Source organism: Orussus abietinus, unplaced genomic scaffold (genome assembly GCF_000612105.2).
Source record: "Orussus abietinus isolate OABI.00-Male unplaced genomic scaffold, Oabi_2.0 scaffold59, whole genome shotgun sequence".
Lineage (NCBI taxonomy): Eukaryota > Metazoa > Arthropoda > Insecta > Hymenoptera > Orussidae > Orussus > Orussus abietinus.
Window position 1 is genome coordinate 82,061 of NW_019395985.1, and position 279,284 is coordinate 361,344.

General features: G+C 50.9%; 17 protein-coding genes and 1 long non-coding RNA gene across 31 annotated transcripts; 10 read left to right on the plus strand and 8 right to left on the minus strand.

Annotated features, from left to right (window-relative positions):
• Positions 1-5,543: 5,543 nt before the first annotated feature.
• LOC105695012 lies at positions 5,544-8,055 on the minus strand. Its single transcript, XR_001103572.1, has 3 exons — positions 7,863-8,055; positions 7,660-7,755; positions 5,544-7,569 (listed from the first exon to the last, which is right to left on the minus strand). It is a non-coding gene; the product is annotated as an uncharacterized LOC105695012 (long non-coding RNA).
• A 236-nt stretch (positions 8,056-8,291) lies between these two features.
• LOC105694995 (intraflagellar transport protein 140 homolog) lies at positions 8,292-13,864 on the plus strand. The gene is made up of 12 exons (XM_012416196.2): positions 8,292-8,415; positions 8,485-8,759; positions 8,831-9,078; positions 9,153-9,471; positions 9,557-9,776; positions 9,871-10,750; positions 10,827-10,965; positions 11,049-11,540; positions 11,633-11,919; positions 12,008-12,284; positions 12,366-13,267; positions 13,347-13,864. The coding sequence occupies exons 2-12, from the start codon at positions 8,496-8,498 to the stop codon at positions 13,657-13,659; spliced, it is 4,341 nt and encodes a 1,446-aa protein (XP_012271619.1). The 5' UTR covers positions 8,292-8,415; positions 8,485-8,495; the 3' UTR covers positions 13,660-13,864.
• LOC105695003 (protein HGV2) lies at positions 13,768-20,100 on the minus strand. The gene is made up of 3 exons (XM_012416211.2): positions 19,734-20,100; positions 15,408-15,800; positions 13,768-15,308 (listed from the first exon to the last, which is right to left on the minus strand). Exons 2-3 carry the CDS (start codon positions 15,798-15,800, stop codon positions 14,385-14,387), a joined length of 1,317 nt encoding a protein of 438 aa, XP_012271634.1. The 5' UTR covers positions 19,734-20,100; the 3' UTR covers positions 13,768-14,384.
• LOC105695009 lies at positions 16,409-18,468 on the plus strand. Its single transcript, XM_012416218.1, has 5 exons — positions 16,409-16,487; positions 16,794-17,021; positions 17,200-17,307; positions 17,833-17,970; positions 18,061-18,468. Exons 1-5 carry the CDS (start codon positions 16,409-16,411, stop codon positions 18,318-18,320), a joined length of 813 nt encoding a protein of 270 aa, XP_012271641.1. The 3' UTR covers positions 18,321-18,468.
• A 30-nt stretch (positions 20,101-20,130) lies between the features above and the next one.
• LOC105695001 (dystrobrevin-1) lies at positions 20,131-23,320 on the plus strand. The gene is made up of 12 exons (XM_012416209.2): positions 20,131-20,338; positions 20,451-20,508; positions 20,595-20,731; positions 20,798-21,005; positions 21,078-21,321; positions 21,401-21,512; positions 21,625-21,791; positions 21,877-21,995; positions 22,087-22,309; positions 22,410-22,722; positions 22,807-23,091; positions 23,182-23,320. Exons 1-12 carry the CDS (start codon positions 20,329-20,331, stop codon positions 23,301-23,303), a joined length of 1,998 nt encoding a protein of 665 aa, XP_012271632.1. The 5' UTR covers positions 20,131-20,328; the 3' UTR covers positions 23,304-23,320.
• Positions 23,321-23,953: 633 nt separating this feature from the next.
• LOC105695005 (glycerophosphodiester phosphodiesterase 1) lies at positions 23,954-26,367 on the minus strand. Its single transcript, XM_012416214.2, has 6 exons — positions 25,601-26,367; positions 24,993-25,168; positions 24,698-24,899; positions 24,406-24,635; positions 24,151-24,313; positions 23,954-24,039 (listed from the first exon to the last, which is right to left on the minus strand). The coding sequence occupies exons 1-5, from the start codon at positions 25,943-25,945 to the stop codon at positions 24,172-24,174; spliced, it is 1,095 nt and encodes a 364-aa protein (XP_012271637.1). The 5' UTR covers positions 25,946-26,367; the 3' UTR covers positions 23,954-24,039; positions 24,151-24,171.
• A 402-nt stretch (positions 26,368-26,769) lies between these two features.
• Positions 26,770-30,693, plus strand: LOC105694997 (ankyrin repeat domain-containing protein 27-like). Of its 4 annotated transcripts, none has more exons than XM_012416201.2 (4): positions 26,770-27,135; positions 27,403-27,899; positions 27,970-28,964; positions 29,059-30,693. In XM_012416201.2, exons 2-4 carry the CDS (start codon positions 27,433-27,435, stop codon positions 30,363-30,365), a joined length of 2,769 nt encoding a protein of 922 aa, XP_012271624.1. In that variant the 5' UTR covers positions 26,770-27,135; positions 27,403-27,432; the 3' UTR covers positions 30,366-30,693. The 4 variants fall into 4 exon arrangements, with proteins under 4 accessions (XP_012271624.1, XP_012271625.1, XP_012271626.1 ...); XM_012416202.2 differs by having other exon boundaries at positions 27,495-27,899; XM_012416203.2 differs by having other exon boundaries at positions 27,601-27,899.
• Positions 30,694-30,932: 239 nt separating this feature from the next.
• On the minus strand, positions 30,933-35,702 carry LOC105694996 (serine/threonine-protein kinase/endoribonuclease IRE1). Of its 2 annotated transcripts, none has more exons than XM_012416198.2 (13): positions 35,117-35,702; positions 34,933-35,053; positions 34,811-34,853; positions 34,363-34,742; positions 34,063-34,282; positions 33,742-33,986; positions 33,334-33,665; positions 33,050-33,216; positions 32,677-32,963; positions 32,299-32,595; positions 32,035-32,207; positions 31,770-31,961; positions 30,933-31,689 (listed from the first exon to the last, which is right to left on the minus strand). In XM_012416198.2, exons 1-13 carry the CDS (start codon positions 35,207-35,209, stop codon positions 31,324-31,326), a joined length of 2,916 nt encoding a protein of 971 aa, XP_012271621.1. In that variant the 5' UTR covers positions 35,210-35,702; the 3' UTR covers positions 30,933-31,323. The 2 variants fall into 2 exon arrangements, with proteins under 2 accessions (XP_012271621.1, XP_012271622.1); XM_012416199.1 differs by having other exon boundaries at positions 33,050-33,204; positions 35,117-35,700.
• Positions 35,703-35,779: 77 nt separating this feature from the next.
• On the plus strand, positions 35,780-36,860 carry LOC105695011 (DNA-directed RNA polymerases I, II, and III subunit RPABC1). Its single transcript, XM_012416221.2, has 3 exons — positions 35,780-35,889; positions 36,068-36,399; positions 36,470-36,860. Exons 2-3 carry the CDS (start codon positions 36,098-36,100, stop codon positions 36,798-36,800), a joined length of 633 nt encoding a protein of 210 aa, XP_012271644.1. The 5' UTR covers positions 35,780-35,889; positions 36,068-36,097; the 3' UTR covers positions 36,801-36,860.
• Positions 36,861-37,097: 237 nt separating this feature from the next.
• Positions 37,098-41,143, minus strand: LOC105695010 (protein enhancer of sevenless 2B). Its single transcript, XM_012416220.2, has 6 exons — positions 40,693-41,143; positions 40,196-40,293; positions 39,997-40,116; positions 39,739-39,904; positions 39,455-39,628; positions 37,098-39,364 (listed from the first exon to the last, which is right to left on the minus strand). The coding sequence occupies exons 1-5, from the start codon at positions 40,768-40,770 to the stop codon at positions 39,455-39,457; spliced, it is 636 nt and encodes a 211-aa protein (XP_012271643.1). The 5' UTR covers positions 40,771-41,143; the 3' UTR covers positions 37,098-39,364.
• A 302-nt stretch (positions 41,144-41,445) lies between these two features.
• Positions 41,446-48,873, plus strand: LOC105695107 (brefeldin A-inhibited guanine nucleotide-exchange protein 1). Of its 2 annotated transcripts, none has more exons than XM_012416403.2 (14): positions 41,446-41,926; positions 41,999-42,510; positions 42,666-43,057; positions 43,126-43,530; positions 43,609-43,965; positions 44,066-44,377; positions 44,673-44,914; positions 45,018-45,298; positions 45,376-45,706; positions 45,790-46,386; positions 46,462-46,682; positions 46,757-46,960; positions 47,050-47,732; positions 47,871-48,873. In XM_012416403.2, the coding sequence occupies exons 1-14, from the start codon at positions 41,803-41,805 to the stop codon at positions 48,316-48,318; spliced, it is 5,109 nt and encodes a 1,702-aa protein (XP_012271826.1). In that variant the 5' UTR covers positions 41,446-41,802; the 3' UTR covers positions 48,319-48,873. The 2 variants fall into 2 exon arrangements, with proteins under 2 accessions (XP_012271826.1, XP_012271827.1); XM_012416404.2 differs by having other exon boundaries at positions 42,681-43,057; positions 47,871-48,318.
• On the minus strand, positions 48,628-55,428 carry LOC105695108 (intraflagellar transport protein 172 homolog). The gene is made up of 13 exons (XM_012416405.2): positions 55,254-55,428; positions 55,020-55,163; positions 54,823-54,935; positions 54,577-54,762; positions 53,549-54,506; positions 52,997-53,428; positions 52,767-52,903; positions 52,552-52,695; positions 51,887-52,445; positions 51,159-51,719; positions 50,634-51,077; positions 50,241-50,564; positions 48,628-50,126 (listed from the first exon to the last, which is right to left on the minus strand). Exons 1-13 carry the CDS (start codon positions 55,290-55,292, stop codon positions 48,957-48,959), a joined length of 5,211 nt encoding a protein of 1,736 aa, XP_012271828.1. The 5' UTR covers positions 55,293-55,428; the 3' UTR covers positions 48,628-48,956.
• A 138-nt stretch (positions 55,429-55,566) lies between these two features.
• LOC105695166 (regulation of nuclear pre-mRNA domain-containing protein 1B) lies at positions 55,567-58,938 on the plus strand. Of its 2 annotated transcripts, none has more exons than XM_012416507.2 (5): positions 55,567-55,935; positions 56,424-56,731; positions 56,796-56,999; positions 57,316-57,591; positions 57,655-58,938. In XM_012416507.2, exons 1-5 carry the CDS (start codon positions 55,785-55,787, stop codon positions 57,802-57,804), a joined length of 1,089 nt encoding a protein of 362 aa, XP_012271930.1. In that variant the 5' UTR covers positions 55,567-55,784; the 3' UTR covers positions 57,805-58,938. The 2 variants fall into 2 exon arrangements, with proteins under 2 accessions (XP_012271930.1, XP_012271931.1); XM_012416508.2 differs by having other exon boundaries at positions 55,571-55,935; positions 56,796-56,930.
• Positions 58,939-59,066: 128 nt separating this feature from the next.
• On the minus strand, positions 59,067-60,460 carry LOC105695167 (nuclear envelope phosphatase-regulatory subunit 1). Its single transcript, XM_012416509.1, has 4 exons — positions 60,365-60,460; positions 60,132-60,203; positions 59,843-59,977; positions 59,067-59,765 (listed from the first exon to the last, which is right to left on the minus strand). Exons 1-4 carry the CDS (start codon positions 60,390-60,392, stop codon positions 59,608-59,610), a joined length of 393 nt encoding a protein of 130 aa, XP_012271932.1. The 5' UTR covers positions 60,393-60,460; the 3' UTR covers positions 59,067-59,607.
• Positions 60,461-60,649: 189 nt separating this feature from the next.
• Positions 60,650-69,276, plus strand: LOC105694983 (nucleolin). 4 transcript variants are annotated; one of them, XM_012416185.2, is made up of 8 exons: positions 60,650-60,858; positions 62,407-62,741; positions 62,810-63,111; positions 63,793-64,302; positions 67,913-68,190; positions 68,298-68,495; positions 68,579-68,872; positions 68,999-69,276. In XM_012416185.2, the coding sequence occupies exons 3-8, from the start codon at positions 62,814-62,816 to the stop codon at positions 69,140-69,142; spliced, it is 1,722 nt and encodes a 573-aa protein (XP_012271608.1). In that variant the 5' UTR covers positions 60,650-60,858; positions 62,407-62,741; positions 62,810-62,813; the 3' UTR covers positions 69,143-69,276. The 4 variants fall into 4 exon arrangements, with proteins under 4 accessions (XP_012271608.1, XP_023289716.1, XP_023289718.1 ...); XM_023433948.1 differs by having other exon boundaries at positions 62,407-63,111; XM_023433950.1 differs by lacking the exon at positions 60,650-60,858 and adding an exon at positions 61,084-61,125 and having other exon boundaries at positions 62,407-63,111.
• A 2,606-nt stretch (positions 69,277-71,882) lies between these two features.
• Positions 71,883-162,568, plus strand: LOC105695119 (protein rhomboid). 2 transcript variants are annotated; one of them, XM_023433947.1, is made up of 9 exons: positions 71,883-72,140; positions 72,419-72,442; positions 72,508-72,672; positions 128,382-128,494; positions 138,604-138,721; positions 149,818-149,960; positions 152,232-152,344; positions 156,695-156,850; positions 158,151-162,568. In XM_023433947.1, exons 1-9 carry the CDS (start codon positions 71,883-71,885, stop codon positions 158,390-158,392), a joined length of 1,332 nt encoding a protein of 443 aa, XP_023289715.1. In that variant the 3' UTR covers positions 158,393-162,568. The 2 variants fall into 2 exon arrangements, with proteins under 2 accessions (XP_023289715.1, XP_012271853.1); XM_012416430.1 differs by lacking the exons at positions 71,883-72,140; positions 72,419-72,442; positions 72,508-72,672 and adding an exon at positions 98,869-99,501.
• Positions 162,569-163,742: 1,174 nt separating this feature from the next.
• LOC105695118 lies at positions 163,743-167,143 on the plus strand. 4 transcript variants are annotated; one of them, XM_012416427.1, is made up of 8 exons: positions 163,743-163,900; positions 164,247-164,355; positions 164,597-164,872; positions 164,957-165,289; positions 165,378-165,499; positions 165,577-165,909; positions 165,983-166,383; positions 166,456-167,143. In XM_012416427.1, exons 2-8 carry the CDS (start codon positions 164,251-164,253, stop codon positions 166,869-166,871), a joined length of 1,986 nt encoding a protein of 661 aa, XP_012271850.1. In that variant the 5' UTR covers positions 163,743-163,900; positions 164,247-164,250; the 3' UTR covers positions 166,872-167,143. The 4 variants fall into 4 exon arrangements, with proteins under 4 accessions (XP_012271850.1, XP_023289714.1, XP_012271851.1 ...); XM_023433946.1 differs by having other exon boundaries at positions 164,960-165,289; XM_012416428.1 differs by lacking the exon at positions 163,743-163,900 and adding an exon at positions 164,096-164,173.
• A 19,318-nt stretch (positions 167,144-186,461) lies between these two features.
• On the minus strand, positions 186,462-211,655 carry LOC105694978 (zinc finger protein 569). Its single transcript, XM_012416180.2, has 3 exons — positions 211,553-211,655; positions 188,697-189,806; positions 186,462-187,616 (listed from the first exon to the last, which is right to left on the minus strand). The coding sequence occupies exons 1-3, from the start codon at positions 211,653-211,655 to the stop codon at positions 186,613-186,615; spliced, it is 2,217 nt and encodes a 738-aa protein (XP_012271603.1). The 3' UTR covers positions 186,462-186,612.
• Positions 211,656-279,284: the final 67,629 nt, after the last annotated feature.

Below are 279,284 nucleotides of genomic sequence, written 5' to 3' on the forward strand. Positions count from 1 at the left end.
TCAAGGCGATGCCGCGCCGTCGGTTGCGCCGATCATTTTTATCGGCCACTCCGTCGAGGTCGTTTCGCAACGTGCGTTAATCGACGCTAAGTTTCCCCGAAATGGGGAAGCGAAAGATGACAAAAAGAAAACGAAGATACGTCGTAAAAGCGTTTCGGCAAAGCGAAAATTCCCTCGGGTCGAGATGCGTCGCGCCCGTGACGAGAAAGCCAATATACTCGTTCCTCCGCGGCGCATACGGTAAGTAATAAAAAGGCAACCTCGATTGATAATGAAACGTGCCGCGAACGTCAATTTCCGTTTCGTCATCGCCGAGGTTCGCCGCGGGTTCGTCGTTTCACGGACGCGTCATCCGCGCCGGTCGCGGCGATTGTCTCAAAATCCGATCGTCGCTCGATCCCTATAAAATGAGAAATCCCGGGCGACCCTTTGCCTCGTTCCGACCCCGCGGCAGAGGTCCCAAGGTGGATAACCGGGGAGCCTTGGAGCGAGACCCGTCGATGACGGCCTCCTCCGACCGAGAATAGCACCGCCGAGGCGGCTGCGTTAACATTTTTCCGAGTTACATCAATCCGCCGATGACGCAACGACGGGTTGTTGCATACAGCGCGAGAATTCTCTCATTCGGCAGCCTTGAGTTAGTTAACGGCCGTCCATCCCTCGGGACCGAGGGAAGCGGACGTCGCTCCGACCGCGAGCACATCCTCGTTAGAAACGAGAAATACAAAACGATCGTTCGAGGAGCGTCGCGAAACGCGCGTTTCTACCGATAAGTATGCAAGGCGCGACCAACCGGGGCCAAGGATCGCGCAACGTTCGACTCCGTGGCTTCTTTCAACGGGGTGTCCGACCGACGTTTCTTTTTCCTTTTTCTCCGCCTCGAGATTACGGCTTTGCATGACAAAGGGACGCGTCGATGTCGCGAGGAACTCGCGCGGCAAAGCGCGGCAAAGCGCGGCAAAGCGCGGCAAAGCGCGCAAAAGCGACGCGCCACTTTTCCTCTCCTCGTTCCGTCCTCCCGCAGGGGGATCCCCCCTTGAGAGCCGGGAGGTCCGGAGCCGAGAAAACGAAGGCGGAAGCGGGTCTAGGACGCAACCATCAACCGTGCATGCGATATCCCGAGCCGAGTGTACGATGCATGGCCGCTCGGAATTTAGCAGTGACCCACTCTCGGCTCGAGGTCCCCGCAATTCCTTTTTTATTCTACCTTTTTATGGCGCGACGCGCATTCGTCACGCGGCCCGGCCGGAGCCAAACGCGCCTTTTCCCTCTCCGTCTAGGGAAATTCGAGGAGACTCGGAGAAACTCCCCGGCCATGACCGGACACCCCGCGACCGACGAAAACGGAAAACTTGGCGATCCTTCGACTTTCGACTCGGCTTTCGAGTCGGCTTTCGAGTCGGCTTTCGAGTCGGCTTTCGAGTCGGCTTTCGAGTCGGCTTTCGAGTCGGCTTTCGAGTCGGGGGAGGAGACAATGGGCTGAAATCAACTTACGCGTTCCATACCTCGTCCGCCCGACCGCGATGCGTCGTCTAGTGGCTCGATTAATAAATTGAGTCGCTTGGCGTCACCTACGGCCGGCGCGCACGTTCAGGAGGGACGAAGAAATCCTTTCCGTTTTCCGATCCCTTGAGACTCCCGAACGGGGAGACATCCAAGTGCGAGTATTTTCCACAGGAGTCGCGCTCGCGAGGCGAGGAGTTGGTTTGCTCCTCGTTGCAGCCGAAGCGTTACGTAGATGCGACCTTACGGAGGTGCGTTACGAAACGAAGGTCTCACCTCGATCGACTTTTCACGGCGAAGCGGAGGCACATCGCTATTGCCCGTGTCGTTAGAAAGACCGTCCTTCGGGGCCGTGAAACGTGGGCAGGCGTGGAACGCTCGATCTCGATCCCGATTCATTTTTCCTATTTAACGATAAATCCAGGGAAATACGCGTACGGCAAACCGAGCGGAGACGGCTCGGCCGAAATCGCTTCGAATTTTTTTTTTTAAAGCCTCGGGGGTTTTCGCGGATCCATTTTCGCAGTTTCCGTTCGCCGGTCGCGGATTCGACAGACTTTAAAATCGTTGCTCTAACGAGGGTCTCCGTCATCTGGCAGCGATTGACATAACCTCTATTTTTGCCTGGCGTTTTCCCGAGGCCGACGTTTCCGCGTCACCGCGTCACCGCGTCCACGTTTGGAAACCGAGGTTTCGCGCCTCGAGAGCACATCTCGTAAAGACGACGCACGATCAAGGATCGAAATGTCCGCTCCTTTGGTCCAGGGTGCTTCTACCGGATTACGAGGTCCTTTATTCGAGAGACCGTTTATCCAGCCCCCTTCTCTCCCCCGCAGAAGAATTTCATTCATCGCGACATGCCCGAGGAGAAAATCGAAATAACCCCCGAGGTTCCTCTAATAAAGGAATACCGGCAACCCGGGATCGAGGGGGGCGAACGACCTATTGCCGATACTCGAAACGTATCTCGAAACGGAAAGGAAAAAAGACAAGGAGCAAGCACCGAATCGTGCCTTTTCCACGGCCAGGTCGAAATGCACGAAATCGAGACTCGAGGTCTTCCTTTGAATTTCCTCGCGCGTCCTGCTCGTTGCTCCTTCGAGGGAGCGTTAAAGAGTTTAGAAAAAATTCTTTTCACCTCGAAAGGGTCGGTACGGGCAAATTGGAAATTCCTCGGGCCATAACGTGCCAATAACGCAATAACGCGCCTAATGGGCTCGGCGAACAGCCCTGAAATGGCTCGGCGAAAAAGGCGAGCGTTATTCGAGCATCGCTGTTACGTGGAAACGAGGATGGAATTAGAGCATTACGCGCTCGTTGCGTGTATATCTCCGCGACCCGGCTTATATCTCGGGGTACACGCGGCGTATGCACTTTACAAACATTCGCCCCCTTCCCGGTTAAGTCAAAATATATCGCGTCCTTGGTAACGCGAATCACGCCACCACGGAATAGGTCCTTAAACAACCGAGGAATCGGCTCCTCGGTTTCCTCGGATCCCCCAAAAATACATCCGGAGTTCCCACGGGAAGCACCGGTTCGTCGGGCTTTTACCTTTTCGCTTTTCGGAAACGGAAGCAGCGTCGCGTTACGTCGCGTCGTTGCACGTTGCGTCTCGCGATCGAGCGTTTTTCAAAGATCGACAGTGACGTCACCTTCTCCTTCGAGTCGAGAGCGGAACCGGTGAGACATCCTCGTTACAAATTAAGATTACCCGTGATTCACGAAGGTGTAATCGATTGCGAAACGATCGTTCAACGTGCCGATAGATGACGGCGGCATTGAAAAATTTTTTTCGCTCGACGATTTCCGACGCGCTACGGAATGAAACGCAATTCGGCGTAAACGACCGCGCCGAGTATTCCTGGCCGAACAACCTGTTGGCCTTTGAGAAAGTTTCGGTCGAAATTCGCGGCACGCCAAGGAGGTTACCTAGGTTACCTTAGGCCAGGTCAGTTTGTGCAAAAATCACTCCCCTGACGATCCTACGAGTCCGTGTCGGACTCGCTAATACGCCGAGCAAACGCGACGTCGTTCTCGCGCGTCTACTAATGGCATTAAGACGAGGTCCCCTCTCTCCGTGGCTCGACCCAGGTCCGACCCGAGGCCCGACATCGTGGACGCACGAGTAACGACAAGTGACGTAACCCCGATTCGATTCGCCATTCCTCGGTTCTTTTCCAACTTTTCAGAGGCAGGCGGCCCCGCCTGGATCTTCCGGACATTTCGATCGGACTCGGGCGGTATTAACTGCCCGCCTTCTAAATGGGTCAGAAAGGTCGGACACGCGATCCTCGTCGACGATGCTCTCAAATTAGGCGCAATTAGGAAAGCCGGGGAAGTGGGTTGAATCGATTTCGATCCCTTTTTACCCGGGAACGACGGCCGCGACGATCTACCGTGGTAATCGCGCCAGTGATCACCGATGCACTCCGGCGGATCTTCGCGTTCCGACGTCGATACCCCACCTTCTCGTCGAGTTCTTTTTTCTCTCCAAGGGTATATCAAAAAAAAATATCTCCGATCGAACGACTCGCGGAGGGTCACAGAGTTACGCGCAGCACCACCTTGTCTCGATTGCGAGTGATTACAGAATTAACGGATTTTCCCTCGGAGAGCCGGACAACTACCGCATAATGGAGCGGAGAGCTCGTAATACGTTACGGGCATAGAGGTCGGGGCTCGATAACGCGATTTATGGCTCTCGGTCCATCCAATTTCGCTCCATGCTCGCTCTTTCGCTGACCCATCGTTCCCGGCTTATCGGTCTACGGTTCTATTTCAGAAAGCGATGCGCTTCCGTAACGACGCGGAACCGGAAAACGGAAAGAGCCGGGCGCGGCTCCCGTCTATGCGAACGGTGCATTCCTGCCCGGCAAAATCGAACCTCTTCCTCGATTCGGCCCAATTACGTTCCGCTCTCGGACCCGAAGAACGGCCACCTGGTTAGAATTGAAACGCGCGAAAGAATTCCCGGTCGTGCCATTCCGAGACGTCCCGTACGCGGACTTTCCTCCCGACGAATCCTGGAAAACGCGATCGGAGAGGGCGGGGCAGATTTTTGCACAAATAGCTCTCCAAGCTCGGAGATTTTGCCGCGTGGGACGCTCACTTTTGACCCAGTTTTGTGCATTCTGCGCGGTCGCTTCGTTAAAGCTGCTCCCCGAGTTACGCGTTCGCGTCAACGAGTGATTACCTCGAATTAATGATCCGCGAGGGAGAGAGAGAAAGAAAGACAATTAGATTCGCCAAGTAGTTCCGAACTGAAAGTGTTTCTCTCTCGGGTTTCCCAGGCCGGAGGAATGGCACCGAACAACGGGACCGTCGGGATCATCCGGTTACCCGATTTCGGACGTTCCACGCGTTGATACTCTTCATTCGTACGTTAGATTCGAGGACGTATCCTGCGACGGACGAGAGATGACAAATCGTGCACGTCAGAGACGGCGAGTACCGTAAATACCGATCTCCGACAAATGGACGCTTCAAGGTCTCCCTTGTGGGGAGGGTCAAGGAACGAAGGTGGATACGTCAAAGTGCAAGTTAGTTTCTTGTTTCGTTAACGAGGGTTGCGCAAAGATTTGCCGATCGGGCCGAGGTGGTTCGCGACGAACGCGTAGGGTCGTTTTGTCTCCGGAAATATCCGCGTACTTGGATTTCGAGGCTCCTGGCGACGAGCCAGTGATACGACTTGCGTGCTCGCCGCTTAAAAAATCCACCCTTTCTATCCCGCTCCTCCCCTTCGCAACCTCTTCCCTTAAGGATACCTTTTGTGCCGCGATTCGAACGCTACCGAGCAACCGCCTTGCTTTTGGGACAACTCCTTCGGACCGTGCACGACCCGACGTTTCGCCGTCGTTTTCCGTTTTCGAGGCGCGAGCGGCGCAGTAACGAGGCCCGCGATGCGAGAGAGCGTGTCGTAACTCGACGCACCTTCCGGCCGAAGCTGCGCGGTTCCGCGCGGTTCCGCGCGTTGCCGCTCGTTGCGTAATTTCCACGATCGCCCACCTCGGTGCACTTGACGTGCATACACGTACGCGCAAATGCGAGCGTCGCGAGGCAAACGGCACGCGTTAGCGCGGCAATTATTCAACCGTTCGGTGTGGCCGTCCTCGGCGACGTCATACGCGTACTAGCATCGGGCATTCCGAGGATGAGCGCGAAATCGAAACGATGCGTTTCGTCGGGTCGAACGTTCCGAAGGACCGCGAGAGAGAGAAAGCTATAACCGATCAAAAATTCGAGTGCACGAGCTACGGCCTTCTGGACGTTCGGCCAAGAGAAGAAGAAATTAAACCTCAAAGATATCCCACGCAACGCGGAAGTCGGCCTCTTCGGTGCGTGGACGCGACGGAGGTCAAGTCTGCGTTTCGTAATCCATATAAATGTGCGTTCGATCGTTATCCACGTGAATGCGCGAGTCCAGGGAGTAAGTGCGTCTCGAACCTAGGGCCGGACGGTTCCCGGTCGTTCTCAAGGTTGCTTTAAACGGCGACGATTGATTTCAGCTACGCTTCCGCTCGGCACGGTTAACACCCATAAACGCCGATAATTATTTCCACTGATTTGTCATCTCACGTCATTCTGGCTAAACCGCAAATGGATATTTTCCAGCAGTCCCAAGGCCGAGGCGCGCGGCCCAATTCCACTTGTTCGAGTAGAATTCGTACGTGTATATACGGACAATAGAATAAGTACAGTCGGCAAGACAATGGAACAAGTAGATTCAGATTATACGCGTCCGCCAATTGGATAATTCGCGTGGCCGAAATTTCGCGAATCGAATGGAGGTAAACGGTTGCGCAACTTAAAACTTACGTCTCATCCTCCACTAGTCTATCCATTTCCAATATTTTGTGCGATACCCGTTGAATGCCTGTATATTGTAAATACAATAATGGCGGCATTAACGTTGGAAGAGTTATCGGTGTGCCGCCGATAAGTAAAACAAGCCATCGTATGGTAATTACGCTAATTAAAATTCAAGAACATCTTTCCACGAGGCGTAAACATTTCCGGACGAAAGACGAAGAAACGACACCTCGATATGTCTGGTTTTAAAATACGCGATCATGTGAGAAAAATAAATGAAACATATTCAAGCATTTATCTCTGATATTGAAACAGAACAACACTCGCGACCAATTAATGAGAAATAATAATTATTTATTCACCGATTTGCGTCGATAATTCCTCTTAATAATTAATATTCACCGCGATATCGTGCAATGCGTTTCAAAAGAGACGTTCAAGAAATTTATTTTCACGTATCTCGCAGTGTTTTCTCGCTGTTCTTAATCGCAAGGATTAATTATTATTTGTGCACTTGCATCTGCCGATAATTCCCGCAATTAACATTGATCCCGAAATCAAAGAATATGGTCCGAGGAAGAATATTTCAAAAATTTGTTTTTGTACTTCATACCGTGTTATCTCCCTATTTCAACTGGTAACAATTAATTATTCGGCCATCAAAACCCGCGAATAATTAATACCGGTCACAATGTTAAATGCTACGATAAAGAAAGGAAAAAGTATTCAAAATAATTTTTCTTTGATATTTCTCAGACGATATTCCTCTTCGTTCCTTCAATTCTACTTCGAATTGTACTTAATAATAAATGTCTAGAATATCACTCCTTCTCTAAATAGTACATGAAATATTTAAAATAATACATCAGAGAACAAATCCACTGATCGTATAAAACCAAGCCTACTTTTCTCAACCGATGTCAATATAGATATTTAGAGCAAGCTCAAAAAATATGTATAAGCGCCAGTGCATCGGCAAAAATAAACAATTGCGACATCTCTTTGCAGACAATAACCCTCCAGCACGAAAGGGGGCCGAATGGTAATTGCAAGACTAGTCGTAAGAATTCGTTTCCAGAAGAAACTAGAGAATTGTTCTCTCACCGACTCATGTGGGAATTCCTTGAACAAACGGTTGGGCACAAAGTCTCCTTCTGTATTTACATTTCTCGTCAGCAGGCGTGATAGCGTCAACGTTCATTGTCCCACAATCATCCGCAGGTCTGGGGTTTGTTAAGATCCCCGAGATCAGTGCTGAAAGAGAAACAATAAACGAGTGGTCTGTTATTTCGTATTCATTATATTCCTTGTTCTTAGGCATTCAATTAAGAACATTTATTAAACCTCTTGTTGAGAACGCAGCTCCCCAAAAGGGAAGAAAATGGCAGCAGCAACGACTCTCCTAACCTCTGCTTATGATTCCCCCTTCGGAACGAAAAACTGCAAGATTTTAAATAATTCTGCATATTGGAATTAAATATAATTCTTGAAATGAAAGTGCCAATTCTCGCGGCTCATCAATTATTTCAATGTTTTGTGTATATTACCTTGAGAGCACGTTGACCGGTGGCCGTTAAGTCGTCCGAACGCTGGGTAAGACGAAAGACGTCATCGATTGCTGTTAAATACTCTTATACGCGAGGCACTCGACACTTGAATTTACTGACAGGATGTACACATATATACTGACAGTTAATTTTAATATTTTCGGAAGATGAAACATCACTAAACACGAATGGATCACAAACGATCGATATTTCAAAATGGCGATCGGCTTGAAATTTCATAAACGGTTCCTGCAAGTGGACTGTGGCGCCATCTGTCGACGCACCTCGGAACACCCAAGCAAAAGTAGAACCTAATACCGACATATAGTTATCAACCGTGGAAGGTAGGATACACTCTACGTTATTAGCAGAGTTATTAGTGAACGTCATTATCGACGTCATTTGCGGTTATGTTGCTGTTACATTCCTTGCAGTTACGTTACCAAGCAACCATGCATACAGTGAATAAACATGACAAATTCTCAACAGCAAAATTCACGAAATGTAAAACATAGAAATCTGACTGATATTTATTTTACCGTCATTGTTTAAGGTAATGTAATAGAATGACACGTTGGAACTAATTATTTAGTGTGTTAAAATCTGCCTCATTCTTTTTTAGAAACTCCTACAATGTCATTATACTTCGACACTCGGGTACAAAGTGTAGAAGCTGCCTCAATTTGCACACACGTCGCTTGGCATAACGAATTTCCATTATTGGCGGTTGCGGCATACTCACAAGACAAAGGAGGTTTTGCAACAGTCTATGATGACCATGGGGAGCCTCTTCGTGATGTGGAATCTCCAGGCCACTCTGTTGCTCGTGTTACAGCTTTAGATTGGCACCCAGAGAGGCGATGGCTCGCCGTGGGTTGGGAAAGCGGAGAGCTAAGGGTAAGTCATTCGTATTTCTCTTTTCTCATATCCCCTAATTAAATCTAAATGTATATGCTAATAATTATTAGGTGTGGCCTGGCGATACCGGGACCGGAGAATTTGGCATTGTAGTAACACCGCACAGAGATCCGATTTCCGTGCTTCAATGGAGTCAGTATGGAGGTCGATTAGTATCGGCTGACACCGCTGGCTCAGTAGTTGGTTGGAAAATCGACTCGAGAGGGCAGCTTCTTGTGGTTTTCCACCATGAACTAAATGATTCCTTCACGCGTATTGCGTTTAAACTCTCTTCTCCTAAACCTGGTGTGGATATTAGGTATGCAGCGAGTGCAATCTGAATAAATATTGATAAATTCTCACAATCTTAGCGAATAGAGACTTTAATTTCAGTGGTTTAGCAAAGGCTGCCGTTGCTGGCGATGAGAGAGCTTTGGATCTGTTTAGCTCGTGGCGTCCACGAACTGCGGCGCCCACTGCGGTTGCTGTACGACGCGATAATTTTGCTTTTTACATCGCTACGGTCAGTGGATCAATTTACTTTGTCGATTCCCAAGGACAGTGCATCGAAGTTCTCAACACCGAAGGCGCATCAGTTCGCTCGTTACTCTACCACTGTCACCGAGATTCCCTTGTCGTAATGACAGAAGGTCCAAATATCGGTCACTTCCAGATAGACCCTACGACCGGCCGACTCACCGAACTAACCAAAGTATGCGACATATTTTTTATTATCAATATACTTGTAAATAATTTTAAACCATTACATAATTTTTCTCATTTTCAACTTTTAACAGGTTAAGCTCAGCAGTGGAAGAATCGACAGTGCTCGCTCTGGACAAGCTATCTGTTGGGCCGGTCCAAACACTTTGGCATTATTGACGGGAGAACTCTCCATCAGGTGCTGGGACCTGCACACCGGAGATACTTACATACTTTCTCCTTCGGAGCCCACCCTGGCCAATGCAGCCACACCACAGGAGATCTCTACGAGTCTCTCCTTTTGCAGGAGTAATGGTTAGCCCTGTTCTCGATTTTTACAGATTTCTCAACTCGATCGGGGATCGTTCCCCCGACAACATGATTTTTTAATTAAATTTACAATTAACAGGGACTTTGGCAGCCGGTACTAATTTGGGCAGGATATATCTGTGGAGACGACGAAACGTACCAACCGCAGATGAGAATGGCTGGCCAACTGTGCCGGAGTCATGCACTGTGCATGGGACTGTCAAACACCTAACATGGGGAGCCCATTCTTTAAGAAATCCGTTATTGGCAGTGAATTGTATCACGAATGTTTTTATTTTACATCAACAGCCAATGTGTGCCGCATACCATGATGGGGTTTGTGCCAGTCAGTCAGCTCCGAGTCGAATACTGATCGAAGTAGATCAGCGAAGCTGCACTCTGGAGACCGATCTTCAAGTACAACTTGTGGCGGTGAATAGAGATTACGTAGCAGTTTCTTCCAGTAGGAAAGTTGCGGTGTATAGAAACTCTTTACTAACCTTTGATCATCTCGGCACCTTTGACTGCGACACCGAGAAAATCCTCCTCTTCGAGAGCACCGTCATTCTGCTCACACCAAATCTTGTACAGTTACGCTCCGTTGAGGGAACTATTATCCAGACTTTACCTATGACTCCGGAGGAGGGAGAGCCCATCAACATGGAGTTAACAGGGCCTTACTTGACGGTGTCCTCCTTGAATGGCGTCTTAAAAATCTGGAACCTGAGCAAGAGGGAAGCGAAGCTTTATACCAGACCGATGCCTGCGTACAAAGCCATTGCAGACTTTGCCGAAATCATAGAAGCCAGGTGCAACTCCGACTGTCGATGTGTGTCGGTGACGGTTGCCATGGCCAACCTGATGCCAAGCTCTATCCTTTATCTCTGGGATATCGAAAGCGATCGGATCCATGAGTTCGACTTTGCTCGGAGTGCGACCGATGACATCGAAGATATCGATGAGGATCGGCATCGTGCTCTGTAAGCACTATTTGTAATCATTTCCCATTCTACCGTTTAACGGAAAAATATATCAGATTTATTCATTGATACCCAGAACTGCAGGGTGCAAAGGTCGGCTAGTGACAGCTCACTGTTGGGATACCGATGATCCTAGACTGTTGGTCTGTCGGGCTCAAAAATTAGAAACAAGGGATTCCAAAGCCAATTCCAGGCTCCGATCGAATGAAAGCAAGGTTAGGAAATGATTTTATACAACTTGATTTCACGTTCTCTATTTAACTTATACCATGGCTTTGGTTCGCCCTACTCCGAGCAGGAAGAGATCGCAGGAGTGGTTCTGGTGACGATGTTTGCCACACCCGACCACGGCATCGTAGTCCACGATGCAAGGCCTGTCGGAGACGACAGCTGCAGGCTCCTCGGAGTGCACTCACCAGAGATCATTATTTTGAACTCCGAGACGTCTTTAGGCAGCGAGAGTAAAATCACCAGACTGGTCATGAGGGACTTTGAGGACTTAGGAACCTGTGACGCGACCACGAAGAAGGCTATCTTGAACTTTAGTTTTCACGTGAGTATCGCCAACACCGACGAAGCATTCAAAGCCATCAAAACTATCCGAAACGAAGCCATCTGGAAAAACTTGGCCAAAATGTGCGTCAAGACGAAACAGCTGGACATGGCAATGCTCTGTTTGGGCCACATGAAGCACGCCAGAGGTGCGAGGGCTCTCAGAGAAGCTATGCAGGATGCAAACCTTAGTTTAGAGGCTAAAACTGGAATCCTGGCTGTTGAGCTCGATCTTTGCGTAAGCATTATCAATTTACTTCATTTTGTATGCCTAAATCGATTGGCTGGATGTGCGTAGATACGAGAGTCTGTATATGTATTAATCTTTAGAACGACGCGGAAAGACTTTTCCGAGAGGCAAAGAGATTAGACCTAGTGGGTTCTCTGTTAGAAGCCCAGGGAAAGTTTAAGGAAGCCATCGAGTTGGCTTCTTCGGAGAACAAAATACGAGAGAAGGCAAGTTACTATAATTACGCAAAAGCTCTCGAGCAGGAAGGAAAGATATCGGAGGCCATCGATATGTACACCAAGGCGGACTGTCATCGGTTCGAAGTGCCCAGGATGCTGCTTACGAGACCGAGGGAACTTCAAGCTTATCTGACAGAAACAAACGATCCGTAAGTTCTTCTCTGTCACTTGATGAATGGACATGAAAAAATGTTGCCGGGTTTCCTAACCTCTCGAACCAACCTCTGATCGACCCAGGGAGATAAAGAACTGGCACGGCCAATACATCGAATCCACGGGGGATATGGAGGCGGCCCTGCGTCTCTACGAGTTTGCCAAGGACACTCTGGCAATGACCAGACTCCTGTGTTTTCTGCGTCGCGAGGACGAGGTCTGCGAACTCGTAACAAGGACTGGTCATGCTGCCTCGGCTTACCACCTGGCTGCACACTACGAGTCGCGGAACAACGTAACTCAGGCGGTTCACTTTTACACCGTGGCAAAGGCGTATACCAATGCAATACGGGTTTGCAAGGTTAGCTCTCTACGAAGATGTTTCCCTCTTTCTCTCCGAAGATATTTCCGAGATTAACGGGAGACCCTGATTTCTGAATAGGAGAATAACATGTCGGAGGAGCTGTGGCCCTTGGCTTCTCTGGCCCCCAGACAGGCCAGAATCGATGCCGCGAAGTATTACGAAGAGGTTGGTCAGCCCGATAAGGCTGCATTGCTGTATCACAAGGCAGGTCTACTACGCAAAGCCCTAGACCTAGCTTTCAAAACTCGCCAGTACAACGCACTCCAGCTGATGACCATGGATGTCAATGCGGACTCGGATCCAGCATTGATCCAAAGGTGTGCGGAGTACTTTGTGGAGAACGATCAAATCGAGAAGGCAGTGGACTTGCTGGCTATGGGTAGAAAGTACATCGAAGCACTGGATTTGATTCAACAACACGGAATAGCTCTGACGGAGGACCTTGCAGAGAAAGTGACGCCAGAGAAAGTAGAAAACGACCCCGAAAGGGAACGACCGAGGACCCTCATCCTGGAGAGAATCGGAGAGACAGCCTTCGAGCAAGGCAACTACCATCTCGCCACAAAGAAATTCACCCAGGCTGGGAACAAGCTCAGGGCAATGAAGGCCCTTCTTAAATCCGGTGACACCGAGAAGATCTGCTTCTTTGCCCAGGTGTCAAGACAGCGGGAGATCTACATCATGGCTGGAAATTACTTGCAGTCCCTCGACTGGCAGAACCAGCCCGAAGTCCTGAAGAACATCATCAATTTTTATTCAAAAGGCAAGGCGATGGACCTCCTGGCCAACTTCTACGTGGCCTGTGCCCAGGTGGAAATCGACGAGTTCCAGAATTACGAGAAGGCCCTCGATGCACTTAACCAGGCTGGTCGCTGCCTTGCCAAAGTGACTTCTCCGAATGACCCAGAGGTCCATGACAGGGCAGTACGTGTAGTCAATACGAGGACGACTGCGGTTAAAAGATATCTCGACATTAAAAAGTAATTTATACCGTTAACTTATGATTTAGTCTCCTAGAAAACACTGAATGTTACTAACGTTAATATTTTACTTGGTCAGGTTGTTTGACAGAGGCGATACGGAGGCTGCCTCGATCCAGGTTGGACAGTTACTCGAAATATACGGTCCTGACCTGGAGCAGTCTGTACGTCGTGGTGATCTGTTCGCTACCATGACTCAACATTATGCTAGTCTCGGTGAAGATGACAAAGCGAGGGCTACGATAGAAGAGCTTAAACGCATAGTACCAGGAATTAATTTGAGCTACTATTACAATGTTAACTTGTTAGAATCGCTAGGATATAAAATAAACGTACAACGGCAGGAAAGTTCTGATAAGGATGACGGGATCGAAGAACTTCTCGGAGAATGAATCGACTGCTTTCGTTTTTCTACCGTTAAGCATACCAGTGAAATTCTATCGTAGACTAGAATTTTATAAACCGCTTCCTCTGCGAACAGTAAGAATAAGTAATACCCCTTTACCGGTATATTATTTATTATTATTATTATTATTTTTAACAAATAGAATCTTCCTTGTAACCGGGAGACCATCTTGAAATAGACAGCGTAAAAAAGAACACCGTTGAATTTTTATCAACCGGACTTACAATATTACAACCTAACTAACTCCGTCGATGCATGTTAGAGCACACCTTCAGGAGAAGAAACTGTCGAGTATGAGCACGGACACTCCGAGAGTTACACAGAGTTCCCTATCGTCTTGACGGTCCTTTCTCATCGAGTCTCCTTTAAAAGACCTCAATACATAAAGACTAACTAAACCACCGATTAGAGGAGACCATCGCAATAGAACCCTATGACACAGAAGTTTACCAAGAATCATATCAAAGGATAAAAAAATTCAGCCATTCAGATAGTCATAGTTTTTAAGCCTAAAACACTCGAGACAATTGGATAGGTAGTCACCTCTACACGGTTCGTTCACGAGTACTAAGCCACCACTATCTGTACCATTCTTCCGACACAGAATTTCTTCCTTCCTGGTCGGCTCTTATCCGAGGTGAACTTCCCTGGAAGCGAGCCTCTTCGGCAACATCGGATTTACCATCCTTACCTTTTCTCCGATTCTTTCCCCTAATTCAGTCCGTTTCTATCCGGAGTGAGCTTCTTACACGGCGAAATCTCCGCGGCCCCTTCGGGCTCTTTGTCCTCGGCCTTGCGTTTTTTTCTGACCAGATGCGAAATGTCACTGACCGGCTTCTGCTCCTTCTTGGCCTTGGCCTGATCGCTTCCAGAAGCCAGCCCGGAGCCGGAAGCACCGGCGGAGCCATCTTGATCCGCAGCGCCAGAGCCCACTTTATTCTTGATGCCTTCGATCAACAGCCTGCAGGCCTCCTGCTTGAAGTCCTTCATGTCTGCGATTTTCTCACGAATCTCTGGCAGCAGTTCCCTCATCTCCTTGATTTCGCCCTCTACGGTATAAAAAGGATTATCCGTCGGGGCAGGGGGTTCCGACGTCTTCTCCAACTCCTCGATTCTTTCCTGGAGCAGGACGGTGGCCCGATTGAACTGTTCTATGCTCGAGTCGAATTCGTTTCCCAGAGAATGGATCAATCCCAGCTGATAGTGGGCCTCGGCGATCGCCCCGGAATCCCGAGGCTCCAATTTCTCCAAGATTTTCAGGCATTCTCTGAGCTCGGCCAGCGCGCCCAGGTGATTACCGCTCTCCATCGCGACCTCTCCCAGGAGCCGGTGAGCCGCGGCCAGCGGCTTCAATCCCGGGGGACCCCGTTTCACCAGGACCAGTTTCGCCAGTTCCAACACCTCCCAGGCCAACTGCAGGTTGTTCACGTCATCCTCGTCCTCGTCTTCTTCGTCCCCGTCCTCGGTCTCGTCCTCTTTTCCCCCGTTTTTCTTCGGAGACGAGCCGGAGGTCGAGGCCGCACCGTCCAGGCCGTTGGCCACTACTTCGGAACCTTTGATATCGCTCTTCGTGGCCTTCGCCTCGTCCTCGGTCGTCCTTTCCGGAGCGCTCGACTCCTGACTATCTAGTTTCTCCTAAAAGAACACAATATAACGTCGATGCTTGAAGGGTTGAATCAAATTATCGAAAAGAAATATAATATGGAAGAATAAAAAATTCAAAGCCACAATTACGTTCTCGTTTGCGCTCTTCTTTTCCGGGTCTTTGTCGCTCTCCTTCGCTTCGACCTTGCCGCTCTCCTCCTCCTGCGCATCCTGCGCATCCTCCTCCTCGTCCACGTCCTCGTCTTCGTCATCGGCGTCGGGGTCGGCATCCTCCGAGCCGGGAACGCCGCCCCCCAGAACCCCCGCCTCTTCCCTGGCGAGACCGAGGAGTGCCTGCCCGTAGAAAACGTAGGGCTCGCCTAGCTCATCGGCTGTGTCGCCGTGTTTCCTGGCGAGCAACTCGCAGGCTCTGCCGAGGGCGGTAACCGCCATCGCGTAGTCCATCACCAGGAGATGCCGTTTCCCCTGGGAGAGGGCCAGCTCCGGGTCCGTCAGGGGTGCGTCGTCCGCGACCTCCGCCATCTGGAAGCGCAAAGAGATCGGATTACCGAGGGTCGCGACCGTTGATGGCTCTTCGTCATCGAATGAACCTTCGTTTCGACGAGGTTACGCGCATCGTTCGCGCAATCGTCACCTTTTCTCCTTTCGATGCGTTTTCCTTTTCCTTCCCTAGATCCTCCGACTCCTCTTCGTTAGGATGATCGATTCATGTCCGGTTAACGGTGGGGTGGAATGCGATAATTGTTACGGGAAAATTTGTAAATTTTGCTCACGCGGGACGCGTGCTGTCGCCGAGAAACGAAATTCACTCGGAAAGAGTTGCCAGAGGAACTGCGATCGATGCAGCGATCGAGATTAATCGACGGATCGCGATCAAGGTGGCGATCGTTAAGGACATCCCTCGCTTCGGTTAACGTTGGCAGGGGGACGGAAACGGCGATCTTCGTAAAGATGGGATAAATAAAAGACCGTCGTCGAGGGGTGAAATCTTTAGCGAGAGGCACCAGGCCCCAGGGGAGGCGCAGTAGGGCGGGGCGCGGTGGCGGCGCGGTGGCGGCGCCAGTTGGAGCCAGTTGCCGCCAGTGCGACTCGCGACGTCGAGCCGAGCGGGTTTCCGCTCGCGGCCGGGAATGGAGCCCTCCCGGGTCCCGAGGGGCCCCGGGCCCAGGCTCGTCTTTCTCCTGGCCACCCTGGCGCTCACCTTCGCAGGTAATCATCGCCGAGTCCTCCTGAAATCGACCCCGCGCCGCCCTCCTGCCCTCGAAATCCTAATGCGCGCGCGCACGAGTTCGTTTAAGCGATTCCCCAGGATTCCGGAGCGCGGAGCGTATCGGTTAACCCAGTCCTGGAAACTTGTCCCTGCGGAAGTCGGGGTCGATTAACCGCGGAGCGAATGCAGCGATGAGATTCCGTGCCGACCGATGGATCGATTAATCCAGCCCTCGAAGCGTGCCGTTAACGAGGGCGTGAAAAAGTTCCCTGGGGCACGACTAATCCCTCGTTGAAACGCTCCAGCGACGGGACTCCTCTGCGGGGCGATCATGTCCGACCACTGGGAGGAAGTCGGCTGGGACAGGGAGGCCCTCGCCAGGGCAAACGTCAGCACCACGTGGTACCTGGACGGGAGGGTCGCGATGCTGGGACCAGGCTTCCAAGCTCGGGGGAACTGGCATCCCCGTCGGAAGCCGGTCTTCCTGATCCCCATGCACGGCGGCATCTGGACCATGTGCGTCTCTTTGCCAGGTAATCGAGCGCTGCGTCGATCCCCGTCCGTTGATCCTCGACCTTAACCGCTCGGGGGTCGGTCCGGGACGAATATCTTTCAGACGAGGTCCTTACTCCTCTCTCCGAGCAATCGATATTCTTGGATCGCTCCTGCGTCTCGATTAATCCGGAGTTACCCTGACCCGTCGTCTTCCAGAGGAGGAGATCCGCCTCCTGGGTCAATTGGGCTTCCCTCAGGAGAGATGCATCAATTACTTAAGCCCCGACGAGGCTCACGAAGAAATGCGAGCTGCCTGGCAGAATCGTGAGTATCGTTGATCGTCCTTCGTTTCGGAAATCGATCCCTGGAGAGGAGGGAACGATTCCATCCTGGATCGGAGACTCTGGAACCTTTTTTTTACGATGTTTCGATCGTACTTTCGCGATGTCGGCGATCGATTCCTTCAGGGTCGACCTTCAACCTTCCTTCGTCGTCCTCGGTACGCTTGGCGTCTATCCGCGACCTTTCGGGTGTACTCGTCGATCGACCCGCTTATTGCCGCGGAAATTTAATACACGGGAATGACCTCGCGTGGCATGTCTCCTTAATGATTTTAGGATCGATAATCCTGTTCCGAGGATTGCGATAACGAAGCACGTAATAACGATACAAACGCAAGTCATTTCTGCTTGGATTTAACACGTGGGAACGTCCTTGGGTGAAAGTCCCCAATGATTTCTGGATCGATGATTCTCCTTCGAATTCGACGAGAATGGGAAAAATGATAATGTGCGATGCATACGACGTGGAATGTCACAAAGAGTACCTCCGATTCATCTTGTATTACAGGGATGCAGAATCTCAGCATTTCCTGTTCGTTGGTGTGCCTGATAATTCTGGGATGTGCGGTGCTCGTGGGTTTCTTTGGCCTCTGCAGGCACCAAATCTCCGCAGTCCTCGTCACCGGAGTGATGTATCTCTTAGCAGGTCTGTGGGTCTTTGCTGGCATTACTTCTGAGGTTATGTAGATGAGTAATGTCAAAACAGAACTATATTAAGTATAATTATACGTTTCAGCAACGTTTGCTTTGTTCACTTTGACGATAATCCATTTCAAGAGGGCTCAAGACCGAGGAGCTAGAATCGTCGATGGGCCAGAGGATGGTGTCATAGGCGGTCCCGTTCCAAGAGTGGTTCTCAAAGCAAGGAGATTCTCTACCAGCTGGAGCATGGACTTTGGATGGGGTGGAGTTACCCTCTGTGCCCTGGCCTCGGTGGCTTGGATTCTTCTCAGCAAGATCATGCGGTTCAGTCCGATTTCAACTATGATCGCGTAGCCTTCTTGGTAGTAAACTCCCAAAGCCATGAATTGCAAATGAAATTTCAATTCTGGGTCCTTTCGGCTCATCTGGGAGTTTCACACATTTCCCCAGGATGGATAGACGTGTTTGCATGGAAATACCTTAATCGGAGACTCATCGATGGCTTTCTGAAAAGAATCTACGTATGTTTCAAATTTAAAGGCATTTGGATCTTCTTCCGGATTTTGCTGTTAAAGGAAAAACAGAATGAGAATCGATTACAAAGAGGGTGCACATTGAAGAAAATAGTTTCCAGAAGTGCCAACGAGTGGCTAAAATTGTATACAACGAGTTAAGGTATGTTGGCAGGTCCGGCACGTACTGGCCCAAGTCAATTACGAATCGAGAGAGGGTTTAAGATATCATTTCTGTTTCCTCCATTTCATTCATGCGATCTACCGAGATTTAAGATCATCTGATATCACAAGTAACGCACAATACCCTCAGTGGTCCACAGGGCTGGTGTATACAATGGCTTGCTGTGCGATGCAATTGCCTTGTTATTACGGAAATCAAGTTATCTCGTAAAGGATACTTGTATAAAAGTATAAGCACAGGCATAAATAATAGCCGATAGATAATGTTGCAATTATTCTTAAGAAATACCACTGAGGATACTGGACCCACTGGGGCAACGATAGATTTTAGCTTTTGCTACCAAAATTCATAGCCTTGCTATCCATGTTTTGAGAGTCCAAACAGCAGTTGTAGAGTTCGTCCACTAGCGTTAAGTATCGTTTTGCTGCTTTGTAACAGATTTTGAGCAGCCAATGGTGCAAGGAATCATTCAGGTGAGAGTCGTTATCCCTGATGACACCCAAGATTTCGGGTGTATAGCTTTATATTTTCTACTTTTAGCCCGAATAAACACTGTATATATAGATATAAACAGATAACAGATTTTTCTCTACAATTCTATCCAATTCCTGTATATTAAAAACCCGACTCTTTCCTGTGACTCAGCATTTATTTATATTATTAATTTAATAAACTAATCTACAAACTATTTTCTTGTCATGGCACACACATTATTCGAGTCACTATTATCAGCCAAAAAAACACATTCCAAGCTTGACGTTAAACTCGGACTCTACAAATGACCTTGGATCCAGCAAAGTTTCAACTTCCCAAAACATGTAAAAGAACATTTAAATTCACATGTGAAATAAGTCTAAAAATTATAGTAAAAGGAAAAACATCGGAGATGTCAAGCTGAAGCCAATCTCTTCCGAAGAGACCGAGATCTTTCCTGAGGAACCAGAATTCGGTATTAAACTTGATACTCGTGTTATGTATCATCTACGATCACACAGCTTAGACAGGGAGCGATTGTTCTCTCTCGGAATTCTTAACAGATCAGGAAACGCTTAATAATAAATTTGAAAGTACCTTTTTAGATGGGAATTGCCTTGGAGGTTATGTCCGGCGCAGTTTTCCGTTAGACCGTTACAAGCGTCCACAAGCGTCCGTAGACCTCACGTCTAGCGTGGCTTTGGACAACAAATCACAGGAAACTAAAGAATAGGCCGTTTCAGTCGTCACAACGAGCGTTAAATCTTGTTATTCACCGAAAAAGCAAATTCGCGCGCGAATTGTTCGCACCGCGTGCACACGAGTTTCCAACCGCCAGTAACTCTCGCGCATCCAGTTCCCCGCCATTTTGGGTCGACATGCAGTATATCGAACGACTCTCGACAGTCGCATCGATAGGTCGAAGCGGGCCCAAGTATCGATTCACCCCTCTGTGGGTGGTGGTTTACCGTTGTTCCGTTCCTACGGCAATATTAAATATTATTAATTCAAGATTTTGTAGAATAATTGCGAGAAAATTATCGCGGTTCACGGTTTAACTTGCCGAGATGATGGGAACAATTTTTTAGAGTCGTATCGATGATCTTTACATTCTACAAGAGATGATATCAAATTAAGGTTCAACCCTTCAGTGTATCTCTAATCACCGATTTTGAAAAAGTTCGTGAAAACCATGACTGAAGGTACTTGATAAGCATTACTATTATTGTTCAATTTTCCCTAGCTTCCATCTTACGTATTTCATATTTATAGCTCACTTTGATTCGTTAAAGTAGTAAAATAATTTATTTTCAGAGTATACCAATGGTTGGGCCCTGGCAGAAACAAATGGAGGCATTCCATATTACATCAAGTAAGATTTGTCATATGATGAAACGTCCCTTGGTTTGTGGAATTATTATTATGTTTGATAAAATATTCTTTATCATACCGTTACAGCCACGCTACAAAACAAACAGAGTGGAATCATCCAACCATGCGGAGAATTTTAAGATCAATCGAGGAGTGCGATGCGATTCGATATGCCTCGTATAGAACTGCTGCTAAAATGTTAATTTTACATCGAGAACTGAACAGTAAGTTTACTATAGCCATGTATAATTTTAGAAATACGTTTTAAAGACTTTTCAATTTTCCTTCAGTGCGTCATGTTCATCTGGAATTAGTAGCCGGTGTATTCGAAAGACATGGATTATCGGTTACAGAGAACTCAGTAACTTTGGATGCCAGCGAAATCGAAGATGTGCTTTCTGATATTTATTTTGCAGCTCGTAAGGAGGCCTGCATCGACTTTGACATAGATCTAGCTACGAAGCTTGGTGTCAATTATATCCTCAATGTATTTGATGAGTGAGTTGTCTATGTTAATATCTTGAGTTAGTTATTAAATTCCTGACCATTGTCGTTGTATTCTAAACACAGGAAACGTGAAGGCAACGTTCCTGTATTCTCTGTCAAAGTTGCACTGATCGTGATAAGTAGCAGTCGTCTGCAAGAGAAGTATGGGTATTTATATCAACAATTAGCTGATCATAATGCTTGTTTATCAAGAGCAGCCCTAAAGACTTTACTAACAAATATTTGCAAAATAACTGAAATGCTTGGAGAAAATGCAGCATATGGTAATCACATGATACAATCCAGTATCGACAGCTGCTTCGGAGAGGTACCTGTTTGAAAACTACCTTTCGTATAAATTGTCTTCAATGTGACAACTTCTTTTTTTAATCTTCTCGATCCTACAGTCCCAAAGTGGTCTTGGAGTTAGCGAAGCAGAATTTGCCATGTGGTTAATGCACGACCCGCCGTTGCTCGTCTGGTTAACGACTTTGAATCGAATGAAAGCTGCTGAACATGGTAAGATACATTAAGAACAGTTATATACTTTCAAGCCTGTGAAAACTACAAACAATTAGAAATTTTGTTAATCATATTTTTTATTTCAATAGAAGCATGGTTTTTGTTTTAGTAACACATGACATTAAATGTTCGACATGCAAAGTAACTCCAGTGCAAGGACCACGTTATTCGTGTCTAAGGTGTGCAGGCTACCACCAATGCCAGGCATGTTTTCTCTTAGGAAAAACATCTAACAAACACAAATCAAAACATCCTGTCAGGGAATACTGCGTAAAGGTAAGAATAGCGACAATGATTAATTTTAGCATTTAGAGTCTCTTTTTCCATCATCACTACCAGTATTCCCCTTTCTTTATTGCAGACTTCCAATAGAGAGATAACGAAATTAATCATCGAGTTAATTAGAAATAAACTTAGATTATGTCCGACAAGAACAGCTGCTGCCGCGGATTTGGCAGGCCCAGCGCCACATTCTTCAAGGTACATACAAGACGTTTATGACAAACATTTTCATTATTATGTCATCGATACTCTGAAAAACACATTGAAAGACGTAATATACTTTTTGTAGCAACGAAGCGAAAGCATCGGACACTATATCTTTAAGAAGTACAGTAAGAAGGAAAGTGCTTGATGATCCACAAAAAGAATTGCAAAGTATTATTAGTCACTTGGAGGAAGAAAACAGGCAACTTCACACGGAACTCCTAGAGATTTGTGGCACCAGAGCAGAGAGGTTGCAACGTCACAGAGCCACTATCGAGTCACAGTTGCAACGCCTCAAGATTCTCAAGGTAAATCTTTATATTTCAGTTTAATTATAATCTTACTTCGATCGCTCTAACGCAATTGTCTGTGGCCAATGAACTTATACGATGTCTTTTACCTCTCCAGAAATATTTATTTGCTCGGAGCACCTCAGCCCCGCGTATGATAAGCCGCATGCAAAGCACGCCGGTACTCCGTCCCATGGAAGTAGCTCCATTGCCTCTAGAGTTTGAGCTGAGTCCTATCGTGCGCCAGGGCTCGATCACTTATTCTCGACCGCAGGAAAATTTTCGGTTCGATTCGACCCCCGCAGCAATTGACCCTTCTTCTTCGAAAGAAGACCGATTCGAGGATCGTACACACCTCGGTGGTACCTACGGTTCAGGGCTACCTAATCTCCTGGAGCCTACTGGTATTGAACTCAGCACTTGGGTCGGAGGTAACTAAATGGCTTTCTGTCTTATTACTACAAATGCTGTATACACAAAGTCATGCAAACCGTGTCACATTTTCGCTTTATCAGGGGGTAATACGACAGGATTGAATCATGGCAACAGTGGCTTCTCTCAGTGGCTGAAATCTGGCATGGGAAAGAGCGAAGAGAGCAAGTACGATGTCAAGAGAGCATCCCCTCCTCTGGCAGCTTCGTCCTCTCCGTCCGGAGGTCTTCATCGAGATAATACGCCTTCTTCTTTACAACGACCTGACAAGCATTCGCAGCACAGCAGTCTTCAGAATATTCAGGGCGATCTAAATGACATTCTAGACAGGTTGCAGAACATGGTTGCCAATGAGTGCCTCCTCGAAGGTAAGACACGTCGATTTACTCCATCTAGAGTTTTGTCAAAAGCCTACAGCAAATTAGGAAGATGCAATTCTTTCCTCTTGTTTCCCTTAGAATCGTTTAGTGCAGATGACAACTGCGAGCTTAAACGTGCTGCCACCGAAATGGAAGATTTATTGACCGGACTCATCGAGGGGATGGAGTCCCGTAAGAGCAAATTGACAACCGTTGTATAAATTAACCATGATTCGTTTAGATTAAGTGATTTGTATGGGATGAAAAATATGCTATAATCACGAGGAACCATCCTTGCTTTATAAACTCAATGTAATTGCGCGTTAATTACTGTTTAAAAAATGTATTACCTTAAAAAAGTAATCATTAGAGTTTAAGGGCAAATGACATCGAGAAACGTCCTCATCCGTCCACTTCAATGAATCTTATCGATAGTACGTACACTATATTACGTATAGTTTGACTGGAACGAAATACTTAGGTCAAACTTATTATTTTTATACGCAAATACTCGTTTCTTAATTTTATAGCACTGCCACGGATCACTTGCCAAGGTATTGTATCCATGTGCCAAGGCATGATGTGACTATGTACAAAAATATAAAAAATCTACACAAAGCAGAGTACTTAGTAATGATGACATTTCTTACAAGTGATTCACAGGTTAAATAATGCCACAAAGATCTGTACTCAAACAAAGGAATGTTTCTCGCGATACACGATTGCCAATCATAATGACGTCCATTAATAATACTGCTAAATAAATAATACTGATAAATTAAAAACACTTCCTACTTACTCTGCGGATACGTTTCATGTGGAGCTTCGGTTACGATACTTTGAGGCCTTTGCCTCTTTTCGAATAACCCGTTTTCTTAACTGGCCAAGTGTCTAATTTGTAACCGTTCCCCGCGTGTTTATAGAAGATTAGAGATAAGTGTAACTAAAACTAGAAACCTAAACGTATAATTAATGATTTACAACACGACCTTCCTTGGTTCTAATGTACCGTGCCTCAATGTAAAAATCTAGAAACTCGAGATTAACGAGTCTCTTTTTCTGTTGTACCTGTCAATGTTATGAACGTTGCTACGAAATCTTCTCTGCTAGTAATGTATCCGTCAGGTATGTCACTCTAAGTCGCCTGGAAAAATGTATCTTCTCTGAGGGCTGATTTACACTCCACGCCATCACTCGTACTCCTCTTGCCTTCCATTGACAAATCACTTTACTGAAATTATTACGTTACTCGGTATAATTTCATTACCCCTGTACAGAAATCTGTCACTGTAATTCTACGTTAATAATTTATACACTACTCACGGATTGATCATATCTTTGTGCAGTAGAACGGCCGAAACTCCTACAATATAATACACAAACCGAGGAAAAGCCCACCCATAAATACAGTCCATTAGACAGGCCATCAAATGTTTTAAGGGATTGTCAAAGCGTGGTAGCGCCGGCCCATCCAACCCTAAATAAGCTTGCCTGGAGAAATATTGAGGTCTCCAAGCTAGACTGCATACTATACGTGGTTCTTTCCTTCGTATCTAAATATTATTTAAGATTAGGTCATTACTGTTGACTTAAAATGCTTCATTAACTTACGTACCATGTACACGACAATTGGGTCAAAGCTAGAGACAACTGCCCTTCTAAGGAGCTCAGGATATTTTGAAAAGAAGTCTAAAATAGTCTGAACCATTACAGGACCTTTTTCTTTTAAATCCATAATAATGTGCTGACCGTTCTGCAAGCATATTCCAATGGCATCGTCTAAAAGAAGGATCCTCTCAGAGCTGCCAAACTTGTCCCTTTGAATAATAAAAACAGTTCTATATAAATCTTGTGACAGATTTTAATTAAGTTGACCCATGGCCCCATTAATTTAAACAACAAGGGCTTACCGAAGAGGATGAGTGTACGCAATGTCTATTTCCTTTATTTCTTCCCAAGTCATGTCTCGCACCGTTCCTTCTCTACCAGCGAGCCTTTCAATGGTAGCATCATGGAACACTATTGGAACATTGTCCTTGGTGAGAGATATGTCAAGTTCTACAGCAGTGCAGCCTTTCTCTTTGCACTAGAAATAATGGAAAAGAACGCTCATTATTCACATATGAGACCACCATTAGAAATTCCTCTTTCCTTTAACTTCAGTTTTTCAATAAAAAGGACACAATAAATGGATCACTCACTTTGTTTTAATTCAAGTATTATCAATGCTGTTAACAAATACAAATATGGTTAATTATTAGCAATATTTGCTTTCAAAACAGTTATACATGCAAAGTTGGAGATAAGAATTAAATTTAATTACTGTGTCCTTTAAATCGAAATCAGGTGTTTGAGAGTAATTACTGTGCTGACAATAGAATTAAAATTATCAAAGTATGTACTTAGTGCCACAGAGCATAGACTGTCACAGTAAAGGATTCTTGGAGCGTGCCTAGGCACTGCAGGGAAATTGGATGGAAAGGGGCCATGAGTTCGTTAAAAGCGTATGAGTTTTTACATTTCGGAAGGCTGACAAGCTGTTCTCGGGGTAATCGTATCCTCCACCACGGTGAGCCACCACTCGCATGCAATACCCGTCCCCGTTACCCTGGCTCTTATGGTCGACGTCGTTGGTTGTCTGAGTGTCGGAGACAAAAGGGTCGATTCCGAGGACCTCCTGCACGATGCTTGGGTGTGGTGGTGGAACCCTCGCAAGTTTTACTCCGATCATGACAATCATCATACCCCATACGATCCAAGGCATGGTAAATTCATACAAGATGCTTATCACGACGAGCCATATTGTACGGAGATAAATACACAACACGGCGCAGTTTAAAATCTTTTCAATGTAAACATGCATGGTAACGATGCAGTTAGTCTGCCAATTCTTTCTGATCTATGTACTTATTAATTGTAACAACTTAATTACAATTTTACAATCTCTGTCTCTGAACACATTGTAATTTCAGAACTCAAATCCCAATCTGCTCGTAACAGCAAGTTTTCTTCCTCAATTCTTTGGGAGCTATAATTTTTCTTCCAATTAATTAATCATTTATGGCCCTAACCTTAAATGACTTTTTCAAAGTGGGATAATTGTAGTTATTCACACGCGTGACACACTATCCTTCAGGTTATCCTCAATTTTGAGGTTACTCCAAATTATGTATGGTACATTGTAGATTGTTTGGAATGATTTCCACTCGAGAAACGCCGATGAATTTAACGTCACATAAGAAATACTAATAATAACGAACAATAACATTCATTGTGTCACATGGCTCCCATGGCTCATCCCTGCTTCATAGACAGATTAAAATGCTTTGATTGATGCGTTGCGTTGGTGGGGGAAAGTACGTTTCGGTAGATTTCCTTTACTGCACCTATCGCCACGAGGCGCTGCGATACCAAAGAGTTCCACTTTCCATAGTTGTCCCCACTAGGTGTATGTATGTTCAATCTTTGAATTACTTCTTTATTGTTTACTTACATTTTCCTGGTATCGAGTCCCCTCAAGGGATGGTACAGGGTAATAGGAGAATATGATGATAAAAGAGGTGGCTTAATTTGGCTACCTCGATACTCTTTATTTTCTCCTAATAAAATATGGAATTAAAATGGCCGTGGAGGGGCCGAATTATGAGTATTCACAAGAGAACGTGCAATGAAAGAGATTACAGAAACTGTGCTTATCTCTATTGACGTTTCTGTAAGGTTAAGTTGCCATGCAACCATTGCACATGAGTTTTCTAATTTGTTTCGATTGAAGAAACGAGAAATCTATGTTGTTTTAATAAATAACACAATTTATGTCAGCGATTAGTAATTGTAAAAACAAATTGTGCTACAACTTTTTGTGGAGAGGTTGACCATCTAGAAATGCTGCTGGCCAAAGGCTTTCCAGGCGTATCAATTACTGATTGCTTTCCAGACATCTCCCTAGAGGCAGAACCAGTGTTGAACAGGCACCGATGAGTAGAAGTTGTACCCTGGGAACGGTCACTTGACACTTGGGTTTTCACCTGCTTCTCTGCGGTGCCGATACCTGTGGTAAGAGAACTCTGTTATTATATCCACTTGTTCGATAAAATCAAGAAGTCATTGACTCGTATGTACATTGCACCTTCAAGAAATCTCATTAGCAATGGCATTCGCAGTTAATCGCTGCAAAGATAAGATGCGTCTCGGTGCGATAAATTCTAATTCCGTAGTTAAGTTTGTTTTCAAGCAGTTTTAATTTCCATACCTTGGCAAGAGCGTATGGGCTTTAATTCGACAGATCTAGCAATAACTAATACTTCACTATGTGCTCCAAAGATAAGACTACACGTGGCAAAGTTTTCTCATATGTGCCACGGGGCGATATCCCTTTTTTCCTGCCTCTTTGGACCGGCTGGCTTCTTGCTCAGAAGAAGGATTTACCCTCGAGCGACCTCGCGCCCCCTGGTTTCATGGATCGACCGGGTCATGGAGTCGTGCTACGACGAGGACCTCTCCGAGAACCCATTCTTACAGGAGTTCCGCAAAGAACACAGCTGCACCTACGAGAAAGCCATCAACGAGGGTTGGATTATCTGCGTGCCACGATGCGGGAGCTTCACGAGGAGTTCCTTACGAGAAGACGACTTTCTGAGCCACGTGCTAATCCCTACCGAAGATCCATCGATGAAACGCTTTCACACTTTAGCTGGGAGGGAAGTCGAGTTATGCAACAGAGTGCTAACCATAAAGTACGATACTGCCAAGCCTCGCTCTTCGCACCTTCTCTTTGAGGAGACCTTCTACACGGAAGATCTGCACAAGTATCGAATATGGTAAGCAAATCAACTCAATAATAACCTAAATACCGTGCGTAAATTATCAAAGCCTATGTTCGCTACACAGGTGCATCGAGCAGCCTTTGGAGCAGGACACCTCGACCCCTGAAGATAGGATATCCGTCGTAACGAATCTCCGGGAGTGCATGGACCTACTCTGGACGGAGATCCTGGAGAAGAGCATCTTGAAGGAGTTGGACCGAGCCATCGAAGACTTCCAACAGGTACACGAGACTCTGGAGAATGAGCCTCTGAGTGCCCAGCGAGACCTGGTGGGTACCCTGTACGCAAACGGGCTCAGAATCGTCCTGAAGGACAGCAGGATGAGGCAGAGGACGACCACCAGTCGACACATCCTTAGGACGGTGAAAATCTCTATCGAGACCTACATCCTGCATGGAGTGCGGAAGCTGTTGCCCAGATCAGTCTTCGCAAGGACTGCTTTCGAGGACGCTAACTTGAATAAGATCATAAAGAACTTGAACGAACTGGAATTGAAGGACCTAGGTATCCGGCCAGACTTGTACGAAGGTGTTCTCAGGGGAAAGCAGGAGTTGGCGAGATTGGACGGATTTTCAACAGTTTTGGGGAAAGTCGGTTGCCTGAAGAGAGTGGTCCACTTCCTGTCTCAGGGCGAGGCGTCCGTCTCCTCGGACGACTTGCTTCCGGTGCTAGTGTTCCTCGTCATCAGGGCAGGTCTCCCCAACTGGATCGGCCAGTTGGCCTTCATGAAGAATTTCAGATTTTCCTCGAACTCCACCTGCGAGGCCGACGAGGCAGGCTTCCTGATAACTTCCCTGGAGGCTGCGGTAGAGCACGTCAAGTCTGGAATTCTGACAGGACCTGCGAACCCAGAAGCCGATATCCCGGTGGACGAGTGTGCGGATTCGAAAGTCGTTCCGAAGGACGAGGAGATCTCACTGGGATATCTATTCGAGCACGTGAGAAAGGGCGACCTGGCAGTGGTACGGCAGGTCTTGTCGAAGGAGCCTCCGGAACCTGATAATAGCAAGCTGTGCCACCCTCTCTGTTCCTGCGAGCTCTGCGAACAGCGAGTAACAGGTACGCGCGTCTAGGCGTCCGAAACACCGTCTTGAGGTCGAAATCTCTATCTAGACGCCTAAAATCATCCTGACCTCCACACCTCTTGTTGCAGGGGATCCTCAGCTGGGGCTTCCCACGGTCCATTGGAGAGACGACAAAGGCCTAACCGCTCTCCACCTGGCCTGTTTTTATGGTCACGCAGTTCTAGTGGACTTTCTGCTCTCGAAAGAGGCAAACGTCAACGACATAGATGCCGACGGTGCAACCCCATTGCACTGCGCAGCCTCCAGTGGGCACCAAAACGCCCTGCTATTGCTGCTCCAGGCGAATGCAGACCCAACGATAGCTGACACCAGAGGAAACACTCCGTTGCATCTTGCAGCGGACCATGGCCACGAAGCCTGTGTCAAGGCTCTGCTCCACTTCGCCGAGCACATGAGGATCCTCATCGAGACCGATGCGGCCAATTGTAACGGGGACACCGCTCTCCACCATGCTTCCAAGTGGGGCTACGCTGGGATAGCCAAGGTTCTCCTGGAGTACGGAGCAGATCATAAGGTCAAAAATCGCCAAGGTCACTCTCCACTATCCGTAGCCCATAGCACTCATCTGGCAAGACTCCTGGAGTCCCAGACTCGCGACGTGACTCCTGCGATTCCGGTCGAACGCCCAGAGTACCTTCCCAGCAGAGAGGAGTCCACGTCTTCCGGGTCGGCCACTCCTGATTCTAAGGGAGAGCCTCAAGGCCGTCGATTCCTGGAGGAGCGACTTCGCAGGACGGAAAGACTCCTGTCTGCTGTAGCCGAAGGAGATGTTAGATTAGCCTGCTATTACCTAGGACTGGAAGGTCCCAGAAAGCCCTTCGATCAATGCCTGGAGCCATCGACGGATCTGTGCCATCCTCTTTGCGACTGCCAGAAATGCATCTCTCAGGACCCCGAAGACTTCGATGAACTTAGACAGCTTAGAGAGGGGAGGGATAAGAGGGAGACTCCTGGTAATTTCCTCAGGGTGAATGCGTGCAACGAGAAGGGGGAATCCGCTCTTCACGTTGCCTCTGCCAATGGATGCATCGAAATGGTCAGGTTGCTCCTGGATGCCGGAGCTGACGTCGGAGCCAGGACCAAACTCGATGGCCGAGTTCCTCTTCATCTGGCCTGCCGATCTGGGAGTCATGAGGTCGCGAAACTCCTTCTAGAGTGTGGAACCTGCAACCCTGACGTGAAGGATCTGCAGGGTGACACTCCGTTGCACCTCGCCTGTAGGACTGGAAACAATAGGATTGCTGAGTTGCTCGTAAGACATGGCTGCGATACCAGGATCAGGAATTCAAAAGGATTGACTGCTCTGGAAGAGGCCCATACTAAGTCGATGGATGTTGCCAAGATCGTTGTCAAGGTCCTTGGAGCTGGACTGTGATAGGACAAAGAGATCTTAAGTACCTACCTGGATCGAAGAGGACCAAGAATGATTCCGAAAGGCTGAGGACCCTTACGCAGAGGAGTGATAGGCAAATCACGGAATATTTAACTCGTAACCTTAGTGCTAGTCTTTGAGATCGATCAGGATTTTTCTGGGAAGAATCGACGTAGTCATTAATTAATTTGTACATAAATATAAATTGTGCGATATAATAAAATATGTAATTTACATTTCCTCATCGTTGCTAGATGTACATACGTACAGTTATTATATATATATAAAATTTATATTACGACTAAATGTGGTTCGTCAAATATATTTTGTACAGCGAATCCATTAGATCTCTTGTCAACCCCTAAAACCCATGAAAGCATCGTAATACTACCATGTCCACACTCTTGTAAAATTGGTTTATGTTAAACTTCTCCGCGATTGTAGCCAATCGAGTAATTTCTACTCATGTGACAATACAATACAAAGATATCATAAAATATCATTGACTTCGTGATGTTACGTTTCGTGTGAATAACTGGGAATGTAGGTAAACGTGGAACACCTCTTGCGTCCATTCTCACGGATTTATCGTATAAAAACATCAAAAACTGTCCGACTTAGTGAACTACGATATTTACAAGATACCGGTTGGGACGAGCCGGTGGATTCCATTGAAATGGGAAACCTTAACATCACAGAAGTTCATCCATAGACTTTGAGAAAAATGTCGAGAAAACGTGACACACTTACTGCAAGATTCCTTCGCTGGGTGGAATCATTTCTTAACCTGCAAAACCGTAAACACTTCTCAACCGATGAAGGGTATCACTTATCCCATTGGTTGGAGACTTTTTTACCACTTGCACGTTAGGTAATTGTTTTACATAACGGATCACACAGTTCATGGATCGGCGCACTCGCTCTTGAACAACTCGTTACGCACCGGGAATTCAGGACACATTCAATCAGGTGCCGAAGGTAAAGTCCAAACGAGAGACTCCTCGACTTTCCGCTTCTCCTGCTTCCGTTTAGGTCCTCGAAACCTAGACCTCTGTGGACTCCAGATTACGGTATCGTGAGTCCTCCACGTGGGTACCGCGACAGTCTCTGCAGCATCCCCGGGATCGGGGCTGTCTTTTTCACACAGAAACTCATACTCCGAATCGTAGTAATGTCTCAGCGTGGGCTCGGAACGAAAGCTCTGCATCGCGCACCAGACGTGCGTCAAGAGATACGAAAACCTCGAAAGCCAATATTCTACGAATTCTCCAGGAATTTCACCTAGGCTACGTTGCGCTTCGGAGGTTAGTTCCCTGTAGTGGTGTTTCTGTTAACGAGGACAGATTCTTCGAGTTAGTGTATTTTGAATATCTCAATGGGTGAGAAAAAATAATGTTAAACGGTCACCTTATTCCGAAGGGCTCTTAAGAGGTCCCGGACACTCTCTCCACGGTAGCTCCTGTATCTTCGAAGGTCAGCAGCCACCTCGACATCGATGTGCAATCTCCAATCTCCCTGGACGACTTTCCTCCCTCCGGACTCCAGAGCTATCAAGGCAGCACTGTCTGGCTCGTCTTTTTCTACTCTGTCGCTGACCTCCTACGGGGATAAAAAGGACCACCGATATAAAAAATCAAGGTGCAAAAATCGATAAAGGACTCGAAGCGAATACCTGAAAGAAGTTAAGAACTTGGCCAGCATCCCAGAACATGGGATAGCTACAGATAGCCGTAGCTGGTGGCCTGTCGGAAGGATTCGCAGAGATCATCGCTTTGATCAGGACTCGTGCCAACTCCTTATCACTCGCAGAGACGTCCTGCAGTGTTGACAAATCATTCTCACCACCTGGTGAAAAGGTGTCACGAAGATGAAAATCGAAATGACGTTTACAAAGGAATCTTAAATTTTAACTTTGAGCTCATGCCACTAAACTTACAGAGAATGTTTGCCTGCCGTCGGAGAGGGTCACCGAAGGGGTGTTTGCCTCCTGACAGGACGTAGTAAAAGACACAGCCCAAGGAGAAGATGTCTACGGCACAGGTGGTCCTTTGTCCGTTAAATATTTCCGGCGCTATCCACCCGTCCGTTCCAGTCACTCCTGATCTTCTCGAGAAGGACATTCGACCCAGTTGAAGTTTCTTGCAGAGTCCGAAGTCAGATATCATCGCCCTAACCTCTCCTCGAGGACCTGGCACCGATAGTAAAACATTGTGCGGTTTGATATCCCTGTGGACTAAAAGTTAAAGCGATTATGATCTACACGTCGATATACAAACTAGACCTAACGAACGAGGACATGGGAGCCTTGACTCACCGATGTCCAAGAAATGAAGATGAGCAAGACCAAAGGTCGCTTGTCTGAGGATGTTCTTCACTGAGATCTTATTTTTATTGTACCTCCCAGCCACGTAATCCTGTAAAGTCGCCTCGGCCAATTCCAAGGCGATGTATCGAAACATTCGATCCTGCTCCATACAAAAGTAGCGAACCACGTTTGCATGGGCGTCGGATTCTCTTAGAAGCGCAACTTCTCGGTCTGCAAATGTGAAGCAATCTGGCAAAAGACGCTTCACCGCTACCAGTCTTCCGTCGAATTCACCCCTAGAAGAACAAAACGTTCTCGGTGATTTATTTAATAAATCTCGAAACGAAACCTTGAAGGAAATATCGAAATGGGATTTAATCACTTGTATACGAAGGTTCCCTCGCATCCCTTTCCTAAAACCTCGCAGGTGTTGAACGTGATCTTCCCAATCCTGACCAGACCTTCACCGATGTCTTCGGGGGCAGCCAAGTTTCCATGTTTGCCGTTGCTGCCTGTTCGGCTGTTCTCCCTGGAACCCTGATCAAGTTGCTACTCTTAGGCGTGGCGTACAAATTCTTGATAAATCCCTGGTTACTTATGGCACATCGGAGAACTTTACACGTTCCACTCAGTTATCAAGACACTGCGATCAAATTGGATGATTACCTGGGACAGCTGCTGGAACTCCTTGAACTGGACGTTCAGATACCAGAACATTGCAATGACGCAGCTTAGTAAAATGACGAGAGCTAGTTTGAGGCCTTTATTTTCCTGTCGACTGATCCAACCTCTGCTGGCATTGTACGTAGCTGACACAGCTCTTCTCCAGTTTTTCGCCTCGATAGTTGCGTTTCTGCACTCGTCAGTTTGCACAGTTTTCGTGGAAAGTGTTGACAGGTTCAAAACAAATGGATCAGAGTGAATTACAGGGTCCGATCGCCCCGTGATCTGCAGTGGCTGATTCTGAAGCTGATACTCAGTGGGGACCTTGTAATATCCTGTTAAATAATTTTACATTATAAGAAATATTATCTTAGGAGTTATCGAAGTAGTATACAAGAAAAATTAATTCACCGGTGGTCACTATCCTATCTCGAGTCATACTTTGATAATCATCTTGCGATTGTTCGATGTGATTCATGCGCACATGAGCTCCCGGAAGAGGAATAGAGTGTTGGTTTTCCTGTGCCTCCTGTATTATCAACGGCCCTTCGAGCATTAAATGACCTGCCTTGCTCGATATCGTTGCAGTGGACGAGTCAGCTAAAGATGGCAAGGCATACAAACCATGCTGATGTTCTCCAATATACAAAGTTTGGCTGAAAAAGTATTAATCATGTAGTACCACTTTGGACAATTTTTACCTGTCGATTCTTTATGATAAATGTAACCTACAATAATTGAAAGTCACTTGGCTTAGTTATAAATTGCTGTAATAAATGATCTAACGTTCCATCGGCAACGCTGGTAAATGGTACAGAAGTAAGTCCATCGTCACTGACGGTATATGCTGCTATTACGGGACTTCCCAAGTCCAATTCCCAAAGTAGAAAACCTAACCTACGATTCAGTGTTACCACTCGGCCAGTAGAGCTGGTAGTAAAGTGTACCAGATCTGGGAGAAAAGTAATCTTATTGTAGAAAATATAAAATAGATCCACATTAAAATAGGTAATATTGATAAGGATCACAAACCATAATTTTCTGATCCATCAGGATCTATCTTGGATGCTGAGTAATCGTAAAAGGTAACATTCCACTTCCTGTCTTTGTGCTTGCTATCGATCATAATAACATTATATTCTGTGCGACCTACAAAGATTGCATCTTGCGTTTCAAGAGGGCAAGTATTTTCTGCTTTATCAAAGCTTAAGAGCTGCTTCCTCGCCCCCGATCGTGGGTCGATGCTAAACCATGTATCAATTTTTCTTCCGGTATATAGTATTCCATCGCTACTTCTGCAGGGACTGCTGGCAACTAATTGCGGTATAGTAAACGGAAGTTTCTTAAGAGCCTCCGTCTCTGTACCAAATAAGTATAAAGATCCATCTTTTGGATCTGGCAGGAATCTAGGCCTAAAGCAGCACATTGATCAGAATTCAATTTTTCAGCAAAAATTTTTGGTATGCAACCGTTCACTTACATTGTTGTCTCGGAAACATCAACCGGTACTTTTACTACAGGCTCTGCAATAAATTCACATCAAATACCTAATGCACATGAAAGGAAGAATAAATACATGAAAAAAATATATATAATCTCTACCATCGTCGTGTCTCCAACGTATTTCCCCTGATTTATGTCCAACACCGATAAATGATCCTGCTAGGGTTGCAAACATCAGCAGAGTGTCCTCTTGGTCCGAGATTAAATCTGTACTGTGATTCTGTAAGATATGATGTAATTTTAGCTCATGTCTGGACTTTAAAACAGCAGACGCAGAACTTACCTCTGCTACCTGCTGCGCAAGGCCAGGCGAACTGCCCAATAGAGCAACAAGAAACGCAAGAAGCCACATTTTAAATCGTTTATGCTGCATCATATCAATCGGAGTTTTCAGCTATTTGTAAGATTACATAGATGCAAGTTACCATATTTGGAAGTGCATGAACCATTAACGGACGTGTCATACATGTCTTCAATAGCGAAAGAGGTTATGTATCCCTCTCCTTGAGACAAGAGTACGAGAAACCATTTTAAGCATCACGCAGGCATACCTACAGTACATCTTGATTATTTTGTAACAACTAAGCTGCAAAAATCGAGCTTTTCATTTCCTTTAATTGATAGGACACAAAACTTGCGTCATCTCGAGCTGAGAAAAATATAAGCTTCGTGGCTCCGCATTACAATCGCACATTGTCAATAGTTTCAGCTTCCCATTGTTGCACTTTGACGATTTGGCCATTATTTAAATTAATAGCACGTACGGGTTTCGATTATTTCAGAATTCTGTTGTTTAAGAAACGACTCTACCAAAGAACTGTCAAAGTATAATTTATGTCGACGAATGGACATGGTCCGCTCATTTAGAATATTCCAAGATGTGAAACTTCACCTGAGTAGACTGTATAGAAAGCAGAGATAATAGAAGATTGGCGCCATCTATTCGAAAAGTGATAAACTCTTTAGACAGGCACATAACCTCAAACAATTACGATTTTGAACTCGTGCAGTTTGAACCTGTTAAGTGACGTTAATCTAAACGTTAACAATTGAAAGGTATTTATATAGTTTAAGCCTTGACTGTTTGTATGAAATTGTACGTATTTGTTTCTACAATAATGAAGCAAAATGAGAAATCATGTTACACTATAGTTACTTGCAGAGAATAAATCATGATTTTAATATACTGACATCAACAAAGGTTTCTAAAAATTTTCATTTTTTATTTATAAAGATATACATTCTAAGTGAATATTGAGACGACATGGATGACGAAGCAGAGACATACAAATTATGGAGGATTAGAAAAACGGTGATGCAGCTGTGTCACGATCGAGGGTATCTCGTAACACAGGACGAGTTGGATCAAACGTTGGAACACTTCAAAGAACAATTTGGGGATAAACCAAGTGAGAAAAGGCCGGCACGTAGTGATCTTATTGTTCTCGTAGCCCACAATGACGACCCGACCAATCAGTTATTTGTGTTCTTCCCGGATGAGCCGAAGATTGGGATTAAAACTATTAAGACATATTGCCAGCGTATGCAAGAAGAGAAGATTCACAGGTAAATTGGTTCCATTAATTCATAACTTATAAAATGAGGTGATTTCTATATTGATTATTAATTTTTATAGAGCCATTATAGTCGTGCAACAAGGCATGACTCCCTCCGCCAAACAATCCTTAGTAGACATGGCTCCAAAATACATTCTGGAACAATTCCTGGAGTCTGAACTTTTAATAAACATAACGGAACATGAGTTGGTCCCAGAGCACATCGTATTGACACCTGATGAAAAAGAGGAACTCCTTACCAGATACAAGTTGAAGGAAAACCAACTGATGCGCATTCAAGCCGGTGACCCCGTAGCTCGATACTTTGGTCTGAAAAGAGGACAAGTAGTAAAAATCATTCGCCCGTCTGAAACCGCAGGAAGGTACATATCGTACCGACTTGTGTGCTGAACGTACAAACTTTGCTCTCAGTCATTGATCTGTGATTCTTAATTATCGATAACTCATAAATGTTCATAAGTCGAAGACAGTATTTTCCACAGCCCGAGAGAGGGTAATTACACAAATAATAAATAGTTTCCACCATTTAACAAATCTCATTTCATTGGTCCCTCCCGTCGGTGACAGGCATGTAGACTCAAATGAAAATCCATGAAAGGATGATGCATAAAGTGACACCGCATACGCAGTAAGTTCTTTCCGAAAGAGACTGCGAGGTTGGATGAGTAAAAAAAGAACGCACGCATATCCGATTAATGTAATGTAATGTACATATGTATATACTATATATATATATGCATAGTTAATCATAAAACATAACATAACGCGATGATGACGATGACGATGATACCACTGCATAGGTCGTCGTTATAAACGTGATAAGAGGCTAGCTTTCCATCCGTGTTTATATGTGCAAAGTGAAGCTTTCATTTGCCTGGGTCGTGCTGAAAACGACTTGGAGAAACGAAAAGAAAGAAAAAAAAAAGAAAGAGAGAAAATGTGTGTGTGTATATATATATATATATATATCTACGTATATAAATGTATAATACTTTTGCTCCTCTACAGATATCGAGAGTTCCTTAACTGAGGGATGAATCGAAAAATGAGAGCGAAAAAACGGTCAGCCGGCTCCGAAACGGATCAACGGGCTGATTTGCATGTAGTTGTCAACGATCGTCTCGCCTCTCGGCAAACTCGACTTCTGGGATCTCGAAATTGTAGCATTTACAAGGAACGCGCGGATTCATATCTTCGCACTTCCACCGAAGTTACGACAAAGTTTCGACATTAAATTCGCGATTTCCAAATCCTAGGCAGACTAGAATCGATGGCCGTCGACGTTTCCCTCTGTATGTATACAAATCTACATATCGGTGTCAACGCTTCCTCCAAAAGAAAAAAAAAATTCGCCCCCTCGCGCGACACAATTTCTCCCGCGCGGCTAATAAGTAAAAATAAAAAATCCTCGACGGTACTTTCTGTACACGTACTCGCAAAGTATCCTGAAAATATCGCACTCATCGTGCCTACACGTCGAGTTTTACTCGTTAGCCGACCTCGTCGATTTCGTGCGCCGTTTTGAAGATCAGGAAAAAACCACCGTGGTGCGTACGTGCGTGCGTGTTTCGTTCCCGTGTATCTACATAACTCGTGCCTACTACCACAAGGGGAGGAATGAATTACCCTGAGCTAGACGCTAACCTGCATATCTTCTCCTGTTCCAAAACAGATAACGGCAGTATACAACTCGAGAGGTTATCCACTCGCTGGATCACGGATTTTAACACCCAAAATCACGTGGAAATCAGCTGTAAGTTGTTGAGAGTTACCGAAACATTGTCACAATTTTAAGGCTAATAGTCCTCAATTACCGAGTCCATGTTCTTTATAAAACAAAATCAAAGGCAATCGGTTCTCAAAGGAAGAAATAGTTTTCACCAATTTCCAAGTGAACAGCCCCTCGATATGACTTGTTTAAAAAAAATCAATCGTCCAAGGATTTACTCGAGTCAACCTAACATGCGTTACACATTTTTTTAGGCAGTACTACTTAATGCAGTTAACACGCATCGGCTACACATATTTCCATTCCCCTTCGTTGATCAGGTTACAAGTATTACGGTCCCAATCTATTATTCTCCGGACCCAGAATGCTAAAAGGCGACACGTCTCGATGCTACCGCTTTAATTTAACGGCTTATATACATATATACGTATACCTATATATATATATATATATGTATATAATTATGTATAGTGTATATCAACGCGTAATTCCCCCGGTATCGGTTAAAACCACTAGCTAGGCCCTCGAATCGTCGAAAAGAAGTTCATCCTTTCACCCCAGGGTGCGGTGAAGAGGGTAGAGGAAGAGATTATTGAAAAAATACAAAGTCACCCGCCGTTCAATGTTCCCCCCCTCCCGGGGAGGGGGAGAAGCGCGTTTTGTTGCCGAGCTCCTGTAATACGGTTGTCACATGGCCGCGGGGATGGCAACGCGCGTTGGGCACGTTGCATCGGTGAATTATTGTACAGTTCCAGGCACGAGTTGCCCCGAGGGAGACCGAGATACGGGTTGCACGAGAATGGACGAGCCTTAGGAATTAATATCTTAGACTAATCGTGGGGAGAGAGTCGAGTCTCCTCAGGGCGACTCGTACATCCGTGAGAACCTCGTGTTCCCGACGAACTGAAAATGTCGATGCATTTCTTTCGTCTCCGGATATTATTTTCCCCCCGTTTCCCTCGTGACGACGGACAGGTGGATGCGATTTTCGTCTCCCAACCTGGTCAGGTAACGCATCCGGTTGAGCGTGGGTAATTTTCCATTTGCCAAAGTGCTGCATCGTTTACACGGCTCCCGACCGCCGATACAATCTGGCGGCCCACTCGATAAGCGGCGTTTGTAGAATCTCGTTTATCGGTTCCGCGGTTAGTCTGATCTCGTAGGTGATGTGCCTGGGATAAGCTGGTGAATCACGTCGTCCGTTACCACAAGACCGGTACAAAGTCTGCGATTAATAATTGAGATTATTAGCGTTAAAGTCGTGTTAATAGACGAGATTTAGTAGTTAACGTTACTTAGGTGATTCTCTCGTTACCTAAGAATGGTAGGGAGTAACGTAAGTAGATGGGAATAGTCCCCTTCTGTTGCCGATCTCACCGTGCCACCAGTGCTGGTCGGTGCGATCCGTCACAGTGATGACATCGCCTCTTCTGAACTCCAGCTCTCCAGGCTCCTGGGGTGTAAAGTCGTACAATGCCTGCACTAGACACTGAAAAATCCAGATGTTCCAGTTACTTTGAGGAAAAAGTCAACAATCTGGAGATTAAGTAAGTGTTCTTGATAGGTTGCGCAACTGGAGAATAAAATCGAGTCCTCTACCTCTTCTGGAATCATGTCGCGTAGTTTGACATCCTGCGAACGTGAAACCGATGCTGTACGGTGGTACTCTACCAGTTCGTTCAAACTGTTGAATTTAACAACCCAAAGAAAGAACTTTCCTTGCGCATCTCGTAGGACTTTGAAATGTTGCACGCCATCGGAGCACCTGGAACGTGCAATGATTCGGTGAGGGATATTCACTGACGAAAGTCATCGATTTAAATTGTTCAACGATCCACAGATAAATTATTGACTTACTTGACAGAGAGAGAAAAATCTCCCGGTGAGCTCTCGCTGATCCTTATGAGGAAGGCACCTTCGTGTTTGTTCATTAGTAGTCTTTCTGCATCTGCTCTAGTAATTCTACCATAGTACCAACTACAAACAGAGCGAAAGCCAAATAAACCTCCTCTAAATCTACCAAAATTTTGCAAAATACAAATCCAAGTCCACTCACTCGTGATTCTTCATTTCTATGTAGTTGCTTGGTATGAGGCCTTCTCTAGAGTCCAATTCTGCTCTGTACCAATTCATGTCATCCTCCATATTAAGGATCTATCAATAAAATAAAAACGCTCCATTAAATCTCTCCCTTATCTCGAATCATCGATTTCACTCCAACAAAGAATCCCCTCTAAAAGATCCTTTAAATCTCAGGTTTTCTCGCCTAACGTAAAGACATGACAGACCCCTTCGCAGTCCTTCGGCAAATTTTAAGCAACCCCGATGCACATCGAGTACATTTAATTTAAGCCCTTGAAGCATGCAAAGCTCATCGCAGTGCATACAAAAGGTAATATCAAAATCACGATGGGAAGCTGCCAAGCACCCGATTGTTATCAAACATCATCAGCCCGAAGCATCATCACTCCTGACACCTGGTAGAGCTCGATAAACAGAAACGAGGGGCACAGAGCTCTGGGTTTCGGAAAGGAGGAAAACCCATTTTCGCACCTTGAGTATCTGACTGCGGCGAAAGCTGAGCTCGTCCTCGGCCGTAGCGGTAAAGTCGTGCTTGGCTATCGCCTCCATTTCCCAGTGGCACCCAGTCTCTCCTCCCGATCTTCTCGAACTCTCGGGCCCGTTCGTCCGGAGTATAGGGTCGCCTCCCTCCGAGGTTTCCGGGACAGGTCGAGATATTCGTCAGGTTTCCGTTGGGGCCCAGTAATCGCGATCCGAGGAGGTGTTCAACGTCGGTGTCCGGTTTTGCCTCCGCTGGCCCTTGCCACCCCTGCGCCGACCGTAGTCTCCCTGCCGCCTGCTTTACCTTGGGAGAGACTCGGGGAGGGACACGTATCCGCACACGGTGCACGTATCACGGTATCGTGATATTACCCGGACGGTGCGTAGCGAATCTCCGACGGGTTGCTACGTGTGCCTCGGCCCGTGTGTGCGTCAACACGGTGGACGCAACCTCTACGTACATATACGAAGCGCATACGCGGCGACAGTGGGGAGGTTAGGTGGGTGTGTGGAGCCGGTGGCGCCACCTGACAGTAACCGTACGGACCCAGTCGCCAATCATCGTCTCTTGTCCGCGGCTCTCAGCCAATCACGGCTCGGGTCGACTTTTGGATCCGCCAATCAGGTGCGAAAATATCGTGTCCAATCACGGTGCGAGATCTAATCGGTGAGGGTTGTTGGTGATCTCTAAATGGTCTCTGGTGGTTCTGCGCCACCTGAGGTCCTATATGTGCATAATGTGTGTATATGTGGCTGTCAGCTGGTTAGGTCGCTCTAATCTCCGTTAATTTTCCCTGATTTCCCCGCAGAGACCGCCTGACCCTGTTGGTTCGAATTTTGCGTTCCCCGATAGGTTCTGCACGAGTCAAGGATCGCACAGATGGTACCGCGCGAGGTGACTTCCATGTCGCGGCGACTCCAACGCCGTTCCGACCGCGCATAAGGGCACTCCACACTGAGGAGGATCCGAAGATGCTCACGTCAATGCATTTCGGTAGACTTAACCTCGTCAGTCGCTCATCTGGCGCTCCTCCGAACGAAATTCCAACGCGGGCCTGCTAGAGCCCCAGGAGGCGACCCGGACTGTTGCAGCCGGTGACGATGCAAAATAACTCCAAAACCAGAGAGATGTTCATCGTCAGAGCTCTGGAGAAGATCTTGGCTGATCGTGATGTCAAGCGGTCTCACCTTTCACAGCTACGAAGATCCTGCGAGTCAGCTTTGGGTAAGGTTTGAAAATATTTCATTGTAGAAATGTTCCTTGGAATAACATCTAAATGTTTGTTTTGGTTTCTAGAGGACCTGCGAAATGAGATCAAGGAGGTTCCAAATGTGCAGGGCGAGGAAGCGACGTCTAATGCCTTGCCTCAGCCTAAGAGCGATTCGAATGTTATATCGGCGGAGAAATACTTCTTACCATTTGAACTGGCTTGCCAGAGCAAGTCCCCCAGAATTGTCGTCACTGCCTTGGATTGTTTGCAAAAGTTGATTGCCTATGGCCATTTGACCGGAAACGTACCGGACTCGACTGATCCTAACAAGCTACTAATCGTTCGCATTGTCGAGACAATATGTGGCTGTTTTATGGGGCCTCAGACAGACGAGGGTGTACAATTGCAGATAATCAAAGCTTTGCTGACGGTAATGACCAGTCAGCATGTCGAAGTGCACGAAGGAACTGTTTTACTTACCATACGCACTGTTTATAACGTTTACCTGGCATCAAGGAATTTAGTTAATCAAACCACTGCTCGGGCGACTCTCACGCAGATGATTAATGTGATATTTGCAAGGATGGAGACTCAAGCGGTTCGTACCTTGCTAAGTTTTAGTAACTAGATTTAAAGATAAGATTTGTCACTGATAGTGGTCAGACACTGAAATAATTTCTTATGCTCTCATAACCTCACCTACAATGTCCTAATCCATTCCAACCGAGCCATTGTAATTTAAACTCTGCACAGACCATCCATTCTCAGGAAGAAGACACGGCAAGGACCGAAGTGGAGCAGCAGGATGTGTCGATGGCCTCTGGGGCGGAGACGGAGAGCGAGCCAATAAACAACGAAGAGTCTGTACCAGAAAGTGCCTCCGAAGCGCGTAACGTAGTGAAGTCCATTTTGGAGGATGTCGTAGACTCGGTGATTCCTGAGGATCAGCCTGCTACGTCGCCTTCTGAAGAGCCTAGTCTTGACCAAGTGCCCACTGATGACAATACCGACGAGGCAACTGCAGAGACCGACAACATGGTCACCGCTAAATTTACTCATGTCTTGCAGAAGGATGCCTTTCTGGTATTCAGGGCACTCTGTAAACTCTCTATGAAGCCTTTACCCGATGGAACGCCAGATCCAAAGTGAGTATTGGTAATAAATTTATTTGTCTCTGGTTTATAATTAATCTAAACTACCTGTAATCTTTCAGATCACACGAGCTCCGATCAAAGATCCTATCTCTACAGTTGCTCCTTGGAATCCTTCAGAATGCTGGACCGGTCCTTCGTTCCAATGAGATGTTTGTCATAGCGATCAAGCAGTACTTATGCGTAGCACTATCAAAGAACGGTGTGTCCTCTGTGCCTGAAGTGTTCGAGCTCTCTCTTGCATTGTTCCTCGCTTTACTGGCAAGATTCAAGATGCACCTCAAAATGCAGATCGAAGTTTTCTTTAAGGAAATTTTCATGAACATCCTAGAGACCTCGAGCAGTTCTTTCGAGCACAAGTGGATGGTCATCCATGCGCTGACAAGGATCTGTGCAGACGCGCAGAGCGTTGTCGACATATACGTAAACTATGACTGTGATCTATCGGCAGCTAATTTATTCGAAAGGTAATTTTTTTCTCCATTAAGAAATTATTTTTATTCAATTTTGATACATGGTTGACCGATGATATTCGTCATTTTTAGGCTCGTCAACGACTTGTCAAAGATTGCACAGGGTCGCCAGGCACTAGAGCTCGGAGCCTCTCCCAATCAAGAGAAATCCATGAGAATAAGGGGCTTGGAGTGTCTAGTGTCGATCCTAAAATGTATGGTGGAGTGGTCAAGAGATCTCTATGTAAATCCAAGTGTACCTGCGGATCAGCAAGTGCCATCGGAGCCAACTGGTCCAACCCTGGAGCCTCCGTTGCCTCGTTACGGTAGCGCTGGCAGCTTGTCATCCGCTAACTCTAGTCTCGTAGGGAATAAAGAGGTGCCGGACTCTCCGGAGCAATACGAGGTTCAGAAACAACAGAAAGAAGTCTGGGAGGCTGGCATCGACATGTATGATTTTCAATATAATTTCTATAACAAACAGATATTATTATATCATCGGAGCATATATATCTACATTCAATCCGACTTATTCCTAACCTATCCACAGATTTAACCGGAAACCAAGTAAAGGTGTTCAGTACCTGCAGGAACAGGGTCTGCTTGGAAACCTCGCAGAGGATGTTGCTCGATGGCTTCATGGCGATGAACGTCTGGACAAGACTGCCGTCGGAGACTTCCTTGGAGACCACAATCATAACCAGGTTATGTACAATTACATCGACCAGATGGATTTTGCCGAGAGGGACCTGGTGACGGCTCTCCGATATTTCCTAGAAGGCTTCAGGCTCCCTGGCGAAGCCCAGAAAATCGACAGGTTGATGGAGAAATTCGCCAGTCGCTACTGCGAGTGCAATCCGAAGTGAGTGTGCCTTTACTTCGGAAAGATTCCTATCCTCTGACGATACCTTAGTTTCATTAATACCTCGAGTGCAAGGCTGGCAAAATGTCATTCCAAAATTCAAATTCTCGAATGTTTATTATTCACGTAGACATTTCCATGTCAAGCCCTGCAGTCAATGGTTGCACTAGCATCGATAAGTCTGAAACGTTTTCTAACTAGAAGTCCGGCCTTTTAATCATAACCCGTCGGCGCCTCGCGACTTGTAAAGACCGTGTTAAGCTTTTAGCGGCGAACCATACCGTTTCTGTTGTAGTAACGGATTGTTTACCAGTGCAGACACTGCCTACGTTTTGGGCTTCTCGATAATAATGCTCACGACCGACCTTCATTCGCCCCAGGTCAAAAACAAAATGACCAAGGAGCAGTATATCAAGCTGAACCGGCGTATCAGCGACAACGAAGACCTGCCCGAGGAGTACTTGTCTAAGATCTACGACGAGATCGCCGGTAACGAGATCAAAATGAAGTCCAATCCTAACCGACCTGGGAAGCAAGGTAAATCGCTCGATAAGAGCATCCTTAACTTAGAAATATAATTAAAAAACACCCTGAAGAAACTCGACCGAGACATCAATTAATATTTATATAACATTTTCAGTAATATCCAGTGAAAAGAAACGTCGACTTTTGTGGAATATGGAGATGGAAGTTATCTCCACGGCGGCGAAGAACTTGATGGAGTCGGTCAGTCACGTGCAGGCTCCATTTACGACCGCGAAGCACCTCGAACACGTTCGACCTATGTTCAAAATCGCGTGGACCCCGTTTTTAGCGGCCTTCAGTGTGGGTCTTCAGGATTGCGACGACCCTGAAATAGCCTCGCTGTGTTTGGACGGGATCCGGTGCGCCATTCGCATCGCCTGTATCTTTCACATGACTGTAAGCCCAAGGCTCGACTTGCTTCGCTCTTCGGCCTAGACCTCGAAGACTGACCACATTTTTTATTGCAACCCCAGCTGGAGCGCGACGCGTACGTGCAGGCTCTGGCGAGGTTCACTTTATTGACGGCAAATTCGCCGATCACGGAGATGAAGGCGAAGAACATCGACACCATAAAGACCCTGATCACAGTGGCGCATACCGATGGGAATTATCTAGGAAGCTCATGGCTAGACGTGGTGAAGTGCATATCCCAGCTGGAGCTGGCCCAGCTGATCGGCACCGGGGTTAGACCTCAACTTCTTGGACCCCCCTCGAAGCCTCACTTCCCGTCGCCCCTGGCCAACTTCACCAACCTGACGCACAATTCGCATCAGTCCAACAGCTTGAACTTGAGCTCCTTGGATCGTACGTTGGAGCCTTAACTTTAAAAGTTGGAACTTGTATTTGCAATCGTTTGGTGGATGGTCATAAATATATTGTCCTTCCAGCCAGCGTGAAGGAGTCCATAGGTGAGACCAGCTCCCAAAGCGTCGTGGTGGCCGTGGACAGGATATTCACAGGATCCACAAGGCTGGATGGAGACGCCATCGTTGAGTTCGTCAAGGCCCTTTGCCAGGTGAGCCTCGAAGAGTTAGCCCACCCCTCGCAGCCTCGGATGTTCTCCTTGACGAAGATCGTGGAGATCTCCTACTACAACATGGGTCGCATCAGACTCCAGTGGTCCAGAATCTGGCAGGTCCTGGGGGACCACTTCGACAGAGTCGGCTGTAGTCCCCGACAAGATATCTCCTTCTTCGCCGTCGATTCTCTTCGACAATTGGCCACCAAGTTCATCGAGAAGGGGGAGTTTGCCAATTTCCGCTTCCAGAAGGAGTTCCTCAGGCCGTTCGAGCACATCATGAAGAAAAACCGCTCGCCGATCATCAGGGACATGGTCGTCAGGTGCGTCGCCCAGATCGTGCATTCTCAAGCTCCCAACATCAGGTCGGGCTGGAAGAACATCTTCAGCGTTTTTCATCATGCAGCCAGCGATAGGGACGAGTCCGTTGTCGACCTTGCCTTCTCCATGACCGGGAAAATCATAAGTACTAGCTAGATTCTTGGTTAAAACGAGTGGAATTACTTTTTCTCTTGAGAATTTATTATCGTCTTTCCCGTAGATGAGCTCTATGCCGAAGACTTCAGCATCATGGTGGACTCCTTCCAGGATGCCGTCAAGTGCCTCAGCGAATTCGCCTGCAACGCCTCCTTCCCTGACACGAGCATGGAGGCGATCAGGCTGATACGTTCCTGCGCGTCCTATATCGACGCGAATCCTCATCTTTTCGCCGAGGGCATGATGGACGACAGCGGAATGGTCTCCGAGGAAGACAGAGCTTGGGTAACGAAAACTGCTGACGTTGTAAATTGAAAATTATTTCCTGAGACTGAAAGAGGAATTTCTTTTTCATCAAGGTGAGGGGCTGGTTCCCCCTGCTCTTCGAGCTCTCCTGCGTGGTCAGCAGGTGCAAGCTGGACGTTCGAACGAGAGCTTTGACTGTACTCTTCGACGTCGTCAAGACCTACGGGGCCTCTTTTAAGCCCCACTGGTGGAAGGACCTGTTTCAGGTGCTCTTCAGGATTTTCGACAACATGAAATTGCCCGAGCAGCACACGGAAGTGAGCGATGAGATCATTTATGTATATATTTAAGCGCATTTATTTACCATGGTGTATAGATGCCGAAGAGACGTTAATTTTGTCTTTAGAAAGCCGAGTGGATGACGACGACCTGTAACCACGCCCTCTACGCGATCGTGGACGTCTTCTCCCAATTTTACGATACTCTGGGTCCGATTTTACTGGAGCAGCTGTATTTCCAGTTGCTGTGGTGCGTGCAACAGGACAACGAACAGCTGGCCAGGTCGGGTACGAATTGTTTGGAGAACCTGGTCATCAGTAACGGCGTCAGGTTCGACGAGCCCACGTGGGAGAAGACCTGCCGGTGCGTTCTCGACATCTTCGAAAACACCCTGCCGAGCGCCCTTCTCATCTGGAAGCCGCAGTCCCCGAACAAGGAGTCGGACCTTGACGTCATCACGGGGGAGTGCGACGGCCACGTGGGTATCCTGAAGAGGAGTAACAGCACGCAGAGCCTGGCGAACGGCGAGAGTGCGAGGACGAAGGTCTTCTCCGGATTGCTGATCAGATGCGTGGTCCAGCTGGAGTTGATTCAGACGATCGACAACGTCATTTTCTACCCGGCAACCTCGAGGAAGGAGGACCAGGAGAACCTGGCTCTGGCGCAGGCCGACATGCTCAACGGCAGGTCGACCGAGACCGGCACACAGGAGACCCATGAAGACCTGCAGAAGGAGGACCAGGGCATGTACCACGCCTTGACTTCCGCGCACCTCCTCATCCTCGTGGAATGCCTCCTAAGGTCGCACAGGTGCGGTAAAAGACATCCCAAAGAGGTGCTCTAAGCAGTCTAGACTCGAGCGAGGGAATACCCTTACGGGTTGCCCTATTTCAGCCTTTGTAATTCGTAGTTTTATCAACGTGACCAGTAATTCGAGGTCCTCTGCAGGTTCGCCAAGACCTTCAACGCCAATCACGAGCAGAGGAACGTCTTGTGGAAGGCCGGATTCCGCGGAAACGTGAAACCGAACCTCCTTAAGCAGGAGACCCAGTCTCTGGCTTGTGCCCTCCGCATCCTCTTCAAGATGTACAGCGATGAACGAAGGTCGAGCGACTGGCCTAAGGTCGAAGAACGACTCGTCGGGGTCGCTCGCGAGGCTCTGGAATATTTTCTGGCTCTTTCGAACGAAGCCCACAGGGACGCCTGGATGGCGATCCTTCTTCTAATGCTGACGAGGATCCTGAAGATGAGCGACAACCGGTTCGCCGTCCACGCGTCCAGTTGCTACGCTCTACTGTGCGAAGTCATGTGCTTCGACCTGAAGCCAGAATTGAGGTCCGTCCTCAGAAGGTTCTTTCTCAGGATCGGCCCGGTGTTTCGCATCACCCAGAAGTGAGGGAGGCACGAGGGGCCCTCTTCGGTGTGTACAGCGATGGTCGGAAATGGAACCAGTGGCCCGAGGTCGAGAAATGTCTCAGGATCGGGAAACTCCGTTGCTAGTGCAATCCGTCCTCGGGATGTTCATTCTTGGGAGGTTTCCTAAGAGTTTCCTCTTCGGGATGTTTCTCTTCAGGGTCGGTTTCGTGATTCGCGTCGACCTAGTTCGAAGGGAGCCAGGAGGGTCCCACTCTGTAAATCTTACCGTAAAACCCTTTTCCCGTCGCGGTTGTACCTTTTTAACTTGTATTATTGTTATACATACGCATAGATATACATACTATACATAATATACATAATATACATACTATACATACTATACATATTATAAATAGGACGCGAATGCGTAGGCGTGTGAGAGTAGCGAGTTGTGTATCTACGAGCGGCGGACAGAGTAGTTGCGTAGAGTCCTTTGCGACCCTGGCGAGGCTCCCGTTGACGAGTAGGATTAACTTATACGATTGCAGATACATATTTTATGTATATTCAGGCTCGAATACAGAATCATTCGTAAGGGTGGAGAGAGGTTATGTCGTGGGTTCCTTCAAAAGTGTTCGGTGACCTAGTCAGGGTGTTCAGATAGTCATAAAAAGTAATTTAAAACGTGTAACTAGGTACAGTGCCGACCCATTCCTGGACGAAGACCAGGACATCGTTCAGCGGGGAGTCCACCGATGCCTGCCTCGCAGTACTGACCAGTTTATTCCAGTCGTCTCTGTCGGCAACGCGACTGCTGTTTTCAAATCTAACCACGGAAGCTCTAATGGGATATCCCGTAAGAACGCATTCCTGAGAAACTCCTCCAGAATTCGAGGGACTCGTCAAGGATCCTATATAAACGCCTCTCTGGTCGACGGGAAGTCCTTGCTCGACCCTCTGGTCCATTGACACAGCCAGAACCCATTCTCTAGCTTCTTCCCTCTGCTCCTTCGTCAAACTCAGATCTGCAGGTAAAGGAACCTCCAAAGGGAAATCCGTGACCCTGAGGTCGTCCACGTCCAGGATACTTCCATCACCCTCTTCGATGCACTCTTCGAGGTCCAAAAAATGATTGAAGAAGACAAAAGCTTCGCTGTTGAGTCCTGCCGATCTGGCCTCCACTCCGGCCTCGAAGTAGCATCGATCAGCTAGAAGTATGTCGGAGTACCTCAGCAAGGTAATCGAGCTCTTCAGGATCAACCCCGAGAGAGAGGCAAAAGGTCGACAGGCAGACCTGAGAGCAGAGTAATGGGTGGCCTTCAAAAGTCTTTCGAACCTCTCCCCTGTCTCCGACGAGGCATCAAGACTCCTGCAGAGACCCCGAAGAGTCCCTCGCAGTTCTCCTAGGTGCTTGTAGTCCTCTTTGGTTTCCGGTGAGTTGAGAATGCTCTCCGATAGGTGATAGTAGAGATTATAGTTCTGTGGGATGCAGGGTGCACCGTACTGGGCGAATAGTTGCAGGGCCTGGGAGTGCATCCCGGACTTGAGGAGTTGGGCTGCCCTTTGGGCGACGTACTTGTGGAGGAACTCTTCGCCCTGGCTGGAAGCTGCCTCGAAGACCTGGGACCACTGACCTTTCCTGACCAGGAGCTCCAAGGCCGCGTTGGCGTCTACTTCCACGAGTCTGTCGACCTGGTCGTCTCTTATCATCGCTTCTTTGTACTTCTCGTCGAGGTAAGGCTCTAGGTCTGGAGCTAGTTCCTGGACGATTCGACGAGCCCTTCCCCAGTCGCCCACCAGAGCTAGAGCGGTGATGGCGTCCTTCAGCCTGTCCGCTTGCAGGAACACCTGTGGGAAATCACGTCTTAATCTTGCGTTTCTATTTAAATCAGATACCTTGACTTGGTGTGCGTTTTCGCGCTGATTGCGATGGGGCGCGGATTATTGGATGAAGGGAAGCACCTGAGCAGCCAGAGCGTGTTCTCCGATGGTCAGCAGTCTCGCTGCAAGGTCACCTCCCACCTGGACCGCGGTCTCAGGGTCGGCTTCGTGAAGAACGATATCGGCTGCTTTGATCAACGACGTCCTGGGAGCTTGGGGGTCCAGGATCAAGATGTCGAGAGCTGCTCGAATCTCCCCTACCTCCAACCATCGACGCGCCTCTTCGAGGTTGCTTCCTGCGTCCATACCCAGACTGCGCTGGCCCAGCTCTCTCCTCAGGGCCGCCTCCTGACTCGGCAGGTACTCTCTGCACACCCTCATCGCTTCGGACCACATGCCGGCTTTCTAGAATCGTTTAAAAAAAATAAAATAAAATGTCACAGCAGTGTTCCCGAAGGAGAATCCGATGTCTACCTTGTAGTGGTCCACGATGATCTCCGGCTTGTGAGCCCTGAGGAGCAGGGACTCCGCCAGGGCGTAGTCCTGAGACTCCACTGCTTCGGCAGCCTTCGCGACCAAAACCTGAGGAAGAGCCTCGGGACAATGCGCGTGGGCCACCTCTTCGGCACTGTCCCACTCTCTGGTGTGAATATACATCTGCACCGCTTCTATGGCTTTATTGGCCAGGACGAACTCCTTCTCAGCCTCGGAAAAATGCCCCTGGTCTTCCAGGTACATGGCGTGACGATAATGGACCTCCTTCTTCAGGTCGCTCGCGCAGTACTTCCCTATCTCCAGTGCCCAGGAGAAGAGGTTCGCCTCGCAGGCAAGTCGAAGACAAGGCTCCAGGTAATTCAGCCTCATCAGCAGTCTAGCACCCAATTCAGGAGCCAGGGTCTTCGCCCACATCAGGGCGACCTGGAAGAGCACCGCGAAGAGGTTTACCTCTACCGAAATTTACGAAGAAATTAATATCCACGTTCCTTTGACTCTACATACCTGCTGGGCAGCCTTGTCGCCGGAAGCCTCCTTAGCGACTCTCAAAGCATCTTCCCACATGTTCTCGTTTTTGTAGGCCGTAATCGCTCCTCGCCAGTCCCCGGCTCCCAGGAAGTGCTCTTCGGCTTCTCTGGCCTTGTGGGCAGCCTCGAGCTCCTTCGCCAGGTGGGCGTGCGTCGTCTCTAGATGTTCTGGCCTATACTTCGCCACGAGTCTGATCATCTCGCCGCGATTGCCGGCCTTGCGGTACATCGATATGGCCGAGTCGTATTGTTTCACCGACAAGTACAGAGCTTCGGCTTGTCGCAGGTCGCCGGAAGATTCTAAAACCTCGGCGTGTTTAACCAAGACGGTCGTGGCTTCTTCAGGGGACATGTACTCCGTCGCTACTTGATACGCCCGGGACCAGTTTCTAGCCTGGACGTGGGTCTCCACGGCTCGATGGGCTCGATGAGCCCTGATGAACAGATTCACCGCAAGTTCTTTGTCTCCAACCGATGCGAAATACTCTCCTAGTTTCTCGCATTGTTCCCTAGTCTCTGGATCGTCGCTCTCGATCACCTGTTGAACAGATTTCTTGATAAATCCGAAGAAGATACCGGGGTGGACGTGAATGCTTTCCCTGCAGATATAGTATAACGCACGATGATGACGATTATGGTATAATAATGGTACGATGGGACAAGCTACATCTTGAAGAAATTGGGTCGGAGGTGTTCCTCGAGTACCTGAACGATCTGCAGGGCTTTCCTCCATTGTCTGGCGTTGATGGCGGCGTTCAAGGCCAGGGCGGTCTCCCCAGCCTCTATGAAGTGGTTGATGGCCGCGTCGTAATGCCCACTGGAGGCTAGATGATGACCCCAGTCTCTTTCCAGACCAACCACGGAATTGGGATCCAGTTTTCGAGCCAATTCCAGCGCCCTGGCGAAGACTCCGGCTTGGGCGTAGCACTTTATCGCTCCTGTGGAGTCCGAGGTCTTCTCCAGGATCTCGCCAGCCAGCTCCATCAGGTCGGCGCTCTTCAGGGTCTTCACCACCTGGCTGACCATAGCCTCGTCTTCTAGGAGGTCCTCGATCGCCAGGACGAGTCTTGCCGCTCTTCCCGGGCGACGAGCTTCTAGATATAGTTTTACTGCCCTTTGTGGATTTTCTGGCTCCAGGATCGCTGCTGCTCGAGCTCCTTGACCACTTTCCAGCAACCAGGACAAGTGTCGGTCTCGCAGATCTGAAAGACCTGACCAGCCTCTGCTCTGTGCCAGAGTCAAGGCATCCTCCCAATGCCAATATCTTGGATTCGATCGTGAGAATTTTAAATTAAATGTTAATAAGTTTTTGTGGTTTGTTCAGTGATATAGAAGGTATATCGAAGAGGGTTTACGCAGGCATCGGTTACCTTTGGTACATTTCCAGGGCTTTGTCGAGCTCATTCTGCTCCAGGTAGATGGCCTCTGCGGTCTTCAGCTCACCGTTCAGGATTGCCATCCTCGCCCAGCAGTCTGGACTTGCCAGTGGGTCATTTCCAGTTTCCTCCGCATATCTGGGGTGGTGAGAAAATTTAAAATATGTGTAACGTATGGTAGAAGTTGAGTGACAGTGAATCGAGAGTACCTCTGTCCGATCTCCATGATGTTCCTGAGGAAGTCGGAGCAGGCCACGTCACCAAGGGCTGCGTAACATCTGGCGGCTACGAGGAGCTGTCTCCCAGCCATTGCGTTTCTTGCCACGTTCTCCCACATGGCTTCGGCCTGAATGGTACATCGATAAGAAAGATATCGAGTTCGAGTGATACATAAATGCGGTGCTGATTGACTGTTTTTATGTATAAATAAATGTATTACCTCGGGACGGTCCCCGAGTTCTTCGAGGAAGAGCACTACTCTACCAAAGTCGTTGTCGTGGAGTGCCGTACCAAACTCTATTAAACTCTCATCCAGGACGTAGGACACTCGTCCTCCAGGCTCCTCTACGGTGACCGACGTTCGGTTGCTCTCTCTGATAACATCCATGGCATCTCCTCGGATTCCTATAAGAGTAGCTGCCTCTGGAGCATCTACGTTGTACCAGACCGCCAGAGTCTGGCCAGTCTGAGCAACTGCCACGTCGCTTCCTGGCACCCAGGATGCAAAACTCGTTCCCGTTAGCAAGAGGCTACGATTTCCTTGGTCGTCGCTCAGCCAGAGTCTGCCTCTTTTGTCTCGAGACAGAAGACGATGACCGGTCTCGCTGAGCTCGATCCAGTCAACCCTGACGTCGTGACTAACGATGCTGACCTACAAGTTTGACAGGTTTTTTAATCTTGCTTTGATATCATTTGGGCTTGTATCATATTATTATTATTATTTTTTTTTTTTAATGAAAACGTTCAATTTGGAGATTAGGAAGTAACTCACTGTCGCCCCGGTGACGAAATCGACGATCCTGACGGTACGAGGGTCCAGGAGGTAGGCTAACCTCTTGTTTTCCGGGGAGCCCGCGACGTGTCTCTCGTTTATCCTGACGCTAACCACGTGTGGATTCATCGCCTCCGTTCTGACGGATCCCAGGATCTCGTTTTTTCCATACTCGACGATAGCCAGCTCACCGGCTCGGAAGATCAAACACACCCCGGGATATTCGAAGAAGAACTTTTCTCCGCCGCCCTTATCTTCCCAGGGAATTTCACTCAGCAGATTCAGCTCCAAGTCGCTGATTAATAGAGTACTCGTCGTCCTGGCTACTACGTGATTGTCTCTGCGTCCTAGGACTCGAACGTCTTCGATTTCGCTTCCGGTTTGGGATCTGATCACTACGGGACGACTCGTACCATTTAGGGAGCGAATTACAACTTGGCTAGGGCCCACGTAAGCTACCTCATGGCTTCCACGCACCACTGCTCTTCGCAAGACCGTCTCGAACTGTTCCGCTGCTCCGCAGAGACCTCCGATGACTAACCTGGAGCCATCCCTTCGCCAAGCCATGGTAGTTACGGTATACAGGTTCGGGAGCAATCGAGTGTTCGACTCTTCCCAGACGGATCTTCGAGGGCTCCAGTCCAGGATTCGGACCTTGTCCCAGGATCCAACTGCTACGCTCTGACCACTGGGACTACAGCATGCCGTTGTCATCTCTCGTTCGTTCGGTTCGCGACCGTAGTCGAATGTCTTGGACACTTTACCCCGAGAATCATAAAATGTTATCTTCTTGTCGCAGCCGGACGCCAAGATGTGACTCTGAAGCCATGCCAGCGCATAAGCTGGTACTCCGTGGGTTACCACTCTGCCGGATGGTTCGCCGTTACCGTCATCGGTCACGTAATACCTTATGATACTTCCATCGGCATGGCTCGACAGGAAACCAGTCCCTTTGACACTGTGGGTAAAGTAAATTAAATTTAAGAGTAAAACGATAGGAATTAAACCTTAAGCTTTGGAATACCTACTTAACTGCCAAGGCAATGGTCATGGTGTCGGCAGCATACAAGGTCTGTGCCTTATTTGCTTTCACTAAAGCAGCTCGTACCTTTCCATCGGCTAAACCGACGACTATCGGCCCTTCTAGCGGCCAGGCCAAACAAGTCACCGCGGAACTTTGGCCAAATTTGTTACAAATCACTTTTTTCTCACCCCTGTTTGAAGATGCAATTATTTAAAAATGGTCATTATATCTCAGTTGCGTCATGGCTTACCATTCCTCGCCGATCTTGTACACGTAGACTATGTTATCCGTCTGACCCACCGCGATCTTGGTGGAATCTGGAGAGAAGGCAATGCCTTTAACGATGTAACTCTTTTTCCCATACTAGAAGAACAGACGTTACTTATAATAATAATGAAAACGCAGTGGATTAAGAATTTGATAATCCTCCGTCATCAAATACGCTACCTTTGCATCGATTGGCTTTGTGGAGAAGCGATCCTTCTTCACCCCCTTTTCGTCGAAAAGATAAACGGATCGATCCGACAGGGCCACTGCAAGTTTTAAATTATTTGGTGACCATACCGCCGAAATTATTCGATTCTCTCCTTCCTATTAATAAGAGATAAAATAATAAAGTCAAATTTAGTATAACCTTATATTCAACAAATTATAACATAATATCCTTAAATGCCAACTTACATGCGGAGAAAGTAACGGTCCTAAATACTTAAGTAACATTATCAATTTTTAAATAAAATCTACGAAACAATCGGTTATGCGTTCATGTCAAATAAGTATTCGTCATGCTTTCATATTTGTGTACTCGTAGGTTGCCTAGCAACCTAAAGGCACGAAGTATGTACATACAAATATCGTCCCTTGCATTCATATTTTACTTGGAACAAATTTTTGGAATATCACATTAAACCGCGGTGGAAACGAGTTTCCACGTAAATCTCTTCACGTAATTTACGTTGCGTACAAAACTGGGATGTAATTATATAGGGGATTTTATTGAGAGTTCCGAACACCCCATGTTAGTTCGTTATTTCGACGGCGCGTGGAGCTGGCACGTTAGGCGGCGCAAAGCGAGCAGAGTTTCGTCGTGACACCACCGGATAGCACCGGACAGGACGATCGCGATTCGGTGCGATTCGAAGCAAATTCGAAGTAAGCAGTTCCGTCTCGGTTGCTGAGCGAAGTCGCGTCACGCCGCGTTTCTCCGTGAAGATGGCAGGATTTACGGAGAGTGCACTGGTAAAGAAGCTGATGGACCTCAACCCGTCCCAGCAGAGCATCCAGACGCTCTCCCTGTGGCTGATACATCACAGAAAGCACCATCCCACGATTGTTAAGGTCTGGTTCAAGGAGATGTGCAAAGGTGAGCTCTCGGCAGTCCCCGTGACACGATTTCCCCGGGTTTCCCGTTACCTCGATGCTGGTTCTTCGTGCGATCGAGAAAATGTCAAGACCGTTGCGCGGTCGCCTCGAATTCCGGTACCCAGGCTCGCCGGACGCAGTTGGGAGTTTGAGGTTAGGAGACACGGAGCGGTTCTCGTTGGTCCCCCTTTTCTTAGTCGTTTCTATGCCCGAAGGACTGGCACGACGTTCGAATTTTATCGACGCTTCTTTAATAGAAGTTTCACATCGAGAAGGTTCTCCTGTTGCTCCTGGTTTTTGAAAATGGAGGGAGATCGAGGCTGTTGCAACGCCGTTTGTTTATGCACGTAATCGCTTTAGGGTAGCGTAGAGGGAAGTGTGCACGATCGGTACCTGGAATTCGCTGCTACAGCAAATGGCATGTTGATTCGTTCTTGCTATCGATCGGGGTAATTGCAGGAGTTATGTGCCATTTGTGCTTCGTTTCAGTGAAGGATAATCGTAAGCTGATGTTCATGTATCTGGCGAACGACGTCATTCAAAACAGCAAGAAGAAGGGGCCAGAGTTTGGGAAGGAGTTCGAGACCGTTCTGCCAAAGGCGTTTGAACACATGAAGGGCTTCGACGAGAAAACCAGGGAACGGTTAAGCAGGTTACTGCAGATCTGGGAAGAGAGAGGAGTTTACGACAGGGCACAAATTTCCGAGTTTAAGGCAGCCTTTGCGACCGCTCCCGATGCGACCAAGGAACCTGGCACTCCGCCACCTAGAAAGAAAGCTAAAACGGAAGTGGAAAAGGTACGAGTCGACGTCCATTTTAAAACGAAGATTGGAACGATCTATTAATTTTTGGACTTTTTAGAAGGAGAAAAAGGAGAGGAAGAAGTCGGAGACCGAAGTAGAAGTGGACGGTACCAAAGAGCTTCACGTTACCCTCAGTCCGAGAACGCCTGCGGGGGACCCGCCGGAGACGGAGGAGCTTATTAAGGCTTTAATGGTTAATTCCGTTTCTCCAGCAGAGAACGATAATACGGAATATGTACCGACTCCAATAAAGTGTCTTGATGTTAGAAAAATACACTTTGACTCCATAAGGCATAAACGAAATTGCGCTGGCGAAATAACGAGTCCATCCCCGACGTTATCTTTTCTTAGAGCAGTCGTGCAGAGTATTTAAATTGATTTCAACTTTATTTTGGATGTGCAATAGCTGTGCTAGGTTGGCTTTTATCCGTCGGACGGTTACGTGCAAGGTGTCATTCATCTTGAGTTGCTCGATCGGTTTTCTTTAACGTGCGAACATTTCCGGAACAATCGCGGCAAGAGATTACATTCCATTGACAACGAAACGCCAAAACTTAACGAAGGTTTCTCTTTTCCAGGACTTGGAGAATACGGCATCCTCCGATGCAGGAGTGAGAGAGCGCATTGCTTCGCTACCCCCGGAGGTCTCCGAAGTCTCTCTGCTAGCCAACCTGGCCGATCGAGCCGCCGCGGATCAGCTGAGCATCGCGGTCAACGAGGCAGCTGCTTTACTGGCAGACTATAACGGCAGGTTGCAAGCCGAGATGGAAGACCGAAGAAGGCTCCTGACGATGCTCAGGGACTATACCCTTGCGCAGAAGCAACTTCTTCAGCAAGCTCAGTCTACGCTAGAGGTAAGACCCTTGTAATTCTTTTTTCCTTCTTACAAGTTACCTAAACATAAAATCCGTTCCTAGGATTACAAGGAGAAGCTGAAAAAGGTCTGTACGGTACGGACGGAGGTGAAGTCCCACATCTCGAACCTTCCCGACTTGACCCAACTTCCTGACGTTACCGGAGGCTTGGCGCCGTTACCTTCCGCTGGGGATTTATTTTCCATGCACTAGTATCTCCCGAGGAGCTCGAGCTTCTATTCTTGAGGTTCCCCCTCGAGGGGCACGCCCGTTCCCCGTGGGACTTCAGTGCCTGGCGTGGAAATCGTCCTCGTAGACTGGTACCTTGGTGGATGCACACTGGACGAAAAGCGCCTCCGACGCGAAGAGATCCCAAAAAGGGTCGATTCGGACGTTCTGCCACTCTGCCTTCTACTAGATACCGAAGAAGAGCTGGAATCCCGGTCAACGAGGCCCGGGGACGAGGGATGAGTGTTCTTGGTACTCGCGGGTAGATTTAATTAATCCTATTGACGAAATCTTCTAAATTAGGGTATTTACCTTACCTTCCCTAGACGGGAGGACAGCTTTCTGGGGAGTCGCTTCGTGGTGGACGGTCCCGTCGGAGCGTCCTCGGGTCTTTCCTTTTATTTAAGACATCACGGAACGTGATTCGATTACCGTTTTAAATTGGATTATAATCCGGAATTTAAGCGATCTCTCCGCTGATTATAGACACGTCGGACGATTGCGATGACATATCGGTTTGTAGGGAATGTTCCACGGGGTAATCATGAGACTCGGTAAAAGTTACTGGATTGGAATTGAAATTAGGTTACGTTCATGGCGTTGGTGTTTCCGGTGTTTCCGGTGTTTCCAGAAGAAATTCGGGCCGAGTTTTATAGCATTGTGCTAATGATTCAAGCTTGATTTTTAGGCGGGCCGACGTATTTGATTCGTTCTCCTCAAGTTTGGTTGAGACTTGCGCGGATATTTTGGGTACCGGTTAGAGACCGTTTCCTGGGAACTCTATTATGTTATGCACATTGCATGTGCATGACCGGAGAGGGCGAGTTGCGAGTTGTTAGTTGGTCCTCTCACCGTTTGATGACATTGATGATGGTTTTTGAAGTTTGCACGAAACGGCGTAAGCATCGTTGCCCTTTGTACATACACACGGATTTCGAATTGAGCCTTTGATTCTTCGGCGACGACGTTACAGCTCATTAAGTCTTGAATACCAATAATTAACGTCAGGAGTATATTATCGTTGTACATGTATTATTTTACGGAAGAAAGCGCGAGACTATGTATCGCTTTAAATTATAACATTGTGGAGACTATACGAATAAATGTTTTCAACGTTAAGTTCGGATTATTCCATTCGAAGTTTGGTCTCTGGAAAGTCGGGCGACTACATTGGCTTGTATAAAAATCAAAGCTTTGAGCATTCGCTCATGGAGGTCGAGGTTCGTGGGATAAAGACACAAGATACGTATAGGAACAGAAATTATATTACAATATCGTAGCCTTAATAAATATGGTTCGCGTATGTGTCCGTTGCGTTAACGTAACCGCTTATCATTAATTTATACATATGTATATATTAACAATTGTACAACCGACCGAGCCTCGGTATGGGTCTTGCTTTAGTGGAGCTAGCGAGGGGAACGGGGCTAGTCTCCGATACAGGAACAAAAGTATGGGCCACCGATTCCCTTAACATCGGTAAAACTTTCGAGTAGCGAGTCACGGAGAGATTCCTTTAATTAGATACCGATATCGCGGTTGGCTCGCACCAAACTCTTGGCAAGGTTTTCTGGCAAGAGTCGAAACGTAGCGAAATTTTCAAAACCTCGTATAGACGAGAATAAATCAAGATGGAAGGAAACTTTGACTCCGGGCGTCGGGATATTAAAGATAGTTTGCGGAACACATGTGGTAGATGCGCCCTCTCGTCGTCTGCACGCACCATGGAAGGTCCTTTCGTGGGATCGAACACTTTCTTCGGACGTGCCTCCAGGTGAATCGATCGTCTTAAGTTTCATGAGGATGCGGGGGTCTCGTCAGCTTGAGAATGAGTTTCCCCGTGTCGTCGCAGCTCATGTTAAAGTCACCTAGAACGCTCCGAGCCCTCTGCGTGATGATGCTCGGCGCGATGACTCGTCTGTGAATCCCCATCATAAACAGTATCACTGCAAAGGAAACGGAGATGAGACGTATCGAGTATCGAGGAACACGGATAAAGATAAATCGGGAGATATTTACTTACCCAGGATAATGCTGGCGAGCGTGAAGAACGGATGATTGTATAGGCTCTGAGCGAACGAAACCGCGGAGGTATTGGGATCGGTTAGCCAGTGCCATGCACCTACCGCCGTGCAAATGGAGATGAATCCCAGTAGCACTGCAAGCAGACTGCTTGTACAAGACGGAACAAAAGTCAAGCGTACCTGTCATTTATTTACGGAGGTTCTAGTCATTCGACTTGGCTCGAAAACATCGTAGCTTTAACCTAAGGTAGATTCGAAGAGAAAGAGATTGCTTAAACGCAAACGTACTTCTCCATCTGAGCGTGGAAGGCTGTAAGCTGGCGATAACCTCCGTGAGACGTCTTTCGAATGCCTTTAAATCTGAAAGAATGACAGGGCATCTAAATTAAGCTCGATGCACAAGCTAGGTTTTTCACGAACTTTGGCGCGAGTACGGCAGCAACAGATCGCACGGTTTCCCTGAATCATGAAATACATCTCGTTTCCTTTAAACCGGCGGTTCTATTTATCAATACAATTACCCTCGCAAACCGTCTGGTCCAGCGACATTGCTTTCGCCGATAAAAAGAAGCCTTTCGTTAATCTGTCACTCCGATGCGGCCATTACGCTGGCGATTGTCGCGCCATCGGGCGGTTGACCGAGGAAACGGGACGCCGCCGAAAACTGCCACCTCGACGGAGTTCTTACTAGGAACATAGAAATGGCAAGGAGGTCGCGCGTCTTCTCTCCTACTCTGGCCTGGGCGGAAATTGAATTTTGTTAACGGGAACATAGAACGTGCACGGAGGTTTGTCCAAAGTCCGGCCACCTCCGTGCTCTTCGTACTCTCCTAGTAAGAGAGACCGAACCCGGCGTCGGTTATCAGGAGAATACGACGACACGGAGCTACCCCGAGAATAGGCGACTTTGCGAAGGAGCGCGGGGATGGCCGTCGCCGTTTTTGGATGCAGAGTCGGGTCTAAGTTCAAGGGAACGGTGTCAGAGGCACGTTGCGGTTACTTAGAAAAATGCCCGGTAGGTCGTTTTAACAAATTTTTGATTTTTCCTTTCGATCTTATTATCTTGTGTAGCTTGTTGCAGTCTTTTTGGGGGGATTTTTGTTAACGTCGGCTCTCCTTTTTTCTCTCTTTCTTTTCAATTCGGAATAATTCGTTCGGCGGTCCGCTATGGTTCCGGCGTGGAATATGGGATTTGGTGTCAGTGCTTCGGTGATAAGTAGTACGCGCGCGCCTTCGCCCGGAATTAGTAATCAGGATGTGCGCGTCTTCGTTTCTGTACGAGGTAACGTTTCCGTGTTGGAGCATCGTCACCAGGGCCCTCCGCATTCCTCGGTGACAACGCCTCGTGATCTGAGTCGCTTTGAGGATTTTTTTCATTTTGGAGATTTACAATTATCCCCTAGATTTCCGTGTGATTTTATCCTTGCGGCTGAAATTCATTAACGTAATTAAGAAACAAAAAAGTCGTTTTATTTGTCTTCAGAATTTCATATTCGATTCGATACGGTATCGCCGTTGAGTGCTCCGATGGCCGAGACTTTGGGCTCACTTTCCTTTGAGAATTGGCCCGCGAATCTCGCTCTAACGGTCGGCCGCCGGTTTCTGGGATTTTTTTCGGAAATTCGTTTTGGGGAAAATCATTCGCCGATCTCTCGATCCAGGACAGGAACGAGAGAATGCGATCTGGGTTACGGACGCGCGTTTTGTCTCGGTTTTTTGCCCCTCCCCCCCGGGAGGAGGGAGGGAAGCGACAAACGGGGAAAGAGGGGGCGAAATCGCCGGGAAACGAGCATTGCCGGTAATCGTGAGTAAACTCGTAAAATCTGGAGAGCAAATCACCTCGGGACTGATCATTGCGGCAAGAAGTCGCTGCACTCCTTTTTCTTCTCTCGTTTTCTCCTTTCGGCGATCGGGACAGGCAAGAGAAATCAATCGTTCAATTAGGCTCTCCCGGTTTTATCTTAATACTTGGTCGAGTCGAAGGATGCTCGGTGCACTTGCCTCGATGTCATTGTCTTCGGGGGGAGGACGCCTCCGAGGAGATGCTCAAGATCCCGCTAAATGTGCGCGATAAATAAGCCTTGCCCTTCCTCCGAAGGAATTTTTCCATCCGATTTTCCTCCCGGTCGTTTGGGAGAGCTCGGAATCGCGTCAATTTCTTAGCGATCCATATTATGGACTAGTTGGTTCCCTAAGTCATCCTCGAAGACGAAGACGTCCTCGGGGCTCGGTCGACCCCCAGGAAATCCGAGCGTGAAATGTACAGTTAACCAGATCATTGCTTTCCCTCGGAGCCGACAAATGGGACGGCGCGTTCTAACGCTCCAGAGGAATGCGGTCCTCCGGACCGACCCGAGCGGGCTCCGGAACACGAAATTTTCCGAAAAATCAGCCCAAAGCGCTCGAGTCAATTTTTCGATCGCCTTTCGAGCACGTCAAATAATATACGCTACGCGTTCATTCAAATTATCTCCCCGAACTCGAGAAAGTTATCATTTCCTCTCGCGTTTCTCTCTCGTGGAAGATCATTAATGCGTTCCTTTTTTACTTTTACTTTTTCGAGGCCGGTATCCCCGTATCCCTAGGAACCTCTCCCGAAAAGCGGCGACATCGACCTGGAAGTAAATCCGATAGGGAGAGACGAGGAGGAAGGGGGGACCTCCCCTGATTTTTCTGGAGATGTGGCAGGCGTGCCCCACGTGGGACCAGGGGGAGGACGAGGACGCTCCGAAGGAGGACGCCGAAGAGGCGGAGGAGGTGGGGTGCCACCAGGTATAAAAGAGGGGGGCCCTCGGAGTCGCGCCTGTTTCCCCGAAGAGTTCCGCCGAGTCGCAGGTGCAGTGCCCCTCGTACCTGACCCGTTATCGGCGCTATCGGACAGCTCGGACACCCCTCCAGGTGAGTCTCGAAAGGTCACGACCTCCCTCGCTTTGGTAATTATTTTTCCGAATCTTCTTTCCTTTCAGAGAGATGAGGTTGGTGGCGGTGCTGGCACTTTTGTGCTGCCTCGCGATGGGCGCTATCGCCTCGCCGGTCCCGGAAGCGCAGAGCTCGTCCTCGGCGATCCCCGAGAAGGAGTCCGGCAGGCAAGCCGCGGCCGCTCCCCCCGCGGCCGTTGCCGACGACGACGACGACGACGACGACGACGACGACGACGTGGACCTCGATTTTACCGGCGACGATGACGACGACGAGGAGGAAGAGGAGGAGGAGGACGACGACGAGGACGACGATTACCTCGAGAGGTTCATCGAAGACATCCTCGGAGGTGAGCAAACGTGCTCCTCGCGTTCTTCGAGTTCGCCTCGGTACCGTAAATTGACGAGCGAGCCGAGACGTCCACCGTTATGCACATATCCATCCCCGCGAGCATACATCGCGAAGTGGTTCCGCGGGTCCGCGTTGCGTACGAGCGTGATTAACGGGATACTCGCAAGGATTGGCATAATCCGAGTCGAGGTTCGTTCTCGCCGGGAATCCGGAACCGAAATCGTTCGAAATCGTTCGAAATCGTTCGCCGGTGGGGCAAAAAGTCCAACTCAAAATTCACGCATTTGGTCCCGTCTCGGAGAGTTTAAAGTCAGAGCCCGAAAATGGTCGACTCTCTGTCCGGTGAACTTGTCCGACCTGTTACGGGACAGGGATCAAAGCTTGACCGATCTCCCGCGCGTTGACCACTGACCACGTTTAATAAGTGGGACACCCGTCACTCGGGGCGAATGGCTAATGAAAGCCCGGAAGAGAGTCCGCCGCGGGACAACCTACTAAAATGCACCATCTGCGTTTTACCGCTCGACCTGAAAAGCCCGATATGCCGCGACGGTCGGGAAAATCGGTGTATCGGAAATAACGAATTCGGTCCACCCCGAAAGAAAATTTACCCCCTTTATTTATTAAGAGAGAGTTGGAAAAAAAATCGCTAAAGCTGGACTTTTAACTCCGTCCTCAGGCGAGGACGAGGACGACGAGGACGACGACGAGGTTTCCGCGGTGGAGCCAGCAGTCGCCGCCGCGTCGCCGGTGCAGCCGGTCGCGGCGGTTGCAACGCCCTCGCTCCCGGCCAACGTGCAGAACGACCTGAACGGCATTCCCGAGGCCGAGGGGTCGAACGAAAACGCGGGAGACGCGACTTCGGGCGATCAGGACTCCGAGGGAGCCTACGAGGAGGAAGAGGTCGAAGGCGGCGAGGTCGTGCCCGAAGGTCAGGCGGCCTCCATTTTGGAGAACACCCCGGCGGAAGGTTCGGACCCCGTGGCCTCCGCGGCTCATCAGGCCGTTCCCCAGGCCGCCGACGAGGACGACGAGGACGACGACGACGATGACGACGAGGACGACGTAGACCTCGACCTCACGGGCGACGACGACGACGACGACGAGGACGAAGACGAGGACGAAGACGAGGACGAGGAGGACGAGGAGGACGACTCGATCGCCGACATCGCGGACGCGCGGCGAGCACGTGAGTTCAAGGCCAAGAAGCACTCGCGACTGCGGGCTCAGTAGGGGGTTCGACCGTCGAAGAGGGAGGACCTCTCGTTAAGGGGTTGCGAGGGACGAGGGCGATTTGGCGGATCCGTAGGATCATCGAGGCTCTCCTTGGCCCTTCGTTTCTGATTTGACTCTCCTGGATTGCCTGGAATTTTCTCCATTTTTTTTTTCCTCTGGAGAGTGTCGAGATTAGGTTCGGTTTCTCTAACGCCTTGGAACAAAGGTACTCGAGAGGTGGAAGAAAGCTTTCGGTCTAACCTGGAAGAGTCTATGTAGAGGGAGCTTGTCTGGGTGTTTTGGGTGCTGGATGGTAAATCCTGGTTCAAGTCCTCTGGGTTTGGTCGACGATCCGTGACAGTGGACCCCTCCCTTTTTACCCTCCTCCTTTGACTTCTTTGTACGAAGAGGGACGTAGACTTTATTTATTTATTTATTTATTTATTTCCTGCCGGCCACGTTCGTCCGTTCGGTCTTCGCGATCGTCGAGGGAAATCGACGGCCGAGAATGCGAGCTTTTCTCGCGATTATTTATCGATTCGGTCGTATCGTTCGCGCCGTGACGGGGTCCGCACTTCGCGATCTGTCGAGTCCGCCGTGTCGAGTCGAGTCTAATTTTTCGATTCGATTTTCAACATTTCGTTAACTCGTAAATGACAAATTCCAAGACATTCGATCCAATATGGCGGAGCCGATATTCTCGGTATCGATGTTATCGGCGAAAGAGGTGGCATTAAAATGTGTTATTTTGGTGACGTCACGTCGCGTTATTTCGAGTTTCGTTGTGCTTGGTTCGCGTTCAAATGTGGAGGGAAGAGAAAAATGGAAGGAAAGAAAGGATGGGTGCGAGGAAGAAATGGGAGAGTGGGATAAGGACTCGTCGATGACTCGGTTTGACGATGCCGTTCGATAAAGCTCGTTAAGGAACTTTTTGTACTTTTAACATTACCCGAAACTGTACAGTCACCCCCCCTTCTCCACAATGGATTGACGAAATATAGATAATTTATTGTTTTTACAAAATTGTGTCAGACTTTATTCCACTTTATTCTCATGTTTCTCTCACGCTTTTTCGCCTCGCTCCGCGGTGCTGGACGTTTATTTATTTGTCAAATTCCTCCTGTGCGTGACGTGCCGTCCTGCCAATTGTTAAACGAGGTTGTCAAATTCGACGCTCGCGGACCCTCGAAGGAACGCAGGGCGAACGTTAATTTTTATCGATTGAATTGTAAATGAAATTTTGTCCCGGCGAATTTGACAATTGCCTCGTCGTTTTAATGCTCGTTCTTTGGCCGTTCTCCGAGGTATAGTCGAAATGAAATTTTGTTGTTATTCTCAATTTTGGTTATCGACGATCTCGGGATTTCTTGCGCCGATTTTCGAGTACCTTTTCTCCGTGTTTGAGGAAAAGTGGAGAAAAGCGATCGCGAATCGCGAAATTTTGGGATCGGATTGCTTCTGCGCTAACTCTGCTTCCGCAAGGTGGACGGTAAGGACGGAATTGACGGTGACTCGATCACGATCTCGACAGGACGAACCGATTGCACCCTTCATTCCTCCTTGTAAATACATATCTCGAGATTTTCCGAGGCTCTATAGACCAAAAACCTTTCGCGACAAGGAGGTGGTCGCCAAAGAGTAGATTTAGAATTCCCCGTAGAGTTGGAAACACCATGCGTAGTCTTTGGGACACTCTGCACGTCTGGCACCGTTTCCTTTCCTCTTCGTCCGACCCATTTACCCATAATTTGCTAAGTGGAGCTGCCTCGGAAGTGAAATTGCACGATGCAGATCGAAGCGCGGGCTCGGCCACCGTTAATCACCGGCTGATCGGTTTTATCGGACGATCCTTCAATGTAAACCTCGATAAGTTATGTCGGAGGCCTCGATAAAATCGAGAAACCGTGATAAGAGAAGATTTCTTCGGGGTCGCTAATTATATATTTATGGCGGGTCAGTCGTGCAGCGTCTTGCGGTGGCCTTTGTTAAACGTTGCCTGGATCTCGGGGTAATGGTTCTTTTTTTATTCAATTTCCTTAAAAGCCCCTCGATTTGACGAGAGTAAATCGCATTTTCTCGCACGAACGCGGAAGTAAACGAGGACACTCGAGGCAATTTCAAGAGAGAAGTAACGAGAGCCGTCTCGTCGAAGACCTCTCCTTAAAAGGAATTCCGACGAAACAGGTGTATGCAAACGACGCGAAACGGCCGAAAGTTGAAGAAAGTCGGCGAGGCCTTATTTTTTATTTTCTTTCTCTCATCGATTCGAATCTCTCTTCGTTTCCATGCCACGGATATAAACACGGAATAAAACTCGACCTCTCTGGCCGAGTTGAAAAATCTGCTTCTTTCCTTTCTAATGGTTTTTCAAAATGACGGCGCCAGAAATTGGCCGTATAAAAGACATCAAAATCGAGGCTTTTATTTGATTAAATCGTGAAGAAATAAACGATATCTCGCGATTTAAAGATCCTCCTGGATGGACGGTTCGTTGACTCGCGAGAACGAGGGGGATAAGGAAAAATAAAGGGGAATTCCGAGTTAAGAGGTAATCCTGGATTACCTCGAGAGTCGATCAAGAGGCGCGTCCACTTCCTGCGTCGCCGGTTTCCAAGAAAGATTTCACTCCGGTGCGAGGAAGAGGGATAAAGGGAAGAGGAAGAAAAGGAGAGGAGACGTCGGGAGAAGAAACGAGGTTTCGAGGGCGGAATTTTGATCGGCTTTCACCCGGAGGCCGGCTCCAGGGGAAACGAGGTCGTCGACCAGGACCGATGGGAGACGGTACCCGTTGACCCTGGAGTCCCACCTTGACCCTGACCTACTCCCACCTTCCAAATACGGAGGGGCCATCGTCCTCTTCCCTTTTCATTCCTCTTCATTTCCTTTCCCAATTTCTTTTTCAATTTCGCCGAATCGAATCTCGTGCCTTCGCGAGGAACGTCGCGGATTTCGAGATTCTCCAAAATCCTCTTTCTTTTATTTTTAACTCTTTTTTAAAGCTCTCGTAAAGCGTTACACGCGTTACCTGCCCATATTCAGAATCGACAGGTATTATGCGCTGTCGTTTATTTTAAGAGGAACGTGGCTAGGGTGAAAGCGGCTGATTTTGGAATCCTATAATTTCTTTATTTTAATTTTTTTTACGGTGTTCGTATTCAAGGAATCGTTGGTTGTTCTTCCCCGCCGCCGTTTTTACCTTAAGGGGAAGGTGGCCGGAGGACGCCGAATTTGGTCGACCATCGGAAATGGGTCATGGCCTGGTTCTGGTACCAGTTTGGTGAGAATTCCAACAGACCGGTCGTTACCGTTAACATTGTTTCCTCGACGCGTAAGTAGGTTCCGATCGACCATTAAGGAGGATCTGGCTTCCACTTCCTTAGCGGAATGAACGCCATCTCTAAATGGCCTCAGGGATCCGTGACGAGCCCGGAAATTAATAAGACGCGAAGACGACCGTCGCTACTTCTCTGTCAAAAAATTGAAAAAAGTTATAAATGCTATGTTACGTCGGATGATCTCTCGAATCGAGTGGCTTGGAAGATGATCGTGTGCTTAATTTCGTGTCGTATGGAAACAATTTTTAGGCGCCATGGAAGAGCCCGTTCACGTTTCCGCCATTTACGTGGCGAAATACAACCGTTTCGTGGATAACATTTTGGGCCGTATCAACAAGATCCTGCGCACGAACTACGACCCTGTGACCGTTAAATTGACGAACCCCAACGTCAACACCAAATCGAACAAGAACAAGAACAAGAAAAAGACGAAAAGGAAGGGCAGCAAGAGCAACGCCAGGAGGAGGACGGAGGAGTCGATCAAAATCGATTCCCATGAGAGCAACTCGGTCGACGAGGTCTTCAAGGTGGGCGGAATTGCTCGAATTTAAATGAGCCACTCCTTAAACTTTTGTCCCGGCGGGGTGGTGGAAAAAGATAGAGACGGTTCATTTTTTCGTTGAACGATCTTTAGGGCTCCCAGATGGAAAGGGAAACCTCAACGATCTCGACGAACTCTTTGACCACCGACCAACTTTCCCCGATAAACGCGACCTCGAGATCGACCAACCGTGCCGGCACCAAGAAGACCCCCAACAAGAGTAACAAGACGAAGACGAAGACGAAGACGAAGACGAAGACGCCGAATGCGAGCAAGCCGCCAAAGGACAAAGTAATCGGTCTTCTTTTTTCGCAATTTTGGGGGACTCTTTATTTTAAGTTCTTATTTTATTCGTGAGAATGTATGTTAACTAGACGAAGACGAAGAAGAGCAAGCCGAAGGCTCGAGCCACGCTTTACGGACTGGCTTCGTTACACAGAGCCGGAGATGTCTCGGTGAACATGATGAGCGACCACACGACCATAAAAACCAAGTTCAACCTCGGTCCCCTGGTGTTGAAGGTCGAAAAGGAATTCGGCAGGGCTGCGAAAAAGGAGTTGAGAAGCGCCACTGCCACCACGGCGGAGATGTCCGGGAAATTGAGCCTTAGGGTGCTCCATGGCGGGGCGGCGACTCTCCAGTCGATTCGCGTATTGCAGCCGAAACAGGTACAGGAAGATGCCGGCAGTTGTTTTAAAAAAATCGGATGACGGGAAGGTCGAGGAACATGGGGCATGGTTTTCCATTCGGAAACAATTATTCCTCTCGTTCCTAATTTTTTTCTTACTTCTCAGGTACGAGTGGAGAGTGCCGACGACCACGACAGGACCCGGGAATTTGTCTGGAAGAGGTCGTCGCATATTGCACACTTGGTGTCACAAAAACTGTCATCCGCGACGAAATCGATGTTGCGTCCTCCTCCTGTTACGACCGCCTGATTTTGCCGATCGCGATCTCGTCGTTTTGCTTTTTCGGATTTTTCTAGGGAGGGGACACGACGGGAGGAAGTCGACCGACCGGAACGTTTCCCGAAAACTAAAGCGGAGACCGTTCCATTACGGGGAATGCGTCTCGCCTGCACGTTAGACTCGATTGGGAAGCGAAGTGCCGGGGAGATGCGGTCATTTATTTATTTATTTATTTATTAAACTATTTAATTATCTGGAAGGCTGATAGGTGACTAGATGGGACTCGGTCACTCGGGTGTTTAGATGATCTCTGGATCGTAAGGTTTATCCCCCCTGCGACTGTTTGTAGGATTTAGATGTAACGTGTAAATAAAGATCCACCGCGACTTTACCGTGTAAATTGGTTATCGCTAGGAAATTATTTCTCAATGTCCCAAGTCGTTCGGACATTGTTTCTCGTCGATTAAGGTATTCATTTTTCTGTTCATTCTGTTCATTCATCTCTCGATAAGGTAGGAAACAGTGGGTAAAGTACCCTTTCTCGGATAAGTTAGGAAACTACGGAGTTAACTACTCGAGGTGTAGATATTTTCCGTGCGATGGCGCCACTCGTGTCTGACAGTAGATAAGCTTTTCACGAGTCAGCCAAATGAGTACGTAGTGCGCCGTCGCTCCGGCAGATGGCGCAGCCATTCGCTTCTTCTCTTTTTTTGCTTCAAATACGAGTTGTTTCCCTCGTTTGATTCAACCCGTAAACTTTTCGAGAAACTCGGAGTCCTCCACCTTCGATATAAATTACCTTCGCAATTTTTAATACCTCCCGCATGATCCAGCTGCAATGTAATTTACAACGTGCTCCCCTTTATTGTAACATAAATCCACGTTCATCGCTGAAGCTAGCCTCCGTTTCCTCCTGTGTTCTCGTGAATTTTCACATCCCTTTAAAACGAAAGAGAGGAGGAATAACTCGAGGGATCATCCGAGCGAGTCACTCGACGCGTCTTCCGGCGTCGACGTCGGTCGTCTCGGCTATCAGACGCGGGGTGCGAAAGGGAGAAAAGACCCGGGGAAACGTCGGGGGTGTCTCGTTCAGGGGCTTCGGCGGGGAAGGGGAGAGCGATCGATGTACACCGTCTATGTGTGCGTATTTCGTGTATCGAGCGCCCCGCGGCGAGAGAAAGACGGAGAAAACGGCGGGGCGAAAGAGGGAGCAGGAGAAGAGGCGAGCGCAACGAGGGCGAGTGACTCACTCGAGGGCGCCTCGCGGCGTGCACGCCTGCACTCCGCGGGTGGGAAGAGACGGAGCGAGCGACGGGGCGGGCGGGCGAGAGAGACGGCGAACGAGCGGGAGCGCGAGAGGGTGGCGCGACGCCTTCCCGAGTCAGTAGCGTCGAGTCCGTCGACGTCGCGACGCTCGGCGCTGTCGCTCGTGAACCGGGTGCCACGTGGTCGCGTTATCGGCACGCGACCCCGCGTTATCGACCTCGGGACCTCCGCGACGAGTGGTTCGTTTGAAGTTAGTCGCGGAAACCCGCCGCGTGGGTCGAGGGAGGCTGGAACGAGAGGGCTGGATCCAGGAGAAAGGACAGCGAGAGAGAGGCCGATACCGCGACGGGGGCGCCATCTTGTTTGGACATGGGCGCCGCCATCTTGGTCTTAGCTCGGACGCAACGGGAAGGGGAGAGAGACGCTCATACGTTGTTTCATCGCTTTTTAATACGTGGATTTTTTCGCATACGAACAGAGACTCGTGAAACAATGTCCCATCGTTGCAAAGTCGCGTCTTTGGTCCACATTTGAATGTCGTACCCGAAACTGTCGATTTCATCGGAAACTAGAGTTCTCGTAATTCGGCAGAAATTTCGATATCGGGAAAATTTGATACGGATCTTTCGCTCACGGGATTCCTGGAAAAGGGAACGAGCGAGGAGTCCCCCTAGAGTCTACGACGCGTCTGAGCTCTGGCTGCACTGCTCTGCATTATCGACCGAAAGTTAATAGCGCAGCGGACGCGTCAACGATCTCTCTCTTTCTCTCTTTCTCCACGTGGGCGAATCCCCCGTGGAGGGGTGCGACGCCATCGGCGCCCCGGGCGGGAGGGAAGCAGCGGCGACGAGTCGCGTCGTCATAGCAACGCCGCGGGGTAAACGGATTGGTTTACCCACGTGACCGACTCCTGCGTCGCCCCCACCTAACCTGCACAAATATTCGTTCGTCTCTCTCGCTCTCGTTAATCGAAAGAGAACAGAGGTCCCTAAATTATCGATTCGATAAAATTCAATTCTTCCGCGACAGGTATAGTCCCTGTCCATCTTGACCCACGCGGTCGCGATCAGCTGACCCGCCACGCGGTCGGACGATAGTTGCGTTCCTTTGGGCACGTCCCCACCCCGAGTTCGATGCAGACTCGATATTGAACTACCCCCGCTCCCCCCGCTCAAGAAACTCGATAAATACGGTTGCGTGGTAATTAAAGTGTCTCTCGGTGCAGGAGAGGCGCTAGAAGCTGGGACGCGCGACGGCGGCCATCTTGGCCCACGTGACCGACCACGTGGTCGTAGTCAGCTGGTCCCATTAGAAGCGTTTCGAACTCGATGCCGACTCCGCATTAAGTCGTCATGCCGCGTTTCGGAGGAGAAGGATTCGCGATTTACCGGCGAGTGAGAGACGTCGCGACGCGGTAAAGACGAGGCCCGGCATCGGACAGCGCACGGCGCGCGGCGCGCGGCATGCAGACGCGACGCCGGCGTCGGCCGCGACGCGCCCGACGATGCCCTTGACGAGCGGCGTCTCCATCCCGACGATCGCCGGCACGCTCGAGGAGGAGGACGCCCGCAGCGCTGCGAATAGCGTCGCCGGGGGCGCCGGGGGAGCCGGGGGCGCCGGTGGCGCCGGTGGCGTCCTCTGCGACGGATACGCCACCGATCGCACCGACCTGGCCTCCGAAATCGACGTCGATCTCGACCTCGACGGCGACATCGACGGTGACATCGACGAGTCCGAGTACCGCAGGGAGCTCCTCAACGACGTGAGTACTCTAGAAGAGAGAAATTCAAATTGTCGAAAGAAAAAAGTAGAAATACCGGAAACGAGGGTAATTATCGACAAGTTTAATACTTTTGATTACATTTAAAAAAATTATTTTAAAGGTGAGGGATCGGGTCCTACGTTTTGTAGGGTTTTTGTTGACGCGTGGTTTAACCTCGTGCTTTCATCCGCGAGAGCCATCGCTTACAATTACGCGAATTCAGCGATTTCGCCGTACCTGTCGGCCGGTAATTGACGAATCGTCATTACTGCTTTCAGAGATGGCGGATGCTCTTCGACAAGGTACGTGGCTAATCGGGACGGACGGAGGGTAAGGGAGGGGTTATCGGATCCTGTGGAATTCGCAGTTCGATCCCGAGGGATTCGGCGAGATCCCGGTGGAGGACTTCGTGGCTGCCCTGAGGAGTGCGGAGTGGAGGGCGGAGATTCCTGCCAATAAAAGGGACATCCTCCTGGCCAGGGCGAAGGAGGCCAGGGTCGCCGCCATCACCTTCCAGGACTTCGTTAACGTCGTGAGTGATTTGTCAGAATTTCTCCCCATTTTACTTATTTTATTTATTTTATCGTTTCGTTCGTTTTGGCAGCGAAGCCGAATTCTCGCTCTCTTGTGCGTTCATTTCATTATTTCGCGTGTTTTTAAAGTACACCGTAAAATTCGGGGGGAACGCCCAGAACGTTTGCCTCGAAATTGAGGAATTTGCGCGGACGCTCGTTTTCGCGATTTTCCTGGAGAAAGAGAAACGAACGCGAGACCTGACAAAGGCTCGGCCCAAACGAGCGGATTATCATTGTGCCAGATATTTATCTGGCAATTCGTGGTCGGCATTGTCCGGCCAGGTCCACCCTGGCATTCTTGGGGTTTGACAAATAAGACGGCAATAATGGCGGGGGAGTTTCTTTCGACGGCGGGCTGGGCAAAACGAGCGGAATAAGTCCATTACTCCTGGCGTAAGCCCTTTTCCGTGATTATTCTCACGAGCCGGGTTTTCGTCGCGATTATGTCCCGAAACTACCCCTTGTGTCCCCCTAACCGGGAACCGCGGGAAAACCCCGTCGAAAAATCTGTCCTAAAAACCGCCCCTAACGCGAGGAGACGAAGGATCTCGAATATTTATTTGAAATGTTTAAAAAAATATGATAAGCCGGCAGAAATGAATTTTAATCGCCTCGAAGGGATCCAATTCGAAAGGAAATTCGGTTAGATCGGGGCCGGGCACGTCGGGCGAATTTAAATAATCGATTGAGTTGCGGTTGCGGGCAAATTGGACCGCGTCCAATTCGACGATCGAAAAGTCCGACCGGAAAGCACCGGGATGCTCGACCGCAGTTTATGAGGAGGCGCCCCCTGTATTTTTCAGTATTTTCCAGTATTTTCCGCAACGGTATTTCCTCTGCTTTAGTCGAGTCCAAATTCTCGTTCGCGTTTAACGCGAGGCCTTAAATTCGAAGCGAAAATCGACGTTTATTTTGATTTCGAGTCGAAATCAAAATAATGACGTTCTAGCCCGAATTCGTCGGTTTTCGGACCAACCTGTGATTAATGGGCGTCTCGGGTTCCCCGAAAGGGAAAGGTGACGAAGGTGGATCTCCGGACCACCTACCGTCCGATTCGTGGGGTCTCCTCGCCGACTCCTATTCGGGGACATCTTTCGGGCATTCGTTTGTATTCATCTTCATTCCCTCGTCCTCCCCCGTATATTCGGGCGCATTTGATCACATTGGCCTGTATTCGCGCCCGAGGCAAGGGGCTCGGCCGCCTTTTGATTTATGGGCCCAAACGAGGTGGTCCCGTTTAGCGGGCCCTTTCTGGGCCCAAACGTGTCGGCCGCCTTCGTTTCTTTCCCTTTTCGGGTACCCAGGGCCTCGGAAATCGCAGGAATCCCGTCCCTCGATGTCGAGGCGTCCAGAAAAGCTCCTTTAAAACCCAAAATCACGGGGAATTAAATCAGGAAAAATTGACAATGCTCTGAAAGATACCAGATCGATCGTGAGAAGAATTACAATTTTTTATTCCAAGCATTTCAGTTAAATAGTACACATTTCGTAGAGGGTGGTTTTTATGGAAATGGTAAAGGGTGTGGTCTGAATTCTTGTAGACTTCCTGTAACTTCTCTTTCGGGTGATTTTTCATTTTGTTCCGTCTTTATATTTGGAGAAACGCGAGTCGACGTGCGATCTTACTTCTGGAGGAAAGGAAAACGACGTCTCGACAGGTCTCCCATTTCCCGGGCGAAATTCCTTCGTTTTCCAAACAGGGCCTTCCTCGACGTCGCTTGGCATTAACCCTTACCCTGACCTGCACTCTTTCTTCGGGGTTTCTTTAGGGTGGACGAGATCTGGTCCGGCAATGAACACTTTTGTCCGCGCATTCGCCGGAGAGAACCGCGCCGGGCCCCGGCTGTCGTCGCGGATTAGCCAGAGAAGCTTTGGTCCCGGAATTAAGGCCCTTGACCTCTTTCCACCCGAGTTTTCGTCAACCTCGGGTTACCAGGGGTCCCCGTCGATTCCTGGGTCCAATGGAGCGAGTTGGGCCCCATTGAAAATCGCCTCTCCCTCCGACCCCCATAAGGAGCTCCATCCTGGTCGCAAATGGAACGCGATGATTGAAAGTCGATTTTTCGAGCGAACCAGAAGTGCTTTCGAAAACTCTCTCGGACGAAAGTTCTTCCTTATTTTAGGCTTGACAATGTTTGTAGAAGGCGTTTTTTTTTGCGAGGAAAGGTTTAAGGTTAAGAATTGTGGACACAAGTCGTAGACGTGTGGGCTACTATAGAGAATGTTTTTGCGAGATTCCCGGGGAACAGGGAGGATCAGGTTCCACGAATGCCTTGTAAAGCTTTATTTCGAGCCAACTACCGAGGGGAGCTGGTGCTTTGTCGAGAGTCGCATTCAAAGTCCAACTCTCCTAGGGAAAATGCGATTTTGCCATCGGAAGAGGGAAGTACGTCCTCGGACGTCTCGCAGAGTCGTTCCGCCGGAAGAATCCGGTCCTTGCGGGTCAATTGTGCCGATCGATTGTACACGAACGAGCCTGCAACCTTCCTATTCAGATGTCGATGCTTATCCGATAATCGGTTGCGATTCAACCGCGCGTTTTCGCCGGCTCGCCCAAGCCTGGAAAATCCGTGTTCGCGGGCGGTGCATCGACAACGCATCCATCTTCCCGCCCATCAAAATCCAATTTTCCGCATAAGCAGGAGGCGATATCAAAAAATGCCCCAAACAAGAGTTGCCGCTTACACCGATTTCAAGAAATCTTGTCGGAGACACTTTCTCGCAACTCGCGCCGCTATCGCGGGAAACTGGAAAGTGCACCCGCAGCGACACCGTTATCACTCCGTTGGAATATTCGCGCCCCTACCGGTTGAATTTCAATTTTAGGCCAGAACGGCGCGCCCTATCGAAAAGCTCCCTCGACAGAAGTTGTTCCCCGTTTCGTGCCAAGCAATGTTTCCGGGAAACACTTTTCCGTATTTCGCCTCGGCCATCCCGAAAATTGCAGTTTTCCCGCGTGCGACGCGTTCTTGGCTGAGGCGGGCGCTCATCTAAAGGCGCATTTCGATATAACGTCATGTTCGAGGAAGGCGGCTTTGTTGTGCCCCGAATCGAAAATTGGCCTTTCTTCGAGAAAATGCGATTCCGGGGCTCGAGGAGAGGCACATCGGTATACCGGAAGAGCCGGTCCTCGTGGGTCAATTGTACCAATCAATTGTATGCCGGGACCGGAGACCCTCCTATTCAAATGTCGATGCTTATCCGATAATCGCGAGTGAATCGCTCGCCTGCTCGCTGGCTCGCGTGAGCATCGGGAATTCGTGTCAACCGGCCGATTGGAATTCGTTTTTACGCTTTAAACGATGCGTCGCTTCGGGGACTCCGACGAGCTCGATGCAGAAATTTCGATGATTTTCGTTTTCCACGATGTCCGCCGTTGTCGCGAAAAATCGAAATTTTTTTTACTCGATCGACTCGACCGAGGTCCGCGATACATACATTTGGCGCGGTAGACCGCTGCCCGGTCTGATTCCGCGAACATCTTATAGAATCTCTTTCGATACGAGACAGTATATTCCCCGTCCGTTCTCTATATACACGTATTGCATCTCCGTGTCATCGCATCCGAAGCGGAGCGGCTCTTTGTCGAGCCCCGAATAGGGAATCAGGCCTTCTCGTCGGAAACTCGATTTCCAGACGCAAGGAGCAACTCTCGAGGATTCGTTGCATCGGAAGGACCCGATTTCAAGGGGTCGATCGTGTCGCACAATTTCCATATATCGCGGATGGTCGACCCTGGACCGGCGAATGCGATCTCGTCTGTTTCGAGTCCGACGGGTCAATTCCGTGGTTAACTCGAAGAACGATTCCGATAATCCTTAGATCGCGTTAAAATCCCTATCGGCCTCCTCCATTTTCCGGTCTAAAAATCCCGGAATCGATCGATCGCGTGACAGGTCGACTGCTATCAATCCTTATCACCCCCTGGTCGACGTTTCGCCGGTTCGTCCCGGGGATGGACGACTCGCTGCTCTTTATCGTCACCGCTGTCCACAAGAAGAGGGGCGGCTTCGATTCGCCATTAATTCCCGAATGCGAGGAGAATTGGAAATAGTGGTCGGGTTTTCTTTTTTTTTTTCGTTCAGCTGCAGGCTAGGAATACTAAAAAGCGGAGGATCCCGAACCGTTTCCTGGTTCCGTTCGATGGCTTCTCTCTTTTGATGAAATAAATTCAATTAAAATCCGAGGTAACGAAGGGACAAGTCGCGTATTTAATTGTAATAAAAATCGACACTTTTAATCGAAATCCGTTAAATTCTCGTGAGATGGATTCTCGGTTTGGCGAATACTTCCGCCCCGTCAGCGCGAAGCCGGAGCACTCGTCCGGATGCTGCGTCAGACGTGGACCGGAGATCTTCGCCAAGCCCGTCCTAGGCACGTTCGGGAGGATCCCGGGACGTCCCGGACGAGCCCGGACAGCGATTAGTGCCCCGCGGACCCGGGTCGCCCGCCAAGACAAACAGGAGGGCCCCGTTCGACGAGGTCACCCCGAAGAGGTCCCCGAAGAGGTCGGGGGATCTCGCCGGGGTGGTCCGAAACCTTTTTCGTGGACACTCCCCCCTCTCTCCACCGCCCTGGTAATTTCCTCCGGAGGATCCCGAGGATATCAATTATGTCCCTGAGACCGCTCTGTGATGAGGCACGCCGCGCCCTCTAGCCGTCTCTCTTTCTCTCTCTCTCTCGCTCTTTCCCTTCACCTCGATGCGCGAGGTGCGGATAAGTCTCCTCGTATCTCCTCGAGTTTCACCCGTTAAGCGTTCACCTGGATCGCGTCGGTCCCCCGAGATGCCAGATTTATTTCATCGGTTCCCTCGTTCCTTTCTCTTCTGAGATTTTGCAGCATCGTCCTGGTTAAAAAGGCACCGAGTTTCGAGATGAGCGCGTGACATTCGGCTAACGAGCACGCGCGAGTTCCACTTTTCGACGTCCCCAGAAATCGGATAGAAAAGCGATGCCCGTTCCCGGGAGCGGGAAAAGGGTGAGTTTCGCCCTAAACCCAGAGGAGCTACAGGAGATTTCGCTCGGGGAAAAGCGTCGTGCGGCCCGGCTAAAAGCATTCCCCGGTACAGCGGGGCTTTCATCAGGGCGGATCAGCGCTTATCCGTGGCCAAGGACAAGAGAAAGCCAGCAGGAATCGGTCAAGCGTCGATCCGCGGATAAGGCCCCGCGCGGGAGGCCCTACGGGGCCTCGTCGGGTCCCGGGAATGGGCCTTATCGATGGCCCGAGGGTTCTCGAAGGTCCCTTGCCCTTATCTGGGCCCGCTCGATTCGTTAAGCATCTCCGCCCCGGAACGGGCCCAATGACACCTAATTAGGGGACAACCGAAACAAAACACGGCCGCCTTAAATAAAGGAGGGGGGACGGGCCCAGCCGCATACCTCGCTAGGGGCCCGACTCGGGACCTCTGACATACACGGGCCCAGAATTTTCTGCTCTTTTTCGTCGCTTTTTTCTACCTCTCTCTCGTCTCTATTTTCTCCCCTTACCTTGTTCCTTCGTTTACGCCTCGTTGTCGCCGCGAAATCGACCCGTAAGTCAGGCTCGCACTTTGTCGCCGCCACGACTCGTAAATTCTGGGCCCGAGGTGGGACCCTGGGGAGGAATCCGGGTTTTGGGCCTTTCTCGCTGAATCGCTCGCATGGGTGGAACTTTCGAAGAGGCGAGCCCCTGTCCCCTTTTGCTATCGACGGTAACGGATATTTAGGTCCCTATTTAGATCGCAGATATTTCGGGACCCGTTTATGAATAAATAAGGCCCCGGACGGGGCACGCTTTCGGGTCGGGTCGTAGCGGCCGTCCACGTGCCGTTTTAAGTGTTAATTAATCTCGGAAGAAGCGACGCCGGCGACGCCGGGCCCTGGCGCTGGCGTCGGCGGGACATCGGGCCCCTTATCTGGGCCCCGCGATCGTCTCGGCCCCCTCCGAGGTTTTATCGCCGTGGGTCACCCTTAATTAGTCTTCCCCCTGGACCCGGCGGGCCCAGGTAGGCCCAATCGCCACCCGCGAGTCCTGACGTCACCCTCTCGACGCGTCCCTCGTTCTACCCTCGGACTAATTGACTGATCGGGTCAAATTTCTAGCCCGCTCTTGAAAATATCAAAAATACATGGTTGAGAATTTTTTCTTACCTCTTGAAAAATTTATTGCGATCAATATTTAGCCGGGTAAACGGTGCAGCCGTGGAGGAGACACCGAAGTTCTCAAAAGAGGAGAAGAAAAAGTTGTGACTACCGGCGGATCCCGGTCGGCAGTCGACACTTTCGGTGGCCCGGTCTCTGACTAATTGGCATACCTCGGCGGGGGGCTGTCGGGCCCAACTGGAAGATCTTTCAGATTCTGGCCCCGTCGGGGACACCCGCCCCGGAATCCCTCGAGGAATTCCCGCAATCTCTGGAAACGCTCTCCGCACTTTAGATAATTCCTTATCTTAATTTTCTCGTTTCCCTCGACATTTTTGCCCGCCCCCGAGACGTCGAAATTTTAAGATCGGGAACTTCTACCTTGTTATTCTTTTTCGAGCATCAGGGACGGTGATTTCAATATTTTCGCGCGATTTATTAAGTAGATCGTGGTAGCGGGTGAAGGGGGGTGCTTATCGCCCACGGCTTGATATCGTCGCGTCAGCTATCGACCCCTTGCGAGAGGATCCACAGGTGGCTTGGATTATCGGAAAGGGGGGTAGAAAAAAAGAGCTACCGGAGAGACCGTCACGGCGGGCATATCAAGGATTACGCGACGCTCGAATTACCTCGCGGAAATTTGACAGGAAATTCGCGAACTCTCCTAGAAACCTAAACTTATCAGCCGATACGAAAGCGTATCAATTTCCACTTTGCGGGCAGGAAAGACACTTGACAGGGGGCTGCATATTCATCGAGCACTCGATGTCACCTGTTGCGCATATTTTGAAACGACGTGGGTACATTGACTTAACCTCTCGACGCGTCAAGTAGGGATTTGGATAAAATCACCTTTGAGCACGTATTTTGTCGGACCCCTTAGACATCCACATTGGATCCGGCGGGCAGTGGCCACTTTTTCTCCCCGCAACCCCTTTGCGAGTCGGCTATCGGGGGGTCGGACCCGGCGGCGCTCCCGATAAAGCTGTCAAAGGGAGCCGTTGCGCTACAGGGTGGGGCCTTAGGGCCCGTTTCGCCGGGATCGCCCGTTGTCCGGCTAATAACCGCCTTCGTGCCGGCCATTATTATCCGCTAACCGGTCCCTGTGCAGGTACACCGATTTCACAAGGTAAACCAAATAACGCGTCGACGCACGACTCTCCCTCTCCGTTCACCGTCGTCCTTTTGGGCCTCGGGCCCAGTTCCCGACCCGACCGCGGCGGTCGAATCAAACGACGATTCCGACCTCCCGTACACTCGGCCCCTCCTCTCCCGACCGACTCTGGGTGGTACGCGAGTGGTCCCAACTTATTCCACCGACTCCTCGTTTTCCGAGCGGGCAACTCTTGAAATTCTTGAAAATATCCTTTTATTTACGATTTTCGAATTTCCAAAATACGACGGAAGCCGTGAAATTACCCGGGTGTTTTTTCTTCTTCAAACGAGAACTACCCCGTGCAGGGTCGATTTCTTGGGCCCACCGCCCCCGGGACGGATCGCACAAAGAGAGGTTGACGCTTCTCCTCGGCGGTGCGCCGTGTTACGTAATAGGAATCCCGCCCACCGCTACCGCCCGGCCGGGCGGTCGGATCGCGACGATTACAGGGTCGCAGGGCCCGTCGGGCCCTTAACCGGGTCGGACAAAGGAGCCTCTCGTTAGGCTCGAGACGAGGCCCCTTTTTTCCCGCCCGCTCGGGGTGGGCGGAAGGCATTATTGCGCCGATTACCAAACCGAGACAAAAAAAATTCATCCAACCAAAGAAATATTTCTCCGAATGGTCCCAAAGAAATATTTCCTTAACTCGTGGAATTCGACCGAAAGCATCTAAATTATTCCAGTGAAATAAAACTCTATACTTTGAATCAACGAAAATATTTCTTCTCGAAGCCTCGAAAAATGGTGAAAAATGCGAAGGAAAAAAAGTCGAGAAAGAACCAACAGAAATTCGTAAAAATGTTAAGGGTAGTCGCTCGCCCTATTTTCTTCCATTTTTGCACTTTAGACGTCCGGTGCACTTTGGGGGTGCAGGATGCAGGGAGTCGACGGGAGGTGGGATTCGATGGGGTTCTCACCTCACCCCCGGGGTAGGGGGGGAGAATATTCTTTTTTTCGAGTTTTCGCCCACCCCTTCGGAGTCGTGCCGCCATTGGGATGACCGGGCACGTTTTCCTCCCTTACGTGGTTATTAGCTGCGGCAGGGTGGCACGTACCTCGCCACCCCCCGTGCCCATACAAATTGACTCGACCATTACCATGCCGGGGTGGGTGCAGTAAACCCGGGGGCAACCCCATAGTAAACCCTAGGGTTTACCGTGGGTCGCCCTGCCCGAGGAATTCCGGGGGACGAATCGATCACAGAATGGCTGCAACCTGTACATCCGAACACGTGCGACCGAGACAATCCCGGAGGAGGTGGTGGCTTTTACACGGGGTCTTTCTTTCTACGGGGTGTTTCACGCCGCGTTTCGAGACCCGACGTGCCCCTGAATATTGATGTCTCCCCAGGTGGGAACGAATGTCGGACTCCGGGGAAGAGGGATTTCGAGGGCAAAGAGGGGGTGTCAGGTGCAAAGGCAGACGCAGGAATTTTTCCTGTTTTTTCCAATTTTTCCTCAATTTTGGGAGATACCTCCTAAGATATCTGGATACCTAAAATGTGAAAAATCTCGAGTTTCGGAGAAAGTCATCGTTCAATTACTCGTGAGAGAAATAGGGGCCCTACCTTCCGCATTTTGGGATCTACTCTACAAGGTGCAATCCGAAATCTTGGCCATCTGGGATCGCAGGTCGAGGGAAACAGGGAAGCGGAGGAAGAGAGAGAGAGAGAGGGAGGAATAGGGTCCGATTCTTGAGCCCAGCTGGGGATAGAAAGAGAGACCTCGTCCCTGGCACTGCATTGTGTCCCGGCGGCTATTGTCAGTCGTCGGGCCCGAAATCAGTTTAACTTATTCCGAATCACGAATTAGCCATTACGGGCGAAAATCGCCCGCCGGACCCTGGATTTTCGTTTTTAAGGCGAACGGGTCCCGACGCGAGGACCGAGGTCGCGAATCGGGCCCCTGGACACCTGACCGGGCCCCTTGAGGGGGGTCAGGTGGGAAACTTGGCCCTATGGGCCCCGCCAATTCCGGACGTGCTCGGGACTCGGACCCTCGGATTACGGGTTCCCGAAATTGCTGGTGGATTTTTCCGGGGTGGGTGGCGGTTTGCGAACATCTGCACTTCGGGACTCGGGGCCCTTATTTTTTGACGATTAATTTCGGAGCCCCTCGCCTTCTGGGCCCGCAAAAAAAAAGGGAGTCAGGTGACGCCGTAAATATCTTATTTTGCTTTCATTTTATTTTTCTTCCCGCAAAAATGGAAATTGCCCCCCGTAAATTCGGAACTCGAGTTTGCGCGATTTTTTCAGATCTCATTTTTCATTTTTTGGGGCGATCATCCTTCGCTTGATTTTTTGGGCCCGTCCCTATGAGTCCCAAAAATTTCCCGCGAGATGGGCGAAAGGTCAAAGTTTTGAAAATGTGTGCTTTATGTGGATTGTGCGGTGACGTGTCAATTATGCTCGCAGTTTGGGCCCTTTGGGAGCACCTTTCGAGGGGGTGTCCATTTTCGGGGACCAGGGGGCGAAAATGGCCCTCACCCCCGCGCGACATCTGTCGGGCCACTTTGCTCGCGAGAGGGAGATCGGCGTTTCGGAAATCGGCAGAAGGTTCTCCCGGAAAGTCCCTTTTGTGGCGAGGAAGGAACAGCTGCCGGGCCCCTTTGATAGGGCCCGGAATCGAGTTTCGGATTTCGATCGGTCGAGCCCTTTGACTCCCCTGCGGGGCGGGAGGGAATTGACACAGGGTTTATCCATATATGTATATATACATTTTACGCACACTTTTATGCACATCCGCGAAAAATGACCAAAATGGGCTAATAAAGCGGCGTCAAAGAGGTTTCGTTAATGATGCTTTTCTCCGAACATAGATAAAACGTTTCATCCCTTAAATTCCCCCTGAAATTAACCTTGAAATTGTTTCAGTATTTTTATTCTTCGTCTTCTTTCCACTGCCCTTTATTTCCCCATTTTGTACGATAACATGGTTATGTCCTCGCGAATGGAGAGGAAGAAGTCCATGAAAGGGTAACTCGCGTAGGGGTTGGTTTCACGGAAGGGGTGAGGTGTGACCGTGACACAAAAGACGGGGCTCGCATCTGCGGGACTTTTCCAGGGCTTTTGTGCTGGATCGCAGGATGCAAATGCGAAGCCGCATCTTTGGGACACACGAGGGTTGCGGGTGGAGTGCGTGCGCTTCCAATTTCGAATCCGATCGAATTTCTGGACAATGTAGATTTTGATCGAATACGGGTGCAGAAATTTACCCTCGCGTGTATGTTCAATTGTTTATCGCAAATTATTTAACACGTCAAAAGTTGCGAGTTTTGCACTTTTCCTGCATTTTGGCAGGGAAGAGGCGTCCCACATTTACATTCCCGAGTTCAAAGGAGTCCGGATATGCGAGAATCGATTTTTGCGAGTGTTTTTTTTTACCTTTCGTTACTTTTTTTTTGCAAATTGCAAATTTTGCATTTTTCCTAGCACATAGGATCGCCGGAAAAGGCGGCATTTCCGAGCTCAAAGGGCCTCAGCGTCGCGGAAATCGATTTTTCGGTTTTTCAGGTTTTGCAAATTGCTTCACCGTGGGCATAAGCGTGCGAATATTGCGCTTTTCCCAGGTCTCTGTATTTTGCTCCCCGAGTGGAGTCCCAGCGGGACGTTTTCGAGTTGAAACGTTCAAAGAGCCGCCGAGTCTCGCGGAAATTGATTTTCGCAATGTATCCCGCAATTTACCCCTGTTCAAGGGCCCATATTTTCGTCCACCGTGGCGACGCCGAGATACTTTCCAGGTCCGAAGGATTATAGACTGCCAATTTCTGTACTTTCGAGCCAAAAGGCAACGAGTTTACAGTTCCAAATTGACGACCGGTCGGGAGAAGAAAATTTCGCTCCCTTTTTTTCTTTATCGCAAAAATGCCAGATCTCGTCGAGAGCACTTTACAGCTCTCGACAACGACGCTTCCGCAGCTTCGTAACGGCGATATGTCGTGAAAGGAAAATTCACGTTCTCCACCTGTAATCTTTCTCTTATCGCAATTTTTGCACCGTATAAGGGCCGAGGGTTTTATGCGGCAGCACGCGTGCTCGTTCCCGTTTTTTACTGCCTGTCGAGATGACATCTCCACGGCACTTCCTGGAGAGAGGGACGATAGATCGCAAAAATCGACTTCTGAATATAATCAGTTTTTGAATTAATGCAATATTTTTTTAAATTAACAAAATATTCCTTCGGTACTATTCAATGAAATATTTCATTGATTCGATATTTTTTCCTCAGGGTAGAACCTAACAAAAAAGCAGCATTTGTAAATAGATTCCCCTCTCTTAGCCTTTCCCCCTCCGAAGGCCATGGGTTTCCCGTTTCCCCCGTTCCGCAAAAACCAACATACTCCTCCTCCGCTCTTCTTCACCCCTCTGCAGGGTCGAAGGCCTAGGGGCGCGCACGCGCCCTGGCAGGGACGACACCTCGGAGGTATTCCGCAACAACCCTTCGAGTGCAGACGCCAGGTGGCCCTGCTCTCGGGATTTCGCCGTCCTCCTCTTCCCATCCGCGATCGCAAGGCTCCCTCTCTGTCGCTCCCCATCCCTCTGTAACGAGACACCGCCACCCCCGCCGGCAACCTGCCCGATACCCCCCCTGACAGATGTTCCCCGGCCGCCCCCTTCGACGTGCAGGCAACTCGCGGGCAACACGGCACGCGCGTGCGCGCGTGCCTCGCCTTCTCGGGTTCCGGCGGCGCGAGCTGTCAGACGCGCCGCGCCACTCGTGGGGTGAGATCGCGCCACTGAGAAACAAAATCCATCCTACCTTAAAATGATTAAATTAAGGATTAACGATCGCCATGAATTTCCTTCGTGAAAGAGTCGGTCACCCTCCATTACGCCCTCTTGATGTATCGAATCTCCTCGGGTTGAATTAAAATCGTATATCTCGATCCTCGAAGGGTCGACAAGGGTCGAAAGGGGTCTGTATCGACCGGTGATCGACAACCCTTTTCCGGCCATTGTACCTCGCGTCTTAAATATGAAATTTTACCTTTCACGCGTGCCCCCCCAAACTCGTGTGTGTACAGCGGTACGCATAGAGGAAGGTCGAACAATGCGGCTTCCCCAGATGCTTCCGGTCTCTTATTTCACGACTTGCCACGTGGCTCGCTTCCTCCCTGCTAAAGATCCGATCGCGGATCGCATCGAAAAAAAAAAAAATTGGAAAAGGGAGAACAGGAGGCCCTTTGTGTCGGCGGTCTCTTTATTGGAATTATTTTTTTTCGGGGTTTCATTGGAGTCCTCGGTCCCGCTCGTACGGATCCAAAATCTCATTATACCGAATTCGGTATAATGAGATTTTGGAGAGGAAAAAATCGATCAACGCGGCGAAACTGAAAGATGTATCGGGCGTCGTTTCTATGACTACTGGGACCCAAATCGCGACGCCCGTTCCGAAAAATAAGAGCCTCGATATCGATGCGACGTATTTCGGAGGGCATCAGGGGTGCATCGTTCCCCTTCTTGGGAAGACTTCCGGGCGGAAGAAGTCGTTTGTTCTTCTCAGGGGCGCGTGCGGCGGCCGCGACCGCTTGCGGCCCCCGCTTGGAGAGCATAAAGCGCTGTCGGAGTCGTTTGGGGCAATAAAAGGGGGAGGCAGGAAACAGCTGGGGGTACTCCCGCTCGTGAGACGCGATTTCGGGCATTATTTCGGACCGCTCTCCGTTCCTCCTCCTCCTCCTACGAAAGCTCGCAGGGGGTCGAGGGATGCCGCGGATCCAAAATCTCGAGCGGCACGTAGTCCGAGATTCCCGGGAAGGCGAACTCTCTTAACCTTAAGTGCAATCGAGACTCCGCGCGTTCCTGGAAACTCTTGGAGATCCACCGTCCATAAGAAATTAAAGTGTTACGAAAGGGTCTGCCGTAGATGCAGACCGTCAAGATGTCAAAATATTAAAGAATTAGAATTATTTTCCATACTATCTAGAGTCTCGATGTCCTCGATATAAATATTTGAATGCCCTTGAATTTCGCGGTCATATTTTTTTAATCTCTTTTTCTATTTTTTAATCTACCCGCTAAGGTGAAAATAGGATGACGCGGGAGTCGACGTTGAATTTTCCGAGGAGCCTTGGTTCGGCCTGGCCTTCCGAATCCGAGGGGAAAACGCGATTTGGAAATTTTTCTCGAGAGGGGGGAGGCCCCCCGCGGGCCCTAGGAAAAGGGGCGCGGGGCAGATGCGGCCTAAGGGGGTCGGATTATGGCGGCGACGGTTACCGCGGCCTGCCGACAGGTGGCGGCGCGCGCGGCACGCGCCGGGCCCGATGGGGCCCGAGTGGACCCGAGCGGTCCGCTCGATTACACGCTACGTACTCGGGCCCGACTTGCGCCGGCTTGAGCGAGGGCGGGCTTGCCGGAGAATGCATGCAGGCCCTCGCTCTCTCCCTCCCCCATTCATTCGCATATTTTCTTCTCCCTCACTCTCCTTCTCTTTCAGCACGTGCGTGCTCGGGCCTACAATTCCGCCCGAAAGGAACGCCGATTACCGTAATCGACCGCCGGACGGGCTGCGTCGGGCCCAACATTCGGCAGGCCCATCGATATTCCGGAGGGGCGGACTTTTATTTTCTGCAATTTTTTTACGAATACGGTATTAGCTGAATTATGGCTTATAGCGTTTTTTTACCCATAACTCGATTTTTCAGACCGATGAACAGTTCCGTTATTTAAACAATTTCCATTATCAAAAGGCAGAATATGTACATCTGCGTGGAAGAGTTTCCACTTTTTAATTCCATCTGGCCCTCGCTCGATTCCGATATTTTAGGCCCTGTAATTAAAATTTAGGGTCGTTAAGGGAATCTTCCCAGCTCCCGGGGAAAAAAAATCAATTTCGCCGGGGGTGGATATCGACAGCTGTTTTCCGGGGTATCATCCAAGTTTCAACGGTTCCACCCGGAAGCACGTTCCCTTTCTCGTTTTCTCTCGAGGGGCTCAGTCGGGGGTGGAAATGGCGCGAGGCCCGTTTTTTCTCCCGTTTCGCGGGGTAACTTTTTTTCTCTCCCCTCGTCGGACCGAAAATCGATTCCGCCCACGGGTGCAATTAATAAGTTAACGAGGGGGCCCTAGGGCCCCGACACCTGGACTCCGTGACGTAAGGCGCGCGCATGCGCCGGCAGGTGGGCCCCTAGCCTCGGCAGCAGGCGAATGCGAGCCTCACCTGCGAAAATCCTTTTGCCAGGAGGGATAGCTGGGCATTTTCCAAATTTTTCCAAATTTTTAGGAATAATAATAATAATAATAATAATGTATATATGGATGGGCATGTAGTTTAGTCGCAGTTGGGGTATTGTTGTAATAATTGATCGCAGGCCGCGAACAGGCGTGCGTGCACGTTCACGGCGGTCTTTGGCTCCTGGCGTGCGGATAATGAGAGTACCACTGTATTGACCGTATGGACGTTGAACCCGTACGAGCCACCTGTAATTTGTGCTCACAGGTGTCCGTCCCGGTCCGAACGGGACGGAGACGAAGACCTGCGCCTCTCGGATGGTGAATTCCTTGGCCGAAGAAATCCAGTGAATTTATTAAGCCAATTTATCGCGGAATGGACTGCAGTCAATCCGCGACGAACCCGGGCCTCGGACGCCGCTTTCCGGCGAATCCCCACGCGATACGGAAAAATGGCTAGAATGAAAGTTGCAGGGGATATTATTACACGTAACTTTCGTAGGAAGGAGTTTTCCTGGCGAACTCAATTTGACCCCGAAAATCGCGATTCCCCGAGGAGAGGCGGAGAGAGAGACTCGCGGGAATACACTCCCTGAGAAACCGACCCGTCCGGTCGATTTATTACGTTCTGGACTTCTTTGTGGTCTCGGTGCCTAATCGGGGTACATTGCGCGAACTTACTCCTCGGGCACGCGCCCTGCAACTCCGAGAAATTAATCGGGGAGTGCACATTGCACGGTGATGCAATTTCACCCGGCGCGTTAATTAGGAACTCGGTTGCCGCGGCCGGTCCACGCGTATACGATCGTTTTTTGGCGTGGCAATGCATTACACTCGAAAACCACCTTCATAAAAATTCTTCTCCATCCTATTCCGCGTAACTTTCGTGGGAATTAATTTTCCATACGCGGGATCGTTGCGACGAGGAAGCCGAATTACTCCGGAGACGAAGGGCGGGTTAACTCCACTCCCATCGTTTAGTCCGAACCAGTCCGGCTCTTCGTGCTGAATCCGAGCCACGGGTGAGAATAGTCCTTTTACAAAAATTCTTCCGAGTGCTCTTGGATATGATTTTTGTAAGAGGAATTTTTCTACTGCACGTACCGTTGACGCAGAAATTCAGGACCTTCGCCCGGAAGCGTTTCTGCACGTATCTCTGCAGGTCGAAGCGTCGCTGGGCTCTCTGTCTCTCTCTCTCTCTCCACCTCTAAGGATCGATTTTGGACCGATTCCACCCAGAGGAGCTCGATTCGGTTTAGTGCGACACGATATGGTCACGTATTCCCCGTATCGGAGAGGAAATCAAGCCCGATCGGGGAAGGAGTCGCTCGAAGTATCCCAAAGCCTCGGCCTGGATCACCTATAAGGGTAGGTCAGTGCTAAAGGATTCGCTGGGAGCGAATTCCGAGATATCCACCTCGGGATTACTGAGACGGATCGCACCTGGGTGACCCCCCGGGGCCCCATCTTCAGGTGCTTCCATTTTGCGAGGTTTGAATTATTGGTTCAGTTATTCAGTGCCTTGACTGGGGCAAAAGAAGTTGCCTTGGTATTTTAAATTGTAAGGCCTGATTTTTTGCTACATTCACGGTTAGGTCGTTGCAAAAGGATGCACCTGCAGAAATCCACCTCGAAATTACGGAGGAGATTGCAGCTGAGCAGCTCTCGGGGGCCCTATTTTTTGGAATCGCCGGTTTACGGAATACCGTCCGGCCTCCCTTACGGTTCCGCGGAAAAGTGCAGTTTTCCGAGTAAACCGAGCATTTGACGAAAAAGTGCCCTCTGTAAAACTTGTTCACAGTGTTGCAAAGGACAACTCCTTCCTGACGTGTTTTTCGGTATCACGCAGGGTACACTCTGGAAAGTCGAAGGAAAGAGGTGGCGTGGGATGGGATTAAGTAGTGGAAAAAAAATTGGAAGAAAAATCGGGAGAACGCGGACTCGGGATTTTCCGTATCAGCTGAGTGTATCCCTTCGTGGAGTCGATGGAGAAAGAGAGAAAGAAAATCGGAGGATGTTCGACTGGACGTAGGTCGAGTATCCTTGGTATCGGGCGGGAAATCAGGCGGCCTCTCGAAGGAGTCGCTCGAGTATCCCAAAGCTTCGCACTGAATCACCTGCGGGGGTATATAGGTCAGTGCTAAAGTATACGTTGTGAAGGAATCCCGAGATATCCACCGCTGAATTATGGAGATGGATATCTCGCACCTGAGCACCTCGCTCGTTTAAGCCGCCATAAATATTTAAAACTTTGATATCGGGAAACACCGAGCTCCCGGTGTCTCCGCCGGGTGATTCGGAAAATGCGAAATCCAGTCTAAACGGTGCTTGCTATCGAGAAATGTTTCCTATAAGAATTGTTGAGCACGATACGTGGAACAACTTTTGTTCGAGAAATTTATCCGAGTCGTGTAGCGACGAGCCGGAAAAATTAATTTTACGAGCTCGAGATTGCGGGCTATGCATAATTGGGGGAATGCTCGATGGCACTCTAAGGAGCTGTGCGGAATTGTTGGGAAGGGAAGGGTTAAAGGATTTGCAGGGAACAAATCTCCAGATATGCATCGGGGAATTATGGAGATGGATGGCACACCAGTGACCCACTTGGTTAGATTCCTCTGAATTCTGGGGACTTTAATGTCTGGCAGCGGCGCGATTGCATATCCTACCTGCCCCGAGTAATTGCGATTTTCCATCCGTCGAGACCAAAGGGGTTGCCAGAAGATACCGATCACGGAATCTTGGAGACGGATCGCGTTTTCGCGACCCTCTCGGTTGGATTGCCATAAATTTGGCCCAAAGTGCGATAAGTCGGCATAAATTTCGCCGGACTTATTGTTAGTACCGTTCGCTGAATTAGGAGGTCGATTCCAGGGCCTCGCTCGAGGACCTTAAATTGTCCGCATGCAAATTCTCTTCCCGACTCTTGACAAGCCCAAGTGACAGCCTCCAGAATAGAAGTTCCCGCCAGTTTCCGGCGCATTCAGTTCCTTTTTATCGTGCCAGGAGGTCTTGCATTGTCCCGGCAACCACGTTTCTTAACAAACCGCGATTTCGTGTCCTTTGATTTTTAAACGGGTGCACACTCGAGATCCAGGTGAAACCAGGACACGTGCCACGGGTATTTAGAATGCCTTTGTCAACGCATAATCCTTTAGTGAAATAATTTCACGATTCAATTATTTGCAATTTTTTTTTCAATTTTTACAAGCGACGATTTTTCCACCTCTACCCCGAGGAAAAAATTCATCGAACCAAAGAAATATATTTTTAATTCAGAGAATGTTTTATTTGGCTCGTGTAGATTGTTTAAATTCCTTGGTCCTTGGAGGTGCCGGGGTAAGTCGCGCATTTTCTCTCTCGTAAAATCCTTCTTAGCGGAAAACGCCTCGAACGGAAAACCCGCAGAATTGAATGCTGCACAATTTTTGGCCGAAACATTTTTCTCCGTCCCTCGTCCTTGACCGGGAAAACCGCTTCCCCGACGTCGGAGGGTCCTGCCCGCGTTCGACTTTCCTGGATCAGGGGGAGGGGCACGTTAAGCATAATGGAGGTTCCCCGTCTCGAATAAATTCAGGAGTTCCCTCGTATGGATCCATGGGCACGCGCTGTAAGACAAAAGACCGCGTAAAGGAGACCTTAACGCTCGGGGGGAAGGACATTAAAGCTTCGGGATGAAAGAAGGTTCTTTGTGTCCGCCAGGTGAGCGTTATAAATGAGCCGGGGACTTTTGGGTAGGGCGACCACACCTATGGCCACCGGGGAGGTAGAGGGCAAGGAGGGGGTCTCGACCACCGCGAAGTCTAAACAAGTCCTAAGGTCCGAATCTCGCGCCCGGTTTTATGCCCCACGCGAGTGTGGGTCTTTCCGACGTGTAGTGGTTTAGTGTCCGACGCGGGGTGGAATTTCGATGCCCGAATACCATACCGATCATTTTTTCCTTACAATGACAATTTTTCTCCCTACTCGAAACGTGCACTTGGCGCGAGACTCTGTCCTGAAAATCCCGGGAATTAAAGTTTCTAAAATATCGATTAAATTCCGCGCTCCGGAATGCGATGGCGGGATTCCTGGGCTCTACCTCGACACCCACGGGTATCTCTGGTTTCGAGATCAGCTAATTTCTGGCAGATTTTGAGCAGATCTGCAACTGGCTCCTCCGCGGTTGTACATGTCCCGAGGGGACACGGTCGTGTACGCACTTTGAGGGGCTACGTAAGGCAGAGAGCCAGGGGGCGAGAACTCCGAGCCGGTGGTCCACCGCGCGGCTTCCGTTCCCTTCGCCAAACTCCAAATTGCTACCGAATTGCCCATTATATTCGCGTCGGGGTCTCTTCATGGATTTCTTTTCTCTCGCGTTTAGAATTTATATCGGAGCCTCGCCTTGGCCAAGAAGGAACCTCTGATCCTGCCGCGGCGAGTGGAACGTGTCCTGCATGACGCGCCTAGATTTGATCATCCGAAAACATCGATAATTTTTTTCTTCGAGCTCAAGCGATTTTTACGGCACATAACGTGGGAATCTCCGTTCGATGAATCGATCCTGGTGGGGTCGAGTGATTTATTCGAGGCTCTTTATTGCGCAGGAGGGATTCGGGTGTCGACCATCTCGTGGGAAAGTTTCGGAGACTCTAGGACAGCGCGACAGGGTTGATTCTCTGATTTTCCGGAAATTATCACCGAAACGGTTCGTCCCAGTGGAAGAAGGGTTAAACAAAACTCGTGCAGGAGATGCGACTGCCACTCTACGACTTTTACGCGCGAGATTTTTCTCTAGTTCCGTTCGTTATCGCGGAAACTGTGGGTTTTCCGTGGAAAGTGGGTCGGCTCCTCTGGGGACCGCTTGATTCCGACCGGAATGGAACGTTTTCGATCATCGAGCAAATAGCAAATAACTTGAGATTTGTTTGCTTTATGGGGAAAATCAAAATGAAGAGTCCAGGGGGCGTCCTTATAAATATGTACCCAGGGCGGGGGGAGGGATGGGGTCTGGGGGATAATCGAAAGCGTTATCAGAGGGGATATCGCGAGATGACCCGGTAGCGGAAAGCTAAGATGAGCCCGGAACAGCGGGGGACTGGGATCGGGCCCTGTCCCTCGGGATGGAAGCTGGATCCAGGGACCCTTTGCGAGAAAGCGGGAGTTAATAAGACAATTTCGAGAAAGGAGTGCCTTGGCGGCCCCGAAATGGTCGAGATGTGAATAAACAATTTAGCTCCACAATGCCGGGGCCCTGTAAGGCCTCATAGGGTCCCATAGGGTCCATACAAAGAAGGGAATGAAACGAGGAAATAATCCAACCGGGATGAAGATCACCCACGTGGCCGCAAGATTAGCCGCGCCACCCTTTTCTCGAAATCATGGACGCTTCCCGGGAGGAAAATTCGAATTTCTGGGAAAACAGTGAATTTGAAAAAAGGATACTTTGGCCGTGATTTGCCTCAATGGGCAATTTTAGTCAGCCTTTTCTCGATCGAGTCTTCGACTTTCTTGGTCGACGCGAGGAATACTCGAATTGCGGCCGAGACGAGCAAAAGTGGAGCTTAGCCGAGCTGCGGTAAATTGAGGCAAATCGAGCGAGACGAGCATCTCTTGTTCGAGTGAGTTTACCAAACCTATAGAGGTTTTGCTCATCTACGGTCGAGTCGCGTCTTCTACCGTTGTCGACACAAAGATGGTTTTACGTTTTAACGACTCGTGACATGGAAAAATGCCCCGAATAAAAGTCGTTCCTCATGGAATGCTGAATAAATTTTACTGGAGACATCTCTCTCGGAGATGCACCGTTTCGTCAAAAAGTAGCGTTTTTGGGCGAGTACCTCACTCGTCCCGACTCGGAGTACCGCAATTTACTTCGCGACTTCCCCGATTAAAAATTCGACTTTTTGGCTGATTCGCGGAATAGTCGACTTCATTGCATCTCACCGAACCGAGACTGAGCAAATCGAGGGAAATCGAGCGAGACGTTCGTCGGTTTACCTCGGCTGATGCACTTTTTGCTCATTCAACTGCCGCTGCACCTCCTGCAGGATTCCGCGCGGGAAAAGCAGTTTTCCACCATAACGAGTCACGACATGAAAAAATACTTGCAGCGAATTTTTCTCCTTACGGAATTGTAAAGATATTTTTTAGGAGAAATTTTCCTCGAAAGTGCCCAGTTTTCGAGATAAATCGCAATTCCGATCTAGAAGGCATTAGTTCCAACCTACCGCAACGGACTTCTTATAAAATGTCGTCGGCTTCTGCTTCTCTGATTAGACACCCGACTTTTTGGCCGATACGCGAAATACTCGACTTTATCGCACAGCGCCGAATCGAGACCGAAAGCAAATTGAGTGAAATCGAGCGAGAAGTCCGATAGAATTGACCAAGCGGTGTACTTTTTGCTCATCAGTCGGCGCCGCATCTCCAGCTTCCGACGTGGAAAATGCAGTTTTCCGCTTTGGCGATTCGCGGTATGGAAAAATGGCTCGAACGAAAGTCACTCCACGTAGTATGCCCCGCAACTTTCGTAGGGAACGTTTCTCTCCAGGACGTGCCGTTTGTCGAGTAAGCCGCGATTTCCACCGAAAAGCCGTTGGCCCGCGGCGCGTTCCCGACCCGCCGCAACAGATCCTCCAGAGAGATACCTGGGGGCTGCATCTCTGATAAGGTGGCAGACTTTTCGGCCGATATGCGAAATGGCTCGACTTTATCACGCCAAGGGGAGGCCCAAATCGAGCCAAAGTCTGGCCTGGAGGCGATCGCGATTGCGAGTAATTAAAGCCGTCTGCCCGGAAGTTGGAGTTGCGGGATCGCTTGCATGCATTACGCGAGGAGTCGCTTGGAAAAGCGATTCGCTTCCGGACTGGGGTCCTTGCTCTGGATTCTACACATCCTACTCCTGCATATCCTGCATATCCCGCTCTTACACATCCTGGATGGACCTTCCTTCCTCGGTCGAGCCGTCGACGAGTCGTGAAATTGGTTATCCCACTTTGGGATAACTCCCCATTTTCCGTGTGCACATTCTATATACCTTTACGTACCCACACCTCCACGCCACTTCCGGAACGAAAAATGACGCGGCTCCGTTTCTCCGCATTTTCTTGTCCCAACTTCCGGATTTATAGCCGGTAAAAATGAAGGAATCCGCGGAATGGAGATAATTCATTTCCTGACGCGGAGGCTGCGTGCACCTGACATGGTGGAGTCCCTGTTCGGGAGGCATCTCTGGCTTTTTGTTATTTTTTTTTTCAATCTTCTAATCTCCTTCTCGAAGTCTGAAAGGATGGTCGAAATCACGGGAGGATCCTGGAATTCTTCGGGATGGATTATTTCCTGACTTCTAGGCAGGCGCGATTATATATCGGTCCGAAAACCGGGGAAAAGGATTAAAATTGTCACGATTAATTTCCGACAATGGCTTCTTTTAAAAACATCTCTACTCGCAACATCAAAAACGAGTCAAAAGTAAGTCTTAAGAATATCCTTACAGGAATCGATTATTTTTTTTCCTCGTTTATCCTTCATCCTCGGCAGGTTTCGCATCAGGTTTTTGCGCGGCTTGGATGGAGAAGGACGCGGCGCCTCGCAAAGGATTCCACCTGTTGTTAATTGCGTCGTTCGATCCCGAGCAATGTCGGGATCGATCGATCGGCCAATCGACCGAAAACTCCCCGATTAGCGGGCAAAAAAATCCAGGAGCGTTTTTAAGGTGGTGGCCGTGGGAACGGGGGCGAATCAAAAATGAAGACGCGTGGTAGGTCGATATCGATCCTCCAGGATGCCGATCCTGTGGGGTCAGCGAGATCCACTGAGATCCACCGGGACTAAAGAAAAGTCATTGAAAAAGCCCCTCGCAGTTTCTTTCGTCAACGGTCATCCCGCCATGGCGCCATGCGAGATTATTCAATAAGCCATGCAAATTACATTTCATAGGATAATCGTTCACTCCGTTCCGAGACGATCGTTATCGTCGAGCACAACAAGGACCCCTTCTGGGAACTCGATAACAAACGCTCTCACCCTGATAACTCGTGATTATAAAATATACGCGTGAAATCGCCCCCAGCAAAGGCGCCAGTTTTCACGGTTATTCCACTAGATTTTATGTTAAACTCCGAGATTAAATGTTGAGGCGATTAGAAAATCCGTGATAAGGGGTTTTACTTTGACATTTCTTTTTTTTTCCTTCCGGTTTTGGTTATTTCCTCGTCCATTAGTCTTCCGAGACGGCTCGTCTTTCAGCGAAGAGACGGCGCCATGATGACATTATCCAATAGACAAGTCAAATTACGGCTCATGGGATAATCGGTTTGCTCTCTTTTCCCCTATCAGCGTCATCATCGCGACCACCACCGGGCTGGATCATCTTCTCGGAATACAATGCGTTTTACCCGGCGCGATTATCCTATGGAGATGATTCACCTCCGCCCGGGCGAGGGCCCGATAAAATTCATGAATTTCTCGAAAAATATTCAGGCGATTCGGATTTACATAATTTCCCCGATCTTCCCGGCCAAGGGGTGGGGAACCTCCCATTCTTATTTAAAACGGAGTCCTGTCCGGCATGTTGTTAAACACTGACCGACTCCATTTTCAATTGCAGAAAAGATTTCTCGATACTCCTTATCCATTATTTTTTTTCAGATTTTCTCATACCTCCCTGAGATTTTTTTCGTTAACATTTTATTTAACCTTTACAAAAATATGGGAAAAAAATACTAAAGTCAACTATCAAATTTGTGAGATAAAAATCGAGAACGCGGCAAATTAACATTAGATTCGGCGCTCGTCGGTGCACAGGTGCAAAGGGCGAAGGTAAATTCGCCAAGGGATGATAGTTACGGGGGTGATATTTTACCGTTCCGTTTTGTAATTTATTCCCGGGGGGGGATAAAACGCGATATCTATCCGTGCTAATTAATGCGTCGTTGGTCGTTTAGGTGTGCCGCGTTTCCGACGGGGTGTCGCGACGGCCGCGACGGCGCTAATGCGTCGCACGTACCTTGAATTAATGTTTCGCGTTTCATCGGGAAAGTGGTGCGGATTATTCCGCGGATAACGTTTGGGCCATTTCGCGTCTATCGGTTGGAAACATCGGCTGGATTTCCGAAATGCCGAACCGAAAATATCGGCCGATCATTCCGTGGATTCCCTTTTCTGCACCGAGGACGACAATTCATCGAAGTAAAAAAATATTTTTTTCAGCGGCAACAAAGAAAGAAATATTTCGATACTTCAAGGAACAATCGTTTGACCCGAATGAACGCTCGCAAATATATAATTTGCACGGGGTGGGGATTACCGGGGGAAAGAAAATTTCGCGGAGATGTGCACCGTCGGATTCGCTGATAATTTTAACTCTTGGGATATTAATTACGATCGTGGTTAAAAACTGATGTGGAGTTCCTCGGGCTCGTCGTTTGTTACATTTTACGGTCGGAATCTCCATTGGAAGGCCGCGATAGCCGGGAAAATCGGGATCCAGGTCGCCATTAAATTCATGAAGGAATATCAATATCTGCTGCACCGCTAATAATCAGGTTGCAAAAGTGCGTCGTTAATTATAATTGACGTCTGTAAACCCCGGGGTATAACGAGCCCGGCATGAAACATGAATATCATATTACGCGCGCAAAAAATGTAAAGCTCCGAAATTCGTTTATTGAAAGTACAATGGTTGCAAAAAATCGCTATTAATTATTTTCGCCGAAAATGAAGTCGAAGGAAAAACGTTGCCGCGTGCCTTCGAAAGAGACGAGCCATCCGGAGTCGACGGACAGAGATACGCGTCACTGGAACTAAAAAAGGAAAAACCGAAAACGAGGAAATAGAAGCGTCCCGTCACGCGGCCAAAGCGCTCTTTTTTTCCACAATGGGGAGGCCCCTCGAAAAGGCGTTTGCGTTTTCGGGCGTTAATTGGCAATTTGTAGGCGCGACCCGGCGCGACCCGGCGCGACCCCTCGTCGCGTTTTCGAAAGAGCGCAATCGACCGGGCTTTATTAAATGCCTCGACATTTTTCCACGATTTACCCTAAAATGAAGAGAGATCATCTCGAGTTCTCCCCGAATTTTCTTGGGATGTCTTCGACGGAGGCAGACGGAGGGAGAGCTCGCTTCGAGAGGGGTCTTTTACCTCGCCGGTGATTTCGGATGGCGTTCCACTCCCCGTCCCGAATGCCGCGCATTATCGGGCATGATTCCCTTTCCGGCGTTTCCGCGATCCATTGTCAGGGCCAAGGCGGCCCCGCGGGCCACAAAGCCGCCTTCCGTCCGCGTCGGCGGCTGGGCGTTAATTGGCAATTTGTAGGCGCGACTCGGGCCGACCGCGGCCGAGCATCCGGGGCTTCTGCGTCCGTCCCTCGGCCCTCTCTATCCCTCTCTCTCCCTCCCGCTCTCCGCCACGACGCCGACCGATCGGTCTCGCGCGCGGCTCCACCGGAAACGCCGGACGTCCGGCGACGCTCGACGAATAACAATCGCCACTTCCGAGGCCGCGCGTTACGGAGCCTTTCCTGGCGGTGCCTTCGGAAATCATCGCCATCTTGGAAAATCTTCGATTTCCCGTCCTTCCGTTCGATCTTCGCCTCCCTTCCCGCTCGATACCCCTTTTTGGCTCATCGATGGTATTTCCTGTATCGATAACGGGTCGATCGCGGTATTTCTTTCATAGAGACTCGATATTTTTTTTACCGCCCACCGACACGCGGAGAAACGAAATAAATTGCCACGAGAAAAAATGAAATCATTCGATGGGATCGTCGGGTTTGAAAGGAAAAAAAAAATGGAGACGAGTCGGGAGAGAGGGGCTGCCGCTTCCGGCCGCGGTCGCGCCAAATGGGCAGCTAATGAAATTATTTAATGCCAGCCCGGGTTTCCGGCACCTCCGCTCGCGTTTCCGCGAGAGGGAGCCCGAACAAACGCGACGAGCGATCCGGTCAGCCGGGGACATTGTTTGGGACTCGTTGTTCCGGAAGCGGCACGGCCTAAACGCCGTCTCCGCTTCCGGTCTAGGCTCGATCCGTGACCTTACCTAACGCCGGCACTCTCTCTGTCATTACACCTGCGATCGGTACCGAGGGTGCCCCGAGCAAGAAGTGGGTCGCCTCGATTGCGGGTCTCCTTCTCTCTTGCACTTTTTACTCGCTGGTCGGGCGAGGATTACGTGCGAGTCACGGAGACAAAAACGCCCGGCCGCGTAGAAACTTGGAAAAATGTGGAAATTCTTGAATATTTTGCGCGAGGGGGTTCTATTTTAAGCGTCATTTGTGGAGGAGCTCCAAGAATCTCGAGATTTTCAATTTAATTTTCCAAAAGATTTTGTCGTGTCGTTTTCGGGACGCCCAGGGAATGCGACGCTATTTTCAAGGAAAACGCCCATACGTGGAGGGAAATTTTAGGCGCTCTTCAGTTTCGGTGTTAATTGATGTTCGAGGGCGTAATTTCGGAACGGGCGTGTTATCGACGTCTCGGGTATCGGATATATCGGAGACGTTGGGGTAAGGATCGAGCCATTATCCGAGTATTTGCCGACCTGACCCTCCTTTGTATACAAAACAAATCGATTTCTAAGCCCGAAGCGGGAGATCCGAGCTGGTCGTCTCTCTCTCTCTCCTCTCTACCGTCGAATTATGGATCGTGGTTTCTTGTCGACTTCCCATCTCTTGTTGTCGACTCGTGAATTTCGGAATTCTAAGAATTTTGTTTATTACCGACCGTCCTCTTCCTCTGTCTCCGCCTTTCAAAGTCGAACTCGATCGCCTAGTTTCGCTCTTGACTCCGCCGAGGAAGGACGAATCGATTTCGCGTCGCGTAAGTGTCGAAATCAAGGGAAGACCTCCTGGTAATAATTTTCTAAATTATCGGGAACTGATAAAAATAATATACGCTCTTGTCGAGTTAATTAATTAGGTTTATCGGAACATTTTTTACAAGGAACCTGGGAACCGTTATATCGGAATAATCCGGCAACATTTATTCATTTATTTAATTTTTGTATTAATCCCAAACTTCTGTTTCTCCAATTACCGTTCCGGCATTACCTCGGAGGTCTCCCTCTCGCGTAGGGACGAGAATCCTGCGCTCGGTCGCACGACTACCGCCCTTCCGGATAAAATCCGGTTTTTCGGCCGCAGATGTGCAAATCCGCTTCCGCTCGGTTGCGGCCGCTTGCGGCTGCGGTCGAGCGAGGGTGAGGCTCGTTTTTGACGTTTGAGGTTTAACGTTTGACGCGTGACGGGAGAGGCCACGTGGTCGCGACCTGTCGAAGTCATGTGTTCATCCGAGCAGCTGGACCACCGCTGAAAGAGCGAGACGGAGAGACGCGGAGAGCGGAGGAGGAAGAGAGAGGCGGCGATGGGGGTGAGTGAATTTCTCGTAGCCCCTTTTTAATATATTTACGCTACTTCGAGAATTCCTAAATGATAAAGCTGTTAGAAAATAAAACGGTAACCGGGGTAACCGGGGAAAGCGGGCGAAGCGACGCGAAAATTCGAGAAAAAAAATTGGAGGAAAAGAAGCTTGAGAGTTTTCTGGGCTGCGAGACTTCCGGGACGGAGCGATAGTAATCGACGAAGGTATCGAGACGTGCGCGGAATCCGCGGGGCTCGTTTCCAGTTAATCCGAGGCGGAACAGGGTTCGCGTCAATTTTTCAAAGTCGCCGACACCTCGGCGCAATTTCGCCGCGAAAAAGCAGAAGCGTCCCTGCGATGAGTGCGACGACTTTAATCTTCGCGCGGAGAAGCGGAACGTCAGCTCGAAACACGACAATACCGGCGAGGCTGCACCTGCCCTTTAATTATGCACCCGAGAAAAATTACGCGGCACGAAAAATTCGTTCGGTCCGTTTCCTCGGAAAATTCCGCTCGTTCTCGAAAATCAAAATGACGAATGGATGTAAGTCGCATAAAATAAGCTGGGCTTAATTTTTCATTTTACTTTTATTTCCATCGAGGCGCACGATGGACTTCTTTTTTATCTCGGTCAGAGGGGGTGCAATCTCGGCGCGCTTTCATCCTCGAGGAGATCGGTCGCGCTCCGTTAGCTCGAAACACGACAGTGCCAATGGAGAGATGCACCTGCCCTTTAATTACGATATCTCAAGGCGGGATCTACCCCAGGGATATTTTGACAATTTGAAGCGACCGACCGCGCAGATAACGTCGACGCGATCCATGGGAGGTAAACGAAATTCAGGGTCACCGTAAGCTCGTTGTTCTTACGGGGAATGAGGGGAAAAAAAAAGGGAATGGAATTTCAGAAGACGAGGGGAAAAACGATCGAGGGTCGGGACCCTCTGCGTCGAAATTATTTTCTGGGACGAGGTCTCCGTTAACGAGCTCCATGGAGGGGAGTCGAGGGCATTCGCGTGGAAAGTCTCGAAGAGAGGGAAGAGATCATTTTCGAATGATCGAGATGGCCTCGAGGAGATCGATGGCCGCCATCTTGGCGTAATTAAGGAGCAGGTGTACCTCCGTTCGCCGAGGCTTTTTCATAGCTAACCGAGCGCAATCTGGACGTCTTCTTTCAAGGTTTTCCCCATTTTTCGCGACAACGAAGTTCAAACACGAAACGCCAAGATTAATGCCGGACGCGCGACGTTTTCCAATTCTCCCTCGTCTCTTGAGTATTCGAAATCGGGAAGAGGCGGGTAAATTTTGGAAAATCCCGGTTCGCTCCAGCGGGAGTTATCGGTGACCCTGGAGGGCGGGATCGGGATGGCCGGCCAGGTCCACTCGGCCGCCGTAAATTTCTATCCCGCCCGGCGGCTGTCACCTTCCTACCGTTAATTGTTCCTTCGATAATAATAATTGTCATTAATTACGAGGGCCCGTCGGCGCCGACTGGCGCGCTCAATTGCCGCCGAGGATTCATTAGGGAAAACGTAACGAGGAACCCCCGATTCGGGCTTGGCCCTCGCTTCCGGGGGTCCGCCGCCATCTTGAGCCCCCTGCCCCCCATTGCTCCCCGTTGCCACCCATTGCCACCCATTGCCACCCATTGCCACCCATTGCTATCTCGCGCAACGTCGAGGAGAAAAGATATAAATTTCAGAAAGCCGCTAAATTTTCCCTGCAGCATTCCAATCGTTGGATTAAATTCTCCCCCCGTTGATAATTAAAGTAATCCTGCCCTCCGTAATGCATGTAATTTACAGTCCCAGGGGTTTGTCCATTCGTCCCAATTGGACCCCATTGACGTCGATTCGATCCAACCCCCTTGTCTTGTTCCGAGCTAATTAGCCCCCTCTGTGCGCCTTCCGGTTGATTATTCCCCTTTGGCCATTTCCACCCCGTCCGATTGGCGGTTCTCCCGTAAAGGGAGAAAATTTCGGAATATTGCCGTCTTTCTCGGGAATTTTCTCCGTCCGATGAGGAGGTCGGTTCGGGGATTTCATCTCGCATCGAGAATCGGGGGAAAAAACGGGAAGGAAAATTTCCATCGGCGACCGCCCTCCACTAGCCAGATGTACGTACGTGTCCGTATACGCGTCAGCCAGCAAGACCGCAGGCAGAGAGCATCCACCGGAAGCAACCGCAGGCATCGCGACCAAACGGAGGGTTATTCGCAAATGCAAGGATGCACCGAACGCACGATACGGATGGTTCGCGGAAAAATGAAAATTGAGAAAAAATTCCGACCTCCTCGGCGGGCGTTTTTTTCCACGAGAATTATCGAAAAAAAATTCATCCAGGGGGTTCTCGCTAATAATAAGAACAAAATCATCGCGAAATAATTGCGGGTCATTAACTCGGGCGGCGATTGGTCTTCCGGCTTCTCCCTTCCTCCCGACCGACGGCGGGAGAGGAATCCACGCTCGCGCGGAGCCTCGGCGAAGGGCCGGGGCCCAGACACGGTGTGGGCCGCGCGCAGGCGTGGGCCGGACCGGAACCCGATGATTCACGCGAGCGCGCGCGTGGCGGCCTTCCCGTTTCGCAGAGCCGCGTGCGCCCGCCGCCACCGCCGCGGAGACAATGGCGCGTGGGTCGCGCCGCCCCCGCGTGCGGCTCGGGCCCCGAGCAGGGGCTCTCATTGACGGGAGACGGCGGCCACGTGACCCACGACCGCGCGGAGGGGCGCGGAGGGGCGCGGAGGGGAGAGGGCCGAAGGTTAACTCCGGTGTCTTCGCCGACGAGGCGAGGCATCGAGATTCGGGGCACGTTCGGGAATCCAAGGGGGAGGTTAACCCTCGCTCCCCCACGAGACGCCGAGGACGGGGATGGAAACGGCTGGACCTGTTTTTCTTTCGAAATCGCGAGCGACGTCCCCCGATCGAGTCCCACGGGGTCGAAGTAAAGGAGTGGGCCCCCCGACGACGCGACACGGCCGGTCCCAAACCGGGCGGGAAAGATGCTCGCCCACGCTCGCATTCCATCCGCCCGGTCCCGCCCGGGGACGAGAGGTGCCGCGTCCAGGCGCCACCTAGGATCCCGATGAGTCGATAAAGGACGAGCCGGGAGAAAAAGAGGAGCACCCAGCCACGCGGGGCCTTCCTCCCTCCCCTGGGAAGCGACGGTCAAATTCTCCGATTGTCCTCCTTCCCTCCCTCTCGGAAAAATCGCGTATCCTTGCTCCGAGACGTTCTTGGATCCATTGACTCGGAATGAAATTTCCCGAAAAGTCGGGGGGAGGGGAAGACGAAGAAAAAAATAAATAAATCTGCCCACCCCCTTCCGCCTCCCGCGCAGGTGTTCGCCGAGGGGCGCGACGAGCCCGCGGAAAAGTTTTTCACTTTGCGACCAGTCAGCCTTGAAATCGCGTCCTCGACGCGGACGAGGGAGTTCCCTCTGGATCCGTTCGTCGGAAGGAACGTTACCTGGGAGGGGGGGAGTCCGTAGATCTAGTTTCCGTTCTCTCTCTCCGGCTGCGTTCCGCCGATAATAAAGAAAATAGCCCCACGGCCGCCAACTGTGGACATCCCCTCTGCCTCTCGTCCACCTGCCAATCTGCCTCATCTTCTGCCCCCTCCCTCCGACGCGACCGCTTCACCGAGTCGCGATATTGGAATCCCCCCCGTTTTTCAACGATCCCCTTCTCCATCCATTCCCTCCCCCCCTCCGATGGCCCCCTTATTTCCCCCGGGAATCCTCACAATCGTTTCGCGACTGCCGATCGATCTCCCCCCGAAGGGGGGGACGGCGCGGCTTCCGGTCGCGCGGGGCGGGGGTCCCTAAACGATACTTCGTCGATTGCGAATTGGCTAGCAAACTGGCGAGGGGCTTTTCGTTGAATTTCTAATGTCGCTTGTTTGATGGGGTGGAATTACCTTTTGTTCGCATTTTTTATCCTCCCCCTGCGATTTGTCTACAAATTCATATATATTCCATGAGAAAATGCTCTTTCCGCAAATTACCCAACGGAGCGATGGTTTACCTATAGAGAGTCACTCAATTTCGACCCCGTTCGAGTGCCGGCCAAGAGGGGTCGGGGAGGGGGTCGAAGTCGCAATTCGCCGAGAAAGGGGTGTTCGTAACCTGTCGCCTCGCCGCGGGGTTTATCGGACAGCAGAGTGGAGGCGGCTCTGGATGACGAAGGTGAACGGGGGTGGCCGTCTACCCGCCCCCTGGGAGCCGGGAAAAAATGGCCGCGGGGGGATGCGAAAGTGCACCTTCGAGGGGCGCACCTGTGCGCCGACACTCTTGGCCGATTACGGGAGTTGCATCGCGTCGAGGTGAATTCGACTATTTGTGCGCGCCATTAATTTCATACGTACAATTGGAAGTAAAATTTTGAACGCGGGAGCGATCGACGAGGTCGAGGGCGGAGGATCGATTCGAGTCGTCGGGTCCAATTTTTCTCTTTCGACATTAGAAGATATAGACGAGCACGGCGACGCATCTTATTATGTAAAGTGCGGCCGGTCGCACGTAATGGAAGATCGAGTTCGGCGTTGGGCGAGATAGAGGATCGTGGGTGGCCAGGGGGAGACCGGGCCCCTTATGGGCGGTTTGCCTTTGACCCGCGACCGGAGATGACGCGGGGTCAACGTCGGCGGGGAAAGAATAATCGCCTCGAGAGGACCTCCGGGTCCTTATCGGCGAATTTTCCCTCCCGACAAGTGGAATCGTTTGCCGCTACGGTCGCGGACGACGTCACCTGTGAATCCGTCGGACGTAGCCCTCTCTTCTCGGAGCGCATAAATCGGAGGTTCCCTTAGGGTCCGGTCGGCGACTCTGACGTCTCGTTTCTGACAATAATTGCGTTAGGCGTCTCAGTTGGCAAGGTAGTAACGATCTCGGGGTCGAATGGTTTTTACGGCTGTATAATGCGCACTTGGATCGGCTCCGGGCCGTCCGACGTCACTACTGGGTGGTCGGGAAGGTCGTTCCCTCCCTGGGTTTCCGCAAAAGTGCAATTTCGCGAAACGGCTCGTTACCATTCGTTAAGGTCGCATTACTCGCCGATAACGTTTCTCGGTTTACATTTACGAGCCGACCCGGAGGGAAAGAGGGAGGGGGCAAGTTTCCGCCAATTCCCCCTATTTCTCGGCTTCGGATTTTTATCGCCACTCCCCCTTCCGATGTATCGCACCTCCGAATCGCGCATAAATATTTATGCAAATACCACAAAAAATTGGACCAACTTCCCAGCGGAATTTCGCGCCAACTTCCGACCGCGTCTTACGAGATTTCCCCGTTTCTCATTTTCCTTTTCTTTCTCTTTCAAAAAGTTTGGTAAATCCTAAAATTGTTCCGACTCGAATGCGCACCCTTATAGGGAATTCGTGTAATAAGGCAACGTTGGTTCGATGTTAATTAACGAATGAACGAGTAATTAAATATCTGGATTAATTCGGGCTCCAATCGCGCGCTCGATATTGCGGCAACAAATGTTACCTTGTTATCGGTCCTGGGATCCTGGCAAATATTTAATGCAGTCCCCCCTCCCGAATTCGTACACCGAGTTGTACAAATGAAACCTCGATGTTATCTCGCGAATTAGACGTAATCGGACTACGATGATCGGTATATCGATATGTCATCAGGACGCGGGAATCAGACGCGGCGAGAACCTCCCGGAATCACTCGTCAATTAAGTGCGCCAATTATCCGATGAATAATTAATAAGAAACGCCCGGAAGGAAATCGATGAGCGAGATGTCGGGAGAGCGGTCCCTCGTTCCGGATCGCTTCCCTCTCTCTCTCTCTCTTTCGTAATTACGAAATTGCCTCTTTGAGAGATCCCAGGCTCGATTCTCTGTACTTTGCTTCCGTCTCTCGTTTGCCCCGCTCTTTGCACCTCTTTGCCTGATTTTGCCCGACTTTGCCCGACTTTGCGATCGCCGATCGACCTCGAAATTGATCCTCTCGTTCTTTATCCGGACGCCGGTCGTTACCGCCGGAGCGGCACTCTTTTTGTCTTTTTTTTGTTTATTTTTCCGCCACATCTCGGTTTTTCCTACTCCTTCGCCGCCCTCGACGTTTCCCCTTCGGCTGAGGTATCGGCGATAGCGAAGGTCGGGGTCCTTCTTCTATTTAATTCCAGGATTTAATTATTGAATTTAATTATCGAGGGTGGTGGGTAACATCTCTGATTATCCGAATTTGAGGATTTCGTTGGACCCTTAAAAGTGACGTTTTAGTGAATTTTTTTTTTTTTTTTTAAGAAATTCCGCGAAAAATCGAAGTTGCTTCGGGGAACGATTTTAACCAGGATTTTCTCGAAGGACCTTCTCGAGCTCTCGTCGAAATCTCCCGCTACTTTAGAAAGAAGCGGAAGCGAATCGATGTTATCGGACCGAGGGTAAAAACGAAACCATTGTCCGGCATCGATCGAGATATCGACACCGGACCCCCGCGGTCGAACACGCGCGGAGCTTCCGCACGGTTTCCGGTGTCGAGTGTCCGGAAAGGGTGCTCTCGACTTTCCCCGAAGACTGGCCCACCCCTTGTCCTTAAAATCAACTCGCATCTTTCACGGAGAAGGATCGCGGGCAAATTATCCGCGGTCGTATTTTTTCTTCCATATTGCCCTGCGATAAAAAAGAAAGGGAAAACTCTCCAGCGTCTCCAACTTTTCGAATCTTTCCCAGCGGGGGAGAAAAATTCGCGTCCCAAGGTAGGAAATTGCATCGGCAATTTGAGAAAATTAAACTCAACGCCGGAAGTGGAGGAAACCTCGCGACAAGGGAGGGTGTCGAATTAAATATCTCCCAGCGAGGTAGAGGCCGCCAAATACACATATACGCACTCGAGGGGCGTCGAGTTTCTTTACCGTAAAATTCTCTAATAACTTTCTCCAGCCTCGGTTTCGAGTGGATCCCCGTGTCGCGAGGCTTTTTCATTACTTCCCGCCGGGGAAGAGATGGGGAATAAAAAGTAAAGGAGGAAGGTATAACGTCCCTTGGCTGGGATTTCATTGGCTCTTCCGGGTGGCGACACCTGGGCTTTTTCGCATCGCCGCAAGTTTCCGACTGGTTAAGTAAGTTAAGTCCCTGTTAGGACTCCGGGCTGCGCGAAAGTGGACCAAAGCCCAGGAAAGCTGGCCTCCGGCGGCGACGCTCCGGGGCGAATCGTTAAACCGTGTCGTCCTTTCGACGGAATATCGTGGGATCTCCTCGAATGATCGGCACGGCCAAGCTCCGATCGGGACCGCCCGAGTCGGCAAAAGTTCCCACACCGGACGGCGGGATTTTATGAAAATTCCTGCCGATGGTTTTCAGCCGAGTTCCCTCGATCGTTCGTTATCGCCCCGACGCCTCCCTCCTCGCGCCCTGGCAAACGATCTCTTTCTTCGTCCTCTCCTCGAGTCCCCTTTAGGGCGTCGAGGAGGTTGTAGGTCAGCTTTAATCGAGGCTTTAGGCCGAGGTTCCCCTGTCGGTGCATCCACCTAAATGGCGGGTGGCCGGTAATTGCCTTTATTAAAACGTTACGCGTTCTAGTTCTCGCGTGCTCGCCCGGGGAATCGTGGCCAGCCTACCGTGCATCGAGTGCACCTACTCTCTAGGTAATGCCTCGCCGACTCTCCTCTTTTCTCTTTCCCTCGGGGGATCCCCATAAAAAGTTCACCCGAAGATCCTCGAATGTCCGAGGATTCGTCCCTTTTTTATGCAGAAATCGACGCAGGGACCCAAACTCGTCCTCGGTTTTGGGATCGTGCGACTTCTCCTCTTCTCCTGGGAATTCAATTCAAAGAATAATTACTTGGGCTCGAGTCGTCGCGACTTTGATTCGCACGACCTCGATGTTTGAATATTATTTTTTGATGGAGGGGAATTGGAATTAGTTACAGGAAATTCGTATCTCTTTGGGGGGGATTTAAGCGGATCCCTTAATTTTGGCCGCGTCAAATTCTCTAGGTAGGAAAAAGCTAATGAGCGTCGTTGCGTTCGGGGCGTCTTCCAAGCCGACGTAACTCTCTTTTTACGATACATTGTCCTGCCTCGATGTGAATTGGGCTTAACATCCGGAGTGCCTCTGGTGTCGGCGTTTTCGGATTCTCAATGGCCGAATGAATATGCAAGCGCTCGCTCTGGCGAATCGGGGCTCGCGAGTGGCCGCGGGTTATTTTCTCGCCGTTTCCTTAAAAGCGAGGCGATTTCGAGGGGCCGGGTAGAAACGCAGCTTCCGAATTTTTAACGTCGGAATCGTTACACGGGACGATCGATTTCTTGGCAAAATTCATTTTTGTTCTTTTCTAATTTCCCCCACGAACGCGTCCGATACAATTTTTTCACGTCATCAAATTAATTCCAAGAGTCGTTTCCCCGCATAAAGAAGACTCGGTTTTTATTCCGGGACGGGAATTTTCTTTTTTAAATCTTGAATCGCCCCTAACGAGCGGAGTCCGCTTTTCGGGCCTCGTTACCCCCGGTATAAGCGGTGATTAATTATTAGTTTGTTAAATATTTGCCAGGCCAGCGAGTAATTATTTTTCCCCGGAGCAACTGCTTACCGTATAATTGCATCCCCTTGTTGCTCGGAGTAATGACAATTTCCATAATTAAACACGTGCCCTCCCTGACTACGTCGTGCTCATTTATAGAAAAAAAAGGAGGAAAACCGAGGGCTACGTTAAAATTAACGGGGGGAATTTCTGTGGGTCTTACAGGTCGACCCCGAAGGGGTCGCTCACCCCCCTCGGGGGGGAGGGTGGGAGTTAACAAGAGGCGAGTCTCGTTATTTCGGAAAACGGAAGTCTAGCAACAACGACTCGTTGCGCCGGCGTCTCTCTTTCTCTTTGGAGAAAAGAAATCCTGGAATGGGGACATTTATTTATTATACCCGCGGGGAGGGGGTACGCACTCCCCTTGGTTCCCTCCTGCCCTCCTGGGGGTGGAAAAAGCAAGTGCGAGGCGCATAAGAAGTCCTCGTCCTCTTCTCGAACGAAAATGAGGAAAAATGAGGGAAAATGAGAAAAACTCCCCGACTCGCTTTTTAATTGGATCTTTTATCTTATTTCAATCCCTATTCGCCCTTTTCAAGTCGCTCCGGCTGTTTCCAGGATTTTTATCCCTTTTTGGGGGGCCTCCTTCGGGATGAAATTCTCCTTGATTCCTTAGACCCGGTGGACGTTCCTCGGGAGCTTCCTCTCCTTCATTTATAAACACTGCTTACTTCATATTTATTATTATTACTATTCGTTTTTTTTTTTTTTATTTATCGGGAATGTTCCTTTTGAGGCCTGGTAATTTCAGTTTGCACTTTTCATCGGCTCACTTGCTTTCAAAAATTGACTTTCCCGCGGGACATGGGCTCTTCCCCGTTTTACGAGAACCATTGCCATTCGGGCTTTGGATTATGCAGATTCTTTTTTTTCTCCCCTCCCTCTGCAGTTTTTGAAAATGGATTTTTGAAGCTCGCCTTCCCATTCAGCTCCATTTTCTCCGGGGGATTCCTTTTTAATAATTCTGGCATCGCATTCAACGCTTGCCATTTACATTTATTTATCGAGAGTATTTCTTCTCTCGAGACGAACCAGATTTTTAATTTTAATTTGCTTCCTTTCAAAGTGGAGAGGGAGGGAAAAAGAGCACCCCTCGGAGTGAATCCTGCGTTTCGGCTGGACTGTCTGAGAATTCTTTTCTACATTTTCAATCTCCCTCGTTTGAAGTCGCAATAAAAAGAAAAATGACAATTTTCTTTCAAACACGATGGTCAGGTGATTAATCCTCCCTTTTGACGTGGCTCGATATTTTTTTTTATCGTTCAAACTTTCACCCGATTCTCTCCCCGGCGTTCCACTTTCTTTTTTTTCCCCCAATTTCGCGCGCCTTTAATTTAGTTTGTCCATTTCCCACGGGATGCTTCCCAATTTGTTCGTTTTTTTTCTTTTCCATCCCACTCTTTCGACACAGCGGCGTCCATTTTGCGTTTCTATTTTTATTTCCCCGGCCTCTCTCTACCGGCTTGATTTAATTTCCCTCCTTGCAGGAACAGAGAGAGGGAGAAATTTCCCATTCGCGTTTCGAAATTTCGGCGACTGCATTTCCTTGCCCCCTTTTCCCTCCGCTCACGGAAAGTCCTCCTAATGGGATTTTCAAAATTTTCATCCAATTTCTATCCAGCCCCCGCTCCTCTCTGGTGAAACGTGCTCGCGAAAGAGCTCTTTTTAATTTAATCCCACTTCTTCTGTTTGTCCGAGGGAGACCTTCGTAATGGCACTTTTTAATTTTCACCCCCGATCTGCGGTTGATTCAATTAAATCGGACGGAGGGGAGAGGAAAAAAGAAAATTGCCTACCAGATGTCAAATAATTTTTTTTTCAAATTGAATTTCTTCGCGGTTTAATAGATTTATTAGAATTAATATTTTTCTCTTGCCCTTCTATGGCACTTTCCACGGTGCTTGAATTTTTCTAGCGTTGAGAAGACCTCCCCCTCCCTTCTGGGTTTTTCTTTGCTCAATTCCCCCCTTCCCTCGATTCAATCCAATTTTTTCCTCTCGCAGGGAAATTCGTTTAATCGTTTCTACGGGACAGCCTTTCGTAGTCCACTTTTCCCCGTTTCCCCTTTTTTCCTTCTTTTAATTTAATTTTCCCCCTATCTCTTCCGTTTCTCGCTCCCTCTTTCTTTTTTTATAAAACTTCTATTAATCGCTTTGACACGGGGCCGCCATTCTTTGGATGCGTTGCCACCGTTTTACCCCTTTTCCAATTTTAATTTAACTTTCCTTGTTATACGGGGGAGACTTCATAACCGAACGCTTCCCGTTCCTCTTTGAAAATGCGTTCTTTATTTACCACGTTATCCGTGCCGAGGGCATAAATAAATATTGCCCTTGTCCATTGTCGCAATTTTTTCCGCCAGAGACTCGGCGGAGGTGATTATCAGCCGATACCTGTTAATTAAGTAAACTGCAATACCTGGCGAATCAAAGTACCGGTACGTCGAGAGACGCGAGGGGAAGTCATCGATCCTGATCGCGAGACGATTAAATAACACGAATTACCGAAGTCCCTTTTTAATTCCCCCTCATTCTCTGGCAAGAATCGGGGGAGATTCCGTACAAACGAACCACCCTCCGCATTAGTTACATTAGTTACAAGTCGCATCCGCATGCAGGGAAATTTGCATTTCTGCTATCCCGCCCCTTCCGGTCTTTCCCATACCGTAAAAAAACGGCGCAACGTAAGAAATTAGTTTAACAAATTGCGAGGAGGGATTTTTGCTGCTCGAAAAAGATCTCCAAAAAGATACAACGCCGGACAAAAATTGTCAGCTTAAAAAAAAAGTTGCCTAAGAATTAATATCTCATTTATTTTATTTGCTTTTTATATTTTTACGCGAATAAATCATGATTATCCATTTTACTAAAAACTATCCCGAAGGGAGCAGGACTCGTCGAGGGGTGGTTGGAAAGAGGTAATGCTTTTCCCGAGCCCCCCAACACCCTCGGGGGGGGCTCTTTGGACTAATTTACAGTCGGCGAAGCGTTAGAGTTGGCCCCGGCTCGCGACTTCAGCTCCTCGAGGGCCGTTGAAGAGGGTCGAGGCGGAAACGCGACGGAAACGAGGCGGAAGTGAGCTCAGAGGGGATTTTACGGAATCTTTCGATTCGCCGAGCACACACCTCGTGGAACGCACCCCGTATGTTTACGCACTTGCGTTTGCTTTCGCGCCAGCGGCGGTGATTAGCCTTTGACGCATGCGGCGGCACCCCCGTCGCGTGTGGTTCCAGTTCGAGAAGAAGGTCGCCCGATTTCTGAGATACCGAATAATCTTCAAATGGACCGCCGAGTCGCGGAAAGGAAAAAAAATTCATTAGAAAATGCTCGCCCTCCGCGGAATATCTCCAAGAGAATAATCGAATCACTCGCGAACGATACGAAGGTGAGAGAGAACCTCCCCCTCGCGGTGGGCCGAAAATCGGAAAAACGGGGAAATAAATCGGGGGCGCCAAAAAGTAGAAGAAAAGCCGAAGCGAGAGCCCGGGGAACATCGATTACTCGGAAACCGAGAGGCGGACATTTTTTTCCCTCCCTCCATTCCCGGGATATTACAATTTTTCTAAAAGCCCTCTCGCCGTATCTACAGTTTCAGGGAGGGTGGCGGCGCGTCGGGCGGGCGGAGGAAATGGCGCCCAGAAAGGGCTGTAAACGCACTTCCGGGACTTTCAATGATGTATTCAAGTTTCCCCGCTCCCCTCCCCGTCGGACGAGTCATGAAGTCTTTTGAAAACGTTGCATATCGTATTCGAATCTGTCCCCGGGGTCGATCTCCCGGCCGCCCGCCCACTTTTCCGCCCGCTCGCTTCGAGGGGAAGCTTTTCATTTGGCGACGTCGACGTCGATCGCCTTTGGGAAGCCGGAAAGGAATTTCCAGTCTTAACGAAGCCACTTGTCGTCCCCTGTCGAGTTTTCCGGGACCTCCCTCCCAGTCGCTTTGACGACTTTAATGGCGGGTAAACGTCGCCGCGAGTCCTCCCCCTTGTTAGGGGACTTTCGACGACCTCGAAACTGTCGAAGGCGTTTTCACGTCCCTCGCTTTTCCTGCTGGAAAGCCCTGCCCGAGTGTTTGCCGCCTCCCGGTCGCTGGGATGGATCGGGATCTCGAGAAATTCTGTCCCTTGTTCGACGCTCGCCCTCGAAAGAAAATCTCGCGAAATTCGATATTAAATTTATACGTTCGTTTTCTTAGTTTTCTGCAGCGGATACCCTACGGTTCTCGGATTATAAGTCATCCTCCGGTAGGGCAAAAGCTCCTGGAACACGTTTTCAGGAAAAAAAAAAATCACCGAATGGATGTCGAAAGTGCGGCGAGAAACGACGTCGCGCCTCGCACCGTCGGTCCTACGCGAGAGCGGCCGAGTCGGTGACTCGGCCGGGCGGCGGGAAAAGAAAAGTCCCCTCGGGGCTCGTTCCGTCAATGAACGCTGAATGGGACGCGGTCAATAGTTCCCCGACGCGAACCGCGTTGCCGCACGTTGCCGGCGCTATGCCGCTCGCGGTGACTCACGGCGGCGCCTCGGCCCGAGTGGGCGTCCCGACGCGGCCGTTCCCCTGGGACTCGCCGACGATTCGCTGGATCGAGGGGAAAGGACGTGGGTAAAGTTGAAATAAGGACACGCGAACGCCCTGCGTAGGACTCGCCGCGTGCCGGATGCGGCGCCGCCGCGTGCGGAGATTACCTAACCGCTCGCGGAGATCCACTTTACGCGCGGAATACCCATCGTGACAAACGCTTATTTTTTCCCTTTTAAGAACATGTCGCAGAAATAAGACGAGGCCTTTAACAGAAATTTTATTCAAGTTCGGGGTATCAAAGGGTTAGTGGGGACGGAAATGCAACGTAAAATTGAGATTTAAAATGGGACCGGATTTTTGTTGGAAAGAAAAAATTGCGTTTCCTCGCGATCCGCAATTGACGCAATGCGGCTGCGTCGGTAGACTCGGTTTGCAGCGGAACGCGAGAGAAGGAACTCGAATGCTTTGGCCTTAACAAACCACGTCGTAGAAGGCTTGTTAAGATAAAACAAGCAATTGTTGGGCCAGAAGGGTCAATCCCTCCTTCCTCCGGATTCCGGACCGCCCTCGTGGGCGAGGCGGAGGAACGACGAGCGGAAACCGTGAATTTTCGTCACTCTTTTAACGGGTCAATTGGAAATCCGACGATTAATTGCAAATTTGTCAATATCCGTGCCTTCCTCCTCGTGGGTTATTATCCCGAAAGAAATTGACCAGGGCGTGCTCGATTACGCTATTCGCGATATTCTTGACGATTCCCAGGAGTCGCCCACGGAGTCGTGACGTCATGTCCGTGGGAATCGTCTCATTGGCCAATTGTCGCGAAATCGTCCTTCAACCGTGCCGAAAGTAAAGTCTCTCTCATTAAAATATTCCCCTCGGGCGGTGGGAAAAAATGACTCGCCCCAAATGGTCTCATTCGCGAGGAATTTCATTCGCGGACTCCTCGCAAATGGAAGCGCGGAAGGAATCGTTCATAATTCCCCTGATATGCCATATTCACGTACGTCCTAAATAACTTCTCACGACCATTTCTACTTAATTCGCGATTCTTCTGCTGCGCCCCTGAAAAAATTCAGGAATACCCCGGCGCCGTTGAGGGAAATTCCGCAAAAGTTGAAAATCATTTCTCCCGATCCGCTACGTCAAGATTTTATTTTCCTGTCCTTTCGTATCTTCGGTCGACGTACAAATCGCGTTCGCATTCGATATCGATGCATCGAGCACGAGGTAGGCGGGTCGTTTCATTCATTGACTCTCGTCATGCGCTCGCCGTAAATGGTCGCACGTAGTCATTGAGAGTTTCACGGGTGCCGCACGGCGGGCGCGGCGCGGCAGCCGGAGCCGCAAGCGGCGACCGGCGGGGAACTCGCTCCGAAATAGCCGAAGAACAAAGACACCGAGTCTTTGGAAATCTCGGCCGCATCGGCGGATCTGCGGGTCCTTAACCCTTTCGCGACTCTCCTTGCCCAACGACCGCAATTGTCTCCCACATTTCCCAATCCTCATTATTTCGGGAAGTCGTCATTATCTCCGCCATTGTCTCCCTTGCGCACCCAGCTTCCTCTGACCCTCGCTGTTACCTATTTAAAATTTTTCACAATTTCCAGGGGATTTCTCAGGAATTTTTTCACATTTTCTTTTTGTCCCGTAACCTCCAAAATGAACTCTGTATAAATGAAATACCATTCGGGGTAATTGCGCGATTCTTCCTCGCCGAGTCGATGTTAAAATGCAGGAATGCAGAAATGCAGGGTACCACGGTGGCAAGGCGGATACCGGAAGCGAATACCTGGGTGCATCCTGTACCGACGTCCAACGCTATCCTTGTCACGCCTATACAAGGAAATATATCAATTCCAGGGGAAGGTGACGTCAAAGCTACGGATTTACTGGAACTCGCGATTCACCCAGACGGCATCGATGTTCCCCGCATGACAATTTCTCCCGGTGCATATTAAATCAATTCGAATTGCATATACCCGCGAAGTACCCGACCAAAATCCCCCTTCGCTTCAAGCACCAGAGAAATATCGTTCCTCTAAAAATGAACGTGTGGTTATTTTCTTGGGTTTCGATTTTTCATTTTCGGTACGGTCCGGGCGGGGATCTCGAGGTGTATAAAAAAAATGGAACGGCGTAATTACGGGATATAAGTACGTGGGTATGCAAGGTATTACGGAGGCCGCGAATACCGGAAGCGAATACCTGCGGCCCTTCCCCGTATTTCCAGCGCGGGCGTCGCGACGCCGGGTGTCGTTACGCCGACGTGCCCGGACGGGACGTAGGTCGTCCGACGATATTCTCGTCACGCCGATTCGAGGAAACACGGGGAAGAGAGGAAACGACCTAAAGAACGGGACGAGAGAACCTCTCGCAAGGTGGTCCTTGGCATAAAGAGTGCCATATTTATGTACAGAATTTATGCGTTGCGTATGTACGGCACAGGGGAAGAAATTGGAATTTGGAGAAATTTCTTCCCCATTTGCGTTTCCGATCGAGATGGGGCTCGAATCGTTCCGAAGTAACCGCGGAGGAAGGAGAAAAGAAAAATGCCGACGGGACGAGGGGAAGAGTCCCCCCTCCTTCGGGAAACGTCGACTCGAGACAATTACGGGAAGAGATCACGTGGAATTTCCTTTCCGAATCCCCCGACCAGGAATTGAGCAATAGAGCGCTTAAAAAATTCCAAGAACCTGAAAAGGTAGAAGTGCGACTTCTAAAGAAAAAAAAAAAAATTCAGAAAGGTGAAAAACTCGCCGACTCGAGATTTTTTTCCAGAAAAGGAGTTTCCTCGGCTTTGCTCTTCCCTCCTCGCCTTCGACGAAATTTAGGATTCCGTTTTTCTCCGTTCCCCTCGTCGTCGCCTCGTAATTTCTCGATTTCCCCCCCCCCCCCGCGACCCCACGAAAGGATTGCAAGAGAAAAAAAAAGGAGGAACCCTTTTTTTCCTTTGGATCCGACTTTGATTCGATTTTCCTGACTTCGCCGACGCGATTGAATTTCCCCTTTTCCGAACTTTTATCCGTCTCGGTCTCTCTCGGCCATTCTCTCTGGGGAGTTTTTTTCGGAATTGCTTTAGCCCGACTTTCTTGATTGCGAGACAGGTGAAAAGGGGTGGAGAAGCATTAGGTACGACCCTCCCCTAATTGCGAGTCCTTTAATTATGTATCTCTGGGAATCCGTGATCGAAATATTTAATTTTCTTTCGATTGTTATTTTATTTGTCGTCGTAAGATCGAGCATACGGATGGAGATTCTTCATTTGGAGTATACCCAAAAAAATGAGAGGGAAAAAGAAATTGATGGAAGTGTGTCCGGTTCTTCTTTTTCTCGGGTCGATCACTCGTAGCGGGGGCGTCGTGGTCGCGGGGGCGTCGCGACGCCGAGACGGAATAAATTCATGGATCGAAGTGGTCGATAATTTATGCAGAAATAAATTAGACGGGAAGTACTCGAATCCATATATCGCTCGGGTGAGTAAACAAATAAACGGGCAAGTACGATCATTCCTATTTTTACTCCCCTTCTCTCGGCGCGGCGAGAGAAAGGTGGCGTTAATAAAAATGCTAATTAGGAGACGTTTAAGTTCGGTTGCGGAATCGTCGCGGAAAGGAGGGCATCGAGACGCGAAGAATCGATTTTGTAGTTTTATCGATCACGAGAGACATTTTTGGACGTCCAACTGTTACGAGATAAAATTAGTCAACGGGATTGAAAATTTCCTTTCGAAATTCCCATTTTCCCGGCGCGTCGCGGGGGCGTCCCGGGGGCGTCGCGAGGCCGACAAGGTCGCGAGACGCCTCGGCGTCTGGTCGCTCGGGTCTCCCCTTTATCAATCGAGGTCGCGAGCCGTCGCGAGACGTCGCGCCGCGCCGCGACGCGACGAGACGCGGCACGCCCGGGGAGACGCATCGGAAATGCGCACGACGGCACCCTATAAATAAGCGTCGGTCGCGACGCCTCTGGTACCGCTTCGAGTTGCACCCATGTAAAAATATATTGCGCCGGCCTCGTGCTCTCCGACGGGCGAGGACGAGTCCTCTCCTCGAGCCTCTCCCTCTCTCCGACCCGGCCGATAAGGAGTTTCGAATTTATCAGTCAAATTTGAAACTCATCGACGCCGCGTCGGAAAGAACTGTCCTCGGAATTACGTCAATTTATTTGACTTTGAGTTAAATAAATCAACGAAATATTTCCTTGGTTCGATGCATTTGTTTTCTCTGGATGGGGAGGACATTCGCGTTTAAAAATTGAGGTTCGACGAGAAGCTCCGAATTTTCAATCGGGCATCTCGAAGGAAGTTCCTCGAAGGGTCCAGCTGATAAATGCACAAGGCACCCCAATCGAGGTCAAGCATGAAGCAGGGTCTAAATAATGCACCGGCCGGAATGCGTCTCGAAATGCCGGAGGAAATAAGGATAGAAATAAAAGGAGCAGCCCTCGAAGGAAGGAAGGGTGCTTTCTCGAGAATTTCCCGAGGGATCGGATCCGGCGAAATCAACGATCCCGTTTAATCTGGCGGGGCATTAAACGCGCTTATCGAGGCATAAAAAGAGCGAGTTGGGGTGCATCCGCGGCCTAATGCCCCTCGAGGGGAAGGGAAGTCGCAGTTTTTGTAAACTAAGCTGGTCCCGGGGGCGGAGTCCCCCCGGCAAGGTGATAATCGCTACTCCGAGGGGCATTAAGGCGCACCCCCCTGACTCCCACCCCGCGGTAAGACGCGATGACAGGCGCTGATAAGCGGAGCGCAGTAAAGGGTTGTAAGTGAATTACGAGGTGAGACGATGGTCTCGCCCGAGTAATCCCTCGTCGAGGAAGCCCTGCGACGACCGGAGCAAACTCTCATGGAGAGTGCATGGAATGCAAGTGCACCGGGGGCTGATTCCAACCCTTGACCGGTGGGGGCTAGACGGTGATTACGGGGTATTGCTATTTTTATCGCCGATCCTGGGGTTTCATGGAAAATTCGGAGGAAATCGGATGAAATTTTGGGTCATGGGGTGACGCTCGTTATTTTCATCTTCTAGAATTTGCGCCTTGATTTTCATACCAAACGATAACGCAAAAACGTGAAAGGGACCAACTTGCCCCGTGGACGGAAAGCATCGAAAAAAAAAATTCCCTCGGTTGTTTATTTTTTTTAAGAACTTCCCTTTTCGCCTCGAAATACCGGAAGTCCACTTTCCACCACGACGAGGGGGCAAAAACCCTCGACCACGTAGCGACCGCAGGGTCGGTTCCCTCAAAGCGAAAACCAGGGTTCGCGTACATATGCAGCGTACAGGTGCAAGTATGACTCGCCTTCGCGTATTCAGCCCTGAGTCCATGGGGGAAAGTGCATCCCCGGCGAGTGGGTCTCTTCATGGGTGATATGCCTCCCCCGGGAGAGGGTTTCCCCCGTTTTCATTTTATTTCTTCGATTACTTATCCGCTTATTCGTTCGTTCCGGTGGGGGGAGGGAGGCCAAAAGATCGATCAGCCCAGCCGAGCCTCGCGGATTCCCGACTCCGACTCGCTCCCCGGGAACGAGTGACGAGTCCCTCGGGAAATTCTGCGGACTCCCTTAATGGAATTGCAAAGAGACGGCGGGATATGCGCCGCGATGCAATATTCAGGAAAACGCGGGAACACCTAATTAGCGCATCCTGTTCAGGAGTTCCGCAGGATGGGCTCCTACCTCGGACCTCGACCGGACATTTCGACGCAGCCACTCTCGCGACTCTCGTGACTCTCGTTTTCTGGGGTAAGAGCCCACGATGGGAGGAAACACCCCGAACAAAGGTTACTCCCAGGATGATGGGGAACAACATTTCCCTGAGACACTTTTCGATGGCACCCCTCCTTCTCCTCGAAAATCGCGACCTAATGTCCGCCACCCTTCTACCGATTTATTTTCCTCACTTGGAATTCAAATTTTATTCCCTTTCTGTTTATTAACGCCCTGTCCTCTTTTATCCGGTTATTTGGATATTCGGTGGTTTTTGGGAGGCGAGAAAAAGCGTCTCCGGTCAGGTGCGCTATCTTGGCCATAGGCAAGCGGGAAAAAGTGAATAAACGCGTAAAACCGAATAAGCGAGTACAGGGGGTTATCTGGGGGAATAATCAGATAGGCGGGCGGAAATGTGCGGAGGCAAACGTTTTCCACCCTGTAACCCTTTCCGCGCTCCCCGGGCGGCTATCGGGCCGGCTCGGATATGAAAAGGAATAAATTATCCCGGCTTTGGGGGCGAATCGCCGAAAACGTTTCGCTGACTTACGCTGCTCACCCCTCGGCGTTAACTTCGCCCGGGAAAATTAGTTTCCGAGGAGACGTACGCGGTCCGCCATGGCGGGCGGAAAAATCCCGAAAAAATATGCCCGGCCTGTTTCCGCCTCCGATACTTTTTCCCGGCTTAAGACCGGGAAATAATGTCGGCGGTGTTGTCGCTAGTTGATATTGTCGCGCGACAAGGCGGCCATTGTTCCGGTCACAATGCCTTTTCGAGTTTACCGGGACGACGCGACCGCCCCCTACCAAGAGACCGTGATTTGTTGCCTTGACCGTACGTTTTAGGGAGAAATGCTTTATATGAAAAGTGAAGAACGGGGTGCGAGGGCAAACTTTTGTTAAGGGCGTTTTTCGTTCCCACCGGTAGTTAACGGAATAAATCCCGGTTATTGCAAAGGGTCCGCAGAGTGCAGCGACGACGTTCTTGCGGGACGACCGCAAAAAATTCGCTGCAGGTATTTCCTAAAATCGGGAGGAACTTTTTTCAACACGAAGAACGAAATATACCGCAATAGTACGAGCAGAATTTCTCGAGAAAAAATGTGCCTCTTAATTCCAACGAACCGCTCTAATTACAGGAAAAGTGATTTTCCGCGATAAAGAATCACTTTTCTTTCGGGGAAAATTCGGGAAAAATGATTTCGTCAATCCGGAGCCTCGCGAGACCCTCCCGATCCGTCTCGAAGTTGGGAAAAGCTTTGCTGACGCGAAGATATCGTTTTATCGAAGCTTTTCGCGTCCCCATTTTCTAGCCACCCGACGAGTCGCATTTTCCGCCCGGGGGCGGTCGTTTTTCATTTCGCTTTGGAGATTTCCCCAAATCGCGGTCTCCTTTCCCGGGAGGAATCGCGCGACTGTTGCAGACACGTCGAATTGATCGGATCCATCGGAATTCGCCATGCTCGATCGCAAAAAGGGCGAGAAAGCGGGTGGCGAGAAAGTTACTTCGCCGATCCCGCCCTGGGCGGAAAAGCCGGCGTCCATAAAAATGCGACGAGTGTTAACCCAAATCGAGTCGTAATAGCGAGCAATTTTGTAAAGTGCACTCCGCCGTCCTGCCGATAAAGGAAACGTGCAGAACGCGATATAACCGACGCAATAAATCATTCGGATCCCCTTCCCTCCCCCTCTTAATATATCGGCCCTTTGGTGCACCTGTATTCCGTGCACCCCTGGACAGGGGGGCGACGGGATGCATTGGCGCAGCGTTTCCAGTTTTGACCATTCGATCGCCGATCCGGGGAAATTGGATGAGACCGTTCCGATAAAAAATCGCCATTGACCGAGTCGAGTCTCGATTTAACAGGAAACCGGGGAAGAGAGGCCAGAAATGCGGTCGACGATCGGACGGTCTATTCCGGGGTAAATGTGACAGGAAATAGCCGAGACAAAACTGTCTCAAACCCGGGCATGCAAACGGGTACAAAAAGGGAGGAGGAGGCGAAGACGAGAGTCGGAGCCTGGCCGGGCTCTCGAGGGCCAATGCCAAATCCCGAGGTGACGGTTGACAACCCCGGAGTCCCGGAGAGTCCCGAAGGAGCGAGCAGCCACCCCGGTGCACCGGATCCCGGGGGAGATCTAAAGCGGAGTCGGCGGGGGGAGGCAGGGGCCGTCGCGACAGACAACGAGGTCGTCGCCAGTCGGCACGAGACTCGGCCGTGGAACTCGATGGGCTCTATTCTTAGCCGAGCCGAACTCGCGGACCCCCGCGAACTCGCCAAGGTGTCGAGATTTCTCGAAGAGCGGCCATGGTCACGGCACCGACCTTCGCCACTTTCCACCGGCCGGTCGAGAATTCGGAAAATATTCCCCCACCGTTTATCGGCTTCGTTTCTGGTCCTATCGAAAAATTACTCGGACGAAAATTCTGGCTCGCGAGTGACTCAACAATTTTTGTGCAAGGTGATTTTTCCTGAGATTAACCGGTAACGAGGAATCCGAACTCCAGGGGCGGGAAGTCGGGATGGACTTTTCCGGAGGCATGGGAGCGGATACTAGAGGTATTTAGTTTTTGACGTAACGAAAAACGACTCGGAGTAAAATTGTAGCCTGTGGGTAGGTGAACAACTTTTGTGGGACGCAGTTTTCCGAGGATGCACGAGGAAGAAGGAATTTAGCTTCGGAGTTGAGCCGCGCGAGAGGACGTATCTTAAGCGGCCACCTGCGGCCGCACTATGGGAGGGCGGTTTTCTGGTCTACCGGCCTGCCGTATAAAAAACAGTTCCTTATGAAAGTTCTTCCTTACGTCATCCTGCAAGACTTTTGTGGGAGACTTTTTCCCGTGCCATGCACCGGTAACGAGATATTTCTTCGGGAAACATGCCCTACGCGGTGATGGGGTCAGTTCCCAGTGGGATCGCTCGATGCGGTCTCCATCTCTTTTTTTGGACGTTTTATTTTCTCGTTATTTTTAATGTATTTCGAAAGGAATTTCTCAAGATATGCTCGCGATCCTGACCTCATCCTCGGGATTCTGGGACGGGGATTGGGCGCGCCCGTCTTATCAGCGCGAGAGGTGAGACTCGACTCGGGACGTCATTCCGTTACGTCGCCGTTAACGTTAACCCCTGGGTGCAGCTCTCCCACCAAACGCCATCTCCTAAAGTCAATGGGTCTCGGACTCTCCGACTTGTCGCAATATTTTTAGAACGAAAGTGGGAATATTTATAGACCGCGCCTTTTCTCGGACGACGCGTCACCGGCGGGACTCTCTTCGGGTTTAAGGGCGACGTCGACCCGAGACCGATATTCCGGAATCGATACGTGTCGATCGAAGTCGACTTTCGCGGATCTTCGAAATCCCGATCCGTAAAATTCTCGTTCCACGATTTTTTTTTTAGCAATTTCTCGTTAATCCAATCGATCGGAGATTTGTCGGAGGTCTTCGACCGGCCGAATCGGCACGTCTTGGCAGCTTTGATCGTCGACGGTCATGACGGCGCCAAGTGACGGACCCCCGACGTCGACGTGGCCGTCAGGCTGGCGCTAACCCAAATCGCTCGTCCGCCTTTCTCTGCCTTTCTTTGCCTTTCTTTGCCTTTCCCCGACTCTCTCTCCCTCTTTATGTCGTCTCGTCTCGTCTCGTCTCGTCCCGTCTCGTCGACGCACCGAATTCCTCGTCTCGATGCACAGGAAGGCCTCTTTACGTGCGCTCTCATTGGCCGGGCATGCTAATTGGACGAGTTCGATCATTTAGAATTCAGGAATCCCCTTATCGGTCATCGCGAGAAATCGTCCCGATTTCTCCGATCTGTGATTTCGCGTTCTCGAAATCGGATTATTCCAAAATTTTCCTACCAAGAAAGAAAGACGGCGATTTTCATTCCTCGGAAAATCGACGATTTTCGTGATACATGATTTTTGAGCTGGATAAAAAAATACTCTAAGGCTGATCGATGGTTCTCTTCGAGTTTTGCCAGCTAGTTCCTCGGGGGATCTTAGCTCTATTTAATTATTTAAATAGTAGCCCAATGTGTGGTCTCCCGCTGGGCGGCGGTTTTCAAAATCCAGGCAGTTCGTTATTTTCCGTCTCTCCAGCGTTTATCGACCGGGATCAATATTTCTTCTACGTCCCTCCGCGTAGCTAAATTCGTCTCGCGATTTCTGCCGTCTCTCCGAACCTCCAATAGAAGAGATTTTCCTCGAAAAAAACTCGGGAAAATTTCCCATGGAAGTTTAAAAATCCGAATTTTGAGCGGTACATTTTTTTTAGAAAGTGCTCCTGATTTTTGGGTCAGGCCATCTCATCCTCCTTTTAATTTCCCTTTTTCGGGCCGCGCGGCGATAAATAACGCGAGGTGGACGGTTTAAAACCGTAAACGCGGCGCTCATGATTTTCCTACGCGTCGTTTACCCAAACAATTCCCAATTGGCTTGTCAAAAGTTCTGCCGAAAATTGCCGGTGATTTACGGGGCTGCGCCCACCCTCGGATTTATTCGGCCTTGCTCCGGGATTCGGGCGAAAACGTCCGACCGCAAAACTGCGGAAGAATGGCTCCCACTATAAATTACTATCGATCCGTAGTCCCTTTTCGAAAAGGACGCCGAAGAGATAGGAGTTCAAAAAATAGTGAAAAAGAAAAAGGGCAAAATTTGGTAACGCGAGGTTTCCGGATTAATTAACGAATGAATTAATTAGTTGGACGATTCGTTATTCACCGTTCCATCCGATTATCCACCTATCCGTCCATCTATGGATCTCTCCGGCAGACTTCCAGAGAGCTTTCGAGAGCCGGGCCGAGCTTTTCGCGCCACCTGAGCCAAACGACTCGGCCCGCCTTGGCTATCTACCAAATTAACTTTTACTACCATCTTCCCAATTAATTTACAAGCTTTGGCCGCCGTCTAATTACACGCATAAATCGGCCTATCCTCCGGCAAAGTCGGCTCCTCGTCGTCTCCCGCGCTCCTCAAAGGACCTCCGAGGATGTTGATGCAAGCCTTAATTAATGCACGTGGAAGGCAACTTGCAGCAAGCTCGACCCCTTTTCCCAGATTTTCAAATATCCTCCGGGTCCTCTGAACCCGTTTGGTCCTTTTTTTTCTATTAAATGCGCTTCGCGGCGACAAAGGGAGGACCCGCCATTGACATTTTTTTACTATGCAAATTTTTCAAGCAAAAATCCTTGAAAAAAACATGTATCCCTTCCTTTTCGCGCGGAATTCCTGCGATTTCGTTGTCCAGCCAAGAGGAAGAACCTAACTTTCCAAGTTGCGACGTGCGCGCGAGGGATGCGCAGTGGGCAACAGGTCTTCCGGGCCGGCACGTGTCCCGAGCTCTCCTAGGCGTCGCTGAGAGTGGAGTTAAGAGTCGCGAGGTGAGATCACGACTCGGTGAGTCAGATGGCGCCGATATGTGCGCGTGCGCTCCCCGACGCGGGCAAATATTTGGGCGTACACGCGCGAGAGTGCCTGCACCTCGCCCACCTAAACCTACACCTCGCGATTAAGGTGTCGGGGTAGATGTCTACGCCAGTAGATTCCCCAACGTCGACAGATCGAACGTAAATGCGCCGGTGTAGGTGGATCCATCCGGCAAGGTGGAGGAGTGCCTCGCATACGTAGGTGTAGGTGTAGGTACATCGGGTAAAGATGTGAACGACGACCTAAAAGACTCCTAGAAATTAATTTTTAGACATTAATAAGCTTCTTCGAAAATTAAATGAAAATGTCAATCGACCCGACTCGACTCGAGATCCGGCTAGGGAATTACGGAAGGCAGAGCCTGGGAGTTAAATGGGAGCGGGGAGGGTGGCGCTCTAATTACGTTAACGATATAAACGACGACCCGGGCTGAAAGTGCGGCACGGTACACGGCGAATAACGATGGGAACCACCTCGCGGAGTTCCCACGCATTTTCTTCGTTTTTCTTTTTTCTTTCGCCCTGACCCTGACGCGATCAGAACTCGCCCTGAGAAGATGCCAAAGAGGGAAAATTCGGCCGGGAGAGGAGCTCTCCTCGACCTGGCCCGGAATGAGGAAAGTTTCCCCTAAAGTCCCGGAACTCTCGGCAAAGTTCCTAGGAAAGTTTCCGGGGGCCCTAGGAGGCCCGCGTCTTCCGCGGAGTCAACTCGTATTTCAAGGGAGCTTTTCTCGCCTCTGGAAACGTCCCGGGACGAGCAGCAAGGGCTCTTGTATTTTACATCCAGTTTTTGCATTTCGCCTTTTTCTTCCTTCTCCTCGAACAAATGTCTCGAGACTTGACCCAAGCTTCTCTCGTAATTTCCATTTTACTCTCTCTTTCCCTTACGAGGGGAAACGAGCCGCGTAAGCCTCTGGTTAACACCTTTCGTTAGCATCTTATCTCCTCGTTTTGTCGCGTTTCGAATTTTTTTTTTCCTGTAAGTACCGAAGTGCTCGGTAAAAAAGAAACTTGAAAAACTCCCGAAATTCATCGCCCATCGTTAATCTCCCGATCGAGTTCTGGAGTTAATCTCTCCTCTTAACGACCCGGAAGCGAAGGAGGGGTATATTTGCATTAAAGCCCAGAAGAAAAAGTCACGGTTTAAAAACCCCTCCCTGAGTCTATCGCGATATCGATGATCGATACTCTCTGGGGTCTATCAAACCCGCCCAATTAATTCCCTTTATGAACCCCCGGCAGCAGAGCGGACTCTTGCATAAAATCGCGACTCACCCCTAAAAATGGAATCCCATTTCCAGGATCGGCGAGTCCTTCAGGAATTCGAGAAAAAAGGGCCAGTCGGGCCCACCGAGACTTCTCCCTTAGGATTACCAATTTCCGGCAACGAGCAAGTCTCGAAATGCCCCCCTTCTTTAATCCCGGATCCAATCAGCCTCGCCCCCCTTTCTTTAATATCCAAATTGGAATTATTCCCTGAACGATCGGCGCTCAATCTGGGCCCTAATAAACCCGGGGGGCTCTTCTCTCGTTGGGCCCCTCGAAACGCCGTTTCTTGTCCGGTGAATTAAGTCGTAACGAAGCGTGGGGGAAATAAAACATCAATAAGGGTAAAAGGAATGGACAAAAATTAAGGATGCCCCTTTTTTAAGGGACGGCTTACAAGGAGGGGGATCCGATTGGCATCGATTGATTTTCGCAGGGCATATTTCTGCCATCCGTCAGTTTTCTGCCAACAAGTTTTTGACTTTACTGATTTTTGCTACCCATTTTGGCACCCTTTTGATCTTTCTCACCTGTCGAATTTCGATCATATGGACTGTCATCACCGACCAGGTGTTAAATTGGTTCGGTGTCGCGAGTGCCGCGATAATCTGAAAAGTTTAATCCGCACCCCCCTTTTCCGCCCTGAAGGAAGGCGCCATCTTTTCCGCCCGTCCAATTAAATCCTCCCGTCGAACGAGTTTTCCCCGTATATTTCCAGACTGGGATTCTCGGGGAAAAATCGTAAACTCGAAACTTTTGCGTCTTCCTCCCTCCTTAGGGAGAATTATCGGCGAAGTACGTGGGGGCAGGAAGGGCCATTAAATTTGAGCGTTATTACCGGCTGAATTGGCCCCCTGAATCTGACCCCCCACTTTTCGGTGACAAAAAGGTGGAAAATTGAAAGAAAAATTTTGGAATATTTCCAATCACAATGGACCGCTGTCGGGTTAGATTAACGCCCAATTTTCTCACCCCTTTGGGTATCGTCAAGGCATTATTTATTTGCAAAGAAATTTTTAATCTATTTCCTGCAGGGGAATTTATTACTGGTACTCCCTGGAATTGAGATTACGCTGAAATTGTTAAAAAGAAAAATTGAGGGAGGTCATTTATCGAGGTTTCAATGAATAACGAGACGTACCAGTTATTCATTACGGTGTTGCGGAAATGATCAGCGATTCGTTCGCCTTTGTGGGTGGGGATATTTTATAGATTTTTTGCAGGCAAGAATGCGGATTTTTCGCCAGATATTCGCGGGGTCTAATTGAGTAGCGGAACCGCAGCTCGTATCGAACGGTTATTCCGAATACGCAAAACCGGACTCGGCGCCATTATCGATGTGTAATCGGATATCGATGCGCTTTGCGGGAAACGCATTTGTTCACCGAACAAGACCTGAAACCGCGAGTTACCTAGGACCACGGTTTCCCTTGCCGCGTATATAAACTCTATACATTTTGTCAACCGTGTTAAAAGCACCTTTCCGGTGATAAAAAAACATCCATTGAACCAGCGAAATGTTTCTTTGATTAATTATTTTTTTCTCAGCGTAGTCATTTTGCCCTTTTCCCACGATGCGCAGCAAAAGGGAGCTCAAAGATAAAAAAGCGAGTAGATCCGACGACGAATTAAAAAAGTTTTATTGAATCTCGCTGTAATATTTTTCCCGTGAAATTCAGGGTGTGCATTGTTGCAATTAATTATGAGAAATTAGGTTGTCACGGGCCAGGAGTTTAACTCGATCGAGGTAGCAACCTAATCATACAGAGTGTACGGCACGACATGGACCACTGGGGTCAGCATTTCCTGAAGATCAAAGGAGCCCGACCCGCCTCGTATCTCCCGATACATGAATTCTCTTTTGCCGAATTGCTCGTAATTTCCCCCCTAATGCCGCAATTATTAATTAACTACCCGACCACTACCCGACTATCATCGGCGCCCTTCGCGCTCGGTAAAATCGGCAATAATTATTATAACGAGTATCGTGTTCTTGGAGGATCGCGAGTTGAAACTTCCTCTGAAAATGCCAACAATAGTTCTAGAATTATTTGAGTGAAATTTTACGCGTGGAATTATTTGCGAGTTATTATTATTAAAAATTCCATGTAATACGGAATAAGCCAGGTCGAGGGTACACGATATGCCCTTAGAGACTGCTCGAAGAGTATGGATTAATATTCTCGCCGTGATTTCCGAAGATTCCAGAAATTCCAATATTCGGAATCCGATATCAGCGAGAAACTCGAATAGGCATCGATGAGTTTCGAGGTTCCCCTCCCGCCGGTCGTATCTCTCCCCTGGACTGATAACTCGCTGCCTCGTTCCGCAAAATTCACTTCCGCTCCGATGATCCGGCTATCGGGATACTTCCGGGTCTGGTCTGAGCTTAATTCGATTAATCGCTCAAAATGCATGGACACTGACCAGAGTCAACGCGCCGAGCTTCGCCAGGCAAGAAACGCCCTCCGCCCTGGTAAATAAAATCGACAAATAATGAAATCCACGGTAATGATCTTGAAATAATTTCTTGCAGGGGCGGGAATTTTTTGTAAGAATTTTGCGTTCCGAAAAATCCAGCAGGAATCGAGCGGCCGACCGAATCGGGCGTCGCGCTTCGGCACAGGCTTAATTCGATTAGGGTGCGAGCCGATCGCGCGGGGTGGACACGGACCACTACCCCGGGGGTCAACACGGCGCATTTCCCGGACAAGGGATGCTGCCTGGAGCATTATCGAAACGACATGCTCGCTCGTTACGCGTTGCTCCAATCGAGGGTGACGTCCGCTCCGACGGGGTGGCTCCGTGTTCCCGGAATCGAGTTACACAGGGACCCTCTCCATTTTATGCAACCCTTTCGGTAAAAGAGGGCGCCAAAGTAAACTCTTTTTTCGAGATAAAGTAGAAACGATTAAGAACAATTCCACTTGCGTCCTCGCACCTGCCGGGCCTTTTCTCAACAGTCGAGGGCTGATATCAAAGGTAAATGACGAGACAAGAGCGCCTTTGCCGCCGATTTCGCCCGGCACGCGCCCGGGTGCGCCCGAATGCGGATACCTGCAGCTTGCACCTGCACCTGCGAGCAGGTACACAAGGCACCCGGTGTCTCGTGCATCCCTCTCTCGTGGCCCGACCCTCGGTAGTCTGGCATTCAGCTATTATCGCCCAGGGAGCGCCATGGCGGAACGCCCGATAACGAGTCGCCGCGTCCGCCCGGGCGGCGTTTCCGTCCTGGGCGGGAATCGGCCTTCCGCGACCTGCGATTTGCTTTCATGGCACTCCCGAGGGAACTCTCGCCATTCCGAATTGTTTACTCCTGCGATCGCGGGCACAAAGTGAGATTTCCTGCTAAATTCGGATTTTCCAAAATTCTGGAATAACGCCACTGTCGAGGGAGATTTTTTAATGGTTTCTTAATATTTCCTTTCCTTTTTTCTCAGATGAGTGGCAAGAGGACCAGAAGCTTTAAATGCGCGGTGCATCATCGGGATCGGGAGGTCTGCTCGGAGAACGACTTCCATCTTCTCGTCCACGAGCCTCCCCTGTTCCGCAGGTAAATCACCTCGAATTCCCCTTCGATATCCCTGTTCAAAAATGCGCCAAATGGAAATTAAGGACCAAATCAAATCGAATAAAAGAAAATTGGATTAACGATATCCTTCCTGGAATTTGAAAAATCGGGAATTTCGAATTTCACGGCAGATCTCTTCCAACTCGCCCGTCGCCTTCGAGATAATCGAGCACCGGCGAGCCAATCAACAGTCGGCCACCCCTCGTGTACCTAGAGCAAGTACGTACCCTTCTGTACATTTACAAGTGCACACATCCACCCTCGGAAATCGATGGCCCGACTCGGAATCGATTGTCTCCCCCGCGCGAGTACTCGGGCCGGGTTTTTAACAACGTCCCGGAAAACGTGACCGGGCTCCCGGATGGTTCTCCCTCGGGCTCGGCCTTCCCGGATTTCATTGCAAATTGAATATACTTTCCGCTAGATAACATATATATATCTCATAGTCTTCTTATTTTACGCTTACACGTTTTTTCTCCCAAAGTATGCTACAAATTAAATTCACAATCGCGAGTACCTTGAAAAAAAAAAAAAAAATAGCAAATTCAGCTGAAATTATATTTTCTCACCTATACATTTGCAGGTGAATTTCCTTCTTTTTTTCTCAGGGTATCTAATGTTTCAATTGACGATTATGAAATTTTCCCTCCTGAATTTCCTACATATCCCGAAATAAAAATCATCGGTATTCTTCGCGTAGAAGTCCTAAGTGCACGCACCCCTGTCGGCATCCCCAGGGACGGGGGCGGTTTTAAGGATATCCCCGAAAACGTGAGTGGCCTCCCAACTCGAATGCACTCGAATTCGCCCGCTGGCCATTCATAAATAATTCATTGTATCGCATCCCGGGACCGGAAGTGCGGAAGGAACTGCCTTCCAGGACGTACCCTTCCCCTCCATGGGGGAATCTCGACTCGCCGAATTCCTGTGCACCCCAGATAAGAGAGGACCGCACCTCTGGACTCTGCAAATAAAATATCGTCCCGTGTTTGCGAGACATACCAACCCCTTTAGGGGATGGGGTACGACGAGGGAGGGTGGGGGAATTCCCCTAAAAATATGGACGTTATTCCAGGCAGGTACGAAGAGAGGCACATGCCTCGCATTCGGCGCTTGCCTCTTCAGCGCTTCGAGGGGGTGCATCGGGGTGCACCGGGATGCACCTTTTTCGGAATCCTTCACCAACATCCATCATGTCGGAGATGGCGAAGGCGATGAAGGTGATGGAGGTGCCGTGGGGGTCCTGCCCCTCACCGGGGGTGGAAACTACCCCTCTTGCATTCGGAAGCCTGGTCGCGGCCGATTGCGCGGCTCGCCGGGAATTCGGAATTTCTGCCCAGGGGAAACGTTCGAGGGGAAAGTGCCTGGGATGAAAGTTGCACGGAAAAGCCTTGGGAACAAGTTTTGTCCGAGGGAGTTTTCGATAAAACTTGTTGTCAACGCGGAAATCCAAATTCGGGGAGTGGGTGTCGGGGGGCGGGTCGTACGGCATGGAAATCAGGCATTTCCGCCCAAAGGAAGCTTCGCTCGAAGAAATACCCCCGGAAAAACTTGAAGACGATGAAGTAACCGACAACTTTTATCTGGAGTTATTTTCCGTATCTCGTACCGTTTACAAGTTATTCCCGGATTTTTATTTATTTTCCCATTGCCTACCTCTCCGATTCGAGAAAAAAATGAGTAAAAAATTAGTTTCCGGAAGGGATCGAGGATTTCATACCGAGAGAGATATATACCCCCTTGTGAAGGATAACCAAGGAGGTGGCACGGTCTTCTCCCGGGCTCAAATTTTAGGGGTTGAAATTCCCAATTTGTAACAGGAACATAGGATAACCAAAGAGGTGGCACGGTGTTCCTCCCGAGCAAAAATTTTAGGGGTTGAAATTTCCGATTTCTAACAGGATCATAGGACAACCGAGGAGGTGGCACGGAGTGTCTCCCGGGCAAAACTTTTAGGGGTTGAAATTTCCGATTTCTAACAGGATCATAGGACAACCGAGGAGGTGGCACCGAGTTTCGTGCCTTAGATCTACGAGCGATTTTCAAGGATCAGGAATAGGCGATTAGAGGGTTTGCCAGACATGCTCGTCTAATTAAACGTACTCATTGTTATTGTTTAATAAGTTGCTTTATTACATTAATTATTTTACAGTTTATTATACATCAGGTGCCGCAAATACATAAGTTCTCCAGCTCGTTTTTTACGTTACCACCACCAGGCTGCTTCATGTACACGAGGAAGCCATTCATGACCGCCAGTGTACGTTCGAGGGAGAGAATTAAAGCAGTAATTTTTTAATACGGTTCGTGGGATAAATAGTCATGAATTCGAGGGAGAAAATGAAAGTTTTAATTCGAGGTGGTGATTTTCTGAGCTCGGATCGAGTTTTCCAGGCACCCGGGAGACCTCGCGAAATTCTGGAAACGTTGGCTGTATATCACTCGGAAGTCATATACAAACCATGCCAGGGAATGTATAGTTCCTGTTAACTAACTTCTACGAGTATACGCGAGTCCCATCTCGGGCCGGATCGCGAAACATTTCGACAAACCCAATTTCCATGTTCGATCCTTCGCCACGGAGCCATTATGAACTTTGGTCATTCGTTAAGTACTAAACCGCGATACATGCCCACGAGCGATAAACTATTTCGGCTGACGGTAATTATATGAAATAAAAAGATAAAAAACGAATAAGACGTGAAACGGTTACGGGAGAGAAGTACAAAGTACGCGAGAACGAGGTACTCGAGTTAACCCGAAAGTATACATCAAACGAGTTACCGGCCAGGACGTCGGAGAGTAAAGACGTGTATCGTAACGAGTTACTCCCGGAGATAATTACGGAAAAGTGGGGTACACTCGGGGACGCATCGTTCACCACAGGCGGCTTTTAAACGACCGTAGCAAAATGAAGGGTCTTTAGGAATTACGGTGCGCCCGACCCTCTCATTTCCTGAAACGCCGTGCCCGTCCCTCCGCCTGGTGAAACCTGTCAACCCTGGAAAATCGCGCATAAAACTCTCACAAGGGAAGTTCGCGACACCTCCGACCCCTCGAAACCCCGAGTGGAAAACCAGGCCTCACCCCGCACAAACTTTGAAACCGGAATAATCCACACGCGAGAAGTCTCCGAAGAGCAACCCGCGATGCGCGAAGCATCCCCAAAACGCTTAACGCCACAGCTCGCGGCCGAGTGCGCGGTCCGCGTGGCGTGTCGCTTATATACCCCGAGCCGCCGGAGGGGCGCGCGCGTCGATTGGCCGCCGGCTTCCCCCACCACCCGGCGCGCCACGAGCTCGGCCAATGGGGGCCGCGCCGCGGCGGCTCCACCGCGTGTGCACCCACGCCCGGTGGCTCGTGGCATTCGGCCGCGGCGACTGCGGCCAGTCACTCGCTCGTTCGCTCGCTCGCACGGTCGCCTCGGTCGGTCGGTCGGCGATCGGTCGATCGGTCGGTCACTCGGTCGCCTGAGGTGCGCGTTCCCTCGCCTCCCGAGGAGTCTGGACTCCGGCCGCGGGCGCCGACCGCCCCGGCACCATGTGCGTCGCGACGCCGAAGGGCGCCGACAAGGTCCCGAAGGAGCGCCCTGCCCCCCCGAGGACCGTCCCCAGGCCAGGATTACCCCCCGCGGGTCCGGACCCCCCCAAGCCGCCGCACGCATCCATTGTGTAATTATCATAATATTCTCCATAATATTCAACGAGTCGACACGTGACGACGCTCCGGCAAATCCCCGAAGAACTCGCGTTAACCTTGGACCCGGTGACCCAGGGTTTGTTTTCTAAAATGACTGCGGGAATGCGATAAGGGGCCAAGGATTTTGGGATCTGGGCGAGGAGCGTTTACCGTGGGTGTGGTGAGGAAAATTCTGGGATTTCGGGGAACGTCGGAATTGTTTGATTTGGTGGAATCGGACCCGGGGATTTTATTCGAGGTTTAGGGATTTTCGGAGGATTATTTAACGACGTTGAAGGGCTCGGTCGAGGTTACCTTGAAAGTATTTCCGTGTCGGAGTTAGTTTTTTTTTTTATTACATGTGGGAATAGAGATTTTGTGGGATCGATCTAAATTGGATAGCCCAAATAGTCTTTGTTAGAGATTATTAGGGATCCGGAGCGATCCGGAAGAATCGAAGCTTTGACGATGACTCGGGAGACGAATGGTCCGCGTCTCGACGTTAAAATGTTTCGCGGTGTTATTCGCTTTGAAGATGCGCGGAAAATGGCGACAAAGGGACGGAGGACGCCGGGAATCCGGACAATTTGCCGCGTCAATGGGCTTGAGTTTCTTTACGACGAATCGACTGTCACCGAATAACCTAAAATACAAAAATGGGACGCGCTTTGTTTTCCGAAATAATCGACGCCGCTCGCTTCGCGTTATCGGGAGTAACGGAGGGATTAGGTTACGCGGCGAAGTATGAAATTTAGTAAAAGTACGGGATTCTTTGTTAACGAGAGAATCGAATCGCGACGTTATTCAGTTCCGATGAAAACTCGGCGAATTAAATCGAATTCCCTTGCGCATTCAAAGTGCAAAATTTCAAGATAAAATCGTGAATTTCTATGTAACGAGGTGGATTAAATTGTGTCATTAAATTCGCGTCAAAATTCGCGACCGGGAGAATTGGGTGAGTAAATTCGAAAGAGGGTTTTTTGCCACGTAGAAGAGGAATCCCCACGTGAAATGTGGATTTTCATGAGAGGAGGCAAAGCCTCGGATTGAAAGAGACGATTTGTTTACGCAGAGGGATTTGCCGGAGTGGGTTTACACGGGTAACAAGGGGATCGTTGGGGAAGGCGGATTATTAAAAGCGTACGTAGTAAAATCTTCGGGAAATAAATCCCGAGGTGGATCGGCAGAAATCCAGGGAAACTGGAATATTTTTCCTCAATTTATCTCTTTTTTACATTTCGTAACCGGGGTCATTCTTCGTAAATCGCATTCTCCATCTTTCCGATCGCAATTCCGAATTAGCAAGTTAATCTTAAATCGAGCGAAACGATTTGTTTACCGGGCGAGATTTACGGGATCGCGTTTTCATACGTAGATACGATCTGCCGGATAACGAGGGGAATTGTTGGGAAAGTCGGATTATTAAACGTAAATAGCGGAATCGGTAATTCTCGGTAGTGCGCTAAATACGTCTCCCCCTTCGCTCCCCTTTCCGGCTTGAAATTATGCAAATTCGCGAAAATCCGGATGCGCCGGCCGGAATTTCGGCGGAATTCCTGCGGAATTTCTACGCCATGCGAGATCGCGGGCTTACTTTTGACATCCGTCGGTCTCTACGACTCGAAACTCGCCGGATCGTTTGCTCGACGCGTAGCTCTCGATAACTGGAACGACCCAAGAATTTTTTTCGCGAAGGGAAAGGACGTTCTCGAGGACGCCGAGTCGGATTAACCCCGAAATAAGCTCCGCTTTCCAAAATATCGAACGCGAGTCGGAGAAATGGCTTTATCGAGGAATTGAAATTAAATTTAACGCGACAATGGATTTTCGTGCCTTCGAGTAGTAGCCGAGGCATATGGTGAGGTTAGAAGCCACTTCTTCGGAAGATGTCTAAAAGAAAAAAAAAATATATACAGCTTTCCCTCGGAATCGAATAATTTTCACGCCAAAGTTTCAACTCCTCGTCATAAGCCCGAGAAGCAGCGAGGGACTAATTTCGTCGGTAAACTCTCAAACGGTGGAAAGTTAGATTAGAGGCCCCTTACGCGCGCAAATAAACCGCCAAGACCGTTTTCGCGACCAAGTTGCGACGAGTGGAATTTGTTCGTTTACGACCTTTGCGAATTTTTTCCCCCCATTTTTTGTTCTCCCTTTATTCTCGGATAAGGAAATGGCGCGATACCGAAGGGGAGAATTGGGGATCGATTTGTGTAGAAACGTTACGTTGGTCCGACACGAGTCCGATAAAGTTGGAGATGTTTCGCGACGTGAGAGAATTTTCGCCCAAGCCAGGGCGAAGGTTCGAGATCGAGAACGCGTCCGGAGGGCTCCGCCAGTCGCGGAATTACGTTATCAGGCCCTCGCGTTGATACGAAGTTCCGCAATCCGGCCGCGGCCGGATTCGCGGTCGGCGGTAATTGGCGCAAACCCGCGTAAGTTCGGGCGAATTTGCCCGAATTCGCGCAAATCCGCGGGAATCCGCGTAATCGGAGGGCCAGGGACAAATTCCGCTCCCGAATTTCGGAATATGAATGAGGGCCTCGTCGCGCTCCATCGGATCCGCTGCGCGTGAATCGCTCGCACCCGCGAAAATTAATTGATTCGCGCAACGTTCCCTCCCTTTTATTATAGATAAATTGAGGAAAAAAAATACATTTCTACGTACTAATTTTCGACGGCAATTTAATAATTGCTCGTAATCAAGTTAGAAGATCTCGAGGAGGGTGATAGTCGCGACTCGTCGGGCCCTCCCTTGGAATTCGCCGTTTCCTCTCGGGATTTTTTTTTCCTTTTCTTTTTTTTTCCGTTGCCTCTCTTCCCGCTCGTCGAGCATAACGACTGACGATTTACGGGTCCGGAGGCAACTCTTGCCGATAATTTGCACGGTCCGACCGCGACGTCGGTGGCGTTAAACCCCGGCACCGGCGTGTTTGATTACCCATTCGAGCCGCGATGTGCCGAGAAGGGGCACGCTCGTTTAACGGAGGGCCCCAGAAAAACCGGCGAAGGGACCAGAAACGAACTTCTCCGACCTGTGGGATCTCCGTCTCTGCCCCCGGGCTTTAATTTCCAATTTAATTTTTGCTGCACGGAATGCCTCGATTTTTCGCGTATTTTTTTTCTTTCTCCGTTTTTTTTTGCGCTTGGCGCGAGACCTCACCGAGTTTCCCGATAGTGGTTATTTTTAAGATATTTCTAAATTTTTCGCGGTTTTTCATATGGGATTTATTTTGAGTTTTTTTTTTTTTTTTTTGAGATCGAAGTCTCGACCACCGCGTCTCGTCCGGATGGGAATGAGAAACGTTACACGAGGAGGAGCATGTCCGAGTGCTCTCGCGATCGCGATTCGCAAGGGTTTTTGGTCGGTGGCATTAAGCCCTCGTCCTCGGGGTGCCTGATTACCCATTCGAGCCGCAATTTGCCGGCTCGAAATCCACGAAAGCGATCGCTCCGTTTTTTTTTTTTTTTCTCAAGCAGAAGATAGAAGGACACCGAGAGATCACTTTCATCCAAATACTCGCGGGATGCATCGACTTGGAATTGAAATGTCTATTTTTTGCTCACTGCGCTCCGTTTAACGACTGCCACGTCGAGACGAATTTTCCTGATTTGATAAATTTTAAGATAATAGTAAGATGGGCCTGGGGGTACGTACAAGGTGTAACAAGGTATACATATTGTATACTCGGACCGAGGGTCTCGCCTTTACGGTCCGTTTGCGCGGAATCGGTAAGCGCGACGGCCGATTCCTACAATGCGACTGCGGAACCGCATTTACCGGCGCTGCGCCCTGCGTGCAATTAGTATGGATTACGCCGGAAGTACAGTCGGTGTACGTGGTTCACCATATAGCCGTACATCATCGAAGGCCACCGATATACCTCTTCCGGCTCGGAATGGCGGCGCGCCGCGCCGGGACCGAGTAACAAGGCATTTTTCCCACTTCAATTAGACTTGGATAATTTTAGTTGACGCGGATTAAATAAGATTAACTCGGGTTAACTCGGATTAACTCGGATTAGGTCGCGAATCCACGAAATCAGGACTTCCTTCGCCGATGTCGCGGACTCCGATGGTCCTCTCCAGGAACCCCGAATTTCCGGCCCCAGGGAACTGGGGGTAATGCAATAAGCCGGCGTCATAAAATTCGGTACACGTAGGAATACGTAAACCGAGACAGAAAAGCCACCCCCTTGCTGCGGCGCACTATACGAGGGGGTGGCTTCTCGTGTTTCCCAAGGGGATGGCACCGGAGAACTCGAGCGGTCCGCTCGTTCCCTCGGCCCTGTTGCCGCAACGACACGCGACAGACAAAAATGTCCCCTACGAAACTGGTTCCCACCGACATAACAAACAATATTTCCCTGACCGGTTATCGCGATATCTCGTCCCGTTCGACCGGATGACGGGGTCTGTTTCCGGGAGGGCGTAACAGTCGGGCCCGCGGGAGGTGCCATCCTCGTTGCTCCGGAAATCCCGGGTTTCTCAGCGAACTGTGCATGGTATCGAAAAACCGCCCCCCTGGAAAATTGGTCGGAACACCCTACCGAGCAATGTTTGTCCTATTACTTTTTCTCGTATCTTGCGCCGTTAGCCGGGTAAGTCGCATTTTTCGAGGGCGAGACCCGCCGGCAAGCCGACCGCCGCCTCACGGGGGTCCTAAATTCCTTCGGCCCTGAAACAGGGGTGCAGGGTGGGAGCGAGATCGTAACATTCGGCCCACGTAGGAATAGGTAAACCGAGACCGAAAAGCCCAGGGTATACGTGGGGAGGGTGGCTTCTCGCGTTTCCCGGGGGATGGTACCGGGCCAGGTTGTTCGCCTTCGGTTCCGCGAAAAATAGAGAGAGACGGGAAGAACGGCGGGGGTGGCTTTTCGATCAGAGGGGTCGCTGCGCCTCGGCCCACCCATCCTCGAAAAGGAGAAATATTCAGATACCCCCATCCCCTGACCGCGGGGCGGGGGAGGGCGCAACCGTGCGGGAGACCGATCTTCCCTTCGGGGACGTCGCAACGCCAACCCCCTCGTGCCAGGGGATGCTTTACCGATCGTTACCGTTACCCCGACCTCCCTTAACGTCGCACAGGGGGGAATGTGATGTGTATTTCCTTAAGTCGGTCCCGCATCGAGGGATCGAAAACAGAAGGGAAGGAAAGAAAAGAAATTACCTTGTTCGCGTTAACCCCTTGACGGTAGAATGCGTATTTTGAAAATTCCTTGTTTATTTTTTCTATTTCTTATTTCTCTCGCTACCCACTCTCGGCAGCTCTTCACCCAATTTCCGGGTTAATCACCGCCCCCCCGCAATCCGAAACGAGCGAAAAGTGAGTAAACTCCCGAGCCCAAAATCCACCCCTCGTGTTCGGCTGATTAGACCCTCGCGTTACTCCCCCCCCCGACACCTCTCCCATAATCGGTCTTTTACAGCTGCACCGTACACATGACAACCCCTATCCCGCTTGCGAGTTAATTGCCGCCCCCCTGGCCTCCCTGAGATCAAAGTTAATCCCCCCCTCCCCCGGAACCGCCCCCAAGGGCTCTCGACTCGTCTTCATGTAAGACGATCATCCCCTATCTCCAGTTTCTCACCCCGTCGGCCCTTTCATCGCCGCCTGGGAGATAATGAGGGAGCCGATAAGGTAGAGCTTCGCGCCAAGTGCGCACAAAGGAACCCCGAGACGGAGAAAGGCGGTGGGATAAATCAAGGGGCAGGAGCGGGAATGAGATGTAAGAAGGCCAATTGAGATGGCGAGTAGAATCGTGATTAAAAAAAAATCGAGGTTGATTTTTTTTTAAGAAATCGGGAACTCTGTCAGCTCTGGATCGGGGGAACTTGGGTTACCGGTAATGTCTCTTACCTGCGGTCGCCAGGTGAGGGGGGTATCTTCCCGTCCACGAGTATTCCTTCTCTCTCGTAATTTCACGCCGTCTCGAGCGTAAAGCCGAGTACCGGCCACCTTACGCCTCGGTGACCTGCTGGCGCAGGTGTCACCGATCGGCAAGGTCGCCTGCCCCAGGTCGCGACCTCTTCGGGTATCTCAGGTGAGAGACGATCGTCGGACCGCAAGATTTTTTTTATATTTTTTGGTTTCTCCCGAAATTTAAGGTTTAGGGGTTAGCAGGGCAACGATGCACCTGCAGGGTTCCGATTAGTCAAGTTTAATCGCGTCGCGTGACAGGTGGCTGGGGGGATCTACCTGCGGCCCCTTAATCAGGGGCGTTTTGGACGGTGGCGCGACCTCGTGGGCGTAATTAATGGCGTCGCGTTACCTCCAGGTTACCGCCGATGACTCGTCCCTCACCTGGGCCTTAATTCGGTCCCCGGGCCGGCCACGAGGAACGAACAGGTGTCCTCGCTCGAGGTGAACCGATGGAGCTGAAATTCTCATTGTTTTTCGTGTTTCCTGGTTTCAGGATGGTCCGCATGATCGGTGACGAGTTCCTGACGGAAGAGCGCGACCGGAAGTATTACGCGGACCACTACACCTGCTGCCCGCCACCCCTCTTCATCATACTCATTACCCTGGTCGAGGTGAGTGCCCAAGTGAGTCGCGATTACGTTCGATCGGGCCCTACTTCGTGGGGTTTGGTTAAGCCAACCCTAGCGCATAACTTTACTCCGCGCCTCTCGCGGGATTTTCTTCCTGGATGCGTTCCTCGGGTCCCGAGTGCTCTATGGAGATGCAAGTAATTTTTTTTTTTTATCATTGAGCGCGGGGTTATCCCGGTCTCCAATCGAGGTAGAATCTTGAACCGTGCCAGAAGACCAGGATAAACTTGATCCATATCGCGCCATGGCCTACCCCAACTACTTTCCCCTTTTCCGAACAACCTTGACCTATCCCACCTGACCTCCTCTCCTCCCTGGCAACCTCGCACCACGGACTCATCCAATCCCGCAACCCCCTTGCAGCCCCATCCAAACCCCATAATCACCGAGAGAATTAGACGGGGAGAGAGGGAAGGGTGCAGCGCAGAGGCCGTTAATTAAATTCTCCGAGAGTACGGTGTAAGCGGATCCTCGGACGACCGCGACGACCGACCCCCCCGGTGGGTGGGGGGTTGACACCCCTGACTCGAACCACCTGACCCCCTTCTCCCCCGTGTCGCCACCATTACGGTAACGCGTGATTCACGATTGGCCGGAGATCGTCCCGCTTGGTAGTCCGGTCCTAACTGCGATTTATTGACATCCATTAGCATGTTCGCGGGGGGAGGGCGGAAATTATCATTCGGGGGCGATCGACTCTCATGGGATGAATGGACAGTTTCTTGAAGAGAATTTCCTCGTTCTAGGGGATTTTTGACGATTTTTCGGTCATTGATCGATTTTTACTCGGACAGGGGGTAGAATCTCGCGCCAAGTACACGTGTCACGGGTCGCGGGGGGCGGAGACGTTTGTTACCCTGGCGATGACGTGACGCGGTCGAGTAATCGCCACCCCGGGATTGAAACGAGGCCTGGGGATGACGAGGGACTCGCTCGCGTGCCGGAGGGAAGCTTTTAAGGGTGGCACGCGAGAGGACAGTTTTTTCTTCTTTTTTCTGAAATTCTATTCTGGGACCCTTTCATCGAGGCGGGGTCCCTCGAACTCGGTTTCTTGCGCGGAATCGTCGCGATTTCTTGGCGCAAAGACTCGCGGAGCAGGGAAAAGTCCCGAATGAAAGTTGCGCCTCGCGACACGAAGTAGAGGTTTCGTCTTAAGCGTTTCCCCATGGCGTGGCTCGGTTCAAGGGAAATCGCGATCGGGGGTCGCGGGGCCCTACACGGTCCAGCCTTAATCCCGAATTTTGTTCGCGCCTCGGTTCCTCGGCTTTCCGCGTTCTCTCCCCTGTGGACCCCGAGATAGAACAGGTACCTGCTCTCGTACCTAACAGGCCGGCTGTCGACCTATCCTTGTCCCAATATGTACATATTCATTGTGTCTACCCACGTGAGAGCGAGTCGGGTGACTCGGCGCGTGGGTGATGGCCGCTAAACGAATGACGGTACATTTGCCCCTCGCCCTCCCCCCCTGTACCTCTTTTATGCCGAACTGTGCCGAGCCCACGTAGAGCGCATAAAGGAGGCCCCGCGTCCCTCTCTCCTCCTCTTTCCGTCTCTATTTATCTCTTTCTCTCGGTCTTTCATCCCGGCGCCGCGAACGTCTGCCCGGGTATCGGGAAGACGTTCGGCCGAACCGAGCCCATCTCTCCGATAACGCGTCCCATGCGTGCCACCCTACCTTCCCGTGTACCAAATAGTCCCGAATTGGTCGCTGGACGCGTTGGAACGACCCGAGGAATTTTCTCCGTGTTTGGCGCGAAACCGCGTCGGGACGCAGGGCCTTTGACCATCCTCCGCGTTCCTCGGCTTCTAATTCAAAGCTTCGATCCACCCCCCCTTAACCCTCGACTTCGGTCGACTTCGAGCGACGACGTAATCGGGGTAAACTTCACGATCCTCCCCTCGAGATTCCGCGTCCCGGTGTGCCGTAATTCCGCGTTACAGCGCCCGTCCCCCAAATTTGGGTAATTCGGACGATTCGAGTGGATCGTTGGAATCCGAGGTCGCCGTCGCGGCACGCGTTTTCCCTAATGCGTCCAATAGCGCCGTTCCCGCCGTACCCGCGGGAATATCCTCCCTCGCTTTTCTTTGCGGCGCACTTGAATAAACATCGATCCGGCTCCTCGGCGTTGCGTCACGGCTCCGTTCTCCGGCCGTTCCGCCGCTCGCGGAACGTTGACGGTCCGCCGAGCGCGCGCGCTCTCTTCCGCGGTCGGCCGGCGTTTCGTTTCTGTCCGTTCGTTCAGGGGTTCCGGTTCTATGGGAAGATACCGCGTTTTAGGTTCCGTGGGGGAGGAGGGTCCACTCCGGAAGAAGGTCGTAGGTGCGTGACCGGTTGCGTAAAAGGTCGCTACGGAAAGCGGCCAATGGAGGGCCGTTGACCCCCCGCGATTCGCGCGATTGTCGGCTAAGAGAGGAAGATAGCGGGCGAGGGGGGAAGAGGAGAGATGGAAGCGCTTTCCCCGAGTAGAAAGCATTTCACGCGTACGCTCGGCAGGGGGGCCTCCAATGGGGGGGAAGGGCCTCCTGGCATCTGGCCAATTTCGATAATCTCCCCGCGATCATTATTACCCCCGCTATTGGTCGCGTTATTTAGTGCCCACTAAATTCGCGAATGCCGCGCTAGGGGAAGGGGCCGCGAATTTTTTCGGAATTTTTCAAAATGTTTACTTTTATGAGATTCTCCCCTGGACCTTGTCGCGATTACTGGGTGTTTTATGTTTTTTTCTTAGGGGAGGGGATTCTTTGGTCTTCGGCGGTCATGGGAACGCGGGAGATTTATTTCGAGGTTATGGCTCATGGGGGAGGGGTCGCGAAGTCCCTCTGAACTGTTTCTACGCCGCCTCGTACATCCGCCGATATTGGCCGCGTTTTATTTAGTGGCTGATAAATCCGCGGATATGCCGTCCGGTATATCCACGTGGAACGGCCCGGATTTCGCGGCTCCTCTATTTATCGGAGGGGCTCCGGGTGATTTGCAAGCGTTTTAAAAACGATCCGAGTTCCTTGCGGACCGATCGCGCAATTAATACCGCGGGTCGTCTATTAACCCGCGAGTGAGGGACAGCTCATTTTCCCGCGTTGAGTCTACGGGAATATGAGCTTTACGGCGAGTCGGCCGATCCGCGCTTTCCTCGCGGAGTACCCTATCGATTTCATTCCTGGAGACAATTTCGCCCCATGGGAAGTCTATCGTCCGGACGGACCGTATTTTTTTTTTCTTTGGTTTGGGGTAGAAAATGTAGTCGACGCCGAGTCAACGTCGCTCCGGGGTGGCGCACCCCCTGAACCATTTCCCCGATTTCCTCCTCTCTGAGTATATATAGAGCCCCGGGTGCACCCTCCCCCGTGTGCGGCCCCTTGGACGAGGGCACCCCGCTAATGTCACCAGACAGCGACACGTGACATTTGACACCTCGCGACGCAGCCGGCGGTGGAGGCGCCGTCCTGGCACGTGGTCACAGGGGGTGCTCTCGGCAGCTGTCCTCGTCCGGGTGTCCGGAACGGCGATGACCACCCTTCGTCGGCCCCTTTGACCGTTCTCGTTTCCGGGACTGGGCCCAAATCGTCTCCAAAGGAAGACGTGACTTTCGAGGCAAACAATGGAACTTGGCGAGAATTAGCCATTTTACTCCCTTGAAATATTATACGCTCGAGGACTTTCGCTGGGATTTCACTCGTCTTTTTTTTTTTCTTCTTCCTTGCGACTTTTTCTTCTTTTAAGGCTATGGGTAGATTCTCGAAGAGGTTCCGATTTCTTGCCAGGGGGGAAATCTTGGAATTCAATAACGGAGTCTGGACTCGGGAGCCCCGGATCAATTTAAAGTTTTTCCGTCGGAATCAAGGGTAATTTTAGTAAGATCGACTCGATTCACCCGGGTTTTCCTTCTCCCTCTAAAATGGGTTTTTACCATCTCCCTTCCTCGAATTCGGGAGGTCTTTCCTGGAATATGGGGTGGACTATTTTTTTTTCTATGCATTTTTTAAATCGTTTTTTTTTTCGAAGGTCTCTCCCTGTTTTCGGAGGCCCGGAAAGCAGTGTTTGCGAAGGGGTCGGGGGAATACTTTCGGGATTTTTGGAATTCACCTACCGGCGAGGCATTTCTGGAAACGTTTGTCGATCTGAATTTTTCTAACGGTCGGGATAATTTTTTCGAGATTTAATTGGAATTCTCAACGAGCTCTGGATAATTCGCCCGTTAGCATCGCCTTGCGCTTAATGTCCGGGTTAGAATTTGAAAAATGCAGTAATTAAATGATACCCTTTCGAGAAGGCCGCTCTTTGTTTAAGCGGGGAATTTCGAAATTTTATATCGACGCGTTAAAATCTCGGTCGGGAGAAGTTGGTTCGCGGGGGGGATTTTATCGCGATCTCGGGAAAACTTTTATAAGTCCCCTTCGCATTTGCAGGATTCCGAAGTCGAACCTCATCGAAAGGGGGGGAACCCTCTTGGAAACTTTTCGAAAAATTTTCATAAGACCCGACAGACGTTTTTTCACGATCCCCTCCGTGTTTTCCAAAGTCTGCCGACGAGCGAATTCCTACGAGTATCCTCCTCGGGGACTTCGGTTAACGAATCCAGTTTGCTCGGGGTTCACTTTGATTCTGCCGCCTCGTCATTTAGAAAAATACTTCTGGTGCTTTTCAGTTGCCTTCGGAATTTTATTTTATCCCGAGTAGGTGGAAGTCCGATAGAGAGAATTTTTTTTTTTGTTGAATTGTTGAAAAAATGGAGTGGTAATTATTCCGGAATTTCGAAAGATCCTTAATAAGTCCAGTCTTGAGGATTTTATAACGAATGGGTAAAATCCGATGGTGAAGATTTTTGTAAAGATTCCGGGAAAATGGGATGGCAATTTTTCCGGACTCTCGGCAGATCCTTACAAGTCGACCGAGGGGGACCTTATCACCCGAGGAGGCTCTCGGAACTTTCGGTTTCGATAAGGAGACAGAAGTTGGAAGTACCCCCGCCCCCTGGGGGGGTTGCTTCCCCCACGTTTTCACCCTCCTCGCGTCCGCACCCTCCTGTTGAACGATAAGCGCGCTTATCGATTAACCCTCGAACGTCAGGTGAATGCTCGCGAGCACTTCCCCGACATCGTCACCTCTTTTTCCCTTTTTCTTTTTCCTCTCTCCCTCTTATTTTTATTTTCCCTTCGACGTTGTCCAATGAGAATGCAGAACGCGCGCCCTCGTTCGCACTACGTGAGAGGAAAACCCTCGGCTCGTCCCTGATGGTGTTGACCCTCCGCGAAGTCGCACAGCGGTGAACGCTCGGGAAAAGTCGTAATTGTTTCGCTTTGAAAAATAATTATATAAGTAAAACTAACACCCACCGTCCCGCTATTTCATCCCTCCGTGCTTAGACTCGATCTTCCCCGTAAAGAAAAATATAAAAATATTCGAGGACAACCGATCGACCCTTGGAATTTATTCTTTCTCGACAAGTGTAGTCTCCGGGAGTCCGGCACTCCTCGAAGGCCCTTGGCGAATCGACATTTCCAGGCCGCCGTCAAGCGGCATCGGAAAATGCTTCTTGCAAAAGTTGTCCCCAATATCGCGGGGAACAACTTTTGTCCGAAGCACGTGTCCGTGTTGTGCGTAGTTAAGGCGGAAATCTAGAATTACCGCGGAAATTAGCGAAGGAGGCCACTGTATCGATCTTCCGTAAACCCCCCTTATTTTTCAAGTTCCCTTAATGGCTTCCCCAAACGAGGCGTCCCTCTCGAGCACGAGGATCCCTTGATCTTTAACAATAGCAATAAATCCGAATAGTAATCGCTCCTGAATGCGGGATACACGCCACGTTCCGGCCGCACTCCCTCCCCGAGCACGTGTCGGAGGGTCAGAGGGGCCTCCCCCGGGAAATCCGAAATTAAGGAAACGAAAGGAGGCGCTCGTAAGGCCCCGAGTGACATAAATCCCGGAAAGGGACGTAAGTGCGCCTCCGTGATTCCTGCGGGACGGAATTAGCCCCCGAAATTCTAATTCCAGGGTCGATCGCCCCGTTTTACCCCATTTCAGGTTTTACTCCGACATATGGCGGAGTTACATCCCTATAGGCACGTTGAGAACTCTATTTGCCATCCCCTGGGATATCCAAGGGAATAAATCCTGGAATTATTTACAGGGCCTTATGTAACTTCAATGTTTTACAATTTCATGACGCTCGCTTTAATATTTTTCAACGCGCTGTTTATTTATTATAAATATATATTTTTTTTATCGCATGTTTTGAGAATCGCGAAAAGACAAGGCGATGCTATTTCGGGGAGTTTACACCCGTGAGATAAATTCGCGTCGAAAAACCGTAAGAGATGACAATCCCGGGGGTGGAGGTCGGGGGTTACACCGCTTAACGACTGCTCGAGCCTCGGAAGAAAGATGGAGGAAGAAAAAGGGTTAAGGGGTGCTCACGAGGGGGCGAGGGGGTAGTATCGGTTTTATACGTTTACGACAACCCTCCGAGCGCAATGGCCCCAATAAAATGGGGCCTCCATCTTTTCGTAATTTCACTGCCACCTTTGCCGGCATCGGCTCTTGTTTCTCCCCTCCTGCGATCGGGCGCAGTTTCCGCACCCTCTCGGGGGACCATTACTCGAATAACGCGACGTATTAACGCACGCCGTTTTTACGACGGCCTGATATTTTTTTTCTCCCTTATTTTTAGTTCAAAGGAAACGGCGATCGCTCCCTGGGAGGCTCTTTTTCTCCCTTCGCGAAAAAGAACGCGAATCATTTTCGCACCCTCTCGCGGGGGCCATTATGCGAATAACGCGACGTATTAACGCGGCCTGGTATTTTTTTTTTACTTTTATTTTTAGATGAAGAGAAACGACGATCGTCCCCTGGACGGTTCTTTCTCTCCTTTCACGATGCGATGTAAATGGTAAAACGTTCGCAGGATTTCATTTTATTCTGTTTTATTTTATTTTATTTTATTTACCCGGGAATAGTTACACAGAACGAAAAGGTGTACCGATGCGGGGACGTGGGCGACCTGGCGATTTTTCCGACTTCTTTTTTCCGGGAAAAGCGACGATATACCGCGACTTTGAGTTTCAGAGAGGAGATTACATGTATTTTTCATGAAACCGTGTAAAAACTCGGGGATGCGCAGGACCCGACCTTTGGCCCGAAAAGGGGAAGAGAATTCTTTGTTTCGCGTAAATTAATCCCCTTGACAGAGAGAGGGGGAGATCGTATATGAGAATTTTCTCTCTCTCGTTCTAATTTTTTTTCTTTCGTTTTGATATCTCGTACCACGTGGGCGCTTATTCACGATTATTACATTGCACGTCTTTAAAATAAATTGTCGTAGAGAAGAAAAAATGAAGGGTACCGTATTCCACCCCCTCCGAATTTTTCACGTGAGATTATCGCGGTGAGAAAATTAAGGGGTGAAAAAAAAGAATCACACCCCCTGGACCCCGAATAAATCAATCCCCATGGCGGACGGCAGTGTTGCGATTTATCACGACCAAATGAAATTTATCTGGAGAAAGAAGATCCTTTGATCCAAATAAATTGTATTCAGGGCCGTGATAAATCGCGACAGTGTCCCGCGTCCGAGGGGATTGATTTATCTGTCAGGAGGAGGGGGGTTGGTTTTATTTTCCAGTCCAGATGCACATACACACACCCCGGTGCACTCCGACAACCCGGCGTGTTAATGACCCCCGAAACCGCCGCTGTTAATTAACAGAAATTAATTATCATTCAGACTTCCCCGACCACTCACGCGTTAGGCCCGCACCCCGACCCATCGATCCGCCATTTCCAATCAAACTACGCGTCTAATTAAAAAACGCCCCAAACAAAAATTGTTCCACACATTATTTCCGACAATTTTCCACGGATGCATTTTCCCGGCCCACGCACCGTTTACCTGCAAGTCGCGTCTGTCGAAGGCGGTCGGCCCAAGAGCAAGACGGGCGCGTCGTTTACTTTTCATCGCCCCTTTTTCCGTTCCCCTTGAAGACCGTTATTGGCGGTAAATTGCAGACCATCTCTGCTCTCGGTATATCGATCAAGTGCCGTGTTTCGGTCCTATTAGTATTGCCCCCCTCCGATACTTACTTGCTTTTCACGATTTACGAGGTGCCAACACGGGAACACGCGGGTGCCCGGGTGTGGCGATCCTCCCTGTCGTCATATTCGATAGAAGGTCAGAAAAGTTGCAAGAAAATGAAAAAAAAAAAAAATGTCCAGGTACTACAAAGAACACATTTTCCTCCCTTGCTTACTCCGATCGTTGTAAAGAAAATGTCCTCGCTGGATAAAAAAGAAAATAAATCGTCTCAAGTGGGTCTTTTCCGGTTTTCCGTTGTTTTTCCTGCCAAGAGATGACTTTAATCGGCCCAGTAAAAAAAAATTCCTCGTCGCCCGATAATTAAAGCCCGGGCCATCGTTCTCGACAATGTCTCCATTACTGTCGGCGCCAACGGGGGCGCATAATTGCTTCTGCAGAAATTCCGGCAATTCGCGCTTCGGGCCTTTACTTCCCCTTAATGGGATCGTCCGGTCCTCGCACAATTAACGCGGCATTCCCGCCCGGGAATACACGTGCCAAACTGCTGGAAATCCTTTTTTTTCCCCCACCCCGTTCCCTCTAGATTTTTCCTTCTTTTTTTTTTCCCCGGCTCGAACGAGACTTACCGCACTGCGGTTTTTCATTGTTGCGGCCGCCGCGGGAACTCGCGCGATTTTTTCCAATAAAAACCGGCCTAAATCCCCCGCCCGCTCCCCTTCCTGCGGTCGTTTCTCTTCATTTAATCAGGGATTCCGGAGGATCCCTTCTTCAGGGCGCGATTTATCTGTTTCTCGGGGCGATGCGTCATGAGAGGGCCGAGAGAAGAGATATCCCGACCCGAATTACCTCGTTTGGCCGGAAAAACGACTCCCCTAGGTTCGGAGCGAGACGTTCCTGCGTGAAACGCCGAAGACTATTCCGAATTGGAGAAAATTCGGGGTGAAGTTCCGAAGAGCCCGTACTTCCGCAAATTGGCGCAAACGTTATCTCGAAATTTAGCCAGCCTCCCATTTTTACCCAATTAATAATTTCGCATTTCGCTCGACTTCCTCCAGTGGCTGACCGCACCTCGCCTTCACTACTTAGGGCCTAGGAAAGAGAGTAAACGTCCTCCCAGTCCCTCGGCATAAATCAGGACACATCTGCGTCATGTTGGTATCATTAAGATATCGCGGGGGAAGGGTCTCTTGGATCTCCTCGCGTTATAAATATTTTTCCCCGATTTTTCTCGTGTCGCGCTCGGCCGGCCATTCGCGCCTCGCGCTACTTGTCGCCTCGAGCATCGAGCAAACCGTGCACGCAGGGTCGTCTTATGTACAAAATGGCCGGCGATTCTCTGTATTATATAGTGTGTGCACATATATACGGAAGTTCCGGAGCGTTAAAACGGAACGGGAGTACCTCCCTCCCGCTCTTTCCCGCTTTCAGCATTAATGTATCCGCTCATTCTCTCCGGCTAATCCGGCAGCGAAAGAAACTGCTGTCGAATCGAGTCGCCGTTCCCACGGGATGTCGATTCGTTCCGTTTTATCTTTTTTTTCTTCCCCCTCTCTCCCTTCGGTTTCATCTCCGCTCTCTTTTTTGCCCGGACTCCCGAGAGCAGAGCGAAATTTCCCCCCGATAAGCCCAGCCGTGCCTGGGTCGAATTTTTGCGCTCAGGGAGGAAAATTCGAATCTCCGATCTGCGGCAGGGAGAGGGTCTCTTCGTCGATTCGTCGTTTCCGGGCTTGAAGGAAAAAATAGATTCACCCCCTGATTCTAGGCCGTGATTTCTTTGCTCGGTTCTTTATTTTTCTCTTCCTCTTCGGGAAGAAGCGGAGATCGGGCAGCGAAACGAGTAAACGTTTCGGAAGTAGGCGGCGCGAATATAAATCAGTCGAACGCAATATCGTCGGTATATGAGGGGGTAAACGGGGAATAATGTCGAGCACCTCCCCCTCTTTTCATGGGTCGGAGGGGGGGAAAGTGCGTGAGGGAATCCTTGGCATCGCTTTCATCCCTAAACCCCCTAAAGCTTCTCCCACCTCGACATCGCCCGCCCCCTCTTGTTCACCCTGGTTGCGTTTGTCACTCGGCCATTTAATTAACAAATTCCAGCTCGACCGCGGTCATCATCCCCCTCTCGCAAGACCGGGTCGCCGTCACGATTGAATAAGAGGGGTGAGCAATGGCCGGCTCCCACGGGGGTGGAAGGGATGGGGATTAAATGGTTTGTCCCGTGCGACGTCTACATGCGGGGGAGGAAATGGTCGCACCCCCGTTTTTGCGGATTATACGTATATGTACAGGGCCGCTGGTCGAGAGAGTGATATCCAAGATGGCGGCCCGGGTGAATGCCGCGGTTTTCGGGGGGTGGCCACCCTCCGCGGACTCGATTTCACCATGGCGGAATTATACGGCGAATAATGCCGCGAATACCTGCCCTCGATTCCGAATGCGTTATTTTTACACGCTTGATATTCGCAGTCGGGTACCGAGCCTCGGGGAATATTATTCAATCGGAGCGGAACAAGCGGCTCCCTTTAGAAACGCGGCCTCGCTGATAAGAGAAAGGTGGATTTACCGAGAGCGGATAATTAGTCCTTTACCCCGAAAGAAGGAGAAATCGGCCTCCCATGACGGCCAACCGAGAGACCGAGATATCGGAAGTAATCCCGAAAATCGACGGACGGATATTACGAATTTATTCGAATTGAACGATTTTTCGATATTTTCGGAAATCCCGAAATATTGTGAAAATCGTCACGCGGGGCGCGGAAAATTGGAAAAGGGGTGTTATGGGATCGTTCGTTAGCAATCGGGAGGTGTCGGTACCGCGCTTTTCACCTCGTTTTACTGTTAACCGACGGTTTACCGTATGTCGCGGAATTCATTTGGGTGCACGCGATAATACGCGGGCACGCACATGTTCACGTGCGGTACAGTTAACCCGGACGTGTAATTTTATTCGCGGACTAACAGGACGCGCGCAACCGCAGCCTTGGATTTCGACGCGGAGTTTCCGCTCCACTCTGTTATTCTTACCCTTCCCTTTCCTTGGAATTGCAGCTGGGCTTCTTCACGTATTACACGGTGGCCAAGGGCGAGGTCAACCCATCGGGACCGGTGCCCATCGACAGTGTCTTCATATACCGGCCTGACAAACGCCTCGAGCTCTGGAGGTTTGCCTTCTACATGTTCCTACACGCGGGGTAAGTCGAGTTATTTTATTAGGTTAAAAAAAGATAATAGGAGGTTTTCCTTTGCCGTCTTCGCGGATTCGACGTTTCCCTCCCTCGCGATATCCAGATCGACGGTCGATGTAAATTGCCCTGTTTCCTAAACTCTTTTAACTTAAACCGTTAGGTCGGGTTTCCCGGCGATGCGGCCGCCATGTTAACTACCTTCGTGCGTTAGAGGTTGAAAACTTGTAATTTGAAAACTTTTTATCTCCGGCCCCTCCCCTCCGGGTCCCTTTTTCCCTCTGTTTTGATTATTTCTTGCTCGCGTTTCCCTTCCCCTCTATCTCGCGTTCCCTCCCATTCGTCATTCCGCGAAACTAGAAATTTTCGCAATCGAGCCCCGACCCCCCTTTCGGGGTCAGTTTCACCCCCGAGTGTGCTCGTGACGTGTCTCGTCCTGGGTGTAAAAGGTTCCCCCTTGTGTTTCCTTTTTTCGTTCCAACTTTGACCTGCCGTCGACGGTTGGCTGTATCATTTTTGCAATTTTTTTTCATTCCTCCGGTTTTAAAATGCAACATTTTTAATTTCTAATTTTTCCACCGCGTAATTTTTTCAGTCGTTCGGATTTATAATGCGCATACTACATTAACCGGCGAGTAAATATCGAGGGCCGGTCCAATGCTTGTGAATCTTGCATACGGCAATAGAAACGTGCAGATTATTTGCCAGGTCATGAAGTATTAATTGTCGATGGTGAATCGATCGACGGTGTTCGAGATACACTATCGAATGACAAGTATTCGCGTAAAGCTTGCATTAATCGGTTTTCCTATGTTCCTGGAAAACCGGAACTTTATTATTTATCCCTCAGACCGAGCACGCGAAATCGTGTTTTCCATTTAATTACTGCGGAATGGTTAATTAAAGCCCGCGTCGCGCGACGAAAGAAGGAAAAAATAGAGAGGAGAGAAAAGGGTAGGAAAAAAAAAGACACGGGAGAAGAGCACGTTTTCCGCGAATTTAAGCGCCGCCGGTGAAAGATTAAATTCCTTCGGTCGCGTAAATCAGGATTCCCGAGATCAGCGAAATGGAACGTCCTGGGGAATTTTTAAAGGTGGAGTCCCTGTTCTCCAGATAATTCACTAAAAAAAAAAAAGATGGTCCCGTTGAGAGAAGCAGAATTCCGCTAGTTTCAGCTAGATTAGACCTTACCATTTTTATATTCGAGAGTACCGGATATTTCTAATAAGTTATTATCTGATCCGGTTAATGCCATTTCTGGTAATTCAAAATGGAATTTCTTGTCAATGGGAACTAGGAATATTTGAACTAGCATTTCCAGGAATCGGGCGAGTGCCAGGATTCCGGGGCCTGGTTCCACGCTCCACGGGCGGAATCGTGCGGAATCGTGCGGAATCGTGCGGAATCGGCCAGCGGGAAGCTTCCTAGGCCTCGGGGGTCGCGATAACGCGCACAATTAGTCGAATTAGGGGAAAGAATCGGCGAATTCTCGGGCGCGATATTCACGGGTCGTCGGTCCGGCCAACGCGGCGCTCTTCGAGGGGGCTTCCCACGATTCCGCAGCGGTTTCCGCAAGAGTCGCGCGCCCGATTATCATATCTCCCGGCGACGGGCCGATATTATAATGAGTTATTCCTAATTAAAGCACCCAGGGGCACCGCCTTCCGCGGTTATTCGACGCAATTATCGAGGCTTCTTGCGCGGTTTCGAGGGGGAACGGCGGAGGAAAGAGTCGCGGCTTTCCGCCCCGGGACGGCCGTAAAGCTCGCGAATCACGCGATGTCTCCCCTTTCTTTCGCCTCGCGGGCGTTTACCTCGCCGGTACCCCGGTACCCCGGTACTTATATTCGATGAATAATTGCCCCGACGGACTAAAATGCTGGCCGGGATTATTTTCTTTGCGCGCTGCCGCCCACTCTTGTCCCGGGGTATTAAAATCGGAATCCTCGCTCTCGGGGATTGCCCTCCTTCCTGGAACCGCCTCCTCCGGGGTGGCCTCGACGTAATTCAAGGAAATTCCCGGGACATTTTCATGATCCTCATCGAAAGAGGGAACACCGGGTCGTCTCGTAAAGGGCAGATTTTTTTTTAGATATGAATTGGCAGTAATCGACGGGACGATTTGTAGATCGCTCTACTATCAGGTCGGCGTACAAAATAATTCCACGTGGGGAGTGGAATAAAAAAAACTGATTTACGGTTAAATTAGTTAAGGGGACTTTCGGAATATCTCGTCACGAATTTTCGGCTTAACCGTTGTCGGGTTTTGGAACGTTGCAGGTGGCTCCACTTGCTGTTTAACCTGGGGGTTCAGGTGATCGTCGGCCTCCCCCTGGAAATGGTGCACGGGAGCCTGAGGATCGCCGCAGTCTACATGGCTGGTGTACTGGCTGGTGAGTAAACGCGAAAACTCCTTAATTATGCAGAATCCAAGCCAACATGGCCAGGGACTTGGCGCGTCCCTAGGGAGACGCATGTCCCGGAAATTAATTCCGAAAAATCTCCCCCGAGATGGGACTCGCCCTCCAGAAAACTCTCCTTCTCTCTTTCTGACTCTATGACAAGCCATGGAATTCGAAAAAATAATTCGTAAACCCTCGTGGAGAAATGTGAAAAATTAACGAGATCATTTTTTTCGGGTCAGAAAATTTAGAAATAAATTCCCAGGATGCTCGAAGAATTTTCCTCGTTAATTAATGTGTATAAAAATTCAGAAAAAAAGAAAAGAGAAATACCGGTCATGAGTTGATTTTTTTTTTTTTCGGTAGACCGGCGAGTTCGTTCGAATGCAAACTCGGGGTTCCGTTAACGTCGCGAGAAATGGCGAGAACCGGAAAAGGGGTCGTCGGTGTTACGGGGGGGTCGACCCACCCTGCTTTATATATCCCCTGCCCTCGATGTAACCTGCCTTTACCCTCGTGTACAACTAATTGCGATTTGCATAAATTCGATCCGGCCAACAAGGCACCGGGTTTATTAGCGGCCATGAAAGTAAAACGTTGCAAATAGGGACACATGAATAATGAATTCAAGGATCGGATGGATCATCATCTATGGTAGGGAGGAATTTACAAGCCGGTGCAGGAGACATCGGAAAATCGCGTTTCAAGTCAATTAAATTACGAATTAACATCAATCGAGGCCGAAGCTGACTTCGTTTATTCTTGCCGAGGTCGTTTTCCCCGGTAGAATTTTTTTCTGCGCGTTTAACCTTTTTTCTTTCTTCCTTTTTTTTTTTTTACGGAAGCGGATTTCCCGCATCGAAATTTTCCACACTCGCGGTCACTTTCGACCGGTCGGCAACGCATTCGTAGGAATTGCCGGACTGTGACTTCATGATGCGTGTACGTACGCACTGGTTCCCTCACCTCCCTCCAGAATGCACCTGTCGGTTTTTCCTGATGAGCCAGGAGTGGATTTTCTTTTCCCGAATTTTTATGAATTTCTCCCTCCTTCGAGAAGGGCACGTGCGGGATTAACGCGATTTTCCGTGATAACGTGATGCGTGTTATCAGAAAAAGCCCCGGACAAAGGTTGCCTCCCCCGCGGACAAGTTTCATAGAGGAGGTTTCCCTGTATTATGCACCGTTGGGACGGAAAATTGCATTCATCTCGGACGTTTGGTCGGCCCGGAGGTACGCGGCCCTCGGAGGGACAGGAAACGCGTTATAACGGAGTCGGACTCTATTTCCGGTCTTTCCGCACGTCGACGGACCTCGTTCGTCGCCCTTTCGTTCCTTACTTTCTCGTTCCCTGGACCTTGGCTTGGTCGGTTGCATGACGGTGTCAATTATGCCTGCATTTGCACCGCTGCCGGAGTCGCGTTGATAACTCAACCGTGATAACTTCAACCTAGTTGCGCACATGCCCTTTCCTGTAGCGAGTCTCTTTCACCCGCAATTTCGTTGCTCAACGTATCGAATAATGGAAGGCGGGATTCATTGGGTAGTCGGTAGGGTTTTCTTTTATTCGGAATTAACGATGCGGTTAATTTATTATTATTCATTTCTTTATTTACCCGGGCTTATTAGTGCCTGCTAACTATTAATCCGACTTGCCAACTAATTCCACCAAACTCCGCTAATTATCCTCTCCACCTTCGAACCCCCTCTTTAAAGAACCTCCTCGAGTTAGAAATTTAACCGGTGTACCCTGATTCCTCGGGAACCCTTTTTCCAAAAAAAATCCTCAAAAGTACTTCGACCTTAGCCCGCGTTTCCTGTTTGCCGTCCAATTGGGCCGCGTACAGGTGTCGGTAATTAGGCTAATTAAGTTAGCCCCCCTGTTAACGGCTCTAACGAGTGGCCGTTTAATTAGTATTCCCGCGTTTGGCGTATCCGCGGACTCGTTTAACGGTACAGGTGGCGCCGCCTGGTCGGCTCGTTCCAATTTACTATTTCGTTTCGCGTCTCGGCAGAATGAACTCATAATGGCGGACCATGCGTAGGAATAGGAGGATCTATCTCTGGGCCCCCCTTCGGCCCCTCTCGCTCCCTCTCTCTCCCGCTAACGAGCGCTGCATTTGCCGTCGCACTTGGCGCATAACTGTACGTACAATTTTCCCGTCGCGCATCGCGTGCCTCGTTCCTACCTCGGTCACGACTTCTAGTCGACGGCTCTCTCTTTCTCTACGTCTATTTCTCTCTCTTTCGACGTTTTATACCGTTTCTCTGCGCGCGATTTTCCTCCTGTGCCCTACGTACTGGGAAAACTGAAAAAAATTTCCCTTTAAAAAAAAGATAAAAGGGGAAAGAGGAGAAAAAAATAAAACCCTTCGCCAAGCCGACCGTAACTTCCCACATCGGTGGATAAAAACGGTTTTCGCGATAAGTGGCCTCGCGTTAAATAGCCCTTTCGTGTAGTACACGAGCGGGTAAAAAGGCCCTCCTTTTGTTTACCTTTTTTATTTTATTCTCAAACGCCTTAATCTCGACGGCCATTTCGCCACGGCCCGGATGGGAATCGTTAGGTGTCTTCGCTCGCTTTTTTTTTCCCTCTCTCTTTGTCCACCTAGCCCGCATTGACCTTTTAAAGGATAAAAGGTGCATGCACCGTTCCATTAGATGTACCGCCTGTCGGCTAAATAGCGCGATGCCATTCCCTCGAAAATGTTTTTATTCCTTTAAATGGACGTAACGAGGGGAAAGGAGAGCGAATATGGAGGCGGGCTGTTTGACATCGATCGCGGATATTTTTCGATTTCAGGCTCGTTTGTGCCATCTCTATCAGGATGCGAGGAATGAGAAATAAGAGATATGTAATTCACCGATGATTTTTCGGATCTTTCCTCGTACACGTATTCATTTATTTTTTTTTTTTAAGTGGGTATTCGGCCACGCGAATTGCACCGAAAAATGCAGGCGGGTGTAAGAAGAGCGGTGGAAGTCGAGAATATTTTTATTTTGCCCGTGGTCACCGAGGGGGTGGCGGGAAAAAATTCAGAGAATATGTAATCACGTTAGCCGGGACCCCCAGGCGTCCTCATTGCGCCGCCGGCCCTTTCAATTTTTGTCCGCCCACCAGTCGGGCGGATGGATTCTGAAAAATTCAAGAGGAGAGGAAGGGTGTTCGAGTTTAGGGGTATTTTTAGTTTCGGTAGAAATGCGCAGGGTGAGCCGGGAAAAAATGGGCAGGGCGCCGATAATTTCGTTAGGCCGCCCGGGCGGAAGGTATCGTCTTGTGGAGGGGTTCCTTAGAAGCCCCGATAGGCCCCCCTCTCATTTCGCAAATAGGGGGACACCTTGTGCGACCCGGACGACAGTCATTAGGTGACACTCTTATCCTCTTTTCACCTGACCCGCATTTACCAATGTGGGTACACTCGTTCGTTGAAAAAAATTTCATTGAACCAGAGAAATATAAAACAAAATGTCGAAATAAAATTGCACGATTGGATACGTCAGTCGGAAGGGATACGTGAAGGTCTTGCAAATCGATTGTCCAACCCCTGACCCATCGTTTCATTTTTACCGATCGATCGCTTGACATAAATCTCCGCCGTGCACACAAAGGGAATTATTTGATTGCAAAATAGGCCGTCTCGCAAAGAATAAATCAGACCCCGCAGAAGCGAAACGCGCTATCAATTCGCGGGGTTCAATGCAGTTCAATACAACATAGCCTGTTCATCGATCAGCCCCGTGCATTATTTATGACATCCGGAAGGGTCGGGGAGAATTTTGGAAATCGATCGTTTCCCCCTCGAATTTTCGCGTTTGCCAAATTGTCCTCGATGAATCTTTCCGCTGGGAATTATCCTTCGATCGCGATCAATTTTTACGCGCGCATCCTGCGCTTCCGATAAAAAGTTCAATTCGACCTTTCTCCCTTGTACGTTCTTTTTCTCTCGTCCATACGAGTGATTTAAATTTTTTTTTTCTCTAATTTTTATCCCGACTCCCCCAGGCCGGAAAAATTGCAGTGGCGTGCAGGGAGTTTGCTAATTATGAAAAGTTTAGAAAATACTTTTCGCGGCCGGAGATGAAGATGGATGTGGGAAGCGACGGGAATTACGCGAAATTAATGATGTTAAGTTGCGGAGATTGATGATGGTTTATGTATTCCATTCCCCCCCTCTTTTTCGATTTAATTCTCCGCATTTATCGAGGTGGAAAAATCGCAAAGGTCGATTCGGGTATATAGACGGTTGTTTCAGATCACGAAAAGTTCGAGGAATTTTGAAAGTAGGACGAAGGAGCAAAGAGAAGGGGAGATTGATGGTCGCCTTCGGTTTCTGCTTTCAGGTTCACTAGGTACATCGGTTTTCGACACGGACGTCTACCTCGTTGGAGCCAGCGGCGGCGTTTACGCGCTTCTGGCTGCACACCTTGCCAATGTGCTCCTAAATTACAACAACATGGAGTTCGGCATAGTCCGGCTTATCGGGATCTTCGTGATCGGTAATTATTAGTGGATCTGACTTCGTTCGCATTCACTACGAATTTCTAAAATTCCAAATTCCCAGTAAAGAAAAATAGCGCGGATAATTCGTGGGAAAATGTGTAATATTGTAACATAGTGCTTTCAATTATTGGAACAAGTCAAGGGGGAATTGTCCAGGTTCAACAGCGAAGGGTGCAGCTTCCAAAATCATCCCCCCTCCATCAGCGACTAATTCTCATATCGTGAGTAATTATTATCTCCTCGCGCTGAAAGAGGAGGGTCGAGGCAATTTCCCTGCGGAATCCGCAATTTCGCGAAATTTTAGAGGACGGCCAATCGGTCGTTGTTATCTGCCCTCGTGTCATGTTCGCTTAACAGCCCCTTTTGAAAGGGGTGAATTAAACAGCGGGGGTGGTTATTCGCGAATGGGGCTAGGAGCGTTTCGCCAACGCGGCGCCTACGGAAAGAGGCGGCGTTAAGGGGAGGGGGATGAAAAGTCTCTCTTAGCTTTCAGATTTTCCGGAGATACGCGCGGCATAAATCGCGAAATGTGTCACCCCGCGATGTCCGGCCTGTAATGGAAAAAGATACGATCTTCGGGGGTGTCCGGAAAAGCGAGGGGAGGGGGTGGAAAAGCTCGCCGCGCGTTTTCCCGGCAAAGGGAAAAAGGAAAGGAGGGCGCGATGTACGTCCATTTGGTACTTAGGGGTACATAGGAGCGACACCACCCCTTTAGGAGGCGACACCTTCGAAGCGCCTTTTTCTCTTTTGACTTTTTCAGCCCCCCGGCGCATCGGGGTCGACGACGCGAGATCGGAAAAATTGCGGAAGCGGGTCCGTTTGCCGATTACGAGAAAAATGACTACGAAGAACCGAAGGATGGACGTTTTCAGAGATCGATTCCTCGAGAGGGAATTAAACGTCATCGGGGCTCGAACCGTCCAGGAGGGGTCTTTGACCGAATCGGGATAATTTGACAGTCCCCCGTTGTTTGATCGGCAAATATTGGCCGCGTCGGATGATTTGATTCGGCGACGAAATGACATCGCTCCGTTTGATTAGATTCGATTTGGCCCCGATATATTCCCAAATGTTTGCAGGGACAGTCATCGACTGACCCGGGGGTTATTAAACGACGCGATCGATCGGTGCCAATAAATCTCCCCTCCCTCTCCATATTTTCATGAAATTTTCCCTTTCGCTTGAAATTGGAAGATTTTCCCTGCTTTCTAAAATTCGCCTTTCTTGACCGTTTCACTTTTGTACATTCTCCCACAAAGATCTCTCTAACCTTGCACTTGCATTATCTGATTGCAGCGAGCGCGGACGTGGGTTTCGCGGTGTACGACAGGTACGCGGCGGAGCAGATGGGCCCGCCGGTGTCGTACGTGGCACACCTGACGGGGGCCTTGGCGGGCCTGACGATAGGCCTGCTGGTGCTGAAGAACTTCGAGCAGCGGCTGCACGAACAGCTCCTCTGGTGGGTCGCCCTGGGGGTCTACGCGGCGTGCACGATTTTCGCGGTCATGTACAACCTGATGCACCCCGACTACCCATGACGTGAGGTCAGCTTCGCGTACGGGCCGCGAAACACGTAACGCGAAGCTGAGAGGGCCGACAGGTGTTTGGACCCACGGAGGTGTCGCGAGTCGCGACACGGGGGCCCGGTCGCCCCCCAGGGGTGGGGGGCGGCCCCAGGGCCCCGCGGAACGAGAACCAAAGAGAGAATCCAAGGACCCCCTGGGGCTGCTGGCTGGCCCGGGGGAGGCGAAACGAGGCCCTCGACCCTGCGGGATGGACGGAGAGGGGGAGCGGCGATTTCGGCCTCGTTCCGTGGAAGGAATCGGGCCCGATCGAGATCGCGGGGCTTTCCAAAATGGAACCGGGGGAGGAATCGGACCTGATATCGGGACTCCGGAAGATTTCAAAATGGGCCCTAAGGTCCGGAACGTCGCCGGCTCGACCGCTCCCCCTGAGTCGCGACGCATCCGCAAAAGGTGGAGCCGAAGAAGAAGGTGTATCAAGGCCCGGAGAGACCGAGAGGGGTGAGGGAAGAAAAAACAAAATGGTGGAACACTCCTCGCTCTTCGGTTTTGTACAAAGTTCCTGACTGAAGAAGACACCGTGCCCGAAAGCACGTGGGGGCGTCTTGCGCAAGAATTCTCAGCGTGTTTCACGCCCTCTGTCTCTCTCTCTCTCTCTCTCATACTCTGTTTATCTCCTTCGCTCTCTCCCTCCCTCTCGCCCTTGCCCCGTGTAACCCTCTCTTTCTCTCTCTCTCTCTTCTCCTCGCCTCAAAATTCGAGATCCGGAAGCCACGGAAAAGGGACGGCGGCCGAAAAGCGGAGAGGGAGAGAGAGGGGCCGGATAAAGGGAGAGGGAAATCTCACTCCAAGCTAATCCTGTCTCCTATTTTTGTAATTCCAAGACTGGAAAAGCCGGGGCTCGAAATGGACCGGTGGGAGCTCTTTGCGCAGAGCCGCAGCACTAACTTAAAAGACTGATTCTTTCAAGTTTCTCTTAATCGTCGCGAAAGCGTTTCTTCGTCCTCCTCGCCGGGCTGCGCTGCACATATGCGTATGCACGGGTGCATACATACGCGTACGTACTCGTACACCTTGTAAACGGGAGCACAGGCGGTCCAATTCCGGAATTACGCGAGCCTTGCAGGCTGTTTTTTTTTTTTGGCAAATTTCCTCCCATTTTCTCTCTTATTTTCAATCCGTTTCTTCGCGACGCGACGCGTAGAGATTTGCTGGATATTCCCTTTCTCGCTTATTCTAATTTCTTTTTCGTTGTAATTATTTATTACCTAGGGATTATTTATATTTAGCGTTAGTAGATCGTAAGACGAACCCGTAGAGATGTAGAATTTCGGAAAGCATGTTGTCTATGAATAGACATGTCGACTGGTAGATGTTCCGTGTTTGCGGTTTTCGTGGAATTTTTGTGTACACGTGATTTCTCTTCTTTTTTTTTTTTCGTGGTGGACTTTTCCAAAAATTGCGCTTCTAAACGATCCAGCTCCGCGCCGTTCTTGCAAGGCGAGAAATAGTTGGTTTATTTTTTTACGACGGGAAAAAAATTATTTTCTCAGGGTCGAAAGGGCGGAACGAGGCCTTAAGGTGATATGAAAGTGGTGTCAAACGGGTCAATCGATCGTAGAAAACTTTCCCGACTGCGACTTTCGTATTATCTTAAAGAGTCGGCGAAAATTCGAAGGATTTGGGAAAACGTCGCATTTCATTGTGCTCCCCTTTTGGCCGTTTTTCTCGAGCCGAGGGAAAACGGAGGAAAAAGAAAATGGCGGCGCAGCCCTCGAAGAGACGCACGCGTCTCTCTTGCGTGTTCTTAAGTTATTTAAGCGTGTGTGTTCGTATATTTATTCGAGGACGCGATGGCGCGGCGTTCTTTCCTTTCGGGCAAAGCTCTCTCGCCGTTTCCACAAAGACACTGGAAAGGGAAGAAAACAATGCCCGGATTCGGCTAAATATACAGTCGCGGGTCAACAAAATGGCGGCATTTAGTCGTCCCCGGCTCTCTTTGAGCTCCTCTAAACTCCCGAAACGGTGGGAATTTCGCGACTTATCCTCGCAATCCGAAAAGTACGCCCCAGTTACCCGACAAACTGAAACGAAACGAAGTTCGAAAAATTAATCTTAAATAGTGAAAAAAAGACGCCTTTAAACGCAACAAAAAAAAAAATGTATAAAAATATTTTCCCCGCTGACTGTGTACTTTGTCGAATTCGGGATGTTTTTCCCTCCCTCTGTATAGTGTAATTACTCGCTCTTAAGGGATGGACAAAAAAAGAAGAAGATATTTAATAGCGAAAAAGCCGGACCTAACGTTGCGTCGAGACATCCGACAGGAGGGATTATTTCCTTAAAAAATTCCTTCTGGGGATTCCTCGTACCTAGGAGACGTTTAATTTCCATCATTTTCAAGTTCCCGGAGAGGGAGGATTTTGTATCCGAATTTTGGTTGGCGAGGAAAAAAATAGTATAAAGCGAGATTTTTGCAACTCCTCGGCGCGGTTTCGTCGAAGGGTGGTTTCCGTTTCTAGGGAGTGAATTTTTTTTGCCGTCTCCCGGGTATGGAGGGAGGAGGGCGCTTTTTGTAGCTACTTCCGGATGCGTAGTCTGTACAGAGAGTGATGAACGATGCTAGTCAATGAAAGCAACCCCGGGGTAGCTACTGCGCCTCGAAACGCAACGGCAGCCCTCGTTTTTGCATAAATTATAAATACGTACATGTATATATAAATATATATGTATGTGCAGGTGTATTTAGGCAAAGTGTATATTTGAAAGGGGTTGGAGGAAACGCGGGAGGACGAAAATAATTCGGGGGCCTTTTAATCGAGACCTGGACGTGTACTGCTTCGGTAAAAAATGACAAATTATCGCAGTAATTATTAATAATCATTAACAGTCATTAATGACACGTTATTTCTCAGTGATTACCTCGAGTGGGGTTCGCTCAATTTTTATTTGGCATACGGAGGCGAATTCTTTGGGTTATTTGATTTGCCGATATCAATCTCGCGTCTCAAATCTATCGAAAAGCGAGGAGTAATTTTCGATTATTGACTGTAAATGTCTCGGAAAATAACACGTCCAGGAGTTGTTTAAAGGGCCTTGAAAAAAAAAAAAGTGCTAGCAGCTAATTCCCGTTAACGCCCGCTCGCCGTTGCGTCGCACCCGATCGATCGATTAATCGATCGGCTCGGATCGAAGGGAAGGAGAAAGAAAGGAGAAAAGTGGACACCGGAAAATCCGCGCAAAGAACGAGTTCTTCTCTGAGTCTCTCATTTTTTCTCTCTCTCTCTCTCTTCGCCTATCTCAATCTCTGTTTCCGCGCGTCGCCCGAAGTGATCGTATTTAATTTAATATTAATATAAATAGCCACGGTACCGAAGTCTATATATTATTTATGCACGCGCGTAAGGAAGGGCCGGTTAAGCCCGTATTATATTATTATGGATACTATTGAGAATATTGATATTACGGTATAACGAGAAGTCGTTGATAAGGAGTTTGACCCTTAAGGCCTGGTGATCTTCGGTGCACTTTTTTTTTTAGGAGGATCTTAAGGTTCGGTCTAGAATGCGTTGTCAATTGTCAAATAAATTTGACCTTAAGACCTCGTAATCTTGTATAAATCTCGAAGGCCACGCACCTTTAGGGGCAAATGATAACCAGCGGCGTTATCGTCACTGAGAGTATTATCATTGTCACGACCCACTGTCATTGTCACTGTCACCGTCGCCACAGTTGATATTATTACTTGTAATGTACAATTATTTATTTTCACTTCCGATGCGGGACTCGAAAGGAAAGGGTCTAAGTCCTCGATATCGGAAGCTGCGAATGAGTGTGAGGAGCACGAAAGCGTGCTCGTTAAACAGTGTTCTCTTGCACCTACTAATTAAACAAGTAGAAAGAAAGGTAATATACCTGTACATGCCCGCGACTCTGTACATGCAATCGCGTCTTGTAAATGCAGCCACCATGTGCTTTATCGGTCGATAAGAGACTATCATCGTTGCGACGATCGTTGACGAGGCCAGCCAGCGATTTCTGTAAAAATGTGTAAAAATGTAGAAGCGCCTCGGAGGGTGTCGAAAAGTGCACGCCGCATATCTCGCAGGAGGCAGTGATTATTGATAAGGAGAAGATAGAAAATGGAACCGAGCGAGCAATTGCCACGTAGTAAATCATATGCGATTATCATTAATGCCGAATTCCGCGGCTTTTGCACTTCCGGTCCGAAAGGGCGTCATTCAGTTTCCGTTCGCTCCTTTCCGTTTATTCCGTTAAACAATTACGCCGAATAATGGCCGACCGATGGGAACGGGTTTTGCCGTTTGTTTTTCCGATTTTCCGCGATAATTACTCGCCGATTAAACTCCCGCCGAGAGGATTCCCCCTGATTTTCCTTTTTCGCGCAATTTCCCTGGGTTCGTTAATTTCGCAAAAAAGGGGCCCGCTGATTTTTTTTGTCAAGCTGTAGATGACGAAAACTCGGAGACGGGGAGTCCTTATTTTATTTCGGGGGCGCATCGAGTTTCGTGAGTAACGTGAAATATGGAAAATCGAGCACAGCCATGACACGCGGAGGGGTCAGTCATTTGTAGTTTACAAAGCCAAAGAACGCGAAGGAAATGTTAATAGAGATGTCTCGGGGTAGCTGTAATTACACGAAAGGGTAGTCAGTACACGTAAGTGGCGTAATTTCGCGCGAAATGTGACATTCTCACGATGTTGCTCGGGAAGTCAACCCGGAGCGAGAGACGAGGGATGGAAAGCGTGGAAATCGCGGAAATCGCGATGCGACGTGTATGTACGTACGTTTGCGAGGAGGTTAATTATTGTATTCGCGAAATACAAGTAAATCCTGCATTACTGGCGACTATTCTCTGTAATATACGTCGGAACTTCTTTCGCCTAATTGTCTGGGTGCTTCATTTCCTTCCCTGTCGAACGAGTTCGACGCAAGATGGCTGCCGTTGGGACTCCCGAATGCAAATTGGCATAACTAGCTCAAAAGATGAAGTAATCGTTGGTATAACGCACCTGGTGGTTTGTGTCACATTAATTTTCAAACTGCACTGTCGGGAACGTTTAAATCAATGACCGAACATCCGAAAAACTAATTCAAAGCGCGGAGCGTCCGTTACGGTAGCAGCGGTTTAAACGTCGCGATTGACCTACCATCTAGCGGTTGATGGCAGAAACTGTAAGGTAAGAGGTCGTTTACCGACCGCTTCGTTCAAGGCAGGAGGTAAATCCCTGAGTTGGCCGTCATTGAGGTCAAGTGCGTTAGCCGCCTGCATTCTCCACTGAAGGCAGCACAGAACGCGATCGCAGGACCCTGCCCACGAATAACCTCCCAATTCATCTCTGTCCTTATTTGATCAATGTGTATACAGTTCCATGCTTTTGCATATTTTTGTTCTGTGTCCGGAAAGTGGGTTTCCGCCGATATTAAAAACTACTGACGGAAAAGAGTAGAAAATACAAATGAGAAGAGAGATATGTGCATCCTGTCGTCTATGTCTTGCGGTATGTCGGATATCCTTACAGAATCGTTGAAGGTCACACTGAATTTTTTTAAATGAGGTTAGGTTACCGTTGGCAGTACCAGATGTTTCCATTCGCCTGGCTGGATGTTTACATTACAAAAGGCGTATTCTCATTACACTTCTTCAAGGCTTTTTTTCACTGATTTAAATTTTGTCATAAGGGGAAGAGAAATATTGTAGCTCTAGGTACACTTGCTACAAGTACCACGGTTCTCTAAGTCTTTACATTATACAGGACTTTTGATGGGCCCCTGTCTGTTTTCTATGAATTAGTCGCCGATTGTCAGTGATTAATTATGTAAATAATAGAATCCTGTTGTTTTCAGGAAGATGAGCAGCAAGACAAATGGAACGTGCAATTTAGTACCGGCAGGAAATAAAACAAATTTAATGGAGCAATTGTCGATGCTAACATCGAAGTCATCTAAAAAGGAGGTTTTAAGTTAACTTAATAAATACATTATATTATCATAACCCAGAGAAAGTTTACCCGAGCCAAAGTTGACTAGATCTCGTTATCGATTTCTTATGACTGGTGAAAGATTTTTAAATGTTAGTTAAGTTTGAATTTAAATATTGTTTCAACTAAGCGCTTAGGCTTGTAAATGTGAGGTAATAGACCAAAGATTGTTACCGCTAAGCCTTCGAAAGGGTTCCTCCTATTTCCTAATTGCAGTACAAGGTGGAAATCACTTTCACAACAGAGAAACGAAAGCGCAGCTCAGAGATGATCGGTGGTACCTCTGTGGGCCAGAGAGCTGTAGAAAAGAAAAAAAGGCACGTAAGCGGAGAAATTCAAAACTGGAGTAAAGTACTGCCCGAGCAGAATCGATCTACCATGAAGAAGGGTATACAGCAGTTCGCTGCGCGAACGCAAGCCTGCAAGTTGTCCCGACATAGTAGCGTCGAGTCCAAGGAAGGGAGTAAGAGCAGAGATAACCGGAAACTGCAGGTACACTTTGCGACGTACAAAAATGATTTAATTTACATTCAACGCGTTAACGAGTGTAATTTGAATTATATTTTCTGTCACAAGAAGCGCTCAAATGAACCTCCTACGAAACACGCGCCTTCTCAGAAGAAATCCGAAGAACTGTTAAAAACGGCCCCAAACTCGGCAGTTCCATCGAGCAGGTCATTGATCTCGAGCTCGGAGGCACTCATTGTGGTCGACCGAGGGATCCAATGTGGGAGAGTGTCCGATTGCCAAAATGATCGATATGGCGTATTTAATCCAGTACGCACCCTCGAGATCTTAATGAAAGAATTGGAACGTTTAATCGGGAACGAGAAGACCAGCAAAATCCTTGCCGACATGCAGCAAGCGCTCTTGTGGATACCGATCGATCAAGGGAAACCTGCCACAGCTGTGAGTGTCGTTTTTGTTCTAAAACACTACATTCACACCAGAACTTATACACAGTATAAAGCAACTGAAATATTTAAAATGAATTCAGAACTTGGAAGAAATTGCTCTGCGTACAGAATTGGCGACGATCACGGGCAGAGTCGAAGCAAAATGTCAGCAGATGGACATCACTTGCAAATCATTGCGAGAGCAAGTAAACTCTTTACAACAGTACGTAAGACTTAAGGCGCAATCGAACATAGTTCTTGTATGAAATAAAATAATTAAGAGCTCTACATTGAACACAGGCAGGTTCAGAAGCAAAAGCAGTACTTGGAAGAGGCACGTCAAAGGGAAGCAGAGTTGGAAACCGTGATCTCGAGTCTCAGGACGCAGCTTGGTGCGGCAAACAAAGCCACAGAGACCAACGAGAAAACCATCACTGAGTTGCGAGCAGAAAACAAGAGGATCGAACTGCTGCAAAAGGTGGCCCAGGAACTGAGAACGGAGCTCAATGAAAAAACTGAGCTGGCGGAACAAAGATTCATGGAGACGCAGTACCTAAAACTTGAACAGGAGAAGCTTCTGATGATGTCGTCGTACAAGGATTCTCAACTCGATGAGCTCCGATCTGCTATCAAGTGAGGCAAAACCGTTCGATCCATTTGCTACGATGGACGGTCTATAATTATCGTGCAATTAAATTTATTTCAGAGAGCTGCAAAGACACATTTCGGACCAGTTGTTGGGCATGCGAGATGCATATAAACGCGTCGAAGAATCCAACGTTCAGATATCGCTGGTCCATGGAGGTCTGGCCTGTTCTTCTCCAACTCCAACTTCCTCGGAAAGGTCTATCATACTTGGCTCGTGCCAGGGTATGTCCGAAGTCTCCATATCCACAATTGAAAATTCCTGTCAAAGTGAACGTCCAAGGAAGTCATCCTTTGCCAAAGATAAACCTATCGCCGAAGACACCGTGGACGACGGTGGGAAGAACAGGGCTAAAGATTCTAACGTCCAACTAGAGTTTGTCAGTTTACCTTGTGGCGAGACCTCGCAGACCATCTCGTCGACAATCAGGGAGGACAAGAACGAATGTCAAGACCTGACGGGTAGAGATCCGTGCAATTTCCAAGAACGACCATCTGACGCCTATTCCTAAAAATATGTTTTGTGTTTCAAAGGATTCAGCGACGAGGAACGGCAGAAGGAGGAGGCGAAGGACGACCATTGGCGTCGTCCCGAAGAAGAAGCCGAAAAGCCTCCCGAGCGGCATTCGGAGCACGAGATTAAAAACAATAGCAAGAGGAACGGTCTGAAGAGTCTTTCCAGACTGCACAGGTCATTCGACGCGGAAAAGAAGCGCCAGTTGTCGAAGGAGCTGCCCTCAAAGAAGATAAGCACAAAGATGCTCAGAGTACCCCCTGCCGAGCCTATAGACGTTAACATCAAACAACTGCAAAACATGTTCAAAGACATCAGACAACAAAGTAAATTCCCTGTTAACATTCCGAGTCCTCTCAGGCACTTTCCACAACCGGATTGGAGCGACAGCTCTCTACCCAGTATCAGTGGAATTTCGGAGTCGAACGCTACTTGACGTTTGGAGTTTGGAAGGAAGTCTGCGAATTTTGCACTCTATCTGGCAGGCCTTGGAACAATGCCTTATGCGTCGTGCCGGTGCAATAAGATTGAGCATCCTCTCTCTATATATCATTCCGTATTTATTAGCTCGTTATCTATTGCCAATTGATGTACATACGTTTGCGCCGGTATTGCTCCGATATTCTAACGATATGTTGAGACGAATATAAAATGGACTGGTTAACAATTTTTCTACCGGAAATACATTTTAGTACGGATTTAAACGAGCGCTCGTTCCTCAGTTTACTTAAACATTGCGTTTTCATGTACCACGTCCCTGAATCATTACCGCTATTTCTCTCCCTGCCTTGATTACATTTCATCCGCCATGTAAATATCGCATACGTACCTTGTCCCTGGGTGAAATGAAAAATTTCGTATGAACGTGGAATAAATGCGGAGTTAATGAAGTTCGGAAAGCCAGTGAAATGACGCGATGACGTAGGCCGACGTGTATATAGATATATATATTTATATTTATCACATATTTATATACAAGTAAAGTATAATACTTAATATTTTTGAAGTCTTAGTAGGAATAAAAGGGAACATTTTAGTACACATAAAACACTCATCGATTTTGCATGGACACAGTTTTCTTTTTGATATACAAGAGTTTCCAGGCGAGCCTCGGCCATATATTGTATACGTTGTTTTTTTTTACACTCGTTCCTAAAAGTTTGATCTCGATGCCTTTTCAAAGAAAAACCAATCGAATCACGAGAAGCATCGTCAATTTCTGGTACACCCGTCTCCAATTTTGACGACTAACTTTAATGGACGATACAAAACTGAGCTTCCTACAATTTTATCAGAGAACCCAACAATGTGCCCAGCTCAGGAATTGCAGAATAAATGACGCGAAGGAAAAGGAAAAGATTACTGGCTCGAGTAACAGTTAAGAAATTACGGAATAACGAACAAGATCCGACAATGCTTCTTCATACATTAAAAAAACAGAAATCCCTGAAAATCTACTCGAAGCCTCATACATGGAAACCCCTGTATACATATACCTAATATAATACATACATATGTACATCTCACTTATGGATTAAAACGATCGGCTTACGATATCGAAAAGTGATGCAGTCACTGGACTTCTATCTCGTCTCTCTCTCTACTGATCTAGGTTCACTTTACATGAATTCCCCCCTGTCTACCACCCTTCCACCCGTCGCGGTAATAAATTCCTCGCATTTTTGATTTTCGGCCCGACAACGAATCCCCTAGACGTGATAACTCGAAAATGATTGCCTCAAAAGTGAAGTATCCAACTGATATTCGCCAAAGAACAAGACGGGCCTCCCTCTCTCCCTCTCTCTGTGTTTTCTATTTCTTTTTCGCCTTTTTTCAAATGGAAGTAATTTCTCCCGAAGAATTTTGTCCCCTCGCTTTATTGCATCGATGGTTCCTTCGTCGATCGAAGGCTATCACGGATTTATTACTCCTCAATTATTTCTCTTTTTATCCTCTGTTTTTAAGAAGTACTCTATAACGCGGGTCTCGCTATACGTCACTGTTATCAATATCGTTCTGGGAATATTATATCGGATATCGGCGGTGAGATATTGGGTTATTGTAAAAATAAAAATATAACATTTGTCATCATGAGGTTGCGCTTGGAAGGACATGTTCATTGTTTATTGTACGTTAATATACTGTTTGTTCGGTGTAAAAATAGAAAACATTTCGATTACAGGCTTCGTAGTACTTAAGGGCCGCGGCCGTTCCTCGGCACTCGGATTTTCCCGCATTTTCGCGGTTTTCATTATTAATCCCTGTTCGATGGCTTTCCCTCCTCCCCGACGTGGGACCTTCGATGAAGCCTGATATTATTCCATGATTCTCCAAAAATCCTTCTAAACGAAACTCTTGGAAACATTTTCCTCGACAGAAAGAAGTCCCTTTCTAGAATTCTACGTGAAAAGTTGAACAATTTCAGACGTCAATTTTTCGAAATCAGTTACCTTGCCGTGAATCGAAAATCCACTCCCAGAGCTCTCGTTGACCAGCTCCGAGAGATGCCGGAAATATCTGCGCTTGGCAGTAAATTAAATAAACATAAATATATAACGCTTTCTTTCCTTTTTTTTTTTTTTTAACGCGTAACATCGTTCCGACGTCGGGGAGGCGCGACTTGCATACTCTCTCCCCCTCGTTTGCCCTAATCTTGTCCGACACTTTCGAAACGGCCGACATAGCCCAGGCTGCGGAGTTAATTGCTCTTATGTGGTAATAATAACAATATGCATGTAACAAACGCAGTTAAATCGGTTTCGACGTGCGGCATGTCGTCGCTCGCACATCGGTCAACGTCGGGATACGTACGCGAGAAATCAGCATATGTCAGTATGTGCGCGGGTAAACTGTGTACAGTATACAAGTACATATTTTCTTTCTGGCGAGAGATTATTATTAATTAAGAACTATTAACGACAATAGAGAACGGAGCAGAGATTGTCAGTCTCTTGCGGACGTGTCTGCGCGTTGCCTTCCTCGAGAGCTCCGAAATTCATTTTCAAGTTTTCCCATTCCTCGTGCGTTCCATTTTCCCTTTCATTTTTTTCCTCTTACCCTCCGAGATCGTTGTCAACCAAATCTGCACACCCCTCGAAATGACCGGAAGTTCGAGAAGGTCCTTAAAGAGGGCACTTCCGTTTCCGGGAGACTCAAACTTCCCCCACCCTCCCGTAAAATTCAACTACCCTTACGTGCCACTAAATATCTCTAAAGATGAATTTCGCCGGAATTCGGTCGAGCGGGCCCCAGGTTTCGAAACTGTCGGGGGAAAAACATAGAAAAGATGAATGAAAATCGGAAAACTGGGGCCCGGTTCGAACGATCTCTACGTGTCGGAGAAAACGTCAGCAGGATTCACTTGCCCCTCTCCCTTTCCCCCGCGAAAAGTCGCGAAAAGTCGCGAAAAATCGCGATCGGTTTCGCGCCGAAGGGACCCTTATAATTCGATCGCTCGAGCGGAGGTATTTCATTCCGTATCTTCCCTATAAGTCACAATGAAGTACGTATTGTTCGGTGGGACGTAAGACGCTTGAAAAAGCCTCTTTCGTATCGTTTTTCCCCCCTCTTAAATTCTCTCTCGTTAAGTTCCGCGAGCCGGGGCGGAACGTCGCGAGAAATCCGCTTACCGATTCTACCCTCTTTCTCCCCGTTTCCCCAACGGGATTCCGCTTTTATTGAGCGATTAGCAATTGCTCCGTTCGCGGCTTCGAGTCGAAACCGAAAATAAAGCCGTGAGACTCGCGGTTCCGAGACCGTAATCGTGGGAACGATCGGCGAGGTAGAGGAAGCCGTGGTGCCAGGATTCGACGCGATCGCGACACGGAGACTATAGACGGATGGTTACGCGAAAGAAAATATTGAATCGTCACAATTTCAACGAGTTTTTCTGCACAAGTCGCCATCACTTGGCATTAAGAAACGAGACTTCTTCGATCCGCCCCAGCTCGCGGATTGTAAATACGCGAATTGCGGATTTCGAGCACGCGTGTCACGGGTCACCGGAAGGTATCCGAAGTTGCCGACGTAAAACGGGACAACTTGGATACTTTCCAGCGAGTCTATTGCTGGCTTAAAGTGCCTCTAAGAGGCGACTTCGAGCCCTGCGAAATGCTCGAAAATGTCCCTCCAGCCCCTACGCGCTCGATCGGGTTCGCAGCCATTTTCCGCCTTCTCTTAGACGATCATTTTCTATCTTTTCCGATACCGGGACGTTACCGCGTGGGATAAAAATAAATTAAGCAAAGTTATACGGCAAGCCGACGTCGATTCGTGGGCGGATATGTTTAAACATTTTGTTTCCTTTCTTTTTTATCGTTACCTCGTTTGCAGCGCCAAGATGACGTCCGCCGTCTGTACAACTATCCTCACTTTTGCATATCATATACGTACGCTGGACAGCTTTTCTCGTTGCGGACGTAACAAAGTTCCGTCTTTAAACCACCTTATGCCTTGCTACGCATATAACATCGCATAATTGATACGATACAATTATGATGTAAATAAAGATATACCTCGCTGTATCATCTAATTATTAAAAAACTCCATCGAGGCGGTTTAACAGCCTTCGACGGATAACGCGCGACCCTCTCTCGAGACAAAAGATTGTTTAAAACTGTACAACGGTCGCCTGTAAAATATTCGCTCGATGAAAAACGAAACATCGACGGTTTTATGCAAGCAACAATTGGCGCACGAACATCGGGACATTCTCAAGCATTGATCATCAGCAATCCAGCCAGGTGGCTCTTGTACGCGATGTAATCGCTCGTAAAGATTCGCTAGTAAATTGTTGATTGACTCGGTAAAAAGAATTCCTATATGTGTATATATATATATATTTATATTTATATATATTTATATGTATGCGTAACATCCTAGCGACGCCGGGTGGGGCGTCGCTGTATTTCTATTTTTTTTTATTTTACCTCCTCTTCCCTCCTGACACCTCGAAATCAAGATGGCTGCACGTGAAATCATAGAACACATTGCTTCATATCACAGAGTATACGTGTATCTCTAAGTACAGACGCAAAACCTTATTTTAACGAAACCAAGTTCGCAGATCCGCGCGCATGCGCCCTCGAAATTTACCTCAATTATCAATTTCCTAAGTGATCATCCGATTTTCCTTTGGATTTAATTTAGCCTATCTAAAACTTTCCGTGCGTTCTCGCCTGGCCGAAAAGGAGACGCATCGTCGTTATTCATTTCCGCCGTTAACTTTTTAAGTCACTTTTTCTCGCATTTACAGGATACGTCGAGTCGCCATTTTTTGAGCCGCCGAGAGCGCGACGAGATCGTTCGTTAACTTTAGAGTCGGGCAAGAATTTCTTCTTTCCTTCTCGAAAATGAAGACAGCTTTCAATAAACATGTACAAAACGTTTGAATATGATCATCGAAAGACTCGGAAAGTTGGCAGAACGAGAGGCGTTCCTCTCCGACCTCGGCGCGTCTCCCGGCGGCCATTTTGGAAACGCAACGAATTTTGATTTTGATCTTCCCGAATGTTTTCGCGCACCTCGCCTCGATCTTGTTCGGCGCATTCGCCGAGCTGGGCGAGATGACTCCGTTTAATAAATTATAATACGAAGTGATACGGGAAAAGAGATCGTAACGTCACCGCTATAATAAATCCGATGACCGAGTGGATGCATCGAGTCCGGTTTCGAAATCCGGTACAAAATTGCCCCGTGTTGTCGGGATCCTTAGGTGAAAAATAAACGGCCAAGAAAAATTCCCCCCAGCCGCAAAGAAACGGCAAAAAGTGCACCGAGGCATTCCTACGTGTTTGTCCAAAGGTCTCCGACATTTCCTCATTCGAATTGCACGTCGAATTTAAAAATAAGGTATAAACCCGTAAAATAGAGGAATCTGAAATTGAAGGGAGGGAAGACACGCGGGGGGGATCGAAGCACGCTTTCTTAGGGTTTTCTCAAATTCAGCGGTATCGGCGCGAAAAGGAAGCGCCTCGGCGATTCCGCCCCGCGGCTCCCTCGGGATATCGGGAGAGACTCGCGAACTTCGGGCACATCGAGCTCTCGAATTACCGAATATCCCCTTACGGACGCGAGCCCCGGATGAAACCCGATGAAGCGTCTCTCCGACACCGCGAAGAGATCCCTCGGGACCCGTAATGCGAGTCCCAGAGGACCGACGAGTCGGCATCCCTTTCCTCCCCCTCGCGTTTCCACGCCCCTAAAACCTCAACGATTTCCACCTCCGATTTAGCCATTCGGTGCTCGAATCATTTCCTACTAACCTAACCTAACTTACCTCGCTTAAGAATCGCCGAAATCCGGGATTAGGTAAGGTCAGTGGTTTCCGCGGAGTGGGCGAAAAAACACAATTTGAATAAACCCGGCGTCCCCGAGTTAGGTTAAGTCGCGGAGTTCCCTTTTGTCCGGTCGCTCCTGCGCAGCACGGCGCGCATGCGTCGCGAAATTTCAAATATTCGCTCGTGACGCGCAGTGTAAGAGGGATGCGGGCCTCCCGCGCCGCGCGTCTCTCTCGCTCCGCCGCGGGCCTCGGTGCTCCCCTCTCTCTCCCGCGCGGGCCCGGTCTCGCTTCTCTCTCTCGCCACCGACCTCCCCGAGCTCCGTCCCCCTCCCGCAAAGCGCAAAAACGGCCAGACTCCGATCGAAGGTCGCCGGGGACCATTCCCAGTGGCGTAGGACCCGAGCTCAGACCCGGGGAGCGTATTAACCAAATTGGCCGCCACTTCCGAGAACCGTGTATGCTAAGTAAGCCGCGTTAAACCAGCGGCACGGCGAATCGAAATTAACGCGGGTGAAATTTCACGAGTTTCAGGGCCTACGTAATTACGGATTAAAGTTTCGAATTATTCGGTGCACTCGGTTTGGGAAAACGTTTTATCAAGATTTTCACTTTTTGATATATGACGCTTTCGGAACGTCTTAACGATTCCATCGCATCCCGGAGGTCGCGTTCGAGGGATCTCTAGCCAAAATCCTCGGAGACGTGGAGGAGGAAAAATAGAGGTTTGTTTAAAAATAGCAGAGGGAATATGGCACGTTAGGTGCGAGAGATAAATTACATGGCAGAGAATGCAAAAATGAGAAGAAGGATCCTCTTACTTGACGGGTCTCCGGTGGTCCGAAGCCCCGACCTCGCGCAACACAAAAGAGCCATCACGCCTCGCTGTTGTCGCTCCGGTCTTCACCTTGCCACGAGATCGAAATGTTTTTCTGTTTCCACCCGAAACGGTATATTTCTTTTAGATGGACATATCGAGGGACCACGAGTCCCTTCAAACTCTCCGCGATCCGGACAAGGCGAGTGTCCTTGAAACACTGCCGCGAAACACGGAAAGCAAATGGTATCGACGTTTAAAATCGTTTACAAATTTAACGCGCAGTGGTCTTAATTAAGCCGGGTTTCAAGAAACTCCCGAGAGGCATTTCGAATTTCGCCAAGTGAAATAACCGCGACTAAAGCGAGGAAGTCGGGGATAAAGATAACCCCGGAGAGGTAAATAAACGTCTCGTACCTCGACTTTCGAACAGGTAGACCGGAGAGGGGGGCCCCCCCGGCTCGGCGCCGTTGCATATTGCGTCTGGAAGTGCTCGTTGCGCCTCCGCCGAATGGACTCGCTCAAATTACTTCTCCCGATGCGTTCTTCTGCGAAGCGGGCACGGCGGCACGCCGGTTTCTCCCGTCCGGTCCGACCGACGGCCGGCCTTTGGCGAGAAATCGCGACCGAGAAGGTCAATCGTGAATCGCGAATCGCAAATCGCGTCGACGACTGATAAGCCGGGGCGCGCCCCGATTGGTCGTCGGGTGCGCGCGGGCGGAAGTGGGGGATGCCGGAGCACCAGTCGTCCGCCGGACGTCGGCGTGGGCGGGTCTCCGAGAAATGGGAAAAAATTAGGACAACGTTCGTCAAAACGTGACGGTAAACACGAGACAAATGGGAGAAACGGTGGAAACGATAAAATAGGAAAAGTAGAGAAGAAGATTGCGGTTACGCGGGAATAAGGGGGGAAAGGGGAGAAAGAGCGAAAGAAAGGTGAGACGTGTGCGGCTCCGGGTAAACCAATCCGAGAATGCGCCTTCGGTCACGTGCAACCGCGGCGGAGCGTTGCAGTTGCAGCTGTAATTGCAAATTGCCGCGCGAACAGGAGTCGAAGCTATCGTTTCGATTCCCTACGAGTTGTTGCACTAGTTGTACGTGCGAATTATTCGCTGTTGGTTCTTATGGATGTTGCCGATACTCCCGACTCGCCTCCGGGGTTCTCCTTCGCGAATCCCGCGCGCGCCTTCTTGACGAACGCGTACTCGGATGGATCCGATCGGATCCGGCGTTAACGAGCATCGCTGGTAATTATTAATTTTTCCCGCGCGAGTACCGGGGAGTTCGTTAAGATCGATTAAATAACGCGTTCCCGGATGGAAGGAAAAAGTCCATCCTCGATTCGCTTAATTATCCTAGATTATTAAATCCTCGTAATTGGTTATTGCTGGCTCCGCTTTCTTCGATTGGTTCGCTCCCGACGATGCCCTCGAGTACCGGAGTGTCGCGAAATTATCGTCAACGAGTATTGCTAGAAGTTATTGGCTGCCGGATCCGCGGGTCGAATTGCGCCGATTACGAGTCTCGGGGAGATTCCGGGGAGCGGACGCCGTCGATGACAGTGGAATTACGTTGACTCGGCCCGTCGCATAAATTATCCGCGGAATCGATCATTAATATCGCGGCAAGGTTAACGCGCGTCGGGCGGTTTCGACCCTCGAATCCGCTCGCTCCGGCCGCGCCGGTGCTCCCGATCGGAGACGCGCGTCTCCCCCTCGACGCCGCTCCCAAAAAGACGCGCAATTAAGGTGAAGCGCAATTCCCTGGTCGGATTCCTGGTCGGATTCCCGGTCGGCAGTCGGCGGCTCGTAGTTGCGCAACCGGCCGCTCGGGCCGCTGGGGGCACGCTCGGAAAGGACGAGAAAGAAAAACAAAGTTCGAGCAGGAAGTGGCCTCCGCGTAAAAAGAAAAGCTGGGGCGCGCGCGGCCCGGAGAGTGGAGTAGTAGGCCAAGTGGAAGGAAGTTACGCGCGTTACCGACCGGGCGGCTCTCTTCCTCCCACGAGAAAGGGGGAGGACCTTTTATTTTAGTCCGGCGTCCCTCTTTCGCTCGGAGACCTTTTATTTCGCGGCCGAGACCGTCGCGCCGTTTCGCGGCCCCCGGGCGCCCAAGGAGCTGGAATGCCTCGGCGGGGGGGCGCGCCGCGTCCTCCCCCCTTTCCCCCGCCACCGCCGCCGCCACCGACGCCGACGGGACCGGGACCGGGAAACCCGATGACTTTTAACTGCCCGTTAAAACCTTAGATCACGTCTAACTGGATGGGCGCCCCCTGCGCCCTCTGCGCCGACTCCAGGCCGAATCGCAGGTTTTTCGATTAATTCCGCGACGTTCCTCCTTCGATGCCGGGACGGGACCCTCGACTCGCCATTTCGAGGGGCGCGCGAGCCGTAAATCGGACGGGGAGCGGCGAAAGCGTCTAGCGCACCGGCGGGGCCCGGTTCGTGGAAGCGCGCCCAAACAGCCCGGGGCCCTTGCTTCCCCGGCGGATTTTCTTTTTGTCGCCAGGAATGCCCGGGCCGATGTTTACGATGTCGGGGAACCAGGGACCCGGGAACTCGATCGCGAGCCGTTCCCCGTGGGGCCCCGCGACGTCGACGGACCGTAAAGGCGGACCCCGCGGTAGAGCGTCGCGCCAAGTTCGCGAACCTTGAACCCTCTCGACTCGTTTCGAGGGCCGCGTCCTCCTCCCTTCTTTGTTCCCCGAGCTACCTCGCTCTCTCTTGTCCTCCTTCCGTCCCCTCCCCCGCTCTCCCTTTATCGCTCATCCGTGAATTCAGATATCAATCTTCCACCTCTTTGTGCTCGTTACTTCGTCCCTCCGTGCGCGGTTTCTCGCTTCCGTCTCCGTTTACCCCACTTTTTTCCCCTTCGAATTATCCCCAATTTGCAAACGCGATTTTCTCAAAAATCGTCCCCCGTAATTCGGTCCACCGCGATTAATCAACTTTGGCGGCTCGTCGCGAAATTCCAGATTTTCCAAAATCACCGCTGCGGCCCGGAAAAGGGGTGACGCGATAAAGTTAATCCCGATCGTTTCAAAGCGGTTTCCGATTGACGCAATGCACGTCACGGGGCCAATTAAATGTATAATTAAACGATGCGGGGACGTCGAATAAATTTTGCGCTCCGGGTTGCGCCTAAAAGAGCGTCCAAGGGGGGCGTCGTAATCGACGTTCGGGCAACAACGATTACGATAATAATTGCGACGACGATGACGAACGGCGCCGCCATTTATTCCGGATCGTTGCCGGCGCGTTCCGAGGATCGCGGGAGGTTTTTGCGATTCCTCGCCATTGACAGTCACTGCCGAGTTCATTAATCGCCGATCCTGGCGGGTCTTCGGCGGGCGTCCGCGACGCGGCGCCACGCTCGCGCAAACTCGTTCCGAAAGGGACTCGGAGCTGCTGCGAGCGCCGCCCGAGATCGGGCCCCCGTCTCGGGAATTATCCTATCTCCGTCGTTCCGACGTCCCCGGGAGGCGAGATCGGATTTTTGATCCCGCTTCCGACCTCGCCAGGAAACGACGCGGCCAGACGGACGATAAACCGTCCCGCGGGACTCTCGGAATGGATCAACGGCGACTGGCGAATACCCTTCTTCGGCGAAAAGGACGACCGATAACTCCGAACCGCGGCGAAGGAAACGATAAAACGTCCACTTAACGCTTAGCAACCGGGAATCGCCCTCGGAAAACGTTTAAGGACGGAGTATTCCGAGACGTCGAAAGTCGGAGCGACGTCTCGTAGCTTGGATCGGGGAATTTCGAAGACGCGAGGCCCTCTACGTTGGATGTAATATCGAGGGACAGCGGGCCAAGGGGTTATCGCGAGTCGAGAGGAGAAGGAATGCCGGGCCCTGGGCCCCGGGCCGGGTTTCGGTGGGCCCGATTGAGAGACGCTGCCGAACAACGAGACGGGCCGCTCAAGGCCACCCGCCGGGCCCCGCTCCCGAGTCCGAGTCAAGGGCGTTCCCCCTCCACCGGACCGGGCCCCGTCGGGCCCCGCCAGCCCCCGCCGACCCCCGCCGACCCCCGCCGACCCCCGCCGGCCCAAGGAGTCGCGGTCGGGCCCCGACGCGGCGCTTTCGCTCTCTTCCGTCGAGTCGCGGCTCCTTTTCGCTCCAATTTTCTATGCCCTTCTTCAAACTTCTCCATCGGTCGAGAATCCTTTCCCCTCAATTTTCCACGTCTTATCGATCACCAGCCAGGATGTTCCGCCTTCTTCGAGGAAGGAAAAAAAAAAAATAATTTCCATTTACTTTTTCACAAACAACCCGCGTTATCATCTCGGACGAATTTACCCGTGCCCTTTATTCCGTTGCTTTCTCCTTCTCGACGGAGATGCAATTAGTCGGTGCATTCCATGCCTGCACCGCAGTGGGCCAGTCGCTGTCGTTTTCGGGCCCTCGCGGCTGGAACTTCTTTAATACCCCTCGAGAAGAATAATTTTCTCAAACGCGGAGGAAAGTTGTCGCGATTACGCTTTTAATCGTTCAACTTTAATTTATCTCCCCCGGGGCAGGGGGGAATAATAAAAGTTTATCGGTCTCCCTTTTCTCGGCTCACTTAGCGGTCCGCGGCCGCGGATCCTTTCGGGACGTTAATTCTCTCGTTTTACGACGGAATTTCAGGGAAATAACGTACACGCATACCTCGCGAATCCTTAACGCGGACCGGTATTATTGCTGCACTTTATTATTCCGGGAATCGGAGATGAATTTATAATTCCGACTCGAGAAGTCCGGGAAAATTCTTCGGGGATTTTAATTAAACCGCGATCCCCGAGTACTTAACCTAAAACAAGAGCACCTCCTTTTAATTTCTTTTTTTTTTTTTTTTTTCATAAGCGACTAAAGTAACTCAAAGAAATGCAGATTATCGTTAGAATTTATAGAAAGGAGGAATTCCTTATCGGCGCGGGGTCCAAGGGAAACCCTCGCGCGATCGACCAGTCTCCGAGCTCTTGTCGTCAGTCTTCGAATTTTCGAGTCTATATCACAGCCGGACTTGTCGTTTGGAAAGAGGTAAACCGCTCTATTTTCCCCAGCTCCGCTCATGGAACGTCTCTCCGGACCTTATCGGTCCCGGTCTAGACGGGTCGATAAGCGACGACGAAAATCAAGAATTTCGTCCGTCTCGATTGGGCCCTATCGGGGCCCTATTTGGGCCCGATCGCTCGGCGGGCTCACCTCTGTCCAAGGACACGATATTCAGAAACCGAAAGTGTGCGATCACGCGAAAATCTAACGCCCCGCCGCCGAACCCCGAACCGGTTTGACCGGATTCGGAAGACGACCGGTTGCGTTCTCCGAGGTGGGATCCGGTCGCCGGGCTAAAAACTCGCCTCACTTTTCGACAGGGACCGCCTTAAGAGGCCGCTGCGAGCCTTTTTTCGCTCCATTTAGGGCCCCATTTGCCTCCCGAGTCGGCAAAAATCGGCCCGTTCGTCCCTTTCCCAGCCGATAATGCAAGAAAAAGTCCCGGTTAACGCCCAAGAACGACTTCGAGTCATTTTATTTCTCGGTTAAACTCCCATTTTCTCGAACAAGAAACCAAACGGGGATTCGCGCCTCGTCCAGCCCTCCCCGATCTCCGGGAAATTGGGCCCAATCGCCAATCACCGCAATACCCGAGGAGGAAGAGTCTCCCCCGCGATTCCTGTCATTTTCCGCGGAAACGGCGCGGCTGAAAAATAAATATACAGCAGACAGGGGTAAATCATAAGGTGGGAAAGTCGGGAATAAAAAAGAAAACGGTCGCCCGGTCGGTTTTATTCGACGTTTTATTTATATAAAAAAGTGAAAATGAAAACAGAACACCCTCGGACGCCTGGTCGCGCAGTCCAGGGTCGCGGCCGGGCACCGCGGATGGTGATAATATATTATTAAAATTAGGAAGGTATAACGATATCCTGGCGATCTTTGGGAGCTGCCGGCCCCGCCGCGACCCTTGCTCGCGCCGCCGAGACACTCGTCAGTCACAAAATATATATATGTATACGAGACGACAAAAAAAATGAAATCTTTCACTCTCCCCACTCCCTAAATTACTATTAGGAACCTGGTTCCGCCATACTCGCGTATAATCGCGAAATTCGACCTCAGGGCCGATTTACCCCGGATACATCCTCGCTAACCGCCATTTACATCGGCGAGATACGAGCGTAAAAGAAATATAAAAAGGATTCCCTAAGGGCCATTTTCCCTGAGCGAGTCCACGGGAAAATCGACCTTACGGAGACCGGTTCATAGGAGGGAGGAAATAAAAACGAAGAACGGTAGGTCGCGGTAAGGGTCGCTTTCCCGTGACCGCGTCACGCGAGATGCGTCCTTACGGGGAACGGACCCGTAGGGCGATCGTGCGCGATACTTCGACGAGGAATAACCCCAGGACATCCCTGGGATCTCGAGTTCCGGCTTCCGGCGAGTCTTCGTACTAGATTTCGTCCGAGGCGTATCTCTTTCGCTCTTCCTTGACGTACGCACTCGGCTCGCTTTCTAGGATCGAATGTATATTACGATTCCGTGAGGTGAGATCGCGAAAGCGGCGCGTATCGAGTTTCCCCGGATCGGCGCCGCGGCGCTGGAAATCCGCGGAAGCGCCGCGCGGAATGGGCCCCGATGAACGTCGATCGGACGTCGGATTAGTCCCGTGGACCCTTGGCCGTCCAATTCGCGCGTCTTCTCGCGGCAGATGTCCGGCAAGCGTCCACGGGACGTCTTCTGGACGTCCATTCGACGTCCAATAAATCCAGATTCTCGGACCGGGGTCACGCCGCGTTAAATCCACGGAAGTATCTTCCGCATAATGCCCGGAGCCCGTTCCCTGGTCACTCCCGCGGCACTCGAGTCCCTCGTGACGTCCTAATCTGCGGGACTGCGTCGGCTTATGGACGTCCTTTAGACTTAGGACGTCATCCCGGAAGACGCCTCCTCCCCGTTATCCCGAACGTCTCCCGAACGTCTTCGGGACGGTTTCAGTGATTTTAGTGGTCCGAGTGGCTATTCCACGTCGGCGCAAATTCGGCCCCCAAGTCGAACCCGCGCGTGGAGTCGCTGACGAAAGAACGTCGCGGATGCGTCACCGGGATCGGATCCCTTTGGGTTAGCAAAATGGACGGCCCTCCGTGGAACGTTAGACGCGCATTTCGGAAATCCGTCACGTATTCCCGGTGCCGCCTGTACCGCGAAACCTAACGCGCATTCGTAAATCACCCGGACACAATGGGCCCACGTCTGTGCGGACGAAATCGAGGGAGGGGAACAAAAATGTCAAACAATGGACACATGTATCCCGCGATACGCTCGCCGTTTCTTTTCCGCTTGGCGGGTCTTCCTTTCCGGCCAGAAATTCGTGGGATCTCGCGAACGGAGGTCCCCATTTTCCTAACCTCGAGGATGGTCTATCGTCCCGGCGGTCGACGCGCGGGCGCGGATACGCCGGGAAGACCGCGGCCGCGGGGGCGGACTCGCGTTATTGCACCTGCGTCGGAAGATTTAAAGCTAAATTTCGAAACAAGCGAGACGTCCCGACCGCGCGCGCGTCGGGGAAAGCACAAAAGGGGGAAGAAAAACGACGATTAAAGAGCTTCCTCTGAGTACGGATCATCGGACGACCCGAGGTGTTCCGGTTCCCGCGACTTTCTTTTTTTTTTCTTTCCTTTCGCTCCCCTCTAACCCTCCTCCACCCCGTCCTCTCCTTTTCTCTCGAGGGTCCTCGTCTCAGGGGTTAAATAATTTACGCGCTAATCGTAGACTTAACCTAGGGTGTCTTGAGCATTCAGTGTTCGACGGGGGCGGCGCCTTCGGAGATCTCTCGCGAAAGGGAAACGCGTCCGACCGCCGAGGTGGCGGCGACGGAGCGTCACCTGTCGTTCCCCTCGAAGCGGCTACCTAGGTCTTTTGGCGGGACGTTCCTCGGGAAGTCTAGTCGAAACGGATCCTCCTTCGACGTCGTTCGACCCCGCGTGGCCGCGAGCGGCCCGACGCGACGTCTTCGAGGTCGAGATCGAAATCGGCTAATCGAGCGAGGCCAAAGGAGTCGCGAGTCGCAAACCGAGGATACCCCCGGAAAGACCTTCGATAACGCGTCGCGACGGATATACGTATATATCACACGATGGATTTTTGTGACTGCGAGCGTGAAAAGTATTATAATCGTAATAATCGATATCAGTTATCAAATAAATGTGTAAAACCATCTAAAATGTCGGATATAAAATAATAGTCACGAGCTACGGTAATGATATAATGATATAAAAACCTCTAAAATACAACTAACTGCTGCATCGTATGCAAAATCTCTCTCGAAAACTTAATAATTAATCATAATTAATAATATAATATAATAATATGCGGGTCGTAGGATAATTATTATCGAGTACGGGATAGGAGGTACAAAATGAAAAACAAGGAGCTTTCCGTATCTACATGTCTCGCCCTCTCGTGCGAGGTTACTCTCGACTCGCAAGTTTCGCCGATTGGCACCCTAAAGCTCTGCCGCGTCGCCGCGAAATTCCGAGGAAAGACAGTCGTCTTGTAAACTCGTTACAACTCAAAAAGAGGAAAAAATGAAGCGTAACAACCCGGGCAACGAGGTTACGAGTTCCCCGCGCGCTCGAGATCGAGAGGCGTAAAGTGACATTTTCAGGAAAATCAAATGAAAAAATACGAGAGATCAATGGAAACTGGATTGAACGTCGATCGTCCTTGGAGATACGTCGAGGATATTTAAGGGGGTCTCGAATGTCCGTCGGAGCGGACCAACGGAACGCGGCACCCGGGAAGGGACCAAGGGACCAACCGGGGCGTCGCTTTCCCGAGGATGCAAACGAGGCAAAAAGGGGGCGAATGCCGCTCCTCGGACGGAAGTTTCTCGAGAGCGCCATGTTGGGAGGAGTTTAATGGCGCCGGTTCAAACGGGGTAATCGAATCGGCGTTTTTTCCCTTTCTCCGCGGCGCGAGAGGTGTTGATTGCCCCGATGGCGCTGCCTCTCGTTCGGTTTACGATCGCGGAAGAGGTTACGTGCCGATCGTGCACACCTTCGGACCGAATTACGGGAATGCCGGGCTCTACGCGAAAACCCCCCCATTACCCCCTCCAGGGTGGCACTTTTTCGCCGGACTTCCCGGGGCTTGTTTACAGGGCCCAACTTCAACTTCCTTCCAAGGATTTACGGCGTCTCTGACCGAACTTTTCTCTTCTTCCCCTCCCTCGTTAAACGTTGTTAAGTCGTCGTTTTATCGTCCCTCTCTCTCTTTCCAGGACGAGATATTTCCCGGGATGGATATTCGGGCACGCGGATTTAACCCTGCGGGGAATTTTCAACGGAGACGTCGAATTCTTTCCTGGCATTAAATAGCCACCCTGGGGATTAATTCGCGACCAAGATGGCGGCTCGCTAACGACGCTCGACTCGAGATCGGCACTTTCTTCCCGTCCGCGTCTTAAAGAAACGCGCGAGCGGTCGCATTCTGGACCACGCCTTCCGAGGGAAACGGCCCCGTTAATTGGCGGCAACAATGTCGCCGGAAAAGCGATCTCGTCCCGCGGGTTTGAAAAACCACCCCGAAGATCGCGCGGACGCCGCGGAAGGATCATTAGCGGAGACCCGCGACTTTCCCTTTCGGCTAACAAGAGGCGAATCGCCGGCCAGAGGGGACCAAGAGGACAAATCCCATTTTGCCGAGAGGCTCGCGATAATTTCCCTCTTTAATTACGCACCCGGCGATACGTGCTTTCCACCTCATTAGTAGGTTTTTTCTCTACCTCCGTACGACTCGAGTGGCTCGCCGGAAAGGAAGGACATGCCCGGAGGAAGAAGGAAACGCCGATTGTTACCGGAAGCGGGAGAGAAAGGCCTCTTTTCGAGCACTTCGTTAAGGAACGGGAGCAATTCTCTCGGGAACCCGGAGAAAATTCTAGCCCCTCCCGGCTTTCGAAAAGTACGCTCCACTTTTCGCCCTCGATTTCCGGGAATCGACACATTTTCTATGGATCTTACCGTCGGGGTTTTTAATACGGACATTTTGGCCCGACGAAAGCGATAGAGAGAGAAAAGGAAGATAAAATGCATTTTTGAGCCGTTTGCCGGAGAAATTTGGGGATTTATTTTTCGGTTCCGTTTCTTTTTTTTTTCCTCTTCTTTTTCGAGGGGCGTCGCGAAAGTGAAGATTCTTCGAGTTTAATTGCACGGTCATTCCGGGTTTTATGCGTCGACATTTGGAACTTGAAGAGCACCACCATAAATGCCACTGCGAATGGAGATAGGTAGAAAACGAGGAGGTGAAATTCCGGGAAGAGGTCGGCCGAGAGCAGTCCTCAAGCTCTGTAATGGACGTCTTGTAAACGATAATCGAGCCCGTAATCGGTCGATTTCCCCGGCTCGATTTTCAATCCTCGTTTCCTAGACTTTCGTCTCGTGAGGTCTGAAGGCGCGCTCGCGATCGCGCCTTTATAAAAAAAAAAAAATAAAAATAAAATAATGGTCTATCGAGATCACCGAGAGCAGTTCGCAAAAGCGTCGGACGAACGAGAAAGCTGCGGGGAATATTCGGACGCGACGCGAGAGGTGAATAAACAAAGAAGATACAGGCGATAAAATGCAATTCGCCAAGAAACAGTCGAGGCAAGATCGCGAGAAGTACATCTAAATAATCTCAGTTAAAAGGAAAAAAAAAAAAAAAAGAAAACCCAAAAGACTACTCGAAAGTAGGAAATGCCCTGCTGAACACCCAAGGAAAAGGAAACCATCCCACGGATGATTTCCTTTTCCTAACAATCGTTAGGAAACAAAATATCTCGGCAACTCCTACAGGAATTATGTACACGTTTGCACAGAAAAGGGCGGAGTTCTAAAAAAGAAAAAAAAGAAACAAAAACAAGAGCGATCCTAGTCAGTCAAATTTAAATTCGATCCCAAATAGAGGACCGTCGAAAAGGGACGAAATCGAGCCCTCGCGAGTGGTTTTCGGCGAGGTATTTTTTAAAATCTCGGCCGCGGCCAAAGTCGAGGGACCGCCGTCCCGGGAAATCTGAAGGATAGGTTCCCCGGGGCCGGAAAACGAAAGAAATCGCGAAACCGAAAGACACCGGGGAGGTTTACAACGTAAATCACGACCGAAAACGAGAATTCGGAGAACATGGAGTCGCTCTCGCGCGGCTCGACGCGGTGCCGACGCGCATGCGCGCACGCGCCACACGGTATAACTTCTAATAATTTAATAAGTCGTTTAGCGTGGCAACGAATGACACGTTATAATATCTAGCACTGTATATCGTAGTATCGATAGTAGCAGCTTTAAACCGTACAATGTAATATACCTTCCTAAAATACGTTTAAAATCACTGCGGCGAGCAGCAATTCCGAGGCACTACGAACAGGCCACCGCGAGTAATGGCCGCGCAATTATCGTATCTGAAATCTCATCTCTAAATCATAAGACCCTGGGAACGCGCGTACACGACATCGACGTACAAACGGAAGCCACACCTGCGAGTAAGCAGGCATATACGCGCATGCCCAGGGTGCCTAAACTGTGTAATCGTTACAATTTGTATACATATATATATGCCTGTGTACATATATATACATATACTTAATATCTCATTACTAGACAATAGATCATTATATATAATATACAATAATTAGAGAGATCACACGTCTTAAGATAGAGATTTGAGAGACTATCCCTAGTACGTAAAATTTCTTACTCCTCGCCACTTAAGTATTGCCACGTAAGAGAGTGTATGTGTTCATGTGTGTGTATATATATACGAGTCAGAGTGTACGTATATCAGCGCGGGTACGCGATATACCGCGCGATGCGCCGCCGCTCTCGCGGGAGAAGCCGCTCCCCCGAGAGCGACGAGCGCGCCGCTGCCTGGCGGCTCCTCGTCAAACTACGACGCCTAAATGGACTACCCTACTAACGCTACTCTACGGTGTGTCTCAGCCTTCGTCCGCGTTCCCTCCTCGTTCGTATGCTTACCTAGGTTTAACAGCACCAAAAAGTCGTGGTTTCCAAAAACCGAATCGAAATATCCTCGAGCGGCAGGTAGAAAGTCATGCCTGCCGTGTAAACACGCTGTCCAAGTATCCGTAATAGTATACTAATTGTGTAAGAGTCGTACCTCCCTAGACCTCGGGCGTTTTCCGCTTCCCATTCGTTACCTTGCGCGTCCTCCGACCTCGGGATGGCTCTTCGGGTGTCGGAACGGCCACGAGACGGCCGATGGAAGGTGCCCGGAAATAGGAGAAGCCTTCTCCAGGCGTCGGGGGATGCACGGGGTCTTTCCGCCAGGTTGGGCCAGGGTCCTCTCCCGGTCCGACGTCGGCGCCACGGGAAATTCCCATGGGTTCCGACCTCGAAGGTGGGGATACACCCTCACGGACGAAGGAACTTCCTTGACTGCGGGAGCAACCCGCAAACGATCGGGCGGACCCCTTATCTCGTTCGAAGCCTCGTCCCCACCCTGAGCGTCGATCCGCTTGGACCACCCCCTGCCCCTCGGACCCGTTCCCGTCGCCCCTTTCAGTTTCGCAACATGGTCAGCGTCCGTTACGTATATACACCCGTGGGTTTCCAGGACCCCGCCGCGCGTCCCACCGTCAATCCGGCCGCTCGGCTCGACCTTCCACGGACTCCGTTTATCTCTCTCTAAACCTTCCCTCATTTTAAAACGTAGGCAAGTTAAATATTGTATCACAATCGTTTCAGTCTGGTCGAAAATCGAACATCTTTCAACCGATTTCGGCGGACGCGAGCGGTCTCTTTCTCTCCGACTCTCACGCTCCACCCGGACGATCTCTTCCGGGAGAAGGAAAAAAAGTTTCCGGCTCGCGAGGACGCACGCCTGCGGGAAAGAGAAGAAACCCCAGGGAGGATGGTCGATTAGACGGGGTCGGGGTCGGGGTCGGGGGAGGCGCAACGAAAAGTAGGAACTGCGATCGCTGCGGGGGATGGAGCCGATCACTGGTAGCGGCGGTGGGCCGGGTCGGCGGCGGGTCCCAGGGCGTAGCCGAGGCAGCGCTGGAACCTCAGGGGAATTCCTGCTGGCTAATAGGCTGCAGGGTGGACGGTTAGTCACTGAGGCGGCAGTCCGGTCGGCGGCTTGAACTCCGCGGCCACCGCCACGCCGTTGGCCTGCCCCGGGAACTGGGCACTGGACACCGGGGGCTGGTGGTTGAAGGCCGGGGCGTAGCACTGCGGGAAGTACAGCTCGGGCTTGACCACGGCGGGGGTGAGGCCCCGGGGCACGGGCACGGGGCCCAGGGTGGCGCCCGCCCCCGGGGGCTTCGAGTCCCCGGTGGAGTTGCGGCGCACCTTGGCCGCGTGGGGGTTCATGTGGTTGTCGATGTGCTTCTTGACCTCGGGCTCGGTGGCGAACCTGCGCCTGCAGTTGGGCATGGGGCAGCAGAAGGGCCGGTCCCCCTGGTGGGTCCTCGTGTGCTGGTCCAGGATGGCTTTCTGCCGGAAGTCCTTGCCGCACTGCTGGCACTTGTAGGGCTTCTCCCCCGTGTGGATGCGCAGGTGCTGGTTCAGGATGGTGCGCTGCCGGAAGTTCCGGCCGCAGTAGACGCAGCCGTAGGGCTTCTCGTTCGTGTGGATGCGCAGGTGCTGGGTCAGGTGGGACTGCTGGCGGAACCGCTTGCCGCACTCGGGACAGGGGTAGGGCCTCGACTCGATGTGGATGCAGCCGTGCTGCAGGAGCGTCGACTTCTGCTTGAACTCCTTCTGGCAGATGGGACAGCGCACGTAGAGCGGCATGCCCGCCGAGCGGCCGTGCTGGATCACGTCCGGCAGACAGCCCTTTCCTGCCCCCTGCTGCTTTATGTACTGCAGGGCGCCGAACGTCCCCGAGCCCCCCGCCCCGAAGACCGCGTGGTTGCCCCCCTTCGGGTCCTTGAAGTACGCGGGGTACTGGATCGAGTTCGCGTCCGGGGCCGGACTGAACGCTCCCGACTGCGTGTCCGTGTCCCCGAAGGTGGAGGCCACCTCCTCCTTCCCCTCCTCCGGCGGGAACGGCACGTCCTGCGGCCACAGCGTCGGCGTCATCCCGTTCTTGAAGATCAGGTGCGGGCTCACGTCTGCAAGGACAACGGTTACCTTTAGATCGGGACCTGGAACCTGGGGCTGCTGTTAGGGTGGCGGTATTAGTTTGCCGGGGCCTGGTTAAACGTGCTCCGACGAGGGATGGGGCCTGACCTACCCGGGTGGGATGAAACCGGAGGAAGCGAGACTCCGGTCGCGGTGCCGCTAGAATTCGGGCGACGCCCCCGAGGAATTTAACCGGCGACGTTCCTCCTTTGCGACCGGTCCAGCTGGACTTGGCGATCGAGTCCTTGATAATTATTCATTCGTTTAATGGAACTGCCATTTTACAATTCATCGGCGCAATAAGCAACTACGCGTAACGACCCAAAACTAGAAGCCGAGACCGGTCCCCTGAAAATCGTCGCAGGAGGGGCAAGAAGGGCAGGGATGCGATCCGGTCCCCGCGACTCGACGTTTCCCGGGTAGAAAGTGCCCCATCTTTTCGCGAATTCTGGACGTTCCTCTGCGTTTCCGATCCCTGACTCCCTCTCGCCCCCGTTGTCCCTGTTCCCGATCGGCGCGAAACGATTTTGGATCCTCGTCGAAGAGAGGAAGACCCGGAGAGCGATCCTAGCAGGGCCGGAGAAAAAATCCGAGAAAATTGGGGGAAATCCCCGAGACCTAGTAGTCGCTGTCCGACGAGAATCCGAGGTCGAACCGGTCCACGGTGACGCCAGGACGACCCGGCCCGCCCGCGAAGAGCGACCGCTTGTCGGGTCCGCGGGGCACGGGAGTGACGGTGAGATGGGGCAGAGCGGCGGAGATGGCCCTGCACAGGGCGGAGGAGTACCGGGCGCAACGTCTAGGTCGGAAGTGGTCGAGAAGGGACGCAGGGGTCTGCGGGAGGTCGCGGATGGCCGGCGGCAGGGGCTCCGCCCTCTCTCCGGGGATCTTCGGGTCCGACCCGTCCGGGGTCCCCTGCGCGTTCGCGGGGGACGGGGTCGCGCTAGAGGCAAAGTTAGCGGAAGAGCGGCGGGAAGTAGAGCTAGAAGAAGCATCGGTGGCGGTGGGTGGGAAAGTGTTCTCGTGGCGGACGCCCTCTGGGAGTCTGGGAGGCAGAGAGAAATGCTCGCCTTGGTGTGTGCGGACGTGCTGATTCAGGATCGCCTTCTGACGGAAGTGTTTTCCGCACTCCGGACATTGGTATGGCTTCTCACCCGAGTGGATGCGCAGATGCTGGTTGAGGATGGCGCGCTGACGGAAGGTGCGCTCGCAGTACACGCAAGCGTAGGGCTTCTCGTTAGCGTGTATGCGCAGGTGCTGGGTAAGGTGGGATTGTTGCCTGAACCGCTTGCCGCACTCCGGGCACCCGTAGGGCCTACTGTCCGTATGGATCCGCTCGTGCTGGAGCAAGGTCGACTTCTGCTTAAAGTCTTTCCCGCAGGTCAAGCACTTGAACAGTCGCAGGTCGCTGTTGGCGGGCTTGGAGGGCTTGCCGCTCTGCTGGACGATGTCGGGCAGCCCGGCGGCCATGTTGCCGGGCCCGGGCCCGGCGTACTGGTGCGCCTCGAGGCCGGGCCCCCCGTCGCCCTGGCCCAGCGAGGTCAGCATCACTCCGGGTTGCTTCAGGTAGTGCAGCGCCGAGAATCCCCCGGGGGTCAGCATGTGGGGGGGCACCGACGGGGAGGGGTGCGGCCTGGCCTCCTTGAAGTAGTGCTGGGGGTACTGCTGCAGGTCGCCCGGGAAGCACTCTCCGCGGTCCACCTCGTGGGGGGTCAGCTGCTGCTGGGGCGAGTGGTCCTGCTGCTGCTGCACCTGTTGCTGCTGCTGCTGTTGCACCTGCTGCTGAGCTTGCTGTTGTTGCTGCTGCTGCTGCTGCTGCTGCTGTTGTTGTTGCTGCTGCTGCTGCTGCTGTTGCTGCTGCTGCTGCTGCTGGGCCGCCGCCTGCTGCCCGGACTGGATGTCCTCGTCCTGGGGACTCAGGGCTTGCGAATCCTGGGCCGACGAGGGGTACGGCGAGGGCACCGGCGACGCCATCGAGGGCGCGGGGCCGCTCTCGCCCCCCTCGACCGGGGGGCCGCAGGCCTGCTGCGGACTCCCCGACGAGGAGGATCCCTGCTGCTGCTGCTGCTGCTGTTGCTGACCGTACAGGCTCCCGTCCTGGACGGACCCCGGCCCCGGGCCCCACTGACCCTGGGGCCGATCCATGTTGTCCTTGTACAGCACGTACGGCGCGCCGGTATCTGCAACCAGAAAAATTTTTTTTGAAAAATAAAATTTCGAGGGTTTCGACCCTTCCGGCGAAGATTCTTCGCCGATTCGCCCAACGCTCACCGGAGAGCTCGATGGACCGCGACGGCGATTACGCGCGGTACCGTTTTCGCGGGTGCATTTGAATTTCTAATACGGCGGCCACCGCGGCCGATTTCCGCGGGCGGAACCCGAGAGAAACAAACGGCCGCGCCGTTCGACAAAAATCGAAGCTGCGCGTAATCGTCGCGAGTAGGCTACTCGGCGTCGCTGAATTATTCATCGCCGAGTTAAGGATCGGTCGGCCTTCCCGACTTTATGCGTTAAGGGCGATCGGGAAGTGATCGGGACGATTGTGCGGTTAAATCGGAGAAAGCGCGCACCGGGAATGATCTCTAGCGGAATGTTGGGTATTTCGTGGAGAAACGATCCGATTCAGTTTAGCGACACTTGTCATCTTTCATTCCTGCCCTGAGAAATAAATTTCATCGAACCGAAGAGATATTTCCCTGAACGGGACCAAAGATACATTCTGTTGGTTCAATGAATAATTCTCGACTCGAATATTTCGGGGATTAATCGGGAAACGTGAACGGTAACTCAGGATTACAGACTTTCGGGGAGAAAATAAAAGACGGGGCTTGATTTAATTTTTGCTCGAGTTTCCGGAGTCGGAGAGATCACTCGCCGATGAAAGCGAGACGCGGAGGGGTCGACGCCCGGCATAGGGAGTTTGCGGGCGCCTAGGGGAAATCCCTAGGTCGGAAGCACCCTTGAACGGTGGCCGCCTAAATGGCTCCGTAATTTAGTTACGCGTCCCGGAATGCGGCAAGTTCAAGGTCGGGGGGAGGGAGCGATTTGTCAGAAAGTTTCAACTGCCGATGGCTTGCGGGATCGTTGACTCCGTATCGGGAAGTTTAGCTTTTACAAAGGATCGGCTTATTTCCCCCCTCGGGGGCGATAAACGCCCCGCAATTATGAAACAACGCCGAACTAATGAACGCGCCGCTTAACGGAGTCCCTGCTCGCCCATTGGATTAATCAACGAGCTAATTCCCCCAAGTTCCACCGAATTCACATCCCCGACGACGCCGAAATTTATTCATCCGAGATTACGTCGAATCTACGTATCGATTTAGCCGTTGTTTAAATAAGAAGCGGGCAATTCTCGGGTTTGGACCGTGTAATCGGATTTGCGGAGCCTAATGGACATTTTTTTTCTGAAAGGGGAGAGCCATCGTCGCGAGACGGGCTTTCTTCCGAGTCCAGAAAGTCGTCCCGTCGAGCGTCAAAGTCGCCGGTTTATCCCGGCAGAAACAACTCCCGAGGGAGGTCTCGAGTGCCGGCCAAGAGGCACCTTATGAAATTCTTTTTCGCTCCACTTTACGCCCGGCTGCGCCGGCTCGTTGACAGTTGGCAAGGGGCCCCTAAATAAACCGTCCATCCTTTGGCTTTGCGAGGCCGCTTAGGACGGAGCGATAATGAGACGCGACATTTCTCGCGCGCCTCCTACGTTAACCCGAACCTCCCTCGACTTTAAGTTTACCCCGCGAATTTGGTTGCGATTATTTTACCACGGAATTTAATTTTCATTTTTCAATTTCTTCCTAAATACTTTTTATTTCTTGCGAAGGGGGTTAGTTCGAAAAACGACGAAGACGGTTCCGAAGGATTAACCGGAGTGCCGCCATTTTGGTACCGGATCGCGCCAAGGAACGGGCGGCGGCATTCCGCGTTCCTTCATCCAGAACCGAAGACGACCGAGGACTTGCTTTGGACCATAAGAAACGTCCGGGGATACAAAGTATCCTTGTAAGAGAGATTGCGGAGTCGGAGGCTTCCACTCTTTCCGCTATCGAGATGGTTGGACTGGGCAACGGAACGGAACGGACGCCATGATGCTCGCGAACGCCGGACGACGCGATTTAACTGTATTTATTTTACGAGACTAAGAAAACCTACAGATCCGTTTCAACGCGGTACCGTCATTATCCCGAGGTTAGATATCTTCATGAATTTCCTTCGATCGAAGTCCCCGAGGAAATTTATGTAAAATTTAGAAAATAAATTTAGTACGCAACGTAGGATGAAAAAAGGAGGAGAAGGTTAATTTCGGAGTCGCGGGGACAGGTAGAGGTCGGTTCCAGGAGGTTGAAGAGTCCCTTCAGGGTCTGCGGTTTCTGGTTCCCGGTTCCCAGTTTCTTCGGCCCCGTTCCTATTTTTCTCCTGGCCGGTTAACGCACTGGAACGCAAGAAATCGGCGATATCGAGGAGCCCCCGTAGGATTTTCACGCCTCCGCGGGGCAGTCTCTGATTTTGCGGGCCGACTCTCCGTGGCCATCTTCTTGGCCGAGGAGGATCGCCGTTCCGCATTGGAAGCGCTAAAGATCGACTCCTGGAACCGAGGGGCGCCACGACCGCACGTCGGAAACGATCGCCAGAAAGAAATAACGAGCCGCTCGAGCGCGAAAGATGCATCGGCTTTTTGCGGAGCGGAGGCTGCGGAATTTTCAGACTTTTTGCGAGGAGGTGGCCGAGTCGGCGACTCGACGAACTGCGCGGTCGCCTCGACGCGGTTGCAACTTGTGCAACATTCTATGGCAGCTGGGAAATAATTTCGTTCTCTCATACAATTCTAACGTGGAACCTGCGATCGTCTGTAGAATGGTTTGAAAAAAAAATTTTTTCGATGATTTTCTGAGTGACTTTTCAGGGCCCTTGCGTAGCAGTGCGCAGGGCAAACGGTCAATCTCGGGGGAAAGAAGGCGTTTCAGGGTTAGAGAGAAACCCCTGATAAAGCGGAATTAAGCATTTCGAGGCACCTTGCCTCGACTTTTTAAAGGGTACAAAGACGTGGGTCGCCAAGACCGCACGTTGGAAAGGATCCCCGACAAGAAAAGGACGATCTCGTTCGAGCGCGAAAGATTCCTTTCTTTTTACGTCGAGTCTCTCACCTTTTCATTTTTTTTTTTCATCTCCAATTCGGTCCCTCCCCTCGAAAAAAGGCCAAACCGCAGAGGACTTCAAGACTTTCAAGGAACCACGATAGTCATGATTTTTGTCAGCGATTTTTCACCGAAGGAGTAACCGTGTTTAATTCGCCTACCAAGGATGCACCGTTGCACATTTTCTGGTACTCCTGCCGTTTCGAAATGCAATTTACAGGTAAATTCGTGAAATTACCAGTAACGTCGATAGACTTCCCTGGTTCGACTTCCGTCCCGCGAACGTCCCTTTTCTCCCGGTCGTCCTGGAAGGATCGCATCCTGCGTATATTTATCACTCGGCGGTGAAACGTCGATAAATCGAGTTTCTAAAAAAACAGAAAAATAGAAAAAAAAACCAAAACGCGATGCCGCGCGTCCCCATGGAGACCGGCCGAGGGGAAAGAAAAAAGAATCAAGGAAACAAATAAATCGAAACAATAAACCAGGAACGCTCGTCCCGTCCTCGTCCTTTGTCGCGCGGTCCAAGTGTGCCAAAGGCTCCTTTTTTCTTCCTATTTTTAATTATTCACGTATTCCTGCGCTTGCTAAAATTCGAGCCAATGGTCGATTCTTCGCGCCACGAGATGCAATCAGTAAAGAAAAAATCCCTCTTGTATAATCTCGCGGGATAAAACGAAATCGTCGAAGAAAATTTGACTCCAAGGAATACCTCTTCGAGGTAAGCATCGAAAAGTCGTTTTCCGTCGTCACAGGCGGTCAAGATAAAACCTCTCCTGTCGGAACGTACGTACGTGTTGGATATGTCGTTTTCGCGAGGTGTCTTCCGCGTCCTCTTCAGGATTCGCGAATACCTTCGCGTGTCGCTCTCGAGGGGAGCTCGAATTCCGTCGAGCGAGTCGACGAGCGAACAATATCCCCGGTTGAATGGGACGTGTTTTTTGCGATCCGCAGAAAGAGAAAACCACGGGAGGGCGAGGGACTCCCCGGTGACTCGATGCACCCATCTCATCTCTCTCTCGCTCCGCAGGTCGCGGCATCGCGCCCTCTCTTTCCCTCCCGCTCGCCGAAGCGCCGATGCGACTCGCGTTCGACTTCTTCGGACACGCCGGGGTAGGCGTCAAAGTGAAAACACGACCAGAATTTTTGGATTCGTCGTTCCGGGATGTCGCCGGGCAGAAAATCGGGGAAAAAGAGAGAAATTCCATCCGAAATTTAACGCTCCCTGTCGGCAAAAATCCGCCAGAAATTGTGCGAAATTCTAAAATCGAAGAACGCATCCGAAGAACGGGACGCAGAAAGATATAGGAAATTACGCAAACGCACCTATCGGGGTCGGATCCTGCGATGGATTCGATTCCTACTTGCACTCCCTAATTGATAAATTAGCCAATTATGCCAATTAACGAATAACAAAATAACGGGCCTGCCGTATCCCCCATTAAGTCGGCAATTAAAAAACGGAAAGGTGCAGCACTTCGGGCCGGGATTATTAATGCAGCCTCACACATCCGAGTTATTATAAATTCCAAGTAGCCTTTCCACGCCTGAATCACTCTGATATTTCATAAATTAACATCTTAACACGCGTGGCGCTTCAATTCCGAGCGCATTCTCCAGGGGGGGAAATAAGATGGCGGACTTTTCGCCTTCCTTTTCGACATCGCCCCGAAATGCGTTCCCGAGATGGTCGGAAGGAGCTTTACGATATGTATGTACCCGCGTATATGCACGTATACGTACGTATTATCGAGCAACCTCGCCGAAAGTGGGTCGATTTCTAAGTAGGGTAAACCGAGAGAGGAGGAAGAGACCACCGCCAGTAAGTCAATGCCAGCCGGGAAGGAGGAGAGAAGAAGACGCCATATCTCTTTCCTGGGTCTAGGTTTACATCGAATACCGGAAAATAGTCGACCACCGCGAAGGTAATGGCTCCAATTTTACGGGTTTTACGGATTTTACGGGTTTTACGGGTTTCAGGGCCGAGACCGCCAGGTGCATCTCCGCGGTGCACCGAGACCTCGATATCGCGCACCTAGACCTCCTTCGTTCCTGAGCCGAGAAAAAAAAAAAGAAAATGCAGCGAACCCAAGAAGTACCTCGTTAATTCAAAGAATAATTCTTTGACTCGACTGAAATACTTCTTTGGTACCTTCCTCCGGTTCGATGAAATTTCCGTTCTCGGTGTACGATTCTTTTTCAATTGGCTGATATTTTCGGACAATTGTCCGGACATTACATCCGCGGTGAGCTCGTTACGGGTCGGCGGCTCTCCTCGAGTTTTCAGCGAGTGTTTTTCTTCGGGTGTATTTTTTCTGACTCCGTGGCTTTTCCCCCCACGGAGACGAGGGCCCGCAATTTCGAAGTGGCCTCTGCCGAGCATTTCTCGTCGAGGGTCCCCCTTTCAGGCGGGGCTATTTTCTTTGAAAATAACGCGGCCCCCGCTGAGCCCCTTTGTGGGAGCGTCGATTCGAAGGCGACCGGCGAAACGCTCCTGGAAAAGCACATCGTCCCGCAATTCGCCCAAACCCCGAGGACTCGATTGCAAACAAGGCTCCGTAATTCGCCCTCGAATTTCCGGGGGAAAAGGCCTCTCCGAATTCTGCCATCCTCTGGTCGAAAACGACTCGAACGGGGTGCAAAATGCCAGAGGAAAAAAGTCCTCGCGAATTTTCTCCCGCGGGGCCGCGGCGCTCTTACCTAATCTACCTCGAAGTTAAGTAATGCAACCTAAACCGAGCTAAACTAAATTCAACCGACCCAAACGAATCGAAACGAAATTAAACTAAGGTAACCCAACGTGGTTCAGTCGTGCCGGCGATCCTAATTCAATCATCTCGGTCAAGAGACAAACAAGACCGGGACCGAGCAAAACCCACGGACCAGCAAGAGGCGGATAATGATGACGGGTTTGGTGATCACCCAGAGGAAGTGCACGGTGCTTAATGAGAGAACCAACGGCCATTAAGTTCCACTTGCTGTTCCGCACGGTCGAAGGCCGTCGTCGTAAAGCCGGGCTCGCGTTTACGTTCGCGTTAACGTGCGTTAACGACCCGGAGGTGCGTTACCAGCCGAGACCAAGTAACGCCGACATTCGGGCCGACCTAATCACGACCTAACTTCGGATTAATAAATCCAGGGTTAGGAGCGTACGCGTAAAAACGTCAAATTTGGCGCATTCGCTCTTTTATTTATTTTTCACCGATCTCGAAAACCGCCGAGAAACCAAGACGTCACGGTGAAATGGCACCTTCGAGCCGAGTTGTCCAATTAAAGCCCAATTAGGAGCCCAATTAAAGCCGGCTCGAGCGATTCAGCCTCCATTAATTCACTTTCACCGACCAATCCCCACTCGTCCTGAGAACGGATTAATGACGGATGTACGTCAACCTCACTTCGCCGGCGAAATTCTAATTACGCCTCGAGTTATCAATTCTGACGGTCCAATTGTTACAGATTAATGCCCCTGCTTAATTCACGGAAAGCGACGGGGAATCGGCGAGTTTCGACTCATCGATCCGAATGTTTAATCGGAGCGCGAATTAACTCATACCAGACATCCGAGTTCAAGGGCCAAGTGCCCCAACCGTGAGTGGCGCAAAATTCTTTAACTACGATTAATTAACCGCGGATTAATAAAATTCCAAAGCAATATTATGTTAATTAAAAAAAATTATTATCTGACTGTAACTCGAATAAGGCGTTTTAGGGCGACCGGCACTAGGCAGTGGGCGACGAATTGGCCTCGACTTTTAGGTTAGGCGTAATCGAGATCGAGAATTAATCCAGAGCGATTCGAGCTGGCCAGCCAATACGATCCGAAAACCAGCCGAAAACCGATCCCGCGACGCGAACCGTGTAAGAGGAAATCCGATCGCCCGTGTCGTTTCCCTCTCGTTTATTTCTTCGGTTTCGGGCTCTCCCTTTTGCTCCCTTTTGTGCGCGCCGGCAATAAAGGTCCCTGTTCTTTTTCTCGGCCGCGTGAGAAAAGAAACGAGCCGGGGGGAGAAAGATGACGGAGCAAGGGCGGCGTTTCGCGTCGTAACTTAAATGGTTTACGATTCGGCCCGATGGCACACCTGCGGGGAGAACGTGGCACCTACGCGAACAGGTAGGTGCAAGACGTTCATTGCACATTCGACTTAACGTCCGTTTACGCCGAGCGCGGTTTAACGGCCCCCGAATCGCCCCCTGTCGTCGTCGTCCATTCCGGCCTCGAATTTCCTGACTTCGATTCGGCGTCTTGCTCTTATTTTTTCCCCATCGACGGTAAATTCTATTTTTTTTTTTCCTACGGATGAAAGATTCAATTTTTTCCCACGACAGCGCATAATTAAATTCGAAACGGTCGCCGATCCCGGGCAAACATGGTGCACCGAATCATTCGTGATTTTACGGGGCAAATCTCATGATTTCCCGCGGTATAAACGAGCTTCCCTTCGTCTTGGTCAGCTTCCCAAAAATCGGTCAAGTGCGGTTATGGAAAATCGAGATCAACCTCTGGACGAATAAAAGAGGCCCAGTGTTCGCTTTAATCCTTCGTAAAATCCGGCCGGTGAATCGGGCCGTTGTTTAAGTAAAACAGTATACTCGGTGTGTCTGGTAATGAACTAAATCCCGGTGTTTACCCGGACCACGTGGTCGGGTGAACTCGAGTCGCTGAAACTTGCGGCGCGGTCCATTGACCCAGTTTGTCTCGGCACTTGCCGGTGTGCTGCTTTGTTAAACGGCCGTTTCTTTCTGCTTGAACGAGCGCCAGGTTCCAACCGAGAAGCCAATGACTCGTTAAAGCCGAACGTCTAAATATTAGCAGATTGAAAAGCACGACTCAGAAATCCGGGAAAAATTCGGAAGACTCCCTCAAGCTCGATCGCCGATGTCAATAAATCCCTCGCAAAAAAAAAACACGGTCATGATAAAATATTGAACATCTTTAAAAAAAAAATGTAGTCCCTTCAAAATGGACCAAGATCCATTTTTCTTGCTAACGTATAATCATTACCGCGACGAGGAAGAAATATCGAACGAATTTAAATTCAGTCCTGACGCGACCTCGAAAACTGGGGTGACACCTCTGGCGCTCGATTATTAGCAAACATTTTTATAAATCCGTCCGGCGCTCTATTTGCCTCGAATGAATCCGTCCCATTGATGGAAATCGGCCGTCAAATGGCGGGAATTAAATGGAGGGCGAAGTGTCCGAATCGCGGTGGGAAAATCTGGCCCGAAACGCAGCCCCGACGCGTGTTCGGGGCCGCGGCATTGTTGCGCCAATCCAGTCATCGATGAACATCATCCAGAGGGGGAGCGAGGGAGAGAGAGAGAGAGGGCGACCGGGGTGCCGGGAGTCGGAGAGAGACGGAGGGAGGGGCATTGAAAAATGAGGACTGGGGGCGAGGAAGAGGGAGAAGGAAAACAGAGGAAAAAATGGGCACACCGCGGATCCGTCAAAGGGTACCCGATACAGCGATGAATGTCAATCGGAGACGGCGAGAATCCCAATTATCCTCGCGCCGTGCTCTTTTCGTCGGCGCAGGCGGCTATCGAGAGAGAGAGGAGCAGATAGAGAGAGAAAAACCTCCCGCCCCGAAAGCGAAAGCCGCGGGAAAATGATTCCACGTGAAATTCCATTTGCAAAAGTCAATTAACGATTTCCCGAAAATCGAGCGCCCGGGGGGACGTTTTTCTTCCTTTTTCCTCTTCTTTTTATTCCTTTTTTTTTTTCGAAAACGGGATTTTCATCGCAAAATTTCGAGACTCGGGAAGCCCGACTTTTGATTCGCGAGATGAAGTACTTTTTGGTGAATATCGGAAGCCCCTGGAAATTACGAGATTCGCGGATTTTTGGTTTTTACTTCGCCTTCTTTTTTTTTTCGAGGGAGGTTTTCGCAACGCGCGCTCGTAGTTACCGGGTTTTCGGAAAATCTGGAAAAATCTCGGGGAGCCAGTTTTTCGCGATTGGGGTGCATTTCGCGCGCAGAAGGGACGCCGGCAAGGGGGGCTTGTTGCATCCCAAGGTTGCACGGCACTGATTACTCCGTGTACAAATGTTTAAAAATGTCCGGCGAGTTGACATAATTGCACGCTGGAGATTACGAGGGGTGCTCTAATTAAAACCGAGCCCTCGCAAACGCGCGGCAAGACGAGCCACGCCGTCAAAGCCGTGTCTAAATTAAACTTTTCCCTGGTTTCGAGATTTTTCTTCTTTTTTCTTCTTCCTCTCCCGAACCTTTTCCTTTTTCACCGTGGTATCGCTCGTAATAACGTCCCGCGTTGCACATCGGGAGGTCGGGAATCGAAGTCACGGAAATTTTCCCATCATTTTCGGTTAATTACTGCTTCCCAAAAATGTTCTCTTGTCCCCTCATTTTGTTTCAGAAAATCGATACTCCCGTGCGGAGAAGAAATTTTCACGGAACCAGAGAAACGTTCCTTTAATAGCCCCGACAATTTTTACTCCCGGACGAGACAAAAAATTCCGAAATCAGGAATCGCGCGTTCAGGATTTTTCCGGATCACTCGTTTTTCTTTCTATTTTCGGTCGCTCCTTCTCCCTGAAGAAGAAAGCAAAAAAGAGAACCTCCCGGTCGGACGAGTCCTCCCAATTTCGCCCCCGAGGGATCCCATTTTCCGAAATTAATCCCTTCCGCGCCGCGGAGCGAAAGCTCTCCGTCGCGTGGAAAAAAGATTCCCGCCGGCGTGGAAATCGAGAAGAGAAACGTTATTTACTATTTTCTTCTTCTCGCGAGGCGGAACACTGACGTCTTAATTGCGATATCATCGCCGAAAGCGATACGTTATCAGTCGAGCGGTCATCGCCGAAACTGGTTTGAATCCGTTTCTCGCGATTCTAGAAAAAAAATATGTGACCAAAAAATTACCAACCTCCACTACGCCCTGAACGTTCCAAATTTTTCACTGGTAAAAAATTCGATTTCAAAATTATGAACACCTCACCCCACGAGTTCCCCCAAGTGGATACGTCTTGCGAACGCGACCCTCTCCTACTCTCTCTCTTCCAACAAGTCCACCGGACTCTCAGCATCCGTAAACTGCATCCGACGTGTACACATCTCCAGCATCTCAAATATTAATGTTTGCCCCCAGAAGCTGCACCGAGAAGAGAACGCAGCGGCATGCCGCCTAGAAGACGAGAATAAATCTCGCAAAAGCTCTCGGTAACCAAATCGAAGAAAAAAAATATTCCATCCACGGAAATTATAAAAGTAGAAAAATCTGAGCTTCGTTCTTGGAACAAAAGAAAAAAGGAAACAGAAGTTCCATTCATTGCCGAATTAAAAAAAAAAATCATTCCATCATCTCTCCGCCGGTATAATAAAGAGATCCTCGTCTCCGAGAGCGCTCTCCTTACGAAACCTCGCGTCGTCAGAGGAGGCGATAATGGGCCATTTTGATAACCCAATTACGTGTCTGCCTGTCCGAAAAGCTCGAAATCGGTCTCCCCCTCTCCCTTCCTCTCCCTCCTCGGAGCGAATCGCGGACGGTGATTCGCGCCTCGATTCGCGAGTGTTAATAAATCACCGACCGATGATTGGCTATAAATACCCTCGACCGAATCGCTGTATATCCCCCTGCCTTCCCCCCAGGGAAGGGGGACGGGGGAACAGAGGGGCCCAGACTTCATTTCAAAGGGTTGCACCGCGATTAGATAATTCCGAAAGTTCAATGAAACCTCGAGAAGCTCGCCTCGTGCGAGTCCTCCGTCGCGCGTCACCTCGAGGGAACAAAAGTTATCCAAAACCGTTGGGATGAAATTCTCTGAGAATTGTTTTTCATTTTTTTTACGTCTCTCCTTTTTTCTTCTCCGGAGAAAATTCCAAACTATCGGGAGTTTGAGATTTTTATTTGATAATTTTTTTTTCGGGTTGGAGATTTTTAATTTTTTGGGTGGAAAACCGGGGAACGAGAGATCAGCCTGGCTGCACCTCGGGGAAGGCCTCCACGGTCTTCGGGGTATGCCCAAAGTTGCGAAGAGCAAAGAGTCGCCTTCGAACTCGGCGCGAGGAGTTTATCGGGAAGTTTGACCTCCTCTCTCGGAGTTGGGCGCACCTATCGCGGCCACTCGCGGCTGCGTCCTTGATAAAGGGAAGAGAGAGAAAAAAGAGAGAGAGACCCACCCCGGGGGAGAAAGGGGGAGAGGGAAAAGTAACGCCCGCGCCTGTCTCTTTATACCGATTACGTATTCCGTAAGTTTAACCGGCGAAAGGGACCGTCGTCGCGCTTCCGCGAAACTTCGCTCTCGACTGACCGTGAAATCACGAAAGTTCGCCGCAAAGAGCGACGCCTACTCCTGGACGAGCGATTTTCAGGCATCGGCGACGTCCCGAGCGACGGGACGACGGCCTCGAGGATTCCCTGGATCGTCCGATGATCGATATCCACAGTCGCGACTGATAAATTAATTCCATCTCTCCTTCCTCCCGGATATTCCGGATATTCCTAACCCTGTCGGATCCCGCCGCCGGTTTCGCCGGTTTCGCCGTTTCCCTCCTCGGGGCAGTTCCATCCCGATTCCCCTAAATTCGGGCTGATCCGTCCTAACCTGACCCACCGCTTAACCTACCCCAGGCTACCCCGACCTACCCACTCCACCTAAGGGCCAGCGTAGGGGACGGACGTCTTTACGATTTGTTTTGGCCGGCGCGTCGCGTCGCTCCCCCTCTCGGTCCTCCCCCTCGCACGCCGCCCGGGAAGTGAGGTTAGGCCGGCGGGTGGGGGGCGGCGGGCCGCGCCTGCGCGCGGCCACCTTTTTCGTCAGACGGTATTTTTAAAGATTTTCCTTTCCGCCGCCTCCCCCCCGGCCCCGCGCCCTCCCCGCTCCCACCCCCGCCTCTTTAGGCTTAAGCGGGCGGGTCGCCCCCGAGGTCGCCGACGGCGTAGCTGCCCCCCGCCGTGTGTCGCTGGTTCACCCGAGGTCACTACTCTCGCTGCGAGCGGTTCCCCCCCTCGCCCGGTTTTTTCGCCCCCCCAAACCTCCCGCCCGGGGGCGGGCCGGCCGTCCGTATTTGCGAATTCGAAGTCTGGCTCTGCGCTCTCCCTTCGGAAAAACGGGGAAACCCGGGGGAGGGGCCGGAGGAGCGAAATTCGATTCCGACGCCTCCCCACCCCCCGGGAGCTGGACTTTTCCAAGATGGCGATTTTTTCTCCCCGGAACGCCCGCGGGCCCTTGCTCGCGATTTCTCGGCGTTTTCGAGCTCTTCCTTTCTTTCCTCAATTTTCGGATCGCTACTTTTTCCGCCTCGCTGCGGGTGCGGGTCTGCCCGAGGATTTTCGTATCTTCTTCCGGATCCGGGAGCAGGGGACGCCGGTGATGCGTTTAACCGAAGGATGGGTCCAGGGTGTCGCTGCCGAAATCGAGCGCGGAAGGGGTGGGAGGTTGCACTTTGCAGTCTTAAGTGCACCGCTCGTGTCGGCGACGGCGCGTCCTTATGCATCCGCGGGTTATGCGCGACGGCTCGAAAAAGGTGGACGTTTAGCACCGCGAGTGCAGTCCCCCGGAAGCGTGGACTTTCATGTGCAGTCGAGCACGCGTTGTCCCGCGCACGACTCGCGGTTAAGGAGGAAAACGCGAGCGGGCCTTTGGTCTCGAAGGCGAGGAAATTACTTTCTTTTTTTTTCGCTCTCAATTTTCCTGATGCCATTTAATGAAACGTTTCTCTTTTCTTTTCTGCGGGTATATCCGGGAATATTCCATTTTTCGAGGTTACGCATCGAGAAATCGAGAAAGGCAGCCGGCATGGAATCCCCCCCGGCAGCCCGTTATCGCGTTCGCATTCGCCGCGCGGATCATTATACCCGTCTAATCCGCGTCTAATCCGCGGATGCACGTGCGAGTCGGCGGAGCAGAGAGGGTGCATCTTCGCGTATCGAGCTCGCGTCTCGGTCCGCGTCTTAAAGCGTCCGACTGGGAGGCCGAGTCCGATCGATGCTCAAGTAGGTTTCGCTTGTCTTTAAGATTGGCACGAGGAGTTCCTTGAACTTGGCCGGCAATCGCGCTGCCAACTTTAAAGAGTTACCTGCCAATATCGAGCGCACGTGGTGGAGGGTTAACCCATGCGCGTTTAGGTGCCGAACGACGATACATCGACTCGCGACAAGTGCCAGCGATTTCTCGGCTCGCCCCAAAGGGCCGAGATCCAAATTGCGACGAATCGTATCCTTCCCGATTATTTTCGCTCGCTGATCCTTTCGGCGGATTTTTCGCAGGATTTAGGAGGGTAAAAAAAAAATTTGGCAAAATCCGTTCGGTCGATTTTCTCGAATTTTTCATGAATTTTTCGCCGACCCTCGTCGACCCACCCGGCGAAAGCGCAGCTGACGCAAATTTCGAGGGCGAGGTTCAAATTAGTTTTTCGAAATTACCCGGCAGGTGGGACAAGGCCGGGCCGCCAAAAAGGAAAAGCAATTTCTGGGAACGTCGCGCGGGGACGCATTGCGACAATCCCGCTGCACCTGCACGCCGGGGCAGTTAACCTCCGTTGGATGTTGCACCGCCCCGCGTTTCCGCGTCTAGTCGTCGTTCGAAGCGTTTAGACGGGGATTAGAAAATGCAAAACAGGCGAGACTCATTTTCGAGAATTTTCGGTGATGACACGCGCAACGGAAAATAAAAATACATAGGAGAACGACGTTTTGAGATAACTCGCAGGCCGGGCGGATTCGTCGATGTCTTTTTAGGGGAAAGGGGTAAAAATGAGAGAGGGACGAAGAATTGGAAGGACCGAGTAATCCGGCGGGTCTCGCAAAAAGCCTAGTGCAAATCGTGAATACGGAATGGCACGCGGGCCCGATTTATGCAGGTGAAAACTGCAGTCGCTGCAGCTGGCCTGGAAGGCCTCGGAAAAATATATATACATATATACACACATGTACGTGGCATGCGACGTCGGCCTGCATATTATTGAATGCTGCAGGCTGGATTGGGAAGTCATAATTCCTTAAAAAGAGGGAAAAAAAAAAAGAAATCCCGCCTGCCAGCAATTTCGTCCGGCGAAAATCAGACGCGGTCGCGAAACCGCGGTAGAAAATGTCGATCCCCTACCTAACGCCCAAATGCGATTTAACTCGCAATTTTTTTAACTTCACCCTCCCATTGGAGAAAAATCGATGACTTTTCAATTTGAATAATTTTAATATTCTTAATTGATAAAAAAAAAAGAGAGAAATTATCGAACACCGGTAATCCCTGTCGAGACAGATTTGCCCGGGCCGAAAATCCGGCGCTCGAAGAATTAATGGCCGCGACGAGAATCGAGCGAGATCGACTTTCAGGAGTATCGAGCGAGACGAGGAGCGGCCTCGAGGCCCGACGCTTTGCATTCTCGCCATTCGAGTTTTTAGCCGGGCGAAGCGTTGGCGCACTTGAGAAGTCCTCCAGCCGGGCGTTTCTTTCCCGCTACTAGTTTTCGGCGCTGTATTCCGCGTCCGACTCCCCCAAGGCCGGCCGCCGTCATATTCCAGCGGATCGAAAAACCGGGGACACCTCCGGCCTCCTCCGGCCTCCTCCGGTGAATCATCGAGCGCGAGAGGTGCTCCCTCGTGGGAGACAATAAACGCGGAAACCCAGACGAGGCCGAAGTTCACCTGGCGGACGAGCGCCGCCATTTTGTCTAGCTCGCCCTCGCATAAAGTAACCTGTACGTACGTTTAAAGTAATCGAGAATTCCTTCCACCGTCGTTAACGGACATCGGCAAGTCTTCGTTTGACGAAAAATCTACTTGTCCACCTCTCGTCCAGGATATTCGATTGTTTCTCCTCAAGGAGGAGAAAAGTCACGTGAACTCGCTCACCGTCCGGTTCGGCGGCTCGCGGGGCAGTCACGGGCCCTTTCCGCTGGAGCCGGCGGTCCCATTGGCCCGACCGGCTCCAGGGGAAATTACCCCCTTCGCGCTGCCGCGAGCTGGCAATAAAACGTCTGGCGCGTGTCACTCGTCGCTGGCAAACTTCAAAGTCGACGGCGCATATCTAAGTATAGCGAGGAGTACAATGACCAACGCGAGTCGCCCTCTCTCTCTCGCTCCCTCCCGCCTCGCTCCGTCTCGTTCCCCTCTCTCCCGTCCACGCTCGCTCCCTCTCTCTCTCTCTCTCTTACGCTCTATCGGCGAGTGCGAACAATGTTTTCCTTTTCTCGATAAGATACGGCGCCCCACATTTTTTCCCAGAATCGAGAAAAATTATTACGCCTCCTCGGTTGTTAGCCTGCCACGTGGACGCGCGCGCGCACGCGCGGGCGCCGACTCCGGGAGAGCCGCGGAGTTAATAAATTAAACAGAGAGGAAACCCCTCGGCGCGATCCGCGACTCTCCTCCTCGGGCATGCAAAACGCGCCGAGCCGAGTCCAGCCTGTGGATATTTCTTATGAATTATTGAATGCCACCGACGAGAAAAGGACTCATCGCGAATTCTAGATCCTTTTTGTTCACTTTTTTTCCTTCCCTTTTCCCTTTACCGCGCCATTTTGGACCTCCGGAATAACGAGGTTAAGTCGAAGCAAATCCTCGAGGTGAGGCTCTTTTCCGCTTATCTCCGCGCACGCGTTCGTTCGGATTATGTAATCGTAAGCCGCGGGCGTTGCAATTTTTTCTACATCTCGTTATTATTTCCGAACTCGCTAAAATAAAGGCCAATCCCTGATTTCCCCGATGAGGCGCTCTCCGGAATCTTTCGCGAGAATTCTACGAGCCACGGAGCGAGGGGGAGAAATTTCTCCCGAGCTTTTCCGCGGAGAAGAGAAAAATTCCCGCCGCGAATTCCGAATCGGATAAAAGGGTTGGACGCGTCGTTACGCAGAAATTCCGGAAAATTCCGAAAGCATCTTGGAGGGGCAATCCCCCGGCTCGAAATTACCGATCGAAAGACAGGTGGCGAGGGATGAAATTTCAGACGAAACGGTGTGGGTTACCCTTGATGATACTTTCGAGAGAAAAAGTGAGAGAAAACGTAACCCGGTCCATCGACGCGTCGGCTTTGCCCATCATTTTCTAGCCGTCGATTCTTCTTTTTTTTTTTCCCCTTTTAAATAGCCGAAATTCGCGGACGAATTTTCGAAAATCCCGGAAAACGCGACGCCCATTCGAAGCTCTCCGGCAAGTTTTCATTTTGTAATGCACCCCGCGTCATCGCGTAGTAAAGCGACTCATTCATTCACCGGTTCATTTTTTTCCTCTCATTCACTCGCATCCCCTTCTTTCCCTTTTTTCCCCATACGCTCATTCAATCCCGCTCGCACTTTTATTCGCCTTACGCACCTTGCATTCTTATTTCACCTGCACGATGCCCGCCGGTGCATAAAAATATTCCCGCAAGAGTGCGTCGGGAAATGCCATCATTTTCCGCGGCATGGATCCTTATCGATAAGTCGGATAAAATTTCGACAAATATTCCCAACACCTCGGAGGACTCCGAGATCCAGCTTGAAGGGGCTTAATCGTCCCGTACGGACCTTACAATGTCGGCCTAATACGCTTTTACGGCATAATTACGGTAATTTCCTCATTACGGGTGTTAGGTTACGTTTCCATATTGCAGTGCGCCTCCGTTATCGCGCCATCGCGTAGTAACGCGTAGGCTCATTCATTCGTTCGCTCCTTCATTCATTTCCCTCCTTTTCTCACCCGCTCGTCTATTTTCCGCCACACCTTGCGGCCCCTCTTCCTCGCATAGGTGAAAATTCGCGCCACCGTCGTGATGCCGAATTAAAAAAAAATGGAAATAAATTGGACATCGCATTGATATTAAAAAAGAACAACGAGAAAAAATCCTCATCGGTTGTCTTTTAAAAAAATCGGGATTTTCGATCGCCACCCCTTTCAGGACGCCTCGAAAATCCCTTGAAAAAATTCCATTTGAGGAGTTACGGACGGGGGAAAAAAGGGAACAAAATTAGCCGAGCACATTTTCGGATAGCTACACAAAAAAGAGGCGTTTCAAGGCGACGAGCCATTCTCATCGTCGGTCCTCGTTCATCCCGACTGCTCTTGGAATTTATCTACATGTCCATCTTGCTCGGGTCCCTCTTTCTCCTCTCGCTCCCAGGACTGTCCGTTCCTCTCCCTTTCGCCCTCTCTCTCTCGCTCCTTCGGTCTCTTAAGTCACTTCTAGTCGACTTAACGTCTGCGTGACACGTGGACGTCGCGGCCGCTTTTTACGATCGCCCTCGTGAAAGAGGAGATTAAGAAGTGGAGCACGCATCCTCGATGCGTGCGAGACAGAGAGAGAAAGAGAGCGAAAGCCAAGATGGCGCCCGAGGGTTTCGAATTAGGAATTCTTTTTTTTTCCCTCTCTCCTATTCCCTCTTCTTCCCGGGGACCCTTCGCTCTTCGTCTTTCGTGCCTAGCACCTGTGCTCGGGAGTAGTCGCGAAGGACGTATTTCCGAAACATCCTTCATTTTTTATTTATACGCAGCTAGACTCATCGGAATTAATAAATAAAATAATAAAAGAAGTATTTCTTTGGTTCAACGAATGTTTCTTTTCCTCGGTGCGATAAGTCGCGGGCGAATCGTCGCCGATAGAATCCCCAATTTTATGTCACCTCGCGCGGAATAAATTTCTTCAAAAATATGTAGGAGTTAGTTCAGGCCGAAAATTATATTTTAATTTTTTAGGGAAGATTTCGTTGTTAGGGACTAGCAGAGATCGACAATTTCGGGGAGACTCCTGCACCCGTGGAGACGCGCTTCCAAAGTATCCGGATCCGGATGCGAAAGGTCGTTTCACAGGGAAGACAGTTATCCGCGAAATTATGCATCGCATCGAATCGGCCCGTTAATCCGTTGACACTGATTGCTAGAGCCGGAGAATCATGTAAAAGCCTCGCCAACGTGCGAGAGACTTTAACCGAGTTTAATTAGTGAACTCTCTACGACGCACCGGCCGACACTCGCGGTCGCGCTTTGATAAAACGGCCATCCAGAGTCTGGATATGGATGCTGGGATGCTGGGGAATGGCGAGACGCATCCAGGTAAGCGAGTTATTACTGTAAAATTACGCTCCCATCGTACCGTTAACGGGTCGGCATGGATTTCTACAAATCTTGGAATAGGCGATCTCGCGGAAAAGGCGGCGCGAACAGCTGATATTAATAAATCCGATAATGTACCGTAGAACCGTTTACAGTCGCTGATAAAACATGCTTCCGAGGCATCTGGATAAGGATCCGAGATGGGATATCTAGGAAGTTATCTCGCCGTGCAGGAGAATTACATCGGCGTGAATTTTCTTCTGCAATCTCGAAAATGGCTAGAAAATAATTACGGCGTCTTCGATTAACGACGAGATTACCGAAAAGGTATTTTTTTTTCCCCCAATAAGTCGCGACGTATCCAGGGTGTCCCAGGAACCCGGTCACTTCTGGGGATACGGATATATAATGCAATTACCACAATTTCCTTGGAGGTAATCTGCGGTTACCTGCAGGGAAATTACGCTCTCATCAGGTCACACCGTTACCAGATCTCGAGTCCTGGAATCGCCGGGTAAAATGCGCGAAAAATCCTTGATGCATCTCGCGAAACCGGGTACAACCTGCACAGCATCCCGCTCTGTTAATTTTCGCGAAACGTATCCTAAATAAATTATTGTTATTATTTTTTACACGGGGAGTTTGCCGGCATTCGGAGGAGAGACTCATTTGGGGATTTACATTTCGACAAGGCACCAGGGAATTTTTCGGACAATGTCGCGAGTCGAATCAACGGCCACTTATCGCCGAGCCTTTTCCCTCTCGCTCTTTTCTTTTTTTTATTTCTCCAAGTGGTGCAATAATGTTATCGAGCGCGATATATAATTGGCCCGAGATGACGGGGCACGGTTGAGAGAGATGTCGAGTAAACGAGAAATCGCGTTACACGGTCCCGGCAAATTCGAATCGACAAGCCCCGACCTTTCCTGAACGTCGTTGAACGAACAATTTCCTCGAAAAAAAAAAGGTGAATTACTTAAAACCTTACAAAAAAAAATTATTTCGCGAACCGAGGCAGACTTTCACCTTTCGGAAAAGTTACGGAGTGACTTTTTTCGCCACAAGGGAGGACCGGATGAATCGATTCCCGGTATATATCCGCTGTTTTATAGCCCCGTCGCGTCATCGTTAAAAAAAAAAAGGGAGGAACAAAAAAAAATAAAAGAGCCAACATTCCGTCTGGCCGGATCCAACGGACTCGCGAATTACCATTCCTTCAATCTGCGCATTCGACGTTACTTCGCGCCTGGTTACCTGAAAATAATTACCAATTACTCGAGCCTCTTAATCGCAACCGCGATTTCGCGAGTACGTTTCTGTGATTCCGCTGAAAAAAAAAAAATGAAAGGGAAGGAAAGAAAAAATCTCCCACGTCCGTCGATGTCAAAAAATCGGGGGAATACTTTGTCGACGATCCTTCGACTCGACGTTCCTGTGAGATAAAACGGGAGGAGATCATTTTAATTCAGAGTCTACGAATTTTGGAGGTGGTTCAAATCGTACCGAAAAAAAGGAAATAAAAACAGGCTTCCGAGTAATCAGCAGAGGTCCTCAATTAACAATCGTTGCGGCCCAACAAGGCGTGAAATGGCGTTAAACAAACGACCGGGAAGGAAGGGTAATTCGTTAAAACAGTGGATCGGATTCGAGCGTAGACGAGGAGTTTATTTCATAAATTTCCCCCATAGAAAATGCAATTTGTTTTCAAACGCATCCTGGCGAGGGGCCAATTGTCGTATTCATTTATCAGCCACATTAATCGGGCCGGAAAATATCGATTCTTAATTCGATAATTCCGAGTCCACCGCGCGCCCAATTTCCCGTTTAACAAAATTCGGTCGTTACCGGACTTAAAGTTAGTCGTGTGTTTCGGCCATTTTAACCATGATAGATTTTCCTTCCTTATCCTCCCGGACGAAGGAAACGTTGCTCGCGATGAACATTGTCTAGAAAAAAAAATTGCACGAAACGATATATACGCTTAATGCGATTTTTCGGACACGCAACGCCACCGAATTTCCCCCTTCGGATAATTTTTGGCCTTTTAGAAAACCCCCAAAATTCCCGGCAAAAAGGGACGGCCGCGTCGATGATTTCGCGCCACGATCGATAAATCGATTACCCACCGACCTTCTCTTCGGTATCGATCATTTATTCGCATTTTCCCAGCGGTGCCGTTTGCCGGGGATAATTTCGCGCGGCGCGTTAACGTCGATGAAATTAGCCCGTTAACGCCCAACGGCCGCGCAAAACGGCCGCATTTTTTTCCCCGCGAGGGTTTTCCGCGTTTTCCCAACGTCCCTCGCAAAGTCAACGTTAAATTAAACCGAGTCTTACGCCAGAGTCATCGACATCTTGTGCCCCGATTTTCGTCGACAAAGGTGCACTTGCACCATAAACTCCCCCTTTTCCGCGTTTCGTCGAAGAAAAGGAAGAAAAAGGGTTGACAAAATAAATCGTGCGACAGAATCGATTGTCATCGATTGTCGGTCAGCTTCTGGCGATTTTCAACGGCCACGAGCTCGACGGGCTCCCTTTTGTCGCAAACAAAACGAGGGAGCCGGTCATGTCGTCACTCTTCTTGCCCGCGATCTCATTATTACTCATTATCGCCGATTTTTCCCTCTTCCTTTCTCTATCGCGCCCTCCTCGTTTCTTTGCTCTGCCCCGTTCGTCAAGGTTCAAACGTTACTCCGCACATTCGCGCAGCCGGGGGTTAGAGAGAGAACAGTCATCGCGGCGTTTACTGCCGCATGATTCTCGGGGTAATGCGAGGTAATTGAAAATTGTCGGTAGTCATTCGCCGCCGATCATCGAGGAGAGATAGGTTAGACCATCGCGAGATCTTCCGTCGTTTACCGACGATCCGTTAACCCGGGTAGAATTTTTTTTTTCACCAATTTTTTCCCCTCGGAATATCTACAATTTTTACAGCGGTTAAACGTATAGACCGAGCGGATCGTTGATTTTTTATTTTTCGGCCGCGATTCAACGTCGATCTCGTACCTCGTCCCTGTCCACGTTCACGTGCTCACCGATATAGACATCATCATCCCCCGTTAGTCTCCACCCTTTGATCATTTATAAATTAACCACCGAATTCGATTCCGAAATTACGCCGGATCACTACCCGCCCGTTATCAACGTCCGTATTCTTATCGTCGTCGCTGCCAACGGTTAAAATTTTGTCGCGATCTTCGCGACCGAAACTTTGTTCCGACGTCTCGATCGTCGGCGGATCTTTTTGGCGTTCCGACGCGGAGACTCGTCCGAAAAGTTGACTTATCGACATGGCCACTTTCTCCATTTTTTTTCTCGGGACGGAGGATCGTCGCCGTTCACGAAGATCGAGCGAAAGGCTTTGCGGAACACTCGCCACTCTCGTGGTTCGCGACGATCCGTCATCGAGCACCATTAGCATATTTTTCAACGATCCCCGATAACGTCCGTTCACGCTCCAGATTTTCAGTCATCGACAGCCCGTCCGGCACTTCGAGGTAACTTCACCACTTCGGCACTTGCGATCGACCCTGCGAATTTAACCGATCTCTTTGGTGCACCAAACTCCCCCGGATAAGCCGACACCACATCCCCGTCCAAACGTTTCGACCCGAGTTTCGAGGTGCAACATAAATCCCCGTCCGACCGTCGACCCCGGACCCCGCAGCCACCGATCGGCCGATTTCCTCCAAACTCGGGCTCGGGCTCGGCCGCCTCGTCTTCCCGCCCCGTCCGTCCCGCGCGGGAAATTCGAACCCGTCCGGGGGCTCCGCAAGGGACGGGGAGGTAGGGGGTGTCGTGGTACTCACCGGAATTGTAATATTCCTTAAAGTAGCGCGTCGCCGCGCGCTGGACCATCGAGTAGTACAAGTTAACGAACGACGTGGACTGGTTCTGGGCGGAGAGCGCCATTTACGCCGGCGGTCGCGAGCGGCGGAGGCCGCGGGCTCGGCACGTGATATACTGGGACCGGGGGGCCCGGCGCGTCTCTCTCCCTCGACCGGTCTCTCTCGGGGGCGGCCGCGCGACTCGGGCCCGGTCTCGGAGCGCGTCGGCGCGCGCGCCCACTCGCGCCCACTCGCGCCCTCCCGCTCGCTCGGACTCGGGCGCGCCTCGGGCGCGCCTCGGGCCCCCGAGGGAGACGCAGGCCGGGCTAGGTCGGGCGCGACTCGGTCGTCCGCATGCCCCTCTCTCCCTCTCTGCCTCTTCCTCTCGCTCCCTCGCGCGCGCCTCCGCTCTCGCTGGGCAGGCTCTCGTCCCGACACTCGGCGCTCTCTCGCGCGGTACCCGGCACCGGTAGGCAAACTCGGCAGACTCAGCGCCTACTCGCAGTCGCCAAGACCGAGACGCCTCCGAGCGAGCGCCGGGCGGCGTTGCCAGACTTAGACCCCGAGCCGCCGAGGCGCGCGGCGCCGGCGAGCGCGCCGAGCCGCCGCCGCCGCCGCCGCCGCCGCCGCCGTCGCGGGAGTGGGGCGGAGGGGAGAGCGCCGGAGAGGGACGGGCGCCGCAGGGGAGGGACGGAAGAGCGAGCCGCCGCGAGACGGGCAAGACGCCCGAAGGGGCGAAGGCGCGACGGTCCCTCGATGACCGGGGTCCTTGGGACCGGGATTTTCGGCATTATTTCGGGAGCTTAGGCGGGAGGGAGAGAAAAAACGCGGTCCCGTGACTTCCGAGCCCCGTTCTTCCGAATTCCTGCCCAGAGATCTCCGGCGAGAATCGGCCTCTCGGTGGCGTGCCCCAATTTTCTCACCACCCCGCGAGACGCCTTCCAGGCAGGACTCCCCCGTTTCGGAGGATTCTCCGATCGCCCTCCCCAAGGAGCCCGATTTCTGCGGTTCTTAACGTTACCGACCGACGTCGACTCGACGTCCCGCGGCGAGAGGGGGAGGAGGAGGACGCCGCCACGCGGCTCTCCGGGCGAGCGAGAGGGACGCAGCGAGAGCGGGGAAGCTCGTGGCGGGGGACTCGCGGGACTCCGACGAGGGGAGGCGGAAGAGGGGAGCCCGCGTCGCGGAGGGGGAGGTCGGCCGAGCGCGGAGGGTGGGAGATCCCCGGCCAGCGCGTCCTCCCCCTCCCGCTCCCCTCTCGCCACCTCCGTCCCCCCCTCGTCGCGATGTGCCCGCGATGCAGCGCGATCGCCGCCGCCGCCGAGTCGCACGGTACGCGCGCCGGAGAACGACCAGAGGACGCGCGTCCCTCTCGCTCTCTCTTGCTCCATCTCCCTTTCTCGCTTCCTCTCTGCCTGCGGGGAGAAAGAGAGAAAAAGAGAGAGAGAGAGAGAGGGAACTTCGAATCGATATCACTCGGGCAGGGAAAAAAAGCGGGCGAGCTTCTCTAATCGCGACACTTCCGGCCGGCGCGCGAAGGATCGGCGCCCCGATAGGTCGGGACCGGCGCCGCGACGCCGAGCGATCGACCGCCATCTTGCGCGGGAAGAACGCGAGATTTTATCCCCCTGGGTGGATTTTCTTTCGATGGGCGGAACGGCGGATGTGGGAATTATTATTCTCGTTAAAAAGTCGATCGCATTTCGCGCGCGAGAAGGCTGAACGACCTCGATGGAAACGCGCGAGGACGGGCGAGCGGCGGGAAGAAACGGAACGGCCGTTGTTTCGACGGACGGCTCGCGATGAAGCCCTTGACGCGTCCTTCTACTTTTTCTCGCGGCGACGCGGCGGAGATCGTCCTCGCGAGCTTGTAACGGCCAACGATTGCGCCGCCATCTTGCCGCCAACGAGGAGGGCCTCCTTCCTCGGGAAATTATTTTATTCGGCCGTGATCAGGCATGTACGAGGGAATCGAAGAAAGTCGAGGAAGCGGAGGGGGGCACCGATCCGAACGAGACAAATGAAACGCAACGTGCAATATTAAGCCAATAATGGCGCGGGGCGGCAGGGCGGACCCGCGATAGAAGAGAAATTCCGCAGTCAAGTTTTCCCGTCTCGCGCGAAATCTCATTACGCGTCGAGTTTGCCCTTGGTACAGTCGGCCCTCGTAATTCCCGCGGCATTCCGAATTTTGTATTGTCCCACGGCCTTAGCGAGTCGGCGGGGTGACCTTTTGGGTAACGTCGACAAGGCAGTTTCGAGATTAAAAATTCCGGATTTCTATCGGGGAAAAATAATCGGGAGGGGTCGATTCGAGTCGCGTCTTCCCGTTTTCGCGCGACGACATCGCTCGATCCGGACCTACGTCCCGAGGACGGAATTTCGATCAAATTCCCGTTTAATTCGATTCTCCCGATTTATCCAAGTACCGAGAAGGAAGGATTAAAAAGGAGGGAGGGTAATCATCGAGATTTTTTTTACCCGGTCCCCGCCGTGTCCTCGTCGGACGGAACGAGCGATCGATCGCCGCCGATCGAACGGTATCCGTCCTGGTGAACCTTCGATCGGTTAATAACCATCGACGGTTCTTTTTACGCCAAATCAAGGAAGTCCACGTCGTTAATTAAGATTACCTCTAAGTGGCTCGATACCGACCGATAGCAGGGGATAGCCTTTTCTTCATTTTCTGCCGATTCTCGACGCGGACCGACAGATTTGCCCGGACGCGTCCCATGTCGGGTGATAAAGTACTTTTTTCTTCCGGGCTGTCGCACGAGTTTTCGAAAAAGGAAAAAAAAAATTCCTTCGTGAAGGGAACGAGCCAATTAACGCGATTATTCCGTGCAATCGATTCGTCCCTGTTACAAAATGTTGCGGAGTCGATAAGAGACAGCGGAGAGATAAAATTAAATTCTAGGAAGAGTAATTTAACGTTCTAATGACTTTGTAACGGGTAAATCACTCGATTTATTTCGGGAACGAGGGATAGAAGCGTGGAAATTATTTTAATTCGAATTTTCATGCTGGCTCGTCTTAAAATGAACCCTGATTCCTTTAAAAAAAATTTGCAGGACGTAAAATATTAAAAAAACGAAGAAAGAAATATTTTACATATTTATTTGCAAATATTTTAAGGGGAAAAACGTAAGTTCACTTCCCGTAAAGTACTTCCCAGGCCGATCAAAACCGCGTGACTCGTTATCCCCACAATTTCCCAGTCAACTTTCTCGCGCTCGATTCCTTTTAATTGAAAATGTAAGAAAAGGGGGAAGAGTCAAGGGTCGATCGAATATTATCGGCGATTATGCGAGGCCTGACCATCGGCGGGATCACCGGAGCAGACATTTCGAAAGTTCGCCTTCCCCGAAGCGCGATGACCGAGTCGACAAACGCCGCGGCTAATTATGCTAATTCTCGTCGTCGCCGGACAGAGGAAAAAAGAAAAACGCGAAAGGACCGAGAAACCCGGGAAGGGAATCCATCGCTCGGCCCAGAATCCCGCGAGTTCGCGATTTCCCTCTTTTTTCTTTTACCCCTTCCTTTGCACGCGACCCTTTTCCCTTCCCGCGAACTTGCCAACTGGCTCAATGGGAGACAAAAGAAGAAAAGGAGAGGCAAAACGTTCCCCCCCTCCCGGCTCGTTTCCCTCGAAACTTCCGCGATAACCTTCCGGTCTCTTCCCGCCCCCCGATCTCGCGAATTTCACTTTCGACCCTGCCGGGATGGCACTTCCCAACTTGCGATATTCGCGAATCACGGACAGATGCGCCAATAAAGAGAAAGAAAACGGTCCAAGGTGCGAGATATTTATTTTTCAAGAAAGAAATGAAAATCCCTGGTAATCCTCCCGCGTTGCGATTTTCTCGAGTTTTCGAGGAAATGGCCTTTTGGAAGTCGTCCCGTAATCTTGGCAAAAAAATGTTTTGTCAATTCAGAAAAATCAAGGTCCCCTCGAATGACCGGCAAGGTCGTTGCCGAAATCCCTCCACGACCTCGCGTGGGGTCAGGGGGAATTTACGGAGGGCCAGGGATTCCCGGAAGGGTTCGATCGAAGGGTGAACGAGGAAGGGGTCGAACCAAGCGACAACCTTACAGGGGGTGGAGGTGCACCGGAAGCTCGCTGGGGTGCGGAGGCGGCGGCGCCACCCACCTATCCCCCGCCGCGGGGGGCCGTGGCAGAAGGGTTTCCAATGAGCCGCCATTTATCTCCCGGGACATTCGCCGACATTTTTCTCCACTAGTGTATCGATTTTAGGTTTAGGCGATTATACCCCGAGTTGCAGGCGCTCGCTGCACCTCCGAGGGTGCGAGCGGAAGGGGAAGGTGGGAGAGAGAGGGAGACGTCCCGATACCTACACCCTCCCACGTAACCTCCGTCTATACACACCGATATCGAACCACTCGGGCAGCCGACATCGCCGGGACCGGCCGAGGTCCTGGATTTTTCAGGGATTCCGCCTTTCGGGACTCCGCGGGGAAAATCGACCCCCGAATTCGCCGCCTGTCGCGGGGGCGACCCGAACCGCGAATTTCACCTCTCGACTTTGCGATCGCTCGATTATTTTTTTATCTTTAACTTCGTTTATAAATACGCAATTTTAATATCGATCGTTATTAATCATGAAAAATACAGCCAGGCGTGAAGGAATCCGGGAGGCGATTTATCTTCCACTTTTTCAGCGCCGATCGCTTGTCGAGAAATCCCCCCAGAAATTCCATTTCCTAGATTTCCCGACGTCCGGCGGGTCCTCGCAAAGGGAGCCTCTCGGTTTTCGCATCCCCCGGGGAAAAAGGACCCCAAGGAGAGGGTGACGGGGGCAAAAATGATCCGCACTCTTTTTAGAGTCCTCTTTCTAGACGCGCGGGGCCAAAGGGCCAAAGAGGAAAGGCGGGTCTTCGTAAATTCCCGTTACAAGAGCGACAACCATCCCCTTCTGCCCTCTTTTCACCTTTTTTCGCATTACTTTTAATTAGCACCGGCCACCCTCGACCGCGGCTCTGCCCCGGGAAAAGACCCGAAGGGAGATGAGAGAGAGAGACCTCCTCCGATAGCAGGCACCTCACCCCATCGAATTTCAGAATTTCCTGAGAATTTCAAGAGAAATGCGGAAAGGGCTGCAGAAATTCTTAAAGTCCCTCTGCTTCGTTAAAAAAAAAACAAATACAAAAAAAAGAAAAAATTGGCAAAATTACGAATACCCCGTCTCTCGATTTATTGCTACTTTCGATTGCATTTTTAATATCAAGGGAGATTAGAATGGAATCGCGATTTGGGGGTTGGGGGGGTGGAAAAGCGTCGGTGTAACCGCGTTTCGACTTTTCCTCCGCGAAAATGCGCCGCTCAAAGGAGTCGCCTCGAGGAGCCGCACATAGCCTCGAAAGTGAACGTCGAAACTTCGCTCCTCCTTTCGTTCCTTTTGCTTTTTCTCTCTTTTCTCCTTTTATTTCGGTCTCGGACCGCGCTACCAGGTTCCGGAGGGCCCCCGCGTAACTTTCGCGAGCGACGCCCGCCAAAATATTGCCGCCGATGTAATGCCCTCGATTTAACTCGCCATTACGTTAACGGATTGGCCGCACAGGTGAGACTCATTGCATTCGGTCCAGAAAATCCCCCGGAAATTTTCTAAACTTTCCCCGATTGTCCCGATTTCACCGTTGCAACCCTGCGTTACGAAAATCCAGGGAAGAGAGATAAAGATGCAAGGGGATGAGAAAAATATTGCGAAAGGCTCTCGACGCCATTTATAATTAAGAGTGGCTGGCTACGTACTAGGGCCAGCATCCGCGTCTTCGAGCGACGAGGCGTCCCTCTGCAGTTGCAACTGTCCGGGGCAGTTGCAGGCCTGGAAGGCCTTAGCCTCTCTCGGCCCGGACCGTTTCGGAGACGCGATCCGACTATATTTATCCGTCGCAAACGCAAACGCAAACGCAAACGGCGGGCCGCGTGCGTCCTGTCCCGCTGGTTAGCCTCCAACGAGTGTCACGACTCCGCCGTTAAAACGTTTCGGCCCTGCCAGCCGTAATAACGGCGCAACGACGCGCTCCCTTAGTCTCCCGAGACGAGCAAACATATGGAAACGAGGGCACTTTTCCATTTCGACAAATTTCGTAGGGACTCGACTCGAGTTCCATTCGGTAAGTCCGCGACCACGGCGAATCCCGAGGCGGGAGCTCGAGAACGGAAAAAAGAAAATCTGAAAAATTCCGTTCGGAGGCGGTCCAGGTCGAGCGCGGTCGGACGCCACTTTCGTATCGCCTTAACGGCGTTAACGAGGCCCCTTCTTTATTTTTCCTTTTTCCTATCGAGGCGCATCTCGCGGCCGCGATATCTGGCTTGTTCCTCCCGGCCTCGGAAAGAGGAGGGATCGGTTCGGCGCGAAACGACTCCTCTTGCTCGCCACTCGCTAGATATAAATACGCGACAGAGGGCAAGGAACCACGCCTGCATCTACCGCCACGCGACGCTTAACGACGCGTGCACTCCGAGCGCGCCAAGTGCACGCGAGACGCGGCCGCGTGGCGCGCCAAGTGCGCGTCCTAACCTCGCTTCGCGAAGTCGACGCATAATTCACGCGTCCCGGTTTAACCTCGCGGATGGAATTTGTCATTTGCAACGTTTCTCCGTGGTATTTGCGATATATTCGTCGGTCATGACGCGTATACGTAACGGATACTATCCTCGCGCGATGGAATCGACCCTCGCTCAGGGCACTGCGTTATTGCATAATGGCCGAGGAATCCACGTGACCGTTGGCTGCGATTCCGCGCGAAAGGAGTCGAGAATCGATACTCGAGGACCGCGCGAGAGTCGCCGAGCGATTCGACGGTCCTCCAGGGGGGCACTCGAAGTAGGTTAATTGGAACTCGCGGGATTCCGCGAGAGTCGTCGATTCGACGCCGACTTCGGGGCCGAGGAGCGCTCCGGGGGTATCTCCGTCCTCCTCGCTCCCGCGCGCGTCCCCTCCCCGGGGGAGAACGACAAAGACTCCGCTTAATTCGACTCCCGAGGTGCGAGTCCGACCGCGCAGGGGCCTCGATGCCTGCCGGGATTTCGGAGCACTTTTCGCCGCTAATTTCGCTCGCGGGTACCCTCCGGGGAGAAAATCCGTCGCTTTTCGGGGATTTATTTAGCGAACGTACGCAGCGCCTCGAGGCAGAGAGGATGTCTGTTTCCTCCCTTTCCTTGCGGCGAGGCCCCGATTTCGGCGGCGATCAAAGGTCAGCAAAGGCGCGCAACGGGCGTACCCACGGTAGAGAAAGAGAGGACGAGGCGAGAGAAAGAAAGCCCCGACCAGGGGACGGCAAGAGTTCGTCGACCGATTCGGGCGCGTCTCTCTCCTTCGCCAATTCCGAGGTTAAAGGACCGCCGCATCGCCGCCATCTTGCCCGCCCGCCGGAGACCGGGGTCTCCGAATTAGACCTCGACTTGTTGCACCGAACTTTGCGATTCGATCCCGAATCGTGATCCGCGTTCCGCGTATGCGAACGTTAATATTCAACCGAGGAATTTTGGCGCAACGCGCAGTCTAATGTCCGCGGTCGATCGCACCGTGGCGACACGCGAGCGTTATTTAATCGGACCCCCCTCGCATTGATCGACCACTCGAGGAATTAGCGACAATTATTGGGGACCATTAATTCCGCGTCTTTGCGATAGTAATCCCCACGGGGAACCGTTACATCAGATTTGAATTGCTAATGCAACACGTATGGCACGTGTCCGGGATGTCGATGACGTTACGCCACCGATGAAAGATCGTTAAGCGCCGGATCGAATCCCGCTCATTGTCTACCATACTTTTTTTTTCCCCCCCGTCAACCGATTCCCAAGTGCAGACGAGAGCACTTTTCGTTTATCTCGTTCCTCCTGAGACCCTCGAGACATTTATGGCGGCAAAATCTCGGCGCGTTTTCCCAGGAAACCGGGATTTTTCCTCGATGATCCCGGATGACCGTTTCGATACGTTCGACAACGACGGGTATATTAACGAGCGGAAACGCGCGTCGATACGCCAATCGACAGTCGCGACGATTATCGGCCCGCAATCCGGGGAATTGCCGAGGTGCAGGCTCTAACGAGCGTTCGTATAACGGCGGCGTGCCCGCGCGATCGCGAGATATATAAACGCGCCCTTCGAAAACGTACAATCGGACCCCGGCTTAACGAGGCCGATTAACGGCCGTTTTATTCCCCCGCCGCGCGTCGATATGTTAATTCACCCGTTAATTCCGCGGCGTAAAGGCCAATTGTCGAGGGAGGGAGGGGAGCGCCCGATAAACATTTCAATTTTTCGCTCCTCCTTGTCCGATCTCTCCTTTTCGCTCTCTCCCGAGGAAACGAAAACGCGCAACAGGGCCTAGCTGGACGAGGTCGTTTAACGGCCACCATTCGACGGGTCGATTAAAAATGAAAAAATTCCCGGAGAAGATATTCCTCCTCGTCTTACGTGCAATTATTTACTCGCTCTTCCGAGGGGAGGGAAAAAAAAAAGGAAGGAGGAAAACGCGTTGCATAAAATGCAAATCGATCGCCCCCCTAAGCTAGCCCAGGGATTTTCGGGCGATGCATGTCCCCTGGAGATTACCGTTTCCGTGTCGTCACTCGAATGGCTTTGGCGTCCTCGCGTACTTCGTCCTCCCTTTTTTATTTTCGGTTCTCTTTCGGGGCTTTTATTTTTCCCTCTTTCCCCGTTCATCCGGCCAATTCAATTGAAAGCGACTCGAAGGCGGGCGGGGACCGACAATTTCGGGGAAAACGGGGTTTTCGGCCCGATCCTCGGATTTCCCCGAGCCCGGGGGATGCAGCCCCAAAAAGGTGGACGCAGTTAGCGGGATCGACTGCATCTTCCTGGCTATTTTCGAGCCGCGGCTCGATCGGCGCGATATTCCCTTTTTTTCAAGGGCCAAAACCCAGCCCCGAAATTCCCGTCGTTTAAATTTACAAGGATCATCTTGAATTTTTCTCATCGGCATTTTCTCTCGACGAGACCTTCAAGACGAGTCGATCTCGAACTGGGTTTCCACCGTGTCCGGAAGCATTTCGAAAATGCGACCGAGAGAGGCCGAGAGGCAAGGGGTAAAAAACAGCCGAGACGGTCCGAATTAGCTCGGGTCCGAGATGTATCGAGTTGCTCGATTTCTCGGTACACTCTAAAGAGCAGCGCACTGGGTCAAGGTGGCGGGCTCGGATTAAAAGTGAAAAGTATTCGGCGACCGCTCCCACAGCCCCCCGGCCAGGTTTCCCCTGGACTCACCTGCGAACGAAGACCCGCAGGGAACGACTGGGGTCGCCAGGAAAAAAAAGGACCCCTTACCTGCACTCCGGGCGACGAGGTCGGACCATACATGGGGTTTCGGATTTTTGGGACCGTTAACCACCGCTTCGATCGACTTAAAAAATGTACACCCTCGGAAGCAACCAAAGGTTTACTTGTAAAAAAATCCAGACGGTGGTGCTAGACTCCTAACCCACGGAAAAAGAATTCTGAAAGCGTTCGGAGTTTTTCCACTCTTGATCTGGTCGATTCGCATTCGCATCTAGAACCGACTTGAGGGATTTTTTTTTTTTTTAACTTATACGGCTACGCCCTTTCGTTCGCAATTTCTGGACACGTCGGAGACCTCGTCGGTCCGATCGACCTCGAGGTATCGATATATATTGGGAGCACATCCAGAGGCGGGCCCATCGCCCGAGGGCGGGAGCGGGCCCGGGATCCTTTCTCGGCGGGTAACAGGTTTCCAAAAGTGGACCTGGGCCTCCTCCTGGCCCCCCTCCATCGGCGGGCCCCCCTCGCGGTAAAAGTTCACCGATTCCTCGTAAATCGCTCGTACTTTTACTACCGACCGGCAGGGGGTGCCGCCGAAATCGCCGGAGAAACTCCTGCTAGCCCGAGTAAAAGGGAAGAGGATAAGAGACCCAACTAAGCGAATGAAAAAAAAATCAAGAACAGAATTACAATATTTAAAAAGAAACCTTCGCGATATTCTAAACGCGACGATTAAATTCTTGATTTTCCGATTTCGGCTCCCCGGGAGAAATTGCGGTAAAATAAGGTGGGACGCGCGAGACACGGGATAGGGTAACAAACGTGCGTCCACCTCGCGACAAAAAATGGCCAATTAATTTATGGAGCATATTTTATCGGCCGTCGGATGTAACGTTCAATTTGTGCGCGAAAATCGGCGAGGTTGCCGAACGGACTTCATCTCCCCTCCACGGTCGCGGGAGAAAGTCTCGGTCCGGAGGGGTCCGGTCTTTCGATGTGCCGAAGTTCAGGACACGGGTGCCCGAATACCCGAATCCATTGCCCAGGTTATCAAATCTTGTCCCGACAGACGTAAAAAGAAAATGAAACGTAGCGTTAGAAGATTCTGCCGGCGATTCTCGTAAATCGGAACGTCGGAGCATGCCACGCGGTCCAGGGGAAAGGGCGAGTCCGCGGGCAGGGCCCAGCGGCAAATAAAAAAAGATGGCGACTCGGGGCCCGAGGTGCGCGCGCCGCGTGTCCCGGCCAGTCGGCGGCCGCCCCGCGAGGAGGGAGCACCACCTCGTCCTTCCGCGGCGAGACGACCTTCGGCCGCGGGGGGCGGGCCGCGGCGGCAACCTTAACCAACATAACCTTAACCGATCTCTCCCGGCTAGGTCGCGCCGCGAGAGTCCGGCGTCCGTTCACCGCTAGAGGGTCCCGCGAGGAGGCGCAGCGCGGCGCGTCCGTTAGGCGGGAACTCGGGGCCCGTTCGAACTTCCCCGATGCACCGATGACAAAAAATAAAACCAAAGAAAAATAGAAAAGCAAACCGGAGAAACGGGCAAATAATATGACGGAGACAGCAAACCGCCCATCGAGGAACCCCACGCGAGGCCCTTTAACCAGCCACGTGGTCCCGTCCCCCGAAACCCCCACCCCCGCGAGGGACGAACCCCCTCGAACAACGTCACAGGTGTCGCGAGAAGAAAGGAGGAGGGCAGAAAAGGGCAGAGAATCCCCCTCGTTGTAACAATTTCTTCCATTCACCCCTAGTCCCGGAGGAACGACCGACCACCCCATCCCGCGCTAAAACCCCGGCCCAAGCTAACAGGGAGAAGGGGGGTTGTTCCTTGGCGGGAAACGGCGCCGCGATCCATGCCGACGGGTCGGACCGCGGCGTCTCAAAGGGGTGGAGGATGCGAAGGGCGAACAGCGGGGAGGAGAGGATGAAATGACACGTTCGTTGCTCGAGTCGCGGGAGGGATCGCGCCCCTTTAAAGGTATCGGGAGCAATTTCCCCTCCGGCCCGGACGCGCCGCAGTTGCCCCTGTTACAATTTCAAACGGTTCCGTTTTTCATTTACCCCCTCGCAGGGAGGGCTCGCGCGGCCGTCTCCGTTGCGCGGCGAGTCGCTCGTTCCTTCTTTATCGGGGAGAAGTTTGTTGACCTTGCAGCGTGAAACGCCAGGAATACAGTGGCGACGAGTCGCGGCTAGAGGGGCGGTGGCGGCTCAGAGGGGGCCCGCGCTGCGGCCGTTCCGCGAGCGGTGGGAGAACGACTGCGGCGGGGTGGCGGGAGAACCGCGAAGGTTGGGGAAGGTGGGAGGGGGGCGCGCTGCCCCAACCTAACCTCGCGCCACGCACCGGCCGAATCAATTTTATATTTTCGTCCGACTCGGAGGCGAGACGCGCGCCGTCTTGCCGGGATTTTTCGCGGACGGGCCGCGCCGGAACGACCCCTGCACTGGCAACGATTATCCGCGATCGATTATCTTCAGGGAGTTCCGAACGCGTTAGGATATCTTTCCAACCCGCGCGGTCGTTAATGAATAAACTTGTGAAAATAATGTCACGGGGATAATTGCTCGAGGACATTTGAGTCACTCCGCGCTCGTTGCGTAACGCGACGCCGTTTGCAATCGGCACAGCCGTTAAACGGAAACGCGAAATCCACCTGACAGGTGGGCGCACTCTCGAGCTCGTTTGAGCGGACAACGGCTCGCCCCAGTGGACACGTCTCCGTTTCCTTCCCTCCCGATTAACGGCGAGTGTCTTATCCGCGCGGTGCCGATCGGCTGCACCCGACTGCACCCGGCGTAAGATAAGGAGGTTGGCTCGATCGGATTATACGAGGCGGCGGACCGCCGAGAGAGCGTCGGGGCTAATGTCGACATTTAGCGCCCCCCGCCACCGTGCAGGGAAATCCGTTTTGCCGTTCCTTCATCCGCGAATTCCCCGTATCGCGTCGATCTCCGTCTTCGTTTTTCCCCCCATATTTTCTTTTTTCGCAGTATTTTCGTCTCGTTTCCCTGACGCGTTCTTAGGTAACGGCTCCGACGGACGTCGTCGGCGACCAGGTTCGAGGGGAACCTCGGTTCATTAACGTTTCGTTAAGGAGCGTTACATCGCGGCTGGAAATATATCGTATATCGAGTCTGAAAGGGAGGAACGAAAAGTCTCGCTCGGATCGATCGGGATTTAAAAGTATCGCCGGAACGGGTCCCGTCTTCGGCGTCAAGAGGCGTTTAACGGCGCGGCCGTTGCGATCGCGGCGGCCGTTTACGTTTTGCCAACCTCCCTCCCCTTTCTTGCGGCGTATCAATTTTGCAATTTCACGCCGGATTCCCGGCTTTCGTTCGGCTCGATTAGACTCACTTTGTGGTCTGCGAATGCGCGCGCGGCCGATTTCCCGGCGAAGGAAAAGAGGAGAGAGAGAGAGAAAAAAAATCGAATCACGTCCCTCAAGTGCAACAAAGTACGATCGAGGTTCTCAAGAAGTGGTCGAAAGCGGGAGGAGCGGGATATCGCGTTTTGCGATACGCACGTCGGAGTAAACGTTATCAATGCTTATTTAACATCTCTCCCTGGGGTACATGAATAATTCAGGCCGTATATAATGCTAATTCCCTCGCGCTAAAAACCGGAGAACAGTAAAACCAAAGAGACCGGCGCGTATCGGGTTCGCATCGCGGAGCCCCCCTGTCGAAAGAAGAAGAGGCGGCCTCTTCGGAAAACAAGAAAAATCGTTAAAAACGCGAAATATCGCGAGCGAGCCGTTTTGACCGTTTCACGAGCTGGGAAACGTGTCGAGGAAAGTTTGAAAAGAAGAAATAAAAAAATATACGTATATTGGGAAGGCACCAAAAGCGTTCCCCTCCACTTCGCAAGGACCCCCCCTCCGAGTCCTTCGGCACGACCATCTCGGGCTTCTCGGGTGGACGAGCCTGTGCCCGGCTCTCCGGATGCATATTAAAAAGTGCAAATCCCCGAGACATCTGCGGGTGCCGGTGCATCGCGTCCCCCCTCCCTCTAAAAAAAAAAAAGAGAGAGAGGAGGGAAAAAAGAAAATGAGCCCCTCTCTCTCACATCGGGACGGTCGTCCGAGAGTGTCCTCGAGGTCCGCATTAACGCGTCGTCCTTTGTCGCGTCTCGATTACGCAAAGGACACCTCCCCCCTTCACCCCCTCATGGGCCTGGGGGGTTAAATATCGCGAGGCTAATAATTGCCTTCTTTCCCAGGGGGTAAATCGAGGAGATGGCGGCCATTCTTGCCTCCCCACCCCGGGGGTGGGGGACTCATTTTAAATCGCTTCGCATTATCAAAGAAACCACCCCTCCGTGCCCCCTGCCCCTCACCTTTTCGCTCTCTTTATACGCGGATACTCAACTTTACGAGTATTACCAATTAAAAGTCAGTCGCGGGACTCGCGAGGGATATAACGAGCTTTATACCCAAGGCGGCGCTATTTTACTCATTTCAAAAGAAACTGCTCAGAGGCCCCCGTCCCCCCCTTCTTTAAACCGGGGGTGGCTCCCGCTATTTCGGTCCCTCTCGCGCCCATTGCCCGGACATCTTGCCGTCCTTCTCTATACGGGTCGGGAAATTCGCGAGGGTGAGAACCGCGAGGTTGCTCCAAAGGTGTCGCGACAGGTGAGACGAGACCGGGGTCGACGAATCTTTGATTTCTCCTTTGACAACGCGCTCCTCGTTTTGCGGAGATAATTTTTTTTTTCTTCCGATCCGACACCTCCGGTCGCGGAGACCGAGAGGCCAAAATGAAATCAAGGAAGGTACTCCTCGAGATCCGCTGGACAGGGGTTAACTGGGAGGGGGCCGGATAAATTGTGATAATGAATTGAGAAAAAATAATAGTTACGCCGATATCGAGGTGCCACGCCGTTTAAATGGGGAATAATATTCGCGTGGTCGCGATCATTTTGAATGATATCGCCGATAAGGCCGTCCCTGGTGAAGCCGACCGAGCGCGTCCACCGTAATGCACAACCCGGTCCCCGTTTGGCCTGCGGATCCGTTTCGGTGCAACAAGTGTTATTTCCTGCCGCGGGAGACTATAATAAGCCGCGGCAATCCGTATTCCCGGAGATGCGCTCATCCCGTAGGAGAGATGCCCCGGCCGACTTCCGTTCGCGCTCCCGGAGTGCGCTTTAAACCGGCCATCCCGAGGAACGGGGAAAGAAAAAGGGAGAGCGAGAGGAGACGCGGCTCCCCTGTAATAATCCGCGACCGTAACCCGTCCTCCTCCTTTCTTCAATTTTTCTTCTCGTTTTTTGTTTTCCCCTCCCCATTTTTTCACTTTTCCTCGCCCTTTGCTCCCCCTTTTCCTCTAAAGCTCCTTTCCGCGACCCCCGTTTACTTAATCCTGTCTGCGCCGCGCCGTTTCGTAACCAGAGATGTACTTCTTCATTTTTCCTTTTTATCACCGAGTCCTTGCCTCCGGGAAACTTCCAAAATTAGGCGCACGCGATCGCGGAGGAGACGGAGGTGTGATTTCTCCCTTTCGGGAACAAGAAGGAATGAAAAGTAGAGGACAAAAAAAATATATATATAAAAATAGAAAACCGAGGAAAAGAGGGACAGGACTTAAGTCGTTACTCAGATATCCCCGGCTTCGGAACGGAAATCGAGCGATTAAAAAAAATCAGACCGATCGCTTTCTCCCTCCGTCCCTCTCCCTCCACCTAAGTGGAGGTCGGTGCGTCTAATCCCCTGCAATGTCGTCCTTTTTATTTTTTTCCCCTCTGCACCTCTTTTACCCAGTGGTTAAGTATCGTACGAGTGGAAGGGGAAAAAGAAAAATGGGAGAAAATCTCGAATCGGCGGCGCAACTCGTCGGCGGAAAAATTATTTGGCACGCTTTCGCATCCGCCCCGACGTTAATGCACCTTCTCTTCGGCCGTGGCTGCAATTAGAGTGAGAAACGACCGGGGAAAGAGACGGTCGAGCGTGGATCTCGGAGCGTGAACCTTATTCGCGATCCGTATTCGTAAATCCGAGCGGAAAATCGAATCGCCGTCCAAGATGGACGCCGCCATCTTGCCGCGAGAGATTCGCGAGTAGGAGAAATTTTCCGGTGATGAAGAAAAAAAAAGAAATTCCTCGACGCATCTCCCTCGTCGTTCCGCGGTTTAAATTTGTGGGCGTAATCTGGGACGCCTCTGCCGCTTGGATAAAATTCCTCGCGTCATTTGACGCCTCGAGGGCCGAGTAAATAAATAAATAGGAAAGGCCTCCGCGGTGGAGGCGCCGGGCGTCGCGAAGGCTCCCGACTCGTCCCGGGTCCCTTTTCGTTTCTTTCTCCCGGGAGCGGATCGTTAAGCACCGGGCGACGCTAACGGATGGCGAACCGATCATTAGCCGCTGTAAACCACTCGTATCCCGGCGAGATCTTCCGCCACGGGGAGAGAAGGGCGTGTCACCCGTGCCCGGCAAATTACGCAATGGGTTCGCGCTTCTCGTTTCCCTTTTTCCCCATTTTTTTCGACTCCTTCATTTTATGGCCTACGCGAGACCGATTCGGCGCGCCGCCCCGGAGGAATCTCGATGATCTCAATACTTTGAACAAAACCCGGGAAGAGTAAAAAAAGAAAACATCGTCGAAAGCGACTGCGGGGATATTTTAAATAATTTTCGTTTATAATTTACGATCGCACGTTCGCTACGGCGGGCGCCCGGTCGCCTTTGGAAAATCGCGTCGGAGTTATCGGGGGATCGCACCGAAGTAAGAATCCGATACGATCGGCCGGAACGAGAGGTTAGGGCGAAGAAACGCGAGAGACCCGCAGAAGAAAAGGTCGGCGACCTTCGATGAAAAGGAAACGGCTACGAAACGGCAGATTAGCGGCGAGACGGCCGAATTTCTTTTTTGCCCTCGGACCCTCCACCCTCCTCCTCCTCCGCCCGCCGCGTCTCTCATTTCTTTTCGACGATATGGCCTTGGGTGCATTCTCCAGAATTTACATTCACCGCGAGCAAGTGTTTCATGGACTGGGTGAGTAGTCGGGCTCCGTCTGGATGTAAAGGGTTAAAGCCCGGACCACGCCGAGCCGACCTTCGGTCCGCGGCGCGAGCATTAAGGGCGGAATAAAAGCCGGCGATAAGGACGAAACGAGGAGGATTCGAAGAAACTTCCATTAAATGCGCAATTTGCGGCATTTTCCCCAGGGAAGAGCACCGGACGCGCGCAGCCGACCGAGTCTTAAGTTCGACCATTTTTGTATGTACATTTTGTTTGCACAGCCCAAGAGCGACTCGGCAAACTCGGAGCCGGAGAACCTGGCCCTCGTCATCCCACGAGTTTTCGGTTTTCGATGGTGAATTTCTAATTCGAGGAAGGAAGGGTAGAGGAGGCGAATTCGACCGAGGGCGAGAGATGCCGTCCGGTCCGGGCTTAAAAGAGCGGCCGTCTCTCTCGGCTCGAAGCGAGGTTAGGTTGGACCGGGTCGGTTTCGGGTTCGCGTGTCCGTGTCCCGTCTGGCCGCGTGTATCTCGACTCACGCTCGGCTCGGCCCGGCCCCGGGTCTCGCGAGTTTTTTACACGACGCGAACCCCTCCCGGGAACCGCGCCGCAAGCCCGATTCAGACCGAATTTAGAACGCCACCCAGCGCCGGAATTAAGGAATGGCGGAATGGAGGCGCGCCTCTTCTTCCTCCGTCACCCGTTCCCGTTTCTCCGTCTCCCCCGGCCGCGTGCGGGACTGTATAAACGGAGGAAAAGAGGGAAAAAACCCACTCGGAGCGTTTTCGCGGCGCACCCCTCCGGGCTTGCATAAGTCGGCGTCGACCGCCATCTTGGACCGTACGAGTCCGGAACCGCGGGGAGAAAAAAAAAAAACATTCGTTGGACCGAAGAAATATTTTTACGAATATTCCCAAAGGAATATCTTGTTAATTCGGAGAATAATTATTTCCCTCGAATAAAATTACGCGAAATGTCAGAGTTCCGAAGGAACGTCCGGCGGTTCCGGCGGAAAGGGGACCAAGATGGCGGCCTGGCAGGAGCGAGAGAGCGACTCCGGACGAGTTTTCGGCGTTTCGAATGCGATTACTCCGCGTCTGCGGGAGGGACCGGAGAGACGGTTGGCAGGACGCGGACGAGCCGCGGAGAGGCATAGCCGGATTACGAGGTATACCGAGAGGGAATTAATCGCGAGCCGGCGGTCTCCGGCGTTTTCAAATTGGAAAGCCGCCCGGGTGGAATGAAGAAACCCGAGGCGAGGGGGCAAAAAACCGGGCGCCGTTTCGAAAAATCCCGCAACCCAATTCCCTGCAACGGGCAAACCCGTCCGAATTAACCGTAGAGCCATTAAACCGGCGTTCCGGGGATTCCAAACGAACGTCGCTTTTCGTTTCCTCAGACGTCCGGACGAGTTAAACCTTGCGCAGGCAAAATGGCCGCCAACTCTCCCCAGCAAGAATGGACGGCACCAGGTGCATCGGCGATGCATCAATCGACGCGGGCACCTCGGCGATTCGCCTATTCCGTCGACCGGCGGCTGCGGAACGGCATTCCGTCCGAAAAAGCCGGGAACCTTAACCCCATCGGCCACGACGAGCGAAATAAACCCGACGTTCTCCCCGGTGCTCCCAACGGAGTCAAAGCCCGGCAAAGACCGCGGCAACGCAATCTCTTAAAGAGAAGAAAAACTAAAAAAAAAAACCATTACACGTATTGTTAATTAACCGGATTAAGTCATTGGTTTCGAGAATTTAAAAATGGCGAGAAAATATCAGAGGCCGAAGCACCAAGAAGAGCGATCTTCCTAGAACCGCAGAGGCAAGAATCGAGGAATCCCCCTAATGCGTCACCCTCGCGTCTGGGATTCTCCGTTCGTACCTTTCTCTCCGTTCCCCTCTCTTTCTCTCGCTCTCTTTTTCCCGCGACGTCCCGCCAACCGGTTGACGCTCGGCTCGGTAGAAAGACGCGGCTCGCGGCGGCGTTTCCGCGGAGGAGACACTTTCCCTCTCTCTCGTCCATTGTCTCTCCCGTCCGCGGCGTCGACCGACCTCGGCGACCTTAAAGGACGCGGCTCCGTGAAGGTGGAGAGGTTAGGTTGGCAAGGTGGCGGGGGAGACGCCGACGCTCGCACGAGCCGTCACGCCATGGAGCGCTTTGGAGTCGCCGTCGCGATAGGCACCGATAAGACGGCACATTAACGCAGGTCGGCAATCCAATCGGTCGCCGGACAATCGTAATCTTCTCTTTCAAATTTACGTTTGGCCCGTGAAGTTAAAAAAATGTTTGCAAATAAATTTTTTAAATTGGATACACCGTCGCCACCTCGGATGCAACTTGCCTTAAGGACGCCATTTTCCTACCCCAGGGTCGAGAGACGCCGACGCCCGCACGGACCGTCACGCTATCGCGCGCCTAATCGTCATCGCGATAACGACGCGCGGCATTCCCGCGGATCCTGCACGGAAAAAGAATGAAAAAATAAAAGAAGAAGAAAAATGTCAATTTCCCCATCGCCGATCGTCGCGGCCGAGCGGAAGGGCGCCGCAACCGGTGGCGATCGATAGGCGGCCGGCGTCGCGACGTCACGAAACCGGCGCGCACGGGAGAGTCGAGTTTAGCGACGTCGCGAGGAGTCACGCGATATGCAAATTTCCGGCCTCCGCCGAGAGCCGCCGGACCCCCGAAAACCCGGCGGATCGGCCGCTGGCGAACCCCCCGAAATGTACATATTCGCGGGGAATTAAAATTGACCGGATCGCGCGGAAGTGGAAAAATAAAAAGAGAGGAGAGAAAACTAAAAATGAGGCGGAAGAGCCGCCGACGCGCAATCTCGCCGATAAATCGGCCGATATTCAGGAGATCGATAATTAAGGCTAAGTCCGCGACTTCCATCCTGCCGTTTGCCGTCCCGTTAGGCGGTCAACGGCCGGAAAAAACAAACAAAATGACAACCGATAATGACTAGAGGACGCATCCTACCGCGGGTGGGGTGCAGTTTCGCCCGTAAATACGTCAGGACAAAGAAAAAAAAATATATAGAAAATCCAAGAAAAAACGCAGGAAAGTGTAACTCGCACGGGATTTTCATCCCGAGGCCGGCATCCGCTCCAGTTATGAGCGAGGAAGTAAATGAGAATTAATGAGCGATTACGGGCTATTAGTCTTCGACCGGCTTTCACTTCGCTATACTGCTCTCTAAACTCCGTTCCGTCCTATTCCGTTGTATAATACCGTACCGGGCGTCGATTTATCTATCCGCGGATAATACAGGTGTTTGCCACCGCGTACTTTTATATTTTCGTTACGACCCCGCGATCCGTTTCTCCACGGCCCACCCGTTGGACGCGCGAGCCGGCCGGCGTTCGTTAACAATTTTTAACCGGATAATCGATTGCCTCACGCCGCCGAAAAAAATACGATCACACGCCGAGCGACCCGCCCGTGACGGGTGTATTTTTGCTTCTCGTTCAATCGCCCGCAGTTACTTGGGGAAAAAAGAGAAAGAAGGCGCAAACAGGGGAAACGAAAAAGAAAACAGCAACAATCCGGGCAAATCGAGAGTCAATTTCGCCACTTCCGCGGTCCGGCCTGTCCCGACGTTTCGCGGCTATCGAGTTTGCGGGTAACGCGACAATTGGTCCAGATATGGGATCCTGAGATCAGGAGGGGGGACTCGATTTCCCTCCCGAAAAAATCGATCGAATTTCCCGAACGCACCGGATCGCTAGAGGAGAAAAGAAAAAAAAAAAAGGAATAATTCTCTTCCTCGCCGAAGAGTTCATCGACCGCGCCGGAGCGCGTCCGATCCACGCGTCGAAGTCTCCGCGACGCGTCGATTCCGTGTCGATTTTTTTTGACCGAGCGACCCATCGCCCGGAAATCGTGGAAAAGAAAAAATACGAACCCCCGGAGGAAAGGTCCAGGCACCGCGTGATATCTTTATGTCGACCTAGAAGGAAGGTGGCAGCGGGGGGAAAACAATAAATAAAAAGGAGAGAGGAAAAGAAACGTCGGACTCGATCTCGCCGCTTCCTAGTCTCGCAGGCAGCTATCGCGGATGCGCGCCGGGTAATACGAGGATCGATCCAGATACGGCGTCGCGATCAACGAGACTCGATTTCCCGTAGAAAATCGATCTCGACCACGTGGCCGAGAGGCTCGCATCCGCAGCCGGGTACATCCAACCGGGCGATCTATCACGATTCGGATCTCGGCCCCGTCTCTCGCATCCGGAGAGCTCGTTACAGGTGTGCGGCCCCGTCGGCCTCCGAGAAGAAGAGGGACGACTCCGCGGATGAGACCCTCGGCCACCTGAACGTCCCCCGAGATTCGAGTCCGAGGACCGAAGGACGCGGCCCGCTTCGATCGATCCTCGAACTCGAGCTAGAAGTCGAGAAAAAAAAATTCCAAAGTCGGGAAAAAAGAAAAATGAACGTCAACGGGAATCTCAAATTCGGGAGGAAAAACTGGCTAACGTGCTCGTAGCCTGGGCGTGGAAGAATCGATATCGCGATCCCGAGACCTCGATATCCCATCTTACACCTGGCTGGTCCGTGACGAGGGAGGATCCCGAACGAAAAGGGAATGGAAAGAGAACGACGATCGACGACGACCACGCGAGCAGGAAGAGGTGAAAAGCCCCGATAATTAAAATGCACCGAGGTAAATGATTGCCGGTCGGCCCGAGAGGGAGCGGTCGCGTCTTCGTGTGCATAATTGCAGTGATTACGGGCGTGTCCTGCAATCGGTTGGCCCGGGTGCCGGTCTAGGTGCGCGCGATGCTTCCTGTCCCCCCCTCTAGGGATGCTCGATTAACGGCGACGGCGCGATTATCGGCCCCAGAAAGAAACGTCATCGTCCGCGAAGGAATACTCGGTGGAATAAATGGGATTATCGTTGGGAAGGAATTCGTCATCAGCGGATAACCTAATCTCCTCCGTCCACGTATAGTCAGCCCTCGCGTGCTTTCGTCATCAGCCTCTCTCCTCGTATCCATACCTGCCACGTCTACCTGCCCATCCATCCGTCTACCAGCGCCTACCTGGCCGTCCACCTGCCCGTCCCCCTGCTCCAAGATCCGCGCTAGAGTTTCCAGGCTCCCCTGCTCATTTGCGACCGATTACAAATGGACCCGATGGAGAGAGAGAGCCGGATGCGCCAGGATGGACGAGCGCTTCCGCGGCCGGGAAAAAGGGTAAAAAGGGGGGAAAAACGACGGGGCCCCCCCAGGTGAATAATGGCCGCCTCGCGATTTGTCCCCTGGACCGCGGCGATATCGACAGCCAACGACCGCCGATCGCGGCCCCGAAGACGCCCCTTTGTCCGAGACGCCCCATTGGCCGCGATCGATGCCTGAAACAAACCCCCGTCTTGACCGAACAAATTACCGGCTGACAAAAAATTCGGGAACGCGACCGAGCCCTCGTATCTAGTTTTCTTACGTCTATCGATTGGGAAGAATTTCGAGAATCGTCTGCCATCGTACAAAAATTAATTCAGTGATGTATTAAATATTTATATATTCGCGCATTTATATAAATACCCAGAGAGACGCGTACACATCTTGGCTCTTTTTTTTTCTTCTTTCCTCTCTCCGAGTTATCTCCGTCAACGCATCCTCCCGGAGATACACCGATACCTGGACGGATTAATCATCGCGTGATTTTCCGCATCCCGAGTGGTCGCGAGGGTACCGAGAGCCGGATGCACGCATCCCCGATGTACCCGGGACAAGGTGTACTTACGAGATAAGTGTATGCAACTTGCGAGAAATCACGCACTTCCGAGGCCCGCCTCGATCTAAATTTTCTCGACGACGGATAAACGGAATCCACCGCGTTTTTCTCGTCCCGAGTCCCGATTATCTCATTAATAATTTCATAAACATTGATTCGCATATTAGAGGTTAGGTCCTGAACCGTAGACATAAAATCTGGAACAAAATTCCAGTCAACATAAATCCCTTGGCGTTCCCTCCCTCGTCGATAAGTCCCGAAAAATCGAAAATTCACAATCTAAACCTGGGCCCCCCAAAAAAAAAGAAAATCGAGAAAAAAATTGGATCTTTATCGAATCGCTAGGTAGGGATTCGCGAGATGATAGCCGGAGCCACAGCTGCCGATCGAACCCGATCCAGGCAAAAGTGGGAGCGGAAATCCAGATGAGCGTAATTCACGCTCGCGCGTTCTCGCTCTAAAGCACCGCCAGTCGATATGTATGTACACCGTAATTACGTAGAAAGCCCGTCGCCGAGGTGGCTCGTTTCTGGAGTCCCAGGTTCCCTCTGGATACCCTAGAATACTCACTTTATAAAAAGAACTCGCCGAGCGGGGAAATCGCGAAGGCTCCGGGACGCGGAAATCCCGAAAATGGCAACCAAAAAAAGAAGATAATAAAATTAAAATCTGTGATTCTCGCCTTCCTCCTCCCAGAGACGCATCTTATCGCGCCTTATCGCGGGCTAAACTCGAGATCACGCGCGACGCACAAAATATTCCAATTTAATTACTCCCGAACGTTAACGAGGAGCAGCTCTTATTAAACGATAATAACCATCCATTAGCCATCTAAGTAGACCGAACGAGCGGGGAGGAAATAACGAATAAAATATGTATTCCCTTTTGACCGTACCTCGACGGGAGGAGACGGAGGGAGAGAAAAATGAATTCCAAATTTTCTCCCGATGATTAATATGCGCGTGACGGTGTTGGGGGTGAAGGGGGGAGAAGGGGCATTTCACAAAGAATGCCCCGAAGAGCCCGACCGGCAATCGATTGGCCGCAATCAAAGCGTTACGTTTACCGGAGGGGCAGGGCAAATGGTTCTTGAAATTGAAATTGCGCCGACGAGCATTACCGCCTTTGCTAAACCGCTCCCCTCTCTCTCTCTCTCTCTCGAGTGCCCGTACACGAGTTTCCCCCGACCTCTGGAAATTAATCCGGAAAATGCCCCGTCTTCCCGGTTCGGCCGACCGTTCGACCCGTGGATCTCGATTGAGCGATCGATCTCCTCGATCACGGCGCGGAGAAAGTTCGCGGCGACAGGTCGACGGAAAAACGTCCGCGTGATTATCGTCGATTCCTGGTTTTGGACGCAATTCGAATTAATTTTTTTTTCCCTTCGCTAATAATCGAGAAAAATCGGAATCCCGATTTTTCTCGATTATTAGCGGAAGGAAAAACGGTGCAAAGCGTCGAGAAGAGCGGTCGAAGATTTTCGGGAAGAGGAGAGCGTAGACCCTCGCGGGAAACCGGGTCATGAATTAACGGATTCAAACCGAACGTTTCTGGGCGAACGGTAAATCGGGGGACGTGCATGTACGCGGTATTAATGCGTTATTGAGACATTGAGCGAATGACTTAATACGGCATTTACGAGTCCCGGTTCGCCGCGGTAAGAGCTGCGCCGACTTCGCCCGGGACCAGCCCCGACGATTAATAATTCCGAGTGGGGGGCCACGCGTGGTGGGATGCGAAAAAAAAAAAAGAAATCGAAGCATGCGACACCTGCTGCCGGCAAAACTCAAAGGATGCGTGCGAAATTAGGAATGTTCCAATTTTTACATAGAGATAATTACAACGTTTATACCAAAAACCGCGACAATGGCCCGAGAGGTTCCGTAAAGGGCGATCGATCGGATAAGATTAATTTTTAAAAATCGTAATAATCATTCCAAAGCGTCATCCCGATTTTGCCGCAGCCTCCTCGAGGATCCGCCCATCCTCTCTCCAGGAAGTCCAGACTCCCGAGTCGATCTGAAAAGTCCGGATCGCAGCTCGGGAGTCGTCGGAACCGGTTCGCATCCGTGCTCGATTTCCTCCTGGATATAAGACCGGCCCTCGGTGTCGCCTCTTTCGCAACGGAAGCCGCAGCGGCCGCACGAATTCGATTTTTTTTTTTTCTTTTTCCCCGGGGGATGAGCGCGGCCGCGCCTTCCTTTTTCATTCCCCTCTCCGCCGTCGAGAGAGCCGCGCGCGGAGGAAAAGTGCGGAACCGAAGAAGACTCGGCGGTTCCGACCTCGAAGGGGATCTTCGAGTTCCCCTCCTGTTCCAGGGATCGGATATCGAGTGTCCCGATCGACCGCCTCGGGCACAGTCCTCCGAAACGCGAAAACACGTTTCGCGAGGGTCTACGAGATCTCCATACGCTTACGACCGCCGATTTCGTCCACCGATAGCGCGTGATTACCCGGAGAAGGAGGGAAGGGGAGGCGAAAGAATTTCGCGCCGGGTGAAAAACCGAAAAGCGCGTTTCTCGCGACTGCTCCATTAACCGGCCGCTTTTTAGCCTGGCGAAACCTCGGGGAATATCCAGTAGCCCCGGCCTATACGGCGGCTTTTACTTTAAATCCCTGTGATTAGCAAACGAGAGAGCTTGTCGTGCGCGGAAGTGGGAACGCACGGTATAAGCGTCGCAACTCTTATCAGCCAATACGAGCACGACCGAGATTCTCGTTTCAACTCCGTTCAACCCCGAAACGTCGTCGCGATGCGAATTCTCGCCATTCGGCGGGCGACCGCCGAGACATGCGGATCTCTGCCCCGCGAAACGCAACCCCGCGCCCAAAAGAAAATCGCCCCCTTATCCCGGCGAATCCCTTATCGGCGTTCCCGACACACGCGAACCCGCCTTAAATCTTCGCTGAATCGAGCGACCCTCGAGTTTTGCCCCTTTTCTTCCTTTCATCCGACCAACCCGTCTCGGACACGAAACGACTCGGGATCGCGTGTCGCCCCCTCTCTCTCTCTCTCTCTCGATGCCCGCGTTTTAATATCCCGGCGTATTTTCCGAATCCTAATGAGGCGTGGAGTGACGCGCGGCGAGCGTGCGTGCGAGCCGAGCTTATCCGGTCTTCCGCGATTAAGGCAGGCGCGGCGGCGCTGCGGGCAGAGGCCTCGCGCGCTGCACCGCGGTCGCGCAGCGCGCGCAGCACATCGCCTGACGTTTATACGTTCGGGCCAATTAAATTACGTCCCGCACGGGCATTTCGAGTTTGCCCGGCCGAGCGTGGCGGCGATATACGTGAGAGATCATCTCGCGGAAAAGGAAAAGGACCGCCATCGTCGGGGGGTAGGGGGTTGATCCCCCCGCGGGGGCCGAGGAAAAAAAAATCGTCCAAACGACCGCGCGTAATAACGAGGTCGATTAAAGCTCCCGGGACCAGCTTCCCCTTATTTCTTTTTTTCTTTTCATTTTCCCCGACCTTCTCTTTCCTTTTTACCTTGCCCTCCTTTTTCCTTCCTTTTCCTTTCCGCGAGCCGCGGACGGACGCGCGTCGAGATCCTCGCGGAGATCGCGGGCATTAGATCGCCACCTTGCTTAGGCCGGGTACGGAGGGGGATAAAAAATCGAAAACGGGCCCCTCGGACCCATTACGCTCCAACTGGTCGTGAGATCGATGCAAGGGGGCCCCCGGTTATCGAGAAGCCGGCGGAACGTATCGCGAGGGCTATTAAACCCTCGGGCTAGGTTCTCGGATACGAAGCAGAGAGGGGAAAAAAAATCGACCGATCATCGCCGATCGATCGCAACGCCGCGGCCGGTTAACTATAAATCCCGGATATGCGCGAGACGGTCGCCTCTCCTCGGAAAATGTTGTTTCAATCCGCGAGTCGCGGCCCGTCGAATTATCCTTCCCCTCCCTCGGAAGGTCTCCGCCTAATTAACCTAAAAAAATTATGCAAATCCCTCCCATTAAAAATCATGCAAATCCTCCGTCCCCGGGTTTCAGAGTGGCCGCCTTCTCTCCCTCCTCCCCGAAGAGACGCGAAATCCCTGGGCGACGAAAGAGGTAGAAAGCTGAAAGGAGGAGGATAAAGAAGCAGGAAGAGTGAGGGGGGAAGGAACCGCGAGGAAGAAAAAAGGAATCGAAAACACACACCCCCGCAGGACACGCCGCAAAATCGACCCACCGTTTCCGCACATACATCTTCGCAGCTCGGGAAAGGGAGACAGGGGGAGAGAAAAAAAAATTAGGAACAGAGAGAGAGAGGGCGGAAAAAATGGGGAAAGAATTACCGGGGAGGGAGGGAGCGAGGAAATAAAGCGCATGTTTCGCGAAACACCCCCTTCTCTCCCTCTCTCTTTTGTCTTCCCCGGAGATGCACACGCCGGATGTGCATCGCCCGAACAAAACGACCTCTAATTCGGTTCTGCCATTTTCCCCGTCGACGTTTCCTCTCGCTCTTCCCCGGTTACTTTAATTCCGTATTTTCCCCTCCGTCCCGTCTTCGCCGGATTTTCATGGTTTTTCCCGTCCGTTCGTCGGAGTTCTGGGACACCCCTTCCCCTCGGATCGACGCCTGTCCCTCGAAAATCGCCTTCCCTCGGTTTCCTCGCTTCGCTACCGAGATCATCGAAATTACGCCGCGATATGAAGGAAAGGGGAGAAATGGGGGCAAGAAAAGTTAGAAAAATAGAGAACGAATAATACGCGTACCGATAAAAAGTGTGTAAAAAAAAAGAAACAGAAAGAAGAGAAAATCCCGCGGAGCTCGCTCATCGTGGCGAGAGATTCTCCAACAATGGCGATTCCCGTGTATATTTACCATTTTGGTTTTCCACGGAACTAAAAAAACGAACGTCGAAATTAACGAGCTATAAGCGGTTACCTCCGACGATATCTAGCATTTCGCGCGAATTGCCCGTTGAACATTTTTTTTTTCCCTCATCTCCTCGTCTCGCAAAGTTTTTCCTTTTCGCTCCATCCAAAGATCGCGGTCGAACCGCACGTTTCCAATTTTTCCACCCTTCCCGAGGAGAAAAAATTAATCTCGCCGGATAGTAACGGAAAATCTGAAAACGCGTGGCCCCTCGAACGCGGAGGGGGAATTAATATTCGTTATCCGGTAATTAGACGAGGCGGAGGGGGCTTATCGAGAAAAGTTAAGAAGAACAGGAATCGAGCAAGTCGTTATCACACGTACCGTCATTAAGATAACTCGAAGAGCGAAAGAGATAGAGAGAGAGAAAGAGAGCCGACTTATTCGCCCATCGAAGTCGCAAGAACCCGAGAGAGTTCTCTCCCGATCTAACGTCGTCTTCGATCTTATTTTGCCCTCTCTCTCTCTCCCCTTCCTTTTCTCCATTTTCTATCTCCCTCGCCAGAAGAGATAGGGAGCAAAACGAATCGCGAGTCGGGGAGCGTCACACGCCGCCGTCGTTTTCCATCCTTACGCCGCTTTTACTGCCGAAGCGAAGTAGAGGAATAAAAATCGAACGGTCGTTAAACATCGGGCCTTGACAGCGGTCGACCTGGCCGATTAAAATCCCCGACAATCGAGGAAAAATTAATCGAAATGACGGCTTATCGAGCGCCGATCGCGAGAGCGTCGCGTCATCGACGAATAAGGTCGAAAGGAGCTTTTCCTCATTTTTTTATATTCTCTCTCCAACTTTCAAGAGGAATCATCGACAGATATCTCGATCCGCTTTCGAGCCGCGATAATTGCCAGAAGGAAATGTCCTTCCGGGGGGAAGAGTCCTTCCCTCCCGATGGATTAATTACCCTCCCTGGGAGACTCGGTTCTCTCTCCCTCTCTAGCCCGACCTGGAAGACGCGGCCGAGTGCCAGGACTCGGGAGGAAATAATTATACCTACACAGTCACACGTAAATATAAAAAAAAAAAAATAAAAAAAGAGGAAGTTCATCCTGCTTTTCTACAAATTAATAGGCAATAATTAATTAAGATCCTAAAACCGCCCCCAAGGACCGCCACCGAGGGCAACTCTTATTTTTTTAATGGTATTCGGATGAATTGAAAAAAAAAAAAAATATATATAGATTCATACGCGAATAAAAATTTTTCGGAATCCCGTGAAACGTCGCCGTCGTCGGGTCCGTCGCGAACGTCACAATTGCCTCTCGGAGTAAGCCAACCGGTGCGATAATTGCTATCAGCGAGTGCAGGCCGCGTTTCCTCGTCGAACGGGCGTGCACTAACGGGAGTATAAATTCAGCTCGATTAAAAAGGAGGAGGCGGCAAATGAACTACACGGAACTCTTAGAAATCACGCCCTCCCCCCCCGGCCCCTTCCCCCGCCGCGGCGCAAATGAAATTCATCATTTCCCCGTAATCGAGGCATCTTCCTCCCCCCTTCCCCCAGCTCGCGCCTACGCGATACGATAATGGCTCGGCTGGCAATAAAGTTCAGAACCGAGGCGCATCGGTGTGCATCCGCTCTCCAATTGAGAGGCCCCCGGTCTCCTTCTCCCTACCTCTTTCGCTCTCCTTCCCCCTGATACCGATCTTGGCCTTATCAGCGGGAGGAAATCGCGAAACCTCGGCCCCGATAGAGAAATTCTCCCTGAACGGCGGGAAAAGCGTCGGACGGTCCTCCTGCTAGTCGTACGATAAATACGGTGCAGGCGGCATATTATCAAAAGTAAGGATGACGAAAAAAAAAAAAAGAGATGAAAGCGACATATCGACGGATGCGAGGAAGGGGAGAAAAATTATACCGAAAAACGAATACCCGACGCGAGGATCGAGCAAACGCAAAATCGGGCGATCCGGTCTCGACGCCCTTGCGTCGAATCGCATCGAGTTGCATCGAGTTGCATCCAATTCAGCGGTCGCGAAGCGCGCGCGCGGATCGCCGCGCGAGTTCCCCGAGTAAAGGGGGTCAATGCCACTCCCCGCAGACTTTCCCCCTCTTTCTTCGTTTCTTCCTCCTTTTTTCCTCCCCCTTTTCCCTGCGGTACGCGTGTACACTCAGTGGGGACCGCGTCGATGCATCTCGGGCCCGGCATCCCCGCGGCGCATCTCGCGGGCCACGCGTCGCGAGAGCGAGATACAACCGTGAAGGGCCGAGATACAAACCGAGATGCGCCCAAACTGCGAAGATCGAGTCGGGGGGAGCGAAACGGGGCCCCCCGGCGTGTCTTTTTCTCCCTTTCCTCCCTTCTTCATCCCTCCGTCCTTCTTCTCCCGTACCCAAGGCACGCGTGAGTCCGTCCCTCTCGTTCCCAGGGCCGGGCCTCGGCGAATCGCGCGCAAGAAGGGCTTTAATGACGGCCGGTAGCGAAGGGGGGAACGCCTCGAATGTTAGATCGGTGCATCGATGCATAATTATGCGGCACGGTGCTCTAACGGGCATCCCGGTTGCGGCCGATAAGCCGGGTGCAGCCTATGCGCCCGCGGGCGCAGCCGAGATGCATCCAGTGGCGCAGCTTCCGATGGACCGCGGCGAGAACTGCACCTGCACCGCGCCGGAAGTCTCTCGTTCCTCGAAGTCGGCCTTGCGACTCGATATATTCGAAATCCGTCAAAACGTTCGATTCTTCTTTGAAAAAAGGAACGACCAACTCGCGGAAAGTCCATATCGCCGAATCCCAGCCGCGCGTCCCGCCCGCGGCGTTCACGCATCGCGGGTGGGTTTTAAAAATTATTGCGATAATAATCGTGCCCGCACCGAGCGGAATCGTAATGCAAAATCCCCGCCGAGAGTCGCTTTTCCGCGAAGCGGGTATATTTTATTTATTAACTTTTCCGTATTTTCCGCTTTCAGTGCCGGATTTCAAATTTAACCACACATCACCTCGGGTGACTCGTGTCGCGCCTTCTCTCTTGCGACGTAATCGGACGACGAATTTATCATATAAACCGAGAACAAAGATGCATGCATACCGAAGAAATATTTGAATAATTCTTTGGTTAGTTTTTTTCTTTTTTCTTTCCCCTCGGCGTAGGACATTCATCGACGCGAGTCTCCATTCCCCGAAATCGGTCGAGATTCGTCGAGAGGTCTCTCGCCTCTCCCCTAGGGTTCCGCCTCGCGAGGCAGAAAACGGAACGCAATCCGAGAACCGAGCATGACGCGGTGTCAAGAAGGGAGGAAGAGGAGATATTCTTGGCAGAGAGCGGCGACTCGGTGCAACAACTGTCCCCATCCGTCATCCGCGAGTCTGCGCGTCCCGAAGAACCAGGGGCCGACGACTCCCGCTCTTCGAAGAGATCCCATTCGCCCATTACCGCTCGGCTTTGACTTTCCAAAACGCCGGAAAACCACAGAATTAGCCCCCCCTACCTTTAAAAACTCGTTACCGAATCGCATTATCGTTTATCGTATTAAATCAAAGGCACCGGAGCGTCGAAAATGCTAAGAAATTCCATCAGCCCCGAGTATCCGGTGGACGGTTCAATTTTTCTTTTTTCTTAAGAAATATAAAAGAAAAAAAAGATCTACGTGTATATCAAGAAATAAAGGATAAGAATTCTCCTCCTGCGAATCCACGTCGGACCGGGGAGCATTTTTAATGTTTACCCGTCAGTCAAAAGCGAGACGGATAAAAGGGAGAAAAAAATAGGGGGGAACGAAAGGAGAAATCGAGCGTCAGTTTCAATTCGACACCGGCCTCGCCTAAGTCGGCTACTCGATGCACGCCGAAGGAGAAGTAGAAGAGGGAGCCGCCGATGAGTCGGCTCCTTCTTGAACTTTGCTTCCTGGAAACTATGCCTAGTGGCCGAGAGCGGTCCCGGTCGGCTCGGAGGCTGGGAAGAGAGATCGCCCCTGGGAGATTGATTGGGATCGATGACAAGGGGTCAAGCGGAGTCGCCGGTTCAAATTCTATATCGTCCGTCCACGTCCAGAGACCGTGCCTCGCTGACAAACGACACTGGGGCCCTTTTCAGGAGGAGCTTTTGCGTTCGCCGGCAAGACCGGGGGCGTTATCGGAGTGATCGAGAACTCGGAGGAAGGATCGAGGAATGATTTACGAAAAAAAAAAAATCAAATTTACCGCGACTCGAAATAAGGAAAAGGGTGGTCCGTCGAAAATGAATCCACCAAACGAGCAGGAGAAGGGTCGGATCGGTTAGAAAATCTCGGGGGGGCATTTCTACGCGTCACGATGACCGATTATCGTCGACCCTCTCTCTTTGCTCCCATAACCTCGGCCCACCGATGGCACCCCGGCCCTCGACGGCGGACACCCCCGCTGAGCACCCCGGGACCATTCCGGGACCATTCCAGGACATCGGCCACGGATGATCGAACACCGGGAAGGCTTCGTTCGACGTGCCTTCCGAAACCTCTAGTCCGGCCCCAGGAAAATCACGAAGTAAAGGGGAAAAAAAAAAGAAAATCGAGTTTACTTAACGTTCGTTCGAGGAAATTAATTGGAAGCTAATTAAATCTCGGAAGAAGATTTCTCGCACCCCCGTAACAAAACGATGGACCGACCGACGGTTAAAATCGGGCGCGTGAATTTACTCTGGAATTAATTTTTGCATTAATAATTTTGTCGCGACTAAGCGAGGAAGCCCTCGTCGACGAAACCGAGGAAAAGTGCAGCGGCCTTCGGAGAGTGCGCTTTGATTCGACCCCGTCGAGGGTATAAATAATCTCCGGGCAGTTTATGCGATTTCTGCGTAATAAATACCGTAGGGAGAGAGTATTCGAGCAATAAATACGGGACGCGAGGTGCAGGGAGAGAGGGAGAGAGAGAGTCTCGGACGAGTTCGCGCTCGCCTGACCGGCTCGCCGTCCCGAACACACCCGCTGAGCGTCCAGGACGAGGTCCGGGACCTGTCCGAGGCATCAGCCGCGAATGATCGAATGCCCGAGCCACGGGGACGTGTTACTCCAGGTGCCCCCCCATAAACCGTCCAGGAACGAGTCCCGAGGGATCGCCGGTGCCATGTTTCAAAATTGCGCGAGCCCGCAAGTGATCCCTCCCTTCCCTGGAAAATCTCGCGCCGTCTCCTGGAATTTCCCTCAAGACCCGAAATCGTTCTCCGATCGACTCCATAATTATTATCACTCTTTTTTTACTCTCAATCGTCAAAACGTCCCTCCGGTAAAAGAACCGTTTTCAAGGGGACGCCTTCGAGATTCCCCCGAGATCCAAAAATCGCGTCTAAATCCCGCCCTCCCGGACCTTCCTCCGGGACATGCATAATCGAAACGGTCCAGGCAGCATCGGACTGCAACGCCTGTTGATCCGCACGGAAGGAGCGTCCCGATCCCCCACTTGGCACGCAGCATCCGAAGCTCCGTTCCCCGTCGCGATGCACTTCGAGATGCACCACCCCTCCCGGGGAGGGAGAGGAGAGGTAGACGGGCGAGTGCAGCTAGGTGCACGGGTTGCACCCCAACGCGTGCACATGCGCCCGATCCCATCCGACCCATCGCGAGGATCCATCGACGCCCGTTTGATGCTATCCTACGTGAATGCACGAGTGCACGCGTGCATCTTCGGCGCGATAAATATCCGCAAACCGGTGGAAGGGGGAAAATAGTGCAACGAGCAGCCGTTTATGCGCAGTTTCCTGCAATACCTGCGCCTACACCCCGTAAAAGAAAAAAAGGGGGAGAGGTCGAGAACCGGGGACTAATTGCTGCCACCGGAAAAAAAAACGTGCCCCAAAGGGTCCAGGGCTGGTTATTTTTTTATTTCAATTTTCTCCCCTCCTCTTTTCGCGAAAAGGGGAACGTCGGAGAGTCTCAAAGGGAGCGACCTCGATATTTTCCCGGGTTTTCCAGGAAATCCAAACCCCTTACGCAGGGAAATCTGGGCCATGGAGGATTCGAGGGAGACCCCAAGGTGACGCGAATTTCTGCCGGTCGAGTGCAGCGGAGAAATAAAATGCAGGGAAAAAAAAAATAATCCAAGGGAGAAATTATCGAACGGTTGGCACGATTTTTCCACAGAGATTGTACGTCTTACGGGAGTATTTATTATAAAAACTTGGCCATAAGTAAATTTTTAATAGTTACACTCTACATCATTTTCGTTTAGAGGCCATTAAATTCGGAAAATAATTTTGGCCAAATTTTCCTGGCGAATACTCCGAGTGTCACTTAGTGCCTGGAGGAATGTCAACGGTACGGGAACCTCTCGGAGGCTAATTACTCAATACATAGGAGAAAAAAAAAAAAATGAATTATCGAGAGTCGGTTTAAACGAGGGTCGAGAGAAGTCGCAAAAACCTGATCCGCGCAAGCCGCTAGAATTCGCCTCATTGGTACAGCGCGATCAAAGGAAAAAAAGAGAAGGAATGAAAAAGGGAAAATCGAGTTCCAAGATTCCGATTTTCCATCTCTCCGGGATAATTAGGGGAAGAGGTTCGGTTTAAACCGCCAATTACCGACACCTCGAGAGTTGACGAAGGAGCGCCGCCACGACAGGATACGTGCGATCTAAATTACCGAGGAGTGAAGAAAAGAAGAAGGGAAAACGAAAAATGGACGCCGATCGCGAGTCGGAGGCAAATAGCGCAATAAGGGCGGTTATTTATGCAAATTATGTGCCGTTCTGCTGTACCTACGTCTCCGGGAGGTTCCGAACCGATGGGGACTAATTACGGAACCGTTTCGAGACCGTCACGAAGGTGCAAAAGGGTTGAGGTCCTCGTCGGATGGAGCAGAGAAAAAGGCTCAACGAGAGGTCGGGCTCGGTTTTCGTGACGTTTCGGTGCAGGAAACGACGCGAGACCGCTTCCAGCTGAATCGTTAAAAAAAACAAAAAAAGAAGTAAAATCCCTGTTCCCGGTTTTACTTGATCCGCAGAAAGTAAAAAAAAAAATCGCCTACAGAGTCGAGCCTAATTACTGGTTCTCGAGTGAGCGATGGAGCGACGCCGGAAGAAGCACGACTCGAATCCCTTCGTAAGGAAATTAATCTAAGGTTAATGTAAAATTAATACAAAACTATGTTTTGCCCTCATTTGCCATTTCAAAAAATTTCCCCACCCTCGTGACTTTCGTGCCGCCTTAAACGACTTCCAAGACTCCGGTCGCCCTCCCCACCTGCAAATCGACCTCGACGACATTCCTTGTCAAGCCATTCCCCATCCCCCCGGCGCATCCTACGGATCCCTAAGTACTCCAGTTACAGGGAGCTTACGCTTACACGCGCGATGCAAAGTCGAGAGAAAGAGAGACAGAGCGAGAGGCTCGCGGGTGCGATTACGCGTGTGCGGCTGCAAGTGCATCCACGGTGCACGCGGCTCCGGTGTGTAGGTATATAAGGTTGCGCAAAAAGAGCTCGGCGGAGGAGGAGGAGGCGAAGGAAGGGCGTCGGCCGGCCTCGCGAAGCGCCACTCGGTCAAGCTCACTGCCATCGTCTAGCTGACTCCGACATCCACTATAGCCTTCTTACTCCCTCTCTCCGCCATTACGACTCGCGTCCTCTCTCACTGCCCGGCGCGTTCTAACCTCTATACGCGCGCCTCGCGTACTAGCGGGCAGCCTTGCCTCGCCTTGACTCTCCTCCTCTCCTCCGCCCTCTTCCACCGATCTACCGGGTGAGGCGCGCGTCCGCGAGTACCGATATTTCCCCATATCCAAAAACCAATCGTTCCCTCCCCCTCTAAAATCCAGTGCCCGAATTTCCAAAACCCCCCCAAAAATATCGATCACCCCCGAGGAATGATCCCGCACCTCGCGTAACCTTCCTTCCTCCCCTGACGTGAGAATTTCTCGTTCCGTCAATTAATTCCAAATTTTTCAATAATCCCCCAGTGATCGGTTTACGCCCTCCCGCGAGAGTTCCTCCGATCCCTCGCTTCTCGAATGAAACCCAAATTTTCTTGTACTTGAATTTCTTCAATTATCCGGAGGTTCCTCGGAATGCCGGCCAGGAGTCGGGAACACCCGATACGATGCGTGGTACTCAGGGTGCATACAGCCGGTCGCGCGGCGTACTTAGCGTGCATGTGCGAGTACTCGAGTACTCGCGAGGCGTACTTAGCGGGTACCCGAGCCGATGGAGCCCGAGTAGAGGCGATCGCCGGCCGATCGGGCCCTCCACCTCAAGGTCACTCGCCTCTCTCGGGCCCAACCTCGAAGACGTCCTCGCCGTACGCGAGTCGGACGGCGCGTTATAGCTTCATTAAGGCGGTCTCAATGGAGGCTAGGTCACCGCCGCTCGCTATTCGCGTGGCTCGCTTTTCCTCCTCCGGCCGCGGATATATCTTTGGCAAGCCGGGGCCTCGGGTTCAACCTTAGGTTCATGTATAATTGCACCGAGCATCCTCTCGGCGCCGGTTCTGGCTCGAGCTCCGGACCCGACGTTGAAAATCGCAAGACGCGAGGGGAAACGCGCGGAATCACTGACCTAGCCAATTTCCTCGTCACCGAATGCCGTACCGTTCGTCGCCCTTTTTCGGAGCCTCCGTTTTCCCTGCGCTTCATTTTTTTTTTTTATATTATATTATATTTTCTATCCGAGACGCGGAGCCCTTCAAGAGTACGCAAGGAATTCTTTTGGGAGGAGGGGGAATTTTATGGCGTCCTCCAGCTCGCGGGCAAAAACGCATCGGAAGGGCCGCAATCTCATGTGGAACGATGTGCCCGAGAGGATGCCTCGCAATTTTTCATAACCCGGAAAATAGTGGCAGGGGCCCGAAACGTGTCCGACTAATAAAATGGAAGCGCGTATTTCGGCAAGAATTCCCGTGATTACACGTGACGTCTAAATAAAGAATTAGACGTTCTCACTAACAAGAAAAAAAAATTAAGTTTCATTTGCAACCAAAGACGGGGATTTTCCGCGTGTGTCCGTGCGAGTACGCATCCGGCATGGGGAATAAATCGGTCGGCGAGTTCGCGCAGGATTGTCGCCTTTTTTCCAGGGTCATTCGCCTTCTGGCGCAAGTTCCACGCCGGAGTCGAGGTAATGGCTTCATTAAATCGTAAGACTTGCCCCGGTCGTTGGGAGCACTCATCGAAGACGCGTCGCAAACCCGCAAGCCTTAAACCTCGATACGCGATCCGCGCAATCTACGGGAAAATTTGTCCCCCTTCCGGGAATGATTTCAAGAGAATCGCCATTTTGCCCTCTCTCACATGAACGAAATTTCAAAATCGACGCGGTGAATTTCGCAAGACTTATGACTTCATTAAAACCTGATCACTGAAGGGGGAGGGAACGTTGAATACCGCGAACGGATAAATCCCCCTCTTCGAGAAGCATCGATCATGACGCATTTGCCCCGATGCTTAATAAGCACTTAACATGCGCGATTTAATAATCGCCGGATCGAGTAAGTCTAAAAAATCTCGGGGAAATTTATCGAGCTCTGGGTTATGCATCTCTGTCGGACACGTTATTGCCTCGCCACTTCTACTTTCCGGCTTTTTCCTTAATATCGTCCCTACGCGTCACTGCACATATTAAAGTTCGATAAACTCATTGGTTAGCTGCAAGACATCGCTGCACCAGGTCTACCGGAGGCGTCCTTAATGAAGGGTCACGGAGCCTCGAAATGCACCGCCGCTGCACGTCTCGGGATCGATCTTCCGATGGACGAACTGAAAAGGAAAAATAACCAAAATAATAAGAGCGATAATCGTTAGTTGGCGTAATCGAGGTACCGCCTGTCGAGCATCGGCGCGATATAAATTAATTTCGAGTCGCGAATTTTCACTTCGGTCAATCGACGCGTAAGTGCCTCCAATTGCGGGAGGCGCACCTCGCATTACCCACAATAAAACCGGTACCGTGATCCTCGGTCTCGAGGGAAAAAAGGGGGGGGGGGATTAAAAAATCCCGAAAAATAAACCACCGATCCGCTTGGCATCGCCGCTCTCCAAGAACCGCCCATCAACAATCGGGCCGCAGCGATGCCGCGCCAGAAACGCCGGAGTAAATCGCGAACACAGTTGTTACGAGGGTAATTTGGGGCCTACTGCCATCGGGCATTACTTTTAACAGTACTTTTACAGCCTAGCCCACCCCGCGAGCCGTTTAACCCGTAAACCGCTGTAAACAGGCCGCGGTAAAATCAACACGAACGTTTACATTTTATAACAAACAAAGGTTTACGATAAATAAAAAAAAAAAATAAAACAATGACCCAGCGCGATCAGGCATTACCGTTAAGGTCCCTGAAATTTTTACCCGCTCTGTTATTTTTATTCTTCTCGTTTTTATTTTTCCCAATATGAGCAACAATCAGCGAAAGTCGGCAACGACTTTCCAGGGCCTTTGACAACGTTCGCGATACGTTCAGGTGTCGTTAACGTTACCTATGCATTTCAGGGAGGGAGTAAAAAAAAAAAGAAAAAGAAGGAGAAAAATCCCCTTTCCTCGGAATCGCCGCGAGAAAGATTCCGAGGAAATCCCGGAAGGAATGCCGTCGAGGGAGCGACGTCGAAAATCGCGATCGCCGATCCCGAGGGGAAAAACGGGGACCCGCGGTGGTTACCCCGTCGTTAAACGCGTGCAATGATCTCGGAGAATCGCACTTAAGCCTTTACGATTTTCCCCCCTCTCGCAGCCCCCTCGTGTAAACGGATCTGGGCGCGGCACGGGCCGCGACTCGACATTTCCAGCCAGTGTACACTCTGCCGATAATAAAAGCAAATTTAATAACTCGCCGACGGGGAAGATCGCCCCCTTCTCCTCTCCCCCCTCGAGAAGACGTCCATTGCGCGACTCGCGGCCTCGTTACCTTCCGCGCGCATTCTTCGGCCGAGCCGAACTGCAGCGGTCGAATAATTTCCATTTATTTCGTTCTATCCATCGAAAACGAGGGTTACACGATTTGAAAAATTTCTTCCCGAGTGATTTTCGAGGAAACGACCGACTCCCCTCTCGGAGGAGTCGACGCTAATTGTCTCAGGAGCGGAGAGGGACCCGGAGATTTATTTCTAGTCTTCGTAGAGGTCCAAAGACGGAAAGCTCGGCTCCCTGTCCCCGGCCCCGCTCGGCGGCTATTTAAATTGCCGCTCGGCTCGGACAATTTTAGTCTGGAATTGACCTCCTGAACTGCATACTGCCTCGTCTATGAGGCTGGAAAAAAGTCTATGTCAAGTTGCCGGGAGGTTTGGCACGGCGACTCACGGCCAAGTGGATTTATATCAAAAAGAAGCGCACGCCCGTAACGTGGCACCTCGCCAGGCGATCCTTTACGATTGCAAACTAGTTACGCACCTTCGGGTTCCGGCAGCGAAGCGAACTCGTTCGGTATTTTTTTTTTCCTTTTCTCATTACTCGAACGCAACGACTATGAGTCGATACGCGGGAGCGCGGGGGTCGACTTTCCGTGCCCACTCGAATTATCGCCAATTAATACGTGCAATAGTTTCGACGTTTATATACGCGATAATGTCGATGCCGATAATTTAGAAAAAAAAAAACAGAAAGAAAAAAAAATGGAAAATCATTTCCACGTCCCATAAAATCCCCCCAAGCGTCGAATTTCATCCGGCAAACGTACGGAAATCCTTCGAGACAAATGGTGGCCGGTTCCCGTTTTTACAGCCAAGATTACCTCAATCTACATAGATAGGCTTGATCTGGGCTTAACGATCGGTAAACGAGGATGCATCGCCGAGCCATTTGGGAAAATGCGACGAGCCGCAACGACGTCGTTAGACGTCGATCCGCTTTTTTTTCCGCCAGCGATCGAAAAACCGAAAACGGCCACTCACCTTTTTCTCTCTTCTTTTTCGACGATTTCTCCAACTCGATTTAACCAAACGAAAGAAATTTCGATTTTTCGAAACATCGATTTTTTCCACGAAGGAATTCAAAAATGCAGAGATATGAAAAAAAAGATTCTCACCTTCGTCGTAAAATAATCTCACGTTAATCGGCACTAAGATTTTGACCTGACCAGGGCGCCAATTTCGGAAATGTCGGCGGAACTTCTTTCCGTTCCTTCGGGCTCTTTTTATTCCCTTGGGGAGTACTTTACGGCGTCATTAATGCCGCTTAAGGATCGAGTTTGCATTTAATTTGCATTCGATTTCCCTTCCATCGGGCAGAACGCGCGCGCGCGCGCTTGTCAGGGCTTTTGATGAGGTCCGCAATTTTTTCTCCTTATCGCGAAAAAACCTCCCCCCGCGAACCTACTTCGCTTTTCAATCGATTTCCCGACCCTTTTCCTGGGAAAAATCCCGAGGCAACTCAAATTGGCGCGTCGCTCGACCAAGTCGAACCGATTCTATTTCTTTTCGTTTTTCCCCACCCCTGGAAGAAGAGAATCGCGGATTAAATGCGCCCCGGAATTTTTCTTAAGATTTTTCATAAAGCCTCCCGGAAGGCGCTGCGAGTTTTGACCTCCGACCGGGAAAATTCCTCCTTCTTTTTCTCGCTCTCCCCTCCGCGCTTTTCAATTTCTATGAATTAAGAATTTCGGTCGAAGCGGCTCTCTTCGCATAAAGCTCGCTTTCGTAAAATTCACCTTCAGTCATTCGTTTTTTGGAATCCTCGCAGAGACTTACCGAAGTAGGGTCAATTTTCTTCGTTAATCCCGGATTTTTGGAGGAGCCTCTTCCCTCGGCGATGAAAAGGGAGCACGGTCGTAATGATTCGTAAACGTTTCCTATAAACAAAGGCGTTGCAATCAGACGTCTACAGAAATTCCGTAGAAAAATAATCTTTCCCTCTGTAGGAATCGAAAGTGAATATTCTAATTTTTACCGGTAAATGAGATGAAACAACGTACCACGCACAAAGGCGAATGCTCCGACACTGAAGTACTGCCCTCTAACCGGTCGATCTTTCGAGAATGACGCAATCCACAGACCGAACTTTTCAACTATGGTTTTCGGGGTAAATACGTCACGATACTCCTTCCCCAACATTTCAGAGCTTCTCAGGAGCGAATAAACAATAATACGGCCACTCGCGACGTCGACCGAGACGGAATTTCGAAAAATATCCAAATATTTCCATTTATCGCGGTTTACTACGTAATGTGTGCTCACACCGAACTGGCATCGAACAATAGCTTGATTATTGAAAAAAATTTCTTAGCTTAAGAATTCATTCTTAAAATTTGTGGAGGGTCCTGCAATTAATATTATTTTTTTCCATAATAATGCCTGAAAGGTCTAATCATGCATCTCGATAGACCCCTCTGTTGCTTAAATCGTGCCCTGTCTCCTCAATAGGAAAGTTATCTCTAAATTAGTAAGCAAATCGCTCAATTGACGCCAGGACCTCCTTCGGGGCCCTCTTGGACGTGGAATCGTCGAGTATGTAAATTTAATAACGCCGATTCGGTGTGGGCACCCTCGGTGAGCGAGCCACGCTGGCTGCATTATGCATACGTATTGTGTACACCTGTTGCCCCAAATCATGCTCTCGCCGGGCCGGCCCTCCCGAGGTCGGACCTCTCTTTTGTTCCCGCGTCGCGCACATCCATCCGTCTCCCTCTCTCTCGCGCGCGCAGACCGCCACGTGCGCTTGCCCGCCACCGTAAACGCTACCCTTGCCGCCCGATGAACCTCACTCGATGTAACGATCTATGTACACGACGCAACGCGGCTTCCACCGGAATTGCAGGAGAATTTTTATGACACGGCGTTACGTAATTTAACATCCCCCAGCAAGAGAATTATTAAATGCGGAAATTGGTCGTCGCGAGAATCTACTGGATATCTCGGTTAACATTTATTTTTCGCTATTGCATTTTTCTATTCCGATAAGAATTGATCGATTTACGGGACAATGTTTGCAAAAATCTAAGGATAGGATTTTTTTTCTTTTTTGTTTTTCTTTTTGTTCCGTCATTTCATTTCTTTACGTGGAGTCACCTTAACTTCCCGAGGCACTAGGGTGCCGGATATCGAAGACTACGTTATTCAAAGTAATACTCGATTTTCCGTATAATTTTCTTGCGTCGGGCCTTCGGCCGGTTAATTAATCCCGAGGTCCTTTTACTCTTACCTGTTCGCCACGGTTAGCGGATATTACGCCATCGTTGGAATTCAGTCCCCTGAAACGCGAGCGAGTCACTGTCTGTCCTTTGAGAGCTCCTGACAAAAAGAGAAAGATTGCTAATAAACTGATAGCAGGGTCCCGGACTTGCTGACTGCTCGACGAAGTAGAAAAACGAAGAAAAATCAAATCCTATCCACAGGATGTACAGGGAACGTTTCCATTGTTTATTGAAGTACAGGATAATTACTACCTGATAGACCGTGACTCGCATAATTTAGCCACGTACGTCGACTAAACGTCGATATCCCTCTATATGCATGATTTTATCAATGAAGGAGAAAATAATTAATAATCAATTTACTCCGAAACGTATTTTCTTGGGACGCTGAGATGGCAGGAAGTGATGCTCCTTTTTTGTCCTTTTTTTCTCGCGGCCATTTTGAGCGCGCAATTATTTTGGCAAACGCGTTTAAATTAAATCCATTCAATCGTGGGTATTTGGACTTTTTAATTCGAGACTCTCGGGCCCATAATAGGAAATGGTTTCTTTGAAAGTGGGTTGATTGTCCCATTCAAAACGACCGCTCGTTATCGACGCCACCGTGCGCGGAAGTTAACGTTGTAGTTTCTTATTGTGGCCTCCGGCTATTTAACACTTGTCTGTAATATTCCGGGCCTCTCTTAACTCCCCGTAATCGCACGCACATGCGTAACGAGAGTTAGTCGATTCATGCCGGTATTTTAATGACGACCGCATAACGCTCCCGCCCGAACCGCTTTCGTTTTCTTTGTTCCCGTTCCGTAGTTTTTTTCATTTTTATGTCTCGTTTCTTCTTCTTTTCTCTTTTTTTTTCCTATAGAGCGAATTTGCTTCTGCTTCGCGTGGAGGGTTTTATTGTCTTATTTCTATTTTCAACCTTGATCGAAAGGGCGATTCGATTTCTTCCAAATCGTTCTATCTTTTTTTTTTTGGATACGCTCCGCCGAAAAAGGGCGTTCGTAGTACAGTATCGATAGTCGGAGAAATTAATGAAAATGTCTGGACTTTTCCTGCGTTCCCAGGGAAAGGGCCCGTAATAAAAGTGCAATTAAATCGTTGCAAAGCCGAGTCGATATCGCGGAGGTCGATAGCTCGAATTCCAAACGTTCGCGAGTGCCGGGGCAGTTTGGAAACGAGACCCAAAAATGCGTTTACACGGTTGCCTTGTTTTTAGGTATTTTTCTCTCGGTTCGCCGCTTTTCCCTCATCCCTCGTGTTTTGATGCTCCCAAAATCGTGCCGTTCTCCGTTTACGGGAGTTCCGAAATAAAGAGTTACGAATTATCTCTCCGACGATGCTTAACATTGTCCCCCGATTTGTGAAAGATTAATTATTTTTTCCATGAATCTTTTTTTTTTTGTATTTCTCTTATTCGACTTGTCCGCGGCACCGGCATTAAGTAAGTGCGTAAATCTTCGTCGCGGGAAAATAAGGGGAATAAGGAATTGCGTTAGGATCGTTAACATGATCCATGGAGACAGTTATTACCGTTGTTGGCGCACCGAGTTTCCTCAATTGAAAAGGCGACTCTTGGGTAATAAGCGTCGCAAACAGGTGTCCGGAAATCGCCTGTCAGGAGGAAAGTATTTTGGCGCGTGGCACGTGCCACTCGATTGCGATAATCGTTTGCAAAATTTCGAGCGACAAGTAGCCCGTATCGATGGGAAGCCGCGCGAGGATAAGAAGTCGCTCGGGGGGAAAATTGAAATTTTGGTTATTTTAAACGGGAAAAAAAATCGTGGAAAAATCGCTAGGCCCAGGTCAGGCCGGTTCTTGCGTTTTTGAGGTATTCTCGAATTTGACTTCGGTTGGTGCGACTTTTTTTTTCCTGGCTCTAGCGACATGCCCCTCTCGGCAGACACGGGCAGCTGGAAAAGGGACGATTTATCACTCGTCCTATCTAGCTCGCCCATGGTCTCTGGATCGTGACCGTTCATCCGCACTCGGTCCAATCCGGAACCTGTCCGTCCAGTCGAATTTGGAATCGATCGACCTCTCGCCGGGCCATTTCGAATCGAAAGTCGACCGCGGAGAAAGCCTCTCTCCCCGAGATACGCACCTGCTAAGCATTCGCCGAGATCGCCTCGAAAAAACTTCCCAAAGTCCGGTTTTGCAATTTTTGTCGGGCCCGAATTGACCTCCTTTCTTGAGACTCTTTAATTACCCACTGGAGATAGATGTAGAAATTAAAAATTTCGATCGCAAAGGGGCCTCGTTGCTCCCGGCACCCTCGACTCGGCAGGCCTCCCTCGTCCTCCTGATAACGCGCTCTTCGTGTTAACGGCCTTCGACGTTACTGACCTACCCTACCGACTTCGCTCGTGAACTCGGGGAATCGATTCACAATTAATCCCCGAACTAACTTGTTGCCTCATTCAAATTCCCCGCCGCCCCTCGAGGGCCAACTTTCCCTCCACCCCCACGACATTTTGCTATCGACGCGCCCGGTATCGAAACACCCAGTTGCCCCCGATGCAATTAACCGAGAAATCAAATTCATGTCCGATCCAATTTCTTCCCAAGACCGCGGGTAACTTCAGCCGTTTAACTTCGATGAACTTCGCCGTAACGAGCTCAATCGGTCAAGAAATAGAGACGTTGGAATTTAAATAAAAAAAATGCTCACCCCCTAAAATTCGCCATCTCCTTAGCGTCCTCCGCGCTCTTAAGGGACTTGAACTTTAACGGAACTCCGGGAAACGCGGCGCAATATTGCGGGACAATACGCGCGGCCGTTTAACGCCGTTGTAAAAAGCTTTGCGAAATACCCTCTCGAAAGATCGTTAAGGGACTTTTACATCTCCCATTCGCGTGGGAAGGAGGATGAGGGGGACCTTAACGCCGTTTAACGAAATCCTCCCCTTCGCCCTACGACCTCCGCCCTCTTTAGGGCCCGTTACGTAACGGCTCCGTTTGCCGGGCCCCGTGCACGCAAAAGTAGACGAGGAATATCCTTTCTTTTCCGCAACTCCGGTTTCTCCCTTTTTCGTCCTCTTCTTCTTTTTATCATTTTTTCTCGCCACCTCTGCGACCCCTTCTACGGATGACGAACGACCTGGCGCCGTTCTTGGACCTCCTATTCGCAGTGCTCCTCCCTTTCTCCGCGGACTCTCGCCCTCCCTCCATTTTTTTTTTATCCCTCGACGACTGATCAACGACCCCGGCAGAGTCTCGCGCCAAGTGCATCCCTACCTGCCATCTTGGCGACGTAACGAGTAAAATCGACGTCGGGATCGTTCTCTCGAATTTCTCCCTAGAGATTGTTCCGTGAGATCGTCACAGCTGTGTCCGGGATTTTGGAATCTAGATCTTATTGTTGTTAATTTATTTTCTTAATTTTTACTTTAAGATTGCCAGCACAAAAATACATCCGTCTGGGAATTATTACTTGACTTTCGCGTAACGTGGACCAAGTTAAATCGGAACGTTAGGAGCGCTCGATGCCACACAATAACGATCTGACGGGCGAAGGTGGCCGTGCGTTAGGCAGGAGGTGCACGTACACCGGTTAAAATAATTGAAAAAAAATATAGAAGCGTGCGGTTACGTTCACGCACGGGTCGGCGACGACGCTGGTGTGCGTAAAGAAAATTTCAATCTATCCACCGGGTTGATTGGAACGAAATTGGGTAGGAAAATTAGGTTGCCGATGGGAATCCCTCTCTCTCGCTCTCACTCGTTCCACTCGCGCCGATGTGCATAGGTGTGCGAGTGTGGGTGTACACCTGCACTCCGCCTTCTCTCTCCCTCTTAGATTTCCAAAACCTACCTTGGACATCCCTCGAATATCCAAAACGGTAGAATTTCCTGGGAGAGTGGCAGAAAATTGGAGATAAGGAGCGGGTGGATTTTCTACTACTTCTTCTAATTTTCCATTTAATTTCACTCGTCTCGATCGTGATCCGGATTTTTTTTTTTTTTCGCGGAAAGGGGAAGGATTTGCAGACCGGAGATTTCATCGGGACTAACGAGCTCGGAGTCACTCGAGCCCTTTTTTTTATTCTTTTTGTTTTTAAGGAGACGCGTAATCGTGCCCATAGAAAAAGGGCGCCACTTCGCGTAATCGACGTTTTCCCTGGCGTTTGACGTCGGGAACGCGGTCGCCGGGTTTCACTCACTTTTGCCCGCGGTAGGTAATCGCGGGAAATCGCGGGGGTTCGCGGGATTGCCCGCACGGTAATGTCCGCGTGACGGCCCTCGACGTCCGCGGATTTTTCACGTCATCCCGGGGACAATTCGCGCGATCGACATGCGGACGTCAAAACGCGGCCCCGCCGGGTCTCCTAAGGGCTCGTCCTTCGGCATCGAATTTTCCGGAATTTTCCCGCGGTGTCTCGTGCGGATCCCGTATTTCGGCGGACGACCACCCAGCCGGAATTCTGGCGTTCAGAGGGATTACCTAGAAATTATTTTCTTTTTCTCTCCCTCCAGTTCTCGTTTCGAAAATTCTTTTCCGCTCTCGGGCTGCTTGAAAAATGCGAGGAGGCTCGTCTACCCCTTTACGATCGCGTCCGATTTAACTCCCCATCCTCGGACCTCTCGACGGAACTCGTCCTCGCGGCGAGGAACGCCGAAAGTTCGGCCCGAAGTTTTCCAGGGAGTTTGTACACCACCCGTTTGCCCTCCCCCCGTTGCGTTCCAGTTTACCGCGTGCCGGTTACGCGGGGGTTGTCCCACCCCCGTCAGAGGACCGACAACTCGCGATCAGCTGACAACCGATGGCCTCCCTTCGGCCCCAGCGATACCAATCATTACCGAGCTAGAAGGGTTAGAGTCTTAACCGATTACCCCCTTATGCATGAGATTATTATCCCTTACCGCGTTCGAGGAGACCCTCCCCGTATAAGAACAGGATCCCAGGGCCCCCCGCGACTTTTCGCGATTTTCCTAATTTCTCTCGAGCCCCCCTTTCCTCGGAGGTGGCGCCCCGGCGTAATATTCCCGATTTGAGTCGCCGCTCCCTCGCTCGCTCGGCGGGGGCGCAATCTGAATAGTAATTAAGGATTCGGTTAACGCTCCCCCCTCGCCCCCCCTGCGCGAGTGCGGAGAACGCAACCCAATTTAAACATACAAAAGTGTAAGGTAGGTTAGCGCGCAGGAGGCGGACGGCTCTCGTCGGGGGGAGGGTGGAAGGGGGTTGGGGGATCGGGGGATCGGGGGGGTGAGCGCACCTCCCGAAGGCGCGCGTACGCCTCCGCGGCCGGAGGGGAATAGAGAGGAGGGTCGGAGCGCCGGCGGGAAAGGGGAGGGTCTCGCCGCTACCGGGAGGGGTGGGCCGGGTCCGAGACGCCGCGTCGCGCTCGGTGCAGCCAGGGGGGGCGACGGAGGGGCCGGGAATTCCTATGCACTTCTCGCGCCCCTCCGCTCGCCCCTCATCCCCCCACCCACCCGCCGCCGCGACGCCCTCCCCCTCTCGCGGCGCGATCGCCCTTCTCCGTCCGCCGCGCCGCACCACGTGGCTCGTCGTCTCCCTCCTTCCCTCCCTCCCGGTTTTCGTGCCCGCACGCGTGTACGCGGATATAATTGCGCTCTCTTTCTAATACCTCGTCCGCGCCCTCTTTCCCTCTCTTTCGCTCTGTCTCTCTCTCGCGCGCCATCCTTCGTCCTCTCGCGCGCGCCGCCACGAGATCGCGAGCCCTCTCTCTCCGTCCCTCCCGGTCGGACTCTTTTTCTCCCTCCCCCACCCCCTGCCATCTTTCCCTCTTTTTCTCCTGCGCTCCCTGCCCCTATGGGCGTGCGAGAGAGAGGTCGAGAGTGGGAGAAAGAGAGAGAGCGTAACGCCGCACTCGTGAGTGGCACCGGGAGGGAGAAAGAGGAAGAAAAAAAGATCCGGTAGCCAATGGGAGAAGGAGGAGGAGGAGAGCCGAACACGGCAAGATCCGACAACGTCGCGCCCGAGTTTTTGTTTACCGGCCGAGAGGGAAGAGAGCGCCTCTTTCTCTCTCTCTTTCTCTATGCGTATCTCGCGGCCCTCCGAGAGCGCCGCACCCCTCCGATTCCCCCCTCGGAGGGCCGGGGGACGGGCCCTCCATTTTTAACCCTTTACCCCCGCGGATTCCGTTTTCGGTCAATAGCGCCCCGGCCGAAGGGTCGACGCGGATTTTTTTCCTCCGGGGGGAGGGCGATGCTTTACGAAGGGTCGCTCGGAGCTTTCGGGAGAACCGGAGTTCGGGGACGTGGGATGCACTCGGAAGGTACACCTTGAGGATGCGGCATCGATTGTCGACCACTCGCTGTCCACGGTGTAGGGTCTAATTCGGCAGGTGAGGGCTGCCCTATGGAGGAAATTGGTCTTTTCGAGGGGTTTCCCGAGTCATTCGAGTCGCGATTTTCGTATCCGCGGTCGCTCAAAGGGGGAGGGCCGAGGGGCGTGAAAAGGCCGAAAAGGGGAACGGGAGGAGAGGTTTTACGGTCTCGAAAAGGAGTCCCCGGGTGCCGTGCATTTATCTCTCATCTGGCTCGCGCGTTATATCGCCTTCCGCCGTACGTGCGTGGTTTACATTACGGCCGGAGGAGCGATACCCCGTGAATTACGGGGATGCCGGGGAAAGGGGCACGGGATCGTCCCTCCTCGCTTAGGAGAGAGGACCTCGCGATCGTCCGACTGTAATAACGGGCCTTGATTCCGTTTGCGGGCCATGTGCCGCAGAGAACGGCGAGGAGGGTCCCATACTTAATTTCCCACGATTTTTTCAATTTTTCTCGAATTTTTCCCGATTTTTCCTCATTTTGCCCAATTTCTTCCCTCGATCGGCGATTTCTCCCGACGGCCTCGATGAGCAAGGGTATATGTACGCTGAGAAAAAAAAAATGCCGAATGCCCCGTCAATTGATAAATAAATGATATTTAACCTCTTTGGGGGGGAAAACGCGACGAGGATTTTCCGCGTGGGAGGGGGAAGCTAGCCGACACTTTTACCGCTGAAATATGAGGAGACTTTATTCGGTTACGTCGTAACTCGGGGAGTCGTAAAGCCATAAAGTTCGGCGTTAAATTCACCGGCACTCGGTGGCGACACCAAACACTCGCCGTTAAGGACGAATCGTAAAGGCGGAGGAAAAAGGGGGCGGGGGTCTCTGCCCCCCGAAACGCGAAACCGCTGCGGAAAACTGGTCGCGGCGGAATCCGTGGATCTCGTCGACGGCTCGTTTTCGACCGTTGCGGGGTGTTTTTTACCGGAGAAATTATTACGTGACTCCTTGTGGCTCGAGCTTGTCCCTCCCTTTTCGTCTTTCTCTCCTTTTCCGCGTTTCCCGCGGGACGGGAAGAAATTTCAATCCGATTTTTCGGGTCTTGCTTGCCCGCGCGGGGAATTGATAAAACCGAGAGAGCTCTCCGTTCGTCCGGCGGCGTGTTTACACGTCACGGTTTTATCCCAGGAAAGATCCGTCATAGATAAATCGAGCCAGGTATTACGCTCGTCATTAATTTCCCGGGCAACGGGTCGGTGACGCGTCTCTTTCTTTCCCCAGGATCCCTCCTTCTTCCTCCCTCCGTTTGTCATTCGGGCTCTCTTAACGACCAGAACGTAAAATCGCCTCCCCCCCGTCCTCCTACCGGCAACCGGACAAAACCTCGCCGTTACAATTGACCTGCAAACTGCAAAGCGTTTAAGTGTTTTCGCCAAAGTGCTCGGTGCAATTGCAGCAATTATGCAGGCGAAATGAAATGTCGGCCGGGGGGAAATTAAGAGAAGCGCGTGACGGCCCCCTCGGACGACGAAGGGAAGGGACGCTCTTCTTTGCTGCGAATTTCCACCAGTTTCTTCCCCCCCACATTTTTTTTTATCGAATCGTTCACCTCTTGTTCACGTCACTTTTTTTATCCCGACGCCGTTTTCCCTCGTCGCCGTTATCTCTCGGGATTTATCCCTCGCGACTGCAGGCGCAACCAGAGGGTGGATAAATAGGTGTAACAAATTTTTTTGACGTGCCTTTTTTATTTTCTTCCTCGAACGAATCGTTCTCTATTTAATTTTTTTTTCTTCTCTTTTCAACCCCTTCTTCCTCGGCTCCTTTGGCGAATCTCCGCGCTCGGCGTTTTCCCTCGTTACGCGCCGTTATCGCTCGGGATTTATCCTTCCCGTGATTGTTGATGCAACGACGGGGGTGTGGGAAGGGAGAGGAGGTGGAAAATTGCAACGCGCTCGTTTAATTCGGTTTCATTGGGGGTTTGATTGCCTGGAGAGGGATGAACTCTCCCTCTCTCTCTCCCTCTCTCTTCGAGGGTTTCACTTGATACCTGGCCCTTGATGCTCCGAATGCCACGGCGCGCCTGTAAAAGCGATTTTACAGGTGCAGCTTTTGTTAACCCCAGGTTTAAGTGACTCCCATTGGTCGCTCATGGGGTGTTTCCGTTTTGCCGTTTCTGAGCGGCGCATCGATTGCAAGACAATTTCCTTGCGAATCCTTACTTTCGGACATTTTTTTTTATCTACGCGCATAATCTCGTATATCTGATAATCGCATCGCGTTAACTTATCCTCGGCGTTGGATTGCCCGAAAAGTCAGGCCTCGCCGAAAGGGCTCCCTCTTGTCAGGTGAGGGGTGGACAACCCTCTCCGGAGGTCCAATTTCGGAAAATTCGCGCGGAACCGTCGCCTCCGTCGCCACGACGGTTGCGAAACGCGTGTCCGGTGCACACGCCGTTCGGCGGACAATCCTCGGGTTGCGGTTGCACTCGGTGCTTAATTTGCATTCCGGCGGTCTTGTTCAAAGCCCCCTCCGCGAGGCGAAACAAAATGGGCAAAAAGTCGAAAGGACATCGCTTTAATCCCGCGCGCAAAGTTGATTTCCGAGTCAAATTTATTTGGAAAAATTCCTCGGATCCCACCTCCTCCCTCACTTTTCTCTCCTTTTCGCTTACCTACCTTCGGCGGATCGCCGATTCGCCGGACATTATCATACCAATGTTCCGTTTTAATTCGCCCCACCCGGGCGTTTTTCCTGCGTCCCTGCCGCTAGGAAGATTCATTCGAGCCGATAAATAATTTATTTGCAAACCCTCCCTTCCCCATTGCGCGACATATTTGGTCGAATTAAACACTTTTCCCCCCCGTACCCCCTCTCCTGTGTCGCCCTGACTCGCGGTAATGCATATTTGCATTTCGCACCCGCCGTCGCGTTTAGCACAGAGGTGTTAACGATGGTTAACGCGCGGTGTAATAACGAATTTGTACGGCCGGTTCTTTTTTGGGGGGGGGGGTTTCTTTGCGTCCCCGGGTTTTATTCTTCCCAGGGGGGAATGGAACACCTGCTGCGAGATCTGACCTGGAGGCTTGGCTCGTTAGGGAGATAAATGCACTTGTATCTCGCTTTGTCGTATCGAGGACTGTAATGGAAAAAAAAGTCGCGGAAATAATGGAAGAAATAGTGGTGGACAGGGTTTAGCCCCTCGTTCTTGAAATATATGTACACATGTACATGTATGTATATATATTTTTTTTTTCTTGAAAATCCATCATGATCATGGAGTTCCCAATATTTTCACGCGAGAGGAACGAAAAGACACTTTCCAAGAGCCCTCGTTGCGTTTTCCGGAGGTGGGTGGGGAGCTTCGCGGTAAAACGGTAACGAGGTGACTGACAATCGCATTCGGGAGAGGAGAGGGGTGAAATTTGCACGGGACGAGAATCCCTTTGGATCGCGAGGCGCCGCCGTGGGAAGATTCAAATTTGAGGCGAGGATCTCTCGCCGGCGACACTTCGGTCCGCCGTTTTCCCGGAGCACAGTCGAGCAGTTTTTTCAATTAAAAGTGGATGCTTACGCGATGCCGGTGTCATCCCTCGCGCAAAAGCTGATTTAAATGTAAATCAAAGCACCCTAGACCGCGTCGCGATGACACCGCGGGGACGGTGGAAAAAAAAAATGGCCGACGTGGGGGAGAGGGAGAGAGTCATCCGTAGAAACGCAATAAGCGATCACGGGAAATCGGAGGAAATGAAACTTGGACGTTCGATGCGGTCGATTCATTTGTTGCATCGATTTCTTTGAGAGCTTTCGATCCTTGCCTTTCCCTCCCGAGTCGCGTCTCGTGGTAAATAGAGCAACGTGTGCCGATCCATGAGCAATCTGTTCACAGTTGTTCCTCGGGCCGATCGGGCAAGAAGTTAACGTATTCGAGGGTCGTTACACGTAGGCGTAACGACGGCCCGTAATGGCCCTAAGGAGACCGGGGAAATGATAGAAATGTGGAGCATCGCTTCTAAATAACACGTTAGGAGGGGATAATAAAAGCTAATAAAGGCACGGGGGTCCCCGGTGATTGCCAAGATGGCGGCGAGTAAGTGTACCTCTCCCTGAAAAATTGGGGAGGGGGAGGAGGAATCGAACCGAACGGGGTTTAATTTCGAAAAAGCCACGAGAGCCGGATTTTTCACAAGTCGGCATATGGCGCGGCTGTGCCTCCGATCTCGGGGATTTCGAATTGTTCGGATGCCTTTTTATCGGGTAAAAAAATTTTTTTTCTTCCTCCCTCCCTCCTTTGGACGGATCCACGACAGGTGCTCGATGCTCGGCCGAAGGTCCTCTCGCTTTTCTTGCTGGCCAAATTGTGGAGTATCGTTGCACCCTGCACCCGAAAAAAAAAGTAAAAGATAAAAAAATTCGGAATTATGGGGCGGCCTGTATTTGAGATTTTCTTGCCGAGAGTTTCGATTTTTTTTTTTTAATTGTCCCCCCGCGATTCCTGGGAGGTAAGGAATTCGCGTGGGAATCGCTTTTCGAAAATTTCGACCGACAGCTGACGGACGGATTCGATCGCTAATAAGCAAATTCTCGACGGAGGAATCCCTGTTATTTCGACGGGAATGAATGTAATGGAATTCCCAATTTCGTCCTTTCTTTGTATTAAATTAATCCCACTCCCCCCCGTAATTTAAAAATCCTTCCTTCCGGTTTCACGTCGAGTGGGTTAGAGAGGCTCTCAGAGGGTCCAGGAATTTGACGCGAGACAATGCGGCCGAAATGGAGAATTGCGCGACCTCAAAGGTCCGAATAAGGGCCGCGAATCGCGTAGGTTGCAGTACTGACCTTCTTTGATATCGATCCCCAGAGCAGGAGGGGGAGGACGGAGGAAAAGGGGAGAAAGAGGGCCAAAAGTGCGAATCCGCGCGAAGCGCGTCAAAAAGCTCCATCGAGAAGTGCACGGCGTCCGGCCAATCGGAAGCTGGGTCCAGGGGAAAGGAAAAAGATGGCGGTGCTCGTGGGGGGAAGGGGGCGAAAACGGCACCGAAGGGACTTTTCTTATCGTCCCCGTTCTCGAGGTCGTTCCTTATCAGCCCCGAAGACGAGATCGAGGCCTGTGCTCTTTCGCTCTCCCCGAGGAGACTCCATTTTTATCCGGAAAAGCGTTAGAAAAAGATCATTAAGAAAAAAGAGAAAATGCAAAAATCCACCCGACATCCAAACGGAAAATTTTTGACTGGCTGTTTTTTTTTTTATAAGGTCAATTTTTCATCGCGAATACATTCGCGCACCTCGCTTGCTTGAGGTCCCGACGAGTCGAGTGCGCTTTACTCGCGAGTTGGTATTTACACGCCTGTAATACGCGTATATTTATCCTACGGAAAACCGCGAAGGCTGCGTCCGCAAGCGGACAGAATCCGCAGCCGCGGCCGGACACTCGGCGAGGCTACCGAGTTTACTTGGAAACCGGATGATTCGAGGAGATGCAATTACACCCGGGTACCGACAGACAGAGACGGGGAGAGAAAAGGAGAGACTGAGGGAGGGAGAGTGAGAGAGAGGGAGGGAGGGAACCGGTGCTCGCGATGATTGGCCGCGGATTATCCGGCTCTCGAAAGTAGAAAGCGCGCCCATTCCGCCTGCGGAATTATCCCGCGGAGCGCGGAAAACGTCCACGAGGTCGCGAATCGCGGGCAAGAGAAGAAAGAAAAAAAAAAGAAGACGCGAGGAACAGTGGACGCTCTTTCTTCATCTTTTGTTTATTTCTCTTAAATTGTTTTATTTTTTTTTCCTGTCGGGGAAAAAACCTCCCGATTTTATCGGTCAGGGTTTTTTTGGCGCGATAAAATGGGGGATGGGATTGCAATCGGTGATAACGGGGACATTAATTACCGGCAATTAAAGCGGGGCTACCGTGCACTTACGTCGTCCGGTAATGCACCGCAGGTTGAAGGCTTAATGATGGCAGTTCCGCCATCCGAGAGTCGAGCTCATCGACGAGGAGTCGCTGCGTTTTCTTACTTCATTACGCTAATGCTCGTCCCTATGTGCAAAGTGTACATGGAACACGCGTCTACGGATGCGAGTACATAGGACGCGTGCTCCTGTGTCCGTGTACCCGGGCTTATATGTACGCGCATTCTCCGTTTGTGCAACAGGTGCATGTGCATCGCTTTCGGAACCCGGGAAATTTATGCTACCCCCTTTGCGAGCCATTCAATGCCGCCCGCGTATTCCAAATCGGGCCGTTCGCAAAATGTCGGCCAAATTTGAGGAGAGGAAGAAAAAAAGGGAATGAAATGGGCGAAAAACTCGCCGATCTAGGAATTGCCGGATGTATTAAGGGACACCAAGGATGCATTTTTTTTTTGGTTTTATTGAAAATCGGAGGACCGAGGGAAATATGTGGAAAGCAGGTCGAAATTGCGATTTTTCTTTCGTTTTGTTTTTCGGCTCCTTTCGAGGCTCGCCTTTACGAGCACGAAAACCATCCTGACATTTTCCGCCCGAACGACACCGGTAGGGTTGAATAAATTATTGCTCGCAAATTAATTATTACACTCGAGCGTGTGCCCTGGGGAAATGTCACTCGTGCGCGTATTTTCGAACCGCCACCCCTTCTGTCTCTCTTTTTTTTCCTCCCACGGAAAACTCGCCCTTAGGTGACGTCACTGGGACGCCGGGTTCATTTTCCTTTTATTTTGCATTTTAATTTTTTTTTTTTGTCGCGTCGAACGACTACGGGGAATTAATTATTGCTCTTCTCTCCGTGGTAGGATGTGCGAGGAGGGGGGAACCGTGGGAGTAATTAACGTTTCCGAGATTTTTCATCCCTTTTCGACCATTTTTAACGCAGGAGATCGACCTCGAAGGAAACAAAACTCGTTCCGGGCGTTCCATAAAATCGTGGCGGAAACGAGGGCTAACGAGAACGTTATTTTTAATTCCCGCGGGGAAAACGTTTCTTTTCGGCCGCGGCGACGACGTGTCGCCGGAGCGGTCGCGCGGTATAGGCGAAAACGTCGAGAAGAAGATCCCCGGGAAAACTCGGAAAAATCGAAGGGCCGCCTTAACGCTCTCTCGACGGAAAGGGGTGATGCGAATTAACGCGGGCGATTTTTCGGGAATGATATTTTTTATTTCCTCCCCCTTCTTCCGCGGGAAAAGACCCCTCTCCGATGGCGTCGCACTGCGTGGAAATTATCGTCGGGACGGGCGTCTAAATATTTATGGGGGTGGAGCGCGGGCGCCAAGTGCACGTCCAACGCTCTCCCCGACACGTCCTGGGACATCCGGGGACGGATTGGGATTTATTAAAAATTCCTGTCACGGCTTTTGAGTGAATTCTGCGCCGGAAGGACTCCCCCGGGATTAAGGGTCGTCGGGTCGGGAGAAGCGGCTCTTGCAAGGCCGTCATCTCGAAGCGTCATTGAAACGATTGATAATTCGATGACTGTCTTCGCAGATGAGACTCCGGAAGAACTACGGGGGTGAAATAATTTTTTTCTCGATGCGTTATTTCATTTTTTGTTCCAAACTGCAGTGTCCGGCCGGATTTAAGGGGAGCGTCGCGCGGGAACTCGCAACGGGTTAATCTCGCTGTATCCAAGAATGACGGTGGGGTGGTTTCTTTCTTTTTTTCTTTTATCTATCTCAGCCGCGTGGATTTCCACGCGGCAAAAAGGCCGGGGCGGTGCACGCGCGAGTCTTTCGGAATAAAGTGAGAAGGAATGCGGCGTCGCGAGGAGAGCCAGTCGGGAGATATATTTAGGCGGTCCGGGTGGTGCACCGTGGTTCCGGTCGCGATGCACTCACGTCGCATGCGTCTCTCCCCGAGTTCCGTCAGAAACGGGACGCGTCTACGAGCGGCGAAGCTTCCGGGCGATTTCGAGGAACCTTAGTTGCGATTTTACGTCGTGATTTGACTTGCTTGAATTTTTTTCCTCAACTTTAATGGAACCCAAAGACCACGGAGCGATCGCATCGGGGAATGCACTTGGTGCGAAACTCGGTCCGCCCTGGTTGAACCGTCTCCCATGAAACTTTACTTTACGACCCGATGTTTAATAAGGAAGCCAATTAAGGGTGCGATGCACCTCGTCGTCGCACTTGTTGGATGGAACAGGAGGAAGTTTGGCATGCGGTTTGTCGGGCTTATTGACGACGCCGGTCTAAAATGGCGGCGGAAGAGGGTCGGCCATGTTGACTCGGCGCGGAACGATGTCGTCAACCTCGAAAGGCGAGTGCGAAAGCAACCTAGGGGGAGAGGGATGACTAACTCGGAGAGTTTAGGCCCTCGCCTCTCCTCCTGCCATTTTCTCTGCCCCTTTGGCCGGTTTCTACGGCTCGCGTCCCTTTTTAGTTGCGCGCCGCGGACGGGGAGGACGCGCAATTAACGACGGCCGAAAACCGCGCCCGGAGGAATCATTTTCCAGGGTCGTTACCGAGGCCCCCGTAAGGTCGAACGCCCGATTTCGCGATTAATAATTGAAGGCCTTATTCCTACCATCCGCCGGCATTAGCTATTAACGCCCACTTTTCACCCTTTGAGATCCCCCGGACGGAAGGATAAGGAAAAAGGACGAAGAAGAGACCCTTATTATATCCTCGCGCTCGATCCTTTTAATGTCGTCGACCTTTTTCTTCATCCCAGATGCGATATCGCGCGCATAGGTGCACCCGACTCCCACGGGAGATCGCTAAACGCCTATATCGCGAGATATTATTTCCCGCGATAAGAGAAAAATAGGGAAAGGTAAGAAATTTAGCCCCTCGCCTATTATTTCTCCGGCAACTTTTTTAATGGAGCCCCGACGTTTATACAAAATTTATTCTATCCCTTTTTTTTTTTACCAGGGGAAGTTTGAGGAAAGTTGGGCCGGAAAATCCTACGTAACTGGGTGTAGGTTTATGTACGTATCCGTATATTACGTACAGGGTGGAGTGTATGTGTGTATACATAATATATATAATATATACGATTGCGCGTCCTCGTCCGAGAGGCGGCAGAGACGCCATCAGCGCCTCCGGGGGGCTTTGTGAATTTTTACTCGAACTCTCCGCGAATCCTCGGCCCCGCACTTTGTCGGACATGAAAGGGGACGTATTAAGAATGATTAATGAATTTCCCGGCCTCTCTTTATCTCTCTCTCTCTCTCTCGCTTGGGAGATAAAGGAGCCGCGTTTCGACGGGGGCGCGAGGAAGACGGAGACACCGACGGCGGCGGCGGCGTCGGCGTCGGTCGGGCACAAACGCGGCCAAAGAGACGCGCGGGTGGACCCGGCGTGTCCCACCTCGCATTTGTTGCTAACGAGAACCTTTATAAATTCAAACTCCTCGAGGTCGCCGCCATGCCGGCCGCATCGTCGCGAGTGATAGGCTCGGGGGTGATACCGCGAGTCCGCCTTCCCCTTTGCGCGACGGCCGCGATCGACGTTTCCTTTGTCGGGTCGGCCATCTTGCCGCGACTCGCGCCGGTCGCCATCTTCCCTCGCGACTCGAGGACTCGGCTCGATGTCCCACACAATGGAGGGTTTTCCAACATTCAATATTCATGCCCGAGAGGTGTAGGACGCGAGTCGCGGTGATTATTTATATATTGTTTTTATTTATACCTTTCGATGCAGATCGGCTCAATTCGCGACTCGAGAAGCCCCCTTTGAGGGCTTTCGCATGTCCTCCCTCAAAGGGGTCTATTTTAGGTTATTCGGTACAAGTACCGTAGACGAATGCGACGAGTAGCGAGATATCCACCCCCTTCCTCCCCCGATTATCCATTACCGGTGCATTAACCGGTCGCCTGCCCTCCCGGGGGGCGTTTATTAAATCGATCTACCCCCGTCTTCGCCGAGGGCTCCAGCCTTGGAGGGGGATTAAATTCGCCCTTTCTGGTTTTTTTTGTTTCTTTTTTTTTTCTTTTTCATCCAGGGTTGGCCGCGACTTACCGCCACCCTGGGGCTCTGCGCTCAGGGCTCGACACGGCGGTGGAGCCAGCCTCAAAGGGTTTGAACCAACGTGCCCGGGGGAAAAGGGAGAACATCCCTCCGCGACCCCTGTCCGTCCCGCGGGAGGCGCCCTTCGAAAAAGGGCGTTTTTCGAGGCGGCCCTCGTCCTCCTCCACCTCCTTCTCTCGTTTTCTCACCGTCTGGCCGCGCAAAAGTGACCAATGGTCCCGGGGAGGTGACCAACTTGGCGAACGCGCGGCGCGCGAAAGTGGCGAACTGGCGAGAATCGCGCCGCTCGGCCGTGAGGCTAATTATTCCGCCGGGCAGAAAGTTTTCCGGCTTGGCAGACATCGAGAGTGCCCAGCCGATCGGCGGCGTGGCCGTATCGGATTATTATCGGCCTTATAATGGTACCTCCGCGGGAGCCCTGTACCTTCCGTCGGGCCCGCCCGCGGCCAATCGGGCTTTTGTCCTTCTGGCCGAGGAAAACGCTCCCTCGGATCAGTGGACACTTTGCGCCCTTAACCGGCGCCGATTTCTATAAATACCCGGGAGACCGGCCCTTGGGAGCCCTCCTCTTTGTTGGCGCGGTCGCCGCTTGTCGAATTACGTCCCTTGGATAATTATTTCCTACGGTTTTCTTGAGAAACGCGGGGGATAAAAAAATCGTTGGATATTGACGCGGTAATTTTTTTTTTCTCCTTCTGCTCTCCATTTAAACGAAAGAAAATTCTACTCGCGGTTTTTACGAGAAAAGGGGCCCGAGGAAATGTCTGCCGAGGATTCGGGATATCCTGGGAGGAATTGGAGTCGAGGGGGCGCGCGTTCTCTTTCTCTCTTTCTCGCTCGGCTCTGAAGTGGTCGAAATTCTTCCCGTCGACGCGCCACGCCGAGTATTCGCGTTTTTCTTTTTTCCTCCACTTCTTGGCAGGAGCGGAGCCCCGTTTTGCAAATTCTCCCCCTTTCCTCCCTCCGAGTTTGGGAGGTTCGAGGGTCGCGTTCGACCCTCGAACATTTCGAGCCGAGCTCGCCGTTAAATTTCGACACGAGTTCGGATCTCGAGTCGCACTCGCGCGTGCATTGTTAACCGAGCGTCGGAGGCTTCGATTGACTCGTCGATTGGCGTAATTCTCGAATTTCTGCCTTTTTTTAAATTTTCTTTCCGGTCCGATTTTTCGCTTTTAAGGATTCCGAAGAGGCTGCCCAGGGAATGGACGAGGATACGAGGGAATTCGAATTTGAAATCGGGGAATAGAGGGAGGAATTTTGAAAAGTGGAATCGGGTCTGGATCGGCGGCGGTCCGACAAGAACGGCGATCCCTACTTGGATGAGCCAATGCCGAGGCGCTCGAGGGGGCGCCAGGTTTTTGGAGGTTCCACCTCGAATTCCGGAGGTACGAAGAGGTGGCGAGGGAAAGGAACAAGAAGAAGAGAAGGAGGAAGAGTAGGCCACTAGAACCGCGAAGGGGGGCGACTACCGTTGGCTCATTCAATGCCGGGCACGTCGGTCTCCTCTCCTTTTCCGATCACCCCGGTCCCCGTGTTTCCCTCTTCCTCCATCGTTCGCCTCCACCTACGATTTTCTCTCTTTCCCTCCATTCTCGCACCAGTGCGAGCAAACCGACGCGAGGCGTCCCTCCGTTCCGTGGCCCGACTCCCTCTGTCTCTCGTCTCTCCCCTTCGCGCTTTCTTCCCCCGTTTTTCCTTCTTTTTTCTCTCCCTTTCGCTCCTCTTCCTTCCCTCGCGCGGCTTTACACTTTCTCCGTTTACCCCCGCGAGTCGCACCCCGGACGCGCTCGCCTTCGATTCCGAAGTCGAATCCCGATTTTAATGCGAATGCGATCCCGGAAATTCGCGAGCGGAGAGATAGAGACTCTCCTCAAGGCCTCCTCGCTGCGATTAGCGTCGATCGTTTCGCAAAATAAGGTCAGTCATCTCGCGCCGGTGGAAGAACCGGTGTCGCCGGTCATCTTAATAGTCGTCGACATCCGGGAGGACGTGTTTGCTCTGCCGCCGAGAGAATTGCACGCAAATCCGTGACTTCCCTCCGCTCGAAAAGTTTCCTTTTACGCCGGTCCCCCGGAACTGGACCGAGGTTCGCGCCAAGTCCTCCGTCGTGACCGCTCGCGTCACGGAGGGTCGTCTCGTGACGCGAGGTCCTTCCACGGAATTATTTGCCGGAAAGTCGTTTGAGATGTTTCCAGTTAAGCGTCGTCGATTCGAATCGGACGATCTGCCATCTCGACCGTCGCCGGCCGGCGGTGGAAGAATTCGCACGTGGGGGGGCGATATCCTAACCTCTCGGTCGCGAGATTTTTCTACACCTCACTTTTGCGCCGTTCTAACCTCCCTTTCCCGCGATTCCTAACCTCTCTCGCTTCGGGAAGCCGAGTACCCTTGCGCTTCCCCTCTCTCTCGGTTCAATCTCGCCGGCGATAAATCATGCCGGCATAATGGATGCTGTGTACGTCTTGCATCCAGGCGTTGCCGGTGCGCGCGTCCACCTAGGTGGCGCCGCTCCCTGCGGCTTCTTCTTGCGCGCCCAGGTGCGTCGCGACCAGGCCTCCGGGGAATATCACTTCCGGGTGGAAAAATCGAGGATTACGCCACGATTTTTTAGGATAAACGGAGTGGAGGCTGATTTCATGCCCGACCCCGGCAAGCAACGGTTCCCTCGAGGACTCCTGGATCTCCAAGATGGCCGCGCGCTCGGCAGCGTCGGAGGGACGCTCGATTTTTCTCGATTTTCAAGTTTCTCCCTCGCGATTAACTATTTTCAAGCATATGGGCAGTGGAAGCTACCTTCCGGTGGTTTTTTAGATCCATTTCGAGCGCCTGCTCTAATCAGGGGGAGGGATAAATGATTTTTATTTCTCGTTCCGACATGGCCGCCCAGCTTCTTGCGCTCCCAGGTGCGTTGCGCGTCCCTCCTGAAAATCCTCCATCCCCGAGATGTATATACGTATATATGTGTGCACTGAGCGGGGTAATTTATGATCCGGTGAACTCACGCGTAAAACACGTGTATCCCCGGTACGCGTTATACCCGCGTATTCACGGAAAGGTAAATTACGCGCGAATCAACATGGCGGCGCGTCTCAATCGGCCGAGGCATCTCAAAAATTCCTCGATAAGGCTCGTTGGAACTCCCATCAATTGCACTCCGGTTCCGAGTGGAATCATATTTATAATTCATATATATCAGTCGTATTTATACCGGGGAAAATATTTCCGGCAATGGCGTCGCGGTGGAGCCCGCGTCTCTAATGGCGGATGCATCGGGGACGCGTCTCTCGGAACGACTTGTTTATCCGCGTCCAGGACGCGGGCAAAACGCATAGCCGAGGACGCAAGGTCAGCGGGATTCCTGTGCGGAGACTCTTCCTTGTTATTCCGGATCCACCTGCGACCCACGGGGCGCTAAATGTGTCGCCGTCGTAATTTCGAAACTGGCCCCCCCATAGGTCGGCGTCGCGGAAACCGCCGCCGCGAATTCCGGACCTTCCTTAACAAGAGAGGAATATCCCTCCCTTTCTCTACCTCCGGGTCTTCTCCGTCTCGCGTAAGGACCTTTCCATGACATCCGCGTACCATCCCGAAAGGAAAGTTTACCGCGAGATGAAATTTCTCACGCCTTATTCTCGATGGGTTCCCCTGGTTTGCCTATGTTCGTATATTTTTTTTTACTATTAAAAATCGAGGAGATAGTGAGGTCGTCCGGAGGTGGATTTTTAGATTCCAGGATAACGGAGGGAGGGATACTTTCCGATATCCAATTAATTGTCTCTCCAAATTTCTTTTGTCATTTTCTATTAATTCTCCTGGATCTCATCGTACAATTTTTTTTATTAATATAAATCGAGAGGGCGGGGTATCGGGGGTGGATTTCTCGGTTGGAGGAGGACGGAAGGAGGGATGCTTTTTAATATATCAGAGGGGGCAAGGGGGACGATGTATCGGAGGCGAGAGGGGGATCTGGTGCCAGACCCAGATTACAGGGGGCGAAACGGTGGGTCGGGAGGACGCGCGGAAAAAGGACTCGGATCGATAAGCCCCATAGATATACGAGGCGGCGCCACTTGGAACTAATTAAAATTAATGAAAAATTTGATTAATTACGAAAAAGTTTGAAGCGCCTGAAGAGACCCTCCACCTCGCTGCCTTGCAGCCGACTCCGTCGCCGGTCCTCTCTCCCTCTCTATATTCCCCTCTACCTCGCTCTTTCGCGCTCTTCCCTCGCCTCGTCTCTTCGACTCGTCGCGAGATGGGCGCGTATCCGCGCACCTAACCTTACGGGATCGTAAACACATTAATAGACGCGTAGCTCATCGGATCGTATCTAACGAGACGGCGTGGAGGGAAGAAAAAAAAAAGGAAAGAAGCGAGAGGCTCGCTCGCGACGAAAAAACAAGGAGGGAGATCCTCATTACGGTTTCACGGTGCGCCGGAAAATGTGTCAACGGTTCCGCGGCTTGCTCACCTCGAGACTTTCGACCGGCGCAAACGCGACTCGCGAGCTTTGTTCGGGAAGGTCTCCGGTTTTTTGGATCAGTCGGTCGTGATACGATCGATTGGTTATAGATGAGCATCCCGATCGGTCGGTGGGGCCCGGGAAATTGGAAATTCGGTGTTCGCCCTAATGGCGACCTCGCGGCGCGACAGTGGAACTCCTCGAGGTAGAGGGGACCATCGCCGTCCCCTGGAGAGCTGGCCGGCCTCGTCTTATCCGATCCGGCATTACTCTTGCTCCGGTTCCACGGGTCTCCTCCTCATCTTCGTTTACTTCCCCGCGCGCCGAACCCGTTCGTACGGTTGCTCGTTTCCTCCTCTGGCCTTTTTTCTCCCGCCTCTCTTTTCAATTATTATTATTGCGTCTCCGCGCGCTTCTTTTGCTCCCGCTCCTCTTCGGTTATCGCGTCTCCCGGGGTAATCCATTACCGTTCCGTCTCTCTCGCTTCCCTCCCATCCATCATTCCAGGTGGCACGCCGCCGCCGGGACACCGGCGGCCTCTCTTCGGCCCAGGGATATTGCTCAGACGTCGCGTCCGCGGGGGCAAAAAACCGCAGCGGGGTGAACGCGCACCCCCTGGGCCTTCTCCGTTGCACCTCTTCGCGGGGACCCGGTGAATCGGGGTACTTCCCGGCCGAAACGTCGTTTCCAATCTCCCCCAAATTTTCTCCCTCCCATCCTGCACGGGAAGAAGAGGATGAGTCCGCTGGAAGAAAAGGGAATAAAAAAATGGAGAACAAATCATTCGTATAATCCCGAAGGTAGATCCGCATCCTGGAGCGAGGTTAACTTATCGAGAAATGATTTGAAATAAAAAGCATATAAAATCGTGGAATTTGCGAATTTTTGTAAGGGGAGGCTCGTTCGGAGCGTCCGGCTGTTCGATACCGGCGGCCTCCCCCGGGTGCGTGTCGAGTCCGCGGGGGTTGCCACCTCTTACGTGTTTACGTCGGCGTGTAAACGCGCCGGGGTGCGTAGTCGGCGCTGGCCGGCGGAGAAGGTGGGCGGCGAGTCAGCGCGCGACACGGCCGAGAGAGCGAGAGGGCGCGAGGGCGCCGCCCGGGGCGGGAGCGAGAGGGCAGGAGGCGGCCGGGCGCCGGAGGGAGCGCGGCTGGGTTGGTTAGGTGGCCCGGTCGATATATCAGGGCTCCGGTGCAGCTGTCTGTCAGCCTCGCGAACTCGGCTCGCGCGCCAGACGACGTCGGGGCCGGGGAAAAAACTGCTCGCTGGCTGCTTCTGGGTAATTTTTCATCGTTGCACGGGCGGCCCCCGACGGGAGCGCCACGACGCCGGGCGGCGTTGCCACGCACCACCGGCCGACGCGCACACACCCGCCCGGCCCACGTGTGCCTACACGGGGGCGGCCATCTTGGTATGTGAGCCGGCCCGCGGGAGGGAGGGAGACGGCGCTAGGGGGTCGCAAGGGAGCCAGAGAGAGACCGGAGACCTCGATGCGGGAGGACGGAAGAGGGGAGACTCCGTGGGCGCGACCGAGAGAGGTGACGCAGCGCGGGGGGGTTAAGGGGGCGCGAGTCGCGGAGGGGAAGGAGCCGAGCGCGAACACACGGAAAAGAACGTCGGGCGTTTACGCGCAGACCTCCTCCCCCGGCCACCCCCCGGCGCGGGGCTCGGGGCCCTTCGCCACCCCCCGCGAACCTCCGGGGGAAAAAGTCGGAAAAGAGTGGGGAGGATCGATTTTTACTGGGGCAACCGCCTCCCCCTCTGCCCTGCTCCCTGCATCCGCCGAGCCACCCTCCACCCCGCAGCTAGCCATGCGATGCCCTGTCCCGGTCGTAATGCACCACCCCTCGCCCCCGCCGCCTTACCTCGCCGGCCTGCCGGGGCTCCGCGAAAATATTCGCGAAAATTCCGCGGGACGCGACCCCTTCGATCAGAGGGTGCCCTGGGTTCCGGGACCCCCCCGCGAGCCTTCCCCTCGACGGGGACCTGGGATGCCTCTGGAATCTGTCGGAACCGGAGATCCCGGGGGATGCGGTGCTGCGATTTTTGACATTTTTCATCCCCTTATCGAAGGGTAGTCGGAAATTAATATAGATTTCCCTGGAATTCGAGAGATCACCCCCCGATTGACGCGAACAGTCGGCCTGCAGGGGACGATGGGGAAGAATTTAGAAATGCATTTCAACTCTTTCGCGATTTTCATCGATGGGTCGTTTTTAATCGCTTTGGTAGCTACATTTCGACGGGGAAACGTTCGCCAAAATTTCTGGGGAGCCATGCAAAGCCGCCCTCGCGATTAGGGTAGTTCGGGGGTCCTCTCGAGTCGCCCGGATGCCGAAGCTTCGGGAACGGCTCGGATCCTCCGGGACTGTGGAACGACCGAGCCGGGAATCGGGGTGGGCGGGGTGACGGGAAAAAATTGTCGAGTCTTAACCCCCTCTGGATGGTCGATCTTGTTTCGCCTCAAAGGGTTGACTCTCGATGCTGCCTCGGGTCTTGGGAGGACTCGAGCTGATCTCTTTTTTGCCCTGAAGAGGCCGATCCTGCCGAGACCATCGAGAGTCTTTGCGGATCCTTCAGGCAGCCTCTTCTGCGCCCATTCAGCAAGTTAAATGCCCTCGCCATCTTACTCCACGTGACGGACAGCTCGAAGTAGCCGTCGCCGTAACAATCGAACCGTTAACGATTGATTTATCGAAAAAGTTAGAAAAACAACAATTATTTCACGGAGAGATTTTTCTTAGGACCTCCGCGCGGGTCCGAAAATTCCGTCCCGTCTCCGCGTAGAACGTTACGCATTACGGATCTCCCGCGAAATAATGCTTTCCCTCGTTACCTTCCATATCTATTATCATCGCGAATACTCGCAAAGTCGTTACTCCCACCGACGTTACGACCCTCGTAACCGTCGCGTTTGCAACGCAACGAAGCGACCACCTGTAACGCGAGTTACAGCCGTTCAGAAGTCGTTTCCAGGACTCGATCTCCCTGTCGAAAGACGCGGAGAAGATACGAGAAATCGTCAGGTGTTCCCATTTGAATAACCGCGGGATTTTTGCGCAATTTCTTGTCCGATAAGAAGTCGGGTTTTTTTGACTTTTCGACGGGTCTTTCGGATTTCTCGAGAGGACGACGTCGTTACGCAAATCCTCGAACCCTCGCGGTGGGGGAGATTCGAAAAATCCGAGATATTTTTATTTCGCCCTCTTAGATTTTTTTTTCGTATGAAAAAAAAAATACGCGGAAACGTCGCGGGCTCCTTTCGGACTGTGATAAGAGTCTCCGTCTTCAGACTTTCCGAGTGGAGGCGACGTCGTTACCGAAATCCTCCGGAGTGCCTTCGTTACCCGATACATTTGGGTCTCATTAATTTCAAAATCCCGCGATATATATATTTTTTTTTCTTTCGACCTCCACCTTACCCAGGAACTTAAATTTCCGTTCCGAATAAGGAGCGCGCTCTCCGCAGTGCCCTCCATTTTTTTCATTTCGAGTCGCGTTAACCCCGAAAGGAACGAGGAGTCCCGCAATTACGTTAATTACGCCCCCGGTGGAATTAAAACGTTACGTTAATTTACGTGAATTCCCGCGTACGCGTCGGACTAGTCCGAAAAAATTAATAACGATCGATTACGAGAAATCCACCTTTCCGGGGAACACGGAAGGACGATAAATCCAGGAATAAAAAAAAAAAGAAAAACGGTCATCCCTCCCATTAAGAGGCCCGTCCTCCCCTTTCGAAGACTCTCGTCCGGGAGTAGATCGTCAAAGGGGAAGTTTCGCCCGAGGGGGTTGTCATCCCGAGGGTGTGTACGCGGAAATCAAAGACAACGACCCCAGCTCCGTTGACCTTTCGGATCGGTGTCAAGCAGGAGGGAGAAAGGGAGAGGGCGCGAAGGGGCGGCCAGGGAGTGCGAGCGAGAGCGCGAGCACCCTCGCGGGACGCGCGCTCTCCCTAGCCTCTCCGATTCATTCATTCGTTCATTCGTTCATTCACAAATATCCCCCCCCCTCCGCGCCCCGCTCCCGGCCGCCATTCAACAAGTAGATCATCGAGCCTATGCCTCCCCGCCGCCCCCGACCCCCGACCCCTCGGGACCACCCCCGGCCGCATCCGCCGCCACCGCCGCCACCGCCGTCGCAACGACGGACCTACGCAACTGCCAAGGGTTACGAGTTGTCTGAGGGGTTGCGGCGCGATAAATCAGGCGGGGAGGGGAGGAAAGAGGCCCGCATCCTCCCCTCGGGTTCTTACATCGACCTAGGTCAGGGACCGACTCGCCGAGGGGCGACGGCGCCGCCTGGGGTGGTTAGCTCCGCCGGGAGCGCAGACTTTGGGCCGAGCCCGCGAGTTGCCCTTGTCCGCACTTGCGTGCACTCCCTCTTCAATTTTCTCCGCGCTTGTAAATCTTTACCTCCGCTCCTCCGCGCGCCCACGCGCATCGACGCCCGGCCCCTCTGTGCATTTTTCCCCTCCGTCCCGTCCCGTCGGCGGCATTTCGCGTCCGATCGGGGATGACCTTGACGCGTGCACCGCTGCACCGGGTGCGATCATTGTTGCACGCGAGCGGAGGCGGCGCTCGTCCCACTGTCACACTTTCGGCGCGGCGCTGCGCCTTCCCGCAGGTGCAGGTGCGCCATCGAGGAGCCTCGAGGGACTCCGAGGGCATCGGGGTCTCTCTCGCTCCCGCGGCCGGCGCCCTCGTCTCCTCTCTCTCGCTCTCACGGGGAACGCTCGCTCGGCCGCGAGAGCTCGAGATATCCTCCTTTCCCTCTGTCTTTCCTCCTTCGCTGGCGCTTCCTTCTCTCGGACGATCTTGTTTTCTCCCTCCTCCCTGCCCCCCCTTCCCTCTTCGACGCTGAAATCACTGCACCCTTAAGCCTGTTTCACCCCGGTCGCCCTCTTCGCCTCCCACCTTCGCGCTTAATGAGGGGCCCCTGTTGCCTCCGCGGCTGATTTTTACAAGGGCTTAACGCGACCCCTTTCTCGAGATTATCGGGAGGGCAACGCCTCCTGGAAGCGTGATTTTCCCTCGGCACGCAATAACTCGTTGCGATCGAATACTCTTCGTTCCTCCGACCTCCGAGGACGGGAAGCTCGTATCGTCGATCGTCTCGTTGGAAATTAATGGACGCGGGTCCGAATTTGAGGGGGAGAAAAAGAAGTAAAAAAGGGGGAATTCGGGTTCCCCCTCACGGCCGGTGATTGATTCGGGCATCTTCGAATCCGCGGTCTGCCGCGGGAACGAGGCTTTTTTCGAGGCCACCCTTTTTCATTCTGTAAATCGAAAAATCTTGTCAAGAAAGAGACCGACAAAAGCGCCGTGAGAATGAGAACACGTCCTCGTCGGCCCTTTTTCCTCTCCCCTTTTCGTTTTTTTTCCTTCCATCCCTCCCCGTGTCCCCGTGAATCGCGAAATTTTCTAATTACGGGAGGACCGGAAAGAGGCCGCGGGAGAGGGACGGGGGAAAAAAGCGGAAACGGGAGCCGCGATTGCGGGTATCAGCTCGGCCGGGACCGTGAGAAGAATCGCATCCTTGCATTCCTGATGCAGAATCAATTCGAATTGCAGATTTTCCGGGTGACCGCCCGCTCCCCTTTTTTCCAGCCCACCCCTCCCCGAGCCCAGGAGCATCGGGAGGACCTTCTTTTCTTTTTCGCGATGGCAACCGACAATTTTTTCAGAAATCCGTATGGACCGCGGGTGTAGGGAAAATGGGAAAATTACCGTAAAATAAATATCAGGGAAGAAACGGCGGAAGCCAGGGACCCGCGAGGTTAAAGGACGTTTCTTCCGGGACTCGTTTTGCTCCTTTTGCCAAAATAGTCGAGGAAGAGATTAGAAGAAAATAAAAGAAGGGGACGGAAGAAATCGAGGGGATTCCTTGGCGATTCTCCGCGGGGAATCTCCTCCTCGTCGTCGTCCTCGACTTAGCGAACGGGAGGAACGCGGTGTCCTCTATTGCACTATTCATGAAATCGGCTAGACGGACGACAGACGTCACCGAATGGAAATAAAGCCTTCAATTGGCTCCGTCTAGTTGGCATTGGCACGATCCTAACCTCTCCCTCTCCCGACGCGGAACGTGACTCTCCCGTTCTGGGTCCTCTCATTGCCAAGGATGAGAACCGCGGCCGAGGACCAAGGTCACGGATTTCGGCGACTTTTCGCTTTTCGACGCCCCCGGTCGTTCCTGTCCTCCCTTTAGTCCCCGATTTATCCTCGA

Coding starts and splice junctions, on each gene's coding strand:
- LOC105694995 (XM_012416196.2), top strand. CDS start 8,496: ATGTCATTATACTTCGACACTCGGGTACAAAGTGTAGAAGCTGCCTCA. Junction 9,777..9,870: donor CTCCTTTTGCAGGAGTAATG/GTTAGCCCTGTT, acceptor TACAATTAACAG/GGACTTTGGCAGCCGGTACT. Junction 11,920..12,007: donor CTGACAGAAACAAACGATCC/GTAAGTTCTTCT, acceptor TGATCGACCCAG/GGAGATAAAGAACTGGCACG.
- LOC105695003 (XM_012416211.2), bottom strand. CDS start 15,800: ATGGCGGAGGTCGCGGACGACGCACCCCTGACGGACCCGGAGCTGGCC. Junction 15,309..15,407: donor AGAAGAGCGCAAACGAGAAC/GTAATTGTGGCT, acceptor GTGTTCTTTTAG/GAGAAACTAGATAGTCAGGA.
- LOC105695009 (XM_012416218.1), top strand. CDS start 16,409: ATGGAGCCCTCCCGGGTCCCGAGGGGCCCCGGGCCCAGGCTCGTCTTT. Junction 17,022..17,199: donor CATGTGCGTCTCTTTGCCAG/GTAATCGAGCGC, acceptor GTCGTCTTCCAG/AGGAGGAGATCCGCCTCCTG. Junction 17,308..17,832: donor GCGAGCTGCCTGGCAGAATC/GTGAGTATCGTT, acceptor CTTGTATTACAG/GGATGCAGAATCTCAGCATT.
- LOC105695001 (XM_012416209.2), top strand. Junction 21,322..21,400: donor TCGACAGCTGCTTCGGAGAG/GTACCTGTTTGA, acceptor TCGATCCTACAG/TCCCAAAGTGGTCTTGGAGT. Junction 21,513..21,624: donor AATGAAAGCTGCTGAACATG/GTAAGATACATT, acceptor TTTTTGTTTTAG/TAACACATGACATTAAATGT.
- LOC105695005 (XM_012416214.2), bottom strand. CDS start 25,945: ATGCATGTTTACATTGAAAAGATTTTAAACTGCGCCGTGTTGTGTATT. Junction 25,169..25,600: donor GCTTGTCAGCCTTCCGAAAT/GTAAAAACTCAT, acceptor CATTATTTCTAG/TGCAAAGAGAAAGGCTGCAC. Junction 24,636..24,697: donor ACCCAATTGTCGTGTACATG/GTACGTAAGTTA, acceptor AATAATATTTAG/ATACGAAGGAAAGAACCACG.
- LOC105694997 (XM_012416200.1), top strand. CDS start 27,346: ATGGGCTTTAATTCGACAGATCTAGCAATAACTAATACTTCACTATGT. Junction 27,900..27,969: donor CTGCACAAGTATCGAATATG/GTAAGCAAATCA, acceptor TTCGCTACACAG/GTGCATCGAGCAGCCTTTGG. Junction 28,965..29,058: donor CTGCGAACAGCGAGTAACAG/GTACGCGCGTCT, acceptor CTCTTGTTGCAG/GGGATCCTCAGCTGGGGCTT.
- LOC105694996 (XM_012416198.2), bottom strand. CDS start 35,209: ATGATGCAGCATAAACGATTTAAAATGTGGCTTCTTGCGTTTCTTGTT. Junction 33,666..33,741: donor AGATAGGATAGTGACCACCG/GTGAATTAATTT, acceptor ATTATTTAACAG/GATATTACAAGGTCCCCACT. Junction 33,217..33,333: donor AGTTCCAGCAGCTGTCCCAG/GTAATCATCCAA, acceptor GCCTAAGAGTAG/CAACTTGATCAGGGTTCCAG.
- LOC105695011 (XM_012416221.2), top strand. CDS start 36,098: ATGGATGACGAAGCAGAGACATACAAATTATGGAGGATTAGAAAAACG. Junction 36,400..36,469: donor CAAGAAGAGAAGATTCACAG/GTAAATTGGTTC, acceptor TAATTTTTATAG/AGCCATTATAGTCGTGCAAC.
- LOC105695010 (XM_012416220.2), bottom strand. CDS start 40,770: ATGGAGGCGATAGCCAAGCACGACTTTACCGCTACGGCCGAGGACGAG. Junction 40,117..40,195: donor ATAGAAATGAAGAATCACGA/GTGAGTGGACTT, acceptor CTCTGTTTGTAG/TTGGTACTATGGTAGAATTA. Junction 39,629..39,738: donor GCGACATGATTCCAGAAGAG/GTAGAGGACTCG, acceptor TGGATTTTTCAG/TGTCTAGTGCAGGCATTGTA.
- LOC105695107 (XM_012416403.2), top strand. CDS start 41,803: ATGCAAAATAACTCCAAAACCAGAGAGATGTTCATCGTCAGAGCTCTG. Junction 43,966..44,065: donor TGGGAGGCTGGCATCGACAT/GTATGATTTTCA, acceptor ACCTATCCACAG/ATTTAACCGGAAACCAAGTA. Junction 47,733..47,870: donor TGCCTCCTAAGGTCGCACAG/GTGCGGTAAAAG, acceptor GGTCCTCTGCAG/GTTCGCCAAGACCTTCAACG.
- LOC105695108 (XM_012416405.2), bottom strand. CDS start 55,292: ATGTTACTTAAGTATTTAGGACCGTTACTTTCTCCGCAT. Junction 55,164..55,253: donor GACCGTTACTTTCTCCGCAT/GTAAGTTGGCAT, acceptor TCTTATTAATAG/GAAGGAGAGAATCGAATAAT. Junction 53,429..53,548: donor ATTTCGTCACCGGGGCGACA/GTGAGTTACTTC, acceptor TCAAACTTGTAG/GTCAGCATCGTTAGTCACGA.
- LOC105695166 (XM_012416507.2), top strand. CDS start 55,785: ATGGCAGGATTTACGGAGAGTGCACTGGTAAAGAAGCTGATGGACCTC. Junction 55,936..56,423: donor GTTCAAGGAGATGTGCAAAG/GTGAGCTCTCGG, acceptor GCTTCGTTTCAG/TGAAGGATAATCGTAAGCTG. Junction 57,592..57,654: donor AAGCTCAGTCTACGCTAGAG/GTAAGACCCTTG, acceptor ATCCGTTCCTAG/GATTACAAGGAGAAGCTGAA.
- LOC105695167 (XM_012416509.1), bottom strand. CDS start 60,392: ATGTCGCTGGACCAGACGGTTTGCGAGG. Junction 60,204..60,364: donor GGACCAGACGGTTTGCGAGG/GTAATTGTATTG, acceptor TCATTCTTTCAG/ATTTAAAGGCATTCGAAAGA. Junction 59,978..60,131: donor TTCCACGCTCAGATGGAGAA/GTACGTTTGCGT, acceptor GTCTGCTTGCAG/TGCTACTGGGATTCATCTCC.
- LOC105694983 (XM_023433948.1), top strand. CDS start 62,814: ATGAGGTTGGTGGCGGTGCTGGCACTTTTGTGCTGCCTCGCGATGGGC. Junction 68,496..68,578: donor GCAAGCCGCCAAAGGACAAA/GTAATCGGTCTT, acceptor TATGTTAACTAG/ACGAAGACGAAGAAGAGCAA. Junction 68,873..68,998: donor GCGTATTGCAGCCGAAACAG/GTACAGGAAGAT, acceptor CTTACTTCTCAG/GTACGAGTGGAGAGTGCCGA.
- LOC105695119 (XM_023433947.1), top strand. CDS start 71,883: ATGCCCTTGACGAGCGGCGTCTCCATCCCGACGATCGCCGGCACGCTC. Junction 72,141..72,418: donor GCAGGGAGCTCCTCAACGAC/GTGAGTACTCTA, acceptor TACTGCTTTCAG/AGATGGCGGATGCTCTTCGA. Junction 128,495..138,603: donor GAGCCTCCCCTGTTCCGCAG/GTAAATCACCTC, acceptor TCCTGGTTTCAG/GATGGTCCGCATGATCGGTG.
- LOC105695118 (XM_012416427.1), top strand. CDS start 164,251: ATGAGCAGCAAGACAAATGGAACGTGCAATTTAGTACCGGCAGGAAAT. Junction 164,873..164,956: donor GAGATAACCGGAAACTGCAG/GTACACTTTGCG, acceptor TTCTGTCACAAG/AAGCGCTCAAATGAACCTCC. Junction 165,290..165,377: donor AAGGGAAACCTGCCACAGCT/GTGAGTGTCGTT, acceptor AAATGAATTCAG/AACTTGGAAGAAATTGCTCT.
- LOC105694978 (XM_012416180.2), bottom strand. CDS start 211,655: ATGGCGCTCTCCGCCCAGAACCAGTCCACGTCGTTCGTTAACTTGTAC. Junction 189,807..211,552: donor TAAGGAATATTACAATTCCG/GTGAGTACCACG, acceptor TTCTGGTTGCAG/ATACCGGCGCGCCGTACGTG. Junction 187,617..188,696: donor GCACGTCCGCACACACCAAG/GCGAGCATTTCT, acceptor TTGTCCTTGCAG/ACGTGAGCCCGCACCTGATC.